General features: G+C 41.4%; 14 protein-coding genes and 1 long non-coding RNA gene across 23 annotated transcripts in view; 7 read left to right on the top strand and 8 right to left on the bottom strand.

Moving 5' to 3' along the window:
• Positions 1-12025, top strand: part of LOC141765274 (uncharacterized) — a 14770-nt gene extending 2745 nt beyond the window's left edge. Inside the window, exons 2-3 of the long non-coding RNA XR_012593436.1 lie at positions 580-818; positions 11492-12025. This is a non-coding gene — a long non-coding RNA (uncharacterized LOC141765274). The remainder of the gene's footprint in view (positions 1-579; positions 819-11491) is intronic.
• An 8725-nt stretch (positions 12026-20750) lies between these two features.
• Positions 20751-27239, bottom strand: LOC141764065 (uncharacterized). The gene is made up of 3 exons (XM_074628988.1): positions 26512-27239; positions 23095-23415; positions 20751-22514 (listed from the first exon to the last, which is right to left on the bottom strand). Exons 1-3 carry the CDS (start codon positions 27077-27079, stop codon positions 21988-21990), a joined length of 1416 nt encoding a protein of 471 aa, XP_074485089.1. The 5' UTR covers positions 27080-27239; the 3' UTR covers positions 20751-21987.
• Positions 27240-30525: 3286 nt separating this feature from the next.
• Positions 30526-35428, top strand: avpi1 (arginine vasopressin induced 1). Its single transcript, XM_074628987.1, has 3 exons — positions 30526-30683; positions 32430-32855; positions 35088-35428. The coding sequence occupies exons 2-3, from the start codon at positions 32494-32496 to the stop codon at positions 35284-35286; spliced, it is 561 nt and encodes a 186-aa protein (XP_074485088.1). The 5' UTR covers positions 30526-30683; positions 32430-32493; the 3' UTR covers positions 35287-35428.
• A 1364-nt stretch (positions 35429-36792) lies between these two features.
• On the bottom strand, positions 36793-43618 carry pi4k2a (phosphatidylinositol 4-kinase type 2 alpha). Its single transcript, XM_074628992.1, has 9 exons — positions 43108-43618; positions 40944-41144; positions 40411-40542; positions 39831-39988; positions 39571-39625; positions 39371-39470; positions 38465-38598; positions 38208-38267; positions 36793-38053 (listed from the first exon to the last, which is right to left on the bottom strand). The coding sequence occupies exons 1-9, from the start codon at positions 43444-43446 to the stop codon at positions 37892-37894; spliced, it is 1341 nt and encodes a 446-aa protein (XP_074485093.1). The 5' UTR covers positions 43447-43618; the 3' UTR covers positions 36793-37891.
• Positions 43619-46668: 3050 nt separating this feature from the next.
• Positions 46669-52382, top strand: LOC141764068 (phosphoglycerate mutase 1-like). Its single transcript, XM_074628993.1, has 4 exons — positions 46669-47076; positions 49936-50210; positions 50320-50500; positions 51740-52382. Exons 1-4 carry the CDS (start codon positions 46938-46940, stop codon positions 51907-51909), a joined length of 765 nt encoding a protein of 254 aa, XP_074485094.1. The 5' UTR covers positions 46669-46937; the 3' UTR covers positions 51910-52382.
• A 2652-nt stretch (positions 52383-55034) lies between these two features.
• Positions 55035-61984, top strand: exosc1 (exosome component 1). Its single transcript, XM_074628986.1, has 8 exons — positions 55035-55163; positions 56839-56954; positions 57201-57275; positions 57403-57491; positions 57581-57614; positions 57714-57764; positions 59194-59278; positions 60804-61984. The coding sequence occupies exons 1-8, from the start codon at positions 55136-55138 to the stop codon at positions 60908-60910; spliced, it is 585 nt and encodes a 194-aa protein (XP_074485087.1). The 5' UTR covers positions 55035-55135; the 3' UTR covers positions 60911-61984.
• A 780-nt stretch (positions 61985-62764) lies between these two features.
• knop1 (lysine-rich nucleolar protein 1) lies at positions 62765-66037 on the bottom strand. Of its 3 annotated transcripts, none has more exons than XM_074628983.1 (6): positions 65793-66037; positions 64457-65686; positions 64301-64372; positions 63852-63920; positions 62962-63310; positions 62765-62910 (listed from the first exon to the last, which is right to left on the bottom strand). In XM_074628983.1, exons 2-5 carry the CDS (start codon positions 65654-65656, stop codon positions 63005-63007), a joined length of 1647 nt encoding a protein of 548 aa, XP_074485084.1. In that variant the 5' UTR covers positions 65657-65686; positions 65793-66037; the 3' UTR covers positions 62765-62910; positions 62962-63004. The 3 variants fall into 3 exon arrangements, with proteins under 3 accessions (XP_074485084.1, XP_074485085.1, XP_074485086.1); XM_074628984.1 differs by having other exon boundaries at positions 62765-62915; positions 62963-63310; XM_074628985.1 differs by having other exon boundaries at positions 64463-65686.
• A 3508-nt stretch (positions 66038-69545) lies between these two features.
• Positions 69546-78913, bottom strand: gprc5bb (G protein-coupled receptor, class C, group 5, member Bb). 2 transcript variants are annotated; one of them, XM_074628978.1, is made up of 4 exons: positions 78196-78913; positions 76361-77557; positions 71685-71797; positions 69546-71573 (listed from the first exon to the last, which is right to left on the bottom strand). In XM_074628978.1, exons 2-4 carry the CDS (start codon positions 77481-77483, stop codon positions 71529-71531), a joined length of 1281 nt encoding a protein of 426 aa, XP_074485079.1. In that variant the 5' UTR covers positions 77484-77557; positions 78196-78913; the 3' UTR covers positions 69546-71528. The 2 variants fall into 2 exon arrangements, with proteins under 2 accessions (XP_074485079.1, XP_074485078.1); XM_074628977.1 differs by having other exon boundaries at positions 76361-77483.
• A 7116-nt stretch (positions 78914-86029) lies between these two features.
• Positions 86030-89497, bottom strand: LOC141764061 (lipopolysaccharide-induced tumor necrosis factor-alpha factor homolog). The gene is made up of 4 exons (XM_074628981.1): positions 89240-89497; positions 88994-89056; positions 88694-88841; positions 86030-86987 (listed from the first exon to the last, which is right to left on the bottom strand). The coding sequence occupies exons 1-4, from the start codon at positions 89367-89369 to the stop codon at positions 86867-86869; spliced, it is 462 nt and encodes a 153-aa protein (XP_074485082.1). The 5' UTR covers positions 89370-89497; the 3' UTR covers positions 86030-86866.
• A 2467-nt stretch (positions 89498-91964) lies between these two features.
• LOC141764060 (lipopolysaccharide-induced tumor necrosis factor-alpha factor homolog) lies at positions 91965-101935 on the bottom strand. Of its 2 annotated transcripts, XM_074628979.1 has the most exons (5): positions 100857-101935; positions 97704-97931; positions 97458-97520; positions 97158-97305; positions 91965-92909 (listed from the first exon to the last, which is right to left on the bottom strand). In XM_074628979.1, the coding sequence occupies exons 1-5, from the start codon at positions 101101-101103 to the stop codon at positions 92804-92806; spliced, it is 792 nt and encodes a 263-aa protein (XP_074485080.1). In that variant the 5' UTR covers positions 101104-101935; the 3' UTR covers positions 91965-92803. The 2 variants fall into 2 exon arrangements, with proteins under 2 accessions (XP_074485080.1, XP_074485081.1); XM_074628980.1 differs by lacking the exon at positions 100857-101935 and having other exon boundaries at positions 97704-98037.
• A 22801-nt stretch (positions 101936-124736) lies between these two features.
• Positions 124737-135773, bottom strand: LOC141764057 (somatostatin-like receptor F_48D10.1). The gene is made up of 5 exons (XM_074628976.1): positions 134025-135773; positions 130454-130594; positions 130009-130281; positions 128392-128538; positions 124737-126400 (listed from the first exon to the last, which is right to left on the bottom strand). The coding sequence occupies exons 1-5, from the start codon at positions 134619-134621 to the stop codon at positions 126197-126199; spliced, it is 1362 nt and encodes a 453-aa protein (XP_074485077.1). The 5' UTR covers positions 134622-135773; the 3' UTR covers positions 124737-126196.
• Positions 135774-153056: 17283 nt separating this feature from the next.
• On the top strand, positions 153057-230831 carry pkd1a (polycystic kidney disease 1a). Its single transcript, XM_074628956.1, has 56 exons — positions 153057-153613; positions 177467-177538; positions 177728-177796; positions 178753-178824; positions 181187-181350; positions 181883-182133; positions 182569-182829; positions 183694-183865; positions 184859-185036; positions 187510-187724; positions 189796-189917; positions 190003-190153; positions 191775-192037; positions 192240-192620; positions 192876-193358; positions 193491-193622; positions 194176-194351; positions 195038-195168; positions 195344-197973; positions 199523-199720; positions 199812-200111; positions 200234-200679; positions 201320-201470; positions 205333-205485; positions 207666-207806; positions 208901-209222; positions 209428-209644; positions 210617-210776; positions 210883-211035; positions 211180-211321; positions 211618-211950; positions 212100-212188; positions 213307-213625; positions 214987-215164; positions 215339-215603; positions 215776-215971; positions 216457-216627; positions 216727-216870; positions 216966-217176; positions 217266-217392; positions 217496-217606; positions 217799-217848; positions 218267-218481; positions 218614-218692; positions 218884-218999; positions 221259-221461; positions 221723-221917; positions 222040-222179; positions 222567-222697; positions 223544-223652; positions 223793-223918; positions 224739-224910; positions 225039-225329; positions 225628-225762; positions 226913-227239; positions 227410-230831. Exons 1-56 carry the CDS (start codon positions 153339-153341, stop codon positions 228466-228468), a joined length of 14073 nt encoding a protein of 4690 aa, XP_074485057.1. The 5' UTR covers positions 153057-153338; the 3' UTR covers positions 228469-230831.
• A 133-nt stretch (positions 230832-230964) lies between these two features.
• tsc2 (TSC complex subunit 2) lies at positions 230965-268231 on the bottom strand. 4 transcript variants are annotated; one of them, XR_012593217.1, is made up of 43 exons: positions 268092-268231; positions 265721-265896; positions 263327-263511; positions 263119-263205; positions 262920-263030; positions 262682-262829; positions 262435-262552; positions 262282-262330; positions 259706-259831; positions 259475-259548; positions 259249-259375; positions 256658-256801; positions 256423-256560; positions 256212-256315; positions 255212-255293; positions 254819-254974; positions 254559-254678; positions 253959-254081; positions 253743-253849; positions 252915-253080; positions 252571-252693; positions 251554-251688; positions 251128-251317; positions 250909-251002; positions 250720-250822; positions 249715-249809; positions 246930-247070; positions 244155-244316; positions 243855-244013; positions 241897-242009; positions 240982-241224; positions 240016-240264; positions 236740-236897; positions 234797-235404; positions 233477-233555; positions 233308-233394; positions 233015-233201; positions 232792-232931; positions 232613-232691; positions 232427-232518; positions 231583-231681; positions 231257-231487; positions 230965-231078 (listed from the first exon to the last, which is right to left on the bottom strand). XR_012593217.1 is itself a non-coding variant. In XM_074628959.1 (43 exons), exons 3-43 carry the CDS (start codon positions 263459-263461, stop codon positions 231323-231325), a joined length of 5706 nt encoding a protein of 1901 aa, XP_074485060.1. In that variant the 5' UTR covers positions 263462-263511; positions 265721-265896; positions 268092-268231; the 3' UTR covers positions 230965-231322. The 4 variants fall into 4 exon arrangements, 3 of the variants coding, with proteins under 3 accessions (XP_074485060.1, XP_074485058.1, XP_074485059.1); XM_074628959.1 differs by adding an exon at positions 239185-239274 and having other exon boundaries at positions 230965-231487; XM_074628957.1 differs by having other exon boundaries at positions 230965-231487.
• nthl1 (nth-like DNA glycosylase 1) lies at positions 267903-272449 on the top strand. 2 transcript variants are annotated; one of them, XM_074628972.1, is made up of 6 exons: positions 267903-268204; positions 269739-269980; positions 270060-270230; positions 270341-270500; positions 270789-270894; positions 271924-272449. In XM_074628972.1, the coding sequence occupies exons 1-6, from the start codon at positions 267937-267939 to the stop codon at positions 272207-272209; spliced, it is 1233 nt and encodes a 410-aa protein (XP_074485073.1). In that variant the 5' UTR covers positions 267903-267936; the 3' UTR covers positions 272210-272449. The 2 variants fall into 2 exon arrangements, with proteins under 2 accessions (XP_074485073.1, XP_074485074.1); XM_074628973.1 differs by lacking the exon at positions 267903-268204 and adding an exon at positions 269285-269577.
• Positions 272450-275900: 3451 nt separating this feature from the next.
• nherf2 (NHERF family PDZ scaffold protein 2) lies at positions 275901-287332 on the top strand. Its single transcript, XM_074628955.1, has 6 exons — positions 275901-276626; positions 277666-277986; positions 284173-284364; positions 285804-285957; positions 286045-286265; positions 286348-287332. The coding sequence occupies exons 1-6, from the start codon at positions 276420-276422 to the stop codon at positions 286513-286515; spliced, it is 1263 nt and encodes a 420-aa protein (XP_074485056.1). The 5' UTR covers positions 275901-276419; the 3' UTR covers positions 286516-287332.
• Positions 287333-288358: the final 1026 nt, after the last annotated feature.

The raw sequence follows: 288358 nt of genomic DNA, 5'->3' as shown, positions 1-288358 counted from the left end.
AAAAGATCGAGGTTCGGCTGTAAATAACTCCGGAAGTAGCATTAACTTAAGTACGAAAGTTACGTGACAAATGAATCAATGTTGACTTATCTGGTATTTTTTTGACCCACCCGTCCACCCCAACCTCCTCCCTACACGGCATTCACGGCCCTTTATGATTTCTGGTCCACGATTATGTTAATTACACGTGACTTGGTTTTCGTGGAATATACACAAATTACAGCGCATTACTTTTTGATATATCTACGAACGGTGTATGAGACCATGTTGGAGCATGCTGGTTTAATTTACATGCATGATAAAACCATGGTCTTCAAAGCACAAGATAGGGCCATGCATTCATATATTCTAATGCATACATGTCTGATTTTATAGTCCAAATGGATAAAGAACAAAAAGAGGACAAATTAAATACAATGTTCTGGTGAAGTTGGGGGGCATGTCCTTCTCACCAGTGAATCTCCGTGTTGTGTCTTTGTCTCTGTGAATGTTAACAATTCTCCTGTATTTTTCGTCTACTCAGATTCTCTTACCCACCTTTCCGTTCCTATTTATCTCTTTCTCTCTCCCTTCCTCCAGCGCAGCCATCCAGTCTTAACACTTAAATAGAGGAAACATTGTGCATTCTTCAGAGCTGCAACCCACCGATCGGTCCTGACATGCACACAAACACAGCCTCACTCTGACGGCGGCGAGGAGTTGCTGGACCCTCCACTCTTACCAGCCAGTAACCCCGCTCAGATGCAAATTCAAATGTCAGCTTCCTTTCTTCTCAAAGGCGATGTCAGCTCGGTGAATGAGTGGGATCTTAAAATCAGGTAATTGTTTTTGGCAGATGGTTGTATTTGCTTACTGTATTGAGTCAGCCTAAGCCACTGGTAGGTGCACGCCAAGGAGGGACGAATACACACGAGCACTTGCAACGTCGGTCACGTGGGAAAATCTAAATGTGATGTGTTTTGCAATCATTTCTCTCTTGGACTGTAAAAGCCTTTGTAGAAAAGAGAAACATCCCTGTGGTGCTGTCTAAGAAATTTTCAAATCCTACACAAAGGGATCATTTTCAAACATGCACTTTATGTTGCACAGTAGGAGATGGGTTTTAGAGGCAATCGTCAAGTGGCACACGCACATCCATAATTTTTTTGTAGGTGCTGGGACACAATTACCTGCACAAAAAGCTTAAAACAAGCAAAATAAACAAAAAAAGAGAGAAACAAGAGCTCACAGGGCCATGTGTCGATCACAAACTGATGTAAAAACCCCAATTGAGACACAATCCGAATGCACTGCATACATGTGTATACATACACAAGAATGCTCCTAAAACTCAAATAATATCAGCATTTCCCACATGTATTAATTGGAAAATGCTTCATTCAGGATAACGCCTAATTCGGAATATCCAAATGGAATATGCTGTTTACACACGTATCAAATTCTGAATATTGTTATATTCAGAATAATAGCGGAATATCAGCGTGCAAGTAAACGTAGTAATTAACATGGGTATTGTGTGATCACAAGTAATTCAATGATTGGCCATACTGTCATCACAGCTCATACACAATATCACATTTACCCAAGGAAGACTATTTATGGTCCAAACATTAGACTATAAAACAGTGAAGAAATAAAAGTTAAATAATCACGTTGCACATTGTTCTCAAGGCTGATCTCACACCTACCCAGATGATGTTGGCATTACTGTACATCTACACTTCTGCACTACATCTGCAATATGAGGTCAAAGTATTTCTTCAAAACAATGTTGAAGATCTGGAATGAGGAAACAAATCAATCAGTCCTGAAAGCCAATTATGCTTGTTGAATTGTTTTTCCTCCCTATTTTGTCACGCTGATTAGTTTCAGATTCAAAACTTCATTAGATTTCCCCCCTTGAGTATAGCTGCTCCTGCTGCTCAATTATAACTGGAATTGACTTTATTTTTCTATGTTTGCTAAGTATCATTTGTTTTTGTTTGTGTTTTTTTTTCCGTCTGAAATACCATGTGAAAGAATTGTAGTATTGATAAAACAGAACAAATCTATCTTGTGAATTATATTATGGAAAATGAATTCGTAAAGTAGGCATGAAGCAAAATACACTGGAATAATTCCTCTTTCTCTCAAACACACACACACACACACACACACAAACACACACACATCTCAAACAGTGTTGATATCCCTGCAGCAGCACCGAAAGGCCAGCACGGTTATGCACAATTTTCTTCCATCTCCCTAATAAACTGGATTAATATTATTTCCTCACACGTAACCGTGCGCCCTGTGTCACATCAAACCATATATCACCTCATCAATTTATCTCCCCTGACACAGCAGCAGACAGGTGATGAAGTTTGGGCTCACTCATAATCCTATTATTGCTGCACTCCCCTGCTCTGGACCAAGGCCAAAACACATATTACACAAATAAAACAAGAGACAGACAGACCCGGGAGAGCAAGGTGCCTGCTCCAACCCCTGGCTCCCTCCTCTCACCGAGCTCTGTCATTGAATGCCACTGACCAGGATGAAAGATAGTCCTTGACATTTACGCCCAAATCCAGCGAGAGCCAAATGAACATCATGGGCTCAAAATATTTGGAATGGCTCTCAGCAGCTTGGGGTTCAGCTTGTGGAGAAATTACATTTAAAGACTCCTTAAAAGAAAGCAAAAAATAAAATATGAATGTTACAGTGGCTGACGGAATACAGATACTATATCTTTTTTTAAATATATATATATATATATTTGCCATTTTGTTGGACTTCATTCATCCAGCCTGGCATTGTGTTCATGTTAAGCAAGTGATATATGGGAGACCAGGGATGATAGCGCAGCCCAGTCACACAGCAGGTCGTGAAATAGTCACGAAATTTAATGAATTGATTTGTGTACATAGACATAGATGGTCAGCATGAAATCAATTTGTATGTAATCCACGTAACTGTGAACCGGGAAGTATAAAGAGCGCTGAACGCTGCGTAGGGAGGAGGTCCAAGCCCCCAGGAAGAGTGCCGGGCTTTGATGCAAATTTTCGTAGTGGCCAAACTACAACTTCCGTATCCGTCACGTGATGCCATTGGGCCCAGAAATAATTTTTCCCATAGACTTACATTGGGTCTGTAACTCAGCAGATAATTATTTTTTTAGGTCAATTAACCTCCCAGTCTGAACACTTGAATAGCCCTTATTTAAATCATTAGGTCCTAAAAGCTGTAAAATCCACTAATAGCCAAATCCAGAGTTATTTCTCTTCCTCCGTTCATTTGAATGAGACCCAGACCGAGGCTGGAGCGAGGGCTGGGAGGCGGAGTTAAAGGAAACGCTACTACGCCTGCTCTATAGGCCTAACGGATGCGGAAGACTGCCGGATGATCCGGGTACTTTATCACTCCGCAGTCGAGCCATTTTAGTTTCATGCGCCACTGAGCAACTCTCATAGGAATGAACGGGAGCCCGCCTCTAACGCTGTATCCAGTTCCAGGCTGAAAACGCCTTCTAAGATGCAGATTTTTAAACTCCGGTTATTTTGTATCGATGTGGACGTTTAAAATGGAGCGTTTGGGAAATGATGACATCCTCCTAACAAAGATGGCGGACTACTAGCTTTTTACGTTTTCTTAGCACTGCCCCTTTCTAATTACTTTACATTTGAAAAATGTTCCAGTCACAGGAGGCCAAAGCAGGAAACACTTTAAACATGTCGAGGCAGAATGGTGATTGAATGTCGTTTTGGGCGATTGAAGGCGAGGTTTGGAGCGCTCGGAAGGGCTACGGACATAAACCTCAATGACCTCCCTTTCGTTATTCATGCATTTAAAGAGACAGTTGATGACAGCAGAGTGATGACAGTCATGCAGTCTGACCAGGAATCCCAGCCCCCCACCAACAATAACTGTTATCTAACTGACTGTAATGAAGCCGAAGGAAAGGGAGTGAGACGGGTGGTAACAAAATTCCTTGACCCTTAACTTGTGATCTCACTTGTGGTGACATGTAATTATTACGGCGAGTGTTTGAAGTCGTTTCTGCGGACGTGTGTGGACGGAAATATTTTGGAAAACAAAAGTTGTGGGGACAATTTTTTCTTTTTTTCAAATAAAATATAATTTTTTTAAATATCTGTATATGTGTAGACAGAGCCAAAGAAGTGTTGGAAGTAACTGTTGAACTAGGACTGGTATATGGGCTGAGGAGCACATTTGGGAACAAGCTGCAGGTGAAGAGATGGCCAGGGAAACTCAGGTGAAAGGAATGAGGTGATTGCAAGCAGGAGGGAGTGGCAGGCTCTGAAATAACATGAGAGTTTAATGATATAAGGCATGAAAACAGAACAGATGAAGAAATAAACTAAGAGTTGGAAGGGGTCATGACAGAAACACTTAAAAGGGAAAGATTGTGGTAAAATATATGTAGGTTACATATAAACACGCAGGTTTTCAACAGCAGACAGACCTCCATACCCTTACTTTCCACCTTGCTACATAAAGAGCACACTACTTCCTGCATTGACATTTTAGCATCGACACTGGATATAAATTTGCAGAATTGTCCAATATGAGCGTAACTCCGAGGGATGCAGGCCTAAGCATAAAACACATAACGTTGGCTTTGGCTTTATTTGTTAAATCCATAAGATGGATAAATGACTAGACTGTTGCACAGCACAAAGCTTACATTATGTTGTATAATACTCTGCTGTGGGCTTATCTAACTTGCACCAGACAGAGAATGAGCGTGAATAGAGGTTGGCAGTTGCTGTGCGAGCTGATAATTATAGCTGTGCTGTATGAGTGACGGGGACGGAGAGGCGGGAACCTGACCTTGGGTGTCATGTACAGTCGGGGGAAGGAAAGTTCACTAACAAGGACCTCGCCATTTGTACGGTATAAAAGTAGTTTCATTTGGATGGAAAGAGGATTTGGGGAAGGTTGGTGTGAGGATTGTGTGAGGTGGGATGGTTGGGGTCGAGGAGAGGGAAATAAAAGGGGGGTGGTTGCCGGAGTCGTGTACGGTGGGATGGAGGGGTCGAGCGGTTGGATGAAGGTGGGTCGGTTGCATGGGATTGGAGGAGGTCGAGCGGTGTCGTGGCGTGGTTGGAGTGTCTGGGAACCCGGGGGTCAAAATTCAGAGTGGGGGCACGTCTCGATGAGCCTCACGCTTCATGGTCCCCCCGGGGGTATGAATCCAAGACTTCCTTGTTGAAGGGCAAAGCCGCCCTGCTAAAAGGGCAAAGAGGAAAAAACAGGGTTTGGGGGGGGGAAGGGTCGAGAGAACTGAGACAAACGAGAGAAAAAAGGGTTAGACGTGCTTATATTAGGCTCGTTTGAGACGAGCCAGGCCTGCGCAGAATCGATCACCGGCGATCGGCGCGCAATGCATGTCGGTTAGATTTGTGTCCGACTTGATCCCGACTTGCTCTGACGTCATGCACACATGGGCAACGATAACCTCACGACATCGAGGCGGCTGCAGTTTTTAGAGCCAGGCGCCGCAGCACCAACTGCAAGACCTAGGGCATGATGGGAAACGCCTGGCTGTCGCCTGATCAAAGAGCTGATTGGCTTCCAGTTTAGTCACGTGTTGTAGAACGTCCAAATTTTCTGCGTAATTATAATATTTAACGCTAGATTGTAGGCTATTAGTCTCATGTTGTGCAATGAAGGTTTCACCTGTTAACAAACACATCTTGTGTGGTGCATGTATTGCGCGACGATTCTGCGCAGGCCTGGCTCATCTCGAACAAGCATAATAAATTCATATAGGGAAAGAGGAAGAAAAGATGGCAATCCTCCGTGTCAGCACCTGAGAGAGGACGAAAGAGAGCGGAGGTAGTGGAGGGCCACTCCCTATAGGCCGGGCTGAGGGTGTGATTTTGACAGTGTGCACTTAAATGGAGACAGACGCACTAATCCAAGGCGAAAACAGCAATAGAGGAGCAGGTGTAGACAGACAGACAAGAGACTAACTAAACACATGACAGGCAGTCACTAAGGAAGACTGAGAGGAATAAAGGTGAGCAGCCGGGCGTCACTTACCACAGGTGGGAATTTACGGTTGTGTTCATCTGCTAAGGTTAGTGTTGCATTGCTGGCGGCAGCAGCAGTCTGCTGGTGTGATCACAGCTCAATCAACCCAGGCTTCAACCCAGTGTCACTGCCAGGGACCGGACCATTCGTTATGGCACTCCTAATGGATATCCGGGGCCGCATGGCGACCATAAATTACCATTTCCTCTCCTCTCCTTCTCTATCTCTTTCCTCTTATTGTGTCTGTTCTGTTCATCCCAGTTTTCTCTCCCTGTCCCTGATTCTCACTGCAGCTCTTTTCTCAGATAATGCAGAGCAACAGATCATCAAAAAAAAAAAACATTCAGATGGAAAGCCATTGTCTCTGTGTGTCTCCCAGGAGGTTTTTTTTTTGCCATGCAGTCAATATGTTATAACCGGCCTGCAAGTATTGGAGTATTTTAGAGGCTGCTTCTGAAAGGCAGGTCTATGTACAGTACAGGTAAATCACATGAGCTCATCACCCCAGGGAGATCTGTATTGTGTGCTCATCAGAAAAGAATAAAGCTATATCCTCGCTTTACCGGTTCACTGTACATGTGTGTGTTTGTCGCTGCAGTACCTTTTACCTTAAAGAACAATGGAAATAATTTCTCATCATATGACATTAACATAGCAAATGTGACACATGCAAATGTTTCAGGAAGCAAACAAACACACACACACACACACACACACACACACAATCTGTGCACTGTGGGCGCCTCCAGCCCCGAGGACAGTTCTGCTCCGCTGCATGTGGGTCCTTAACCCAGCAGAGTGTGAATCATAGTCCAGCAGTCAGGTCAGTTAACCCTCTGTGAGTCTCCCCGGCCGCACATCCATTCACACAGACAGACAGTGTGCTTCAGCTTTGCTCTATATATAGCGTCTTTATGTCCAGGGGGAGTTCAGGGCAGATGAGAGGTGTCATCGCTTTACTTAGCTCAAATGATGTACATTAATGTGTGAATTTACAGCTACAGTAGACTGAAAAACAAATTGTTATTCTTTATATATCATAAAGTTTCTAATTCTTAATTTGCAGTTCAAATATACTTTTTAAACAGGATATGCTAATAAGGACATGGCTGCAGCACACTTTCAGCTACATTTTGAAAATCCAGCCCAGTCATTCTAAATGTGAGCCATTTTACCTTGAAAGGTTGACAACCATCATCCATCTTTTTAACTGAAGGCTTGATCCAATCAGTATTCAGCAGTGGCACCACACTTAGTCACTGAGTGAGTCTATTCATTTGCTTAGAAATGTGCCTGTATAAAAAGCTGTAGTTTTTACGGGAACAAAAGCAAACTTATCAGTTATTCTTGTGCGTGGACTTGACTGCATCATCCCACATGGCGGTCCAGAGGTCTTGCTGAATCAGAATGTCAGTCAGGGTGACAGAGGCAGTCACATTTAAAGTACATGCGGCGAGGCCGGCGTCCGTACGCAGCGCTGAGTCACGATTACATGCCCCTGAAGAGGTGCTGTTCATTCTGTCTAGTTGGAAAACATCTCTCCAGGGATGTGACCTTAGCTGCTGACAAAGACTCTGACCTTTGCATCATATTGTCTGTTAATAGAGCGCATACTGCTCCGCTGTACAACGTAACAGCATCAATGCTATACCTAAAGCAGCTTTTCTGTTAAAGTGATGTTTAGTCCGCTGCAGTGGAAGAAATTGCGGCGTGATGGCTGGATGCTGAAATGCTGACGCTACACTGAATTACTGGCTTAAATGTGTAAGAAGGCTCATGGTAACGAAAGAAAGAGAAGATGCAATAAATCATGTCACATTAGAATTGCAGGTGTTCAGAACTAAAAATGCACTGCTGTTACCATTTTTCTTCGTCTCGGACTCTGTCTCTGTCTCTGTCTCTGTCTCTGTCTCTGTCTCTGTCTCTGTTTCTGTCTCTGAGTCTCTGTACCACACCTGTCCACCAGGTGTCCTCAGTGTGTTTTTCACCCCTGTATATTACTGTGGTGTCATGTGAGCTTTTACCATTGGGCAACTCCGGGGTCTGAAAAGTGAAGCCAATATGGAAGTGCCTTAAACTTGCATTCTTTCTAATAGCCAGCAGGGGGCGACTCCTCTGGTTGCAAAAAGAAGTCTGATTGTATAGAAGTCTATGAGAAAATGACCCTACTTCTCACTTGATTTATTACCTCAGTAAACATTGTAAACATGAGTTTATGGTCTCAATCACTAGTTTCAAGTCTTCTTCAATACAGCGTGATGTTCATTTAGTACATTATGGTCCCATTTGGAGTCAAATAGATCATAAAGCAGGGGATGTTTTAAGGCGTGGCTACCTTGTGATTGACAGGTTGCTACCACGCTGTTGTCCGATCTGGGAGTTGTCCGTTTTCGTTTTACAACTTTAACCCTTTCACAGTGAGTTTTCAGTTCATGAAAGTTAATTATAACCTTTTTTGTCGCCTAAAAATGTCTTATTCAGCATTCAGTTGTACTTCAACTCCTTTGTCACTTCTGGTTGCAAATAACCCAAGATGGTGACAGCCAAAAACCAAGATGGATACGGACAAAATGCTGAACTTGAAGCTTCCAAACGGCAGTCCACAAACCATGCAATAGGTGACATCATGGTGAGTATGTTTACTCCTTATATACAGTCTGTGGCAATTACCTGCCTACACAGCTGTTTCATATCAGCTCGTTAGCACAGTAATACATACAGCCTGGCACACAATGTGAGGATTCAAGCCAAATTTTAGACCCCAATTGCTCGCCCGCAACTCATTTTAGAAATGTCTGCCAGATTGGTTGTCATTTCCAGTAACACCCAAACAATCTGGTTGGATTTCTGCCATGTCAGAAATGTTGCTCTGCTGTCTTGCAGTTTGAGCAGTTCCATGGTCCGATTCCCCACATGGCTGCTGTCAAAAGATCTGTTATAAACTGCAGTGAGCTTGCTCTAACAACACTGGAGCAGTATTTCAGGGACTATGATGATATAAAGCTGAATCACCATATCGTCTACATCTTCCAGCTATCTGAGGCTCCATCCTTTTTTTTCCGTCTTACTTTCCATTCATAGTACAAGTGTACAAAGTAACACTGCCTTTCCCTCTTTTATCAACATCGTTTAATAAACTTTATTGGAAATGTCAATGGCCCCTTAGACAGTCCTCTGGCGTCTGCATTTGAATCCTGTCACGTGTACATTACACACACATTACACATTACAGCCCTAACAATTGCAGCAAACCACTGCACCTGAAAGGAAGCCCATCTGAAAACACTGCACAGCAGCAGCAACATAAAAAGCTATTCTTTTCTATATGAATTCTGTTTGGTAGGAACACCACAAAGGTAAATTAGGGTAAAACACTAAATCACACAATGAATCCTGGAATGCAGTCAACGTCAACAGACTGTTAACAACTGTACACGTGTATTCAAGAGTATAATTTGTTTTAAGACTACAGTAGCTGGCACCCTCCTGCTAATGTTGGCCCATTACCATATATCTGCTTGCTGTCTCCTGATTGCAAATGTAGTGCCCTTCAAGTGACAAGCTAACATGCTGATATAAATCAGGACACTGCGAGAGAAATCGTTACTCAGTGCTGACTGAAGGAGTGACGACGCTCCCCGCTCACTCATTTCTGTGGAATCGTGGTTTATGGGGGTGACGTGGGGGAGTGGGGGTAGGGTGGGCGTCCCATGCGGCCTATGATTGATCGTCAGCTTGGAGTGCTCACCTGTGCAGCCTCCAAAGATCCCAGTGGATAAGCATATTCAGGGGCCTGCCTGTCTTGACCTTTGCACGGTAATTAAGGGACTGAGCTCGCCGAAAAGAGCTGAGTGCTGATGTGCTACACGATGCTGCGCTGGACCTCAGCGAGTTCTCCACCTCACAGCCAGAAATCAGGCTTTTGAATTCAGTGTGTGTTGTCAGTAGGGCTGCATAGTAGCACACGTGTTGGTCTAGCACTTACATTATGCAAACAATAAGAGACAGATAGATCTACTGTTCTATTGTTACAAATTATATCATTACAAAAAGTTTGAGAAAGTTTGTGACCCGGCAGCCATGTTGAGATCAGTTGAGGAAACACCAAGCACCGCCCACCAGCCGGAGCAAGCTTTCTCATTTTACAGCTACACTACAAGATGTTTTTGAAAACATTTGAGGAGAGAAACAGGCATTACAGTAACAGAATATTGATTCACATTTGATGTCTAGTTTGACCTTTTGATCGGAATTCGCGAGTGATTGACAGCTACCCCCGTTGAATGAACAGCCAATAGGAATGCTCTCTCTCTCTCAAATGACCTGTGATTGGCCGAAGTCTCCCGTCACGGGCTAGATTTTTTAAAGCCTGAAAACAGAGCCATGAGGAGGTGCAGAAGTCTAGTTATCTCTCAGAACACTTGAATAAAATTTTGCTGAAAGGTTATTATGGAATTTTTACCCAATGATGCCAAAACTAATCTGCCTACTGCCGCTTTAAATAGCTGTTATCAGTCGCTATAAGCACCATAGATGTGGGTCAATAGAGACCTACTACGCCTACTACATTGTAAAAGTGAAAGCAACACGTTCTAACATGTTGTAAAACTGAATGAAACATTACTTTTTGAACACAAACAAAAAGGCTTCTTTAGGTTTAGGCAACAAAACTACAACTCCTTTAGGTTTAGGGGAAAAAAATACCACTTATTTAAGTTAAGGGAAAAACATTGTGTTTTGGCTCAAAATAACTACGAACACAAAGACAACTTCCGTTGGTTTCACACCGGATGCAAACTCCGGTGTCATGGGTGAAAATCCTGTGTTTCTGCTCTTTTGTCATAATTACTACGGTTGCTAGAAGTCACTGTTGTGTTCTTTTATACCTTCTTTCGTTGATCTACCATGTATATAGGTGATAAAACCTACTAATGGGTGTAGTAGGCCCCTATTGATCCACATCTATGGGGCTTATAGTGACTGCTGACGTCTATTTAATAGCCTGACAACAGTCTAATTGGCTGAGCAAATAAATTGCAACTTTCAAACTGGAATTGACTTTTTCTGAGAGATAATATAAATGGCACTATAGTCAAACTCTGTGAAATTAAGCCACTCCAAAGATTTTCCATTAATTTCGGCATGCTGGCACATGTTCTCGGGGCATGATAAAATGTCAACAAACAGCATTGCAAATGAACAGTTTCTAAGGTATGAGACACCTGTCGGGAGAGCAAACAGGATTTCTAGAGTGTAATTGATGGAAATCTACTTGAATCTCCAGACCTAACAAATTCAGCACCTTCTAAATCCCATTTCAACCTTAACAGTTCTGTTCCCGTACTTTACTTGAACCTGGCCCCAACTAATTACTCGCCTGACCTTAAACTGACCTTCAGTAATGACTTAAATAATAAGTGACTGATGCTCTCTCTCATTATGTCTTCCACAGGTTTCCTGTGAGAGGATGAACAAGTGTGCCGCTGAGTTAACTGTTCCGGCATGTAGAAACAACGGGTTAAGCAAAGCAGGTTATTACAGCAGAGCATGATGTTGTTAAACTGCTTGATTTATTTTGTGATTCAGATCAAATTGCTGCCGATTGTACCAAATTAAAGCCTTCTGTTTCAGCGTCAATAAAACTGCTCCCGGGCTGTTACAGACGGAATAATAAAACAAAATGGTAAATCAAGATTACTGTAATGCCATCTAAGCCAAGGAGAAATCTGGCATGTGATCCTTTGTTCATCTATGGCTGCTACTGTTATCTATACTAGCTATTGAGCCACCAGGTATTGATGACACATGTTATGATCATGGATAATTTATATGTCATGTAAAGTATATTGGCTTACTCTGTTGTGTTGTTCCCTTATGTTTATCGTTGCTGCAATGCCAAAACTGAAACTATAGTTAGATCTCATGTTCCAGTCCTGCATGTTTAAAGCCTCTAAACACCCACACAGGTGTTTTCAGTTAATCTGGCTGATTAGATCTCTTCTCAGGACTCTGTGGGCGTGTGTGTATAGACTGATTGAGTGACATCTTCCAGTCTCCTGTTAGCTTTGTCGTTAGCTTTGTTTCAACAAAATTATCATAATATATTGTGTCGTTAGGGAATACCATTCAACAGGTAACATTTCATTTGACCAGTGAGGTTACTCTCTTGAGTATGAGACTGCACTGCACAGCCAAATCAAACAGGCCTTGTTCACAGCAGACACAGTAGGATAAGCACAGGTGTTGCTAATGACATTAACGATGGCTCTGTTCTATTCAAGTAACCCAGTAAGTCATGACAGTGTGACAGAGAGCCAGCATGCACAATACCAGGACCCTGAAACTGAAGCAGCTACATGAAATTCAGCCGTTATCAGCAATTTTATTATTTACACCTGTACTTTCCATTGTTTACTCTATCGCAAGCAGTAAATCGAGATTTCGGACATTATCGTTATTTCACGTCATCACTGACAGCCAATGAGTAGCACAACTCAACATTAAAGATCATCTCAGTCGCACAGCAGTTCTTGAAATAGTCACAAAATTGAATCTATTGATTTGTGTTCGTAGACATGAATTCATTCAATTTGTATGTAATCCATGTCATTCTGAACTGGGAAGTGTGGAGAGCAACAAACACCGCAGCGTATGGAGGAAGTCAGTGTGGATGGGTGGGTCAAAAAACACAGGACTTTTGCCTAGGAGACCCGTGTTTGTGTCCAGTGTGAAACCACAAGTCAAAAATTATTTATTTGTCACGTAACTTCTGCAATTAAGTTACGGCACTTTCGGAGTTATTTTAACCCAAACCGCGATCTTTTTCTAAACCTAACTAAGTAGTTTTGTTGTCTAAGGCTAATCAAGTCGATCTTTTCCTAAACGTCACTTTGAAAAGACTGCAGCGGAAATTGACACGTGCATCGCGTGTTGCTGGACATTCGTAGGAAAACACACTAAAAATACGTTATTGAAATTCGTGTTGAGTATCAAGAAAAAAAAAGGGAAATTTGTGTCTACAGTATATACACGAATCAAATAGATTCAATTTCGTGACTATTCCACGACCTGCCGTGAGACTGTTTTGTACAGATAATTTACAAATTCAGCTAAATAATCTGTAAACTGCAACACATTGTTTTGTCAGCAAAAAGTATTATATATGCCTGGACACTAGTTTTTTCCTTTTAATTCCGATAATTATTCAGGGCACTATATACTGTAGAGATCAATTATTCAGTGATTTTGGACACTATTAGAATCCAAGGTACCTAATCTTGGACTTATACAGAGATAAAACTACAGCCCTTTGTGGTGATGTCTGCACTCTAGTGGCTAAGGTATTTCCAAATTTACTACTGAAGTTGAACTGAACTGTTGGTTACAGCTGCTTCTGACTTCCACACTGAAAAATAGGACACAAACCAATCATCCCTGCTATAACAGCTATGGTTTCTATTTCATTTGGCCATGTTTTAATCACTTCAATACACATAGAAAGACAGAAAAAAAGGTAATGCACTATATTGAATAAAGACACCCACCAACAAACATGTGATGTGTTAGCTCCTAAACTAACTTGAGTTAATATTTGAAGTGGACTGTTGGGCTGTGATACCACTACACTTACAACAAACAGGAGAGATGCATCCCTCTGGGTTATTTTTATCCAAACATGAGCAGAAAATGGATTCACACTCCTACCACTTCTTTCTAGAAACAAGCTGACTGCTGATCTGAGGTGGAGTGAATATTGTTGTGGGCATTTTTCTTTCCATGTTTGTGTACATTGTGTGTGACTAGGTGGAGAGCGGTGTGATGTGATAGCCAGTCGGCTGGTCGACCGGGGGGCCGTTGACCTTGGAGGACTACCTTCTGGCAACAGATCTGCTTCCTGCATTGATTTTTATTTTCATGGCCGGGTTATTTGGGTTCCTGCCCTCGAGTCGCAGCTTGGCTGCCACCAAGGTCAGCTGGGGAGACAAGGAATCTGTTTTTGTCTCCATCAGTTTCACACTGTAAGTAGATATGGATGTGTTGTCTGAATCTTCTTATCTGTCTACTCCATCTGCTGTTACCTCCACAAGCTTTGCTTTTCTTTCATTTTTACTTCTGGAATAAAATGTGCAAATTATAGTTTTGACTCTTGCATGTCAAAAAATGATTGGATATTAACATGGATGTGATAGGTATTTGATGTTATAGGTAAAATGAGAATATAGTTTAATGGATGTGATAGGTATTCAATGTTACAGGTAAAAGGGGGGGCGGCCCGGTTGACTTTTGGAGTCTGATATAATATGTTTATGAAAAAAAGCCTGAATTGTATCTGTTTTTTTTCTCAAAACTTGGCCGAATTACGTGCGACTATCGTTTAGCTGTTGTTTCGGAACATTGGACAGCACTGTGTGTTGTGTAGGTGCGGCGCTGTCCGTAGCACTGAAACATAGCGGAGGAGAACGATAGACACACAGACAGAACACGTCACACAGTTTGATTTCTTAGCCTGTTTGCTTTTCGTGGTTGTAAAGAGAGAGAGAGAGATTATATTCAGTGCTTGTGTTACATTCTTATATGAGAGCTTTGATTAAAAAACGTATTCTTTGGTTACGGCGGTTAGCAGAAGGCTAAACTATTAGCAACCCTTTCTCTCCATCTCTGAAACGTTTCGCCGATATTGTACGACTCTCTTTTTGATTAACTTTACTGAAGGATAGTTAACTATAGGCATCCAAAAATGTATGCGCCCACAATTTATCTTTACAGCGCTGCCGTTGTCAGACGGCTGGTTACTTAGCTAACTGAGTTTGCTAATTCCGCCATGCTGTCATGCAACACAGAAAATGAGCTGAACAAAGTTGTCACTCATCTGGTGATAGCACTGTGCTTTCCTACGCTGTGACAAGAGTGTGTGGATGAAGCATAAGGTTGTTAAATTTCACTCATTTAGCGACTTGCTGATAATTCCACCATGCTATAGAAAATGAGCCCAACAGCAGACAGGTCACGCTGGGTCACGGTTCCTCTGCCTCACTCCTCGCCGCAAGGAGACTACTTCGCTGGGAGGAAAGCAGGCGTTAGCTAGCTAGCTTGTCAGTCTCTGGACAAGCTTGACAGCTAACTAGCCAGTTCCGTCTACAACCTGGATTTGTATATTCGTATTAACCAGACAGACATGAGAGTGTTCTCGACCCTCTCATCTTAACATCATCAAGAAAGCGAAAAATTGTATTTCCCAAAAATGTCAAATTATACCTTGAATGCCATTCTTAAAGGAAGAACTGGACATTGTGACTTTCTACACAACATGCATATACTTGACCCGATGCCATATATTACTGCTAATTGTTGTCATGATGGTATTAACTGCAGTATCTTGACTAGCATGATAAAACTGGTAAAACAAAGCAATTTACTACATGTCTGGTGCCCAGCTGAATGTGCATTTCTCAGCTCTGGAGATGGATATGCTCTGGAAATAACATCCTGTGATGAATATCAAGAATGTAAACAACTGGATTTGATTTCAGGGCTTGGGGCAACTCATGCTCAACCTGATCAATACAATCGATTTATAATTCAAAGTTCTCTGCTGTTTTCCTGAGTATTGCACAAGTAGGTTTCACAGAGAGAGAGAGCAAGAGGAAGAGAAGATAATGACACAGAGGCCCTTTTTTTGTATTCAAACAGGCACTTTAATACCTAGTATTGTGTTACTCCCCATCTGGCCTTGAAAACACTCACTCATCGCACTAAGTACCACCTAGAAAATGAAACAGTCTGCTTTTATGATTACAGTAATAAGTTCAGTAGTAAACCTTCATTCAGTGCTCCGAAATGAGAGACACATGAATGAGACAGTGCCCCTTAACTCCTTCTGTCATAACGCCCCCTGAACACACACACACACACACACACACACATACAGTCCAAATGTCGTGATAAATTATGTGAAAGCCTTTTGATCTCCAACATACAGGCCTCCGTCAACATGGGATTAGCTTCAGCTGGTGGAGACCCGAAGTCTACATTTAGAAAAGTGATGGATGGAGGAAACTACAGGACAACGTGTGATCTGATCCACCAGCAGGCCCCACGACTCGACAGCCCGTCTGAGGACGAATGTATTCATCTCGTGTATCCAATCAAATCCCAAGGATGATGAGCTGACCTCTTCCCCGCCATATCTCACAAACAGGGATCATAACTCTTTATAATGCCAACTGGATGGACTTGTCTCGCAGCGAGTGGAGAAGCCGACCTACCTTTGACCTACTTCCGTCGAGAATCGCCAACAGGCAAGATGTCCCCATCCCCCCCATCCTGCTCCTCCCCACCGTGCTCTGTCCAGTTAGGTCTAACCTCCATTTTCCACCTGAATAAAAGCAGCCTCGAGTCCGGTGAGCTAAGAAGGAGCTAAGAAAAGATCAAAGAACATGCTGCACCAGCATGCATAGCTTGACCACAGACACTGATGGATGAGCCTCTGGTCGTCAGGTTTTTTTCAAACACCTCAAGACACTGTAGAGGAAATATTTAACCTATGCCAACGTTTGCAATGTCCATGCAATAAATACAAAATATAAACAATTAAAGCAGCAGTAGGCAGATTGGAGCAATTATGATTTTAAAAAGTTATTTTTATAAAATGGTCAGTATATCCTGACAGAAGTGCATGAGACAGATAATCTGAAAAAAATCATGTGCCTCTGTGTCCTCCGGTGCTCCTAATGGCATCTGCAATATTTCAAAGACCGGAGGAAAACAAGCAGTCAGAGCCGAGCTGGAGCCTTGCCGTCTCTGAGCAGCTGTCAATCACTTGTGAACTCCGATCAAACGGTCAAACTAGGCAGCACTGATCAAATATGAATCAATATTCTGTTACATTAATGACTATTTCTCTCCTCAATTTTTTTTTTTTTTTTTAGTTTGACCTTTTGATCGGAGTTTGCGAGTGATTGACAGCTGCCTCCGTTGATTGAACAGCCAATTGGAACGCTCTCTCTGAAATGACCTGTGATTGGCCAAAGTCTTCCATCAAGGGCTAAATATTTGAAAGCCTGAAAACAGAGCCATGAGGAGGTGCAGACGTTTAGTTTTCTCTCAGAACACTTGAATTACAATATGCTGAAAGGTTATTATGGAATTTTTGCCCAGTGATGCCAAAAACATTCTGCCTACTGCAGGTTTAAAGGGCTCTAATTTTAAACATTCAATAACACAAAGTATATAAATTATCACCTTTAGAGATTTGACATTTTAACACTTTAAATTGTGCAAAACAATTAAAGAGCAGACATACTGTGTCATATAAGGTAAGTGCATGCATATTAGGCCACTTGTCATGTCCAATTCCCATTTCACTCTCTCTGTTGAAATCTATCCGCTTGTGCTTATCTTTTTGTTGCAGAATCAGTCAAAACACAGTTGCCAAAGGACATAATCAATAGTTTTTACACGTCTATTGTAAACTGAAGTTTCTCAGTGACTTACAATTGACCGTTTAAACAATAGCATCTCCATTCATCATTAATTTTCTAACCCGTTCATCCCGTTCAGTGTTGTGTGGGGCTGAGCAAGACGCACACTGGACAGAACAATCCAATCTATTTTGACAAATCACCGAACATCTTTATGTGCGCGGGGGTGAGGAGGGTTGTAAAGTGACACATTGCTGACTGAAGCACAACAGCAAATGTTGTTTCAATAATTAACAAGGGCCTAAACCTTCTGTCTGTCCCCCAAGAGCTCCTTTGTAATGTGTCTCTCTTCAAGCTGTCCTTCCCACCACCATCATTATTAAAACAAACCCGTGCAGGCGAAACAGGAAGTGACTGGTTGTAATTGCCTGCTTATAGACCATGATACTCAATTAAAAAAAAAGAAAAGAAAAAAAGGCTAATAGTATATTAGCCATTCAGAATGCCAAAGACAGTTTTTACATAAGTTCAGGCCAATTTGAAAAAATAAAATCATTGTCTGCAATATAAATGAACAAATATGAGATTATTTTCAGGATTGAAAACATGAGTTATTCTCTTGGAGCTATAACAATCAAAATGCGACCAAAGTTGTATTATGCTCATTACTTTGAATAAAAAACAGTATTGGTAGAACAATACAAGGATTATAAGGACAACATAAGCCTCTTTTACCTTCGGCTCCAATTACAGAAAGTTTAAAACTGGACCCAGGTAAGATGGCCGCCATATGGTTCCATCCTGGAATAGCAAGTCATCAGAACGCGTCACATCTACTGTTTTATATCTATGAATACTCATATCCACAATGCCCCCACAATATGTCTCATGTACTATGCACTTCCATATAAGTATGTGTACCACATAAGCGGGCATGTATCTGCACATTCCTGTTGTCTTTCTTTGGCAAGAAAGTTCCTGCTGCTCTATTTGTTAATGTAGCACTTGATAAAAACACTGTCAGAGTCAAACTTGTGGGGACAGAGGTTGTCACACTGTCATTGGCATTTGAAGTTTGTCTCGAAGCAACTTGCACTACAGTTCCTGAGAGACATCAGCTGAGCCGGATCATCTATCTGAGGCTGTTCAGAGAGGGGTCAGTCTTTCCCTACAGGGGTTCACTGACACAGCCGTGTTAAATAAACATGCTGCCATCTAGTGGATAAGGAATGGTAAGCACAGCTGTCATTTCTGAAGCTGCAGAAATCAGACATTTAGAAGATAATGCAAATTAATAATGTAAGAACAATTTGGGGTTGCCAGCTGTGGCCTGTCTGCCCCGTCTTTTAAACCCTCCAATGGAAAGTTATTTTGAAAAAGGGCTATTCATTACAGTTTTTTTGTTTTTTTTCAATTGCCAAGAAACAAAAACTGGTACTTGTGGCACAGTTATTGAAACCACTAACTCATATCTATTGTCCAGGTATACTAAACCATTAGCACGTTGTCTGCTTTACACTAACTCTGAAATCCTAAAACAGGCTTTTTGCAAATAACACACGGTTATCTACATTAGACACACCGTTCATAACTAAAAGCTTTTGTGTGTTGTTTGCTAAACACTATATAAATCTGCCCTCCAAGCCTGAACCCTCCCTTTTCCCAGGGGGAACAAAGAAGAATGATGTGAGTTTAATATGGACTTTGCACCTTTTATAATTTATTTGGTTGAAATGGAATATATTGTTTAAAGGTTAACAGATTGTTTTGTGTTATGTTAGATACCTGAACTTAATCCTATGTCGAGGAGAAAAGCCAAATTCCAGATTGTGGATGCATGAATGATGTATATGTTAAAATGATCTAATGTATTATTTGTAATTTGTATTATATTTGAGATATGTAATATCCTCTGTTAATGTTTCTTTGAATAGAAAAAAACATCCACCAACTGCCATCCAACTGTTGACCATCTTGACTACAATAAATTGTTGAAAGGCTCCCTGGATCCTGTTTAAATGTGCACCACATTAGATGTTTTATGAATCAACGCCACCACAAGCAACATAGCTTTTTCACTGACACTGAAATACCACACTGCAATTATCAATCACCTGCACCCAGAATGCACCTGTGAAAACACCAGTAACCAATTAGATCGCTTAGAAATCAGAGTTTGAACATTATAAATAGGATTCAGGTTTGCTCTTTGGTGTGCACAACAATGAAGGCCAATTTTGGAGAGAAAGTTAAATTGAATATACTGTATTTTGTTTACATTGCAATACTGTAACTATGATCATGTCACCTTCAGTTAAAGTAATTGTGTCTGATACTGTTAGGAGTATTAAAAATAAGCAAATTTGTGTTTCCACATAGTTCATAGTCTACATTTACAGAATGCTACAAGTTTAAATGACAAAGATTCTAGATACAGTACGGTGTTTAACACTAAGCACATCAGTGTGCAGTTGGCATGTGGGAAGAGCTATTTATTTAGTGTTTGTGTGTAAAGTTGTGATGCAAAAATACCATCTTAGAAGTGTTTACATGGTTTTGAATGAAGTGTTTGCTTTTTAAGAGATTTTGTGTTTTTGGTTTTTGTGTTTTGAAAGAGGTTTCAGAAATTGTGTTTTAGCCATTGCAAAAAACAGATTATTAATGTAATGACTTACATTTACTGTAATACTTGATGGCTTATTATGAAGTGAGAAACGCATGACACATTTCATCGCTGACTTAATACCATGTAGAACTGCAAATTTGATGGAATATAACATATTTGGATGATCCCAAAAAAAATTTAATTACAGTAAATCATATTTTGTATGCCATACCATTTCCTAACCCTCAAATTGTGCCATGTTTGACATAACCATCAAAAGGAGCTAAAACGGAGCGTTTCAGACAAACAGAGGGTGAAAAGGCGGTACAAGAAAAGTAAAGTGTTTTTTGAACATTAAAGCATATAAACGTGTTCTTTCATTTATTTTTATAACAATATTGTGATTACACAATATGATATATGATATTTGTCGCCCTCTACTAGCAATCTGAATGTCTCCAAGTCATCTTTCCTCCACTGCTGTCAAACCTGGCTGCTGTCTGAATCTGAACACTCAGTTGACACGGGACGACTGACTACTTGAGTTGGTATCAGTTGCTCGAGTAAATGTACTTTGTTACTTTCCAGCTCTGATTAAATTAAACATTAAAAATAGACTTCATAGACTTCCATACTATGTATTTTGGTACAGTACAACAAAGCTGACATACTTTGTCCACTTTCTGAGCAATTTCCACACTTTTAATAAATGAAATGACAAATAATTACAAAAACCAGATTGTCATGAATAAGAAACACCAAATGATTTTCTTTCACAATCATCATAAAACAAAAACGTACAACAACAAACATATACAGTAGTGGCTGATCACATAGCTACAGTATCTCTATTCTGTCTTGCTACTTTTCTACTGAGAGGACACTGATTTATAGAACATCATCACTGAAATACAACTCATCGTATTTGTGTCAGTAACAGAATAATTTATGATTTGGCCTCAATATGATGCACTTAACAATACCTGTGATCTCAAAGGGAAGACCTGATAGAAAAAGGTGAAACGGTACAGAAAAGAGAGTCCCTGTTATGAAATGGTCACTTATGATCTGACAGTTTATGGAACAGCCAGAGGTTCATTAGACCAATATACTGTATGTGGGCCATTAATATGTCAGAATCTGATATTAGCCAGTAAGTATGATCCTACTTTAACTTTTACATAAAATGATACATTTAAACTAGGGCTGTCAATGTTAACGCGCTAATAAAATGATAGTGTAAATTTGTTTTAACGTCACTAATTTCTTTGACGCAATTAACGCAATCAATCTTTCGGAGGTTGTAGTGCTCTCAGTTTTAAAGCTAGAGGGAAGATACTGGTATCACATGAAACTAGAAAACCTAAGGAATCCATCGGTACAAATTGGATATCGGTACAAGATATGTGAATGAAAATGGGTTCTATGGGTACCCACGAGTCTCCGCATTACAGACATGCCCACTTTATGATAATCACATGCAGTTTGGGGCAAGTCATAGTCAAGTCAGCACACTGACACACTGACAGCTGTTGTTGTCTGTTGGGCTGCAGTTTGCCATGTTATGATTTGAGCATATTTTGTATGCTAAATGCAGTACCTGTGAGGGTTTCTGGACAATAATTGTCATTGTTTTGTGTTGTTAATTGATTTCCAATAATAAATATATACATACATTTGCATAAAGCAAGCATATTTGCCCACTCCCATGTTGATAAGAGTGTTAAATACTTGACAAATCTCCCTTTAAGGTACATTTTGAACAGGTAGATTAATTAATTAATTTGGGATTAATCGCGATTAATGATGACAATAATGCGATTCATTCTAATTAAATATTTTAATTGATTGACAGCCCTAGTTTAAACATATTGGGCATTGCATATCAGCAGTTTCCACCTCATATAAAAAAACAATGTGTAGCTACTGTAGCTGCTTGCAGTGTGAACGCTGGTGGAATTTAAGCCCCCCACAGTTTGTGAAGGACTTCCCACACTGTCCGCAGATGTAAGGCTTCTCTCCCGTGTGGATGCGGAAGTGCCTGGTCAACGCCCCGGAGTGACGGAAACACTTGGAGCAGACGGCGCAGGTGTACGGCCTCTCTCCCGTGTGGATGCGAAAGTGAGTCTTGAGGTTCTCCATGCGGTTGAACTCTCGGTTGCACTCGGTGCAGCGGAAAGGGCTGCAGCCCGGCGGGTAAAGCTGCAGTCTGGTCCTCTTGCTACCATCTACGGGCTGCTGGCCGTACTGCTGGAGCCTCTGCTGGCACTGGCCGTAGTGGCGCCGCAGCAGGCTGGGCAGGTTGAAGGTCTGGTTGCAGGACTTGCAGGTGTAGAGGTTGGCGAAGGTGTGGCCGAGGTTGCGGCTGGTCCGCACGTGGGCTTCCTGAACCTGTGGGGGGGCCTCTGGGATGGGAGCTGGTTCCGCCAGCTGGAAGATGTTTGGGAACTCTGAGAAGAGGGATAGAAGAGCTGGGGACGTTAGTGGTCACGTGGGGGTTAAACTGTAGGAAATTTTGTTTTGTTTTTTCACCTTAATTCCATTTTCATTTAAAAAACATGATTTAGTTGGCAAGGTTGAATATTTTCATCACTTTTTTTCAGTTTCAGAGAATCATCATCAGCATGGCAGAAGAGCCACATTTTTTGCAGCCTTAAGTCAGCCATAATAATACACAGAAAATATGTTTACATGCAGAACTGAATGCTTGAAGATGAAAGTTTGACTGTCAAATATAATGCAAACTGGCTGATTACATTTTGTTTGTAGAACTGATCAATACTAGAAAAGCAATCAATAGAAAGGCCTTGGTCTGACTTCATTTGAATAGACATTTGATCAAATTCAACATTACAAAAATATAGATATAATTTATTTTTAAAGCCCTGAGGTCTAAATGCTGTTTCAGAGAGGGAACACAGAGCACTTAGGATGTAAAGATTAACATAACACACACCAATCTGAATAGTTAACCCCACTTAATATGTTGCTATTAAAAGGGACATTGTGTTTTCATGTCTTCTGTCTTACCCTGAGCCAGCCTGGTGGTGCAGGACAGAGCAGCGTCTGAGTCTTGGATCTGCATATCCAGCGCTTCTGGCTTCCACTCCTCCAGCATTTTGGACTGGACCGATGACATACAGTCCGGGCTGAAATCCTCCACTTTGATAGAGTCCAAATAGCAAGCTGAATCCTCTTCCTCCTGCTTTACTGTAACTGGCTTTAAAGTGGACTCGTCATCCGCGCTGGGAAGTGGTGGCGAGTTGCGGTCTTGAGCTGCCAGTTGTTGACATGGCTGGTTGATGCGTTCTACCCTCACCACACACATACGGGAGATCCCTTCGCTGACTTCTGTAAACAAAACGATCACATGGTACACGCAGTGAGCGAGGGAACAGTAGACATCTTTCTGTATTATTTACTGGAATATAATACAATATGTTTATTCCTTAAACTGTCTAGTAAAAGTATTCATTCTTATGAATTACAGATATTTGAGCACATTTTCAATGCCATCTAAGTGCATTGCTGAGTTTGGCCACTCTCTCTCTCTTGGTAACAGAAGAACTACAATCCCCCTAAAACAATATAAGATTGTGTACAGACGTGGATTAAGCTACTTTAAGGATTAACAACAGAATTTGACCGTACTGTAATAGAGCAATGGTAATCCCAATATGTTGATATGTGTTTTAACTTGAAAAAGAATTCAAGGTGTTTTCAAAATAAACTAAAACTGAAATTAAAATAAACTATTATAATAAGCAGTAAGTGTAGATGATGTAGATTTTGCATTTTTAGGGTTCTCAATCGATGTTTTGTACTATATTGTGTAGTGTATTTTGTTATAATTTTAAATTTTGATGTGTAACCTGCACAAGCATGAGCAAACAGATGTCTTAGCCGTCATATTACCTTCTACATATACAAATAAACTTCAGCAATCCTAGCTGTTAGCAACACATGCAGTCACAACTAAATTCAGCAAGTATTAATTTGGCACTGGAGTCTCTAAAAAATGTGTAAAAACAGTCAGCACCATATACAGTATAAACATGCATGCACACTTAAAAGGCGCTATTGATAACATTGATAACATTCAGCCAAAGGAGATGTTGTATTCTCCCTCCCCCGTTCCATTGCATTCACTTCACAACAAGTCGTTGCCAGGCTTTTACCATCAGTCTCAGCCATTTGTCTGTTTTTTTCCACACCGAGGCCCAATTCCAAAACAGCCCCTACACCCTCTCCCTACCCACGTCCGCCCTGTTTGCGTTTTCGCGTGGAGGGTCCGCCATATTAAGTGCCATCCCAAACCAATTAGCGGGGAGTGGAAGTGGGTTATAAAACCCTCCAACAGCGAGTCTGCATCGATGCCGACTTAACCAGCCGCCCTTACGGACGACGTGCAACGCCGTTTTGTGTTCGTCATGCAACATGCTCCAATGTATATCCTGTGCAACTACCGGTACAAACATTTACTCGTAAACATGCATAACTGCATAAACTAAGAGACATTTACTTTTATTCTACTTTATTGTCATACAGACGTTAATCAACTTAAAGTAAATAGATTGTATTTAGGATCAAATATACCCTTGTCCAGTCTAGAAAACGGTAGACATGTTCATTAGATTGTAAAGTGTTGTATATTTATATACAACGTATATTTATTATTATTTTTTTACCCCTATCAGCAGCTATAACCCCATAATTATTATATCTTCAACTGTGCACTACTGACTTAACAGGACAAAGATTTAGTGCAATAATTCAGCTGTGCAATAATCTGGTTTACTCTGGCATGAACACTGCATTTATTTATACAGTACATTTAAACAAATATTTATATTTATTTATAATATTCTTGCATTTTTAAACACAATTAAAGATAGATCCTATTTTTATATTGAGTTCTAGATTGGGAGCAAAATGTAACTCAATTTCCCCCCGGGGATCAATTAAGTATTTCTGATTCTGATATTTATTTATTTCCTTGCCAGAGGGAGGGAAGTTCGTACCGAAGCAGCCGCTGTATTGATACCCTCCACCTTAAAGAAGGTGCTTCATTGAGCTGCGAGTGTGTCTACAAATGGAGGTCACTCCACCAAGGAGAAGGGACCGGATTGGGTCTAATTGGGCCTAACTGATGACCCAGAGATACCACGTGATACCAACGTCATTTTACTATTTGCTCACAAGCCTTGTTAGAAGTGGGAACCAAACGTCAGATATCTTCCACAAAGATAAATAAAACATTCATTTTGGACCCGCCAACATTTTTTAAATAATTAATTCACAATCCGAATGTTTTTTTTCCAGGAAAAGCCATACTTTTATTCGGCACTTTTGTAAAGGCTCTGTGGATGTACGATTTTAAAAATTATATTCGTCTACATAAAAATTTAATCAATAACACCTTTAAATTCAATCACAACTGCCATTGGACATTAACTATGAGTGAATTTAAAAAAACAGTGCCACTTAATCAGTGTGGATGTATGCAGTTTACTCCTGTGTCGTTAACCCTTCACCTGTGATGTCAGATTTCTCTCGGTGATGTGCAGTCTAACTACCTGTTGACAACATCAGAGAATGAACTGGGGGTGGTGGTGGCACACTGTGAGGCTGGTAACTCTCAATGCTTTTCTTTACAGGGAAAGGGAAAGTCACACTTTGATTCTGCACCTTTCTAAAGGCTCTGTAGATGTATTATTTTTACAAAATATATATTTGTCTACATTCAAATGTTATAAATAAGACCTTTAACATTTGAGGCAAAGGTATCATATTATACTTCTACGGTATGTTGGTGGGAAAGTGATCAAACAGGAAATAAAAATTGCTCGGCCTACATACAGTGGCGGCAGGCCAATAAAGGGCACCGCCCTCCCTGAGTCACATACAATAAAAACATTACTACTACTACTACTAATAATAATAATAATAAAAATTATACAAATTGTCAATATTTGTGTGTTTTAAATATGGAATGCATACAGTTATATGTGTAATTTGGTTGTAATGTGTAATTTAATTGTAATGTGATTAGATTTTGTATTAATAATCTGAATCTGTAAAGTAACTAAAGTTGTCAGATAAATGCAGTGGAGTAAAAAGTCTAATATCTCCCTCTGAGATGTAGTGAAGTAGAAGTAGAAAGTAGCAGAACATGGAAATACTCAAGTAAAGTACAAGTACCTCAAAATTTTATTTAAGTACTTAGTTACATTCCACCACTGAGTACATGTTATACTGTTGTGTTTCTCTAAGCATTCTTTACTCTTCCTGTTGGAATCAAATATGTTTTGATTATTTAACTGCAAAGTAGTAATGTGTTTTTGATACCTTCACTTTTTTTTGCATTAAATCATACCGGAATGTTTGCTGAACTTGATTGGATGTGGCACAGCCCCACCAAGAAAAATTTCGCCACTGCCTACATACCTTCTTTAGTGAAGGCATCACAAGCAACAGCACACCCATCATCTCCATCACTCTCTGAAGCAGCATCACTGCCATGCTGAGTCTTCACATCACACATCTGCTCCACATGTTGACGTTGTTGGTCATCAGGAGGCTGCAGTGCACGGCTGTGACCTGCAGGAGGAGGAGAGTCACCTCTGACCCCCGTGACACTGATGTGCACTTTGCTTATTTGGGGCTTTGGGATTTTGGGATTGTATATACTAGGTTGATCTGCACGGTCGGTTGAATTCAGGAGTTTCTTTGCAGGAGGAGAAGGAGACCCACCGCCACCTCCTCTTTCCTCCAGCAGAGCTTCAGCTCTCTGCAGTCTTTGTTTGAGGGACTGGTTCTCTCGTCGCATCTCCTCACAGACGTCTGCTGTCGCCTGACCCACCAGCTTCGTCACCTCTCGAACTGCGATCTCCACTGCCACCTCAAAGGCTCCGTGTATCGCTGCAGACAGCTCCTCCTGCAGACACGGAGCAGCAGACTCGTCTCCTCCGGCTGATGCTGCTTTAGGACGCTTCTTAGCCAGCTGCGGCTTCATGGTGCGTTCAAAGGCACTTTTAGCTCTCTGTGCTGCGATATGGTATTAAATAAAAACTCTCTACGGATCACAGGATTTCACACAGCTATGGATGCCTTGTGGCAGGCTGTTTATAAGCAAAGAGAGAGAGGTTTCACTTCCGCATTCAGCTCCTGACACCTACTGGTATGGAGGATGAACTGCACCAAAACAATACAAACAAGTTCAATTATGAGAAGCTCAAGTTTATTATGTCAACAAAATGTAAAAAAGGCACTTTTAACAGCAGCTGTTTAACAGGTGTAAAAGATGCGTTCAGGGCCTGGTCCATCATCAGCCACGGGATTTATATTCATCCAGGTGAGAAAGTATCCACCCTGAAGGTCCGAGGATGGTCACAGCCATCACAGTCAGCACGAACATGGACTGCTGCAGGACAGAGAGACATGTGTTACCTCCACACTGATTCACAAATAATAAAAACACTTTAAGGGCTTTAAAGACAACATATTGTCCAGCTCCTGACCTCATGTGTAAACAACCTACCCCCGGACCGATGTTGTCTTTAGGTGGTTTGCTGCTGATGTTATAACGTTGTTGGCTCATCACACCGACTCTGTGAGAGAGAGCCCGGCGAGTCCTCAGTAGTCCAGCAAATAGCCCACTCATGTCTGGCTTCCGTGTGTCTGCTGCTGAGACCAGAGAGATGACAGGTGAAACCTGTAGGGCCAATCCAGGTGAGCTTTAAAATACCTGTCCTGTGACATACCTGTGTTTTAATTAGGTTGCCTTCAAGTACTATAGGAAAAATAAACAATAAAAGCTTTGATGCAGCATTATTCCTATATTTATAATATATACATATATATATATATATATATATATATATATATATATAAATACAGGAATAACGCTGCATCAAAGCTTTTTTTTTCCTATAGTACTTGAAGGCAACCTAATTATACATAATTATATATAATTATATATTATATAATTATTTATATATATATATATATATATAGGAATAACGCTTTGATGCAGCATTATATAGGAATAACGCTGCATCAAAGTCCTATAGTACTTGAAGGCAACCTAATTATACATAATTATATATGATTATTTTTATATAATTTTATATATATATATATATATATATAGGAATAACGCTGCATCAAAGCTTTTATTGTTTTTTCCTGTAGTACTTGAAGGCAACCTAATTATACATAATTATATATATATATATAGAGAGAGAGAGAGAGAGAGAGAGAGAGAATTTTTTTCAGGATAGAGAGTCACTGACCACTTCATTTTTTCATGCCGATTTAAAGTACCTCTATATCTTGTTCTCTGGTTGTTATAATTACACAAAACTGATCAGGTTACACGTGAAGAAAATCAGAGCCCCTCCTCCTTCATTTCTTCTTCTGTGGTTCCTACTAGAAATCCCTTTTGCCCCTTCCCCTCTCCCCTTTTGTTTTTTTGTTTGTTTCGTTTTCAATAGACTTTATTTTAGATTTGTAAACAACACAAAGAACAATTAAATCAATACATAGGTAAACAATACACAAATAAAATAAAGGGATAAATAAAAACATTCAAACATAAAAAAAAATAAAATAACATAAAACACAAAACATGCCAGGGGTTAATATAAATAAATTAGTAACTTAAATAAAAACATTAAAGTGGGAGCACAAACTTGTCATTTTACTAGCCTTTTTGTTTTTTTCAGAATATATAGTCTTAATATATAGTTCCATTTCTTTCTTAAAAACATTCAAATGTGGTTTAACTCTTAATTTGCATTTATGAATGTAAGATTTTGCGACAATGATAATGAGAATTGATAAGAAAATATTTTCTCTCATATAGGCTACTGTGTTGAACCTTAAAACAACAAAAAATACATTTTCCAGAAGATAAGATCCAGATAATATTTTCCAAGACAAAAATATCTTGCCACAGATTACGGGTATCCCTCTCCCCTTTTGTACAATTATCCTGTGTGAGAGGTAGGGGTGTCATTTCTTTTGGCCCATTTATTATCCTAATCCATCCCATTATTTCTTGCGTTGTATTTTTTTTTGTTTCCTACAATGTTAAAATGTCTATCCCAACCTATCAATATATTGATTTCAATGAACTGGCATTTAAAAATAGTTGTTTTAAGAGTAAATGCTGCAAGCTTACAGCAAATTAAGATAACTTCCGTTTTGTATACTGTATTTGTGTGTGTAGGAGCTGGAGCGGGCAGTAGATTTAACATGGAGGTTCTGTTTCCCTATGTGTCTATAAGAATAAACAGAGGCCAACTATAAAGAGATCCCGGGGTCACGGCAGAAGTCCACCGGTTACACTGATTCATTTTCCATTGTTTTTAAATAAAAAAAGTCAATAATAATGTCACAAGCTGGCAGACCTGAATCTTGGAATTGCTTATTTGACCAACAAAACTGTTTTATTAACTGACTATTATAATTGTTGATTGTCTCAGTTGTCTCTTTGTCAGTATTTTGTGTTTTTATGAATGCTAAAGCACTGACTGGCAATGAATGTGAGATGCCCTGGGATGCTGGCCAGCAGTAGCTCTATGGAGGGTTAAAGAGCACTCCACTACATTTCAAAGGGAATTTTGTAATTTCATAATCAACTCAATTTATCTTCGAGTCATTAGTTTCAGTTAGTAGATTCTTTGCAGCAACTGGTTACTTTGCAGATTAACTTCTGTTAAAGGTCCCATATTATAAAAAAGTGAGATTTTCATGTTTTTTTATTATAAAGCAGGCTTAAGTCCTATATAAATACTTTGAAAGTATCGAAACGCTCAATCCACAGGGAAATACACACAGCCCGTATTCAGAAACTCTGCATTTGAAACAAGCTGTCAGGATTTCTGCCCATTCGTGATGTCACGAATATACAATATTTAGACCCTTGACACAATTTTAAACGTAAACATTCTTAATGTGTCCCAGTTTATTCCTGGTTGCAGTGTATATGTGAATATCATCAGCTGACAGGAAGTACACATTGACCCAAGCTGTTGCCTAGCAACGCAATTCTGTTGCAATTCTGTTGCAATTCTGTCAAAATGCACTAAAACGGAGCGTTTCAGACAGAGGGTAAAGACAGGCATATTCAGGCATACATTATGAGGAAAATAAATGGGTATTTTGAACATTACAGCATGTAAACATGTTCTAGTAGAAACACAAAATACAAGTATGAACCTGAAAATGAGCATAATATGGGACCTTTAACTTTGCCTTTCCCCACATGTGTGTGTGTGTGTCTAATGTCCCCCAGTTAGTCTGAAAGCTTGAATTAGTGTTTGAAATAGCAGGATCCCATAATGCCTGATCCTTTCGGTCTTGGACTTGTTGGCTCCAGTTGGTTTGTTTTTCTCTTTCTGACTCTTGTTGTGAGGTGAGCACCTCGGCACTGACGTCATTAATGGATTACTCTTTGATTATTCCTCCACGTTCCCCTGCAGCTCGGCTGGAAATGGGTCGGCTCGGCATTAGTGCTTGTGAAGGTTGGTCGTAGTCTGGATGCTGGCTGAATAATCAGTCTGTCTGTCTGCTGGTGGTGCATGGTTGGTCTCATTCACACTACAGAGGGGAAGGTAAGCACTCTCATCTATATTCTACCAGTGTTTCAAATCATTTTGAGTTTTTTTTCTTTAGTGCAAACTAGGCTAATGTAAACTTATTTTTATAGCAGACAGCTGTAAAACAAATCAGCCAGGATAATATATGGAAGTAAGTTAAAGGCCTTATTGATAACATTTTTATGTAGACAAATTTAAAAGAAATATATGTATTATAATAATAATAATACATCCACAGAGCTTTTAGAAATGTGCCTAATAAAAGTATGGTTTTTCCTTGAAAATAAAAAATATATATATTGTGAATTAATCATTAAAACATTTTTGGCGGGTCCAAAATTAATGTTTTGTTTATCAATGTGGAAGTTATCTGAGATTTGGTTCCCACTTCTAACAAGGCTTGTGAGACAATAGTATAATGTCGTTGGTATCACGTGGTATCTCTGGGTCGTCAGTTAGTGTGGAAAATAGGGATAAATGGCTGAGATTGACCGTAAGTGCCTGGCAACAACTTGTTGTGAAGTAAATGGCTATATATACGTATATATAATAGAGGCTTAATGTTATCAATGTTATCAATAGCACCTTTAATGAGAAAATTACATGAGGAAGAGTGGGTGCTATTGCTATTTCAAAAACTGAAAAATACTAGCAAAACATATGGAGCATAATTGACTTAGCCTAACAATTTCTACTTAGGCTTTTTTATTCTATAGCCTGTCACTTGTATGTAGGGGGATGCTACTATATGCCACAAAGCAACAATCTGGTTTCCTTGCATAGTGTCCAGTTACACTGTAAAACCTAACAGCACATCGTAATAAAAGAAGTAAGTCAACATAACTCTATCCTCCCAAAAATGTGGAGCGACTCGTTCCCATGAATTTAGCTTAGCTCAAAAATGAGTTGTTGAAGTAATAACTCAGTTGTTTTGAGTGCACCTAAGTTTGTGGGGAATTTGAAGTATTGGTGATATGATTCCAGTTTGTTCCATTGACTCATTTTCTTTAAGTTGATTTAAGTCAACTTAAAGAAAATTATTAATTTTTTTAATCTTTACAAAGCCCTGCCATAACGCTAAATGTGGTTTAAGATTATTTTTTTGTTTTTATTCAGTTTATATATCATCATATTGTGCCCAAGTAAACCAAAGAATATGTCTGAATAATTATTAATGATCCCCCAAAGTGTAAAAGTTTGATGTTAGTCACATAACTATTTTAATAATGAATTAATCTGTAACATTTGCAAGTAAAAATAACAATCATTTTCTGTTTCCAGCTTCTCAACTGTGAGAATGTGTTGCTTTTGTGTTCACTTTTATGAAAATGAATCAAAAACAAAATTGGCAGATTTATGGAAAATGAAAAAGTCATTATAGTTGCAAAAAAAACAGTACCTCCAAAAGGCAAAAAATGCCATAAATCTTATAGTTTCAGCTTTTCAAAAGTGAATATTTACTGGTTTTCTTTATCTATTATGATATTTGATTAATTGGGTTTTTGGTTGGATAATACAAGCAATTTATGTCAACTTGGGATTTGGAAAATTCTGATGGCCCAAACTAGTAATCAAGAAATTAGCTGCCAGTTTAATCAAATGAATAAAGACATAAGACCTTATCAGACAGGAATGGTAACTAGGTTGTTTGGCTGCCGGGATGGTCTGCTGGCTGAAGGCTCGAGCTTTGCTTGTGGCTGTGATCTCATTAGTTTAACCAATTTGGTCTCTCTCTTCTCTCCCCGTTCACCTTCCTGTCAGACACCTTCCCCCTTGATACTGTCCTCTCGTCCTTACGCACCTGGAAGCTTTCCATCCTCGCAACATGGCATCCGCCTCCTCTGAGGATGGCCTGGCGCCTGTGCAGTGGAAACTTTCCAATCAACGAAGCAGGAAGTCTGCGTGCTCTGACATCTTTACAGGGGTCAGCCTGCACCAGCTGCACAGGCTATTCAGAACGGCAGGGGACAGAGACGCTGAACACCGGGCGAAGCTGGTGTGGCGAGGGATGGATGCGGACATGGAGGGGTCAGAGGAGGCAAAGGGGGAGGAAGAGGAGGACAGAGGCGAAGAGGCAGGGCTGGCCCAGGCCTTGGTGGGGCTGCGAGTCCGAGCGAGGAATAAAGCGGGCTTCAGAGCGGAGGGACGCAGAGACCTCACGCTGCTCAGAGCATCAGGGTATCTCAGGTGGGTGACGGTGTCAAATGGCAGGAGGTCAGCAAATAGTAAAGAAAGGATGTGAAAAGTGATATGTAGATGAGGAGTTAAAAGGAAAAGGAGTGAAACATTTCTCTCCCTATTCATTAATAATCTGTCATTTTATGTACGTATAAACAATCAGTTGAACTTGCAAGTCTTCAAGATCTTGTCTTACTGGATTCCAGACTCCCTCTATGTTTTGAAATGCAGCGTGTAAATTGTCATGTGCCTAACAAACTCAGCATGACCTCACAAGACTGTGTCCTCCCCTCTCTTTCTGCATTGCATACCATCACACACACACACACACACACACACACACACTGTCATGCTTTGCTTTCGACATTCCTCACTGAGATGAAATTAGATTTGTTGGAGGAGTAATGAAGTGCAACAGAAAGTCAAAATGGTGGTGTGAGTCTAGAGGGAGGTTTGCCTTCAGGGCTTTATGCCAGAGAGGTTATTTTAACCCAAACCATGATCTTTTTCAAACTTATCCTATGTGCATCTACAGGGCAATAACATCGACTGTTTGTAAGAAGTAGACATAGTCATGTCACCCATTGGTTTGTGGACTGTCGTTTTGAAGCAAAAAGTTCAGCCATCTTGGTATTTGGCTGTCGCCATGTTGGTCTTTTGCAAGCACAACCGAACTCTAAATTAGACACTTCTGGGTGGCCAAAAAAGGTTATAATAAAATTTCATGACCTGAAAACAGGGTTAAAGTTGTTAGACAAAAACACTTACAACTCCCAGACTGGACAACGCCGTGGCAATGACCTGTCGATCACAAGGTAGCCACGCCCTAAAGCATCCCCTGCTCTATGGTCTATTTGACTCTAAATGGGACCATCATTTACTAAATGAACATCACGCTGTATTGAAGAAGACTTGAAAATAGGGATTGAGACCATACACTCATGTTTATAATGTTTACTGAGGTAATAAATCAAGAGAGAAGTAGGGGCCTTTTCTCATAGACTTCTATATAATCAGACTTCTTTTTGCTACCAGAGGAGTCGCCTCTGCTGGCTATTAGAAATAATGCAAGTTTAAGACACTTCCACATTGGCTTCACTTCTCAGAGCCCGGAGTTACCCACTGGGCGGTAATAACAAAATTGTGTACTGGAACAATTTGTTAGCCAAGCCATTGGCATGACGGCTGTAGAGATGGCAATGTCGGTCTGTCGGTTGGTGGGCCACCACTTTGGTCCAGTCTGAAATATCTCAACAACTAATGGATGGGTTCCCATGACATTTGATGCACTGTATCTTTGTATCTACTGCATCTTTTCATCTAAATTAGAATTTGTACAGAATAAATTCCTGCAAGACTAACAACATTCCCATCAGCCTCGGTTGTGTTTAGTGCTAATCAGCAAATGTTAGCATGATAACACTCCGGACCATAGACTGTATATAAAAATGGACGATGTATCTCCCTCCCACTGTACAGAAGTGAAGCCAAAGTATCCCGGACACGGGAGCTGCCATCTTTAGATTTTGACATCATTTGGAGCCAGAGTCTGCGCAGTAGTGATCGGGTGGTTGAGTCACGGTATCAAGGTCACCCGCCCGAACCAGTCGCGAGCCGAGTACTGCCGCAGCTTGTCATCGAGAAAGACTCACAGCTGCCAATCACGACATTTCACCCCTTTTTATAGCAACAAATAATTTAAAACCGAACTTGCCAGAAAAATGAACACTTGAACATACATCAGTGTGATAAAAACTACCTCTGCTAACATGGAGGAGGCGGGCTTTATGACCTATACTGCAGCCAGCCACCAGGGGGCAATCGAGATGTTTTGGCTTCACTTTTGGGGAGCTGTTATGTCGTCCATCTTTATGTACAGTCTATGCTCCAGCCTCGCTAGCATGGCTGTAGACTTTTAATCTTATCTGATACTATGGTTTCAAAATCACCTGACTTCACTTCTTCTGCATAATACTGTGGGTTAAAGCTGTGTTTAAATATATAGTAGGGTTTTGTCAATCAGGCTCAAGTGTCTAAAGTGACATTGATAGCTACACAAAACATCTTTATTTCAGTTGCTGAATGGTCCTTTTCCTGAGAATGAAGGACCATTATGACTTTTTCGATTCTGTCATCCATACTGCCAGAGTAGCATTATACATTATGTGCTCAGTATAATGTGTAGACTACCGTAGGCCTGTGATAGTTCAGCCAAACTAGAGTAACATCTGTTTCTTACAGAATTGAGGAGCCGTTATCCGGCCACAGCGTTGATGATGAAGAGGACGACATAGAGCCCAGTTCGGGAGAATTTCTGCCGGTGACTGAGGAAGACATCCCCGAGAACCATAACCCCTTTAAACCCTCCTCATGGAGGTTGGGTGTGGCACGACTGGAGGCCAGACACTCTGAACGCTACCTTCACCGCATCCTCTACTAACAACGGACTGGATTCTTCACACGGTAGTGGAAGCTGGAATATTGATTCTGCATGAAAGGCCATATTGTGTTACTACTGTTAGCACCTTCTGCTAACGTGTACTGTTGAGTAAAGCCTGAAATAAAATTTCCGATATACATGAGTACAATGCATTTTTGAGGGCACTCATTAGCTGGGCAGTTGGTGTCGCACTTGCCAGAGAACTCATGATATATTATTGTCACGGTAAACAGGGCATCAAGGGCACTTTAAGAGCATTTGTATCCTAGGGTGTTTTTTGTTTTCATGACTTAATACTGAAATAAATGTCCAATGAAGAAAATTGCATTAACAGATTTTTTGGCCACTTAGTAGCAGCATAAACAAGCAGTAAACACAAAACTGGCATAACTTTTAAGTCAATATGCCGTCAGGAGTCGTGTTTCTGACTACTTGTTGAATGTAAGTCCAGTACTCATTCATTTTAGCTCAGTTTTTGGTCTCCACCATAGACTGTATATAAAGATGGATGACGCGTCTTCACTTCCTCCCACTGTACAGAAATGAAGCCAAAATATCCCGGTTACGAGAGCTGCCATCTTGAGATTTTGCCGTCATTAGAAGTCAGAATCTGCGTATTAGTGAACAGGCGGTTGTGCTGCGGTATCGAGGTCACCTGCCCAAAACAATCGTGAACGGAGCACGGCAGCAGCTTGTCAGCAAGAAAGACTCACAGCTGCCAATTATGACGTCTCACCCCCTTTTTACAGCATCAAATAACTAATTAAAACCAAACTTATTTGAAAAATGAACACTTGAGCCTACATCAGCATGATAAGAACTACCTAAAATGAGAGAAAGACTTTTTAGTTTGGCCCATGTCCCATCCGCTAACATGAAGGATTTATGACCTATACAGCAGACAGCCACCAGGGCGGGCAATCCAGATGTTTTGGCTTCACTTTAGGGGAGCTGTTATGTCGTCCATCTTTATATACAGTCTATGGTCTCCACCGACTCCGGAGGGAAACATCTGGCTCTTTAGCTGCTATGTTCACCAGCTAGCTGTTGACTGTGTCGGTCTGGTGCTGAGCAGGAGGTGTACAGTGGAGCCTTTAGAGATTTTTTGCTGAAAACGAAACAATGCTGATGAGAACAGTTAAACTGGACCAAAACAGTAACGTTGCAGGCCATAAAAACAAAACAATGAGCCGCAAAGACGCTGAAGGGTACTAGAGTCAGGTGATAATTCTCTGTGGGTCATCACTACAAGTGACTCCTTTCACATTACATCATTTCATCCATTGTTGATACAGTATAAAGCTGTTGATTATAGCAGCATGATGATTTGGTCAACCACTAGCATACCATTGTTGGACTGTAACATTTCTAAAATGACCTGCAGTTGTAATTATACCCAGTGTTCCTCAACAGAACACAGTAAAGGTTCTGGAGGTCTGGCTGAATTTTTCATATTTGTGTTGTGCGACTGTAAACATTGCTCATTCACAAACACACAAATCATCCGTATTAATGGAATATGTTTTAATTATAATCTATCATTAAATATTACATACAAATTATACAGTGCATTGTCACAATACATTTCATGTCAGTTCGGTACAGCAGGAAGTTACTTCGTAGTTTACTTAGGTCCACCCCACGAGCCAGAAAATGAACAGAAATCGACATGGCCGAGACCAACGGGAGCTTGTGGACTGGGAATCACACCAACCCCCCTCTGCCTGCTTGCACATGGGATCATTTTGTATACTTCGCCAACGATTTAACTCATCAGAAGAAAAAGGAAAAATTAGGCGAGTCAGTCATACTCATCTCAGCTTAACAAATAGTTTGTGTCACCAAAAGCGCCTCTCTTTCAAACGTCACCCTCAGATGACTTGCAGATCCTAAACTAAACAGTTAGGAGGTGTAATGAGTAACTGTGAAACCAGTTCACATGGCTTGTGATCACCGTGTTAAGACACACACACCACCGAGAGCCCAGTTCCTAAATCTTCATGACTTAACCGAAATGAACACTTCTCTTATTTGTTAAAAAATAAAAAATCTTCACCAGTGGCACCAGTGCTTTCCCCAGCCCAGGGCTTTTAACTGTGTGGGAGGGAATATGCAGGTGAATATTAAAAAGGCAAAAAGGTATGAAGACAAAAAAACAAACAAACATGGAATGCAACAGCTCCCATCCAAAAACAAAGCACGAGAGGCTTTTGACTGGCGTGCATGTGTGTGGACGAACCTTATGTGCACCCAGGAGTCCAAAAGAAAAGTTGGACAACTCACTGAAAATCTTTCTTTCTCGCAGAATATTCATCATTTAAGCTTCTTCATTGACATCCACGCAAGGCACGGAGGCAAACAGGAAAGATATGTTGTGAAATTCTTCCTCTTTTTGGCCTCATCTCTCCACCCACTCGCTCGCTCTATGCAACCAAAATATCCATAAGTAGAGGAGGGGAGGGTGATGATTATTTCCATTTCTGGGGACAAAAACCTGCGCTCTCAGATTCTGCCCCGTCTTCCATCGGCACATCGACACTCCTCGCTCCTTTCCTCGCTCCGGGCTTCCTGCTGTTCCTCCTCTTCCTCTTTCATTGCGTCGCTCCTACCACCAGGTGAAGAAGGGTCTTCTGCTCTGGAAACTCTGTGTGTAGGACTCACTGTTGGCTCTCTGAGGTGCTCTGGCTGTTTCCACGATTACTGGGGGCATCTGGACCAACTGCAGGGGCGTTTTACCGTCCTTCAGGGCTTGGCACAGGTTCAGGATCTATAGATGAAACAGGAGAAAGAAAGAGTATGTTTATAATAATATTTATATGATAATTATGCTTTAAAGCAAAGAGATTCGTCCAAGGAGGAAAAGTTAAGTTGCATTTCAAACTGCTGAAAAATGTGTTTCGAGAAGAGAGGAGAAAACTCACCTGCCCCCTCATTACGGCTACTTGTTTGTGAAACTGTCCTCTGTCAAAACCAGGGTCTTTCTGTGAGACACAGTAGACAATGCACGCATGTTATACACAGAGTTTCCAGCCAAAGAGCAAAGTCATCCACAATTATTTCAATTTCTTCATCCGTTCGTCGGCCACATTCTCGCAATCCACTAACTTACATTATTACCACATACCACATTCTGCACAAAACAAATGTTAACAAATACTCAATGTGAGTCCCTCCATACCTTGAATAATTCGTACAAATCCTCTTCCAGGTCTTTGATGAAATTTGGGTCAGAGAGTTTGGGCAGGACCAGCTCTCTGATTTCCTGGGAGAAAGGAACTTTGGCCTGGGATAGCCACGCCCAGTAGAATGGGTCTGGTGATTGGAAAACAAAACTGTGTCTTAATGATTAAGTACACTACTTGTAAAACAAGTCAATGATACAGAGAGAATAGCTATAAAAAAGGCGCTACTGATAACATTGATAACATCCATTGCACTCACTTCACAATAAGTCGTTGTCAGACACTTACTGTCAATCTCAGCCATTTATCTGTTTTTATTCCACACTAATGGTACTAATGGTGTCCACAGGGGCGTTTTTTTTATCTAGTGCTTCCCAGCACTAGACACAAGGCACTCGCCACGCTACCAGAATGCATTGCACGGCTGCTTACATAGACAATGAATGGGATGCATGGAAAGGACGGAGGCTGTGGACATGTACCATAACTGACGACCCAGAGATACCACGTGATACCAACGTTGTTTTACTGTTGGCTCACAAGCCTTGTTAGAAGTGGAAACCAAACGTCAGATATCTTCCACAGAGATAAACAAAACATTCATTTTGGACCCGCAAAATGTTTTTAAATGATTAATTCATAATAGTTTTTTTTAGGAAAAGCCATACTTTTATTCGGCACCTTTCTAAAATCTCTGTGGATGTATTATTTTTTCAAAAACATTTTTCTACATAAAATGTTATCAATAAGACCTTTAAAGAAACTTTGAATGGGACAAAGTGAAGAACATTAAAATAGATCGAAATAGATCGATTTTTGCTTGTTTCTTCAAAAGCATGAATTGCGTCCTGCCGAGGGTGAGCAAAGATTGGTTAAAATCAAAGTCAATGTAGGTTGCTTACAGGCTCTCCAGGAGTCGGGGTGTTTGAGTGGGAAGGCGAGGCCGTTGTCTATAGCTGCCAGCTTGATGATGGGATCCTTTACTACCACCCAGTCTGTGTCCTACATAGAGAAAGGTTCAAAATAAACACATATTCAGCCGTTGGGGTCAGCATTTAAGAAAATGGCCGTCAAGACTCTAACTGTGTCTGTGTGCTCTCACCCTATTTCCAGAGTCCATGGGACAGTCATACTTCAGCAACCAGTTGTCATTTCCCCTGTCTAGAATACCAAAAAAAAAGACTCATATTGAAACAAACCAAATAACCAGATAAAAGCTGCTATGGATGAATTCAAGACTCTAACTGACTGTATGACAACATCTTAATAACATTATATATTCTAATAAACAAGTTTACTTTGCTGAAGGTATATTGCCCTTAATGATGACCCAGCCCTGATGGTGCTGAGCAGGGCGACCACATGCCTGTGTTCCTGATGATGTAATCGAGGACTACGAGCCGCTCGAACTGCAGCTGGAGCTGACGGTTGGTGTTTTCAGGAAGAGGCTCCGCTTCGAACCTCCGCAGCCAGAAATCTGCATCCTTGTATCCATCAACGAAGATCTGGAAGGAGCCAACCTAATGGAGTAGCAACAGATCATGTTAGACGCAGCACATGGATTCTCTGGATGTTTGGGGTCTTTTTTTTCTTTTCACATTGTAATGCCATTGTCCTTCAAAGGTATAATGTGTAGGATTTGGCGGCATCTAGTTGTGTGGTTACAGACAGAACCAACTGAGTACCCCTCCGCTCACTCTTTCCTTTCCAAAACACAACGATTCTTAGTTTCATGTGATTATACACGAATGAAAACTGCTAGTAAATCCCCCAAAATGTTACACACTGTTCCTTTAATGTACTGGACTGAGTTAAAGGAGAAAAAAACCTTCACATAGAATTACTTAGTCTATGCCCCAGATCACTGGATGAATTTAATCAATACACACAAGCCAATCACTGAAAGCAATCACCTGTGTAATACAACACTTCATCATATTACCTTGGGCGGCAGTCCAATCCTGTGGAAACGCTGGCCCACTTTAGGCACCTTCTCCAGGGCTAGCCTCTTTCCTCGAGACTTCACCCGGTCTATGGCACTGTAGTTGAATGTTTCGCTAGCCAGGTACACCACCTAGAATGCAAAAGGTTGATTAAGAGAGGCAGTATTTGCCAAGTAAGGGATAATGTACAGCAAGGCGGTCATTGTTGTGAAATAAACCCTGACAAGGTCTTGCATCACCCTGAAGGGATTTATTTCACAACAATGACTGGCTAGCTGTACATTGTCCCGCTTATTACTAGGCTGTTTACTTAAGAAATCAATAATTTGACACAAAAATGGTCCGCCAGAGTCCGACATCAGAACTGCGCCCATAGCAACAGTCTGTTATAAATAGCAACGGTCTGCTATAAAGAAATAACAGACCGTAAAACGCCGTGATTGACCAATCAGAATTGAGTATTCAACAAAGCTGTGTAATAAATTTGTTTGTTTCTCTTGTAACTTGGACGCGGCACTGTGTGTGTCCATACCTTGGTCCTGGGAACGATGTTGAGCTCCAGTTTCTGGTCGACCAGGCTGGCCCCGGCCTCCGAGAGGTACCCCTGGTTCAGGACCAAACAGTCGCGGCCAAAACAGCAGGGACAACACAGTTTCTGGAGCCACTTGGTCCACTTGGGGTTCAGCTGGCCGTAGGGCTCTTCATTCTTAGGTTTGAACACGCCGATGATTTTCTGTGGAAGGGGGCAGAGCGGAGGAAAATCAGGAAAGGTTCAGAATCCAAAGGGAGTTAAGAAAGGAAAGTTTAGGAGTAGAGAAGAAAAGAAGGGTTGGTTTAGCATGAGACAAACATTTAAAGGACAATATTCTCATTTGTAAACTTGAAAATAGGACTCAAACATAGAGAACACACAGAGGTGGATTATCCTGCAGGAGTGGTTTAAAATGACACTTTTTATACAGTGAAATCGTGTCATTACTGAAACCAACTGTCGCTGACATGAATCGAAGTTGTCCACAGCCACTGTGCTCTGTAAAAAGCTACACTACAAACTATCTTTAAAGCCTATAGGGGATGTTTGATAAGCAATAGATAGAGTTGGGGTGTGGTGTAACTTTAAAGTTGTATATAGAAATCACATGTTGCATTACGCTCGTATGACACACACACACACACACACACACACTTACACACATACAGCGATTACAACATGAAACTTGGTCATTGAAGAGAATTATATCCTCACAGAGAGCTAGCACATGACCACTAAGCACACTGGTGACTAACTAAAGAAACTGGAGGGGGAGGGTCATTGAATAAAAAGCTCACACACACAGCCTTCTTTTCTGTTTTGTAAGCTGAGTGATTGGATAAAGTGGCACATAAATGATCATCTTGTCTTGAACAGACTGAAAATACAACAAATGAAATTTCTGAGGCTCCAGCCGCAAAGTCTAAAGACACACTTCTGTTTTTTGTTTAATATGGGCTAAACACAACTCACACTGTAGATAAGGACATGGTGGACTTTTACTGGTTGGCTCCGGTTGCGCTGATCAAAGTTTACCGTCATTAATTTGGCCTGATTGGAGTCAGGAGACGTCGTCGAGGGTGACGAATGGAAAGAAATGCTCTATAACCGTCCATGCGTCGAATCCCTGATTTGTCTTCTTGAACGTGTAGCACTTTGTAAAAACCCTTGCAAAGTGATTATAAGTGCTGCAACAAATCAGACATGTGTGCTCAGCGTCAAACATCTTCTGTTTGATTAGATGCTGAAGACTTTGCTCTTTGCTCAGACTTGCAGTACAGCAGGGCAAAAAACAAGAAAAGACAGGGAGAGCAACCAGAAAATAAATGGGTGACAACAAGCATCTTATCTGTGTGTTACTGATGACATTATATAGTGACAGCTGGACAGAGATGGACCTTCACCAACAGACCACCTGCCTACGCAGAGGGATCTGAACATCAGCCGCGCATTGATGATAAAATCAGTTTAAGGGGAAATAAGCAACTGGATCAGGAAGTTCAAAAATACTTAAATGTGAATGTTGATTATAATCTCAAGAAAAACATACAATGTATCTTAATAGCTAGGGTGTAAGCCAGCAAATTGTACTAATTGTCTGTCGCTCTCATTGAAAGGGTTCTGTCAAACAATAAAGACAGGAACAAGCTGGCAGTGGTCACAAACATGACCAATAAACAAAGCCAGTTGGGGGCTGTATGGGAGCTTTGGGAGGAGGGCTGACCAACATCCCCTAAACTCTGCTGCAAGATGATTTTGGCAACAAATAATGTGTACAAGAAGTCGTTTATCCAACCAATGCTCAATTCTTAGAGACCTCATTTAAAATGTTCTTTGTTTGTATTGATAGTATGTGTACTGTATTCAGTTTCACTTTGAGTATATTTACACTGTCAGAGTTAGATAAACCTGTATTCTGTTCTTCTCTTATCCAAGAGCTGGTTGTTTATTAGTTTAAAGTGCAGGTTGGTGTTGTTGTTGGCTTGCCTTACAGCCAAGTATATGCCAAGTCATCACAGGCTAGTTGGAAGAGGCCTTAAAAGCGAACCACACTTTTTATCTAAACAGTCTCGCAGTCCTTGCATCACACACAACACCTCAGATACCACAGACACATCATGAGACAGCTAAAGGGACCTTAAGCAACACAGCTTCCTCTCCTTACCCCCTGGGAGTCTTTGACAAAGTAGCTTCCACTGGACCCCTGGTAGATCCTCTCCGGGTAGATCCCCTCCTCTATGGCTCGCTCGGCCTTTCGGATGATCTCTCTGAACTCGGGATCCTCCGGGAACTCGTTCCTGTGCGGCTCCCGAGGCGAGCTGCCACGGTCCCGGTCCAGCAGCGGCTGTCTCTCCCGGCTGCGACCAGGACTGCCCGCCGGGATGCGCACCACCGAGCCCGGGGTGCTTCCAAACGAGCCCCGGGGGCTGGTGGGCTCCGTGGGACAGTAGCTGAAATCACCCGAGTCCCGCAGCGGAGAGACCAGAGGACTCGTCTCGTCCATGGTTGACTGGAGGAGGGCGAGGAGTTGTCTTAACTCCTGGAGAAAGAGGAGAAAGAGGGTGAAGTAGAAGGAGAGGAGAGAGTGGGACGGTTGTTTTGTTGGTAGTGGTAGTTCTGGTGGTACTGGTGCTGCTAACCAAGGAAACAACAAGGGAAGAAGAACAGTCAGCTGACTGTCAGCTTCCGGGAAGAGGCGGAGGCTGTTTGAGTGTTTTGATCTTCAACCAATCAGCGTTCAGATGCTCCTGTCAACAACGTCATCTCTGAGCGCTGATTGGACCACAATGTTCCGCCCACGGAAGGCACGTGAGATTACAGTTAACCCAATCAATTAACTACAGTCTGTATATACATTAAAAAAGCCTTTAGTGAGAAATACAGTGCTATTATGGGACTGAGGAATAATCGTTTTACTTTTTTTTTTATTCATGGTTTATTTAAAGGGACTGTTTGTAAGAATCAGAAATGCTTGTTAACAGCGACACCTGTGGCTGTTAAGTCAATGAACGTCAGCGTCGGGCTCGCGCTTGCTCGCTCTACATAGACATGAACGAGCATCGCTCAAAACAGTGAGGCAACACACGTCAGCTAAAACCACAATATAATTCTATATTTCACCTGCTTGGCAGTAATGTTAGCTGACCAGACGAAGGTGCGGAGCCCCGGAGGCTGAAGCAGGAAAAGAAACGTTATCGTCTCCCGACCGCAGCCAGAGTGAACAGGGGAGACACCGGCACCCGGTCGCAGACGATAACATTTCTCGCTGCGGAGCCCCGTCACTTCACAAGACATGGAAAACCTCTGTTGGTCTGGAGGACCTACAGCAGTTATTTCTGCACAAACGTCCACTGTACATTCACTAGATATTCTCAGAGCTACTAACTCTTCTGCAGTGTGTAGTGTGCGCGCATGAACGTGAGGTGGAGCGAGAACACGCGCGTTGTGTGAGTGAAGGCAGGCAGAGGAGCGGTCTGAACAGCGTAGCCACACGCGAGTGCGCATGGGATCCCGACCCGGTAGATTTATACCTGTAAAAAGTTACAAACAGTCCCTTTAATAGGGACCAATACAATGTACATAGACAACTTAAAAACAGGTATCTGATGCCAATATCATAGTGCTTATAGCGGATGCTAATTTGCAACACCTGTCCCTGGAAGGGCTTTTTGTGAAAATAAGAGATTAAAACAGGAATGGGTACAGGAAAAATACATAAATACAATAAAGCACACATTTAAAAACAGTACATGTAAAAACTAGACATGAGTACAGGTTTGTCACTGAATTAAACAGGATTTGGTTGCTTTCTTAAAGGTGGTAAAGTTTGTAGCAGATTTCAAGTGATCAGGTAGCGAGTTCCAAGACTTCGCTCCTTTCACAGAAAAAGCTGTCTGAGCAAAAGATGTTCTGCAGAATTGAACTTTACAATTGCCGTTACTTGCAGTTGTCAGACTCGCAATTCTTTATCTTTGACACTGGTCAATCCTCAATGAATTTTTTTTTTTTTTTCACTTTTATTCCTGTATCCCATGCCACTGAGCATCGTGTTTTGACAAATGCACATTATATTGGCAAACTTTAATTACTCCCCACCCAATTGGAAGGTCAAAGGTCATAATAGTGTTCAAGGTTCTTTATTTGTCATTTGTCAATTCCAGCAAATGAATCACCAATCTTTGGTCTCAGGTTCCTTCAACAAAGCTCATAAAATATCTGTATATAATTTATATATAAAAGGGGAAATCACACAAGTAAATGTGAAGGCAAAATTATCATTTAAGGCATAAAATAGTGCAATTAAAATAATATAAATATAAAATAGTTATGTCAATGTAAATTTCTACATTTGTTATTTAGTTGAGAGTAATTCAGATGGGAAAGCTGTATGTAAACAGGATGTAGTATGTTCTGTATATACACGACAAGAAGTAATATATGTACACAGGTGTAGATAGGAGTGTAGTATGTATAGAGAAGTAATAAATATGTATATATATATATACACACAGAGGTGTAACAGTCTGTAAAACAGTATGTAAAGTATAAAACGGTAAAGTGACAAGTGTTGAGCTCGGGAGTTTAAGAGTTCAGCCGTCTAGTGTCGTACTCAAGTGGCACTTCAGCAGGGCAGTTGAAGGAGGAACTAGTGAAGAATGTTCAAACCAACATGTCTACTTTGAAAATCCAATGATGTAATACAGTCGGTGCCTGTCATAGCTGGTCCATGAGGTCCTCATAAGTCCTCATGAGCAAAAACTGCAACTAAAAAGCTAACAGTCTTTCAGATCTCTGACCATTGGTTTAAAATGACACCACATTTAAACATGCTCTTTTCAAAGCTGTTTTAATCATGTTTATACGTTTAGGACTAACAACAAACATATTGTTATTATTTGTAATAATCCTCTGTCTTCCCCTTTTTTGTATGCCTAAGTCTGATCCAGGTCCAAGGTTAAAGTCGACAGTACTAGTGGCTATGCAGCCACATTTGTGAGAGAGACAGGAGCAAAATTAGGTAATCTCAGATAATAACACAGTGCAATAACACAGACAGTGCAATATGGTTAGACAGTGCAATATGTTAAATTGGGACAGTGCAATATGTTGCATCTGTGTAATATTGGGCTATTGTCTGTGCAATATGGGCAAGACGGTAGACGGTGCACTGCACTACCTGGGTGCAATACCTGCCATGGTGTGTGTGATAGTATATGCCATTATGTACGTGGACTGTGTGTGTGTTGAAACATCTGTTTCTGTGGAACTGTTTCCCTGTCTTGTGTGGAATTTCTTTATTATTGTTGTTGATGCTGTTTTATTTTAGTGTTTGTAACTGCAGTTGGACGGAGTCCAGGAAAAATTTCCCCAAGGGGACAATAAAAGTGTATCTTATCTTAATAAGTAAAAAAGTAAATTAGTACAGATGTGTTGGTTGTGATGTTTGATTGATATCTTGTGTCTGATATTTGAAAAAGTTTAACTATTTCCCACTTACTATGGTAATCATTCATGGTATTTGTTAGTGTAACAACGAGGTAGTTTTGCCCATAGATATAAAACAGTCTTACATCTATGGTTTTCCCATATGATGCACTAACACCAGCCTGCAGAGGATGCACTGCTGTGGTCATGAGGAGCATGGTGAGGACGTGCCACTGCACGCATCCTCCTCCCTCCTGTCTCCCTCCTCCTCCTCCTCCTCCTCCTCCGGCTCTCACAGCTCGCCTCCTGATTGGTGGAAACCAGCAGGAAGAGCGCTCTCGTCGTGACATCTGTCAAGTTGAGACAGAAACTCTCTACACTAAAACAGACCAACTATCCCTCCAGACGTCCAAAAACATACTGCGCCCGCGCCTTTGCAGCCGTCTGTGGGGTTTTGGTGAAACCAGGACAAACCTGCTCACGTCCCTGCCGCATCTGAAGAAGCGTGACTTACCCAGCATTTCCCGGAAACCCAGCGCAGAGGGCATCATCGGTGTCGGTGTGAGGAGGATGGCTGCCTACAAGCTGGTGCTGATCCGCCATGGAGAGAGCTGCTGGAACCAGGAGAACCGCTTCTGCGGCTGGTTCGACGCGGACCTGAGCGACACCGGAGAGCATGAGGCAAAGAGAGGAGGACAGGCCCTGAAAGGTAACAGATAATGTCCCAGCAGGCAGGGCCTAATCGGGCTTTCTCTCTCTCGGTCATTGGATTAGTTCAGTGCTTATGCAACCTTGCTGCACCGGATGGGGACACACAGGTAGCCACTGCGACACAGGACGAGCCAGCAGCAGTACATCTACTGTATCAGTGTGTCTGTTAGGCTGGATGATTTGATGCAAAAAAGTGAAGGTATCAAAAACACATTACTACTTTTCAGTTAAATAATCAACAATTATTTTATTCCAACAGAAGCAGTAAAGAATGCTTAGAGAAACACAACAGTATAACATGTACTCAGTGGTGGAAAGTCACTAAGTACATTTACTCAAGTACTGTACTTAAGTACAATTTTGAGGTACTTGTACTTTACTTGAGTATTTCCATGTTCTGATACTTTCTACTTCTACTCCACTACATCTCAAAGGGACATATTAGACTTTCAACTCCACTACATTGATTTAATAACTTTAGTTACTTTACAGATTCAGATTATTAATTCAAAATATAATCAACGAATAAATTAAGTATCATTATAGACTAAACTACCCAGCAGTATATACAGTCTTTAAAATGAGCTCCACGAGATGATAACGAACTAAAGAGGCCACGCGTTTTATAGGAGAATTTATGCTGCAAATGTCTTGATCAGACATATCTGTCATTCTGGCACAGATCCCAGTCTCTCTTCTGGACCCGTTCACCCCATGATGGTACCACACATCAGTCAAGACTGCTGTTATATGCTCCTTATTTTAGGTTCTCCTTACCTCAACCATTAACAGTAAAGAGACATATAGAGAATAATTCTGATTATTCTTTTTGATAGATTATATAATAGCTATGTATTCTGAAGTGAATTTGTGAAAGCTTTAAAGGGGAACTACACCCATTTTCAAAATTCATACATGTTATTCCGATGGTCTAAAAATATTAGTAAACATCAACAACTCTCTCCCAAATAATAATACATATATAATAATACAAATATCCTTTGGGTCCACAAAATCAGCCTCCCATTAATTGTCTTTGGAGCAGCTCTAAACTTGACATCACAAGTTTGAGACTTCCTTCTCTGGTTTCTGGCTTTGAGAGAGAGTAGCTCATGTTCACAAATATTGATTGCACTTTACTAAACCATGGAAATAACATATTGGAATTCTTAATTTGGGTGGTGTTCCCCTTTAACAGCAGAGATACTTTGGGGAACTCATGAGGCTATATTACTGACAGACAGATATTCATAATGATTTTACTGGAATGTAGGAACATTTTGAAATGTACAGCTCCTATACTTAGACATACTAATTTGGATGTAATATCTTAAACAAAAAATGAAAAAGGCCCACACATTCAGCCACAACCTTTTAGTTTATTTTGATATAACCTTTATTTAACCAGACAAGTCATTAAGGACAAATTCTTACAATGTTGGCCTGATAAAATTGGCAGGTGTAGTCATCTGATGACCTCATGATAAAATTCCTGTCATTCAGATCTAAGGAATAATGGAGCACAAGGTCAGAGTGCCGAACAAAGATGCCTTATCAGTAGAGATTATTGCTGTTTGCTGAGTGAAAAATTGCCATTCACCCTGCTGGATTATGCAGGGAGACGGGACAGGCCAGGACAGGTTTATTTGATGTATACTTCTTTCTGTGTGGCACACTGGCACACACTAAACCCCAAATTCTCTGCAGGCACATCCTGCAGAGCAGTGGTTCCCAACCTGGGGTCCGGGCCCCCTTAGGGGGCTCACAGGGGGTGTGCGTGGATTTGTCTGCTCCGAGGTTGTCAAAATTTGATTTGCTCATGTATAACTATAATCATAATAACACATGTACTGGATAATTTATAAAAAAGTCTGTATATAAAACTATAAAGATATATTTCTTTGCTACTCAGTAGAAAAGTCTAACGAAATATTCTGCTTCAATCTTCAAATGATTTACATTAAAAAAATAAAAAACGGAACAAGTACGGACTGCGGACTGATAACTGGAGAGGTGCCAGTTAACCTCCTTTGCGCTGCCGGGGTGCCCTTGAGCAAGGCACTGTGACCCTAAAACTACTCCCCAGGCGCTATGTAGTAGCTGCCCACTGCTCTTAATACTAGGATGGGTTAAATGCAGAGAGTAAATTTCACTGTGTGCTGTGCTGTGTACAAAAACAATGTGTGACAAAAAAAAGCATATTTACATTTACATTTACAGTCCATATTTGTTGGCGTTAAGCCTTTCAAAAACAACATTTTCACTGCGGTCAAAAAACTATTTGCTCTCCCGCTTGACGCTCACAAATGTATTTAACCACAATAAGAATATAATCTAATTTGGCTCTAACACTAATATAGTAAATTAATTAAGTCATTACAAAAAAAAGAGATCATATTATGTATCTGCATTCACTTGGCAAATTGGTCAAGACGTGACGAAACTCACAAGTTCTATTCATTAAAGAAAGTTGATTTAATTAAAAATAAGAATCATTGAATACACTTAATCACTTTATCCAAATTGAAGATTTTGTTTGAGAATTTGTCATATTTTTGGGGACGATGACATCGAGAGAAAGGAAAATAGGCTGGGAACCAGTGCTGCAGAGCCTGCAGTCTGCAGTCTGCAGTGTCCCATGGTATAGCACTGCCCCTGACTAAGCAAAAGCAAGTATACTAACGTTGGGAGAGAAGCCAGAAACAATGCTGATATTTTTTTTCCCTCTCTGTAACAAAAACCCATTCTATTTTTATGCTGCCCTGCTCTTACATATTAGTGAAACCTCTCTCTTTGTCTCAAATGCCGACGAATAATCACATTTACCATCTCATGTCCTGTCTCTGATTCACCTCAGACGCTGGCTATGAATTTGATATTTGCTACACCTCCGTCCTGAAGAGGGCCATCCGCACCCTGTGGTTTGTTCTGGACAGCATCGACCAGATGTGGCTGCCCGTCCACCGGACCTGGCGCCTCAATGAGCGTCACTACGGTGGCCTGACTGGGCTGAACAAGGCTGAAACAGCAGAAAAGCACGGAGAGGCCCAGGTCAAGATCTGGAGGCGCTCTTTCGACACTCCCCCCCCACCCATGGATGAGGAGCATGACTTCTATCAGACCATCAGCAAGGTGACACCACCGGAAAACATTACTACAAATACAGACATATATATTACATCAGTGTAAGGTCACGCGGCTAAAACACAGTTGACAACATGAACTCCCTCTTTTGTTGTAGGACCGCCGTTACGCTGACCTGACGGAGGAACAGCTTCCCAGCTGTGAGAGTCTCAAGGACACCATCGCCAGGGCTCTGCCCTTCTGGAACGAAGAGATCGTTCCACAGATCAAAGAGGGAAAGAGGGTGCTGATCGCAGCCCACGGCAACAGTCTCCGGGGCATCGTCAAGCATCTTGAGGGTAAGAGACTGAGCGGAGACTTTTGAGGCACTGCCCAGTGCCGAAATCAATTGAAAACAATAACAGATATTGCCCAGAAACCCTCACAGGTACTGCATTTAGCATAAAACATGTGCTCAAATCATAACATGGCAAACTCAAGCCCAACCGGCAACAACAGCTGTCAGTGTGTCAGTGTGCTGACTTGACTTTGACTTGCCCCAAACTGCATGTGATTATTATAAAGTGGGCATGTCTGAAAAGCGGAGACTCGTGGGTACCCATAGAACCCATTTTCATTCACATATCTTGAGGTCAAAGGTCGAGGGACCCCTTTGAAAATGGCCATGACAGTTTTTCCTCGCCAAAATTTAGCACACGTTTGGAGCGTTATTTATCCTCCTCTGCGACAAGCTAGTATGACATTAAGTTTTATAGTTTCATATGATACCAGTATCTTCACTCTAGCTTTAAAACTGAGCCTGCTACAACCTAAAAATCGCAAGTTGCGTTGATGCATTAAATTAATTAGTGGCGTTAAAACAAATTTGCGCTAACGTGTTATTAGCGCTTTAACTTTGACAGCCCTAATTGATGACCTCATACAACACTGAATCAAGGAGTTCCCTGTTTATTAAACAATCAGAGAGGGTTATTTTACAAAATCATTGATTATAGATGCTGAATTTATTGAATTAATTTTTCCAAAACTCAACTGAGCCAGGCTGAAGTGTTTTAATTTCAGGGAATTCATTTTTCTTATCGCTGTCTGTGGGACTCATTGTTGATTTATCTCCAAGTGTAGTTGTTACGTACACAGTATTACATTACACCGTTGACTGTTTTGAATAAAGCAGAATTTCTTTTGTCCAAATTTCTAATTCTACTGATGCTTCAAGTGAGAGTTTCATGCCCGTCAGAGTGTTGAAAACGCTCGGTCACGTAACATGGGAAAAACAAAAGAGTTTTTTTATTTCCTTTTTATCTCAGGAACTGTGTCTTTAGTCATGGTCACACTAACCTTCTGTCCAACGACATTGGGAGTAATGCGCAAGGAATACGTGTAAAAGTGGATTTGATGGTTAGATTACTGAAAATATTATCCACACCATCTTCTCCGTGTCAAGGTATTCAGATAAAATACTTCGCTGTAGCATCAGCTTATGCAGATCTGATTAACCACTTGAAATTAAACCGGTGTCTCAGTCTGATCCATGCAAATGGATTAAAAGCTCTGCATGTCTGTTACTGTTTTCCCAGGAATGTCAGAGGAGGACATCATGGAGCTGAACCTGCCCACAGGTATCCCCATCGTGTACGAGCTGGACAAGAACCTGAAGCCTTTAGGACCCATGCAGTTCCTGGGAGATGAGGAGACAGTCAAGAAGGCCATGGCAGCTGTGGCTGCTCAGGGAAAAGCCAAGAAATAGATCCCCCCCCACCTGCCCCCGGATGAGCTAGAGTACAGATCAATCATGTGCTGTTCAATTATCAAATTATTACAAGGTCATTTACTTTTATCGTCATCACAGACTTGCGTACACACCGACACACAATGTGCACTTTATTTTGATAATACCCAGCTTTCACACAATTGATTTGATTACTTTGTAACATTCTGAAATGTACATGTCATTATCACACAATGGTTATCAGCTGTAATGTGGTTTAAGCACTGACCAAAATGCAAAATTCGGGACCAGCAAATAGGAGCAAACATAGACTAACCCTGCAGAGTCATCCCATGTATTCCTTCCTGTTAATGATACATGTACTGTATAACTTATAAAGAAACACTGGCTGTAGTCAAAAGGGCAAGTTGATTTGCTCTGCACTGCTGATTTTTGTTTGCTGTGGAATTGCGAGAAAAATAATAAATGTTGTGAACCGTTATGTGATGAAATCTTTTATCAGTGTCTGACGTCCTTTTCCAGCATAAATGTCTGCTCTGTCCTTATGGATCATACGGTTATGGAGCAATTGGTTGGGTGTAGTCTCTTATGAAAAATAATATTAAGTATATATTTAGTTTTAAAGGGAGACTACACTACAAACATAATACATGACATGTACAGACGTAGGCAAAGTTGTTGGTAACGTTCCGTTAAAGAGAGAAAAACCCACAATGGTCACTGAAATAACTTGAAACTGACAAAAGTAATAATAAATAAAAATTTACTGAAAATGAACTAATGAAAATCAGATATTGTTTTTGAATTGTGGTTCAACAGAATCATTTTAAAAAACAAACTAATGAAACTGGCCTGGACAAAAATGATGGTACCCCTAGAAAAGATGTAAAATAATGCGACCATAGGGACATATTAAACTAAGGTGTGTCCTGTAATTAGCATCACAGGTATCTTCAAACTTGTAATCAGTCAGTCTGCCTATTTAAAGGGTGAAAAGTAGTCACTGTGCTGTTTGGCATCATGGTGTGTACCACACTGAACATGGACCACAGAAAGCTAAGGAGAGAGTTGTCTCAGGAGATCAGAAAGAACATTATAGACCTTCATGTTAAAGGTAAAGGCTATAAGACCATCTCCAAGCAGCTTGACGTTCCTGTGACTACAGCTGCACATATTATTCAGAAGTTTAAGGTCCATGGGACTGTAGCCAACCTCCCTGGACGTGGCCGCAAGAGGAAAATTGATGACATATTGAAGAGACGGATAATACGAATGGTAACCAAAGAGCCCAGAACAACTTCCAAAGAGATTAGAGGTGAACTCCAAGGTCAAGGTACATCAGTGTCAGATCGCACCATCCGTCGCTGTTTGAGCCAAAGTGGACTTAATGGAAGACGACCCAGGAGGACACCAAATCATAAAAAAGCGAGACTGGAATTTTCCAAAATGCATATTGACAAGCCACAAAGCTTCTGGGAGAATGTCTTTTGGACAGATGAGACAAAACTGGAGCTTTTTGGCAAGTCACATCAGCTCTATGTTCACAGACGCAAAAATGAAGCATCCAAAGAAAAGAACACTGTACCTAATGTGAAACATGGAGGAGGCTCGGTTATCTTATGGGGCTGCTTTGTTGCATCTGGCACAGGGTGTCTTGAATCTGTGCAGGGTGCAATGAAATCTCAAGACTATCAAGGCATTCTGGAGCGAAATGTGCTGCCCAGTGTCAGAAAGCTTGGTCTCAGTTGCAGGTCATGGGTCCTCCAACAGGATAATGACCCAAAACACAGCTAAAAACACCCAAAAATGGCTAAGAACAAAACATTGGACTATTCTGAAGTGGCCTTCTATGAGCCCGGATCTAAATCCTATTGAACATCTGTGGAAGGAGCTGAAACATGCAGTCTGGAGAAGGCACCCTTCAAACCTGAGACAGCTGGAGCAGTTTGCTCACGAGGAGTGGGCCAACATACCTGTCGACAGGTGCAGAAGTCTCATTGAGAGTTACAGAAATCACTTGATTGCAGTGATTGCCTCAAAAGGTTGTGCAACAAAATATTAAGTTAATGTTACCATCATTTTTGTCTAGGCCAGTTTCATTAGTTTGTTTTTTTAAATGATTCTGCTGAACCATAATTCAAAAACAATATCTGATTTTCATTAGTTAATTTTCAGTGAATTTTTATTTATTATTACTTTTGTCAGTTTCAAGTTATTTCAGTGACCATTGTGGGTTTTTCTCTCTTTAACGGAACGTTACCAACAACTTTGCCTACGTCTGTATTATTACATAATTTATTATTAGGTCCTAGAGAACACAAACACCATTTAGATATTGGATATTTAACATAGGTAGAGAAGTATACATCTCATATATCCCCCTAGTGTGATGCTGTCAACATTTGCTGAATACACCTGTTTTAAATAGCCTAATCAAAAATATTAATTCTGTAGCTGCTTCCCCCTAAAATAAATAGTTTAATTCCTACTCACACTTCAGTGCATGTCCACATACACTGACAGCTACATATAAAAGATACAGATATTCAAGTTCTAAATAAAAATCAGTAGCATACTAACAAAAAACAATATCTCACTGGATTATTAAAATGACTGAAAATACATTGAATTTAATAATTAAAAATTAATAACTGGCAAATTCCATATTAATAATAATTATAATAATACATTTTATATATTTATCGCTTTTCTGGATACTCAAAGACACTTTACACAGATAAAATGATCATAAAAACAAGGACATCATAAAAATATAAAACACAATATTAAATACACATTAAAAGCAGTTCTAAAATATGAATTGGCAAAACCAGCCCAACCAACCAACATATTTTTTTTATTGATTTCATAATTGTCAATAATAAGAAAATGATTGATATCATTGATACAAAGTATTATCACTATTATAATAATAATAATAGTAATTATAATAATAACATTATTATTATTATTATAGTAATAATACAATGTATCATTTCTAATGTTATTATAAGTTGTTGTTGTTGTAGAAGTAGGCAATTGTACATATATAACCTATTAAGTTGTAAGTGGATGTGTGTGTGCTATGAGGCAGCAACACATGTGCCTCATGTGTGCCTCAACAAACATGGCGGACCGAGCCGTCCTTCTTTTCCTTCCGCATCAGCGTGACACCGACCAATCAGAATCGACTCTAACCCTACGTCACAGCCAATCAGCTGTCACCCTGCTCTTCTCGAAAAACATGTCGCCCATGAAGCTGTGTGTTCCAGGTGAGTCCCGTAAAGTTGATTATTACTCTCACTCAGGACGTAGTTACACCAAACTGTACCTCGTTTTGTCCTTCCGTGCTAAAGTTGGCTTTCTGTAGACGTCGCCGTGCTGCTAGGAAACATAGTTAGGCTAGTAAAAGCCTGTTAATTACTCCCAGCTGCCATACAGACGTGGTGTGGGCTCTGGCTTCCAGCACAGTTACACTCAGTTACTGTTAAACGTGTGGCTCGTTGTATCAGGTGAATATCAGACGAAGTGGATGAGTTTTGGGCTATACTTTCTAAATGTTTTACTGTAATGTTTTACCATACTTGTGCAGCGCTGTGAACTCCTGACTTTTACTTTCCACAGCAGGTCTCCTCTGCTGCCCTGCCCATCGCCTCGGGCAGGACAGCAGCATTCCTCTCTCACTTGTTTTGACTCACCCATGATGTGAAATGCTCAGCTGCATTGTGGCAGTAGGAAATGTTGTGTGTGAGGTCTGATAGTGATCTTTAGGATGTGTTACAGTTGGATGGAAACACCAGTTATTGAAAGTATGGGGTGTTGTCAGTCAGATGAAGCAGGATTCATGTTTCATGTCTTGTTAATGCCAAGATTAAATAGCTCAAAGGGACCAGATAAGTGATTCTACAGCAATACTTGTCCTCCATAGATGGACACAGTAAATTATATTCACTGTACAGACAGAACTGTTTATTTGTTTTGCACAATTTAAGACTATACAACATAACAAAACAATAAATGAATAATATACAGTGCAGGAAGAGGCAAAAAAACACTGTGTTTATCTGAAGCCTCCACCTAGAGACGAGATTAATATAAAGAAATAATATGACTACATAATAGTGATAACAAACAAGTAAAACAAAATATATATATAATAACAACAATAACAATACAGTAAATATATAATATATATATGTAATATATATGTGTTTGGTTTCACTTTCATTCCTAATGTCCAAGGGTGTCTCAAAAGTAAGCCAATCTATAACTGCATGAAATTTTTTTAAAAGTCTGTGAATGCAGAAAATGGTTATGCCGAAGTAGTAATCCACCATTTTCACAATTCAGTTAGCAGATGACAGCCCTAAATAAATGCCACGCTCATTAAATATTTGGCATTTACTTTGTGAAGGAGTGCCTCTGGTCTTTTACTCCAAAGGTTAATGTTATCTCACAAACGTGTATAATTTGATTCAGGTTTTAGTAGGGCTGGGCAATATATCAATATTATATCAATATCGCGATATGGGACTAGATATCGTCTTAGATTTTGGATGTCGTGATATGGCATAAGTGTTGTCTTTTCTTGGTTTTAAAGGCTGTATTACAGTAAAGTGATGTCATTTTCTGAACTTACCAGACTGTTCTAGCTGTTCTATTATTTCCCCTATAACCACTTAGTCATTATATCCACATTACTGATGATTGTTTATCAAAAATGTCATTGCGTAAATACCATGTGAAAGCACCAATAGTCAACACTACGGTATGGTCGCAAAAGCAATATCTAGGTAATTGGTAAACAAATATTGTGATATTTGATTTTCTCCATATCGCCCAGCCTTAGGTTTTAGCAGAGATGATCCACCTCCACTACAAAAATACTGACACATAGTATGTACAACTTTTCTCCAACACTCTCTTTCCTCTCTTGTTTGCCTCCAGGTGACAAGCTATGCAGTGCAGAAAACTGCATCCCCGGCACGGGAGTATATCTGCGGCACGGATACATATACTCCTCACTAGCTGGCTACGTGCTCAAGAAAAACGAGGGAGAGGAGGTGAGGGGTGCTGGTGGGAAAAGCTGCAGAAGCAAAAAGGCGTGTGGGATTGCCAGAGTAAAGGTGTTGTGCAACATTTGTGAATGTGACTGAACAGAAATGTGTTTGTTCAGTTCGTGTGATGAAAGGTGCACCTGACAGGTTTGCTCTTCAGGCTGTTTTTGAACTGGAATCTTTAAAAACAGAACTGATTTTACATGACCTATGATTGCTTTTAAACATGTGTTTTTTTGTTTTTCTTTCTAGTTGCCAGTGATTTCAGTGGTGAGGGAAACAGAAACGCAACTACTACCCGATGTAGGAGCAATAGTCACTTGTAAGGTATGCAGTGGAATCAGGATAAATTTTTTCTATAATGAGCTGATCTGATGAAGTGATCCTGCACAGTTTAGATCCGTTTATCAAAGAGGTGGTTTGTCTCAGGCCTTACTGTTCTTTGCTCGGGCAGGTGACCAGCATCAACCCCAGGTTCGCCAAGGTCCACATCCTTTATGTAGGCTCCACACCGCTGAAGGACCGCTTCAGAGGAACAATCAGGTAAACCCCAAATCCTCTGTTCATACTGAAACATGTCATATTTGTCTGTGTCACTCCCAAAACTGAGCCCACTCCCTCTCACTCTACAGGAAAGAAGATGTGCGCGCAACAGAGAAAGACAAGGTGTGTTTGAATCCATGCGCTCAATCAGATCATCACATGTTTACTTAGTTAATCTAAGATGACATGCTTAGCGTAAAACTTTTGCTTTTATTGTTACAGGTGGAGACATACAAAAGCTTCAGACCTGGTGACATCGTCTTGGCGAAAGTCGTATCCTTGCCCTGCCTAGACAAATAAACTATTCAGCTCGTGCATCAGCTACCTACGGAGCCCAGGAGTGGCCATAGAGAGAAAAAATCTATATATTGAGGCCACAATTTACTAATTTGTGATCTCAAGATGTAATTTGTTCCCTTATGTTAATTAAATCATTCCCATGTTTTAGTTAATTTGTGCACACTAGGTAAGTGTATATATAGAGAACCAACACAACGCACCCCGCTGCAGTCTCTGAAGTGATGGTGCATGCTGTCAAGCCCCAATTACGCACGGGCGGCACAGCAGAGCTGCTGATTTTGTGCAACCAGCATCAGATTATTTGTAAAATAACCACAGAACCCCCCGTGCTGATCTGCACATCAACAGGCGTGTTGGAGACTGACATATTGAAAGGCGTTTACACAGCTCCACGAACGGCTGCGCGCGTCATCTTCTTTTGGCCAAAATGTTGTCTAGAGCTCCACATTTTTAATTATAATAGCCTACAGGTAGAAGTGTGGCTTTGATAAGCAACACAATGTTGTGTGCCCTGCCAAGTGCATCGGGACCGTGCCAAATGCACTTATGGTAATTTCAGGGCCAGGCTCACTTGGCGCCCCTGTGGCGCACACGGGCACAGGGTGGGATCAGAAAGAACGCATTACAGTATTACAGGGGGGTGCAAGGCTTTGACAATCACGGCTTATCACATTCTCACCCCCTTTAATCACAGAGAGATCCTCGTTCTGACGCAGTTTTGAACCTGCCAATTATGTTGCTCATCTCCTTCACACCCTGTAGACTATTATAATTAAAATGTGGAGCTACAGACAATATTTTGGCCAGCCTCATTTAAAAAAGACGACGCACGGGTGAAAGACTGGCAGGAATGGACGGTCCTGAGGGAATTATTGCGGAGCGTGAAGTTTTAAGTGATTTATCGACTACATGCCGTTTGATGTGCAGAAGAAACTGTGTAGAATAATTAATCAAAATGACACGTTTAATGTGCACATGAGCAGGGGGGGGTTCTGTGGATATTTTACAACAGTCTGACGCTGGTTGCACAAAATATAACCAGCGAATCTGCTGTGCATGTGTGTAATGGTGCGCACAAATTACTAAATTGTGGCCTCAACATAGATTTTTTTCTTCTCTCTTTTGCCACTTTAGGCTCCGTAGCTACATGTTTTTTTTCTCCCCTCAAATTCCTAAACTCAGAATGACTCGGGTCACAAAATCTCCTCCAAAGAAGTAATGTTAGTTATTATGCTCTCTGGGAGCGTGACAGATGCAAATGTTTACTTGTTACTTTTAAATTCAATCACAACTGCCATTAGATGTTCACTATGAGTGAATTAAAAAAAACAAAAAAAACAGTGCCACTTCAACAGTGTGGATGTATTCTCCTGTGTTGTTAACCCTTGACCTGTGATGTCAGATTTCTCTCGGTGATGTGCAGTCTAACTACCTGTTGACTACAGCGGAGAATGAACTGGGGGTGGTGGTGGCACACAGTGAAGCAGGTAACTCTCAATGCATCTCTTTTTTATTTTAAACTGCAAAACACAGGATGGTTTCAGCACAGCGCTGCACGGATTGATAGCATCCTGTTTGAACACAAGGTGGTGCAAGAGTAACTGCCCAGATAACTGGAGACACTTATTGTCACTTGGACATTCATACAGCCATTTGCATAGTCCGACATATTTATCAAGCATTTACTGTATGTTATTGCAGTTAAAGCTAAATTTAGAATAGTGCCAATCTAGTCCTCTCTGATCTAAAAAGCTTTTTTTTGTGTACCAATGTGAGAGAGACATGATGGAGAGTTACAGCGCTTTCAATCCAATTATTTTGCTACTCCTGAGAGCAATGAAAGTGAGGAAACTCAAACATGATTACGATTACATAAAATGCATTGCTCCAGAAATTCTGCACGAGGAGCACCAAATGAATCTCATCTTAACATCATACTTTGGAGAAATCATGTTTCTCTGTACCTGGGCAGATGGCAACCTAAGACTAAGAAGTGTGCTGTCTCACCCACACTGACACTCTGTACAATCTGCTTGTATTTGTACTGCATTAAAGGATAACTTTGGTATTTTTCAACCTGGACCCTATTTTCACATGTTTTGGTGACTAATGGGCACAACACTTTTTTGACATTGGTCCAGTATTGAGGGAGAACGCTGCAGCTGCTAAACGAGCTGTGATGTAATCATTTGGGGCAACCTGGCACTGTCAGTTTACGTCCACTAAAGCTGCTTGTTTTTGCCACTCACAGGCTCAGATTGTTTTTATAAGTGTCTGACAACATTATGGAAAGGAACCTACAGAGAAATGAAACGTTTTTCTTACCTTTTGCTTCCCATTTGTTATTGTGTCATGTGACTTGTTGCCGGATGAGATGACGGTGGAAATGTGAGTGAGAGTAACAAACATAATAACAAACAGACCGGATCAAGCGAAAGGTAAGAAAATGGTTAATTTCTCTGTAGGGTCCTTTCCATAATGTTGTCAGACACTTACAATAACAATCTGATCCTGTCAGTGGCAAAAACAAGCAGCTTTAGTGGAAGTAAACTAGGGATGCACCGATAGCGCTTATTGATTGAACACTTGTATTGGATCTGTACTCGGTATCGGCCGATACCCAAAGCCCAGGTGTCGTTATTGGTATCGGGACTGAAAAAGTGGGATCAGTGCATCCCTAATGTAAACTGATGGTACCAGGTTGCCCCAAATGATTACATTACAGCAGGTTCAGCGGCTGCAGCGTTCTCCCTCAATACTAAACCAATTTCAAAATTGTTTTCCCCATTAGTCACTTGGAAACAAAAACATGGGAAAATAGGGTCCAGCTTGAAAAACACTGAAGTTATCCTTCAAAATTTTTCAGGTGACACTCCAGAACGCGATGAGTGTTGTCTAATTTAGTAGTTTCCGATAACTCTTTAGGTTTTTGAATATGTATTGTGCTGTTAATAGTGTGACAATACAATATGTTGATCTGTTTTTGGCTCTACATCTTCTTTTGTGAATCAGGTGCCCAGATGGTTCCCATCAGCTGGTGCGAGATGCAGTGCCCGCGGACGCACGGCAAAGAGTTCCGCAAAGTGGCGCGAGTGCAGCCGTTGTATCTACAGGCATGAGACAACTCCTTTCTTCCACAAGGAACACACAGCTTCCCCTCCCCTCTTTCACTCACTGTCGTCAAGAAGCCTCCCAACTCTGCTTCAGATGTTTTCTGAGAGACTGGACGATGTGCATATTCTTGGCTACTTCAGGCTTCATGTCTTAAGTGTTTTTTTAAATAGCTTCAATCATTTGATCGTGCCAGCTTGAAAACACTGCGTCACACCAAACTGTCAGGACATATTCTAAACAACAATGTAGTGACTGTTGTAAGGACATTTTTTTTAGCTAAAGTCAGCGCAAGTGCCAGCAACGTCGGTTTTTAAAGTTGCCTTTCAATTGTCTGATTAGAGCTGTCTGACTCAGGATGTTACGTTGCAGCTGCCGAACTTTAAGTGACCGCTATGTTGAGAAGCTAAAAGCATAACCTGGTGAAGAAACGCCTTTTTCACAGATGCAAGATTCACTCAGTTTTGCTGACAAGTGTTACGGCCGATCATCAGGTCACTGGAAGGATGAAGCAGTTGGTGCATAAACGTAAGACTTGGTTTCAAGGCCAGACTGCATGTTGTAACCAGAGTGATGATTTAAAGGACAGTAGTTGTATCTGGTCTGAAATAAGGAGGATTCGACCAAAAATGCTGCACTTTAAAACTTATTTTGCATGTCATGTATGCGTCGGACTTGGCTATTTTTTGTCCATAAAAGTGACAAAAACATTATTCTCCTCAGGCTCATTTGTCCTTACTCCTTTCAAACTTTTCCAGTTTCAAGAAAGTGACGGACAAATGTTGTCCACACAGCAGTAAAGGAAGAGAGAATGTGATTAAGAGAGCCTATTTGTTCAATCAGAATTACAACACAGCTACAAATGTGCGGAATATTGAAGTTCAACGTGATAGTCAGATATTTCTTTTTTGTTTTCTAGCACATTGTCAAAACTAAAGTGATTATGAGCCTACAACAAGCAAGCAGAAATGTTTCCATTTTATCTTTGAAGTAAAGTGTATTTTGACTTTCCTTATTCCTTCTTCACTTTACTGCAGATGTCATTCATGTGCAAGATCGAAATAAAATGACTATCAAAGCCATCAATGTGTGAAACTGAGTTAAAGGTGCAATGAGTAATACCCAGCCACATGCTCCAAACCAATAGGGGGCAGCATTTCTACTACTGCGTCCATACAATCTATCTACAGTATAGTAGTAATAGTTTATTTGATCAAATCCAAAGTGGCAGAAACCAGAAAACGACTCATTCTTTGTTTTGTCCTCCCCGCCACCAGACTACTTCGTTGGGAGGAGAGTGCGCGGCGGCTCCAGGAGACGGACCTTCAGTTAGCGGTTATATGGCTAAATGCGAGTTGCGACAGCTAACCGCTAACTGAAGGTCCGTCTCTCAGAACAGCCGCCCGCCCTCCTCCTGGCAAAGTAGTCTCCTGGTGACGGGGAGGACAAAACAAAAATATGAGTCGTCTCTGCCACTTTGGATTTAATCCAATAAACAAATTATCGAAATGTACACAGACCCCGCACCTGTACCGTGATTGACAAGCCCTCAGGGCAGCTCTACTTCCTCGTCCTCATGTTGGACTGAGGACAGACTGAACGCTACAGTGACTCACTATCACCTCTCGAGGTACAAGCTGCATTTCAAGACAGGACGGGCCGGGGCTAGCTGGTTAGCATGCTCTTTCACTAGATATCTCTGCAATACGTCTTTGACAGAACGTCAACACTGTTATTCATGAAAGTAAGAAAAAAGGATGAAAAATGATTTGTCTGGCACACCTTTAACAGAGACATCACATGAACTCTTATCATAAACTAATGGTCAGTTATAATCTTTTAAAGAAAAACAGCAAAAACAGTTCCTCAAGCAGGAGGATGTTTAATATACAGTATGTACAAATGGCACGTTGTGTTGTGTGTTCGGTCTCTGAGTCATTTATATACAAGCTATAATAGTAGTCTGTTGTGAGACCGATGTAGATTTCAAACGGTCGAGTGTGCGAATCTACAGTTAAAACTGCACATACAAAAAAAAAAACAGCTTTTGTACAACCACACACACATCTCTTAAAGATTACCCTTATACACACACACACGGATCAATCATCAAAGCGAACTGATCGACATGAATTGATGTCGATGGCAAACTTCTTATTGGATGGTGCAGTGAACCCAAGTCCTGACCCCCTGTTACTGAAGTCCATTCTGCGCGATTGAGCACGTTCAAACTCTCCCAGAAGCCCTTGCTGCAACTGCTGCTGTGCGTCCTTCCCGAGTGCCATATTTGCTCCTCCGCTGCTCCCAGCAGCCAGCTGGGAACCCTTCTTGAAGCCGCCCATCAACCGGAGGAACTTCTGCTGCTTTTCGGAGCTGTCGAACTGGGCGGTGTTCCACTGGCCGAGACCCTGAGGAGCAGAGATATTGGGGACAAATATTATAAATAAATCTCATCACTGCACTATGTTAATAAAATAATAATAAAGCTCAGTTTATTCATTGGGAGGAGTACGACTCAGTCTGTGAAAACAGTATGATGTCTTCTGTGGGCCTGGAGGAGTTTTCTAAAGTCTGAGAAAATAACCATGATGATCTTCTCAGACTTGAGAAAACTCTCTCGGGCTTGTAGACTACAAGTGTATAATAGAAAGCCTGCGATACAAACTGGAGAAGTGGAGTTTGAAGGATGAGGGCATTTACCAGGCAGGGTGTGTCTAATGAGGATGCTACTGAGTTGCATTATGGGAAAAATGAGGGTGCAGTAGGGACTAAAATCGGGAAATCTCTGATGCATCATTCTTTTTTTCTCTCCCAAGTCCCACACTCTTGTGAATGTGTAATGCTAAAACACCGGAATGTCCTTTTAGGGAAAATAGCCAAAGGCTAACTTAGTTTTATTTAGTTAGAATATAGTTTTATTTTCTTTACAAAAAAGTTCCTAATACTGACCGTAGGTTTGTGTGGCTTTAGAGGTTGAGAAGCCTTGTCGACATCCATTTGTAAAGCCTGTCTTCTTTCCTGTGACAAACCAAACACACTTCATTAAGCTTAACTGCATAAAACAGACACATCAAGCAATTAGTTAGATAAAAATACAGATAATTGTCTCATTAAAGGACTAGTTCTACATTTTGGGAAATTTGCTTTCTTGTTGAGAGTTACATGAGAAGATTGATACCACTTTCATGTCTGTTCATTAAACATGAAACTACAGGCAGGAGACATTTAGTTTAAGTGGATTAAACAAATAAGAAAAGATGTAAATTAGTGAGCTTTAGAAATAGTGGTAGGCTGATTTTGTTTTACCTTTGGACAGAGAGTATTTCCCGAAATGGCGAACATTTACGCACAGCAATAAATATCCCACTAATAAGAGTAATAATGAGAGCCCTGTTTACCTGGTTGATATTGACCTCATCAGTGTTTCCAGGTTTCTCTGACAGGAAGACCACGTCCACGTTGGGTGACTCCTGAAACACAAACAAGGTTCACTGCCAATGTAAAAACTAAAAAACAACATCTGAGCACAGTGTTGATCGCCTCTGACAACACACACTCACATGTTGGTCTTCCACCTCTTCTTTAATCTTCTTCTTCTTTTTCGCACCAGTTCCTATACTCACAGCCTCCACCTGCGTTTCGTCCTTAGTGGAGCTCCTCTTCCTTTTGCTCTTCTTGCCTGTCGTGTCCCCAGTTACCGTGACGACAGTTTCACTAGTTTGCTCCTCAACTTCTTCACATTTCAGTACTACTGGTTCTTCTTCCTCTCCCTTTGAGTTTCCCTTTTTCCTTTTCTTCTTCTTTGGCTTCTCCGTCTCTTCTACTTTGCCGACCTCGACAGAAGCTTTTCTAGCCTTTTCTTTTTTTCCTTTTTTCCTACGATCCGTCTCCCCTTCGTCTACGATAACAATCTCGCTCTCTGTGGATTTGTCTTTCTTCTTGTTGGGCGTGTCGTCTTTCTCCATATTTTTGCTCTTTTTGTTGTTAACTTTAATCTGAGGCATTCCTAATTCATTTCCATCTTCTTTGGTTGCCTTTTTCTTCTTCTTTTTCACCTTTACCTCTTCAACCTCTACCTCTGCTGTTTCTAACTTCACTCCATTCTCACCCACTTTCATTTTAGCTGTATTTTTCTTTTTTGTTACACTTTTTCCATCCACAGCTTCAGTTGCGTCCTCATCTGTATTTTTCTTTTTCTTCTTTTCCTTAACTTGCTTCTCACTCTCCTCTGTGTTTACAACAGAAATGTTTTTTCTCTTCTTGACTTTCTTTGGCAATTTATCCTTTCCAGCTTGCTGTTCTTCTTCCCCCTCTTTCTTTGCATTTTCTGGTATAATTTGTACAGACTCATCTTTTACTTTCTTCTCCTTCCTCTGTTTCTTTTGCACTTCTTCTTCTTTTACTGAACTGAACTCAGCAGTTTCCAGCTGCTTCTTCTTCTTCTTCTTCTTGCTGCCTTCTTTGTCATTTCCATTCTTGACATCAGGACCATTGTCATCATTCAGAGATTCAGTGAGAATTTTCCTCTTCTTCTTTTTCTTCTTCTCTTCTTTTTCATCACAAGACTCCTCATCTACATCTATAACTATTACATCAGCTTTTTTAGCTTTCTTCTTTTCTTTTTTCACCTCTGCTAGGCTCCCATCATCAAAGGTATTATTTTCAGGCAGAGGCGCTTGTTCTTTTGTGCGTTTCTTCTTCTTCTTTACAAAATTCTCCTCACTCTTCTCTCCCTCCATCTTCATTGTCACCATTTCCACTGGCCTCTCCACAGCAACGGACCCCTGGTGAGAGAAATACAATTACTGCAAGAAAATACCTTTTGATAATAAATGAAATAGCAAAACCAGGCTCATAGGCTCCATGTGTAACAGAGCAAAAAACACTAACCAAGGGTTTGTTTAGCTGCCTGGGCAGGGACTGTTAATCAATGTCTCTTTATGTCCCTAATGCAGGGAACAGAGCAGAATTGTGCTAAAATGTTTATAATTTTAAAAATGCACCTCTTTTATCCATCAGCAAATTTGTTTTCGCAGATTTTCATATCAGTCTACGTGTGTCAGCCAATTCAAACTCTGCACAGGTGAAACTTTGCTGCAGGTTCTACTGATTTAATCATACATTTTGGACTATTTGAGATTCACTCATGCTTAGTTTTGTGTTAAATTTTTTTTAATTTATGCAAGTCTCAGGCTTTGAATGCCTACTTTTTAGAGCATTTGTTTAGCACACTGTCACACAGCACAACCAGTACACATGGTTATGTAAAGTACAGCTAAAGTTTCCATCCTGGATTATTCTACTGCCTTGCATGTGTTCATTTCTCAGCACAAGTTCGTCTCGTATCGTAAATTTGTAAGGCTGGTTTGATAGCTCAGGGCTTATGCCCTTTTCTATCCATAGGAAATCGTTGGAGGGAGGAGAGAGGAGATGGAGGAGGAGCCCAGTTGGTGTTGAGGCAGCATGGCCCATGCCCGGTTAGTTGAGGAGTTGTTTTTTTTAAATATATATATTTTTCCTTTTTTTAATTATTTTTATTCTCTTTCTTCATTTTCCTCATAACAAAATAAAATAAAATGAAATATGGATAAAACAAAAAGGAGAAAAATAAATTAAAGAAAGAAAAAAATGATAAACAAATAAAAAAAATAAATAAAGAAAACTTTAAAAAAGTCAACATAACTGGGCAAGATCAATATCATGTGTGTGTGTGTGTGTGTGTGTGTGTGTGTGTGTGTGCGTGCACTTGAGAGGGATGGGGGTGACTGACTGTCAGTCAGGGTGCAAATCAAATTGAGGCAAGATTAAAAAGAATAAGATAAAATAAAGTTAAATAAATATAAATAGGTAGATAGATAGAAGCAAAACAATGATGGTTAAAAGATGATGTTTTAAAAGAGAATGATGGATAACAAAAGGATGATGTGGTTGTATGTGGTGTGTGGACTGTAACTGGAGCACAAGTTATTCTGAATCAAAGCTGGATATCTGTTGCATATCGGTACCTGGTCAACGGTGATCTCTTTGGATGTATGCACACACTTCTCAGAAACAAAGATCACGTCCTCATCGCATTCAGTCTGAAACATAAAACGAACAGATTGTCCTGCTGCTGCAGATCAACATGCTTTTAGTCCAACTGTTCATGAGTGAGTAAACACAGGTCCATAGCACCTACACTTCAACGAAGACATGTTGAAGTTAAGATGTAACAAAAACCAGAGCAAAGCAACACTGTTCAGGTAGAAGATGAGCATGTTTATGTGTAGCACTCTCTTGGTAAACCATGCTAACAGGAGCTGCAGTGAAATAGCACCAACAAGTTAAACCGATGAAGACAGAAACTAACTGGTCTGCACAATGTATCATGAGATGTAAACTTGGTGAGCGCCGGTTACTTACTTTGTACTCTGTTTGGTAATTCACGTGGATACAGTTTACTCTCTTCACCCGGAAGTACTTTCACCTCTTTCCGGTTTGGGACGAGCCATGCGAACGAGCGCGTGCATGTGAACAGCTGTTGTACAGAATAAACCATCTAGCTGAAGTTCACCAGGTAGGGGTTTAATTATATATATATATATATATATATATATATATATATATATATATAATTATATATATTATTATATATTATATTATTATATATTATATTATTATATATGTTTAATTATATATATATATATAATTATATATTTTATTTTGTTTTTATGTGTTGGTTTTAACTGTTAAATAATGTTACTACTTAATGAATTAAATTAGTAACTTGTGAACGTTTATTTCAACTGAAACACCCAGGCTAAGATGAAGCTAACGTTATATATTTCCCCCCTTTTTTGAACCAACATACATATTTATATATATTACATATTTACAAGAACCATTTGCAGTGAGTCAGCAAAAGGGCTGAGCATGGCACTATTACAAATATGACTAATAAGTATAAAATAAACCAATAGATAACTATAATTAGTTATAACTTAGTGAAAACAACATAAAATGAACAAGAACATTTTTTTAAATGAATGACAATCAAAGCATGGTTAAAGTAAATATAAATCAGTGGTTAAAGGGACTGTTTGTAACTTCTTACACATATAAATCAATCCGGGTCGGTGTCCCATGCGCGCTCGCGTGTGGCTACGCTGTTCAGACTCCAACACAAACTACAGTGAAGCACCAAAACCTCTTGGCTATATCTAGTGAAGCCCGTCTTGCTAAGCAGAGTCGGCCGCGGTCGGAGGACGCGGGGGAGACCGTAGCTTTGGTCTCAAGGGCCGGAGTCTCTGCTGTACTCTGCTCCTCTGCTCCTCTCCCTGCCAGTGACGGGGCTCCGCAGCGAGAAACGTTATCGTCTCCGACCGAGTCCCGGTGTCTCCCCCCGGCCGCGGTCGGGAGGCTGAAGCAGGAAAAGCCAACACTAGGATCAGCAGTGATTCATGGAGAGACCTTCGTCTGGTCAGCTAACATTACTGCCAAGCAGCTGAAATATAGAGTGATATTGTGGTTTTAGCTGACGTGTGTCGCCTCACTGTTTTGAGCGTTCATGTCATAGTTCATGTCTATGTAGAGCGAGCATAAGCGCGAGCCCGACGCTGACTTTCGTTGACTTAACGGCCAAAGGTGTCACTGTTAACAAGCATTTCTGATTCTTACAAACAGTCCCTTTAATATCTCTTTTGTACGGAAGCGGAGTAGGGCAATATGTGAAAAATGTATTTGAGTTTTGAGTTTAAAGGGGAACAACGGCCATTTTTAAAACATTGATATTATTCTGGAGGCTACATAACATGATGGAAAAAATACTGCAACTTGCTCATGTATTGCAAGGGAGTGCCAGGAAACCACAAGGTGGCAGCGTCATCACGGTAAACAGTAACTTCCTGTCAGTGGAGATATGAATGGAGTATAGAATTTCAACAACATTTGCAATATAAATAAACATGCTGTCACTTTCTGAATCTATTTTATGTGAACAATAAACACGTATAAGACAGGGAAACGGCATCATACCTTTCTGACTTCTTTCGTTTTCCAGTAGTTATAGTTTATGTTAGTGCTGTCCACTGGAGCGGAGAGATCCATGACAGGATTTGGGCAGCAGCTAGCTAGTAGCCGCTCGTAGTCTCCACAGTGAGGAACAGAACACCAGTAAGGCATCTCAGAATATTTCCATCTATGCTATACGTGGTCAACATGCGACAACATGCGTTGAAATCCTTTTATGAATCTCTCCTTTCCAGTGGATTGCTACTGGAAAACGAAAAAAGTCAGAAAGGTGTGACACAGTTTCCCTGTCTTATAAGTGTTTATTGTTAACATAAAATAGATTCAGAAAGTGACAGCATTCTCATTTATATTGCAAATGTTGTTGAAATTCTATACTCCATTCAAAATCGCCACTGACAGGCAGTTGCTGTTTACCGTGATGACGCTGCCACTCGCAATATGTGCGTACATGAGCAAGTTGCAGTACTTTTTTCCATCATGTTATGTAGCCGCCAGAATAATATATATTTTTGAAAAATGTCCGTAATTCCCCTTTAAAGTCAGAATTGTGACTATGTGTTCACAGCAGTAGCTGACTGTGTCTATGAAGTGACCGACGCCTACAGTAAAGTGGATCCATTAGTGTACCTTGAGGACAGGAGGTTGAAAATAGATCAGTTCAATGACCGGACAATAATTAACAGAAAATATGCACTGATGTATTAGCCACTTTGTGCGAATCACATTACAGACATTCATGTTACGCTGCCATAAAACAGTGACAGTGCTATCATCATAAGAGCATCTCAAAAGGAAAATACAATTTTCACATTTGGATTATTTACATGATTAAAATTCAGTTATATAGGGTTAATACATAAAAATCCTGTGATGATAATATTTCCATTGTATAATATCTGAGCACACACAAAAGTAAATTATTTAGTCTCGTAGCAAGAAGAAATGGTCACAACATGAACATGGTGACTGTTCTTTGAGTTGTATTTTAACTGGATAAAATGTCATAAATTGAATGAAAACTGCAACCCTCCGGTCCAGAAGGAAGTTGCCTCAGAGTTCAATTGCCAGTACATGTGAACAGCAGCTGCCAACAAGAAATCTGCCTCGACTTGGAGCCAAACTTTGCTGTGCCACTAATAAAAACAGTATATTTTATATTTTATATTGAATCTGTTCCAGTTAAATTCACAGTGATGGATGAGTAAATGTTTTCATTATATACGAATTTGAAATTTAAAGGGATCCTGAATGCCAGAATATAATGAGATGTCGCCATACATCCCACGTATGATCAGTAGTAGCCAACAAAACAGTCCAAACTCAGGGTCCATTTAGTAGCTGTTCCAGAACTTTCAGTTGTACCACATTGTCTTCCCCTGTAGATAGGGTTTTCCCAGTTGTCAAGGAATTGTAGATGAGAACTTCAGATGGATTTGGCCACTGCTGTTTCCAATACCAAAAATGAACTTTGCAACTCAACACTAAAACTGATATTTCTCTTCCATATTTATATCAAAATTCTAGAAAACACTCAAAATACAATTAATTTTGACAAAATACATTACCTTTAAACTGCACTTTTACATGCATTTCAAATGATCATACATCATACAAATATCACAATGCCCAGATATGATAAAGTGCAAAATCACAACCTCCGACAGTAAACCTTATATATATACTGTAGCATTGGTATTGCAGTATTAAATGGCTTTTTATGATATGCTTATTAAAAAACTACTCATCCATGAGCTGTAGACTCATTTTAGCCTTTTAAATCCCCACATGATCCTCCAGAATTCTGCACAAGCGCTGTTAAATGCATGACAGTTATCAATACACATGGCTAAATGTGCCAAATTGTCCAATAGTACTGATAATAAAATGGAGATATGGAGAGAAAAACACTGCGAGTCCTTTGGGTTTTTCCAGCATGTAATACAGAGGCCAAGCAAGCTTTGTGGGCGTATGCGGCTAATTTACATAAACATCCTAAAGGTTTTTTTTTTTTCCGAGTTACGGCTTGCCACCAGATAGAAAGAGAAGGAAAGTGTACTTTTTGTGAAGACAACATCACTGATGAACTGGCATCAGAAAGTAACAGCCTTTGTTTAGAGCTGCTCGCACTGAATGTTTACTTCACTACATTCAAATCATCCTTTAATCTTTACTTTCTCATGGTCAGTACCTCATTGAACACCAGTCTTTGATATTCACCTTATAAATAATTTCATTAGCCCTGCTTATACACTTCTCGTCAGTGTATTTATTTACATATTACATTAAGACTATCTGTGCTGATCAAAATAATACACCATAAATGCTCTCGCTTTATGACAAAATCTCCTGGAAGCACTTTCTCTTCCATCTCTTGTGTCTAGTCTGCAGATAAAGAGGCAACCCAGAAAACTTCAGCAAAAATACTATTAGGATTGGTTCTTAAAATGTAAATTCAAACGTGTGCAGAAACACAAATACATTAAACATTTTTTTAGCTCCCATTAAATCCATCCCGTGTGATTTGTGATGTTTTTAACATCTCCTTCTTCTGGTTCTTAGGCAACAGGAAATTCTACAATCACACACCAGTGTATCCTCTTCAGGTCTGGTCCCATATTACCATAGCCGTCGTCCAGTGTAGTTAACTGGGGCTGTGGGCATCTGCAAGAGAGAGACAAACAAGGAGTGAACAAGGTACAGTACTCCTGTGGTTGGTTATTTAGTAAATGAGACAAAAATACACAGTTTCCAGTGTGTTCCATCCATACTCACTGTTCCACCATTCATGACCAGAGCCATCTCAGTGGGTTGGTAGACGTGACCTCTGAAGGCGATGCCAGGACGGACACTCCCGTGGCTGCCGTGGTAGGTTCCACTTCGGAGAGCTGACAGACCGGGCAAGGTAAAGCACACACACAAGTTACAGGTGTCATGCTAACAAATGTTACATCTTCTAGATCAGTAGTTCCCAACCTGGGGTCTGAGCTCCCCTTAGGGGGCACCAAAGATCACAGGGGGTGCGCCAGGATTTGTCTGGTCTGAGGTTGTCAAAATTAGACTTGCTCATGAATAACTAAATTCATAATAACACAATTACTGGCTAATTTCTACCAAAGTCTGTATATAAAACTATTTAAAAAGATATATTTCTTTGCTACTTAGTAACAAAATCAAACTAAATATTCTGCTTCAATCCATATTTGTGGGCGTTAAGCCTTTCAAAAACAACATTTTCAGTGTTCAAAAACCTATTTGCTCCCCCGCTTGAAGCACACAAAAGGAGGCTGGCACCTGTATTAACGGGGCGGGCTCGCAGCAATATAACGGCACCATAAATTGCATTTATTTAACCACAGTAACAAAAAACTATTTTGGTTCTAACACTATTATAGTTCATTAATTAAGTTGTTAAAAAAAAGGTCATATTATGCATCTGCATTTGCTTGGCGAATCCATGAAGACGTGATCACTTTATTTATGTGGACGAAACTGATGAGTCATATTCATTAAAGAAAGTAGATTTAATTTAAAAAAAACAACATTTTATTTAAATTGGGGATTTTGTTCGAGGATTTGTAATTTTTTTTAGGGTGACAACGTCAGGGGGGGCTCAGTTTTTCTTAGATTCAAGGCTTCAAGGAAAATAGGTTGGGAACCACTGATCTAGATCATAATGATTCCAGCCTCAAGAGTACCTGTTATGATAGATGACTGTGCTACTGACTCATACAAAGCCTACATGCATCAAACTCGAGATTAAAGTATAATTTATGGTTGGTAACTCCCTTCACACCCATAGTAAACCCACACAGGTGATTTTAATTATAATGGTCAATTAGACCTCTTTCCAATACTGTGTGGGTGTCTACAGACTGTGTTTGGTTTACATATCCCTGACTCCCCAGTTAACTTTGTTGGGCTCGATGAATTACACTTTTATTATGCTTATTCGGCACATAGAGTAGTAGAGTTGCGAAGTGGCAGGAGCTATTTGAGGCGCCCCTGGCTCCGGAAGTAAAAGTCCTATTAATTTTTCCCATCCACCAAGTTACTTGACTCCCAGTTGGAGCACTTCCCCGGTGTTGTTGAATCTTTAGTACAAAAGATTAACATCAGAAAATGTCTGGCTCTTTGATAAAAAGCTGAAGCTAAAAACCTCTGGACATAAAAACTTCTAGGTACAAGTTAACTACGACTCCCAAGGTGCATTTAAGCAAGAAACATCCAAACACCTAGCTTAAAATGTTGTGACATGCACTGCTAACGGTGCGTGGACGCTCAAGATTACAGTGTTTAGAAAACTAAAAACACAATCTACAGCTTAAATCAATTCACTTTTCATTTCTGGGTCAATTTTGGATTAAAGGTGCAGTGTGTAAGATCTGGCGACATCTAGCGGTGAGGTTGCAGATTGCAACCAACTGAAATTTCTACCATGTGCCAAGCGTGTAGGAGAACCATGGTAGCTCATGGTTGTTGTAGTATTTTGAGTCGTACACCAAGCCAAACTGATGAACAAAACATGGTTTCTCAGAAAAGTGGTTGAAATAATTACAACTGGTGGCCAGAACATACATTTATATGATCGTTATTCATCCAGGAGAGTCCCGTGTTTCTATGCTTAGTATCATTGATAAGATTGTTGAAAAAATTAAATGAAATGGGAATGCAGAATAGGAAAAACACTTCTGGAACCAGCGGCCCTTCCCAAATTGAGAGTTCGGACGCTTTATTTGACAGTACAGCTGTGTGTCACACGACTAATAAGACTAATTTTCACATTTATAAAATGCAGAGCATTGAATTGTAGGATTGTTAGCGTAAAGTAGCGTACAAGCTATGCATACTACTTGTTTCGTTCCATTGTGGGAATATTTTTAAGGCACTATTTAGTGAATAAATTTCACACACACAATAAAATGACCGACAGTAAATATAGTGCACTGTTTAGTAAATAGGGAGTGATTTTGGACACAGGTTGTGTTACTTTTGCTGAACAGTGGTCACTGTGGCCAAGTGGAATTTACAGTATATACAGTATAAATAATTGAGTAAGTGTGTTATTATGATTTTAGTTATACATGTGAAAATCTTATTTTGACAACCACAAAGCAGACAAATGCATGTGCACCCCCTGCAATCTTTGGCATCCCATAAGGGGGGCCCGGACCCCAGGTTGGGAACCACTGCTGTATATTAAGCTCTACTACAAAGATTACAGAGACAGGGAGTTTACTGTCCATTAAGGAAATCAACAGAAGACTTAACCTCATCCTTTCAACCACAAAGTATATCCTCTATGACTTGCTTGCACCATTTTGATGACATTCCTCTCTGTATGTCTCTGCTATTGTGCAAGTTAGACTGCTGTCCCATTCTTCGCAGCACAGTTTATCCTCCTCAATGAACCATAAATTGTTCAACCAATATCGTCAGTCTCCTGAAGTCTGCTTTCTTGCAACACACTCAATGACTCCGTTCTGCCACTGCCTCCCCTCTTTGTTTATCCTGGTTCATTCCTGGTTTAGCTCTTCATCTGTGCATTTGGCTGCAGATAAATATGGAGAGTGACTCACACATTTCCCTGAAGATAATCAGGCATTTGGTTTAATTACATTTTGGATTGTGTACAGTAGCTAAAAGTGAGCCACACTTTTACTGCTATACACAAACCTACATGGCAGTGCCATGGATGGAAGGTCATTTATATAGCAAATTTATATTCACAAGTAATCTTTGGAGTGAGTCTGAATCTTTTTAGTGCTCACCTGCACAAGAAAAAACTGTTGGGTAAACAAAAATATGTGTATAACATACAGAGTGAACAGAGAGATAGTGTTGAAGTGGATTATGCTACAGGAGTGGTTTGAGTAGTTTTTATGCATATTTGGATTTTCTATAGATTTTATAGATCTATTTTTCCACTGAAAGAACTGACTCCATATTCACAAAGCATCCTTAGGCTAAAAAGAGCTCCTGGGCTACTGGCTGAGTTAGGAGAAACCCCTAAAGATAATTTTGTCTTTTTTTGTTTCGTCTGTCGTCCACCTCCAATGTACCTGAAAACATTCCTGCTGCCGTCGCAGAGTTTGTTTGAACTACCTGTGACAATTGCGTCATGACTGTGTGCCCCCATTTTCAACCAAATAGATATGTCCCGCCCCGATTGTTAGCGACCCTGGTGCGGCACGGTTCACATTGAAAACGACCCTGGTCCGGCACTGGTCTGACCCACCTCTCGACCTGGGTCGCGAAGTGGAGTCGGTCAACGCGTGTTAAGCCTTTCAGACACACAATCAACGCTGGTTCAACCCTGGTTGAGTCCTCGGTGTGAAAGGGGTATAAGAGTCAATTGTATCTCATCAGTGTTTTGGAAAAAATGCAACAATAATGTCGTGTTAAAAGCATATTTTGACAGCAGAGGAGTTACTAAGAATCAAATGAGCCCACCAACATGTCAAAACAATTCAGTAACGGATAACAATTTGCACAACTCTCCACTACGTGGACCGTGTGAAAATGCAGTTTGCAGTGCTGATGAACTTGAAATATCTGTGAAAATTATTCCTCAAACCAAAAATGTATAATAATTTAATAATAATTTTATTTAATTAAAATGTATTACATCTGACTTCAATTTGATTTAAATTGAAATTTGATTCAGTGGAACTTAATTAATTAAAAAGATTTTTCAAATACATTTTTTATTAAATGTATTTCGTATTATAATAAAATGTAATTTCATTTCTAATTTAATTTAATTTAGTTAGTTGAAATTTGATTTGATTTATTTGATTTAAATTTAATTATATCAAAAATATATTTATTTTATTTATTTAGTTTTCAGTGAATGCAATTAATTAAAAGTAATTTTGAATGAAAGTTAAATTTATTCTATTTAGAATTTTCTAATCCAATCTACAGTAGTTCCTTTCCATGCTCCTATGTATTGATGAATATTTCATTGATTCACTGACACAAACCGGTCACCAGTCAACCAACCTGTCAACAGACTGAGTAGATTAATCCATGAGACATGATGTCATCTCTTCTCTTATCTGAGGAGTTCTCTCATTATTTAAAAATGTCAGACTCCATGAAAGTTAGTTACTTTTGTTGTCTAGTGCTTTTTCATTCCTCGGCATGACATTGAATGCAGAAAACACAAAGTCATTCACGATTTTTTGAGAGAGGAATCAAGGCGACATCCATTTTTGTTGTAAGTTGCCAGGCAACAGTGTTCTAATGACCTCATGACTTACCATAAAACAAACATATTTATACTCAACGTAACATGTTGAGAATACAACCTAAAAGGCAATATTCAACCCAGGTTGAATAAAATGTTTTCCCTTTGAAACATATTCTTTATCTCTGTTATACAAACATGCCCAGCAACACACACACACACACACACACACACACACACACGCATTACATAAGCCTACTTGCGCCGTGCTCCTCCATAGAAAAAGCCTGGTTTTCAGGGAAGGGTCGGTGAGAGTGTGCCGGGAGCTCATCTCCAAAATGTGGAGGAGGGGACGTGTGACTGGTGTCGAAGAAGTCTTGCGTGTTGGATTGCTGAGGCTTCCGGAGACACAGGTGCGCCTCTGGAATAGCGTGGAACAGCAGCAGGATCCAGCCCTGAATGACCAGGGCCACCGCCAGCGCAGGCTCATCCAACACCTTTACATCCTTCTTTCCTCCTCCTCCTCCTCCTCCGAACCTCTCCCCTTTCCCCTTTCCCCTCAGTGCCTGGCTGCCATAAAGATAAAACCCCAGCCAAGCCACCCATAGCAATGCTGATGCCAGACTGGACAGGAAGAGCCAGACGGCGTTGCACTTCCATCTCCGTTTTTCAATCTCTCCTTCTCTATCTTCTTCACCCCCACTTGCTCCCTCTGCCCCCATCTCTCCTCCACACAGCACCACCCCCAGAGAAAGCCCCATGGCTATGAGGAGCAGCCCCAGGGTGTAGCTGCATGTCAGGGCAAAGTCCAAAGGTGGATATTCGCAGGCCGGGTGACCCTCCCTAACTACAGTCAGCAAGACCCATTCAGCAGAGATGATCCCCTGAACCAAGGCCAAGGCCAGACCGAGCGCTGCCAGGGAGCTGCCCGACGGGCTCGTCTCGCCAGCCACCAGCCTCCTGAGCCTCACGCCCTGCACCAGCAAGCTGGAGAAGCAGAGGGCAAAAAGGGGCCCCCAGAAGGCCCTGCGGACCACACAGAGCGCCTGGTTCTTCCCCACCAAGAAAGCCAGGGAGATGGAGAAGAGCCCGAGGAGCGTGCCCAGGAGCAGGAGAAGAGGCCCCATGCCGGAGCGCCTGGCGGGGTCAGAAATGGAGCGCAGCTTGACAAGCAGGAGCACGGCGAGGACCAGAGAGGCGAGGCCACCGCAGCAGGCCACGGCCTCCAGGACCACACCCCAGACTGACTCCAGGTCACATAGCACTCTGTACGGAGGGTCCACATCCACACTGCACCCCCGAGGGGGAGGAGGAGAGGGGTGGGATGCGCCATAGCCAGTCATCAGTGACAGGAGGCAGATGATGATAGGGCTGACGGCCATCTTAGAGACACAGAGACAGAAGATATGTAGTGATGGGGGAGAAAGGTGCAGAAGGATAAACAAGAGGAGTGAAGCTGTGGAGAGGAGGGAGGCAGGAAGGTGACGGTCGTGATAAATTACTGCTCAAACAGCATCTTCATGAGTCACAATATACAGTAGAAACAGCAGTCAGTATTTATATATATATATTAAGATCCAATAAGTCTGTTATATATCAGAGATTAATATGTTTTTCTCTCTCACACACGAACACAAACACACACACACTCACGCACTCACAGCACAGAATAGAACTGCTTTTAGCACTGGGCAATAGTTTCCATGGGAACGGGAAACAGCGTGGGTTGGCTCCATCACATACTGGGCTTCTGAGAAGTCGAGTTTCAGTACCCGAAAGCACAGAGAAATGCACGAGTATGCGCGCGCACACACTTGCACAATGTTTGTACTCACTTGTGAGGACCCTCATTGACATAATGCATTCCCCCAGCCCTAACAGGAGCCTTATTTTAAACTTTACTGTCTAATAACCCCATGAATAGTGATGGATAATAATGTTCTCACTTCTAAAAAAATGTCGTCACTGTCAAGGTCTGAAACTCAACTTGGTCCTGACAAGGATAGAAGTATCTGTACATACACAAACACACACACTAATACATACGCGTCCATTCAAAATACCACAGCATTAAGACTCTTCAATCAAACTCACCTCAGATCAATTCTTGACTTCAGATCTTGATTAATGAATCATTTTCCAGTCTGCGTCCCTTCAACTAGTTCAAGTATTTATTTTTTTTTAATATATAATCCCAGTTAATGAAGTCCTTGAAGCAGCAGAAACAAAACGGTTTCCATTTTGTCTCTTATGTCGCCCACTGCGCTCAGAGCTCCCACTGTTTTTTAAAGTACAAAAGAACGCACTTTGTAAGACCAATGATGTCCTGCTGCTGCAGTGACACGTCCGGCTGCTCCGAGAAGAATCCACAATTATGATGCATGCCTCGATACTTCACACACCCACATAGTCAAATATATCTTCTGTCTCTCTTTCACTCTTCTCTCTCGCTCCCTCTGTCCTCGTCTTTCTATTCATTCTTTCTGAATGTCTGTTTCTCTCTCTCTCTCTATCTCTCTCTCTCTCTCTCTCCCTCCCGCTTCACGCCGAATCTGCGGAGGTGTCAACAGAGACGCAATCCCAGCTTTACCTCTGCTCACCCACACATGGGGAGTATGATTTGCTGATGCACCTGTCTAAACAGGAAGAAAATGGGAAATAAAGTACAGTACACAAGCATGGCAATGCACAGCCAGTCCAGCATTAGTCACTCGTTTGCACATATCGGTGTTATATCCTGCCTACAGGCTCCCACGTCTTCCTCATACCAACCACTTATACAACTCCTCTTCCTCACACCCACAGCTGGAGATTCATCTTTGATCGCCAGATTGGACCAAAACAGATGGAGGTCTCTTGAGCAGTCCGTTGACGGTGTGGCAGAGTGAAGATGGGCGTTTGAAGGAGAGGGGCAGATGGTAAATCCAAACACAGGTGAGCCCCGTGGCCACGTGGCCGTCCCAGTAGAGAGTGTTACGTAATAGCCTTGAAGACATGATTCAGACAAGTCTTCCTTTAGAGTGGAGTAATCTCCTGCCCTGTGGATGGCTTCATGCGGGGTCACGACAAGAGGCAAACCACGACAGCAACCATTGTACTCGCTAGCTAATCGAGTCAATTTGGATCAGTGTGAGAGTGATTGATGCTGACAGAGAGTGACAGATAGAGGCCAAACATAGGAGAAGCCCTAGCCGGTCTGTGGTACACAAATAAACTCACAGATGTGAGGAAGGGAGTGCACGCCTGCACCCCGCTGTGTCACTCAAAACAGTCTAATCCAGATAGTGATAGTGTTTTGGTTGATGATAGCAGACAAATTGATGAATGGGTTTTTCAAAACAGTCCATAACACAAGTTAGCCCGACTAGCTGTCTCTCGATGTTCTCAGTCTTTTTGCTAAGCTAAGCTAAGTAACGGCAACCACGGGGGTGGTATCAATCTTCTCATCTAACTCTCAGCAAGAAAGTGAGAAAAACAGGTGCATCTCCTAAAATGTTAAACTTTTCCTGTTACTCTTTTCTGACATTTTATAGACTAAACAATGAATTGTTTAATAGAGAAATCAAGACTCTGCTGGAGTTTTGATTTCTGGTGTGTATCTGTATGCTGCGTGAGACAAAAGAAGACAGAGGTGGGAGACAACAGGGCAGAAAGGTGCTGACTAACTCAGGACATCAATCCTAATCTGTGTAATCCAGAGGTTACTATGGTCACAGGCTAATAGGGCCTTGTTAAGTATGGCCCATCCCATAATCCCATCTTTATCCCACCTCAAATCTCTCCTCGCAACTCTCCACACACGGCCACATACAGATCACACACAGAGAGAAGTTCACAACGGGAGGCTTGTTGGGGTGGACGTGCATGTTGTGACCAAGAGGCAACCTCTAGTGCTGAGCAGTGAAACCAATGCAGGAGTGCCAAAATCTGCAATTCATTGAATGGCCACTTGAGACTGGCTCCAAAAGTGAGTCAATCCCCATAGACCCCCATGTTCAACTTTACAGCAGCAATAAATAAACATGTTTACAGCCTGGAACAAAAAACTGAAAAAAACAAAAAAATATTCCAAACTCCCTTTTCATCACTTAAAAGTTTAAGCTATATAAACCTGCATGACAGTCCACAAAAAAAGGTTTGCATGGAGGCATTGCTGTTTGATGTGAGATATGCAGCAGGTTGTAGAGGTGCTGGCGCTGGGGGGTGACATGGAATGAACCCTTATTCCATTAAGAAGCTACAGATAGCCGACTATAGATAATTTCCCCCATTCATTACAACTGTATTGGGGTAAATTTTTATATAACTCACCGTTTAGATAACATAAAGGCTTAAAGTTATACATAATTAAGGGCGTGGCTGCTTTGAGTAACAGGTGGGTGCCGTCACAGCCGTTGGCTGTCTGCTAGGTGTCACCTCAGCTAATTCAAGTCACTGAATTTAACCTCTCTGCATGTTTGTGATGTTGGTGCTTTTTGGAGATATTTTCACGCACATATCGGACAAACAGTATGGCTTGCTGTGCAGTTAAGTGTACGACGGGCATTCTGCTGGCCTATGTGTGGGCGTTGGATGATGGGCTGCCGCTGGAGGATCTGTAATTGTCACTGCCAAGATGGCAACGGCCGGAGTCGCCGGGAGCCGCCCACATTGAGCTGCATTTTTGCTCTTCAGAAACCTATGGGTGACGTCACGGAGACTACGTCTGTATTTTATACAGTCTATGATTATGACCATGCAACAGCTCACATTACAAGTTAAAGAAAACCACAGCTGGAGATTGTAGTTTCCCCCTGTTGGCCATGAGGCAGCACAGTCAGAGTGCCTTGCCCACGGGCATCTGTTATAGAGTGATGTGTGTGGTGTGTTTGATTTGTCATTAGAGGCAAGTGTCTGTCCAGTTGGTTGAAGTCCTTTTGGGGTGGTGCAAGGCTATTTCTTAAATAGGACCTATTATGCTTTTGTGCTTTTTCCCTTTCCTTTAGTGTTATATAGTTATTTGTGCATGTAAAAGGTCTGCAAAGTTACAAAGCCCAAATTCTAGGCCAAAGGGAGTTACTCTTCTCCACATAAACACACTGCTCCTGAACGGCATGACATTTCTTCCTTAGTCTATTATTTAACATTTATATCTGCAGTACACATTCGTGCCACATGAGGGAGCCTGAATGTTCATATTGTTCTGATAATTGTAGCCTGCTTATAACATTGAATCTAATATGAAAGGCTAGCGTACATTCTGTTTGTTTTACTGATGAGAGGAGCCTGTTAACGCAGCCTTAATGTATTTATTTAGTCTCATTTAGTATTTAACTTGTGTATCTGTTTTCAATAACACATATGCATGAAGTTGTGATTTACCAAACGTATATATCTCTTTGAAATGGCTGGTTTACTTTTTCAAGATAATATAAGGTGATGCGGAAATTGCAGTAAAAATGTCCAGGAACGTTCATTTACGCACAAATTTGCCCTTTCTCACGATTTATAGATAAGACCTGTTGTGAATTAAGTCGCGATGGTTCGTCATTTTAAAAAGTGGTTCCCCAGACAAAAGTTTGGGAAACACTGCATAAGAGTTTGGTTCAGTTGATCACAACAGTGTGGGCCAGCTGTACAAGTACATATAATAGAATAGAATAGAATAGAATAGAATAATACAAGTATGCACCTAATAGGTCCTATTTAACATCTCCTTTTCACTGCCAGTGGAGACCTACCAAACAGGGCACTGCAGGAAGTGGCAAGTGGAGGTGGTGATGTGTGAGATAAATAAAGGGCTGCAGCTCACAGTCTGTTGGCTCTATCTGCTGTCTACTTGGAGAACTGCAGTAAGCTCCAGTCTGAGGTCACATTAGATGGGACATTGTTGTCTTTATCTCAGCCAGTCATAAACCTGAGGAGATTATGGGCCCCTATTCAAACAATCTATAGTGCATGGTCTAAAGTGCATGACGCAAATGCATTTAGGGCGTGTTCAACTCTACTTTTGCTACTTTGCGCATAATCTACGCAAAGTAAGGTGCAAGGGGCAAAGGGGTTGTATTTAGTCTCTTAATTAATCATAGGTGTTTTTGGTGCGTAACATTAATCAAACCAATCAGTGTGTTATCTCCCGTTCCTTTATGCCATTTAAATGGCAGTAGCAGCAAATTGCGAGCGGTTTTCTGCTTGTGCGCGAAGTGAAAGCAAGATGCATGTGGTCCTTGGCCAGTGGGACCCTCTGGCTCTGCCATCTCCAAATGCTCTGTCCCATCAGCAATTCCATTTGACTGCATATGAGCAAATGCACCGATAACCTATTTAACCGGTGCAGCATGAGCTTTTGTGCCCACCAAAATTCATTATATTATATTTAACATTAAATATGCCAAACATGTATTGATAAATAATGAAAGCTGTATTTGCTTTCCGATGCAACCCATGAGAGGCTAAGACCGTAAGGGCTGCATTACGCACGGGCGTGCATAATGCGTGGAGACATCAGCCTCATAACGCCGCCGTTTAGGGGGAGAGGCAAACTTTGAAGTAACCTACGACTACACTCCCACACATCGAGGGATGAGGAGAGGAGACGCTGAACACAGACAGAGGCGTGTGTGCACCATCCATACAAGGTATTAAAACAGCACTCGTGGACTCATCATAACACATGTTGCTAGACAAAACATGTGTGGGGGAAGCATCTCAGTGTGTGACAGAGAAAATGTGCTGCTTAGGACATGAGCCACGGGGTGTCTCTGTTGCTGGTGATGATCTCTTTGGTCACGGTGGTCATGCCAGGAACTGGAGGAGCGCTGAGAGCGTACTGCAGGTTGAGCAATACAGAATGCCTGAGAGCCTTACTTCATTATATTCCATTATATTCCATTATATTCTGAATTGTTACCTGCCGCCTGAATTTTGTGTTTTCCTTCACATAAATAAAAACATTGTTCTAATGCCGATACTGTATTCAACTGAGGAGGAGGAGGAGGAGGAGAGCTGTGTGTGTGACAAGTAGAGTGTAAGGGTGTTGTGAACCTGCCTATGTAGACGTATCTTACTATCTGAATAATGCGCCCTTTAAATAGTAGGAAAATACCGCGCCAGACTTTAGATCAGGTTTTTGTTGGTTAATGGCGCAATTGCTTTCTGCTGCCTCAAGATAGCAATGTGCCAACAATGCGCCTGACCACACCTCATTTTAAGACGAACACGCCCAGAGGCGCACAGAATGACACAAGTACTGACACAATGTGGGCGCTGGGTGTGAAAATGACAACTTCGTCGTTCTCAAACTAGCAATGACAGTTGCGCTATGCTGTGCACCGCTTTGTGCCTGGTGGAAGATGGGGCCCGAATTGTTTGGTTATGTGTGTGTATGTGTGCGTACGTGTGTGTATCTGTCTGTCTGTCCACTCTCGCATACCACTGGACCCATCAGCCTGATATTTTTGGTGCTCATTTATGGCCGTATGCCTCTCGTGGTTGTGGTGATTCCCGCTTTTTGAAAACCACCTTTTATTGACAACACATTTTATTGACTGTTTTAAACTGTCATTGACTGCTGACTCCTGACTACTCTTGACCGGCCGGTAGGGGCCGCAAGTGATCAGCAACCTCAGTTTGGTCTTTTGTTTCCGCTACATATTAGGAATTATTCTCTCTTGATTTGCACGACAAGGTAAGACAATTGTATATATGCATGTATGGGGGCAGAATAGCTCAGTCCTTGGGGAAAGATTGTTTAATGGGGACAACCCCACTACCACTACTCAAAGACATTCTGGTCCTCCAGCAAATTAAAAACATGACACCCACTGAAAACCAACAATCACACCACCACCTACTGTATCAGAGCATGTAAAGTCATTAAATCATGTGAATACTGATCATATAAAAACAACTTACACGTTCTACACTTACCTACTAAATGACACCACTGACAGAGGATTTGAAGGCTTCTTTTCCATTAAATACAGCATTCAATAAAAATAAAGGAAAATATTATTACAGAAAAGAGCTTTTTCACCGCACTGTTGTGACGAAAAGAGAGCTGAGCCTGAAGGCAAAGCTCTCGATCTACCAGTCAATCTTCGCTCCTACTCTCACCTATCATGAGGGCTTAGTCATGACCGAAAGAACTAGATCGCGAGTACAAGCGGACAAAATGGGTTTTCTTAGGTGGATGGCTGGCGTCTCCCTTAGAGATAGGGTGAGAAGCTCAGTCATCCGTGAGGAACTCGGAGAAGAGCCGCTGCTCCTTCGCATTGAAAGGAGCCAGCTGAGGTGGTTCGGGCATCTGGTAAGGATGCCACCTAGGCGCCTCCCTAAGGAGGTGTTCCAGGCACGACCAGCTCGGAGGAGACCGCGGGAAAGACCCAGGACTAGCTGGAGAGATTATATCTCCACACTGGCCTGGGAACGCCTCGGGATCCCCCAGTCAGAGCTGGTTAATGTGGCCCGGGAAAGGGAAGTTTGGGGTGCACTGCTGGAGCTGTTGCCCCTGCGACCCGACCCCGGATAAGCGGTTGAAGATGAGTGAGTGATGAGTGAGCTTTTTCACAGCAGACATTTGAATTGTCATTGCAGGAAAAGCACATATTAATAATAGCTCTGCTCCAATTAAGTATTCCAGTAAGCCCCGCCTGCGAGCCAGCATGCACAATGCTTGGAATGCAGCCATCATTAATGTTATGAATAATACTTCCAACTACGACATGTCAAAATGTGAGCTGTGAAAAAGGCCTACTCTGTAATAACGCCTGCATTCATCGCCTGCATCCCCTTCCTTCCAGGAGTGAATCGCACTGTTCGAACTGATGATTTGGCCTCTCCACCACATGCTGCCGTCATTAATTCATTGCCATTCAATTTTAAATCCTTCTTTGCCAGCATATCTGTTATTAAACACACATATGCAGGGGCCAGCCAAATCATTCTCATTCCAACTTTGTCGCAAGTAGGCGAGATTGGAGCAAATATGATTAAAAAAAGTTATTTTTATAAAACGGTCGCTATATCGTGACAGTAATACATGAAACACGTAACCTGAAAAAAATCATGTGCCTCTGTGTCCTCCGTTGTCCTCCGGTGTCCTCCGGTGTCCTCCGGTGTCCTCCGGTGTCCTCCGGTGCTCCTAACGGCATCTGTAAGATTTCACTTACTGGAGGAAAACAAGCAGTAAGAACTGATCTGACCCTAACCCTTTCTAAAGCCTGAGAACAGAGTCATGAGGAGGTGCAGAAGTCTAGTTATCTCTCAGAACACTTGAATTACAATATGCTGAAAGGTTATCATGGAATTTTCTAATGGGTTTACATTGTAGTTAAAGGTGTGTCTCATACAGAAGCTAAAGGGTGCCTTGTGCATCAGTATCACATACCGAGGGGCGTGACAAAGCGTTGGTATTTGACACCCTGGGAATGAGAACGGACTGGGCCAGCATACTAATGCTTTATCATCTCAAGAGAATTTTGTATAACTCTAAAAGTAACTCACCTTCTAACTAAATTTTTTGCATGGATGATGACGTCCCTGAGGACGACTCAATGTGAACATATTACACGTCAAATTCTTCTTCTCCCTACCCCCTCTAGATGGCACTGCAAGATTTAGTCCAATTTTCACATGATTTTAAAGGACCAAAAGTGTTTTTTAGGAGTTGCATTAAGACATTATTGGCTTGGATGTTATGGTTATGTTTGATAAATACCATCCATATTGACAGGGATCTGTTTTAGCACTGTAAATCATATTCTGATAACATTACAGAGATAATATATATATATATATATATATAAAAAAAATTTCCTTCATGGTTTGCTCATGCTGTCTGCTAAGAGTTACCTCTTGATCTCAACATATATTACATAAAACATGTAATTGCTTAATGGCAACTTTCAGTCATAAAGACAAGAAAAAAAGAAGGAGAGTTACTTTTCAATGGTGATCAATTGGTGATTTATTCATTTGAATCATTTTATGGTACAAATAGTGAGTTGGTTATTGTTGCCATAAAAGGCTTTCAACGGTTAACAGAAGGAGTTTAATCAATAAATCTAACTTAAGATGATGGTAGTCAGCCTATTTAACTATTATTAATAGTTAATCCTATTATTTTTTAATATTAGTGTTCCGTGAAAATATGTTCAAGTCTCATCATGTTGCAATATTGAAAACTTTTAAACAAAGATTTTTCCACAAATTGAGTGAATTTGTTCATGTTGAAATATTTAGTCTTCAATAAAAACAAATCATTTTTTGTCACCATATAAAAGAACTGAAATTAAAATTTAAATTAAAAAATCCAAAATGCAATAAAAATTAAATCAATATAATAAGTTTAGATGCAAATGAAAAGCCAAATAAGTTGAATTTATTTGCAGCCTTTAAAAAAAAACACTTTATAAAAGAATCCACGGACAGATTCAATGTAATATAACGTATATTATACTGAGACAATATCACGCAGGTCAAGCCAAGAAAAAATATGATTATGATAATTTGATTTTTCACATTTAACATTTTTACAACACGATTGCACATTTTAAATCAACAGATAAAGAGAAGAAGAATTCACAGCTCGTATGGAGTCTTCTAGTACAGTGCAGAGTAATGCAGGTACAACCCACATTTTACACAAGTGAGCACAGGGTTCATGATGACGCCTGATGTGTTTGCATAAAGAGGTTTGGGTCCTGTCCTGAATGTTTCTTTAGTCACGGTTGTCTTCACTACCTTTTGTTATGACTTCAGCAGAGTTGATACTGCAGTGCTTGGTTCACCTGCGTTTATAGACGTGCAGGACCCGTTCACAGTTGGGGCAGCAATGCTCCACATCCTTGCAATCATCCACGCAGAAGGGGATGACACAGAAGGGGATGAGACAGAAAAGGAAGCACCTGGTGTGGAGTATCAAAATAAAGTCAAAATAATATAACCATTAATTTTAAGCTGCCTAAAAAGCCCCCCTGCTGCCTTAGTAGTAATATGTGAGTTACCTGAACTTACGGATTTAATTCAATTCAATTTATTTTTATACAGCGTCAAATCATAACAGAAGTTATCTCAAGACGTTTTTCATATAGTACTAGTACTATTATAGTATATACTTTATAATTTAGAGACCCAACAAGAGATCCCCCATGAACATGCACTAGGTGCGACATTAGCAATAAAAAAACTCCCCTTTAACGGGTAGAAACCTCAGGCAGAACCAGGCTCTGGATGCACAGCAACCACAATAATAGCACAACAGCTATAAATAGTACTACAAATAGGACTAATAACAATAATCATCATGGCTATAATAGAATGATAATAGAAATATCAGTAATAACAACAGTAATAATAATAGAAAAATGACTATTACTGATAATAATACAATGATGTATATGAATGATTGGTTCAAAATCGCCTTGTGAGTTTTGAAAATGTAAAACCTACTGAGTTAAATTTATTGAACTTGAGAACACAAATGCAACATACATAAAGGGATAGTAGGGTGTTTTGAAGTGGGGTTGTATGAGGTACTTATCCATAGTCAGTGTATTACCTACAGTAGATGGCGGTCGGCACGCCTCCAGTTTGGAGAAGCAGACAGGATTTACAGCACGGAAAAAAAGCACTGTACTGCTGTGGACGATGCCGGCAGCAAAACATATTTTAGCCTTCTAAAAGAAAGACTCACCTAAAAAAAAGTGTACGCTATATTTAGAATATTTTCGCCGGTTTACCCTGCCGTCAGACAGTCCTTTCCGAGGGGAAACTGAAGCCGTTGTATCCATCTAAGCTTCGGTTAGTTTGTTTGTGCTACTTTGGTGAATTTGGTCTCACCATGGTTGATTTGGCGAGAGCATAGATAACGGCTTCAGTTCCCTATCGGAGACGTAGATTGTATAGCTGTCCGCTATATTCTAAATATAGCGGACACTTAAACTGATATTAATATTTTTAGGTGGGCCTTTCTTTTAAGTGGCTAAACTATGTTTTGCCGCTGTGCCGTCCACAGCTGTACATCGCTTTGCTCCCTTGCGATAACTCCTGTCAGCTTCTCCAAACTGGAGGCGTGCCGACCGCCATCTACTGTAGGTAATACACTGACTATAGATAAGTACCTCATACAACCCCACTTCAAAACACCTAAACTATCCCTTTAAGATGTTAATTTGTGTCTCCTGCTGTTGTGGTCACTGCTGCTTCCAGTGATACCATTACATCATGAGTGCACTGGGGACTGGACTCCATACTAACCTTCTTTGTGGTTCGCTTTGTTTTTATTATCATGATAAGAAACAACTATGACTTATCTTAACATGCATTTAAGACACACAGCAAGTTTCATCATGTATGTTTTTTTAATGAGTTGAGCAAACTCTCAGCAGTACATTAATTCAGCTTTTCATTAAAGTAAAAAAAAAAAAAAAACACTCAAGTGAACTCATTTATAAATTCTGAAGTTGTCTGAAAATATAAATTAATATTATAAGTTAACTCGAAATTAGTAAAACTATTTTATGTTAAAGAGGAAAGATTAATTGATTCCACTAAATCCCTGTATGATGTTAATATGGGCGTGACTGTGTGTGTTGTTGGGTTCTCTACTCACCCAAAGAGTGTTATTATGCCACAGATCATCCAGGTGCACAGACCAGCTTTGTACTTGACTTTAGTGACAATAGTGCTTTGGCATTGAGGACACACCATCTGTCCGGGAAAAGCCTCCGGCAGGTTCTGAACCACTACCACCTGGCTCACTGTGAAGGACACACCCAACACCCTGTATCACCCACTGACAGTCCACACCTCCTCACCAACCCGTCACTGAACTCAAAGCTCTCAGAGGTTTTGCTTTATTCTATTCAAAGTTATTTTAACATGTTAGAAACTGTTGGAAATAGACACTCACCGGGTTGGACGAACTGAGGTTGTTGTAGGCTGTACTGGTAAGTAACACTTTGAGCTTGATAGCCTATGAGAAAGAGACATTAAGTTTGAGTAACGTTTAGCTAAAGAACAGAGTGATAAACAAGCTGCCAAGAGGCTCCGATTACCACATGGACTAAAATGACACAATTAACTCAAGAATATAAGAGCTACATTACAGTAAAATATGCAGGTAAAATGACTCAGATGAGGGTCCCTGATCTCTTACTGGGCTGGTAGCCAGGCTGAGCTTGGAAGCCAGGCTGAGCTTGGATGCCAGGCTGAGCTTGGTAGACTCCCACGTTGTTGTCCATAGGGAGACCGGGGTACGGCGGTGGTGGGTCCTGACCCTTTTCCATGATATCTGCTAAAGGAGCAGGAAAAAGCCTCTAAGCAACAGAAAATACAGCAAAAAAGCAACCGGAGTAATCCTTGTAATCCAAAATTCAGTTCTGATCTCTGAATGAAGCAAAGTGAAGATGTTGAACAGAGCAGGGTTGGGTGGTTAAAATGTGGGAGGGACTTGGGTCTGGATTAAAACCTGAATCGCCACTATCTATTTTTGCATCTCTTCTCTCTTTGTGTGTGAACACTTGCTAATCAAGTTGAAGAGCAATTCATTGTTAAGCAATGAATGGCCAAAACTCTTTCTCCATGACGTATGTATGCAAGCAAACTGGTTTGTTGGTATTTTATTTTGACTTTCTAATTATCAAAAGTAAGGTCACAGCCAAATCTATGTGAGGGACACCAATGCACTCAGGTTGTTCTCATACCCCGCTGGTAGCTATACCTACGAAAAGTAATGCACTATAATTTGTATATATCCCACAAAATCAACTTGTATGTAATTTGCGTAATCGTGAACCAGGAAAGAGCGACAAACGCAGCGTAGGGAGGAGGATGGGGTGGATGAGTGGGTAAAAAAACACCAGACTTTCGCCCAGGAGACCGGTGTTTGTATCCCGAGAGACGTTGGTCATGTAAGTTCCGTACTTGAGTAACTCCACTTCCACAATCTTTTCCTAAACCTAACTAAGTAGTTTTGTTTCCTAAACCTAACCAAGTTGTTTCCTATGAAAACGGAATTTTTTTAAAGATTTTTTTTTTTTGGCATTTCAAGCCTTTATTGACAGGAGAGTGGACAGTCTAGAAATGAGGACAGAGACAGGGGGCGACATGCGGAAATAGCCGCAGGTCAGATTTGAACCCACTTTATATCTCCACTCTGGCCTGGGAACGCCTCGGGATCCCCCAGTCAGAGCTGGTTAATGTGGCCCGGGAAAGGGAAGTTTGGGGTGCCCTGCTGGAGCTGTTGCCCCTGCGACCCGACCCCGGATAAGCGGTTGAAGATGAGTGAGTGATGAGTGAGCTTTTTCACAGCAGACATTTGAATTGTCATTGCAGGAAAAGCACATATTAATAATAGCTCTGCTCCAATTAAGTATTCCAGTAAGCCCCGCCTGCGAGCCAGCATGCACAATGCTTGGAATGCAGCCATCATTAATGTTATGAATAATACTTCCAACTACGACATGTCAAAATGTGAGCTGTGAAAAAGGCCTACTCTGTAATAACGCCTGCATTCATCGCCTGCATCCCCTTCCTTCCAGGAGTGAATCGCACTGTTTGAACTGATGATTTGGCCTCTCCACCACATGCTGCCGTCATTAATTCATTGCCATTCAATTTTAAATCCTTCTTTGCCAGCATATCTGTTATTAAACACACATATGCAGGGGCCAGCCAAATCATTCTCATTCCAACTTTGTCGCAAGTAGGCGAGATTGGAGCAAATATGATTAAAAAAAGTTATTTTTATAAAACGGTCGCTATATCGTGACAGTAATACATGAAACACGTAACCTGAAAAAAATCATGTGCCTCTGTGTCCTCCGTTGTCCTCCGGTGTCCTCCGGTGTCCTCCGTTGTCCTCCGGTGTCCTCCGGTGTCCTCCGGTGTCCTCCGGTGTCCTCCGGTGTCCTCCGGTGCTCCTAACGGCATCTGTAAGATTTCACTTACTGGAGGAAAACAAGCAGTAAGAACTGATCTGACCCTAACCCTTTCTAAAGCCTGAGAACAGAGTCATGAGGAGGTGCAGAAGTCTAGTTATCTCTCAGAACACTTGAATTACAATATGCTGAAAGGTTATCATGGAATTTTCTAATGGGTTTACATTGTAGTTAAAGGTGTGTCTCATACAGAAGCTAAAGGGTGCCTTGTGCATCAGTATCACATACCGAGGGGCGTGACAAAGCGTTGGTATTTGACACCCTGGGAATGAGAACGGCCTGGACCAGCATACTAATGCTTTATCATCTCAAGAGAATTTTGTATAACTCTAAAAGTAACTCACCTTCTAACTAAATTTTTTGCATGGATGATGACGTCCCTGAGGACGACTCAATGTGAACATATTACACGTCAAATTCTGACGTGTAAAAAGGTATTTAGCTTTAATAGGTTAAAATCTTTTCAATTAAAACCCAAGATAAAAAACAACAATAAAACACAATGGTGTACTTAAAAGACTAAAAAAGAGTGAAAGGTGTCCTGTGCCGTCGAGTGGTTCCTGACGTTTCGCAGAGTTACTGCTTCATCAGAGGAATTGTGTGAGTGCCGGCACTGCAAGATTTAGTCCAATTTTCACATGATTTTAAAGGACCAAAAGTGTTTTTTAGGAGTTGCATTAAGACATTATTGGCTTGGATGTTATGGTTATGTTTGATAAATACCATCCATATTGACAGGGATCTGTTTTAGCACTGTAAATCATATTCTGATAACATTACAGAGATAATATATATATAAAAAAAATTTCCTTCATGGTTTGCTCATGCTGTCTGCTAAGAGTTACCTCTTGATCTCAACATATATTACATAAAACATGTAATTGCTTAATGGCAACTTTCAGTCATAAAGACAAGAAAAAAAGAAGGAGAGTTACTTTTCAATGGTGATCAATTGGTGATTTATTCATTTGAATCATTTTATGGTACAAATAGTGAGTTGGTTATTGTTGCCATAAAAGGCTTTCAACGGTTAACAGAAGGAGTTTAATCAATAAATCTAACTTAAGATGATGGTAGTCAGCCTATTTAACTATTATTAATAGTTAATCCTATTATTTTTTAATATTAGTGTTCCGTGAAAATATGTTCAAGTCTCATCATGTTGCAATATTGAAAACTTTTAAACAAAGATTTTTCCACAAATTGAGTGAATTTGTTCATGTTGAAATATTTAGTCTTCAATAAAAACAAATCATTTTTTGTCACCATATAAAAGAACTGAAATTTAAATTTAAATAAAAAAATCCAAAATGCAATAAAAATTAAATCAATATAATAAGTTTAGATGCAAATGAAAAGCCAAATAAGTTGAATTTATTTGCAGCCTTTAAAAAAAAAAACACTTTATAAAAGAATCCACGGACAGATTAAATGTAACATAACGTATATTATACTGAGACAATATCACGCAGGTCAAGCCAAGAAAAAATATGATTATGATAATTTGATTTTTCACATTTAACATTTTTACAACACGATTGCACATTTTAAATCAACAGATAAAGAGAAGAAGAATTCACAGCTCGTATGGAGTCTTCTAGTACAGTGCAGAGTAATGCAGGTACAACCCACGTTTTACACAAGTGAGCACAGGGTTCATGATGACGCCTGATGTGTTTGCATAAAGAGGTTTGGGTCCTGTCCTGAATGTTTCTTTAGTCACGGTTGTCTTCACTACCTTTTGTTATGACTTCAGCTGAGTTGATACTGCAGTGCTTGGTTCACGTGCGTTTATAGACGTGCAGGACCCGTTCACAGTTGGGGCAGCAATGCTCCACATCCTTGCAATCATCCACGCAGAAGGGGATGAGGGCGCAAGGCCAACACCTGGTGTGGAGTATCAAAATAAAGTCAAAATAATATAACCATTAATTTTAAGCTGCCTAAAAAGCCCCCCTGCTGCCTTAGTAGTAATATGTGAGTTACCTGAACTTACGGATTTAATTCAATTCAATTTATTTTTATACAGCGTCAAATCATAACAGAAGTTATCTCAAGACGCTTTTCATATAGTACTAGTACTATTATAGTATATACTCTATAATTTAGAGACCCAAAAAGAGATCCCCCATGAACATGCACCAGGTGCGACATTAGCAATAAAAAAACTCCCCTTTAACGGGTAGAAACCTCAGGCAGAACCAGGCTCTGGATGCACAGCAACCACAATAATAGCACAACAGCAATAAATAGTAATACAAATATGACTAATAACAATAATCATCATGGCTATAATAGAATGATAATAGAAATATCAGTAATAACAACAGTAATAATAATAGAAAAATGACTATTACTGATAATAATACAATGATGTATATGAATGATTGGTTCAAAATCGCCTTGTGAGTTTTGAAAATGTAAAACCTACTGAGTTAAATTTACTGAACTTGAGAACACAAATGCAACATACATAAAGGGATAGTAGGGTGTTTTGAAGTGGGGTTGTATGAGGTACTTATCCATAGTCAGTGTATTACCTACAGTAGATGGCGGTCGGCACGCCTCCAGTTTGGAGAAGCAGACAGGATTTACAGCACGGAAACAAAGCACTGTACTGCTGTGGACGGGGCCGGCAGCAAAACATATTTTAGCCTCCTAAAAGAAAGACTCACCTAAAAAAAATCTTTATCAGTTTAAGTGTACGCTATATTTAGAATATTTTCGCCGGTTTACCCTGCCGTCAGACAGTCCTTTCCGAGGGGAAACTGAAGCCGTTGTATCCATCTAAGCTTCGGTTAGTTTGTTTGTGCTACTTTGGTGAATTTGGTCTCACCATGGTTGATTTGGCGAGAGCATAGATAACGGCTTCAGTTCCCTATCGGAGACGTAGATTGTATAGCTGTCCGCTATATTCTAAATCAGGGGTGCCCAATACGTCGATCGCGATCTACCGGTCGATCGCGAAGGTAGTGTGGGTAGATCGCATGGCATTAAAAAAAAAAATTAAAATTTTTTTTTTTTTTTTTTTTTTTTTAAATAAATGAACGTCAGCCTATCATCCATCCTCACTATGAAATTTGTCACTTGATTGACATACAGGGCAGCCAGTCTGACATCTGATCTTTTCTGACACATGGGTCACCACGCATGCGCAAACAAGCGCGCCAAGTGCGCTAAAACTCTAGCAAGCTACCGAGTTGCCTAGTTAGCCTCCAATTTATTTCTTCTAAACTTAAGAAAGGGTATAAAAATGAGTGGGGGAGCTGGACCAAGTAAGAAGCCAAAAACCTACCACTTCCATACGGACTGGGAGGAGGACTTTTTTTTCACAATGTCATATTCGAAGTGCGTTTGCCTCATCTGCCAGTCTACCATTGCTATTCCGAAGAAGGGAAATGTGGAGCGGCATTTTCGGACTGTTCACAAAAACTACAACACTGACTTCCCTCCGAAAAGCGAGCTGAGAAAGAGAAAGGTGAAGGAACTAAAATCCCAGTTGTCCGGACAGCAGTCATTTTTCTCACAGCTGACCACAAAAGCGAAGGCTGCCACCGAAGCATCATTCCGGGTGAGTCACTTCATCGTTAAGAACAAGAAGTCCTTCCAAGACGGAGAGATGGTAAAAGAGGCATTCGTTGCAGCAGCTGACTCGTTGTTCCGAGATTTTAAAAACAAACCAGAAATATTATCTTCAATCAAAGCTCTCCAGCTATCAAGAAGTACAGTTACACGGCGCAGTGAAGCCGTGGCCGAGGATTTGACCCAGCAACTTTGGAAGGATATCGTGGACTGCGAGTGTTTCTCACTGCAATTGGACGAGTCTACAGACGTGAGTGACACAGCCCAGTTGTGCATTTTTATTCGGATGGTGTTTCCCGATATGACTGCAAAAGAGGAGCTGTTAACAGTACTGCCCATGAAAGAACACACGCGAGGAGAGGATATTTTTCAGTCTTTCAAAAACTTTATCGAGAAAACCCAGCTCCCAGTGTGGAAATTGGTGTCCATCACCACGGACGGAGCGCCCGCGATGGTTGGCCGCTCAAATGGATTTATTGCCAAGTGCAGGGAGGACGATGCTTTCCCAGACTTCCTCAATTACCACTGCATAATATATAAGCGTTATGCGCAAAAATGCTCAACATGAAAGAGATAATGGATGTGGCAATGAAGATCGCCTGTTCTATTCGTGCCAGATCTCTTCAAAGACGGCTATTCCGTGCGCATCTGGAGAAGGCTGACTTCGACCACTCTGAGTTGTTGCTACACACTGACGTGAGATGGCTTAGTAGAGGGAAATTCCTGCAAAGATTTCGAGAGCTCTGTCCGGAGATTAAGGAGTTTTTCCGTGTAGCTAAACATGCAGAATACAACCAACTAAATGACGATCAGTGGCTGCTAGACTTAGCATTTTTAACCGATCTGACCAACATGTTAAATGACCTGAATGTAGAGCTGCAAGGAAAAGACAAAATCGTAATCAATATGATCAGCTCAGTTAATGCTTTCAAACGGAAAATGCAACATCTGTCCTCAAAGATGCAGCGCCATGATTTGGCAAACTTCCAGAACCTCGCATCAGAGCTGGAGACGCAAGGCAAGGCGTGTGTGCAACTTGACAGTGCACGCTACACAGAGCAGATTGAGAACTGTCTGTCAGAGTTTGACAGACGCTTTCAAGACTTTGTTTTACTGGAGCCAGTCGCTACATTCATGTGCTACCCTTTTCGGGAAGATGCTGAGGTTGATTCACTCGCATCAAAAATTGCAACACTGTTTCACCTGAACTCATCTGGAGTGGAGGATGAGATTTTGACACTACAAGCTGACATTCAGCTTAAGTCCAGGGCTCATGGACAGTTCTGGAACTTACTCACAGAGGAAAAGTACCTCAACATGAGGAAATGTGCTACCTCCTTGACTGCATTATTCGGCTCCACTTATTTATGCGAGTCAGCCTTTTCCCACATGAAGATTATTAAGTCCAAATACAGTTCCACCTTGACTGATGATCATTTGGAAGTGTGCTTGAGGCTGGCTATCAGCAGCTACTGTCCGGACTATGCATCCCTGGCTGATTCCATTCAATGCAAGTCATCAGAGTAAGGTAATGACAACAAATGTACAGTTATATTGTACAATATGGGTTCATGCAGTTATGCAAGGTACACCAACATATATTGTACATATAAAGAATACTCAATATATTTATAAATAAATATATGTTTTGCATTTTTATAGTAGGTAGATCATTTTGACTTGGTCATTTTATAAGTAGCTCGCATGCTGAAAAAGTGTGGGCACCCCTGTTCTAAATATAGCGGACACTTAAACTGATATTAATATTTTTAGGTGGGCCTTTCTTTTAAGTGGCTAAATTATGTTTTGCCGCTGTGCCGTCCACAGCTGTACATCGCTTTGCTCCCTTGCGATAACTCCTGTCAGCTTCTCCAAACTGGAGGCGTGCCGACCGCCGTCTACTGTAGGTAATACACTGACTATAGATAAGTACCTCATACAACCCCACTTCAAAACACCTAAACTATCTCTTTAAGATGTTAATTTGAATCAACATGAAGAATTTACATGTGTCTCCTGCTGTTGTGGTCACTGCTGCTTCCAGTGATACCATTACATCATGAGTGCACTGGGGACTGGACTCCATACTAACCTTCTTTGTGGTTCGCTTTGTTTTTATTATCATGATAAGAAACAACTATGACTTATCTTAACATGCATTTAAGACACACAGCAAGTTTCATCATTTATGTTTTTTTCAAACTACAAAAAAGAGGGGTCACTGGAGGGTTTTAACTCTCAAACAATGCATGCAGGGAAGCTTGGTAATATGCTAATATGTTTCTTCACAAACTTAATCTAATGAGTTGAGCAAACTCTCAGCAGTACATTAATTCAGTTTTTCATTAAAGTAAAAAAAAAAAAAAAACACTCAAGTGAACTCATTTATAAATTCTGAAGTTGTCTGAAAATATAAATTAATATTATAAGTTAAATTAACTCGAAATTAGTAAAACTATTTTATGTTAATGAGGAAAGATTAATTGATTCCACTAAATCCCTGTATGATGTTAATATGGGCGTGACTGTGTGTGTGTTGGGTTCTCTACTCACCCAAAGAGTGTTAGAATGCCACAGATCGTCCAGGTGCACAGACCAGCTTTGTACTTGACTTTAGTGACAATAGTGCTTCGGCATTGAGGACACACCATCTGTCCGGGAAAAGCCTCCAGCAGGTTCTGAACCACTACCACCTGGCTCACTGTGAAGGACACACCCAACACCCTGTATCACCCACTGACAGTCCACACCTCCTCACCAACCCGTCACTGAACTCAAAGCTCTCAGAGGTTTTGCTTTATTCTATTCAAAGTTATTTTAACTTGTTAGAAACTGTTGGAAATAGACACTCACCGGGTTGGACGAACTGAGGTTGTTGTAGGCTGTACTGGTAAGTAACACTTTGAGCTTGATAGCCTATGAGAAAGAGACATTAAGTTTGAGTAACGTTTAGCTAAAGAACAGAGTGATAAACAAGCTGCCAAGAGGCTCCGATTACCACATGGACTAAAATGACACAATTAACTCAAGAATATAAGAGCTACATTACAGTAAAATATGCAGGTAAAATGACTCAGATGAGGGTCCCTGATCTCTTACTGGGCTGGTAGCTAGGCAGAGGTTGCATGACAGGCAGAGGTTGCATGACAGGCAGAGGTTGCATGACAGGCAGAGGTTGCATGACAGGCAGAGGTTGGAAGCCAGGCTGAGCTTGGAAGCCAGGCTGAGCTTGGATGCCAGGCTGAGCTTGGTAGACTCCCACGTTGTTGTCCATAGGGAGACCGGGGTACGGCGGTGCTGGGTCCTGACCCTTTTCCATGATATCTGCTAAAGGAGCAGGAAAAAGCTTCTAAGCAACAGAAAATACAGCAAAAAAGCAACCGGAGTAATATTTGTAATCCAAAATTCAGTTCTGATCTCTGAATGAAGCAAAGTGAAGATGTTGAACAGAGCAGGGTTGGGTGGTTAAAATGTGGGAGGGACTTGGGTCCGGATTAAAACCTGAATCGCCAAGCAATGAATGGCCAAAACTCTTTCTCCATGACGTATGTATGCAAGCAAACTGGTTTGTTGGTATTTTATTTTGACTTTATAATATTCAAAAGTGAAACTAGGCAGCAGCTCCCTGCTCTCATGTGACCAAAAGTCCCATTCTTCTGTAGGGCAGCTTTACGTAAATGATTCTTTAATCTCACTGTTTCAACAAACACACAAATAGTCCCCTATATTCAATGGTATCTTTTATGAGCAATTTATTTGCATGTAACTTCTCCAACACGCCTGTAGACAGCTAATGCAAACGGGCCACTGTTGTGAATTTGTATCAAAACTGCACTCCCATCCTCTCCCATCACTGCCTCAGTGTGTGTGTGTGTGTGTGCGTGCGTGTGTGTGTGTGTGTGTGTGTGTGTGTGTGTAGCAAGGTCACAGCCAAATCTATGTGAGGGACACCAATGCACTCAGGTTGTTCTCGTACCCCGCTGGTAGCTATACCTACGAAAAGTAATGCACTATAATTTGTATATATCCCACAAAATCAATTTGTATGTAATTTGCGTAATCGTGAACCAGGAAAGAGCGACAAACGCAGCGTAGGGAGGAGGATGGGGTGGATGACTTTCGCCCAGGAGACCGGTGTTTGTATCCCGAGAGACGTTGGTCATGTAAGTTCCGTACTTGAGTAACTCCACTTCCACAATCTTTTCCTAAACCTAACTAAGTAGTTTCCAAGTTGTTTCCTATGAAAACTGAATTTTTTTTTAGATTATTTTTTTGGCATTTCAAGCCTTTATTGGTAGGAGAGTGGACAGTCTAGAAATGAGGACAGAGACAGATGGCGACATGCGGAAATAGTCGCAGGTCAGATTTGAAACCCGGGCCGCCGCGGTTAGGACTCAGCCTTGTTATATGAGCACCCGCTCTACCAACTGAGCTATCGGGGTGCCCACGGAAATTAATTTTGAAAAGACTGGAGCGGAAATTGTTTGCGTGCGTCATGTGTAGACATTCGCACGAAAAATTAGGAGTAAACTTTTGGTAAGATATCATAGGAACCGTTGTTGGTTTTGAGTGAGTTTTGTTTAAAACAAGTGTTTCTAAGGTCAAGAATGAACTTTCATGCTGAATCAGAATGTTCAAACTAAAATCAATCATCAATAACATAGTCAGCCCTCTGTTGTGTTCAGCTTGTGACATTTATTTGCGTGTGCCTGCGTTGTCAAATTGGTGAATGTGTTTTTGACAGTAATTTGCAATTGCGTTTTATTTATTCACAGCGTTTCTTTTCTAAATGCGGATATTTTCTTCATTTGCATTTGTTTTCTTTTGAGCTGCATGTGTTGAGCTCTCTTGGCCACCGTACACAAATCCGACAATGCAGGCTGGTACAGGTGACTTACTGAGAATAAAAGGAAAGAGAAATGGAAAAATGTTAAACACGTGCGGGTGAGTGAGGTGGCAGATCTTGTTCAACCTGTCCACCTGTTCAATTAATCAAATGCCATTGAGTTCCTATGAACGCTGTTGCTCAATCAAGACCTATAATCAGGACTGATGATTCAACTTATAATCATGTCTAAGGAGTCAAATAAAGTTTCAGATTTTGACCTCAACTTAACATTTGTTCCATATGTGACAAGCCTAAGCCACTTTTTAACTGGCACACATATGAAAACCAAGCCCCCCACACACACACACACACACACATCAACATTAAAGGGACTGTTTGTAACTTTTTACAGGTATAAATCTACCGGGTCAGTGTCCCATGCACGCTCGCGGGGGCTACGCTGTTTAGACTCCCTGTGGACACGTACCATCAGACTCCAACACAAACTACACGGAAGCACCAAAACCTCAAAGTTATATTTAGTGAAGCCCATCTGTTAAACAGTGTTGGCGGCGGTCGTAGTACGCGGGGGAGACCGTAGCTTTGGTCTCCAGGGCACTCTGCTCCGCTGCCTGCCTGCCTTCACTCACACCGCGCGCGTTCTCGCTCCACCTCTAGACGTGCATGCGCGCATACTACACACTGCGGAAGACTTCGTAGCTCTGAGAATATCTAGTAAATGTACAATGGATGTTTGTGCAGAAATAAATGCTGCAGCTCCTCCAGACCAACAGAGGTTTTCCATGTCTTGTGAAGTGACGGGGCTCCGCAGCGAGAAACGTTATTGTCTCCGACCGGATGCTGGTGTCTCCCTCCTAGCGCAGTCGGAGACGATAAAGTTTCTCATCCTGCAACACTAGGATCAGATCTAAATCATGTTCATGGAGAGACCTTCGTCTTACTGCCAAGCTCGTGAAATATAGAGTGATATTGTGGTTTTAGCTGACATGTCGCCTCACTGTTTTGAGCGATGCTCGTCCATGTCTATTTAGAGCGAGCACAAACGCGAACCCGACGCTGACTTTCGTTGAATTAACGGCCACAGGTGTCACTGTTAACAAGCATTTCTGATTCTTACAAACAGTCCCTTTAAGTGAGGTTTGCTGTAGTTGTTTCACCTCAACACCAAGTTTACATACACTTTCATTTACATACACTTTTAGTTTGCATTCAATGCAAATGCCTTCTTTTGACTTTTTTGACAGTCTATATGTAAAGGATAATGTACAGCTAGCGGGTCATTGTTGTGAAAGAATCCCTGACAGGGCGATGCCGAATAATGACCTGCTAGCTGTACATTATCCCGCTTATTACACGGCTACTTACTTAATAAATCAACAATTTGAGGCGCCGCTATAACTCACCTGGTAGAGTGGGCGTCCCATGTACCAAGGCTGAGTCCTTAACGCAGCGGCTCAGAGTTCGGATCCAACCTTTGGCCCTTTGCTGTATATCAACCCCTCCCTCACTCCCTCTCTCATTACTATCTCTCTCTTTATCAATAAAGGCATTGAAAAGCCAAAAAAATAAAATAAAATAAACAATCTTTAATAAATTAATAATTTGACACATAGACGGTCGACCAGAGTCCGACATCAGAATTCCGTCCATAGCAACGGTCTACTACACATAGCAACGGTCTGCTATAGAGAAATAGCAGACCGTTGAACGCCGTGATTAACCAATCAGAATCGAGTATTCAACAATGCCGTGTAATAAATATACAGGGCAAAGGAAGGATAAGATTAACTTAGTACTATGATAGACGTCCCTTTTCTGAACCTAAAGAACAGACTAGCAGCCATTCAGACTGCTTGTCTCTTTTTTTTAAATCGCTGTCAAGTTGCTGCTCTTAGATTTTGAACTACAGAATCAGAAAAGTCAACAAAATCAGACAAACAAAAAATCTTTCAGATTCTGCTAGCGTGTAGTATCTCTTCTTACTCTGAGCTTGTTTCTTTTTGTCTGCAACACTCTTTTTGAGGACAGATACAATGCTGCTTATTATGGAGAGGCAAGGAGGGTGTGTGAGAGCCTGGACCTGCTTCTCCGGATGTTTGAGACAAACTGAGAATGACAACCATACAAATGCTGTGTGTCCGGAATGAAGGTTGAGCAACATTGTGAAAAGGTGAAGTCATCGTGGGTGTGGAACTGTGGTGCATCACACCATATTTGTAGAATTTCAAAATGTTATTCTCTTTTTCCAACATATATTTGCTTCACTATCAAAATAAACCACCATTACTTGCACCAACACTTTCAACAAAACAATTTAAAGAGACAATATTATATTCTTTTACTCATTTTCTGTATTTTGTTTTACAGTATTAGATTACTAGATGCTTGAAAATGTTATGTATTGATTGATTGAAACCTTTATTTACACCGTAAAAACTCACCAAGGGCAGGAGTGCCCTACAGGGACATACAACTAATACGTGTTACAATAAGACAGTAGTTACGTATTAAATAAAACACAACATCTACCAAAAGGTAAAAAATAAAACAAAAACAGCTACAAGACAAAAAAGGACAAGGATATCAATTAAAACATTTCATATTCAATAGTACATTAATGTTTCAATGTGTGAGACAAAGTGTGAGAAACTTATAACTTAGGCTCTACTGAAGAAGGTGCAAAGTAAATAAAAGCTGTTTTCTCCAAAGCTTCTTACTGTAATCCTGGGGATTTATAAAAGAAAACTACACTGAGCTTGTGAGGGATATCTTTAATATGTTGTTCATTCATTTGTAAACAGGGGACATTTATAAACGTGTTCATTTGAATACAGTAAATATCACAGGAACATCTTTTGCTCTGATATTCCAGGTGAAGCCTGAAGTGCAACTTTTGACATTTGGAGATATTTGGGTGATTCAAGGAGGAATAAAAAGTCACTTTGGAAGGCTGAGATGAATACACTTTAAAGGATAAGGCTGCATTGTTCTTTTTTTTTTGTCTTATTGTAAAAAAAAAAAATTCTGTGAAAACATCAAAACCAATAATACACTAGTCCGTTTATTCCCCAGCTTGTCTGTGTCACTCAGCCCCAAGCACAATAGTTCATACTTAAAGGAACAGTGTGTGACAAACATGGGATCTATTGGCAGAAATGGAATATAATATTAATAAGTGTGTTTTCTTTAGTGTATAATCACCTGAAAATAAGAATTGTTGTTTTTGTTCATTTAGAATGAGCCGTTTGTATCTACATAGGGAGCGAGTCCTCTTCATGTTGCTGGCTGCCATGTTTCTACAGTAGCCCAGAACGGACAAACCAAATACTGGCTCTAGAGAGGGCCATTCCTGTTTTCGTATCGGCCACCGTAGTTCTCCTACACGCTTGGCACACGGGAGAAGTTCAACACGAACGTCAATCAAAGTGGGTCACAAATATATTAGTGCTGTCAATCGATTAAAATATTTCATTGTGATTAATCACATATTAATCGCTAATTTTTAATCTGTTCAAAAAGTACCTTAAAGGGAGATTTGGCAAGAATCTAATACTAATATCATCATGGGAGTGGGCAAATATGCTTGCTTTATGCAAATGTATGTATATATTTATTATTGGAAATCAATTAACAACACAAAACAATGACAAATATTGTCCAGAAACCCTCACAGGTACTGCAACAACAGCTGTCAGTGTGTCAGTGTGCTGACTTGACTATGACTTGCCCCAAACTGCATGTGATTATCATAAAATGGGCATGTCTGTAAAGGGGAGACTCGTGGGTACCCATAGAACCCATTTTCATTCACATAGCTTGAGGTCAGAAGTCAAGGGACCCCTTTGAAAATGGCCATGCCAGTTTTTGCTCGTCAAAATTTAGCGTAAGTTTGGAGTGCTTTTTAGCCTCCTTTGCGACAAGCTAGTATGACATGGTTGATACCAATGGATTTGTTAGGTTTTTCTAGTTTCATAGGATACAAGTATCTTAACTCTAGTTTTAAAACTGAAAAACTGCCCTCTACAACCTAAAAATGGCATGTTGCGTTAATGCGATAAAGAAATTAGTGGCGTTAAAACGAATTTGCACTAACGTGTTATTATCGCGTTGACTTTTACAGCCCTAAAACATAGACTTTCATTTGTTTTCCAAAAGGCTAAATATTGTCCTGGGCAATGTAGTTTTAAGCAAACCTTTTTCAAACAGGAGTAAATAATGCCTTTGAAGGGGACTATTTTCAACTGGGAATTAACACACATTTGGAATCGTATTGAGTTTTTGCAGCAGCAGGACAGACAGTGTCTTTGGGATCAACTGAAAATAAACTAAAGCACCCAGGTTCATGGTAATGGAAGAACATGTCACCCAATGCAACAGTGTGGCTGTTCTCAATAAATTGGTATACACAAAATCACATCGAGTATCCAACAATAATCCACAGAGTTTGTGTAAGGTGTGATAGTAAAAGAGCCCCAGCAGAGGGCACAGTGTGACTGTACTTTGTAGGAAGAGAACTGCAGCAGATCAAGTGAGTGACAAACCCTCTTTACTGGAAGCTAAACTGCCGGACCTTCATTCATCACTTGTATTTGCTTTGCTTTGCTTTTGTCTCCCATCATCTTGTGTTTCAGGATTCATTCATTTACCTCGTCTTTTGAAAGCGTGTCACAACACAACGACTGCACTTACTCAGTTTTATATGCAATGCTGCATACTGGCCATTTGGGATAAGCAGTCAACCAGGAATATCTGGAGAAATACATTGTGCAGGAATGTGGCTGACTGTAATCAGATTTGAACATGGTTACAGCTTTACTGGCACTAGTACTACTCCTAGTCTGCTCCTCATGACAACATGTTAACAGCCTGGCCACTGTGAGTTTCCACATCCGTCTTTATGAGTGTTTTTTTCCACAGCATATCCAGCATGTGAAAAAACTTTCTCTTTGCTTTGAGATTGTAAGGTTCAACAAGATCACCAAAGGTGGTGATAGGTGGCTTAGGCATTAGCCATGGCATAAAGGACTGTGTGGGTTTCCTTCCACTGTACAAGTCATACAGGTCAGGTGATAGACGGATGCCTTGTCAAGGGTCAATCCTGCCTTCAGCCCTTGATGACACAAAAGCACTTAACAAAATGGATGGATGGGTAGTTCATGTTGAATGTATATATTTATGTAGGACTATTTTAGATATTTTTTTGTCTAAGAACTGTGACTGACGCAGCTGTTGATGTGTGGAGGATGACTCCTTCAGAAGAAAATCAATTTTTCTCTCACTATATTGACTGTCAGGTCCCCCCTAGCGTAAATATTTATAGATATTGAACATTACAAACATGATCAGTTTTCTGTCATCTCTTATAGTACGGTAAATTATGTTTTTCATTGGAGTTGTTTTAAAGGTAGGGTTGGTAGTGCTGTTCAAATAAATTTTTTGTTATATTTATTATATTACATCCCGACAGCAATCAATAAATCAAATGCTCTGATGAAAAAAAAGAAAGAAATACGGATCTGTGGCTTTCGCAGGACTGTAATAAACTCGTCCAATTTTTTAATTTGGCCCGAATGTAAAGATTAGACGGCTTACCTGCCTGCATGCACTCCAGGGCTGGACTGGCCATCTGGCATACTGGGCATTTTCCCGGTGGGCCTGCGTCCATTTGGGCCGACGCATGTCTTCTTTTTTAAATTTTTTTGGCCCATAAAACAGGTAAATCAGCCCATTTATTTTCCTTAATTGACACCGGGCTGGCCCAATCACTCTGTGCCGGGCGGCCACAGTGAGGAGGAGAGGGAGAGAGATGAGGGAGGGAGTGTAGAGTTAAGCAGTTCTGGGCTAGCTGCCTGGCTCAACATATGTCATGAGAGATGAGCAGTGCTCGAAGCTGGCCGGTACGTAGCAGTACGCAGTATTTTACTCATTTTACTCCTTGGTGTGCCGTGACTTTTTCAAGCGTACGAGCTTCTCACAAGCTTCCGGTACTCTCCTCTGCCCCTCTCCATATCAGGTTCTCTGGGAGATTCATAATGATTATACATAAAGGCACAGAGTCAGCGTATTTGCGCCACTTGGGTTTATTGTTTTGAAGTCACCAGAATTCAGGAAACAAAGTCTCTGAAACTCAAATTTCTCTGGGGGAGTATCTCAACATTGCCAACCCTTTCAGAAATAACTGCATTTCTTTGAAGTAGACACCCTCCCCTCTTTCTCTCTCTCTCTCTCTCTCTCTCTCTCTCTGTACATTATTTAAAGGTGATCGCTGAGAGAAGACAGTACCTGTGTTATGTTTCTTTGATATAAAACAGAACAGAAATAGAATAAAGCCATCGCCTTTGTTGTGCTCCAAGGCATCTTTTTCTTTTTTTCTTTTTTTTTTTTTTTGGGGCCATTTTCCATTTTTATGACAGGACAGTGGATAGAGTCTTGAAAGGGGGGAGAGAGAGAGAGTGGATGCGGAAAGGGCCACAGGCCGGATTCGAACCCGGGCCGCCGCGGTCAGGACCAAGCCTTAATACATGGACGCCCGCTCTACCAACTGAGCTAACCAGGCGCCAGGCATCTTTTTCTATATTGTGCGCTCCTCCAGTGAGAATAAAAGAGGTTAGAAAGTTAGTCAGTTAAAGTCTGGAGAGACATCTTGGTTGGAAAAAAAGGGTAGGTTTATATTTGATGTCACTGAAGAGAAACTTACTACTCAGAAATACTTTTACAATCTCATTAGAGTGTATGAAGTTAATGACATAATTATGTAGTGATTACAAAAAATGTTTTGTTACTTTGGGTCGCTAGAGGTCGCTGTCCCTATTGATCCACATCTATGGTCCTTGTAGCGACCGATAACGCCTATTTAATAGCCTGACAACAGTGTAATCGGCTGTTGTAGGGGACATTGGGTTATCTTGGCCTGGCTCGCCATTTATTTTAAGGTGAAACCTTTACCTCGAATAACAAGAACTCTGTGTATTTTCATCAACGTCTTCAAGGTTGCAGCCTTTTCTCCGGTTATCTCTATAGAACAGGGAGCTGACAACAGTTTTCCAAATTCAGCCAATCATGGCTGTGACATTAATAATCATTCTTATCTGTGAGCGAACACTGGTTAATATGGTTTTAATTCTTCCCAACTACACAATTGAGGCGTTTGGCTCTCAAATGCACAATGTTCATTTTTGTCTTACTCCCCCAATCAAATGTCTCCCCAGACCTGGGGTTCTCATCTGTGCAGTCACGGCAGCTGCAGCTTTAATGGCATGCCACCTCTCAAGAGTGTCAGGAGTGTAGAGAAAGCCTCCTTCTTTAGCTTGACAGTCTCCCTCTCTGTTGGTGTCCCCCCTGTGGATAATGGGAGATAACGGCTACAGGAAGCACTTATTATACGCAGCTATCAGAAGAAAAGGTTTCCATCTTAAGAGATAATCCTGTTTAACCCTGAGCCCAGGTTCTCTTTGGCTCATTTTTATATCAGGAAAATATAACAATAAAGAATACAATAAAGTCTATTTACATGCAACGTGATTTTTCAAACTCATTTATTCACCTTTTCCCTATGAAGTCTATGTCTGCCCCTGTTCTTGTTGGCTATGTTCTTTCTATGTATAATGTGCTTTTGTAAGTCTGGTGATGATTGTATTTCCCCCTCTGCTGTACAGACATGTGCACAGTTGGCAGCATAACAGCAGGTTGACATCCAATCAATGAGCTGAAGTGGGGCTGCTGGTATGAGACCTCTTGTCACTCAACCTTCACCAACATTATGGAGAAAGAGCTAAATTGATATTTGATCCCTCCCCATAGGGTACTGCAGCCCTGTGTGAGGTGTCAGTCGAAGGTCCACATTAGGCGCGTAACAAAACCCTTGTCACAACCAGAGAGCAGGATTTGCACTGACTGATAAAGTTGTCCGGATTGTAAGCATCCTGAAGGCAATTCCTGCAGATACTTCTCAGGGTTGAAAAGGATACTCCAGACTTTCTTTTTCATATAAAAATAGTAATCTTTATTTATATTTGCAGCTGATATTCTCCCTAAAATGACACTAGAATTAAAGGTCATATCGATAAAAATTTTACGTAGACGGATGTTAAAAAAATAATAATAATAATACATCATCAGAGCTTTTAGAAAGGTGCAAAATAAAAGGCTTTTACTAAAAAAAAATATTATGATTGTGAATTAATCTTTTTAAAAATTTTGACGGGTCCAAAATGAATGTTTTGTTTATCTCTGTGGAAGATATTTGACGTTTGGTTCCCATTCTGACTCAACGGGTCTTGAATTCCCAACCATAGACACCAAGGGCAAGTCACTATATTGGTGAGCTAACTGTCCCGGCAAAACTACCACTTCACACTATGACATCACACTATGACTGACACAATTGCCAGGGTTGCATGTAAAGGCAGATTTCAAACTAGTGTCAAAAATTCAGTTTTTGAGACAAAATTCTGAGAATTTGCGTACTTCATTTAGACCACATAGAGATGTCTGGAATTTATTTTAATAAAGATTGATTGCTCCATAAGTGACAAATTGTTTAAAGATGTTGGTTTTTCCATTGATTGCAATGGTTCACATGAGGATAGAATTCAAAATGCTGTCAAAAGTACAGTTTTTGAAATCAAATTCTGAAATTTACCACACTACATCTACCATGACCTCAAAATGTTGTCATTTATTTTCATGAACATTGGAGCTTTATTTAGCGAGACTTTGCAGTAGCTGTGTACAGTACTGTTACACTAAAACGTTTTGATGCACTGTGGGCTCAATTGTTAATAATTCAAAAATCCGTCTGGATGGTTTGTGGAGGACAGTGTGAAGATGCAGCGTAGCAAGTTTGGTGTCAATTGAGCATAACATGGGAGGAGATGGGCTTAATAAATTTTACAGTTTTTGAGGAAAAACTGAGTGATGTACTTCCTAACTCACTTGGGCTAAGTTTTGGTGTAAATTGCAAAGTTGTATCATGTACGGCTGATTTGTTATGAATTTTTAAAGTTTTAAATTTTAGGCGTTTGCTGCTACGCTGCACCACCATCAGGACTATTGGCCCACAAAGCCAGTTGACGAAGTTTAGCATAGGACTGGACGTGTGTGCAAAGTTTGGTTTATTTTCATGCATGGGAAGATTTCCTAGGAATAAGAAGAAGAAGAATATTGACAAAAACAAGAGGGACCTGGCAGTAATGTCTATCAGGAAGTTAGAGCATATAGGTTAACATAGCATATATCTTTTCTTTATTTTTGAAGGAGGAAGACATCCTCTCTGAGAAACATTTTACATGGAACTGAATGGACACCAGGACTAAGATCTACTGGCTTGCCTTCACCAATAAGGGAGGTTAGTCTGTATATAGCCTGAGAGGCAAAACACTCAGGCACCAGTCGCTGCATGCTCTTCAGCTCATTGCTTTGAGTGCACGGTATAATGAGACTCAGACAAGCATACAAGCATATATTTATTAATTTTATACATTTAACACATTGTACATACAACACAGAACCTTCCCCCAAATTGAACAGTGTATAAAATAATATTAAAAATCACTTGAAAGTAAATAGCTAAATGTAAAGTTAAAAAGGACATATAATAATAATGAAAATTTAATGAAGTAAAAAAAAAAATTAGGAATATGGTCACAAACATAAAACAAAGTACAGCACACATTCCTCACAATATATTAGTCATTTTTACTCTAACTTCACACTTCTAGTGTCTCTTCAATGTCACAATTTTTAACAAACATTTGAGGCGAGAAATAGGCATTACAGAAACAGAATATTCATATCTGATCAGCGCTGCCTAGTTTGACCGTTTGATCGGAATTCGTGAGTGATTGATTCGTTACTCTCATAGACGGCAGCTGGCTGGCAGACTCCAGCTCAGCTCTGATTGGTTGTTTTCCTCCGGTCTGTGAAATCTTGCAGATGCCATTAGGAACACTGGAGGACACAGAGGCACATCATTTTTTTCAGATTACCTGTCTCATGCACTACTGTCAGGATACAGTGACATGATATAGTTTTATAAAAATAACTTTTTTAATCACATTTGCTCCATTTCTACCCACTGCACCTTTGATATACGTAGCTTAGGATTTAAAGGTATTGGATAAGAGGTAATTTGAGAGATATAACGTATCCCAGAAGTCCAACATAGTTTAACCTCTTCACATTCCCAAAAGCAATGATATAAAGTACCTTGTTGACTATTACACTTATAGCATCACAGGGGTATTAGGATTGAATATTTGTTTAACATCACAGGGGTGATGTACGTTCTCATTATCCAATTGTATTGTATTAATCCTTACAAAACATTTTTGTCAACTTGTCTCTACCTTTATCAAGACTATGGTGGCTGGACAGTGAGGGAAAAAAATTCAAAACATAAGTTTGAAAGTGAGGGGACATGTTCAGCCATCCTCCCTGCCCCCTTTAGGCAACAGTATGAAATGCTAACCTTAACCGAGTGCTTTCATTGCTGCACTGTGGACAGACTGTAGGCAAAAGACTGAGCTGCTTTTTTAATCCTGTTTTTCACTCTTTATTATCTTAATTAGGGACAGATGAAGGAACATCAGCACTAATTAATTATCAAATTAAAGAGCTCAAAGAAAGTTGTTTTTTTTCTAATTTCTTAATTAAATTGAATGTCATGGTTGTCTCCACAATGGCACTTTCTCAGGGTCCATGCTTTCATCCACTCAAGCTGATGGAAGATTGTTATGGCAACACTTTGTTTTACTGGCTGTGACTGTCATTTGAATTCAAACTAGGCTTGATCCCTCATCTTTGCACCCCTACTGTGGGCCAGAAGGACTCGCATCTTGTACGCAGGTTGCATCATTGGCAACTAAAAAAAGGAAAAGTGACAGCAAGTGAAGACGAGGTGCTTATACATGCAGCCACAGTCCTCAGAAAACCTGCTGGCTGTTAGTCATGTAGTCAGCGAGTGTCACATTTGAGGTGCAGTGTGAACGCTACTACTAGGATAGAAAAACAAGCAGCACTGTGAACCTGGAGTAGCAGGATTGAGGACCTCTGTTACGAGGATCTATTTGTGTCAGAGATGAGAAAGAAGGCTATATTCTAATCCATGTCATTTGCAGCTCATGACACTTGGGGAGAAGGTGTGAATCACTGCTGCAGAAACAGCAGATCAGGAGCTTTTCATCAACACAATGTTTTCTGGGTACGACGAACAAAGAGCAGCTCTAGGAAAAGGTACAAGTAACAAAGAAGAAGGATTTTTTTTTACATCTAAATTCACAGACAATAAAATCAATACATAGAAAAACATTCTTAAGGCCACACAATGACCCTGTACAAAAATGTGCGAGCTAAAGCAACGACTATGACAGCTTATTTTCAAGGTCATTGACGTCAAATTACGTCAAACAGTGTCTGTAGCTCTACAGATACAAAGACCCTCAATTTTAGAGGACAGAAGGTAAAATATGTAAAATATGCTCATATTGCTGATGTCTGTTATTTCGACAAACACTGATGTCCGTACTGCAGCATTGTCCTGTTTGTTTGGGGTCGTTTTGTCTCCAGTCTGGTCTTTAATAAGTGAAACACATGTCTTTATTTGGATTACTGTTTGAACATAAATTTGGACTCATAGGTTGCCTTGTCTGTATGTTTCAGATGAAAAGGCCTGTTCCATCGTCCTAGAATCGGGGGGGTTGTATATAGAAGGCCAGTTCCTGCACTGTAACCATTTTAGACCCTTTTAGACTAGAGTTTATTAAGTACCTTTGGGTGGACAGAAGCAATAGACCTAGCTGGGGGTTTTTTATTGTTCTTTTTTCAAGGGTGGTTCAGTAGGTCTACCATTCATGCAAGTCATAATGTCATAATTACAAAAAAAAATTCTGATAAGTAATCCATAGTATCTTATTTATTTTTATCTCATAATTATGAGGGAAAAAACTAAAACATCAGTGAAAAGAATAGGTAAACCTGCAATAACATGTCCTGGATACATGCCTGCGTGTGACATTTTACATGCACATGTGTATTAATATTTAGAATAAACTGAGAGATGTAGTACATTCTCTATGAAATCTGAAACAGCAGGACAAACTGTATGATAATAATAATAAAGCAGCCGTGGGTAGAAATGGAGCAAATGTGATTAAAAAACGTTATTTTTATAAAACGGTCACTATATCCTGACAGTACTGCATGAGACAGGTAATCTGAAAAAGATCATGTGCCTTTGTGTCCTCCGGTGCTCCTAATGGCATCTGCAAGATTTCTCAGACTGGAGCAAAACAACCAATCACAGTCAAGCTGGAGCCTTGCCGTCTCTGAGCAGCTGTCAATCACTCACAAACTCCGATCAAACGGTCAAACTAGGCAGCGCTGATCAAATATGAATCAATATTTTGTTACTGTAAAGACTATTTCTCGCCTCAAATGTGTTCAGAAACATCTGGTAGTGTACTGTTTAGCTGTAAAATGAGAAAGTTTGAGACCCGGCCCCCATGTTGAGATCAGTTGAGGAAATACCAAGCACCGCCCACCAGCCGGAGCAAACTTTCTGATTAAATTATCGCTCAGTAAAGCTGCATGCTAACTCTGTCATTGACAGGAAACATTATAGTATTGCGATAAAGTGCGGTCAAGCCGGCCGTCACTCTCATCTCCGTGGTCAAATCAGCCGACGCTACAACTGTAGAGCACCCATATACTGACATTTATGTTAAATACATTCAAACAGCCCGCACGATGGAGCTGACCATGGATGTATAAAGAGAACGGAGCTGAGCTACGGAGAGTCCGGTGGACAGTCCGGTGTTCAAAAAAGGATGTTAACAAAAGGAACTGTATACAAAAGACATATATGGAAATAAGATTGATGGATTATATTCACCAGTAGTTTAAAACATGTCCTTCTTTATAAATTAAAAGAAAATACCACTAATTTGTGAGAAAAATGTATTTATACATAATGCTTGACAATGACTGACATACAGTATTTGACTTCAGGATATCTGAGGATATCTCAATTTAGATATTTTCCAAAGTAAAAGTCCCTAGAGGTGTATGAGTCAACTTTTTCTCATGGCCTAATGTTAAAGGAGTACAATAAATTGTAATATCTAATTGCATTACTTGTAGAATCGCAATACATCGGCACCCAAGTATCATGATAGTATCGAATTGGGAGAGGTATCGTCCCAGCCATATTATTCTGAGACAGTACTCCGTGCATTCCCATGAGGCAGTGCTTCACACAGTCCAACAGGCAGAGTCCAGTCTTTATATTATATTCCATCTCTCTAATCAGGGTTTGATTTTGAGTTAACGCAATTAGATACCAGGCAGAGAAAACCTGGCGGCCCTGTAGGAGGAACACTGACAGATGCCTGAGACAGATGAGTAATTCAACACCGTGTTCATTTGTAGCTCATTAGGGTGTGAAACATAGTGACGGATGTGTAAGTCCCTGCTGCAGCTGTGTATGTAGAGGAAAGATAGAGGCAGAAGTGTCTCTTTAATAAGCATATTCTTTTTATATTTGATGTCTTGTGTGATACTATATGTTATATTTATATATATTATGATTGGATCATTTTTACAAGCCTGAAATGAGGGCAGGACACATTAACCTCCCTGGCTTTTTAGGGAAGAAAGAGGAGGAGGAGGAGGAAAGGAGCAACAGCCTGATGCTGAGTGCAGTCCAGAGGGCTTGGAAGAGATGAGAGATTACCAGCAGAGAGTAGAGAGAGAAGCCGGTGCTGTGGAGCTGCGAAAAATGCAGACCGCGTGGCCTTTCATATTTCAACACCCTTGCTCCTCATTTTGTTCCCCGGCAGACCTCGCTGTCTGGCAAAAAGTCTCATAATCTCGCCGGGAGGTCTTCAACATGATTCTGCCTGAACACACACACACACACACACACACACACACACACACAGGATTTATACAGAGGCTTCAGGTTGACTCCTTTATACATCCATGGTCAACTTTGCTCCAGACAGCAAAGACTGCTCAGTGGTCACAACTGTCTCCGTGATCAGAGCAGATCAGAAATCCCTGTGTAATGATATTCAGTGTCACTGTCATACTCCTCTCATTACCTACCTACTTCTTTGCTTCTCACTCTCCTCCAGCTCTGCTTTGGAGATCCTCTCCTTCACTTTAATCTCTCATTCTCTCTCAAGAAGGCTCTAAAGGTTTTCCATTTTCTCTTTAATGTGCTGTTTACTCCCCCTGGCATTTTATTCTCACACTGTTTTACAAAATTTCATTAAAAAAAAAGAGTTGCGGAAGTGGGATAAAGAAAGTTGTCAGAGCTAACAAGCTTGCTGACAGGTAGCTAACAGCATAGTTTACACGCTTTATTCAAAGCCGTATTTATACCATTGATTCTTAAAGGGACTGTTTGTAACTTCTTACACGTATAAATCAATCCGGGTCGGTGTCCCATGCGCAGTCGCGTGTAGCTACGCTGTTCAGACTCAGACTCCAACACAAATTACACAGAAGCACCAAAACCGCAAAATTATATCTCGTGAAGCCCGTCTTGCAAAATAGTGTTGGCCGCGTTCGGAAGCCGTGGACGGAGGACGCGGGGGAGACCGTAGCTTTGGTCTCCAGGGCCAGAGTCTCTGCTGTACACTGCTTCTCTGCCTGCCTGCCTGCTTGCCTTCACTCACACGCCACGCTCGTTCTTGCTATTTCGCTCCACTCTCACGTTAATGCACGCACACTCCACACTGCAGAAGAGTTAGTAGCTCTGAGAATATCTAGTGGACGTTTGTGCAGAAATAACTGCTGCAGCTCCTCCAGACCAACAGAGGTTTCCCATGTCTTGTGATGTAACAGGGCTCCGCAGAGAGAAACGTTATCGTCCCCGACCAAAACTCTGGTGCCTCCCCTGTTCCTTTTGACCGCGGTTGGGAGGCTGAGGCAGGGAAAGCCAACACTAGGATCAGCACTGATTCAGCTAGCTGCTGGCTCAGCTGTCGCCATGTTGAGAGCCGTGTGGAGGCAATAGAAATGCTCCCAATCTCAAATTTAACACCTTTATCAAAAGATTTAATGACAGTGACGACTTTGTCCGTCAATCACATGTGATATATCTGGAGAAATCAATGATGCATCCTTCTTCTTTGTTGTTTCCACATTTTACTGATTGATCCAGGTGCTGCCTTACTGATTGTTTTTTTTTTTTATTTGACCACGAGAACCAATCAATATGTCTGCAATCACTGATCTTGGGGAAATTATACATCTCATCAGTGCAGCTGGGCAGTTTCACTCTGACACTGATTGGCTGAACAGAATCTCTACCATTATAGGTCAGAAAGAAAGTTATTGACCTGTTATTGATTGACTGTGGAGGATGTTTACTGCCATGAAAAGAAGGGAAATGAGGCCACTGGAGATGACTGGAACATATTTTTCAACTTTTGTCTCCTCTCTGACAACTGCACACTCTCTTGGTTCCCTTGTGCCTCTCACTACAAACAGTATCTCTTCACGTTTTCATGATTATTCTTTCAGTGGCAGGAGAACTGCCCCGCATGAATAAGACGGCCAGGCGAAGAGGGGGATAGCACAGGAAATGGATAAAGAAAATGCACATAGGGTATGAAAAGCTGATCAATGCAGGTTGGAAAATTTGAACTGAGAGAAGAAAGGCAGAGATGGAAACTAGGGCTGTCAAAGTTAACGCGATAATAACGCGTTAACGCAAATTTGTTTTAACGCCACTAATTTCTTTAAAGCATTAACGCAATCTTTCAGAAGTTGTAGCGCTCGCAGTTTTAGAGCGAGAGCGATGATACTAGTATCATCTGAAACTTGAAAAACCTAAGGAATCCATTGATCGAATGTCATACTAGCATGTCGTGAAAGAGGCTAAATAACGCTCCAAACTTACGCTAAATTTTAGTGAGGAAAAAGTGGCATGGCCATTTTCAAAGGGGTCCCTTGACCTCTGACCTCAAGAAATGGAAAGGTAAATGGGTTCTATGGGTACCCACGAGTCTCCCCTTTACAGACATGCCCACTTTATGATAATCACATGCAGTTTGGGGCAAGTCATAGTCAAGTCAGCACACTGACACACTGACAGCTGTTGTTGCCTGTTGGGCTGCAGTTTGCCATGTTATGATACAATATGGACAATATTTATCATTGTTCTGTGTTGTTAATTGATTTCTAATAATAAATATATACATACATTTGCATAAAGCAGCATATATGCCCACTCCTATGTTGATAAGAGTATTAAATACTTGACAAATCTCTCTTTACGATTCATTTTGAAAAGATAACATTTTTTTTTATTAATCGTGATTAAATATTTTAATCGATTGACAGCCCTAATAGAAACAGATGCAATTGCAATAGATGACGGAGCAAAACCTCCCAGATAGCATGACACAACTGAAAACCTAAAAGGATTAGTAAATGGACTCAGGGGCTGCAAGGATCGTGAATATTGGATAGATACAGACGCAGGTGCGAGCTTGCACCTGCCTGCTTGTGTTTATCTTTCCTTGTGTGTTTGCATAATGTTTACCTCCTGATAATGTTCCAATCAATGGCTTATCAGACAGCCGAGGACAAAATGGTGCTCAGCTCTTTGTCTCAGTCTGTTGTTTAACCCAGCATGTCTCCTCCAGGCATCTCCTCCACTTTTGTATTTTGAAAGTCAGATGTTCAGCCTTTTTATGTTTTACATTTCTCATACACATTTACACATTTTCCATTCTCTTTCGCTCCATCTGTCACCGCCCGTCATCACGCAGCCTCACGAAACACAATAGCAGTTGTAAAAGCATCCGCGAGTCCTTATGTAGAGAGGAGCTATTCATTGTATTGTGTGGCTTTATTTGCGTGCCCGCATGCATGTGTTGGTGTTTCAATCTTGATAAGCAGAGCTAAAGGTCAAGCAAACAGAGCCTATAAACAACTCATTAACAGCAACAGTCCTTTTGCTCTGATCTTGCCCGTGTTGCAAATATCAGGAACTGAAAAAAACTGTTATTTTCATTTTGATTTGACTTGGAAGAAAATACATTTTCAAGCTATATGCAGCTTCTGAATGTATTGTGAACACAGCCGTGTGTGGACATGCAACCTGCAGCTTTACAAATTGTTAAGATGCTGCTTGACATACAATATAGATGAGATGGGAGATGAAACAGAACTGACATTGGTGAGTGAAGGTGGCAACGGTGGATTGTAGGAGTATGTCATTATGGGAATTCGTAAGTGTCCTTCAGTCGATATGTCTATGAATGTGTGTGTGTGTGTGTGTGTGTATGGGTTAGGGATTAGATTTTTCGAATAGTCCTTATATTATAAAAAATCAACTAGTTTATTTGACTATCGTCCAGTCATAAAAAAAAATATATTTTCCCATGTTTTAACCATCGCAGGCAATACCGGTAAAACGTGTGTTCAGTTTGACGGTTCAGTTATGCAGCGATTTTCGAAAAAATAATCGACTAATTCCCAGTGATTGTCGAATAGTATTTTTGCCTGGAATGCACATCCCTAGAATGGGTGAATGTTGACATGCAGTGCAAAGCGCTTTGAGTAGTCGGAAGACTAGAAACTATAAATGCAAGTCCATTTACATTACATTGAGGCCCAGGTGGATCCTCCCCTACATGAATATTGTTATTTGAGTGATGCTATATGTGCACACGATGCTGTGTGTTAAAACGTCTCTGTGGACGTCATCGTTCCTGTTTTTTTCTCAGGTGCTTTTAAATACTGTAAAACTGGAAGCACTTAATTTCTTCATTTTGAAAGATCATTTAGCTATTTATGGGCAATTGGCAAAATAATCTCGCCAGGAGGTCCATTTAGTAGCTCTTCAATCGGATCACACAATCTTCACCAGCAGATGGAGTTTGCCCAGAATTGTAAGTGTTCAAATTCCCATTTTTTCGGAGCTCTTTATGGACGTTTAGTCCATGTTGGCTTCAGAATTCAGATTGAAGTTTACATTTATTTTATTTAAGAATGGACAATGCACAAAAATCGCAGCAAGATCTATTTAATAGCTGTTCTTGAGTTTTTGTTTTCTTGAGCATTTTGAAGATATTTTTTCCAATTACTTGTTGGATGAGGACTCCTTAAAGTGCTCTGAAAACTGGATATTTGAACAGCTGCAGTTCCACAACAACAGGGCTACTCCACTGCAGAAATAAATAGATACATAAATAGATACATACATTTAAAAATACATTTGAATAAAAAATAAATAAATGCATAAATAAATGCATAAATGCAAACATCTACTAAGACGTGTAAAAATGTATAGTAAATAAATACATAAATAAATAAATAAAAGTGAAAATTAAACAGAAGAGTAAATAAATAAGGGAATTAATACAAAGATAGATAAATAACTAAATAAAGAAGTAAATTAAAACAAAAATATAAATTTGTCACATTTTATCACTTAATAATGGCTACATTTATTTGTAATACTATTTTTGCTACATTTGATGACATTTATCGAGTCATTTATTCATTTATTTTTGGCAGGTTCCGTCCTCTGTAATCCATCTTCTAATGAAGCTGATGTGATATTAGCTACTAAATGGACCTCATAGTGAGATTGTTTGTTGTTGAAAATGGGAAAGTATTTTTGAAGGTCTACTTTTCTAAGACAAGTGTTTTTATAATGAAATGCTGATGGCTGTAGCTTTTACAGTAAAGCCCCCCCCCCCAGTGGTAGTGTCACACTAAGATCCCTATCCTACACATAGGGGCTTTAAGCCAGTCAGCCAGTCAGTCAGCCTTTGAGTCTGTAGACAGATATACTTAGTGACAGTCAAACCCCAGGTGATTAACATGAAGAAAGCATTCTGCGGGGAGCCTACTGTGTATCAAGCTTTGATGGCCACTTGACTGGCATGTCTTTTATGTCAATCATACTCTATAAAGAGCATTGAACTGAAAGCCATGTGCAAAATGGAACAGTGTGTACAGCAATCAACACAATGAGATTCATTTGAGCGGAAAGTTTACAGTCCATGTGATGAGTATGATTCATCGGCGGTACTTGACTGATTGAGATGTGACTTCATGAAGATGTGATTCAAATTGATTTGCTGTGATTTGTTCAGGTGGGGATCCAGCATCTAATTGTTGTGGGTAGCATAATAGTCTCTACAACAACAGAAAATTGAATGAATTCTTCTCTCAAGTGTTAATTGTGTTTATAATCAGCAGCTGGGGGTTATAATTAGACACGTTTTTTCATTGTATTGCAGCCTGGAAGGTACACAAAAGACATCCGCCCACATGGATCAATGCCTAAACTTACTTTCACTCTCCAGACAAAACCTAATACGGTCATTACATGATGATTTTGTTCAGACGACAGATAATTTGACGATTTAGAAGGCAGATCGACATTTCATATTTCTCAAATAGAAATGTTAGGAGCCAGCATTTTATAATGAACCACAGTAATGATTATGGTATTACAAGAGAGTCTTGTACAAGTTGAATTACTGGTATCTCTTACATGTCCTTCTCTCCCTCTGGACCCAGCTCCACCATCTAACTCTGGCCAATTATTCCTTGGCCGGCAGCATGTCTGTCTACCAAAATCCTGTTGATAGACAAACTAATAAACCAAGTTCCAAGCTTTCTCGGGTATTATTGGACAGCCCAGATTAGAGCAGCCATGCAGACCTTTCTATAATACCCCTTGTCAATGGATATGAGAGTCTGGTACAAAATACAAGCAAACTTAAACACAGCTTCAGATATATCCGGCATAACACCAATAAAGGGAAACTGTAGATTTTCTACAGGCCCTGGCTTTAGATTGTAAACAGGGACAGTGATTGGCAAAGTTATGATGGGTACAGTATAATGACAATGATATACTTTATAGTTTTGTTGATTTTCAAATAATTTACAATATCCCTTCAAGACCAATCTTCAAATTCCGACAAATTAAAAGTAACATTTCAACAGTACTTTTACGGGACTCTGTAAGAATCAGGACTTGCTGGTTAACAGTGACACCTGTGGCCGTGAGGTAATTTTGCACAAACTGCAACTTCCACTGCACATTCACTTGATGTCCTCAGAGCTAAACTAACTCTCTTCTGCTCCGCTGCTCGCTCGTTTTCTCACACACTCACCGCCGCTCTCTCTCTCTCTTGCTTCACCACTCACTCCCCACGTGCACACACACTGTTCGCACTGGCTCTGCTATTCACCCACGACATAGAAAACTAGATATAACTGTTTTTTTGTGCTTCCGTGGAGTTTGTGTTGGAGTCTGAGTTGTGGTGAAGGCTCGTCGTTTGTTGGCGTTAGCGGACTCCATTTCTAATCGAACGTTAGCTACGGCTAAGGCACTTGCGAGCTCGTGTGCCGTCACATCCGTTGGATTTTCCCGGAAAAACGGGTTGTTCACATTAAAAGCGGCTGATGGAAGAAACCCAGAAAGTCACGGTAAGGTCTCATCTTTTAGGTTAGGTTACAACCTATTCACATATTGGTAATAAAAAAAACATTTATATCTGTGAATATTTACATACAGTCCCTTTAAATAGTCCCCTTGCAGACCTCCCCTGTCTAACCTAGAAAAAGGGCATACCAGATTATCTTCAAGGCCGTGGCCAGGTTTTGCTTTTTTATAAAATTTGTGTAAATAAATCTAAAGAATCCTCAAACATCAATAGATTGGCTTGGTCTAGCGACGTAGATGCAGAAATCTCTGAAGATGACTGGAAGAGAGTTTGCCAAAGGGGACAAAACCTGATTATCAACACCAGATTCAAACTGATACAATCTGGTGCACTGCAAGGACAGTCCATGTTGAGACAGTAAAAACAAATGCATTTATTATGTTTCATGCATAATGGAAAATGTACTTGATTAGAGAACAATAGACTATAAATTTGGGTATATTTTATTTTTGAGTGAATGTGTTTAATGGGTCTTAGTAGCCTTGCGGAGTTATATTTTTGTAAAGCAAGTGAAGATGTGAAGAAACTGTTACTGTTCTAGCTCAGTGCTGTTAAATGGTCATGTTATACAAAACAGGTACTGAAGCTAGGACCATTACTTTACAACAAACAGGTTTGACACCTGAAGTATGATTTATGACACCAGCTCAACGTGTGTGTCTCTTCTATTCTTTATCACAGCGTGTTTGCTGCCGGCCCAGGTTCCCCTAGGACATGCGTACATACATACTGCACTGTAAATCCATCCCTGTTACATCGCTATGATAATAATAATCCAGATTTATGTATTAAATGTGGCCTAGAAGAAGACACATTATTCCACTGGCTTTGGAGCTGCTAAAATAAATTCTGGGGCAAGGTCATACAAATTATATCTGATATTATCTCTATTAGATTGCCTGTTTAACCCTTTGTCCTTTGCATTTATCCTTGGACTGCTTCTAACTGAATTAAGACTGTCAGGTGCAAATAAAAAGATTTACTTACTACTTTCTAATTCTTTTTTACTTTATGTTCACTTCAGGCTAAACACTGTATCGCAACTGCCTGGAAAAGCACTGAGACACCTACAGTTGGACATTGGTTTAAAAGTCTTTCCAACTGTTTAGCCAAAAAAAACTGGCGGATATGCCATCAAGGGGAAAATACAGCTTTTTAAAAACATGGGAACATTTTTTATATAATTTATCAATGTTCTGCTCTGAAAGTACACAAATGCACACACACATCTGTGATGTCAGTCTCAGAGGACTGAATAATATAAATCAGGTCATGCCATGATGTATAATTTATTACTTAATGCTATTAAGACCGTGTGTTTCTGTGTGCAGAGGCTACATAAGTAATGAAGGGGAGTCAACCTGACATTCAGTATGTGGTCATTACAAAGATTGGCCGTCTCCAAAGACCTTTCTGGGAAAGACGAAACACACACACACACACACACAGTCAGATAATGACACAGTATAAGGATGTGATTTCTGACTTCTCTCCTTCTCTGAAGTTAATTATTGATTAGTTAAGATGATGGTGCAACAAATACCAATCGACACAGCACTAAAACTTGAGCATGGAGATTCATTATTTACCGTGGGAATATATAAATGTGATAAAATATTCTTAGCTTCAAGGTTCAATTACTAACATGTCCTGGAGCTTTAGACCATATCCCAAGGCCAAAGACTCTTCAGATATATAGCATCAAATATATATTATCTCCTTGATCCACAGTTTGTATGATATCTTACAAAAAGTTATTCCTCCGTTTTCGTTTGTTTTTACATAAATACAGCCTTTTCAAAATATACTTCCGTCTTCATAGGAAACACCTTCCTTAGGTTTAGGCAATAAAACGTTATAGTTAGGCTGAGGAAAAGATCGACTTTGTTAGGTTTAGGCAACAACACTACTTTGTTAGTTTCAGGAAAAGGTTGTGGTTTGGCTTAAAATAACACCAGAAGTGACGTTACTTAAGTATTAGGAATGTCCATAATTAACTGTTTAACCGTTAACCGACATTAAGCATTTTAACCGATTAACGCTATCGGTTTAAACGGTTAAAAGAAATGTTAATAATTAACTCAAAAGCTGAGCGGCTCAGAGGAGCGGCTCGTCTCTTTAAGGAGAAAAGCTGGTCCACCTTAACAGCCCACCTTAAGAGGCGGAGCCGGAGTTGCAGGATACAGGAAGTCAGTTCCGGTCTCTGGTTCGCTTGAGCGGAGCGGAGGAGTTGTAGTTTCGTAGCATTTATTCACCGAAAAATAAACTGTACACACACTGCTACACCTACGATCACAGCTATGATAAATACACACACTGTTGGACACTCGCTAAAGTTATGCCGGGCAGACACACAGCTGACAACCTGCTAAACTAAACTAAATGTGCGGTGGAGACTTTTACTGGGAAAGTGGCTGTATTTCCTCGACGCTACACGCAGCATCGTAGCTGCTAAGTTAATGCTCCCGGACTGGTGATCTGGAGACTCCCGTCAACGAATATCTGTTATGCTCTGCAGCTGGTACACTGCTACAATGTAGTGTACGAGACCAGCCTGTGTTCCTTGCCAGTCAATGCTCTGATCAGTCCAAGTCGCTGAAATTCATACTTAAAGATAGGGTCGACGATGTTGGAAAGCTAGCATAATTTGAAAGTAGCACGTCTCAGGAGCTCCGTCTAAACCCACCCCCTCCCGTCGGGGCTCCTTCCAAGGCAACGCCCCCCACACACATGTACGAGCACTGCCGCATCGTAACTACTTCACAGACACAGAGCGGAGAGAGGACCTCAACTCAATAACGCTACCTCATGACAAGTAACCGCGGAAGTGCTACTTTTGGCAGAGTGATGGTGTGATCAGATTTGACTGACAAAATGAAACAACCCACCAACAGTCATCCCATTTTAAATCAAATGTTGCTAAATCCTGACTGGTGCTCGGAAGTACATGACATCACCTCTTTCTGACTGAGTCCCGTCCACTTCAAAACCAGTGAGAAGAGCACAGAGAAAAAAAAGAATATATAGAGAAATACTAAAATCGCTCAGCTAAAATAATCAAAACTGTTGTAACTCCTGCAGAAAATCCAGTGTTCATGTAGGACCCCATTGATCATAGTAAGAAACTGATTGAGAACGAAACATTTTATGACCTTTAAACAAAGCTTTAGATTGAGTCTGGTGTGTTTGTCAGTGTCTATGAGTGTGTAAGTATGCATGTGCGATCCAATTCTCACTGTTCGTGTCAAACACATTAACTCGACTCAATCCGTCACACCTTGCGACTGGTTGCTATGAATAATTTGCATATAAATCACCTCATATAGCGAAATCTTATATATATACAGTATACACACACACACACACACACACACACACACACACACACACACACACACACACACACACACACACACACACCACACAGATGTGTGTGTGTGCAGACCCGGTACAGAAGTTCAGAAATGTCTGGTTTTTGATCACAGCATTTTATTCCAAAGAAACCCAACGAACATACAGCACTGAAGCATTTTAACAACTATATATTATCTGGTAAAATATACAATATGTTCTCTGTATTTGCGTGGGAAAGCCTTTGTTCATCCGTGATTTTAATTTGTTTTCAGTTTCAGGGACAGCTTCCATCAGTTTCTCTGTCATTGCCTCCCCTCATTATATTCCCCTGCTCAGCTTCTTTTCACTGCGTGCCACCGATTCATTTTCTTCATTACACAGAGGAAACTAAGCTGATGAACATCCATCATTTTGATTTTATAAACTCATTCTCACTCCTATATGTCCTTGTGCAATAAACTCATTCCATTGATGTGAACATTATTTTAATCTCATCTTTTTTATTGAATAAAACAATGACTGCTTTTATAAAGGGATTGGTTGTGTGGTGATATGATTTAGAAACTGTTTACAGTCTACACAATAAAGTAATACGTCAGGTGTCTTTACACACAGTAATACCAGAGCGTGTGTTTGTGCTCGTACAATGGCCTCTTGCCACTGGCAAAAAGATAAGCTGTATTCAAACTGTCACCCGTTTCTAAAAGTTTGTTTATAGTCGGATTATCTCATGATAAGGTCTGTTTCACCAGCCAGCGCTAAATAGAAGCGTGGCACAAAGCAGAAACATTGTTGCTATGGTTACCTGTGTTGTCCTGTTGTATAATTTTAAAGGGCACCTACCAGCCAATTAGAAACTAGCACTTTCTGTTGCCATGGTATACGGGCATGGTCACACAACTGCGTGGAATTCACATAGGCGAATATTTGCCTCCCGTTCACTTCCATTCTATGTGAGGGAGGGGGCGAATATAACATTCGCTTCTGGTGGAGTTCAACTTTTGTTGAACTTTGACCGGTAAAGTCGCAGCCTCAATCAATAGCAAAGACGTGTGTGTGGTTGACCCAACTCGGCACTGCCCACATTCATCACCAATATCGCCTCGGCAGGTGATGGTCACTCGCGTATTGACGTATTTTTGTAGGCCAACCAGGAAGTTAGAATCGTCCTGGTTCCCTCGAGAAAAAGCCAATGGGATTTTTCCATTGGGTTTTGGATTATTGCAGAAAATAAGCTCTGTGGCAAACACACGTTTATGATACGTTTTGTTCAGCAGGATAATCTTCACAAATGAACACAACTTTTATGATTTATGAAGCATGAATGCAATCGCTAGAAATAGAAAGCTAACGTTAGGCTGTAAACGAACTACACAACAGTCGCATGAACGTGAGTATACACAACGAGGCTTTAAAGGGGGACGTGTCGGCATGAAGATGTTTAGTAGTCTCATTTAGCCGCTCGTTAGCAACCGCCTTTTTTAAGACACATAAAGGCTTCAAAATTCAGGAGTGGGATATTTACTGATTTATTTTATGTCGTAAACATTAAAATCTCTTAAACTTGTGTTAACCACAGACGTTATTTCAGACATATAACCAAAAACCCATTCAAAAAACCGACTGACTTCCAGACGAGGGAACTGGAAGTGCTAAAATGCTAACTCATTTCCGGGTTTTAGGACTCATTCCTGTAGCACTCTATCCTCTCCCATCTGTCCCAAAAACAACACAGGACCTTTCATGATAAAAGCTTATGGCCGGACATGTTTTGCAATACAAGCATTTCAAAGGCTAATGGAGGCTGAGGTACTGTGCTGCTAGTCTGATCAGAAATAGCCACTGTATATGTATATGTATTCTATCATTGTACAATAAACAAGGTGCTGAGCAAAGCAATAACACTAGCAACAATATATGCTGCTATAAACCCTGGATTTACCAGCCTCACATATTCTACAGAGGGAAAACATGTATATACAGTACATGAACAAATCAGCCACAAATGTACACACGCAAATTAAGAGGCATATATATAAAGAGGTCAGAGCGTTCAATGCTGGCTACATGTTTACAGGAAAACACTGAGCAGGGACAGAGTCACTGAGAAGCTGATAAACAGCAAGCAAGCCTTTTTCTGTAGATACAAACATTATACAAAAAGGATTACAGCAGACTTTTTCCACAAAGCTGTACAGATGTCAACTTCATTCATCACAATTTAAATTAAGTGAAGAGAATAAAAGTGAGTAGGAGCTTGAAATTTGCACTATAATACAGAAAAAACACACACTGAATTAGTGCATTTTGCTGTTTAGCTGTATAATTAAAGCTGCATTAGGCAAGATTTTTTTCTGAAAATACCCTTCATCTTTTCAGCCTAAATCACAGCGTGTGGTTGCAAAGGAGAACCTTGTAATGCCCGGTTTACCCAAATAAACGTCTGATATACTTGCAGGAACAGTAAATACATTCTTACATGTTGTGTAACAGATGAACAGAAAGCGAGAGAGGGAAGGTGTGAATGTTACTGTGTCTGTTGAGGAGACATGGTAATTGCTCAGAGTGGCTGAAAAGGCACTTATGTCAGATAGCTGGATGGAAAGAAAAATGGGGCTTGTTGAACAGCTGGGTGAATCATACAAGTACAGAACACAGAAAATATTCATGATGTTGTTTCAAAGAAATGGATCATAAATGTTGCAATGCATTCAGAGTGAGTGTTCATGTGAAAATAGTCCTAGAAACGGATTTTTTTCATTGCCACTGCATAAAAGCATCAGTTTTTGCTATTTCGATCAGCTAATCCAACCCCCCTGCCTCCGCTTCTGTAGTCTCATATCATGTTTTTCCTCTTCAGCTTCTCTTTTCACTTCCTAAAACACCTGATGCCCAGCGTTCGCTGGCTACTGTTCATGCACAGCTGTGGATGCAGGGGAGGAGGGCGCAGTCAGGGCAGTGGCTATCGGAAGTTCAGCCATCACGGAGGTTACCGTGGTAGTGGTGGATCCGATTCCTGGGCAAGTGGAGAGGGATTGACACGTCGGGGTGGAGTGGTGCAGGTCTGCTGCTGTGTGTGAGATAGGCGAGCCTGGAGGGTGAGGAGAGATCTTTAGAGGGAGGAAGAAGAGGGTCATGGAGGAAGGGAAATAAAGGAAGAAGGCAGCAAAAGCAGCGGGAAGATAAAACAAATGAGGGGTGGTATGTTGGTGAAGGCAAGAGGGAGGTGGAAACAGAAAGAGAAGTTAATTCATCACTGGGTTACCTGGATGAGTCTACATTATGTTTAAAGCAGTTTCCAACTGTATCAGGCCGGAAAATATTTGCTACCAGGCTGCGAGGAAACAATATGATTCTGCAAAAAAAATAAAAAATAATAACAAGCCTATTATACGCTATTTAAACATTTTTCAGCCTTTGCTGCATTTCCCCTCATTACTCCCTGTCACTCTCCCAACAAATATATACTGTTTTTAATTTATATGTGTGCGACATACAGTAACATAAGTGTTACTGAGAGGTTTATCTAGATTTCTTAATTTAAAAAACAACCACAATGAAATACCGGGAAATAAAGTTCAAGTTAGAATCCTTGAGATTTTCCAGCCCGTTTGCACAAAAAGGCGTAAAAATGCCTTGATAATGCGCAAGGCGTTTAGCATGCAATAAGCACGCCTTTCTTGATTTCCGCGTGCCAATGGTACCTCATGTATCCTGTACTGACTACCATGTCAACGCATCCGCATATAAATGCTACGGTAAGAGTTAGTGACGTACTATAAAAAGTGAGAAAGATAATTTTTCGGTGAATGAATGGGGAGGTGAATGGGCTCAAAAAACACCAGAATTTTAACCAGGAGACCCGCTTTCGAGATCATTGTTGACCGCCGTATTGTTTTGTAAGTTACGTTAGAGACGTTTCTCACATGACGTTTGTCATGTGTTCTTTTTATTGACATTTGTAACGTGTTTTCTGTAGTTGTGTTATGTTGTTTCAGTACGTGTTTTACTTAGTTTAAGCACTTATTTTAAGCCAAACTATGACGTTTTCCCTCTCCCTGACAAAGTGCTTTTCTTACCTAAACCTAACTGCGGACGTTTGTGTGGCGTACAAATGACACGCAAAAAAGGCTAAAATGCATACTCATGACACGCGGAATGTCCATGTAACGTCTTGGTACTTATACGCCTTCCCATGAGATCGGGTTAGATTTTCATAGAATAAAACCCCATTCATGATAATTTAAGTATAATTTAAGTGTTCATCCCCGCAGTGGATTTAAATTGCCTTCACAGGAAACGATGCAGCATGTAATCAAGCATGATTTTATCTCAGTGATAACAATCTCACCGTTTACTGTTCACTCGCTTTACAGCGTATCAGAGCTGAATTAAGGTACTGCTAATGCGAAGCAGAATTCTCCGACCTGTGATATTACTGTAAAATGTACTTGCTGTTACCACGGTAATATAGGTTTGACCAAATCAGCCGTATGTATGCAAAGTCACAGCACCCAAATGTAATTTTGAGACTGGACTAAAATGTTATGGATTACAACTTTAACTTTACGTTCCTGTTTTTCCTTTTAATCCTCTCTTTTCTTTCTCACTCTCTTTATTTGTTGGCTGGAAGGATAAACAGAGACAAAACATACATGATTTGTGAACGTGAACTAGCCCTCCTCATTTCTGACACACACATAAACCTAATCTCATAATCTTTCACTCCCACCTACAGATTTTTTTCATTGCCTCCGCAGCAGCGTTCATTTACCATCCTTCTTCAATTAGCTGCCCACACACACACACACACACACACACACACACACACACACACACACACACACCTGCCTGTGGATTAATTTAGTTGTTGGACTCTTTAGTAGAACTGCCAAACCTGATGCATCACGCTCATTGGTGATGCAGAGAGCTGCAGTGTTTAGCAGCTTGGTTTAGTCATGCATCTCTACGAAAGTAGTCAGAATAGAGTCAGAGCTGCTCTAAACATACATTCCTTGTCACTTGAATTCCTATTTTTTGCCCCAAAACCCCAGCGCCTACATAACATACACACACAAACACACACACACACATACAGTACCTGGCTACTCTGGGGATCGTGGTAGGCCTCGTTACGAGGGGAGAGAAGGACGCAGTCGTGTGCCGTGGTTTTCTCAGTACGCGGAGCACTGGGGTCGCCATCATCCACACCATTGGCCTTGCACCTCACACTCCTCACACAGAGCACCTGCGGGGCCACAACAACAATTGAACTGTAGAGACTACATCGGAAATATCCAGAAACGACAACAGCCATTGTGCTGAAGGTCCATTGACCAGACGTACATGATAAGATAAGACAATAGCATTTGACAACCATTAGATGATAGTTAAAGTCACTATATGCAGATCATTTAGCAGCTTTCATATTGTTCTGATGACATAAGTTTTGGTTTTTAGTGAAAATCTGAGCAGTCTATGATTTGCTTTCAGCCCATTCATCTCAGTCAGGTCAGATCTGTGGGGGTAAAGTGTCGTGCATTGCTGTCAATCTTGACACTACCAACGGACAGCACCGAAGTACTGTAGAGATTCCATAAATAGCCAACTACATAAAGACTGTAAGGTAACACAAAAAAAAAAGTTTGTGGCTAGCTGTGTTGTCAGCAAATAAACAACACAGCCAGATGATTAAAGGAACAGTGTGTAACATTTTGGGGGATCTATTAGCAGAAATGGAATATAATATTCATAACTATGTTTTCATTAGTGTATTATCACCTGAGAATAAGAACTGTTGTGTTTTCGTTAGCTTAGAGGGAGCCCTTCATATCTACATAGGAAGCGGGTCCTCTTCCCCGAGTCCGCCATGTTGCTCCGCCATGTTTCTACAGTAGCCCAGAACGGACAAACCAAACACTGGCTCTAGAGAGAGACTTTCCCGTTTTTACGTTACCTGAAAGCCACCGTAGTTCTCCGATGGGCTTGTGAAACTGCGGTAATGTGAGCCGCAGAGTGCAAAACCATGGTACAGCGGTATCACGGTTTTGCACTCTGCGGCTCACGTTACAGTCTTGGAAAGGGAGGATTGAGCGGAGGTATTTAGTCGGTTGCAATCTGCAACCACACATCTAGTTGCCTCCAAATCCTACACACTGTATCTTTAAGCAAGTAAGCTAAGCTACACAGATGGTTTGAGTTTTTTATACCCACCCTTTACACCATTTTTCCAACCATGAGTGAGTGCTGAACAAAATATCATCCTAGTTAAAGTTAAATTAAGTACTTGTCACCTTTGTAATCTTGATTCATTTGGTTAATACTCCATGGATTTGTTGCTCCCTGGGTGAATACTGTTAAAAAAGAAAAGTAAACTAATCTATCCCAATACCAAACTTCCTTTTAACTTAAATATGTTTTGTATAATTTTTTTGCTGGGCAGTTAGTTAATATTTACGCACTACCAATCATTGTCAGATGTATTGTTGATCAAATTATTTAAAGGTAGTTGGATTTTTTTGTCGGGAACCAGGCTAAGCTAAGCTAAATGGCTGCCGGCTGTAACTTCATGTTGAACGAAGAGACATGACAGTCGTATTGATTCTCTCATCCAGCTCTCGGCAAGAAAGCAAATAAGTGTATTTCCCTTAATGTCAAACTACTTCTTTAACCACAGTTTTATATTATATATATGTTATTTATAGGATATTCAACCTACTTTTCTGAAGCTCTGTCTGAAGTTGTCCGACAGAAAGCCGTAGAGCACCGGGTTGGCACAGGAGTTGGCGTAGGACAGGATGACAGCAAAGAAGTAGATGCCAGCAGTGGCGCTGGACTCTGGGATGATGACCACCAGATTGACCATGTTGATGATGAAGAACGGCAGCCAGCAGAGCACAAACACCACCACTATCACCACCACCATCCGCGTCACCTTGCGCTCCGAACGCCGACGCTTGGTGAAGCCCGCTCGCGCCCCTGACGACTTCATCTGCGCCATTATGATGATGGTGAAGAGGATGAATGTGAGAAGGATAATGATGGAAATGAGGAGGAGGATGTTGAGGAATGATGGAAGTAATCATTATGTGGATGCAGATTACAGTATGAATTTATACATGAGCAATTAGCCTTACACACACACACACATAATATATACATACCTTGATAACGATAAGTAGGTAGCAGAGACAAATGATGAGCAGCGGTCCAAAGAAGCCCACCGTGGCAGTGTAGAGAATGAAGGCTGTTGACCACACATTCTTTGGCTCTGGCCAGTTCATGTTGCAGGAGTTAAATGTGTCCTAAAGGGAAGTGAAATGAGTAAAATAAATTTAAAATTCAGCCATTATCTGCTCAGACAGACAGTGAATAAATCATAGACTGTATAGAATAAGTGGAATGTAGTCACTGTCACGTCACCCATTGGTTTGTGGACTGCTGTTTTGAAGCCTTGAGTTTGGCATTTTGGCTGTCACCATCTTGTTTTTTTGCAACCAGAAGTGACACGAGAGGGTGGAGCTAAGTAGAACTGAAAACTGAATAAGACATTTTTAGGCGACCAAAATGTTACAATTAACTTTCATGAACTGAAAACACGCTGTGAAAGGGTTAAAGTTCCAAGATGAAAAAGTGAACAACTCCCAGACCGGACAACGCTGGATAGCAACCTGTCAATCACAAGGTAGCCACGCCCTAAAGCATCCCCTGCTTTATGGCCTGTTTGACTCTAAATGGGACCATAATTTGCTAAATGAACATCATGCTGTATTGAAGAAGACTTGAAACTAGAGATTGAGACCATAAACTCATGTTTACAATGTTTACTGAGGTAATAAATCAAGTGAGAAGTAGGCTCATTTTCTCATAGACTTCTATACGACCAGACTTCTTTTTGCAACCAGAGGAGTCGCCCCCTGCTGGCTATTAGAAAGAATGCAAGTTTAAGACACTTCCTCATTGACTTCACTTCTCAGACCCAGAGGTTACTCCCAATTGAGTAAATAAACTTTGGACTTTGAGGCCCACAGGATAAATGTAAAACTACCAAGCTCTTAAATTATGCAGGAAGGGATGTTTGGAGAAATGCTTATTACATTATCTGCTTTCGTTGAGTTTGAAGAAGCACATTTTGCATTGTGGAATACATTTCCAGACATGACAGGGTTTGCTTTGTGTGGTAACAGGAAACTGTCAACGTATAAATGAACTTTTCTGTTGTTATCAACCCAGTGGCCTTCAGCACAGTATATATCAAAGCAATTTGCATTCTCCACATACCTTTCTTTCATAATAAGCTTTTGTGTTAGAGATCTTGCTGCAATGCTTCTTTCTGAGCAAGTAGCCGATATATAGACTAATAGCTTCTGCCGAACTTCTAAGACTTCAAAAGAGTTCAGTGTGTTTTACTTTAGGTTGCGTGTTCAGAATTTCAACAACCTTCATATTCTTTCCATCACAGCCCTTCATGTCTAACCACAAATACTAAAAGGTACAAGAAGACAAAGGCATTCTTTCTAAGTAGTTAAATACCTCTTATTACACGGCTGTGTTGAATACTCGATTCTGATTGGTCAATCACGGAATTCTGCGGTCTGTAATTTCTTTATAACAGACCGTTGCTATATATAACAGACTGTTGCTATGTATAGCAGACCGTTGCTATATGCGCAGTTCTGATGTCGGACTCTGGCGGACCGTTTTTGTGTTAAAATATTGATTTCTTAAGTAAGTAGCCGTGTAATAAGCGGGATAATGTACAGCTAGCGGGTCATTGTTGTGAAAGAAAGGGTTTAAGTCTAATATTTGCTCTCCTTTTAGTTCTAGTTTTGGTCTCCACCAACTCCTGAGGCAAATATCTGTCTCTCTAACCGCTAAATGCTCGACTATATGTTCATCAACTAGTGGCTAACTGTGGAAGACACTTAACTGACTAGCTAGCTAACTGTTAGTCACTAACTGCCGTTTGGTGCTGGACAGGTAGCGTACAGTGGGTTTTGTGGGTTCTTTAGGGCTTTTTCACTGTAACATTTGGCAGCAGGTTGTAGAGCAGCGAAAATGAACCAAAAACAGTAAAGTTCTGAGCTATAAAACCAAAACAATGAGCTGAAAGACGCTAAAACACTCCGTAGAGCTGAGGAGAAAAATATTGTTAATGGCAACTTTAACTTAAAATGAAGTGTTATAAAGAGTTCTGACATGTTTTGGTCATGTGCCTTCATCAGTAATTTGCTATTGGCAGGCAGGTTACTCTATAAATCACAAATGTCAGTTTCTTTGAATGAAGCAGTTTCATCTTACAACCACAAACGCAGCTTTGACAAAACATAAATAAATATGAACATGTGTGTCTCAGTCAGCCTAGTTGATTTATTTACTGTAATTACATGAACACAAATGTTTCCAGTTTTTATGCTAAGCCAAGCAAACTGTGCTGGCTTTAGCTCCTTATTTACCAGAGTGGTAGGCTATCAATCTTCTCATCTCTCTCGGCAAGAAAGTGAATTTAGTCTATTTTGCAAAATGTCAAACTATTCCTTTAATTCTGATCTTGTGACATATATTTTGTTATCACTTTTATTGTTAGTTGTTATTATGAAAGAGATTTTTAATCTCATTACAGCCTAGCATGTAAAACAAACAAACAAACAAAAAAACATTCTAAACTTTAGAAATGATCAATTTAAAACTTGTAATAATTGTCCGGAGGGAAAGCAATAGGCCTACATTTGTACTTAAAGGAACATTGTGTAACAATTAGAGGGATCTATTTGCAGAAATGTAATATAATATTAATAAGTATGTTTTCTTTAGTGTATAATCACCTCATATTAAGAATTGTTGTGTTTTCTCTGCCTTTGAATGAGCCATTTATATCTACATAGAGAGTTGATCCTCTTCGCAGAGCGGTCATGTCTAGAAGGTAACACGCAATTTGCGAAAACTCTTGCGAGATAGTTAAGGTTATGCATTGACTTTGAATGGTTATGGTTATAATGTCGTCAGGTAACGAGTCTTGCAAGAGTTTTTGCAAGTCTTCACAATTTGCGGGTTATCTTCTAGACATGTTACATTGTTGGGTTACATTCTAGACACCATGTTTCTACAGTGGCCCAGAACTGACAAACCAAGCCACCGTGTTAACTTTTCCTGCTTGGGCCGGAGTCGATAACGTTGCTCACTCCAGAGTTAACCCCTCGCTGTCGCTTCACTCAGCCGCCAGGAAACACGACACAGTGTTGGTCTTGAGGAGCTGCAGCAGTTATTTCTGCACAAACTGCAACTTCCACTCTGCATTCACTTGATATTCTCAGAGCTAAACCAACTCTGTCTTCTGCTTCATTCGCTCACTCGTTCGCTCACAACATCACACATATTCGCCACCACTCTCTCACTCTCTTGCTTCATCACTCACTTATACACACTCTCTACTCTCTGGCTCTGCTATTCTCCAAAGGACCGATCTGCAACCTCACCACTAGATGTCACTAAGTCCCACAAATTGCTCCTTTGATGAACTAAAATATACCTTAGAACTACAAAGCTATGGCTATTAAAATAATGGCCTTATTAATGTCAATTTGAGAAGGAACTACAGGGATGAACTCACTGTTTGGTAATCCTATATGAGCTTTTGACTGGACTGAGTAGAACATTTTGTTCAGGGGCAGCTATTAATTAAAGCTAATTTGTACTTTAAAATAAAGGGTGGTGACCAGGACTGCGGTTTTATACCTGAACGTCAGAGAAGATGACCACAGGCAGGACCACCACAAAGGACACGGCCCACACGGCTGCGCTCACCACCTTGGCCACGCGGGGGTGTCTCCACCTGGTGCTGCGGATCGGATGAACCACAGCCAGGTAACGGTCGATGGACATGACCGTCAGGCAGAAAATAGACGTGAACTGGTTCATGGAGTCCGCCGTCATGACCACGCGGCACAAGAAGGAGCCAAACGGCCAATAGGAGAGCACGTTCTGCGTGGTGAGGAAGGGGAGGCCGATGATGTAGAGCTCGTCGGCCACAGCCAGGTTCAGGATGTAGATGTTGGTGACTGTCTTCATTTTGGCGTAGCGAAGCACCACATAGATGGCCAGACTGTTGCCGGTCAGACCCACCATGAAGACCGTGAGGGAGATGACCGCCGTCATCAGAGTGCTGCTGCCATGAAAGGGGACACTTTGAGTGGACATGTTGGAGGAGATGTTGAAGAGGCGGGGGTAGGAAAAGTGGAAGGGCGTGGCTGCAGAGGAGGAGGAGGAGGAGGAGGAGGAGGAGTTGAGGTCTGATGCAAGGGGGAACCAGTAGGTCTGGTCTAGGGGTTCCATTGTGAGTTCCAGAGAGGAAGATGGTGCCACAGAGTCCAGATGTTTTCCCTGATTTAGAAGAAAGCCTGTACTTCTGACATGTTAGTTTCCATGCTAACTTTGGAACAGAAACAGGAGGAGACAGAGTGCTTCAACCTATCTGATCTATATCTATAAGGGTGTCTCTAATCTAAGTGTGAGCCCAAGAGAGAGCGAGAGATAGTGACTCAAAGCATGTAAGCGTGCGCTCTGATCACAGCTGAGAACCGGTACTCGTGAGTCATGAGCCAACTCCAAAGAGACAAATGTGTTGCCATGTATCCAACGTTCAAACCAGGTTTCTAACGAGGAGTCGTATCCGTTATTACGCACCGGAAGGTGTATAATCGTAGTCACCTTTCCGGTGCGTTTTTAATAGCACTGATTATTAAAGTCCCATCCTAATTGACACAGCAAACACAATATTCATCCGCTGTGTCGCGCGTCAAGCGTGGAGGAACAGCGCGGAGGCTTTTACGCACTGGCTGCTCGAATACCAGCTCTATAATAATAAAGCCTGCGTTATGAATATAGGCGACACTGTATAGGTCACACCTAAGCTTTTTGGTATCTCAACTCTTTGCTCAATGACTTGTTGTACTCCCAATGCAAAGCTATACGTTTTAAGATTTAAACAATAAATCTGTGCAATATTAATACACTGAATGTGAATACATTTGTCTGTGCAATATATCCTTGATGAAATATACACCTCAAGTGCAATTACCTCTGTTTACATTACATCTATTTTTATATTGTATACCTCTGGTGTAACACTTCTGTTTATATTTATTTATTAAATCTACTTTACCTGTTTTATTTGCTTTATAATTGTGTGTGTTTTACCTCTTATATGTTTTATCTGCCTCGTTTAGTCTTGTCAAGTATTTGTTTTAGAGCACTGACCAGAAGTGGCAACTGTGAATCTCGTTGTATTTAATACGATGACAATAAAGCTTTCTATTCTATTCTATTAAATCACGCATCCACTCAGAGATCAAGACGAGAACATGCAGGCTTACTTTGGCGAGCAGCGAAAAAAGTCCAAATCTTTGATCACATTAAAATTAGCAGCCCCCTCCTCCTAACCAAACTCCTCATTATCAGTCCAGTCTTCAATCAGATCCTCCAATAATCCTCCAATATATCGATGGACAGCTTGTGTCCGAGCTCCAGATCGGTCGCTGTCCGTGGTGCTGAGCACAACGTGTCTCCGCTTTTCCTTCGTCCTTCAACTTTCTTTCCACGCAGCTCTGCTGTTTCGTTAACGATTTGTTAAGAGAGTGAGAGAGAAAGAGAGAGAGAGAGAGTGGGTCTCTCCAGTCTGATCATGAAGAAGAGGTGTGCTTCGAGCTGTCAGCCGTCAAAATGTCATCAGGAGAAGAGGAGCAGCTCTGCTCAGTGGACATAGAGGTGGTTTGGTTTTCTGCTTGAGCACCACTGGTGGAATGTAACTAAGTAGGCTACATACAGCTTTATACAATTATAGATACTTGCAATTTACTCCAGTATTTCCATTTTCTGCTGTTTTATACTACTCCGCTACATTTTAGAGGGGAATATTGTACTTTTTATTCCACTACGATTATCTGACAGCAGTTATTTTCATCCTCGTATAAATTGTGATGCGTTGCTTTAGATTAAGCCACTAAACAGTCTGTAAAGCTCAGCCAAAATTGAGTTAAAGGGACTGTTTGTAAGAATCAGAAATGCTTGTTAACAGCGACACCTGTGGCCATTAAGTCAACGAAAGTCAGCGTCCGGCTCGCGCTTGCTCGCTCTAAATAGACATGAACGAGCATCGCTCAAAACAGTGAGGCGACACATGTCAGCTAAAACCGCAATATCAAGTAATAAGTACCTCATACATATTTTCTTACACCCCCACTGAGTACCGATCCGATACCGGTCTTTAATTAATAAGCTGTATAGCTCACTGTGTGGAAGTGACTGGGATAATTTTTTTATTGAGTAAGGCAACATCAGGCTAGACTTAAACTTTGCTTTCCTAACTTAAGCCGTTCTTAACGTAAAACAAAATATAACAAATAAATAAATGGATATAAATTTACTGAATTATTTATTATTAAAATAATGAATCGTACACTAGCAACTTGACAAAAAAATCTTCAAATTGAACAGGAATTACAATTCACGTGTACACATTTTTAGTACAGCGACATTGTCAAAATACCCCATCCAGCTATTTGAGTCAGTATCGGCCCACTATAATTTAGAAAATTATATTGTCTTTAATGATTTAACTGTTGTTATATTAAAAGCATGTATCAGTAGTGAAACTCAGAGTGTCTCAGTGTGTTTAGATATGTGTGTTAGATAGGATATATTTTGGGGATTTTACCTTTATGAGACAGCACAACAGAAATTCAGGAAATGAAATGCAACAAAGGTTATTGGCTGGAGTCAAACCGGGGACATTGCAGTCGCCCAGTATGCGTTTAATGTGTTCTGACCCTCGAGAGCAAAAGCAATCCAGCAGCAGGCTTACTGTAAGTGCTTGGACCTTACTTAGAGCATGCTTTCTCTCCTTGACACAATCATTATGGTGTGTTGAAATGCCCCACTCACTGCGAGGTAGGGCACAGAGCCTTGCAGTGGCAAAGCTCAGCGCAGGTATGATATGCCATCAAAATGTGTGTAAGGAACGCCATTTGCTGTTTTGAGGCAACAACAGTTGCAGCTGTTCAGGTCAGGTCAGCGGTGGCAATTTTGGTGGCAAAATTGAGCGGTGCACCACGCAAAGGGTAGCGCTCACGCCTAGTTGGGCGCCATCGCTTTCCCCATATGGAAACAATGACACAGCCTGCGCAGAGAGATTTTATGGCGGATCATGTGTGGGCGGCATAAGACTTCCACTGACATATTCTAAAAATATAAACCTGCCCAGAAGGATAGAGAAGAGCACAGCAGGTTGTTAACAGTCACCTTTGTATTTTCCCTTTCTAATGTGGGCATGTGAAGCCCTTTCAGAATGCTGTTGCATTTAAGAGTTAAGTTAGAGTTAAGTGTCCTGCTGGTGTGACTTTGAATTGCTTTGAATGATGACTCACGAACACTACATAAAACTTACAATGCTGTCAGCCTTGGAAACATATAGCTTGCCAAGCACAGAAACAGGTGGATGTGTTCAATCCTCAATATATATCAATATAAACTGGGAAAGAAAAGTTCGGAAACTTGTGTTTGGTGGATTATTTCTCTGTTGTTACAATGCTAATTGGCATTGTATTTTACATTGTTGGAAAGCCTGTTTATTTACCTTCACAATGATGTCCAACTTGTAAGGATCATGCATTTGTGGGATGAGCAGCACAGCTGATTGTGTGGGTAGCGCCCAAGAAAGATTTGCCAAAATGCTCTGCCAATGGTAAACAGTGTATTCTCATAAGGCTACCAGGAAGCCTGCAATGACTGCCCTTCACCGTCAGACTCGTTTGCGCTGATGTCGACAACACAGACAATGGAACCTGAACATGTGGGGGAATGTCATGTTCAGGTTCTGTCTGCGAAAGTTGGATGGCAGGGTCAAAGTATGGAGACGTAGTTTCCGGACTTTTTTTCCCCAGTTTATATAATATCATTTGTACTTTCTGCAAGGTAAAGAACTCAAATATCCTCTGTCTCACCAAAACTTGGCAAAAATCCAATCAATCCACACCTGCTGGATATTCATACATGGACAAACCCCAACCGGATGGTTGTGGTGAATTGAAAATCCAAATCAGTCTGCTATCCATTGCTATCCGTCTTCCCCCTCATTCGAATCCCTTGCATTTAGACTGTCCAGTCACAAGTTGACAAGGTCTAGTTGACACTCCGGTCCGAGTTCAAGTTACGTGAGCCCCTCTTGATCGCCGCCGAAAGATACTTTTTCCTTAGCGATTCCTCAACAGGTATAACGTTAATATAAAACTGGAGACTTGGATTTTGGTCTTGTTATTAGTACAACCAGTCACACAGCAGCTCTTTGTATGTCGGGCAGGGGAACACATTTTCAATCCATATTTTCTGCAGTTGGTGAAGTTTACTACACAACAACTCCTTGTCGTCTCTGCTATGGAGCTTGGCTCTGCTACATTGCATGCTTTCTGCCCCCTGGTTGCGCGCGGATCTCTGTGATGACGTTGTAAAGAAACCCGTCTATTACTCCTGCCTGGGCAACTTTACTGTAACATCCACGCTGACTCCACAGATTGCAAAAAAGCAACTGAACTTCTGAAAATTCTGTCCTTTTCCAACATCACTCAACACATAGATTACCCCACCCACAGTAGAGGCCACTCCCTAGACTTTGTCTGTTCCACCAGCACCAGCATCAACCAACTGTCTAGCATTGACCTCACCATGTCCGAGCACCTTGCCATCATCTTCCACACAGACATCCCCAACCCCCCTTGAAAAGCAGAAACGCACCAAAATTTTCTGAAGTCCATCAATTCATCTTCTCTCTCCACTTATCTATCTGAAAACATCTCAGACTTCACCCGCAGGCCGAACGTCTCTCTCACCAACCTTTTCAACTTTTATAACACCATGCTCTCCTTCTGTCTGGACCAGTTTGCACCCATTCAAACATACGTACTGCGCCACTTGAAATACAAAGGACGTCAGCTTGAGCGGCTCGACAGAAGAACAGGTCTCACTGTTCACGCAGACGCATATAAAGAACACCTTTACAAAAACACCCTCAACACTACCCGCTCTGCATGCTGTGATAATCCAAGGACACTATTCTCCACTGTCAACAAACTCCTCAAACCCATGAACAACTTCTCTCACTCCTTCATTGACAAATGCAATGTATTCTTACATTTCTTCCGCCATCCCACCTTGACTCCAATAACCTCTCTGAGCCTTTTCAGTCTGGTTTCTGCACAAAACATACATGTAGCACTGAGAGTGCTCTGATCATGGTCACAAATTACCTACTGTTATCCTCGGAGTCTGGTTTCATCAGCATCCTCATCCTAGACTTTCTGAAACTCAAGTGCAATACGTTTGAAATCCTAATCATTGGCCCAGACTCCCTTACCTGCCCCAATCAGGATTCAACTCAATATTGATCATCACCCCCTCCACCCAAATCCGTGACCTTGGAGTCATCCTTGACCCCATCCTGCCCCATGTCAACCACATCACCGACCAACAGGCTGGTCCCATACACTGTTCGTAGCTATACTTACTAAAAGTAATGCACTGTTCGTGTATATCACACAAATTAATTTATGTGTAATTAACATAATCGAAATATAAATAGCGGCAAACGCTGCGTAAAAATACCGGACTGTTGCCCAGGAGACCGGCGTTCGTGCCCCATGTGAAACCAGAAGTCCAAGTTGATTTATTTGTCACTAAGTTAAGTACTTCAGTAACGCCTCTTCTGGAGTTATTTTAACCCAAACCACAATATTTTCCTAACCCCTAAATAAGTAGTTTTGTTGTCTAATCCTAAACAAGTATATTGACACGTTTTGCTGGACATTCGTAGGAAAACGAATGAAAAAGGAGGGAATAAATTTTTTCACAAGATATCACACAAACCGTTGTATAAGGATACGTTGCACCAAAACAGCCTTCTTCCACCTCCGTAACATTGCCCGCCTCCGACCCTCACTGTCACTTACTGTTGCAGAAACACTCATTCACGCATTTGCAACATCCAGGCTTTACTACTGCAACAGTATCCTCTATGGTACCACAGACAAAGTCCTTAATAAACTCCAGTACATAGCCTACTGACCCAACATGTTCTCATCCCAACTCATTACATACCGCCCCCTGGCGTCACGCCCCTTGGTGTCACTTGCCGTCACTTTATTTTTGGCATCAAAACCACTATAGTTCCCCTTAGCGTCCCTTTAGAATAGGCAACAAAACCACTATAGTTAGGTTTAGGAAAGAAATACATGGTTGGGCTTCAAACTACTACGTTTGTGCAGTGAAAATGACACTGAACGTTGTGAACATGGTATAAGAACGAACAGCTGATTGTAACGTGACACATGGGACATGAACAGCAGTCTCCTGGATGAAAGCCTTGTGTTTGTTGAACCCATCCACCCCGCCCTTCCGCTCGCTCCCGGTGTGTCTCTTTTCGCTCTTTAAACTACATCACCACACCCCCAGCACACTTTCTATGAGCGTTTACTGTTGCCGCGGATGGGTTTACATTACAGTTTATGGAACGTCCGGTGCATTTCATACCGGCACAAAAGGGTGTCTTGTGCCCCCACATTGTTGTCTTTGAAAAGGGCCCTCAAAACCCACTTCTTCAGATTGCCTTCCCCAGCTTATTTAATGTTTCCAGTTAATATAATGTCATGTATATAATTTAATGTCATGTCACAAAGGCGTTGCACTCAGTAAATTATTTTAAAAGGTTCATTATGGAAGCGTTGTGTCTCATTATGTGCATCTCTAAATGTCAGTCATCTGAAAATGTGTTACTTACAGCAGACTATTTCTACCTGCGACTCTTTCTTTCTGCACACACACACACACACACACACACACAATAGAACAGCAGAGCAGCAGACAGTGCATCATACGCTTCTATGATCATTGCATTTATCCTTGACTTCCACTGCCTTGTAGCCTACCATGTTCCCTCTTTTTTTCTTCCTTCTCTGCAGGGAACATGGTTGCATGGTCTTACCCCCCACTACCCCACACAAACACACACACACACACACACACACGGACATAAACACACTTAGATACGCACGCAATCTTTAGTTAATATCTGAGTGTCAGGTGGGTCTCTCCACAACAATCCCCTGGAGTGAAGCTATCACACAGCCCGAGGGTTGACCTTACCAGTCTGTCAAATGACATTATTGTCCTGTGGGCAGTGTGTATGCGAGAGGGATAAAATACATGATTGCCCAGGGTCAAAAAGAGAATGAAAATATTGTCAGGTAAAACACAGAAGGCGAGCAACTTTACATTCTCCTGCTCCAAATGTAAACCTGTAAGAGAAAAGTTAATTAAAAATAGGCAGTCACAGCGTAGTTTTGAGAGAGCTTAAGGCTTGGCCAAAGGCAGTTAAGGAAAGCAATGATTGAATTGGCCACGGCCAGATTTAAAACATTCTTGGTGGGAATTGTATTAAGTAATTATAACCAGTAATATGTGTATAAGAGGAAAGAGCATTGTGTGATTCCCATTTTCTTCTGTGCTGTGCATGCCGAGGGATGTGTCAATCCTTCCGGAAATGTCTTAAACTTGACATTTTGGAGTTGCCTGGCAACCTCACAATGACGACGAGGCTCGACGAAGTCACTGCGCACGAAGGCCCAAACACACCAAATTGACATCAAAGAACTAACGGCGATGAAGGCAGCCTGTTGCGTCGCATCACGTTGCCTTTGTCTTGGCCAAAAAGCTGCACTCGAACACATCGTAAAGACTACAACCGACGGCCAGTTAGCACGTACGTTCTGCGCCTGCGTGAGAGGAAATAACTCTCCACACCAGCAGGTGGCGGTAGTCTGTATTTGTCATTCAAAAAGGGGAAACCGGAAGACCGAGGACGGTGGATATACAAGCCGTTGTTATGATATGTACATGAAACAAAGCGGCGTTTGCCAACCATTTTCACACCACTCTCACTCACCACTAAGCCTCATTCCAGATGGCCATGTCGTTGTGAAAATATCCGTGTATTGGAATGATCAGATGAGATGAAGATGAAAAATGAGAAGAGCCTTTCACGTGCACTGATTCGCTTAAGATGAACATCCAATCAGAGTGATTTCTGTCACTGACAGGCTCCGCCGCTGATTCAACATGCTGAATTGGCGGCAAAACCAAGTTGAGAGAACTGTAGATGCAGATTCCTTGACAGACAAACAATTGTGTCCTAATTAAAGGTACATTGATAACATTCAGCCACTAGATGCTGATCTCCCTCCCCGGTTCCATTGCATTTACTTCACAACAAGTGGTTGCCAGGCACTTAGTGTCAATCTCAGCCATTTATTTTTTTTCCCCACACTAACTGATGACAGAGATACCACGTGATACCAACATTGTTACACTATTGGCTCACAAGCCTTGTTAGAAGTGGGAGCCAGACGTCGGATATCTTCCACAGAGATGAACAAAACATTCAATTTGGACCCGCCAAATTTTTTAAAATTATTAATTCACAAATTCATACTTTTATTCTGCACCTTTATGTGGATGTATTTTTATTTTTTTTAATATATTTGTCTCCATAAAAATGTTCAATGTTCAATCAATAAGACATTTAAAGGACACCACAATGTATAGAGTAGTGCAGAAGTCCCTTGGTGTTAATTACTGTGGCAGAGAGGCCACATAAAACTTAAAGGGGACACACTTTTTCAGTGCTTGTTCACATACATTTGGGTATCTGGAGTGCCTACCAACCTACAAAGTGTGAAATAAGACAACCCAGTGAGTTTTTTGTGGGCTGTTTCGATCAGAAAACATGTGATTCAACAAGCCAATCAGATTTGGCTCCCCTTCCTATGTCACATGCAGGCTCATTAGAATACACCGCCCCCCATCTGAGTATCTACACCCACGGCTTGAGAACTACCTTTGCAAAGGAGCGCCATATTTTTCTCACTAGCCAATCAGAGCAGACTGGGCTTTTTCGAGAGGGTGGCTTAAAAAGACGGGCACTAAAACGGAGCGTTTCAGACAGAGGGTGAATAGAGGTACATTCAGACAGACAGTATGAGAAAACGAATGTGTTTTTTTTACATTAAAACATGTAAACATGTTATAGTAGAAACCCCAAATAGTATGAACCTGGAAATAAGCCTAATATGTCCCCTTTAAAAAAAAAAACACTCTCTCTTGCTTGCTCTCTCTTTCCCTCTTTCATAAAAAATCAAAACCAAAAAGAAAAAAAAGCTTGTGATATAATTGACCTCTCTTACACCTCACCAAACCCAGCCTTGATCAGAAAAGAGAAAAAATGTTCCCCTTTGTATATTCAAGTTTTACCTCGGTCATCAACCACTCATCATGGTCGTGTTCTATCATCAAATTAACACATTTAGGTGACTGTGCAGCCTTGGCCCTCTATGAGTGCTCTCTTTTTTTTATTTGAGTTCAAATATTTTGCATGGCTGGACTTGAGTGGCTTGTGCTCTTTATTGGGTCCAAAGTGGGTTTGTAGCCTCAGATGGCAGATAACGCACTAACCTGTGGTCATGACCTCTGGTGGAGAACACTGCAAATGAATAGCCCTTCTCGGGATGAATAGAGTTGTTTGAATCTGAATCTGAAGTACTGCTGTTTGGCCTTGGTGCATTCGCTGGATATTAATAACTGCAAGTGTTTGCAAAGGTGAAGTTAGAACTGCTTTCTGTTCTTTTCTGTATGTTCACTATTGTGTAGCAGTGACTGGCAATACTCTCGCTGCCAACTTATAAGAAAACATCCTTTAGAGTTTCACATTTGCTGTCAAACAACACATACAGTAGTTTTCTTGCCAGGTGTGATTGTTTTGTCATTACTGAGTTTTACATGTTGTTTACACTCCATACCAAGAAATGTGAATATATGTCATTAAAATCGGAATCTGGATTATATTTAAGATATTTTGTAATATTTGAAACACATTTTAATATAATGCAGTTCAGCACAACAACACCACAAAGTCATCAAATATGCTAATTGAATCAACAGACAAATGACTTAGATATTAGTATTAGCTGTTGTGTTCCTTTGCATTGCATCATATGGGTTTTTCTACATGTGTGGACACTCGGTGTCTGATGTCTCAGTGGGATTTACACGCCCACAGAAGCGACAGAAAAAGCAGAAAAGGAAAAACTCCAAAAAACCCACACAGTACATAATGTATACATATATTCATGGATAATGAATTTATATTTTTCACCCAGGGGGAAGCTATAATAACATATTCTTACAGGTGGATGCTGAGGTGGCGTTCATTAAATACAATTGGAGCTATTAACTCCACTTGTTGCTATTAATAGATAAACATATGTCTATTGTTGGTTTATAATAAAGGCATAGAATACAATACATTCAGCGCCAGTGCTGGAAAGTGGTACATTTACTCAAGCACTGCACTTAAGGTACTTGTATTTCACTTGATTATTTCTATTTTCTGCTACTCTATAGGGTGCTGCAGGGATGACGGATTTTTTCAGGCCAATTCGGAAGTTCACATCACACTGGTTCAAAAAAGCCAATGGGATTTTTCCATTGGCTTTTGGGTTATTGCAAAAAAAATAAGCTTTGTGGCAAACACATTTTTATGATACTTACACATTTTGTTCAGCAAGCTAATCTTCACAAATGAACACCACTGTTATGATTTCTTAAGCGTGAGTGCAATCGCTGGAAGTAAAAAGAGAACGTTAGGCTATGAATGAACTACACCACGGTCGCATGACTTCACGTCACCACCACTAAACTAAAGGCGGACTAGTGTTCGGACGTATTTTATGTTGTAGAACAAAACGTTAAATCTCTTCAGCTTGTGTTAACCACAGACCTTATTTCAGACATCTAACTAAAAACCCATTCTAAAAACCCATTGACTTCCAGACGAGGAAACCGGAAGTGCTAAAATACTAACTCATTTCTGGGTTTTAGGACTCATTCCTGTACTTCTATACTTCTACACCTCTACATTTCAGGATATATTGTACTTTTTACTCCACTACATTTATTTGATAACTTTATTTACAAAATATAATAAACAAATAAATCATGATGTATTATTATGGATAAAGATAAGACTTCATTGATCCCTTGGTGAAATTCACCTACCCATCCACGTATACCAGCTGCAACATTATAGTGATATATACATCAATGCATCAGTGATTACAATTCAATAATATAATATACATTATTCTTAAATGGCCATTATGCATAATGAATACTTTTTGTTACTTTAAGTATATCTTACTTTAATAATACTTTTGTACTTTTACTGGAAATTCAAATTTTGAATACAAGACTTGTACTTGTAACAGAGTATTTCTACACTGTAGCATTTCTACTTTTACTTAAGTAAAAGATCTGAGTACTTCTTCCACCTCTGTTCAGGATGTCTTGTGCTTGGTGTAATCACTGCTGAGGAGGAAAAGATGGTGAAAGCAAACTTCTTTTCACTGTAGAGCATGTCATCTCTGTTTTCAGTGTACTCTGAAGAATGGAGTGGTTCTATTGGTACTATCCACAACTTTTGCTAATGGAAACGCAAAAAAAAAAAAGTTCTAATGTGTAACGAACTGAACTGAACCGGACTGCTTGCTGGAAAAGTGCCATTACATTCTCAATCACCTCCATTTGACATGTCTTCTTCTTCCTACCCTCTCCTGGTTTCTATCACTATCATCATCTCTTTATTGCGACATCCTCAATTCCTTTCTACGACGGGCCTCCATCTCCCTCACCCTCTCCAGACCCTCCCCACTCCTGCATTCTCTCCTCATCCAGTCCCTCCCCTCCCCTCTCCCCCTCTCTTCCTGTAGCCCTACAATAACACAGACAGAGGCCTCAGTAAGTGCTGTTTTCCTGGCCGGGCTGGAGGACCCTCCCCATAACCAAACAGGAGCCAAGCTCATTTTACCTTCACCCGGCCCAGAGTGGACCAGTCCGGGCCAGACAAATACAAAATACTACTTTTCATTTATTTGGATGAAGTGGTTCAGCAGGGCAGCTCCACTAGTCCACTTAGTCATCATTTACCAGTTCTTCATCAGAGTCTGATCAAGACGCAGATGACGTCAAAATGTTAGTCTTCTAATAAAGTTGATTACCTTAAACCTGCAGTAGGCAGAATGTTTTTGGCATCATTTGGCAAAAATTCCATAATAACCTTTCAGCATATTGTAATTCAAGTGTTCTGAGAGAAAACTAGACTTCTTCACCTCCTCATGGCTCTGTTTTCAGGCTTTAAAAAATCTAGCCAGTGATGGGAGACTTTGGCCAATCACAGGTCATTTCAGAGAGAGAGCGCTCCTATTGGCTGTTCATTCAACGGAGGCAGCTGTCAATCACTCGCAAACTCTGATCAAACGGTCAAACTAGGCAGCGCTCATCAAATATGAATCAATATTCTGTAACTGTAATGTCTATTTCTTGCATGAAATGTTATCAGAAACATCTTGTAGTGTACTGTTTAGCTGTAAAATGAGAACGTTTGCTCTGGCCGGTGGGCGGTGCTTGGTATTTCCTCAACTGATCTCAACATGGCAACACAAACTTTCTCATTTTACAGCTAAACAGTACACTACAAGATGTTTCTGAAAACTTTGGAGGAGAGAAATAGGCATTACAGTAACAGAATATTGATTCATATTTGATCAGCGCTGCCTAGTTTCACCGTTTGATCGGAGTTTGTGAGTGATTGACAGCTGCTCAGAGACGACAGGCTCCAGCTCGGCTCTGATTGGTTGTCTTCCTCCGGTCTGTAAAATCTTTTTTCAGATTACCTGTCTCATGCACTAGTCAGGATATAGTGACCGTTTTATAAAAATAACTTTTTTTAAACATATTTGCTCGATTTCTACCCACTGCTGCTTTAAATCTGTGTGCTCCAGTGTGCTTTAGAACTGGTCTCTGAAGTATTTAGTATTTCAATTCAGCATGTTTCCTTAATCTCTAATGACATATCACAGTAATTTTATGATTTATTACAGTAAATATATTACATATTGGTCCAAACATGCACTATTAATATCATAGGCCTACTTGCATCCTCGTCATTTACCCAACATCAGCATGTTAGCCTACAGCCTCAGAGAGCCGCCAACATGGCTGCATAGTCTTATTGTTTGTTGTAATTTGTTCAGACTTCATCATTTGAACAGCAGCATTTTGTAAAACGATAGATAATTTGCAGAACATCAGATTATCTGATTAAATTAAAAAAAAAAGAACCATCCTTAGCCTAATATAAATCAATGTCTCTTCTTCAGGGAGCGCTCAGGAGACTCAGTGGTCTACGGTTTAACACCTTCAGATTTTCTCTGTGCGTCACTGTCATTTTGTGTCTTTATATAATGTGGGCTTGTGAAGCCCTTTGAGACACCAACTGTAATTATGGGTCATGCAATTAAACTTGACATGGATTGTCTCGTCCTTTGTGTCATTTGAATCCCTCCCTGTCCTTTCCTTGTAAAAGCACAACAAAGCTCCCTGTTTAAACTGGCTCTGTATCTTTCTGTGAGGCTGCACTTCAACTACAGCAGCTTATTACGGATCGAGATAAGATCCTCTGATGAGAAAGTGTCTAAAGCTTCATTCTCAAACAAGTGTCATCCCAAAATGAAATGTCCACCTTAGATAAAGACATGACTGGCATCAAAACTCATTGGCAATGTTGAACTTTTTACTTTCCATAAAGGAACAGTGTGTAACATTTCAGGGAATCTATTTGCACAAATGGAATATAATATTAATAACTATGTTTCCATTAGTGTATAATCACCAGAAACTAGGAATCGTTGTGTTTTCGTTAGCTTAGAATGAGCCCTTCATATCTACATAGGGATCGGGTCATCTTCACGGAGTCCGCCATGTTGCTTCGCCATGTTTCTACAGTAGCCCAGAACGGACAAACCAATTTGACATCTCTCCAGGTCAAATTGATAACTATAAACGGATGATTATTATAACCGAATCTTTGTTGTTGTGCATCATTTCTAATGCACATTACCATCTAATTGACGTGTGTATTTATTACATGAATACAAAGTTATGAAACAGAACGCTTCGCTATTTACTGGTCCACTGCCAATTCTTCTGCCTTTTCCCATTGCTGTTTTTGGCCGGCATGCAGTGCAAGCGTGCATGCAGATGAACAGCGCCCCTTTGCCGGGGTTCCCCGTTCTCTCACCCGGGAGCATGGAGGAAACAGGCGCCGGTCTGCATGTGCTGCGGCGCTGTTGTGCCGAGTAGCTTCTCGGGAAAGTTTCACTTTGGTGTTAAATTTAACCATTTTTTACCACTCAAAAATTAATAAAAATGATCAATAAGCCCTCCAAAATACCACAGTAAAACACCAAGGCCTTGAGGAACACCATAGAAAAAGCCATGCTGTGATTTGGTATCAAACATTTTTGACATTTGGAGATTTCCGCAAGAATTGCATTTTTCGGCGATTGGATGGCAAGCACTTCTGTTGTGTAAACTGCACAGAAACCCCCTTATTGTCAATCTACCTCGGAAAGCCATCCATCCTCGGAATGCTCTAGGTCTCTAGTTTGTGGCTGTAAAGTTTCATGAGGCTGTGATTATCCTAGAAGTCACCACAGGTCATTTTATACAGTGAGGTCACATTTCAAAAAATGGTCTCACTACAATGAAATGTCTACTATGGGGACAAACATCATCACACATGAATATAGATGGGCTCATTGGATCCACAAGTGTCTCAGCTTTACAGTGATATCCAATTTATGTAATTCAAGACTGTGTAGGGACCCCAGTATGTAGAAATAATCAAATTAACCATTTTAGAATAAGCAAAAATAACACATTTATACTGCATTCAAAAAACTGCATGTGATTATCATAAAGTGAGCATGTCTGTAAAGGGGAGACTCGTTGTTACCCATAGAACCCATTTTCATTCACATATCTTGAGGTCAGAGGTCAAGGGGGCCCTTTGAAAATGGTCGTCAGTTTTTCCTCACCAAAATTTTGCCTAACTTTGGAGCATTATTTAGCCTCCTTCCTGACAAGCTAGCATGACATGGTTGGTACCAATGGATTCCTTGGATTACCTTCACTTCTAGCTCTAAGACTGAGCCTGCAACAGCCTCTGAAAGACAGTAAAGTCGGTCGGGATCGTGGGTCTCAGAGGGTTAAGCTGGGAGAAATGTGTATAAATGACGACATCAGGAATATTTCCGTTTCATTGAATGGTGCAGCCATAAATAATATGGAGTTTTTGGCTGGAAAGTTTCACTCAGTCTAAACATCATACATCTACAATTAAGAGTTGGAACATACTAATACAGAATATATGACGATGATGATGTCTGAAATAAGATGGTTTTAACAATCAAAACATCTTAATTACTGTTGGATTATACTGTGAGTATTGAAATAGTACAAATTCATTATACACTGTCAGTCACTCACTGTGAAAAGTAATCATTTGAGTTATTTGGCCTGAAACATTTGGACCACCCGCTCTTCCATTCACTCATGTTTTGCTTCTCAAGTATGAACTCTGCAATGAACTGCTGCCAATGAGGATAAGAGAGCGCACGAGTTATGGCGGGACTCCTCTTTTCTTTGCACAGAGCACCAGATGCCTGCAGGGAGGATGGCTGGGCCCCGGCCAAGTCAAATACCCAGGAGACACCTCTAACACGTGCCCTGCCCTGCTTCAGGAAATACTGCAGAGAGAGAGAGGAGGGAGGGTGGAAGTGAGACGTGTTTCTGAAATGTGAAATAAGTTTTACAACTGTCATTTCACAATCAAATCACAGCAGAGCGGTGACATTTCCACATTTCTGCGAGATGAAAAATGTCACATCTCAGCGGGTGAAGGAGGCCGTAATCAGCCTATCACTGCCTCAAGATGAAGGAATGCAGAGTGGCTGCTTCATAGTGCTCTCTTACTGTTCACCTGGAAAATTCATCCATTTTTGTACTTTAAAAAAAATAAATCTTTTAAATAATGTCAGAACCCATCTAGTGGAGGTTGTGGTTAGGGGGTAGAGCTTTCATCAACCGACATGTAGCTCCTCTTCTGCAGAGATAATGAAACACAGACACACGTGCACATAGCTCATGCTGCTCTCGCAAAAATTGTGAATTGGGTGTTATCGTGCCACTATAACACATCTATAAATTCAACTGAAATTGAATTGATTTGGCCAAAACTGAAATTAGAAAGATTCCATCGTTGCTTGGCTCAGCGTCATGCTAAGTACCGATACATGCCCAGAGACAGACTTTCTGAGAAACATCATGAGAGACCTGCCAGCTGAAAAACCTCCATCACCTCCTCCAAAACAGAAAATTGTTCAAATGTATGACACAAAGTGCTATTGTTAATTGAATAGTGAATATTGTCAGGTATGATATCTGGTTATTGTAAAGGAAAAAACTTACATTGACAGTGTACAGCCTCCAGGCCGCCTTTATAAGGAGTTGAAGCCCAGAGTAGAGGGACTGTATTTCAAGCAGGAGAGCTGTTACCTTGAATGTTACAAGGTTCAATTGTTCAATTGTCACCTGGCACCTGAATTTTGTGTTTTCCTTTACTTAAATAAAAACATTTCCACCACAATGTGATGCAGAAAAGGCCGAAATGTGTGCATAGAATTTCACCAGAATACAGGAATACATATCCTCCTCAAGGTCTGGTCCTAGAATCCCCCCTGGTCTGCACCAACTTGAAAATATTAGCAGCAGGTTTAAGAGGACAAAAATCCTGGTAAACAACATATTATTTCACGGGTGTTTATTTCCCATGCTCTGTCATCAGCGTTGGTTGGTTAGGATAGGAGCATTGTTATTGAAACGATTTTATAAATGAACATATTGAACTTTACATCTTGAGCAAGGCTGGATTATCAACTGGGCAAAGCAGGCAAGTACCCCGGGGCCCCAGACCCTCAGGGTTCACAAAGGACACATGAATTATATTAATGTTATTCATTGGATGTCAATTGGTTTTGCCAACTAAATTGGTTTGGAATTAAGTGCAAATTTGGTCGGGGACATGTGGCTACCACTACTGCGGAGAATTTTTGGTTGAAATGTCAAAGGACCTTTGAATTATTACCTGTCTCCCCAGGCTTGTGTCAAATATACATGCTACGTATTCCTCAATAAATCCCTGTATGTGATTAATCAGGGGGTTAATAGGGGCCCATAAGGCTTGAGGCCCACTGGCAGGTTAATCCAGTAATGACCATGATAATAGAAGGAACAAATATTATTAAAGCAGCAGTGGATAGGTAGAAATGGAGCGTATATGAGTAAAAATAGTTATTTTTATAAAACGGTCACTATATCATGTTCATCCGGTGTCGTCCGGTGCTCCTAATGGCATTTGCAAGATTTCACAGACCAGAGGAAGACAACCAATCAGAGTCGAGCTGGAGTCTTGCCGTCTCTGAGCCGGCTGTCAATCACTTGTGAACTCCGATCAAACAGTCAAACTAAGCAGCGCTGATCAAATATGAATCAATATTCTGTTACTGTAATGTCCTCAAGTGTTTTCAGAAACATCTTGTAGTGCACTGTTTAGCTTTAAAATGAGAAAGTTTGTGACCCGGCAGCCATGTTGAGATCAGTTGAGGAAATACCAAGCACCGCCCACCAGCCGGAGCAAACTTCTAATTTTACAGCTAAACAGTACACTACAAGATGTTTCTGAAAACATCTGAAGCGAAAAATAGGCATTACAGTAACAGAATATTGATTCATATATGATCAGTGCTGCCTAGTTTCACCGTTTGATCAGAGTTTGCCAGTGATTGAGAGCTGCCTCCGTTGAATGGTCAAAGTCTCCCATCATGGGCTAGATATTTTTAAGCCTGTAAACAGAGCCATGAGGAGGTGCAGAAGTCTAGTTTTCTCTGAGAACACTTGAATTACAATATGCTGAAAGGTTATTATGGAATTTTTGCCCAATGATGCCAAAAACATTCTGCCTACTGCAGGTATAAGTAGTACTTGATGAATAAATATGAACACTACGGCTTTATACACGGCCTAATATCCTACTCTCTGTCTGGTATTGAACACAACTTACAAAAAAAAAAAAAAGATTACAAAAAATAATAAAAAAATAAATATATTATTAGTCATTCATCTAATGACTAATAATATATTTACTTTATTATTATTATTATTTTTATTATGATAATAAATATATTATTAGTCATTCATTTAATGTCTAATAATATATTTATTTTATTTCATTTTATTATTATTATTATTATTATTATTATTATAATAAATATACTATTAGTCATTCATCTAATGACTAATAATATATGTATTTTATTTTATTATTATTATTTTATTATCATTATAATAAATATATTATTAGTCATTCATCTATTGACTAATAATATATATATATATATTTTTATTATTATTTTGTATTATTATTATAATAAATAGATATTATTAGTAATTCATCTAATGACTAATAATATATTCATTTTATTATTATTATTATTACTATTATTATTATTATTATTATAAATATATTATTAGTCATTCATCTAATGACTAATAATATATTTATTTGATTTTATTATTTATTTATTTATATTTATTTATATATATTTTTTTGTTTTTGTTTGTAAGTTGTGTTCAATAGCAGACAGAGAGTATGATATTATTACTCTGAGGACTGTGTGCGGTGTGTGTGAGCGCTCAGCGGCGGCTCAGTGAAGTGCATCAAGTGGAAAGAGGAGGAGAGAGGAAGTTTTCCAAAACTTTTTTTTCCCCTGAAAGGATTGTGGAAGAAGTTCCGTTAGATTTTCAGAAGAAGTGGATCCGACCAGAAGAAAAAGCAGAAAACAGCAGAGGAGATAACGGTGTCCAAGAGTTCATCTTTTCCTCTCCTCACATGAGAGCCTGGACTAAAGGACGCGTGTTGTGTGTTTGAGTTATTCTGCTCCTTCCCAGAGACTGAGAGGACTTACACCATCAGAGGCGATGAGATGTGACTGAGCTATGCCTTGTGGAAATGGACAGACTTTATCCAAGCGAAAACATGGCGTCTGCGTCCCGAGGTTCAGCTTCTTCTCCAGTCTGCTTGTGGCGCTGTGCTGCCTGGAGGCGTGGTGCTCCGGGCCGCAGGAGGACGGCGGCAGGAGCTGCAGCCCGTGTCCGGTCAACTGCAGCTGCGCGCCGGCGGAGACACCACCGGCCTGCGTCGTCAACTGCTCCAACCTCGGGCTGGAGAGGGCCCCGGCAGCGGCAGACCTACCGCAGGCCACCGGCGTGCTGTGAGTACAGGAGGAGGGCAGGGATCAGGGATGGCACAGTGGATGATGGAGCACATTAACACATCAATTTAACCAGGTTTTAATAGTTTAAACTATAGGGCTGTCCTCGACCAAAGTCGACTAACTCTCGTAGGATTTTGTCGACTAATCGATTAGCTGATTTAATCGATTTAATCTGTGAAACTGAGTTTCTCCACAAATAATCACACAAAAAGCACTATACTTTAGATCTTGTTTACCAGAGATGTGCTCATAATTATCTTGGAAATAAGTCATTCAGAATGAAAAAAAAGCATAAAAAACGACTAATCGACTTAAGAAATCTAAGTCAAAGACCAAAGCCCTAATTTAACAGTACAGTGGATGATATAGTACATTAACTCAATTTAACCAGGTTTGAATAGTTTAAACTAGGGCTGTCCTCGACCAAAGTCAACTAACGCTCATAGGATTTTGTCGACTAATCGGTTTAATCTGTGAAACTGAGTTTCTCCACAAATAATCACACTATACTTTAGATCTTGTTTACCAGCGATGTGCTCATAATTATCTTGGAAATAAGTCATCCAGAATGAAAAAAGCACAAAAAACGACTAAAAAAATCTAAGTCCTCGACCAAAGAAATTCTTAGTTGACTAACTCTCATAGGATTTTGTCGACTAATCGATTAGCTGATTTAATCGATTTAATCTGTGAAACTGAGTTTCTCCACAAATAACCACACAAAAGCACTATACTTTAGATCTTGTTTACCAGCGATGTGCTCATAATTATCTTGGAACTAAGTAATTGAGAATGAAAAAAAGCATAAAAAACGACTTATCGACTAAAGAAATCTAAGTCAAAGACCAAAACTACAAGCCCTAATTTAAACCTACTCTTATGGAAAATAAAAAAAAACATTCATACATACATTCAATTAAGTCTGATAACATGGCAAGCAAGCAATAAGATACCATTTATTATTTTCCACTATATTTTTTGGGGTTATTTTCTGACATATTAATTGATTTTTTGTGTATACTGATGGTTGTTTGCCATTTGGTGCCCAATAACTGGGAGTCACAGGCTGGTTTACCATGTTTTTATTATTCACACCACATCCCTCTTTTTTTTTGCATCATCCAAAATTGATAGAATAATAGTTATCCAAGTTTGTTTTATTTGTGCTTTTGTTGTTGTCATGTGGAGCCAAAATAATTGGTGGATCAATGGATCAGATAAAAATTAATCAGCAGCCATTTTGATAACGATTCACTGGAAATGAAGCAAAAAGGCCAAACATGTTTTTGGTTCCAGCTTCTTAAATTTGTGTATTTACTGCTTTTATGAATTTTTCTATCATTGGAAATTGGTCATCTTTGTGTTTTGGACTGCATTTTCCCTCAAAGAAAATAATTAGCAGATTAGACAATGATGAAAAGAATCATTTGTTGCTGCCGGAGCCAGGCGTATGCACTCTGACGGATGTGGCGATTGGACTAATGTGGCCTTGACAAACTTGCATTGAACCTGCACTGTGCACCAGTGTACAGTAGGCTGTTAAAAACAAAAGACAGAAAAAAATATATAAGTTATATTTCAAGAAAAACATGTAACATTTGAATACACAGAAGGATAATAACTTTAAAAAAAGAGTTTAAAGATACTTTTTTTGTGTGGCGCAGACTTCTATTCAAGGCCAGACTGCTAGTGGCACTGTGTGTGTGTGTGTGTGCGTGTGTGCGTTTCAGTTTGGTTAAATGTAGTCTGTCACCAGAGGAGTGAGCCTGGTGTTGGTGGTGCAGTCTTCAGCCTCTGGTGCTGCTGCAGCGAGAACATTCTGTTCTGCGCCGACGGACGACATATGTTATCAATTTCCCCTCACACTACCTTCTTTTATTTATGTTAGAGATTTACCCAATATATCAGGGCTAATAATGCACATTATTTTGGAACAGAGACCTGAATAATAAGCCTATGAATATTGTTTAAATTTTTGGAAGCAAGTAAAACTGTGTGTTTCAACTGTAATTCTTCACAGCTAAAGGCAGCGTGCATATTTGTTATTATTTTTGAATGGATTTAAACCTTTCCCCTCATCTCAACGGGCTTCCAAAAATAGCTCTTGAGATTTAGTGATAGTATTTGCATAAGAGAGGAAGAACGCTCTGTTAGGTGCCACGTTAATTAGAGGCAGACCCTGCTGCAGGATCTGTCTCTAATCATGTCAGACTCTACTGGTGCGCTAATTGCATCAGTCTAGATAAACTTCCTTGCGTCCGACTGTACCAGCAGAAGCCATATGTGGGGGTGACTAACTGTGAACATTATACTGTCCTTGCTAATTTGGCCTCTTGTCTGCTGCTCCAACCCTATAGGCATCAATTCAAATCAGATATTTTAATTAACTCGACCGTGGCAGGAAAGAAACATCCAGCCAAGATCCAATGGAGAACTGTGAAGGATATTCGTTTTATAATGCTGCAGGCAGTGCTTGGTCTGTGCTACCTCTCCATTCATTATTTAAAGCAGGGGTGGGCAATTATTTTTCCTGGGGGACCACATGAGAATACCAGATTGTTGCCGGGGGCCAAACATTCTTTCAGACGTAACCTCTATTTTATCACTACATTAAATTATAGAAAACAGACTGTGCACTTATTTTTCATCATTTATTATACTGAAAATCACTCCAAAAAGCATATTATTAAGAAAATTATATGCACAAGTCTTAACCGTACAGAACTGACTGTTTTGGGTAGTAATGTTTCCATTAACAAAACTTAACATTTACATTTCCTTCTTTCGTTGCATGCAGCTTTGTAAAAAAAACGTTTGTAGCTTAGATAGCAATCCATCAGCTGTTCTCACCTTCTCATCTCCAGATAGCTTTCTGTATTTTTATGCATGTTTTGTCTCGGAAGTGGCGGCTCAAGTCGTAGTCTTTGAATATAGCCACATGTTCGTTGCAAACTAAGAACACAGCTTTACCGCCAACCTCCGTGAAAAAATACTTAACGTTAGCAGTCCATGACTTATTATAGACGTGTAGTAGGTGACGCTACTTCAAACATCTCTCACGTCAATTTCATTTTGTCTGAGACCTCCCGGGCCAGGCAAAACCATCACGAGGGCTGGTTCTTGCATGCGGGCCATACAATGCCCAGGTCTGATTTAAAGAATACAAAAAAAGGTTATTTACTCACAGGTAGTTGTCAGGGTAATGGCCAGACTGTCTGAGGCAGAGAGATGTAATGTATTAGATAGTAAGCTTTCTCACCGTCTCATTAAGGCTACCATGAATCTTTAAACAGTGCATTCACAGCGTGCCTTCCAGTAAATAGTGTCAAACTGATGCTTTAGGTATGAGAATAGGATAAAAAACAAGGCCTAGAACTTGAAAAGAAAGGTCATTTAGAGCTGCATTCGGTAACATTGAGCAAATATGATAAAAAAGTTATTTTTTATAAAACTGTCACTACTGTATATCCTGACAGTAGTGCATGAGACAGATAATCTGCCTCCTCCCAGTGTTCCTGATGGCATTTGCAAGATTTCGCCTGAACCTAAACAACCAATCAGAGTCGAGGAGTCTGCAGCAAACTTTCTCATTTTACAGCTAAACAGTAGAGACTGCTCGGCTCTGATTGGTTGTTATCCTTCAGCGCTGTGAAATCTTCCAAATGCCACTACTGTCAGGATATAGTGAGAGTTTTCTAACTTTTTATCATATTTGCTCAACGTTACCGACTGCAGCTTTAAGCCCTTATTTTTTAGGTTTCATTTTCACAAATATGAATATGACAGATTGGTCTGTTTTCTCTCTCGGTGGTGTCAGTCCAGTTTGTTATTGTCACTGATGTGTGTGAATTTGAGACCTTGGAGAAGTAAACAAACCGTGGATCTGCACTTGGTTCGTTGTCAAGTCTGTCCTTCACTCATCGGGCGGCTGTGGCTCAGAGGGTAGAGCAGGTTGTCCACCAATCGGAAGGTCGGTAGTTCGATCCCCGGCTGCTCCGGGTCACATGTCGATGTGTCCTTGAGCAAGACACTTAACCCCAAATTGCTCCCGGAGGCATAGCCATCGGTGTGTGAATGAGTATTTAGATTAAATCCTGATGGGCAAAGTTGGCACCTTAGTAGCCTCTGCCATCAGTGTATGAATGTGTGTGTGAATGGGTGAATACTGACATGTAGTGTAAAGCGCTTTGAGTGGTCGGAAGACTAGAAAAGCGCTATATAAGTCCAAGTCCATTTACCATCAACTGGGAGGGACGCTGTAAATGAATAATAGGCTAACAGCGGTGCTGGTGGTAGTAGTGTGTGTGTGTGTGTGTGTGTGTGTGTGTGTTTGTGTGTGTGTTTATGAAGGGGGTGAGAGAAAGATAGTGTGTGCCTATGCACAAGAGTGTATGACACCATATTGGTGTGAATGCTATTAGCACACATTTGCCGTTTGGTTTACTCACTCACTGACTCACTCCCTCACTCACTCAATGCTGCGTCAGCCTGAAGTTTACACTGTGTGCCACTGCGACTCTGAAGCTCCACACAGACTCAGCTACTCCTGCTTTCATTCACAATATCAGTACGTACATGATACCATTGAAGGGCTGGGAGATGAAGCACATACTTGCACTGTATATTATTGATATTTCAGCAACAATTAATCTGTTCATTATTCTCCCCGTTAATCGTTTATGAAAATTTCCAAAAGTAGCGGAAAATGCCCATCACTGTGCCCAAAGAGACATATTTAAATAGCTTGTTTTGTCTGAACCCAAAGATATTCCATTTACTATCAAGTAGGGGAATAGGGGAGTAGAAAATATCACTACACATGAGTATCACAATAATTATTTTTGATAACTTTCGATACTGTAACGATTCTCCAAAGCGCTGTATCGATTTTTGATTAACCTCTTAAATATCTGACGGGCCACCTGGCAAGAGGCTAAATAACGCTCCAAAGTTGCGTATGACTGGAAAGCTGAGACTCTTGTGGTTCCAATGAGTCCAATTGTATTCATGTGTAATGATGTTAGTTCCCATAGTAGCCATTTCACAGTGACTTTTTTATTCAGATTTTATACATGTGGTGTTGTGTCTTATACTATGACAGTTTTCTTAAAATTAGAACGCAATATATCTCCTTGCTTACATTATTGCAATACATTGAATCGTTACCCCTGTATCATGATACGCATCGTATCGCCAGATTCTTGCCAATACACAGCCCTACTATCAAGTGAGACAAATAAAGTAATCACATCATTTGATAAGCGATTACCAGAAAAAGGTTTGTCATTTTTGCTTGAAAAATGACCTCAAATGATTCATTGATTAAATAGTTGCTGATGGACTTTCCGTTGATTGACTAATTGATAAATTGACTAATTGTTTCATCTCTATTGTAGTTACACAATTAAGGCATTCAGATCCTGACACATCTCACCTCATTATCAACATAGATAATAGATGACGCCTCACTAACTGAACGCTTGCTTCGTATCATTCGCTCATTTTTCCTGAAGCTTAATAAACCATCATAACTGTGGTGTGGCGCTTCTTATTTCAAATGAGGCAGCAAGGTGCCTTTGCTATAAAACACTGCAGGAAACCCTGGAATTGTTGTCAATATTGCAGTGATTTCAATGTTTTTTATGCACAATTATTTAGTCTTTTACTTTTTACGATAAATAGATGAAAAGAAGCCAGTATGATACACTGCTTTTCAATTCAATTTATTTTTATATAGCGTCAAATCATAACAGAATTATCTTGAGACACTTTTTATATAGAGTTTAGGTTTTGTATATATGGTATATATGGTGATATGTTGATCACATGACAGGTCGATTTCTTCTATATTAGGAAGCCGGAAACAGTTTCAGCAGAGGCAGGCGCATGTTGAGTGTTTGATTTCATCACAGGAAATTTCAGAGGAATTTTCTGTGGTAAAATCATGTTAGCCAAATTTGGAAATTTGTGCTTGTGTAATGTGTTCTATTCATTTTGAATCATGTTCAAAGACAACGTTTTCACTGGTCTGTGTAATGTTATGTTGTCATAGGCTAAAAACTCAAAAAAAAAATCCAATAAGAAAAATCCAGATTTTAAAAGGCTATTTCATAAAAGCTTAGAAGTATTGAGATGTTACTATTTTACTCTAAATGATGCTGTATGTAGTCTTAAATATGCACACACGCTCTGTGAGTCTGGACTGAATTTCAAGCATGTTTTCTGTTTAATGTCACAAAGCTGTTGGCTACCACAAAACTGTACTGTTACACAGTTTTCCTTTCAGTGAAAAGCAACAAATTTCCATCTGATTAATTTAAAGGTTAGACGCTGATAAGAAGTGGAGGCAGTGCTGTATCGTCTCCTCTCCTCTGTGCCCCTGCCTGGCCTCAAATTAAAATGTTTTAGATACAAACGGCAGAGTGCAGTTGGAGAAAAGCAATCCCGATACACACCAGTCCATCTGTTCCAACCCACACACATAATAAAAATCTCTTAGCACTTCATGGAGCCGGTTTATGCAACTCTGGAGTCACTTCAGGGACATTCTTGTGGATTGCACTCAGGTTTTTAAAGTCCCTATAGCCTTCGTTTAGTATGCAGATTGCTGTGACACAATTTATCATGGAGCTGTGTCTGTCTTGGGACAGTTAGACAAAGAATGTGAATGAGAAATTCAGTCAACATTTGTCTGAAAGTACAGAGTTTAGAACATCTATTTAGTCCAGAGTGGAAGCCAAGGGATTGGTGTAATATATCAATTTATTTGGCAACACATAATTTAAAGGTGCTATTGATAACATTCAGCCACTAGATGTTGCATTCTCCCTCCCCCGTTCCATTGCATTCACTTCAAAACAAGTTGTTGCCAGACACTTACCGTCAATCTCAGCCATTTATCCGTTTTTTCCACACTAACTGACGACCCAGAGATACCACGTGATACCACGTTATACTATTGGCTCACAAGCCTTGTTAGAAGTGGGAAACAAACGTCAGATATTTTCCACAGAGATAAACAAAACATTCATTTTGAACCCGCCAACATTTTTAAAAAGATTAATTCACAATCATAATAATTTTTTTTCTGGAAAAGCCATACTTTATTCGGTGCCTTTCTAAAAGCTCTGATGATGTGTTATTTGAAAAAAAATAAATAAAAATCATCACCTACATAAAAATCAACAAGACCTTTTTAATGTATTGCATTTAAAAAAGGAACAATAAAAAAGACCCACAGTTCACTTCTCACTACCTGCACAGCATGCTGACATACTAGCATTTCAGCATGTTAATAATGTTACCACGGTAACACTAACAGGTTAGCACACTGTGTTCAGTATATTCTTTTTGCTAAGTTACTGTTCAATGTTAATATCGACTCACAGCTATGCTAAAATATTGTTTAATGAGGGCCAGAGCACAAACAAAAAACTGAGAAACATAAAACTATCGATATAAAAAAAAAAAACATCAAGTGCATAATAATAATAATAATAACGCATGTACAGAGGAAACAGTTACGGTCAGTGCTTGAAGTGGAATAAAATAACTGCCGGTACTCCCCTTATTCACATGTTGTTGTGTGTATCGGTCGGTATCAGCAATCTCTTGCGACTTATTCCTATTTATTCATTATTTCTTTAAGCATGTTAAACTGTGTCTGTCATAATCAGCTGTGATTTTTGGGCTATGCATCTTCTATAGTAGACCTCTATCATACTCGTCGTCCTCCCCCAAGAAAATTTGAAGGTTTTTGACTTAAAACTCGACATTTTACATTATTTTGGACCATTATTATTATTAGTTAAATTATTATTTGTATTATTTATCACAGACTTCGTCTGAACATTTAATTCTTCTGGAAATGTTTGTCCTGTAAAATCATATTCTATAAATCAGAAGAGCAGATTCAGAAAAACTTTTAAATAATGTTTCATTCATTATATTTGTTCACAAATAAAAAAAAGTTATGACGAACAGTTCAATAATTATTTTACAAAAAGGACGTGAACATTGTTTTGATAAATTACAGCACCCTCGTTGTCATACATACTACTAAACAGTCGTAGGTATCTTTTCGAACGCACTTAGCAGTAATTTACGTTTTGTCACTTCCTGAGAGCCTCCTTGCCGGTTGGAGACGTGTAACCATGGTAACCTGTGCCAACATCATGTGACCAAAACGACGGTTTGTGAGAATCAAAGTCTGAATTAATTTTAAATATATATTACACCTAGCAGAGTGAAATCTTATACTTTAGTACAGTTAAATTGAAGCGTTAATGATGACACAGCTGTCCGCTGAAGTCTGTTATGAACGTTGTCGTCGAACCGCATTGCATTGTGGGATATTTATGCCGCCGTAGTGTCCAGTGTTGCATACTGTAATTTTTCACCAGAAATAGTATGAACTATGGGTTTAATACTAAGGTTAAAAAAATCTCACATACTGTTTGAGCGTACTAAAAGGCATGTTAGTGTGGAACTTTGGACGCAACGATGCTCCTATCTGCCCTGCTCAGGAGAATTGTGTGGTGTTACCACGACAGCGAGATGCATACTGTTCACACACACAGACACACTGCAGGGATGGCGATGAGCTTTTGAGACAAGTCTATTTACAGGGAGCCTATCTGGATTTGCACTCGGTCCTGAATGAGGCTTCACAGCTGTCAGATGGACGAGACTCAATATCAAATTCTATTTTCTATCTCTGCTCCTCTCCTCCTCCAGAGGTGGTTATCATCCAGAACCACCGATACATACATACACACACACACACACACACACACACTGGCTTTAATGGACTGGGAAAGGAAAGATTGAATCTACCGGCCATATGCGAGGGAGAATTTGTTGTGTTACCATGGCAATAGTAACTAATGACATCACTCTCAGAAGCACAGACATTCCAGAGGGAAGAAACAGGGAGAGAAGAAGAAGACGAGACAGCTCCTATGCTCTCCTCCTCTCTCTCTCTGTGTGTGTGTGTGTGTGTGTGTGTGTGTGTGTGTGTGTGTGTGTGTGTGTGTGTGTGTGTGTGTGTGTGTGTGTGTGTGTGTGTGTGTGTGTGTGTGTGTGTGTGTGCGCGTGTGTGTGTGTCCATGTGCTTAGTAATTTTTAACTGCTGGTAACAGAAATGTCTTGGTTCATTATTAACTAATTTAAGTGGTGGGGGTGGTGGTTACACGGCAGACTGAAGAAGGAACTCATTTTCGCAAGAAGGCCTCTGTGTGTGTGTGTATATGTGTGTGTGTGTGTGTGTGTGTGTGTGTGTTTTGGTCCTTTGCCTTTGAATGTTTCTAAAACTTTTGTAAGTTTGTAGCACTGCAACCCTTCTCTCTTCTCACTAACCAACACCAATACAACCGACGGCTGACTCAAAATACACTGTGCTCTGTCACAGACGTTCTTGTGCACATGAGGGCATCATTCGCATAGTTGGCAGCAATTCTTCCTGCCGAAGCTCTGCCAGATATGTTGTGTGTTCACAGACAGAAAAGCCTGAAAAAGAAACAGATATACAGACCGGGAGCCAACAGGGTAACGCAGAGGATAAAATGCGGTTGTTTTGTGCCAGAAAATTGCCTGAGCTAGATATTTGATCACACTGACCCATAAAGCATTGCTTTTAGTGGACCTATTATGCTCTTGTGTTTTTTCCCTTTCCTTTAGTGTGTTATATAAAGTTATAAAGTCCAGGCCAAAGAGAGTTACTCTCCCCACAGAAACACTGTTCCTGAACTGCCTGAAACGCTCTGCTTGAAGTCCCGCCTTTTCTTCTGTAACGTTGTGATGTCACCAAGTAACACACTTTGCCTAGCGGCTAATTTGGCACGCCCTCAAACAAAGCTGGTTCAAGCAGAGCTGAGGCGGAGTCTGAAGAATTTGGTTCAATTGACCAATGACAACAGTGGGCCAGCTGACCAATCAGAGCAGACTGGATTTTTTAGGAGGGGGGGCGGGGCAGGAGCTCAAACAGAGTGTTTCAAACAGAGGGTGGAAAGAGGTGCTTCAGCACAGCCGGTATGAGAAAAATAAAGTGTTTTTTGAACATTAAAGCAAGTAAACATGTTCTAGTAGAAACCCAAAATACAAGTATGCACTTGAAAATAAGCACAATAGGTCCTCTTTAAAAGCGTCTTGTCTTTATTGAGTTTACTGTTTTCACATAAATCCTCTAACTACTTTAATTACACCATCAAGCGCCATGTGTATTAATTAGTTTTAAGCAATGGTTGACAGTGAAAAATGGATGCTATTAAATTGCCCTAAAAGAAGTACGTGAAATGATCAGCCACATCAATCACCTTGTTCATCCACTGCATTATGCAGAGAAGGTTTGACAGAAAAACCTGAGCTAAAAATATAAAAACTGACTGACACTAATGTTTTTTAAAGTGATAATGCAAAAACATTGCATTGTAAAACATGCAATGTAGACTTGATCATCGCCAGAGAACAGCAGCTGTGCCTAGAAGCTAGAATTCATCCTGTTTCAGTGGATTCAAATAGTGACAGTAAGAATATCCATAAAATCACTTTTGTAGCATAATCCACCACTCTGCTCTGCAGTTCATCCTAATGCTCAGTATGTTCCAAACAGCCACGCATTATAGCAACTTGCATTTTTACCTTGCAGCGGGCTCAGTTTTAAGGCTAGAGTGAAGATACTGGTCCATTGGTAACAACCATGTCATTCTAGCTTGGCATGGCCATTTTCAAAGGGGTCCCTTGACCTTTGACCTCAAGATATGTGAGGTCAAATGGGTTCTATGGGTAACCACGAGTCTCCCCTTTACAGACATGCCCACTTTATGATAATCACATGCAGTTTGGGGGAAGTCATAATCAAGTCAGCACCCTGACACACTGACAGCTGTTGTTGCCTGTTGGGCTGCAGTTTGCCATGTTATGATTTTAGCATATTTTGTATTCTAAATGCAGTACCTGTGAGGGTTTCTGGATGATATTTGTCATTGTTTTATATATACATACATTTGCATAAAGCCTAGTTGTGCCTTTTGGGGGTTAGAAGTCCAGGGTGCCCAAAATCTTTGTAATTTTTCCAAAAGGGCAAAACCGTTGGCCCTACTTTAGCAGGGGTGAAGCAGTGAGCGAGTGTATGTGAGCCATGCTCACTTTTGCCTTGAGTTTAAAGAAGCTTACCTTTATTCCCCTGTGCAATGTCTAATCTCTGCACTGCATTTTAATGTGAATAGAAGATGAAAGAAGAATAGAAACGAACGATCAAGCAAGAGAGGATTAACCTGTAGTGTAGATATTGCTTATATAAACTCAAGCATTTTTTTTTTACATCTCTTCATAATGAATGCCCTATAGATCATGATATGTTTTTCATGCAGCCAATTTAAAATGTTACCCTTTGGACTGGGTTGTGCTCGGCAGTGAGAGGGTGTTCACCGCACAGGGAACATTAGACTTTTGCTCCAGCTCGAGAAAACAACTTAACCTGTTGTCTCCCTGTTGTTACTTTACCCGCAGAAAGGAGTGGAGTGATAACTGGATTTAGATATAAACAGCCATGACAAGAGTGTGTTAGTGTGTGTGTGTGTGTGTGTGTGTAGTGTGTGCATGGCAGAAAAACACCCATAGGCGCAGTTTGAACTTAAAGGTTGGGGGTTCACAAACAAAAATCTAGAGGGAATGTGATCTGTACAACGCAGAGAGGTCTCGTGTATTGGGATGCGTGTAGCCTAAATATTACACCCTCCAAACGGAATGTGACGCAAGCAAGCGTCAGTGACAAAATCAGTTTGATTGCATTGTTTTCTATTGGGACGTCCTAACTGGCCACGAGCAACAAAGCGCCGTGCAGCGTGCGTGTTTGAGCTGGACTTTTGTGTGACGCCTTGTTTCTATTTATTCCTGTCGCTCGCGGTGAAAGCGCCGCAATGGACGAGGAACGACTGATTAGTTTATCAATTTGATACCTCCTCATTTCACTACAAACACCTAAATAAGATGACAGCTGGCTGGAGTGAGATCACCAAGAGATCGCCTGAAAGATTACATATGGCTACTGTTGACTGTATTGTTTGTCATTTTCAGTAAATATCGCAGTATAAAACCTGTGTTTTCTGTTTAAAAAACACAAACGTCGGAAGAGAGATGGTACTACTCACCCATTTTTAAAGCGGTTACGTCTCCAGTCTGATCTCGAGCCACAGTTGATGGATACGTGGTTTGTTTACATGACGTTACAGAAAGTGCATATTTAACTGATTCAGTGTGGACGGAGAGTGTCTGATGTTTTTATTCATAAAAAGACCACAAATCTATCTTCTGACCTTGTTGGTTTCTTATTCTGTCAATAAGAAGACGCAACAAGGTCAATATTATTCATCATTACAATAAATTATTAGTTCTGCGTTATTATAAAAAATATAAGATGCATTTCTAGGGGGTTCAGTGAGCCCCCTGAACTGACGCAAACTGTGCCTGTGAACACACCCTGTTTATAGTCTTCAATGTCATGACATAATTCATAACAAAAAGCTTGTTTTGCATTTTCATCTTCAGGTGAAGGAACGTTACTAAACGGGAAATGTCCCATGCCGTTTTCTGATGTAACCTTGTCACACTTCTACCTGCAGTAGGCAGAATATTTTTGGCATCATTTGGCAAAAATTCCATAATAACCTTTCAGCATATTGTAATTCAAGTGTTCTGAGAGAAAACTAGACTTCTGCACCTCCTCATGGCTCTGTTTACAGGCTTCAAAAAAATCTAGCCCGTGACGGGAGACTTTGACCAATCACAGGTCATTTCAGAGAGAGAGCGTTCCTATTGGCTGTTCATTCAACGGAGACAGCTGTCAATCACTCGCGAACTCAAATCAAACAGTCAAACTAGGCAGCGCTGATCAAATATGAATTAACATTCCGTTACTGTAATGCCTATTTCGCTCCTCAAATGTTTTCAGAAACATCTTGTAGTGTACTATTTAGCTGTAAAATGAGAAAGTGTGCTCCAGCTGGTGGGCGGTGCTTGGTATTTCCTCATCTGATCTCAACATGGCTGCCGGGTCACAAACTTTCTCATTTTACAGCTAAACAGTACACTACAAGATGTTTATGAATACATTTGAGGAGAGAAATAGGCATTACAGTAACAGAATATTGATTCATATTTGATCAATGCTGCCTAGTTTGACCGTTTGATCGGAATTCACGAGTGATTGACAGCTGCTCAGAGATGGCAGGCTCCAGCTCGGCTCTGCATCCTCTGATTTGTTAAGTCCACAGAGGATCCATATGTGTGTATCTGTGTGGGCAGGAAGTGAAAAAAGGGGCATTTTAGTCTTATTTATTTCATGCCAGTGAACCTGAAAGTGACACATGAAACTGATGCAACTAGAAAAGCAAGCCCGAAGACCAGTGAGCAGAATAGGGAGCAGAAGATGAAGTGGCGCAGACCGTCACCTAGCTCATGGTGTGGAGGACCGAGCTCAATTAGTCATTTTAGCCTGCATTTTTTTGTGCCAGCAAGCAGCCGACCTCTGTGCTGTCAGGGCAGCTGCAGCTTTGCTTGTCTCGCTGGTGTTGGAGGCTCATTGAAATGCTGACATACTTCATTGTCATGCTCTCTACTCTTTCTGTTTCACTCGTTGCATCAGTTTATGCGGAGCTTCCCGCTTTTACAAATAAAAAAATCAGGCTGTGTATGCAGCACTGTAGTATACAGTGCTGCATACACAGCCTGATTGCCTGGGGCCAATTGCACACCAAACCTTGTGTAGATTCGAGGCTCGAAATATGCATATACTCTCAGAGACACAGAGCAGTGTTTACATGATTATGTTTTATGTATCTGAAACATTGTTTATCTGCGCCTGCCCGTGTGCAAAAGCCTGATTTCCACCCAGTATGTACACAAAATGCAGACAAGTCCTTAATCAGCTGTTTGCATGTAATCCCCCCCGGCTCCCCCAGTCTTTAGACCTGTCAATGAAAAGAAAGAGTGCCATCATCACCATGTCTGTGTGGCATTGTCAAGGTCATCCAAAGACGCCAGATCAGCCATTCAGTTTCTCCAAGGCTTAAGTTTATCACTGAGTACACTCTCAGCTGTACTTCTGTTTAGTGCTAATAAGAAAAACATAGCGTGCTACCACACTCAACTAAGATGGTGAAGATCGGCTATGTTACTACATTTACCCTTTGTTATTTTACATCCAAAGTGACTGAATTCTGAGTACATTTGTGCATTAGATACGATAGTGCCCTAAAAAATTCACAACGGAACAAAAAACCTTCTGCTAACAATCCCACAATGCAATGTTGACGCAAAGTTGTGATGATTCATAAGGGGAATGCTTATTTTCAAGTGCATACTTCACTACATACATACATACATACATATATACTTTTGTATTTTGGGTTTCTACTAGAACATGTTTGCATACTTTAATGTTCAAAAAATGCTTTATTTTTCGCATACTTGCTGTGCTGCAGCACCCCCTCTCCCAAAAGGCCCAGTCTGCTCTGATTGGTCAGCTGGCCACTCTGTTGTGATTGGTCAACTGAACCAAACTCTATGGACTCCACTCCAGCTCCGCTCTAACTAGCTTTGTTTGAGGGAGTGGAAAACTAGTAACTAGGCAGATATTATGCAAATGTTTTGTGACATCACCCCGTTACGGAAGAAAAGGCAGGACTTCAAGCAAGAGGTTTCAGGCAGTTCAGGAGCAGTGTTTCTGTGGGGGAGAGTAACTCCCTTTGGCGTGGACTTTGGGTTTTGTAACTTTGCAGCACAAAAACATATATACTGTCTGTAACACACTAAAGGAAAGGAAAAAAGCATAATAACTGCTCACTTTAGGGTAAATTGAGTGTCTATTTTATAAAGAGTAGTGAATGAGGGAACAAGGAGGTCATTTCAGACACAGACATGGTAAAACATTATTCCTGCTTAGCATCAGAATGTTAGCATTGTCATTGTGAGCCTGTTAGCATGCTGACGTTAGCTCAAAGCAAGGCTGTCACCCACACAGAGCTAGCATGGCTGTAGACTGGACATTTTGCTTTTGTTCGCATACTGCATACTACATAGTACATTTTGGCCAAATCAGTACATACTGCTAGTATAGTATGCGGTTTCGGATACCGCGCTAGTCTTGTTTTATGGTATGTACTTCCTGTTCCTGTTGAGTTTGAATGCGCTGTATCCCTCCACTTCACCAGAGAGCTCAATAAACATAGAATGAAAAGCCTGTGTGGACAAATGCATTATTCCAAATACCATAAATGTTGTCTTAATTATGTAATCTTGTCACTACTTCTTGAAAATATTAACACAGTAATAGTTGATGGAAACACTGAAACACATTCATATTTTAATTTGCTCCCTTTATGGAAATGTTCTCATGAATGTGCGCAACATTTGGGTGGAATCTATTTTCTGCCAATACTACAAAGCAAAGGCAAAGTCTGCTTAACGTTTAATGTTCTTACATTGACAGCATCCTGTCATAAGTTAAGGACATACTGTAAAAAAACACCTTTTTCATTATTAATTAGCTGTAGTGAGCATTTTTTAAATGTATTTCCACAATATTTGACATAAAAGAAATGATAATTGAGTTCAGAAATTAACATTTAATTAGCAGGTTTCAACTGGTTGTCTCACATCTATAATCCTGCAGTTCAAATGCAAATGTAGCCCTCCTTTACATTTAAATATTTAGAATTCAAAAGACAAGGAGCCAGATGCATAAACAATGCAAACACACAAAACGGTATTTATGAAAACAGTACGTAGGGTGAGAATGAGTGCGGCACATACAACACACAGACCATGTGTACCCATGAATATTTAGAGTGAAGCAGAGGATGGCAAAAAGAAGCACAGCTGAAGTCGACAGCTGTTTACAAAATGCAAAAGCAAAGGCACATTTATATGGATTACTTTTGTGTGCTCAATTTGACTATTTATTTTAGTCAGCTTTTGGTGTTTTGCGTTGGACATCATTTGTTTATTTGTTGCTTTATTGTGACTACTGTCTCAATAAGTTGGTTGATATTTTTGATATTAATGATAGAGAAATCGCTGCTGATGACAGGTGCTTGCATTTATTTTGGTACACACTTTTGACTGAACGGTAGATTGCAGCAGTGTGCGAAAGATTGGTCTACACTGTCGGAAATAAAACAAGTCGAGTTTTCTAATGCTTGACATTGCCATTCAGTTTCTTTTGGTGCAAATTCATAAAAACAAGTAGGGAAGAAAATTCATCTGCACCTTTGTATAAATTAGATTTTGAGTTATGTTATGACTTTTTGCAGTTTAATGTCAATAGTAGGGCTGACAATCGATTAAAATAGTTAATCGCAAATTAATCACATATTTTTTATCTGTTCAAAATATACTGTTTAGCAGAGAGGGAAGACTCTGGGAATATAACTTGTGTTCAGGTCTTCACTGTGCTCTAGTTTCATATGATACCAGTATCTTCAATCTAGCTTTAAAAATGAGCCCACTACAACCACCGAAAGATCAATTGCGTTAATGCGATAAAGACATTAGTGGCGTTAAAGCGGATTTGGGTTAACGTGTTATTATCGTGTTATCTTTGACAGCCCTTCTCAATATAGTCTACAATTTACATTTTTTTTAAATTGAAATGATGCTGAAATAACTAGTTTTTTTTTTTCCCTTTTTGTAGTCACACCCCAGAAACACTGCAGGCCCGTGACCCATTTTTGGTTTAAGCCCACAGTATACGACTTCAAGATATGTAGGACTCACGCAGTTTCGTTTACCAGAAAAAGAGTGAGCAATGAGCGCGAGCCAGTGTTACAGGAGTTTTGTTTTTCCTGCATTCATTGACAGCATGTAAGGGTGTGTGTGTGCGTGTATGTCTGTGCGTTGGTCTGTGAGTGAGTGTGTTAAACCGCTGCACACAGCTGCCCTTCACTTGCCAGCTGGACACCAGACGACCCAGGCAGCAGCAGCTGGAAAAATGGACAGAATGTTCTGGAGAAGAGAGGAGAGGAGAGTGTTTGCGACCCAGCCAGACAGACCGAGAAGCAAAATGTTCGGCTTCTTAGACTAAACCTTTTCAATCAACACCCCCGTCTCACCAACTCCTCGCCCCATTCCCCTAATTTCATGCTCCCTCTCTTCCATCAGTAGGGAAAGTACCCAACTACTCCAGAGACCCCCTCCCCCCAACTTATGGCCCAGGCATGAGGTGCCGACTGGCAGCGCTCACATGAAGCAGTGTGGAGGAGACTGGCTGAGCTACGACAGACGCCCATGGGACATTCAGCCCACAGTAGGGCGATTGTTTCTCCAGACCCGGCCTGTGTCGCTCACTGCTGGTTCCCCCAGTTTATCCTCTGCTTTCTAGGGGTGGGAAAAAAAATGATTCAGCAATGTATCGCAATTTTTTAAGACGATTTTGACATAGATTTTTTTTTATGCCAGAATCGATATTTTTGCTTCATTTGAGTCTATGCGGAGGTAGAAGGAAGTTACCGCTTTTATTGTTGTAGTCTGATTAACGTGACATCATATCCGTTCCGTATCCGTCAACCAAAACAAACCGTAGCTGGCCGCAACGAGGACATACAAAACAGCGAAGGGTCGGCGTGGATACGACCTTCAACCTCACATTTTAAATCCAACGTGGTAAACACTACACATACAGTTAAGTATGGAAACATTTTGGGTTTCACACATTGCCAGGAAAAGCAGAGCTAGACATCACGGCTAAAGCTGCATGGTAACTCTGTCATGGACAGGAAACGTTACCATATTGCGGTAACGTTTCCTGTCCGATCAAGCCGGCCGTCACGCTCATCTCCGTGGTCAAATGGGCTGACGCTACAACTGTAGAACACCCATATACTGACATTTATGTTAAATGCTTTCAAAAGGAGCTGACCATGGATGTATAAAGGGAACGGAGCTGACGGGGAGAGCTAGGGACGGACTTGGAGAAGTTAGAGGAAGTATACACGTGTGACTACATCCAGTTTTCAAAATAAGGTGTTAACAAAGGGAACTGTATATACAAAATACATATATGGAAATAAGATCGATTGGATTATATTCACCAGAAGTATAAAGCATTACATGTCCCTTATAAATTAAAAAGAAAATACCACTAATTTGTGAAGAAAATGTCTTTATTCTTTGATTTTTGGTTTGCTGGAAAAGTTTAATAAATAATTCCTGACAATGACTGATATATTTGACTATAGGACATCTCTGACTACATACCTGCTGAAAATCAAACATTTTAATGCATTAATTTAGATATTTTCCAAAGTAAAAGTCCCTAGAAGTGTATGATTCAACTTTCTCCCATGGTCCAGTGTTAAAAAAGTTAACAAAAATCACTATAAATCATAATATCGAATCGCAATACTTAAAAATCGCAATACATATCGAATCGGCACCCAAGTATCATCATAGTATCGAATCAGGAGATAGGTGTATCGTCCAGCTCTACTGCTTTCCCTTCACACCTGCCTTCTCCTCTGCTAACTCCGTCATCTCTAACCCCTCTTTTTCTTTTCGTCCCGCCTGCTTCCCCTCCCGTCATATAGGTCGGCCCAGCCTTTCGAACATAAACAAAGCAGCAGAGAGGAAAAACGGGGAAAGAAATTGGGAGAAGTGACTGGGGGAGGGAGAGAGCGGCGGAGGAATCGGGCAGGGAGGCTGAGGGGGGATGAAAGCGACCACAGAGCAGTCTGTGTTTAGTGGGTTAGTGGAGCGCTGGCCTTCACTTAACGGGGACTTGGACCACTCCGCCACCACGACGCAGCAGATACCAAATCTGTCCTACGATCAGACCTACATCACAGTTTTCATCACCAAACTTTTTTTCTTTCTTCTCATTTTTGTGCCGAGGGAAGGCGGAAGAAGTCCAACAGATATAAATCTACTTTAGTGGCTTTCTTTGTCTTTTTCATTTCCTCCATCCCTCTGTCCCTTCAGGATTTATTTTTTCCTCTCCAGAGCCCATACCCACTCCTCCTCTGTCATTCCCTCTGCCCGAGCACGGAGTAGTCAATGAGGACTGTGTGTGTGTGTGTGTGTGTGTGTGTGTGTGTGTGTGTGTGTGTGTGTTCTCATCCTCCAGCTCAGAATAAGTGGCACCAGACAGGCCTTATAAGGAGTGGTTAGATCATTGGCCACACCGTTAGTAAAACAGAACCATATGTGTGCTGTGTGTGTGTGTGTTTGTGCGCAGGCCTGTACCTCAAGTGGGCTTTACTGAGTGTGTGTGTGTGTGTGCGTGTCAGTGGGTGTGTGTTGTGTGTTGTGTGTTGTGTGTGTTGTGTGTGTGTGTGTGTGTGTGTGTGTGTGTGTGTAAGTAAAACCATGTGTGTCCAGAGGTAGCTGAGAGAACGGGAGCCTGTTGCTAATAGACATGGTGAAGGTCACATTATATGGTCATGTTAAACACACACACACACACACACACACACACACACACACACACACACACACACACACACACACACTTTCTCTCTACTTAATCTCTTCTTGTCTATGCAGCGTCGCCCGTGAGGTCAGAAAGAATCTTTCCATATACAGCGGAGATGTACACACACACCTGGCATCGATGTTGAAAGCATTACATCAGGAGAGGTGTCAGCCTAATGTGTGAATGATCAGCTCGTGGGTGGAGCATCTAAATGTTGTCCTGTTTCATCTGCTGATGGGTTTAGCAGAGATCTCTCTCTCTCTCTCTCTCTCTCTCTCTCTCTCTCTCGGCCTCCATCTTTCTTACACAGCTTGTCTGGAATGTACAGATGTTTCCTTTTGGGAGTGGGCGTCCTGCTCTGTTCACACACACACACACACACATAGGAAGAAATAGAGAGAGAGAAGAAAGGGGTCTACATTCCCATACACTCAAACACACATTTTCCTGTCTTAGACTTTGATTTTTAATTGTTGCCGTGAAATTAGTGTCTACTGAACACACTCAAGGCCAGCAGTATCTTGTCGTTTCTCACACACGGTGCGTTTTGTCCTCTTACAACCTCTGGCTTCTTGTCTCCTGGCTCCTTGTTGTTGTTGTTTTTTCTCTCCGCTTTTTTCCCGTTCTCACATGCAGCGGAGGCTTTGCTGTGTGAACACACAAGAGGCCGAAGCCACTTAACTTTGACTCTGTCTTGCTGCTTCCTCCTCGTCTCTGCTCTCCTTGTCTTGGCGACTCACCTCCACAGTTCAACCAATTCAGTTTTCTCATTTCCTGACTCGTTTCTCTGCTGGTGTCTCTCTGACTCCAGGTATGATAGTGTTTAGCTTCTGTGTACTGTACATACCGTTAATACAGTGTATGCAGTGTACAGTTCAATATTGATATCAGTACTGGCCTCAAACTCTAGTAGGCCTATTGGTCAGGTTTGTGCATTTGTAATATTTTTAGGGCTGTCAGTCGATTAAAATATTTATTTGCATCTAATTGCATGATTGTCCATAGTTAATCGTTTTATTAATTGCAAATTTATTTCAAATTTTTTTTATCTGTTCAAAATGTACCTTAAAGAAAGATTTGTCAAGTATTTGATACTCTTATCAACATGATTGTAGGCAAATATGCTGCTTTATGCACATTTGTGTATATATTTATTATTGTAAATCATTTAACAACACAAAACAATGACAAATATTGTCCAGAAACCCTCACAGGTACTGCATTTAGCATAAAAAAGATATGCTCAAATCATAACATGGCAAACTGCAGCCCAACAGGCAACAACAGCTGTCAGTGTGTCAGTGTGCTGACTTGACTATGACTTGCCCCAAACTGCATGTGATTATCATAAAGTGGGCATGTCTGTAAAGGGGAGACTCGTGGGTACCCATAGAACCCATTTTCATTCACATATCTTGAGGTCAGAGGTCAAGGGACCCCTTTGAAAATGCCCATGACAGTTTTTCCTCACCAAAATTTAGCGTAAGTTTGGAGCGTTATTTAGTCTACTTGGTGATACGCTAGTATGACATGGTTGGTATCAATGGATTCCTTAGGTTTTCTAGTTTCATATGATGCCAGTATCTTCACTCTAGTTTTGATAAAAAAAACATACAACCTCTGAACCGATTACGTTAATGCATTAAAGAAATTAGTGACGTTAAAACTAATCTGCGTTGACACGTTATTATTGCATTAACTTTGACAACCCTAATTATTTTCCAATAATTACGTATTTTTAAATGAAAGGAAGAAAATCAAATGTGCTCTAACATAGCTGAAGAATGTGTGTCTGCTTGCAGGTTTATAACACATTTAAGCAACAAGGCAATTCAAAGTGCTTTACATAAAACATCAAAAGCATCCAGACAAAGTGCAAAAAAAAACAGTGTTTTTAGGCAATTCTCCTTCACATTTCCTTGCAAATTATATATATTGTATATATATTTTTTCATTTTAAATAAAGAAACAATCAAACAAAAAGGAAATCTATGATTTAATGAAGTGCCATACATGAATGTATGAATGTGGGCGAGTGACATTTACAGTAGATTCCTCATCAGTCGTCTTCTTCCGCAGGGGTTTATTTCCTACTGTTTAATTGGAAATCATTCCCATTAACTCACAAACGCAATTAGCCAAATTAAACCACTTATGACATTATTGGGCTACTCACAGCTTCATTGTCACTGGAGGTTTAAAGCTGAAAGACATCATTTTGGCCTCAGTACTCAACGTGTCACTTGAACATTTTATTACTTTATTACTTATTTATTACTTTTATTACTTTTACACCTAAAGGTCAGGTTACTCATTTTGTTTTTTTTACAAACAAAGCCATTGTTACAAACTACATGTTTGAAAGTTGGCATTTACTCGGCAGGAAGAGTCATGCAAATGTTTGATATTGGTTGCATTATGGGAAATGTAGGATCTTGTGTTTTTGCTGCATCTTTGATTTAGACCATTCTGTTAAAAATCTGTCTCACGTGAGTCCCCCAACTTCATGAAAGAGTGCCCTTTTAATTTGGATGATTTTCATTATTTAATTTTGATAAAAGAATTACATGTTACTTGGGGTGTTTGGTAGCTCTAGGGCAGTGGGCTTTAACTCCCTGTGTCTATTGGAATGGCTAAATGTTCAAAGATTATGTACAGAAGTTTGATAACACAAGTTCACTTTGTAAACCTGTTTAAATTCCTATCCAATCAAATTGGCAGACATCCCGCCCCCTTCTGACACAAAATGATTATTTGCCAATCAGCTGTCAATTAAACTGTATAGTCTAGAAGGGAACCCGCAAGCTGGGGAAACTCTCGCGAGATGGTTAAAGGTTCCATATTGTAAAAAGTGAGATTTTCATGTCTTTTATATTATAAAGCAGGTTTAAGTGCTATATAAATACTGTTAAACTATCAAAACGCTCAATATACAGAGAAATACACACAGCCCGTATTCAGAAATTATGCGTTTGAAACAAGCCGTTAGGATTTCTGTCCATTTGTGATGTCACAAATATACAATATTTAGACCATTACACGGTTTTAAAGAGTTTTTGCAAGTTTTTGCAGATCAAATTTCGCAATTTGCAGGTTACCTTGGAGAAACGACCCAATTAAATGAGTTCCACTGCTTTCACTTGTGGTTACTAGAGTGACGTCTTAACATTAGGCGATGTTAGCGGACGAGCAAGCGCGCACCAGATTTGACAATGGCCGCCGCAGAAAGCCAGGCGAATAAAAGGCAAAATATACTGTTTTCATGAGGAATGGGTAACAGGTTTTTTTTTCACATATGTGAATGCGATGTGTGTGTCTCATTTACGGTGTCAGTCGATAAAAGATGTGACGTTAACGCCGAGCGCCACTTCACCAAAGTCCACGGTAACTTTCATGGGACTTTCCGGCTGGCAGCTAACCGTTAGCCGTCTACTAACAGAGGAAGTACCGTTAAAGGAGCTGAAAGCAACGCTTAAAAGATGACAGTCTCTGTTTACCAAGCTTACGAAGACGGCAAACGCAGCAACAGAGGCTTCGTTTAGTGGCACACATCCTAACGAAGCACAGAAACGTTATTAAAGGACCTTAAAAGTAAGACAGAAATGATGTAGGCTATTGGCGATCTTTAACTCGTTGCTATGAGTAACTCTCAGCCACTATCATTTTGTCAAATTAGCTCTCAGAGGCAAAAAGTTTGGAGACATTTTCTGTCACTCTCTACTGGCTGCCAGGGTTTGAAATTAGCACCAGCCACCAGCCAAATACTGGTAAAATATGCAAGTGGCTGTTTGATTTGCTTCACTCACCAGCCAAAAAAACATTAGTAATCTATTGAGTGGCTGCTGGATTTTGGAATCCATCAGTCACAGTGGCAGCTGGACCAAAAAGTTAATTTCCAATCCTGGCTGCCATATAATCAAAGGAATTACTGTAACTTACATACCAAGTTCACTGAACCCACAGACTGGTAAACACATTGACTGAATGAACTGAAAAATATTCAAAGGTAACCAATTTCAACTACTTTTGTAGTTGCTAAAAAAGTTGATAGTTATATGTGACCTCAACTGTATTAAAATGTGCCATCTCAAAGAAAATGTTATCCAGAAAATCCTGTACTTTTTTGTAGTATTGTTCTTTGTCACATCTACGTCATATTGAATGTGTCTGATTTTACTCATCTTTACCTCTTTTCCTTCGAGCTAAACGTGTCTCTCCTTTCTCTCTCCTTTGTCATCGTTACATTTAATTTCCCAGCACTTACGCAGCCACATTAAATGGTAAATGACTTGTAACGTCTGACGATACTGTGTGAGAGTGTGCGCCTGCAATCATCTTTCCCCGTCATGCATTTTAAATGTGGACATGTTGGTTTGTTCCCGCAGAGATCTTTCCAAGAACCACATCTCCTCCCTTGATACCAGCCTGCTAGATCGTCTCACTGGCCTCCGAGAGCTGTGAGTACGCTCAGCATTATGTGTTTCACATAGTTTCACCTACACCCAATCTATCTTCATTCCTGTCGATCTATCTAACTCTCTATATATATATATATATATATATATATGGTATCTTCAACCCAGTCTATCTCCATCCAAGTCATGTCAATCTATCTAACTTTATATGTATTGATCTTTATCTTTAAGGTATCTTCAAGGGAACAGGATCAATGTTCTCCCCAGAGGGGTATTCTGCTGTGGGCCGCTGTCAATCCTGTGAGTACAAAGAGAAGATGAGGACCTGGCAAACCCAAGGTCGAGAGGAGAGGAGGTTGAGGAGGATGAGGAAGATGAAAAAGAAAAAGAAAGCAGTAGGGAGAAAGGCTTGGTTTAGTCTGGATTTAAGTAGGCAGAAATCCCTGGTGTAAGCTAGCTGGACCAGCGAGCATTCACACAAAAAAACACACAAACTATATACTGCACACACACATATACACACACGCATGCACACACACCAATCACAGCGTGATTAAGTTCAATTACAGCTTACTGCTCCAGGCTCCCGCTACCTCCACCCCTCGTTCCATCTCTCCCTTCCTCCATCCATTACCTTATTTCTTCCACCCATTGAATGGGCGTTTAAGCACATGTGTGTGTGTGTGCGTGTGTTGAGAGAGGACTCTGGTGGTTTCCATCAGCTCCTTCCAAAACCACCACACAACGGCCCCATTATGTAGCCTACTGGATGGAGAAGAGAGGGAGGGAGAAGGAGATCATGAGTGGAGAAGGAGTAAAGAAAACGAGAGCGAAGCATGGAAACAAAGCAGAAAGAAACATCAAGTCTGAATGCTATCCCTTACTCAGCACTTCACTTGTTTGGCGCTTAGTTTGTTTTTCAATCACTCGGTTTTGTGTTGTGTTATATATCTGAGTTATAAGAGTCATTATTTTTTATAAAGAGGACGTGAGAATGTCTTCTTTGATCAACACAAATCTAAATGTCACTGCGTGACTGCATCAGTTTACAGTCGGATAATGTAGAAGAAGCAGTTTCACATCTTCCTTCATCCAATGACTCAATTATTGGCTTCATGTTTTTTTTAGTCGATGGCAAAGCCACACCACATTCATTTTGCCACAATGACGGTATCACAGTTATTGCCACAAATTAGTGCAATCAAAAAATACTTGTTTTGATGTCAACAGCAATTTGTGTCTTCTGTTTCCATCAGCGATTTGAGTAACAATCAAATCACCACCATAGAAGAGAGAATATGCGACAACCTCTGCAATTTAACACAAATGTAAGTAATCACACTTCATTGTTTTCTTTTCTCTCTGTATCTCTTTGTCTCCCCCAATAAATATAGACATATGACATGATAAATCACATATAAATAGACCCTATTTATACACTCACATATAGAAGCATATGTCCAAACAAACGCGTACATCTGATCACACATGCTTAAATAAGCAGCGCGTTTCCAGTTAGCTCGCCTACACAAGATGAATGAAGCTTTATTTCAGACTGGAGTGGGAGGCAGTGAGTAGTAATTATTCCTCACCAGGACTTTATATGAGTTCTTCTTGTGCAGAGTGTAGTAGAGCGAAGCTAAATGGGCTGGTCGGTAATAGACACATGTCATATAATGTTATTGGTCTTTCTTTCCTCCTTCCATCTCTTGCTCCATGTATTCATCCTTGACTCCCGAATATTTTTTTTTCTCCTTTTCATCTGTCTTTCCCATCACCATTTCTTCTTCGTGTCCCATAATTTCCCTTCATACTCTATGCCTTTTAACTTCATTGGCATTATTTCTCTAGTCTGCCATAGAAAAGGAGTGCAGCTTTTCTATGGCAGACATTCTGATATGTCCAAGGTCACATTGGCTTTCGAGCCTCATGTGTGAACTGCTCAAAGACGCGTGCCGAGAGGCTCTCCGACACTCGCTGATGCCTAACAGACACATTCCAGATATCTAGCATGCTAAATATCTGGACCTGTCGGGGACTCCGGCCATGAGCTACAGCCAATGAGAGCGCAAGACACGGGTTGAGGGGAAACCTGGCGGAGGAGGGTTTGCCTCTAACAAGAGGAACTTTCTGTATGTGTTGCATTTGCAACACGGAGCAAAGTTGTTGTTGAATAAATAGAAAAATAGACGTGTGGAAACCGATGGAAACAGGCTATTTTGTGATCACATATGCCAACAACATCAGTTGTGTGTCTCACGTATGGTTCATTTATCATGTATTTCTCAAGTGTTTTTGTGCCAAAATGTAGTTTGGAAACCTCCTCGGGGATTCCTCCCCTGGTGAAAGATCTTGTAGTGTGTGACCCCCTGTCTCCAGTCAGTCATGTAGTGTCAAAACCACAACGACTTCAAGACTCCCGATTACAAGACAGCAAGTTGTATAGTGTGAACTGTACAGAGATCTGACGACTGTGAAAGTTGTATAGTATGAACTTTGCCATGTAAAAAGTCTGTAAGCAAGGGGTTGCAAACGGTTATTACAGATACAGATAGCTTTATTTATCCCCGAAGGGCGATTCAGTTTCTGCAGTCCACCTTCATACTGCACAATCATCAATGACAGAGGGAACACAGTAGGTGGCATATGGGGAGGTGCAGATCAATAAAAGTACAAGAATAAAAACATTCTCAATAAAAACAATAAATACAAAAATAAAAACAAGACGAAATGGAAGAAGAAAGGAATAAATAGAATAAAGTGCCAAGAGTATTGCACATTGCCAATTACATTCCAGGAATGTACCTAATTGCAAACACGGACAACCATTATATGGTTAGTGCAAAATAACTTTACATTCAAGTTAATAAAACATTTTTGTTATCGTTCATTCAAGATAGCTACTCTGCGTTCGGCAGTTTAACGGTGGAAGGAATGAACGACTTGGAGTAGCGGTTTGTCTTTCCGGGAGGCGGCAGATAGCGCCGCCCTGAAGGCAGTAGTGTAAATTCACTGGACAGGATGTGGTCGTGATTAATAATGTTTTTGGCCTTCTGGAGAACACGTTTCACCCAGAGAGAATTTACTTCCGACTCCTCCAAAGATGTCATATTGAACTACACTTTGTATCTTGTGATATTGACATTATGGTGTAATCAATCATTAGCTCATAACGCTACTGACCAAAGACAGCTGGGCGCAGACGCAGCCTCCAGAAGTCCTTGTCTTATGGTGAAGCTTTGGCTTTTCATACTTTTCTAACTCTGAACAACGTGACCAATGTGCAGAGTTGGAAATTAACTTTTTTGTCCACCTGCCGCTGTGGCTGGTGGATTCCAAAATCTAGCAGCCACTTGCATTTTGACCAACATGTGGCTGGTGCTAATTTCCAACCCTGCTAATGTGCCAGCAACCAAGATACAGTACAACATCTGAAAGGATCATTTTGTTTTTGTTGGATGGTGTATTTTACAACTTTTGGCAGGAGATAGATGTTATGCTAACCATTAGCCAACTGATATTATTTCTGTCATCAAACATCCATTAAGTCAGCAAACAAGTGTATTTTACAAAAATGTTGGCATATTATTTTTGATGCAAAAGCTGTGTAAAACCTTTTTTTGAGTGTTGTTATATCATTTGCTGTGGTTGTGCTAACATTATCTGTTAACATGTCCTCCTCTCCTCTAGTGACCTGAGCAGTAACCCATTTGATTGTGACTGTAAGTTGTTCCGGCTGGTCAGCTGGCTGCAGGAGAAAGGGGTGCGAGTTCGACGGCCGGACGCCATGATCTGTAACCACCCTCCTGAGCTGCGCCACCAACCCCTGCTCAACATCAGCCTGCTCACCTGTGGTACGATGCACATGGATGCTAATGCAGGCACTTGCACATGTTACATTTACATGTCACAAAACTTCCAAATCTTTTACAAAAAACTTTTTTCGTTAATCTCCTTTCCCTGTTTGGCAGAGAACCCATCCTGCCTTTCATGTATACCATGATAGAAGTAGTTGAGGGACGTCCTGGAACTAAAATTAAGTCTTTCTAGCAAGCTGAACTCAGGGAAAGAAAGACATCAAGCACGTGCACTTGATGATTAGCCACAAAAGGCCATGAAAATGCTCAACAAATGTGAACCACTTTTGGGGTTTTTAAACTCAAATCCAAAATTGACTCAAGGCCAAAAGTAATGTTATGCAATCCTTGTGGTGACGAATTCAGACGTCAGAGGAATAAACTACTCACAAGCTGACCTTTTTTGATCTCTTTTGCTGGTTTGAACAGAGAAGGTCTGATGCTGATTAAAGTTATAAATGAGATATGAGATTAAATATATTTGCGCTGCGTTGACTGATAACCGTTTCTTCTTATCCTTCTTCTCCAGGTCTCAACTATGCAGCTTGTCTTGAGGACAGCAGCAGTGGAGGAGGGGGACGGAGCGAGCTTGTTATCTTCTCTTCCTCCACACCCGGAAACTTCACACGTGAACAGTGCAACAGTGTGTGTTTTGCTGCATCACACCGCTACGGGGGCTTGGGGGAGAGCCACGAGTGCCTCTGCAGCACAAACTCCGAGCCGAACTTCATCAGCGAATCTCAGTGTTCCGCTGCCTGTACAAACCCCCATGTTATGAAGGTATGCAGCACACAGTGGTCTCAGAGATCTTCAGATGTCAAAGAGCTCCTTTAGTGGAGTTTCCTCCTCTTGCTTTGTTTCCTCTTTTTGTAAACACAACATTCAGGATTTCCTCTAAAGCTTCCTGTAATCTACCAACAACTTCCGTCTGTGGCTTGAATGACTTCCCCGACATCCTCAGACTCAGTTTCCCACAGGGCTGCTATACAGAGCAATTCAAGAGAAGCAATCCAAGACTACAGCTGAAAATCTAATTTGTTTATTTTAAATCAAAGCAGTTCATAAGTTTTATTTATTTAAAACCATAAAGATAATACTAAAAACCACAAACATCTTAACAATTAACAGTGAGGAAGGTTTTATTTGACTTTTAAATACTTGTGCTTGTGACCCACAAAAGCCTCCTCTTCCTCACATGGTTCCTTCTATGCACAGGGATGTGGGTGGACTCTGGCTCAGGACGTGTTTGCGGTGGACTTCGCGGTCTCAATGAAACCTCTCCCACTGCAAAGTGTCCACGACCGCATCAGTTTCTCCGCTGGGTCCTCTGTCACTCCGGTGACAATGTCCTGGGACTTTGGTGACCTTTCGTCTCGGGTCAACACTACAGGAACAGATGTCACCACAGCAACTCACAAATACGGACTTCCGGGACGTTATGCGGTCAGTTTGATGGCCTGGGCTGGACTCAAGGAGGTGAGTGAGAAAAAATAGGAAATCATTTTTTCATTTTTTTATACAATATTATAAAAAAAACTTTTTTTTTCTCAAGTTTTTCAACATAATGACGTGATTTTAATATTTTGTTTAGGGCTGTCAATTGATTCAAATATTGAATCATGATTAATTGCATAATTGTCCATAGTTAATCGCAATTAATTGCAAATTAATCACACAATTTATATCTGTTCAAAATGTACCTTAAAGGGATTTGTCAAGTATTTAATACTCTTACCAACATGGGAGTGGGCAAATGCTTGCTTTATGCAAATGTTTGTATATATTTATTATCTGAAATTTATTAACAAAACAAAATAATAACAAATATTGTCCAGAAACCCTCACAGGTACTGCATTTAGCATAACAAAATATGCTCAAATCATAACATGGCAAACTCAAGCCCAACAGGTAATAATTTGCCCCAAACTGCATGTGATTATCATAAAGTGGGCATGTCTGTAAAGGGGAGACTCGTGGGTACTCATAGAACCCATTTTCATTCACATATTTTGAGGTCAGAGGTCAAGGGACCCCTTTGAAAATGGCCATGTCAGTTTTTCCTTGCCAAAATTTAGTGTAAGTGTGGAGCGTTATTTAACCTCCTTTGCGACAAGCTAGTATGACATGGTTGGTACCGATGGATTCCTTACGTTTTTAGTTTAATATATTACTAGTATCTTCACTGTAGCTTTAAAACTGAGCCCTCTACAACCTAAAAACCATAATTTGTGTTAATGCGTTAAAGAACTGAGTGGCATTAAAACGAATTTGCGTTAACACTATTATTATCGCATTAACTTTGACAGCCCTAATCTTGTTTCATATTTGCATTTGTTCAGGTACGTTCAGCACGCGGAGAAGTGACCGTGACACTTCCTCCCAAGCTGGAGCTGCGCTGTCCGACTCTTGCTGTGGCCAATCAGAGCCTAGAGTTCACACTTGTGAGCTGGGGTGCTGTTGGAGTGGAGGTAGACTGGAAGATCTCAAAGGATGGTGTCCAAGTTGCCAAAGGTGAGATACACAAACACACGAGCTTTAAGCAGCTAATGACACTGATCGACAGTCCATAAACTTATCAGCACCATGCTTCCCTAATTGTCACTTAGTTTGCAGGGATAAATCATCAACATTACATTATGAAAGGATATTCATAGGCGTTTTTAAACCTGTTTGTTGCTTGGCAACGATAGCATTCATTTGGAGTCGTGCCTCTGTCCACCCGATGAATGCAAGTCCAATATTCACTCTCTTTTAGCTTTGTTTTTGGTCTCTACCAACTCCTGAGGTAAATATCTGGCTTTTTAGTTCACCACTTAGTTGCTAACTGTCTGTCTGCCGTTTAGTCCTGGGCAGGAAGAGTACATTTGGTTTCTTTTTTAATAAAAACAGCGAGCGGTGAGTTAATGTTATCTTTGAAGTTTACATAACGCCAACAAGTAGGTCAGTCTGTTTTTTTTATTAAAGCAGGTCATGAATCTCTCACAGGGTGCACAGTCCCGCTCTGAGCTGGTGTCTCTATCAGCAGAACTCCCTTCAAAAAAACAAGGAAACTAACAGTAACTAATTACCGACCTGTCTTCTTGACTTTAGCAACTCTTCCCTCATCAACTTCTAGTATTGGCTTTGTGAACACCTTGAATTGTAATGATGGACTGTACAGTATACATGTATATAATGTAGGAGGTACCTTGAGGCTTTTGTACCTATCAACATGTAAAACAGGAGTGTACAGTATTCTGACTTTTGAAAGCTTCAAAAAGGCATTTTTGATCAGCTAGAAGTCAAGTCTTTTGACGATCATTTTTTTTACCAATTAAATAATCATTACATCTTTCCATGAAGGTCGTACTATAAAGGACAGAGGGTGTCGTATCCTGTACAAATTGTAAAGCCCCCTGAGGCAAATTTGTGATTTGGGATTTGGGGCTAATAACATTTACTTGACTTGATGTTGCAAGTGTGACTTCAAAACATCTCACGTGAATGTTTTCTGTCCTCTGCCAGCCTCCCCTTACTGCCCAAAGGAAGGGGAGTACCACGGTGAGTCCTCACGCTGTTTCCAGATCGTTCCAGGGGAGTTGAGTTGGACAGACGCTCGACAGCAGTGTTCAGACCGCGGTGGGGATCTGGCAATAGTCAGGAGTGAGGCGCTGCGTAACCTGCTGGCGCCCAAAGTCACACAGTGAGTGTTTTCTGTCTGTATGGGGTGCAGAAAGGGAGTCTCAGTAATTGCTTTTTTTTTTCAATAGTATGTTGTCAGGTACTGAACAGATAATCTGTCAGCTCTGCAGTACAATATGTCATCCCTGTTTGCCTGTCAAACTTAATGGTTCTCATCATGTTGCTGTTTATAGCAGCGACAGTCAAAGAAACATTGTGATGAACTTCAAATCCTCAAAACAGATGTTAAACTTTCAATCAGTGACAATTGCAAAATACATGGTGGTGGGGGTATGAATAGTGTGTTTTACTTTCTTCTCCCCTCCTGTCTGTGTGAAGGCTTCTTTGTGTTTGTATGTGTTGCATGTGCATGCTGTTTTCAAGGGCACTACTTTTCATTTGTCATTATTTACTGTTTATGAACTTCATGCCTTGAAGCTTATTGCTTTGATTTATTTCTCTGGTTTATTTTTCCTTTGTTTTTTTGTCATCTGTTCTTTCATTTATATTGTTCCCAGGCTGCATAAAATACTGACATTTTCCCACATAGTATAGCATGTATTCACATTAGATTATCTGTTCAAAATGTACCTTAAAGGGAGATTTGTCATGTATTTAATACTCTTATCAACATGGAAGTGGGCAAATATGCTGCTTTATGCAAACGTATGTATATATTTATTATTGGAAATTAATTAACAACACAAAACAATGACAAATATTGTCCAGAAACCCTCACAGGTACTGCATTCAGCATAAAAATATGCTCAAATCATAACATGGTAAACTGCAGCCCAACAGCTGTCAGTGTGTCAGTGTGCTGACTTGACTATGACTTGCCCCAAACTGCATGTGATTATCATAAAGTGGGCATGTCTGTAAAGAGGAGACTCGTGGGTACCCATAGAACCCATTTTCATTCACATATCTTGAGGTCAGAGGTCAAGGGACCCCTTTGAAATTGGCCATGCCAATTGGTACCAATGGATTCCTCAGGTTTTTCTAGTTTCGCGTGATACCAGTATCTTCACTCTAGCTTTAAGACTGAGCCCGCTACAACCTACAAATCGCAAGTTGCGTTCAAGAAATTAGTGGCGTTAAAACAAATTTGTGTTATCGCATTATTATTGCGTTAACTTTGACAGCCCTAATTCAGATGTGAACAGATTGTGACCCCAGTCTCATTCAAGGTAACAGCATACAGTCTCTTTCCACAAAATTAGTAATGCTTCTTTAATCTTTACTGCATGTGCTGTACGCCTGTGTGATAAGCACTGGATTTGGCTTTTTGCTTCGTTGAGACAATTTCTGGGCTTGTGTCTGAAGGCCCCCAAGTTTTGGTGTTTAGGTCGAAGAGGGTCGCAAAAAACACATCTGTAAAAGCACAGCTGCATTGTAACTTTAACACCCTGGGAGGAGGAGTCCACAGTTCATGGTGTGTGTGTGTGTGTGTGTGTGTGTCTGTGTGTGTGTGTGTGTGTGTGTGTGTGTGTGTGTGTTAATGTGAGGGTAGAGGCCCTGCCCTCGTAGGCCGAAGTGGATGAGAGAAGAAAAAACCTGCTGCAGATGGAGTTTATCCCCTCTCTCCTCCTCCGCTCATGTGTTCCTCCACCCCCTCGCTTATATAAGGAGCCCTTTTTTTTTTTATCAGGTCTTGTTTTTTGCCACAAAGACCCTTTTTTCTTGTTCCCTCTCTGCTTGTATGTTTTAACCCCTTTCCACTCCTTCAGATGTCATTTTCACAGATGTGAGTCGTCAACCAGTATTGAAAAATCTGAGCCCAAAAAAAAGAAAGAAAAAAAGACAGGGAAAGAAACTGCTTTTATCCGGGTGAATTTTTAGTAGAAAAAAAAAAAACCCGAAGACCAGCATCAAACAAAACGTCTAAAATGTTTGACGCCTGCTTCCATTTTCTCGTGTCTGTCTTTAGAACATAGTGAGTAAGTCATACACCAATGATGGAAAAGAGACCATTTTGCTCTCAGTGAAAGGCGTATGATAGATAGAAAAAAGGAAGCGGCGGAAAATGTGCAGTCCATTAGTGGACTCATGGAGTTCCTGTTATAATCAGACAGACGCACTAAATATCTGACATCCCCTTTCAACATCCCACCGGGGTTCAATCAAAGCCTATTTTCATGCTTTCTCTGCCCTGCAATCATTGATTGTCAAAGGCAAGCCGGTACATAATTCCCAGTCTTCACTGTCACTGATTGAGACCCACATTGATTCTGGAGGTTTGTTTTGTGTATTGTACCATCCGACAGCACTATCACATTCACAAGGACACGAGTGAAAAATTAATTTTACGTCTTTTCCTCATTCAATCTTGAACTGCACGAATGAATCATTTCATTTCAGGTGGAATTTCTTGTTTGTGTGTGCGTCTTTCTGTGTACGTTCCAAGTGATTCCAAGTGAGCCAATTTTCCAGCTGTCAACAGCTAAATGTCAAGCAGTCTGCTTCTGTGTGTAACCTGTCTGTTCCTGCCCCAGGGAGCGAGGTGTGTGGCTGGGCTTGAGTGACGTTGACTCTCCAGGCAAGCTGCGCTGGGCGAACGGCTCAGAGGCACAGGAGGGAGAGGAGGGCCCGCCGCCTCGTTCCCCAATCTCCCGTGGAAACGTGTGCGTGTCCCTCGATCAGCGCGCTCAGACCAGTTCACACCCATGCAACGCCAAGCGGGCCTATGTCTGCCAGTACAGCCCACAAGGTAGGCTCCATACATTCACACAGACACACACAAAATATGGGGCAGAAACAGATTAAATGCAAATTTCCCCAAATCCCTCTGTGCCTTAGTGGTTTGGGGCGGAGAGCAAAGGCTTTCAACCTTCTACACTATCATTTTTATGAAAATTAACTTGTGGCACAGACAAGCGTAGAAAGGAAAAGCAAACAGCCTCCTTCATAACTAATCACAAGCACAAGACTGGCTCCCTGAAGCACCATTCATAATTGGAGGACACTTGGCATTGATACAAATTGCTCCTTGTGTAAGAAGCATCGAGAGACTGTTCTCCATAATTTCCAGCATTATGGTTACATCAAAGTATTATGGCAAAAAGCATTTCCACACTTAATGTAGTATTGCTTATATTAAGCCTGTTAATCGCTTAAAATACTTAATCGCGATTAATCGCATGATTGTCCATAGTTAATTGCGATTAATCGCAAATTATTCGAACATTTTTTATGTGTTCAAAATGTACCTTAAAGGGAGATTTGTCAAGTATTTAATATTCCTACCAACGTGGGAGTGGGCAAATATGCTTGTTTTAGCCCAACAGGCAACAACAGCTGTCAGTGTGTCAGTGTGCTGACTTGACTATGACTTGCCCCAAACTGCATGTGATTATCATAAAGTGGGCATGTCTGTAAAGGGGAGACTCGTGGGTACCCATAGAACCCATTTACATTCACATATCTTGAGGTCAGAGGTCAAGGGACCCCTTTGAAAAAGGGATCATTCTTCACGACAAGCTAGTATGACATGGTTTGTACCAATGGATTCCTTAGGTTTCCTAGTTTCATATGGTGCTTTAAAACTGTGCCCGCTACGACCTAAAAATCGCAAGTTGCGTTAATGCGTTAAAGTAATTAGTGGCGTTAAAACAAATTTGTGTTACCACGTTATTATTGTGTTAACTCTGACAGCCCTACTTATAAGAATTTGTTAAGGAATAGCGTTTTCAGACTAGGCTGACAGGGCAGGATAGAAACAATACTACATGATAAACGTAATAGTTTTGTTGCGGACATATATACAGTAATTGTAATGCAAGTATTCCTATTTCTCATAATTTCTATCTTTTATATACAGCATTTGTAAAGGAACAAAACATTCCATTTATTAAAATATCCACGGGCCTTAAAGCTCTGAAAGCTACAGAAAATGAGCAAACTTCATAAAGTGTTTCATATGTGGCCACTGGATATCTTTACTTGACATTTGATTGCTGTTGCTAAATTGCTGCTTTTTTGCAGCGTTTACTACTTCGAGACGTTAAGTGAGCAACATAATGCGGGGGAGTCGCTTCCAAATAAGTGTTGCTGAATATAAACTAAATTACATTTCGCAAATAACATACACATCCAGGAAATGAAAAAAGCTTTTCAGCCAGCAGTGTGACATTTATATTCCACCCATTGCTGAGTTGGTGAATAGAAAGCCTTCTGATTTAGTTATTATTGTGAAATAGAGCATGTCCTACGGTAAAGTTCAGAGGTCAGTCTCCTATCACTTGGTGCATAAGTTAAACTGGATTTTAGTTTGCTCCACAGGAAGACTCTTAATGAGGCTGAAAGAAATGTACAACAGTCAAATGTTTTCAGGAAAACCAGCACAGTCTAAAACTGCCTTCAAAAGTGAACAGAAAGTCAGTGCCACATGTGTGAAATTAAGTGTATCTGTGAAGCAGGCTGTAGTTTGTGTGTGTGTTTATCCGTCTGCCTGACTGTCTAGTTGTGTTCTTTTGATCCAGTCTGTCTTTGATTCTGTTGCGGTGTTTGTGTCAGTCTGCAGTGAGCAGATACGTCCTGTACTGAAGTGTTCTTCCTTTAATACCTTCAACAGTAGTTTTGTTTGGTCTGTGTCTTCAGAGGTTTTTTCTCTCACCTCTCCCTCTCTCTTTTTTTCAAAGCAATTTGTCACAGTGTGGACTGCAGCTGCGGCCATCATTTCTCATAAATTGCCTCCGCTACCTCTCTCCTCTTTTTAAATCCCTCATCCTCCCTCCTCTTTCGTCACCTTGGCTCCATTTTGTTTTTTTTTGCCTCTACAGTGCGTGTTCCAGATGCAGGGATTTACACTGTAGGCCTGGCTGTGTTTCCCTCCCATAATCCTCTGCACCGCGCCTCGTCCGCTCCGCTCTCTACTCCACCACCTCCCAGCGGTGGCATAGAGGTGAGGAGGAATCTCAAGTTGTTTATTCAATCATCGTTCTCCTCAAACCCTCTTTTCATCAAACTCTGTTTTTTTCTTTACACAGGTGCTGTTGTTCCCAGCTCTGAGCTTTGTTCAGGCAGGTCGTCTGTCTTCCCTAGAGTTTGTCACGCAGGAGCTCAGTTCACAAATCCACGTTCGATTCCAGACCTACAGACCTCACTGTCATTATCCCGGCCTGCACCTGCTGCTACCCAGTGAGTCAAACACAGAAACTCACTCTCGCACAAACTTGACACGTTAAACCATCCGCACATTGCTGGTGAGTATCAGCAGGTGTTGAAAAACCCATAAGCCACCTGCGCCAACACCTCCAGTTAGACAGAGACATCCACACAGATAAACACACGCACACATACACATTGACCGGCCTCGTCTGAAGTTGTTAGGTCGATCGACATGAAAGTAAAGTTTGAATGGAGACAGAAAGAAGGGCAAAACTGGAGAGGAAAGAAACAAGACCAACCTCCCTTCTGAGCACAAACAAAACTGAGATGCTTTCTGTGTTATTTTTTTATTTGACTTCTCCACTGAGACGTAGCAGCGGAGACATGCAATAGACAGAGGAGCAGAGAGCGGATGCACACAAAAGATGTGAGAAACAGAAGTCCAAAGAGAGCCGAGCGGCTTGTTAACAAAATAAGAGAACGTTTTCTGTGAAACCTTCATGTGGAATTTGTGAATCCAGCCGCAGAGGAGGAGACGGTGGATATAATGAGATAACTGGATTATTAATGACAGAGAGAAAGTCTACTCTACCCTACACAGAGATGGATCACGGCCCAGCACATGTTCCCACTACAAATAACACACATTCAGACTCCTCAAGTGCAGACTTTTTGGCTTGTTTTGGAGAGATATTGATTTCATCTTTTTCAATTCATTGCTTTTATTATGCTTGTTTGATGTAAAGTGACAAATCAGCTTTAGATTCTGATTTGTTTGTGTTATCTTGTTTTACTTTCTCCTCAATTATAGCCTTTGTTATTAAACAAAGAAAATAATTAATAATTATATATGAATAGACTTGAAGTGAATCTTTAGGCCCTTTTACTTGAGTATTTCTATTTTCTAAAACTGTATACTTCTGCTCTACACTACATTTAAAAGGAACGTATTGTACTTTTTTATTCCACTACATTTATTTGACAGCTGTAATACCTTTCAGTTTCAGATTGTACACAGGCCTATAAAACATATGATCGGCTTGTAATGATTGGCTCAACAATGCGTTATGTGGTATTATTGCAACTTTTTTTTGCAAATGACTTTATTTATCCTGATTTTGGTGTTCTATAAATAAGCCTTATTGTTAGGCTATTATTAGGTATATTGTTGCTTTTTAAATGACAAAGATGAAAGTTTTAAAACGAGTCAAATACTTATTTACTGTTAAATGCAGAACAAAGAATGAGGCACAGCGTTTTTTTAAAATGCGGCACTCCAATCTATCCATCCATCCATTATCTGTAATCTATACAGGATCGCGGGGAGCTGGAGCCGATCCCAGCCGGCATTGGGCCTGTCCAGGCTGTGCCCCGCAAAGGCGGGGTACAGCCTGGACAGGTCGCCAGACTGTTGAGGCACTCCCATTGCAAAGAATCTAAAAAAGAAAAGAAAAAAAGTGAACATAGTGGTTGTGGCTGTTGCTTGCCTTCCACTGTGGTTGGATTGTCAATATTGCGGTATTGCGACAACCCTATCGGCTTGCATAATATAATGCAGTTAAAGGGAATGAGAAAGAAAGCATTTTTTTTTAAGGTGTCTAAATTTAAATTAAATGTAAATGATTAAGACAAAATACATTTTGTGTCTCAGGTTGTGGAGGTCCAGCGTGTGCCCCGGTGGCTATTTGTGTCCCCAATGACACCAGGAGCGTCGATCCGCCCTCTTGCCCCCGACTAGAGCAGTGGTGTCCCTTCCAGCGCCGGTGCCTGCCCCTCTCTAGTCCCTGCCAGCCATCTTCCTGTCCGAACTGCACCCAGGCTCACCGCCTGCCCTCTGGGGCGCTGAGGCCCAGATACAGCCTACAGAATGAGGTGGTCTTCACTCTGCCTGCAGGACCGGCAGCACACGTACAGGTGAGAGGATTTACTTTAGCGTCCTAATGGAGTATTTAGTGTTTTTGCTTTTGAAATGCAGTAATACCAGAACAAATATTTGATGACTGCAAGCTTTAATTTGAGATGTATTTACAGCCAGATTGTTTTAACAGTTAAGGTATTGCAGCTGTTCTACACGGCCTAACTTACAATACACCATCCTGATCCCTGTTTCTCCCAGGTACAAGAACAACTGGAGGACCTCCTGGTTTCCCGTGGTGATGTCATCGCCCTGCAGCACGATGCCGGCCCCGCCTCCCTTCTCCGCTGCCAATCTTCCCCACACTCACTGTGGCGACAACCTGTCTTAGCCCTCAACCAATCAGAGTGGTTCTGGATCAACAACACAGGACGGCCAACGGACGACTCGGCTGACCACGATGCCGACCCTCTGCCTGACCCGGAGCTTGACGTGAAGGCGCTGGTGGAGGATGGTGAGGGTGGGTGGCTGGAGGAAATAGTTTGCCCCGTCAGAGTGCTCTATGCGGGACCCAGTGAGACTCCTCTGGAGGGAGAACAGCTGTCTGCTGGTCTACCCCAGCCCGGACTCTACAGCCTGCTGGTAAGACATCAAAGCTGTTTGTCAAATCCCAGCATGCATCTAACAGATTTCGAGATATTTAAAATTCTTTTTTTTTAAGATTTACCCATAGTTTTGCACGCTTTTTCAGTGTTAACACAGGCTAATAAATCAACATCCATTAAGTTTTTGCTTTATAAATTATTTATTTCTGTTATATCCCCTTTGTGTCCTATGTTGGTAATTCTGTTGTATTAACAAAATAATTGAGACAAACTTTAATTTGATAAATTCCAGGTGACTTCAGCTGAGCCATCATACCCAGCCTCAGCATCATGCCCGTTGCGCGTGGTGCCTCCTCTTGGCTTGACGATCCTCCACCCCTCTCCCCAGAATGGCACTCTCTACCTGCAGCCCAACGACACCCAGCTGCTGCTCCGCGTCCGGTCTCGCTACCTAACAAAGGCCTCTCGACGTGGCAGTAACCACAGCGTGATCTTCCAGCCCGACTGTCCCGAAGAGTTTTCTACCAGCCCATGGCTGTGTCAGCCCGGGGTGAGCTCAGGGTCTGGGGTCGAGGCCGCAGAGCCCAGCCTGTACGCAGTGCTGGATCTGAGCCTGGGGACGGAGGAGCAGAGGAGTCCGGTGCAGGTGGAGCTGGAGGCCCATAATAACGTGACGGAGGCCAGCCTGTCTGTGGTCGTCCGCCTGGAGGAGCCGCTCAGAGGACTGATGGTGCAGCCGCACCCTGCACACAGGGTGCTGATGGAGTCAGTCGTGGTGAGTGTGTGTTTGTGCTTATGTGGTTACTTCACTGGTAGTTGTATTAAGAGTCACACATTTGATATTGATATAACTGTATGTACTGTCTTTTTATCATGTCTTCATGTGTATGTATTGTGTGCGTTTTAGAGCTACACAGCATCAGTGCTTGAAGGCTCCAATCCCACATTTAAATGGACAGTGGATGACAAGCCGTACTTCACCTATTACAACACCGTCCTCAATGTCATCTACCAGCACGCTGCCGTCTACAAGCTCACAGTGAGTTTCTGTTCACACCCAGTACATACACACTGCCACACTGTCGTTTCTGTTACAATTCATAATTGTTTTAATTTAAATTATGAGGTTTAGTTTTTGATATCCAGCTTTTTAATGGGACATCCATAAACACTGACAAAATGTATGCACGTGTGCAAATTAAGCAACTTCAGTGGTGATTAGACTGAGGCAACTTTTTAATTTGTGCCCAAAAATAAATGTCCGTAAAATGTACTGTGACCCAGAGCCCAAAGTAACAGCTTGTTCTGTCTAAAGTCCAATACGCCAAAGAGGTTCAACTTATTATCATAGAGACAAAACCAGCATATATTCACATTTAAGAAAGTTGGAACCCGTACATTTTTTGCATTTTAGCCTAAAAATTTGACTGAATCGAATCAATAGACTTATCGATTAATAGACTAATGGTTTCAGCTCTACTAGATAGGTTACATGATATGTTGTGTCACAATCAAAGCTAACGTACTGTAGATGACACAAGACTTCAACCTCTTACCACCTGTCTTACTGGGTCATATGGCATCTCTTCCAGGTGACGGCCATGAACCACGTCAGCACCCTCACAGAGCATTTCAACGTGACCGTGGACCGGCTGCAGCCAATGGCCAACCTCACAGTAAAGGGTGTGCCAGATGTGGTCCCTCAGGGCTCCACTCAGACTCTCACCACCTCTGTGCTCGTCGACATGTCTGTCGCTGCCACCTTCCGGTACGAACATAGGGGGGGAGATGGACAGAATCATAGACTGATAGACGGATGGATATCTTCTGTGGTGTTTTAAAACAAAAATAATACAAACAAAAACTATTTTTATCTCTCTCTTCTTCTCTTTATGTTGAAGGCTGAGTGAAAACACAGTGCATCTGTTTGTGTTTGACTGCTCCTTTCTCCTCCTCTCTCTGTCTTTCTCTTTGCTCCTTTCTCTGTTTTTGTCTTCCTGTGCGCCATAATAGCACTGCAGCAGTCATACCATGCACAGCCTTGGATTTATAACTGTGTGGTTAGAGCAGATTGCTGACAAGAATTTTCCCTTCTGCTCAGCTGTTTCCCCTGTACTTTTTTTCCCCCCTTTTTCTTCCACTCTTTCTCTTTTTACTCAGTTCTCTCCCTCCCTCTTTCACATTCCCACCCTCCCAACTATGGCGCACTCTTTCACTTAAGTTTCCCTCCAAACTCACCATTCTCAGTCCAGAGAGACTTCCTGAGTTTTGAGTTTCCACTTCTCCTTGTCCAAAAACCCTCTATTGCCTCGTCAGAGAAGACTCCCACTTTCCAGCTAGTGACTGTGTGTGTGTGTATGGAAATGGTTATCAGTGCATTTATTCATCTAAGTTCCATGTATTTCTGTGAAGGTCCTCATTTCATGGTTTAACATTGTCTCTGTTATGCTGCAGATGGTCTTTCGGTGATGGCGGATATAAGGAATTTGAATCCAAGCCTCCCCATGCCGCCTCCCTCCTCTGCCCAGACTCCCCCAATCAGGTCCTTTTAAGCAACAATGTCACCTATATTTACTCTCAGCCAGGTAAGCCCTCTGCCACCTCCCTATCAGCAGTACTATCTTTTCTAATGGAACAGCAGCAGACAATTTAATTTGACTTTGTTTCAATTTATGATCAGAATATTTTAAGCTGGTAGATAATGACATGAGGCTAATTTCACCCCCTTTACCTTCTTCTCTTTCTTCTTCTTCTGTACAGGAATATACACAGCGCTGGTGTCAGTGTCCAATCGCTATGAGAACATCAGTCAGAGCATCAACATGAGCGTCTACAGCATCCTCACTCGCGTCGATATACAAACAGAGCCGAGACTACTCCTCACTGGCAAATCAGCCGATTTTGAGGCTCACCCTCTTCCCTCACCCTACGGCATTCACTACGACTGGCACTTCGGAGATGGTTCCGCTACGCTGCAAGGTCGTCGCGTGGCGCACACCTATGCACAGAGTGGCGTCTTTAATGTCTGTGTGTCGGTGAACAACACCATCAGTTCTATGGAGGCTTGTGCCGGGATGTTTGTGTACGAGGAGATTGAAGATTTAACAGCGGAAAGCTCCTCTCCCACAGAGCTTCACAGTCCTACTACAGTATCGGCACGCCTTGCATCAGGTAATAACATCACATGGACATTCTCCATGGGAGACGGGAACATCTACACACCCTCCGAACCTCACGTGTCACACAGCTATGTGAAAGATGGCAACTACACAGTGAACGTGACGGCCGCCAACGCCGTGAGCTCCGGCTGGACAATCCTGCCAGTGCAGGTGTTTGTCTTCCAAGTTGTGAGGATGGAGCCGTCCGGGTGTGTCCAAGAGCGGACCTCCGTCAACTTTCAGGCCTGGGTGTCCGGAAACGCGTCGGCTCATCTTTATGAATGGAGCTTCGGGGATGGAAGCCCGAACGAGACACACCACGGTAACCCCAGAGTCTCGCACACCTACTGGACAAGTGGGAACTACCACCTCTCTCTGCTTCTTTCCAGCGGGGTAAACAAGGCCACTAAGGCCAACTTCTTCAACTGGGTGTGTGTGCAGCCAGCTTTAACCAACATCAGCCTCACCCTTGAGAAATCACACTACGCCGTCGGGGAGGAGATCCTGTTCGAGGCCAGAGCTGAGCCAGAATTTAACTACAGCTATCAGTGGGACTTTGGTAGAGGGGAAGACCTTGTGCTCATCAGTGATTCTGGGAATTTCCCGACTACGTATATAAACCCAGGTCATTACAATGTGACAGTCACCGTCTTCAATAACATCTCCACCAGTAACACCAGTGTTGGGATTGATGTTTTGATGCCCATAGGTCCAATTGTTATTCAGCATAACAGCACTAATAAGTACAATAACCTGACCCTTAGAGCACCGTACGCTTTCACAACTTCCTCCATGGCTACCAATGTCACTTACGTGTGGAACTTTGGAGATGGAAATGTGCTTATAGGCCAGAATATCCTCCACACCTACAACATCTCTGGATACTACAATATTACACTGACAGCAGGCAACACAGTGAGCAGGAATCACACTACTTTACCAGTTGCTGTGCTTGCACCAATCCGCGGGTTGACCCTCAACTCCAGCTTGGTAAATGTCCCTCTCAATGCCTCAGTCCACTTTGAGGCTCAAATGTTGGAGGGAGATGGAGTCCGGTTCTCTTGGATCTTGTGTGACCGCTGCTCCCCAATCGCAGGGACCCACACCATGTTCTACACCTTCCGCTCCATTGCTACTTACAACATCATTGTGACAGCGGAGAACGACGTAGGAACAGCACAGGCGAGTATCTTCCTGTATGTCCAACGTGAGCTGGAGGGGCTGCAGATTTTAGCAGAGGAGATTGGAGGAGGCAGAGGCGGAGGCACGGCATTGGACAGCTGCTGCTTTGCTACAAACCGTGGTGTCCACCTTCAAGCAGGATTAAAGGAAGGAACCAACATGACGTTCACTTGGAACGTTATCAGAGAGCTAGACCCCCTCAGCTCAAGCTTCAACATAAGCGGGAAGGCAGTGGAGGTGAATTTCTCCACACCAGGCCCATGTGACATCCTCCTCCGGGCAGCCAACCTCCTGGGCCAGCTGTCCGTCAATAGAACCATCCACTTCCTGGAACCAGCCGGAGGGTTGGACCTGCAGATCAGCAATAACCCAGTTGCACTCAATGCTCCAACTAACCTGACAGTACTGAGTGCTGAAGGCTCAGACCTGCAGTACCGTTGGTCTGTGAACGGGAACCCTCTGCAGTGGAACAAGCACTGGAAGACCCACACCTTCATCAGTCCTGGCCTTAAGCTTGTTACTGTTGAGGTCTTCAATGAAGTCAGCTCAGAGGTTCAGTCAAAGATTGTCAGTGTCCAGGAAGTCATTTCTGGACTAAGATTCACAGCTACCAATGTGACAGAGAAGGGTTACGTAGCAACAGGCGTCAGCGTCTCGCTCCAGGGGGAGGTACTGACAGGAACCAACGTGACGTGGACATGGCCGTTGAAAGGAAGAACAGAAACGGGAAATAAAACTTCTGTGATTTTCCAGGAGGCGAAAACAGCCATCGTTACTCTGAATGCGACCAATGACGTCAGCGGGCAAGTAGTTTCCAGAAAGTTCTTTGTTCAGGACAAGATTCAGGGTTTGGAGCTGAGGGCAAGTAAAACCATTGTAGCAGTCGATGAGAAGGTGGAGTTCACCATATCTATGGCAGCGGGCTCGGACGTTCGCCTCACCCTCAGCATCAGCGCAGATGCCACTGTTATCCATGAACCCAACCAGACCTACGTCCACAAATTCAGCAGGGCGGATACGTACATGGTGAATCTCACTGCTGTCAACCAGGTAAAGTCAAAGGAGATGGATATCGCACACAATACGATCACATAAAAAGAACTCAAACAAAATGTACAAATAGTCTTGTCATATCTCAGATGTATAACAGACAGCTTTTGGTAGCATTTACCAATGAATAGATAAGGATAAATAATACATTTTCTACTTGCCAGTCTGCCCAGAAGTCAACATATATGCTGACAATCCAATGACACTATTCTTGGAGCACGCCGTAACAAGTGTTTTAAGTGTCTTTAGTTTTCTGCAAACTGCTCTTTACAGAAAGACTTTGACATGACTAGAGCACATATCAATATATGTGTTGCAAAAACATATACTTGAGCATGTTGTTGACATGTCTCTTGTCATCTATTGAGTTATCTGTAAATTGGTGGCCAAGATATTTGACCTAACTGCTTACTTTAACCAAAATATCACTTAAAGTCGGTATGTAGAGTGTTTTTAAGCAGAAATCAGGAAATATTTATAACTTTTTAATTATCACTACATTTCTCGTTATGGCATTCAAGCTGGGGGAGGAAGTATGTTTTTGGCATCATTGGGGGGAAAAAATCCATAATAACGGTTCAGCATATTGTAATTCAAGTGTTCTGAGAGGAAACTAGACTTCTGCACCTCCTCATGGCTCTGTTCTCAGGCTTTAAAAAATCTTCCTTTGGCCAATCACAGGTCATTTCAGAGAGAGAGCGTTCCTATTGGCTGTTCTACAAATGCAGATGCACGTGCACGTCCCTTCAGATGGTGAAAGCCTGCAGGATAAGTTGCTATTCCAGCATTGGCTACAGCCGCCTTCACTGCAAAGCAACCCAAAGTAATAAGACAGACTTATCAAAAAGAGAGTCTGACAATATCAGCGAAGCATTTCAGAGATGGAGAGAAAGTGTTGCTCATAGTTTTGCCTTCTGTTTGCGGCTGCGATTAGCGCCGTGAGCTAGCCTCACGGCTATGGTAGCTACGGCAGTAGCACAGTGCAAGCATAACCCTTTTCTCTAATAGTTCAGCCTTCTGCGTGAGCTCAGTTAGCAGAAGGCTGAACTATTAGCAACATTTTCTCTCCATCTCGAAGAGCCTCGAATCACAGTATGTCATCTCAAAGGGCTTTACAGGCCCACACGTTTGCAAAGAAAACCGGACGGTAGAGATGCCGCTATATAAGGATCAGCATCAAGCATCAGCATCACAATGATGATAGGGATGGTGTTTGAAATTAATGACGAGTACTCGTACTACTGTTTGAAGCGTGTGCACATGCACCCCCTCGCCTGGTGGGAGGGGCTTAGGACAGAGAGGGGAGAGAGGAGAGCTGCAGGATGAGGGCTGGATTTCCAAATTCTGGTGTGGTTTTGCTTTTTTTCCAGAAAACTGCCTACCCTGGGCTACCACTTGAATTACAATATGCTGAAAGGTTATTATGGAATTTTAGCCTAATAACAGTAAAATAAACTGCGTCCCCCAGCTTTAACTCTGACCCTCAAAACCAACATGATTTAATCAAACTAACACAGTGCATATATTTTGTTACAATGTGACTATCCAGGTTAGTTCCAAGTGGCGAACCCACCAGGTGGAGGTGATGGAGCCGGTGCGTAATCTTTCCATCCTGGGAAGCTGTGCAGCAATCCCTGTAGGTGTAAAGAGAACGTTTGTAGCCAACATCCTGACGGGCAAGCCTGTTCATTTCCTCTGGACTTTTGATCTGCACCACCTCCACAAGAATGGGCATATGGGCAAAGAGGTGAGATCACTTATCTATGAATATTAATAATAATGAATAACTATCACAATATAGCAATGCTGACTTATCTCAATGAATCACACAACCCCAGGTGTCCTACACGCCAGAAGAACCAGGTTTATTGATCATCTACCTGAAGGCCTTAAACGCACTGCACGCTCAGAACGTCACCGAGCGCATTATAGTGCAGAACCGGCTGACCGCGGCCGTCCTGTATGCAGCGCCTCTGGACACTTTCATCAATAAGACGGTGACCCTGATGGCCAATATCACACCCAGATCTAATTCTGTGGAGTGCTTGTGGGACTTTGGCGACGGCTCTACTCCAGTTCACACAAACAGCACAACTGTGGCTTATGAGTACAGATACCCAGGACACTACCGGGTCCAAGTATGTTTCTTTGAACTACATTATTCCATCCATTATTTATTTGTGGATCTGTAAAATATGATGCTGTATGTGAAAGCTTGGCATCGTCCCAGATTTCACCAGCTTGTTTTTCTCTCTGCCAGGTGAACTGCAGTAACCTGGTGAGCTGGGTGTTGGCCCATGTGGAGGTAAACATCAGTGTATTAGAGTGTGAAGAGCCAGAAGTGCAGGTGGTTCAAGCCCCCCGTCTGGCCATCTGGCGCTACCAGCCCACTTTGGTGGAAGCCAGTGTGGACCTGAAAGGCTGCCTACGCTACGGAGCTCAGTATCTCTGGCAGATACTCTCGACATCCTCCTGTGATAACGACAGAGACCACCGTATTCCTTCTGGGTTGGTGACTCAGCCCTCTCAGTCTGTGCTTGTCCCAGTAATTCGCCTGCCGGTGGAGGTGGATGTGCGGCGGCTACAGCTGTCGTTGCCTAAGATGACTCTGGCAGCAGGGAACTACACCTTGGTGTTTTCTATGTCCTATGAAGGCGTGCCGCTAAGGAAGGCCGCCTGTCTGCAGCTCAGTGTCATGGCTACCAGGTCAGTGGGGAAACTAAATGATGAGACTCTCTCTGTGGAGTACATCCTTTCCCTCCTTTATTTATTGTTTCTAATTTCTTAATTAATTCTGCAAATGATATACAGCTTGATGCAGTATGACATTAACACAATAATCCACCCAAAATCTTAATTAATTTTAATTAAATTTGGCAGTTGTAGTCACCAATTAATACCAGTTGCAATGGATTCTAATGGTGACCTAGATACATGGTGAAAAGAAGTCCATAGAAACGTCTCAAACGGCTCCTGCATCCACGTGGAAGCAGTGTCCCATTTAGCAAACAATAATGTAAGAAAACATAGAAGAAATCAGCAAACTGAAATTAATTTCACCCCCAGATGACGTAAACAAATCCCTGCATACACAAAACAAGCGTTCAAGAATTTGGATTTATAATTTGTAAATGGACGGGATAATGAAAGGAAGGACAGGAAAGAGGTGTGTACCCTTCTCTGCGTAGGTTTCACAAAGACGTTTAAGCGAATCTCCACAAAAGCGTAATTCCAGCTCAACTGCTATAACTTGATAACTAGCTGGGGTTTACAAGTTGAATTTGAAATTTAAAAACTACTTTGTTTACTTTTTTAATGTTAATTTTAACCCTTTTTTTCTTGTCAGGCTGATGCCCATCATAGAAGGGGGCACCTACAGGGTGTGGTCAAGGACGCAGGACCTGAAGCTCAGCGCGGTGCAGTCCTACGATCCCAACATGGACCCAGACTTCCAGTCACTACTCAACTACCACTGGGAGTGTCTAAGCACTTCAAAGGTAAGAGCAGGCATGAAACAAAACTGAAGAAGAGTTGGATGAGCTTTTTCTGGTTTGAATTGTCAGTTTCTGTTGCTCACACAAGCAACGACTTTCAGACTTTGCAGCATGTTTCCATTCACATGACATTGTATATTAATATGCATTCAAGCCCCCACCAGGAATATGGATTGTTTTGTTCTTTTTAGAGGTTTACAGTCAGTGTGTATATTGTGGGAGAGCAGGTTATTGTTGGTTCTCTAAAAAACACAAAAAATGTGCCAATAGTCGTTGCTATAGTCATTACTTTTTCTTTTTATTATCAATCAGCAGTGTTTTCCCTTGACTATTTTTGCACATATAGGAACATTTTATAGATTTACTTCTTCCAGCGACAGTGAAATACTGATTGAAGTCATGACAGGGCGATGAAAAGCTACTTATAAAAACTATGTTTCAGATATTTGAGCCACACGTTGATATCGAAATAAGCTATCTAAATGCAGTAACACGTAGTAAAAAGAGGGGAGCTGTTCAATGCAGAGAAGGGGGGAGGGAGGGGACGGGGTATATGTTCAATTTGTGAACAAATGAAGGCACTAAAAGGCAAAAATAACGAGAGATAGATATTTTTTTATCCTGTTTGAATTGCACCATGAATCACACATATGATGTTCGTCAATTTAAAAGATAATTTTCTAAGTTAAGAAAGTTGCAGTTTGTCGTAGTATCATTTAGTTTTGTGTGAAACCGCTCAGTGAACTACATCTCTCGTCTCGCATGATATACATCACCAACACTAGCTAGCTTTCTAACTTAGCTATGTTCCACGCATAAATGAACCGTTATCTTACCTGATGCAGCGACTCCTGGTCTTTATATCAGCCGGGAAGCGAAAGAACATGTGTGAGTACATCCCAGTACGAAACACACAGGCAGCGTAGCTTCAGCGAGACAGAAAGTTATGACGTCACTATGCGACTTTTGGGTGTTTAGTCTTTTTAATTACGTATTTTCACAGTCTTATACTTCAACAGTTTTACAACAAACTACGACTTCATTGACTTGCAAAATTATCTTTTAAATTGACAAACATCATATGTGTGATTCATGGTGCAATACAAACGGGATTAAAAAAAAACTTCTCTCACCGTTGACTACCGTTCATATTTTTTACGAAATAAGGTCCCATGGTGGTCCACCGGTTGGGGCGTGACTTTGCCTCTCTATTAGTCACTTGAAATAACGAATGTAGAAGGGCTGTCCTTGACCAAATAAAGTCTTGGTCGACTTAAACTGAGTTTCTCAACAAAGAATCGCACTAAAGCACCACTTTAAACCTTGTTTACCAGAGATGTGCTCATACGTTTCTTAGAAATATGTCATTCAGCATGAAAAAAAACAGTTAATAGATTAAAGAAATCTAGGACCAAAACGACGATTAGTCTGCTAATTGACTAAGTAAATTTTAAAGTTTATTAGTAAATTATGTATCTGTTAAATTAGTAAATGATGAGTGAACAAGTGGTGTTTTTAAATGTCTTGAAGTACAGGAGGACTCAGTAGCGTTCTGCTTTTGCTCAAGTGGTTAGACAGAATACTCTCTCTCTCTTTCTTTTGCTATATTCTCAGTATTTGGCTTGAGTCTGATAGAAATAAAAGAGTGTTGAATTGTTAAAACCCAACTCTGCTCACAAACCTTTTATTGGTCCTTTTTTGGAGGACAGATTTGATTCTGCAAAGGAGACTGGAAATATTACGTAATGTTCATCTGGTCATGGGTACTGTAGCTGCCTTCAGAGAGGCTTGGCAGCATCGATGTGAGGAGCTCAGTTCAGGACAGTTTGTGAGTGTGTCTCTTGAATGCCGAGTGTGTGTGCGCGTGTACGGCGCACGCGTGTGTGTGTGTGTGTGTGTGTGTGTGTGTGTGTAAATTCATTTAGTGTTTTTCACACTCACTGCTTCCTTGGCTGGGTGGGAACACATTCTGCCTGTGCAGCAAAAGACCACAATATAAGACTTGATGGGATGGGTGTGTTCTGCAGGAGTGTGTGTGTGTCTCTGTTTGTGTGTGTGTGTGCGTGTGTGTATGTGTGTACATCTAAGCAGACAGGCATTTAAAGGGTTATGCAACGATTTAGAGATAAATTCAGCATTCCACAGCTGGTGCTTTGCTCCCCACCCTGACAATTACTGTACACACATAAACAACGTGCACACATAACACACACACACTCACTCACAGCTGTGTGGCGCTGCTGATAAAGAAAAAGAAGGACACTCAGTTTGACCACAAAGAGTGAAACGGTTTTGTACTCTGGGTAGAAACGGAGAAAAGGAGTCGACAGAAACACAGTCGATCAAACGTTCTGCACTCTCCTGACCTTGGACGCGGCTAATTGTAGGAGAAGATAGAGTCGATTTGAATTGGGGGGAAAATCTTTCACTCTTAGACAATGTTGACTTCTTTGACAAAGTCTAATGGCACACTTGTCACAGTTGTTAGTTGATAACCACCCATTTTCTTTACAAAGATTTTAAAATCAGTGTGATTATGGTGAACAAACAGAGGGATTGTTTAATGACTATTTTATTACTATACTAAAAACTCCAAATCTGAGGAAGTAGGATTATCCCAAATTAAAAGTCTTATTAAAAACATACATCTTTACATAATTTGCTGATCTGATATCATAAAAACACAAAGCGGCCTCACCAAATGTCTTGTGGGGAAGCTGTTCTTGTTGTAGAATGAAATGAAAGAAATCAGACATATGAAGGTGCTGTTATGTAGGGCTTTATAAACAAGAGGACTTAAACATTCTAGGAGTCAATTCATGAGCAGTGGGGTGATGTGATCTCTTCTGTACGGTTAGATCTTGGCTGCAGCTCTCTGAAATAACTGCTTTTCTTATAGATTTTTTAGATAGTAAAGAGAGAAGTAGAAAAAGAGGTTTTTATGACTTTGTTTGAAATTTAATTTAAAAAGAGCTTAAAGCTGAAGTAGGCGAGATTGGAGCAAATATGATTAAAAAAAGTTATTTTATAAAATGGAAACCTTATGAAACAGGTAACCTGAAAAAAAATCATGTGCCTCTGTGTCCTCCGGTGGTCCTAACGGCATCTGCAAGATTTCACATACCGGAGGAAAACAAGCAGTAAGGTCTGATCTGAGATCCGCTGTCCAGCTGCCGTCTATGAGAGCCAGCTGTCAATTACTCACGAACTCTGATCAAACGGTCAAACTAGGCAGCGCTGATCAAATATGAATCAATATTCTGTTACTGTAATGCCTATTTCTCTCCTCGAATGTTTTCAGAATCATCTTGTAGTGCACTGTTTAGCTGTAAAATGAGAAAGTTTGTGATGCCCCCGTGTGAAATCTGGTGAAGGAACGCCAAGTTCCTGTCACATGACCGGATCACAGCCAATAGGAACGCTCTCTCAATGAAATTACATGAGATTGGTCAAAGTCTCCTTTGACGGGCAACATTTTTTAAAGCCTGAAAACAGAGCCATGAGGAGGTGCAGTAGTCAAATTATCTCTCAGAACACTTGAATTACAATATGCTGAAAGGTTATTATGGAATTTTTTACCAATTAAGCCAAAACTATACTGCCTACTGCCACTTTAAGTTACTATAGTGTAATTGAGCCTCTTGAGTTCCTTCTTCTAGTTTCAATGGTTCTATGTATTCATGTGAAACTACATCTCAATTGAACCCACCTCTATCAATATATTGCCTCCCTTCCCTCTGAATATCAGTGCTGCTGTTACATACCAAACCCTGTTCTCATGTTTTGCAAAATAAACATAAACATGCACAAACAAAACACTTCTAAAATGATGGCCCGATTTCTCCCTCCCACTTCCTGCTTACAGAGCGCAGAGCACTGCTCCAGTCTGAACTTCGGCCTGGGCACCAGCGATCCAGTGCTGGGAATCTCCGGCTCTGAGCTGGAGGCGGCCGTCGAATACACTTTCAGACTGACCATCAGCAAAGACGGCATGCCTCCAGAGTCCACCACACAGACTGTAAGTGCACACATTCTCCTACACACATGAATACATGCAGGGTGCATAAGTCGGTGGTTCCCAACCTTGGGGTCAGGACCACTACAATGGGTTACAAGACTAATCTGAGGGGTCACAAGGTGATAAATGGGATTGAAAAGAAGAAAAAAAACATTGTTCTGCTCCACAAATTAGATTTTTTCTTTACTTTTTAAAAATGTTATATACGTTTCTTGTTACATATACTGTAGACTGTAGACAGATTCGACGAATCTGCAATAAGCTTATATCGGACGATATATCGACCTGGCTGATTTATCTGTCTTAAGGCCCAGACACACCGTCATTCAAAAAGGGAAACCGGAAGACCAAGGACTGCAATATACAAGCTATTGTTATGATACGTACATGAAAAAAAGCAGCGTTTGCCGACCATTTTCACACCACTCTCACTCACCACTTAGCTTCATTCCAGACGGCCATGTCGCTGTGAAAATATCCGTGTATTGGAATGATCAGATGAGAGGAAGATGAAAAATGTGAAGAGCCCTCTTAACTAAGTCGCTGGCTTGCTTTCCTCACTTCCATTTCTCTTCTCGTCCCCTGATTCGCTTAAGATGAACAGCCAATCAGAGTGATTTCTCTAAACGACGGGCTCTGCTGATTCAACATGCTGAATCAGCCGAAAAACCTCCAACCTTTCCAGACTAGAGCCGACGGTGCGGGACACACCGCAAAAACTAGGGCAACAGACCCTCACAGACAGCCCCAAACAGTCCGACGGCCGACTATCGGCTTGGTGTGTCAGGGCCTTAACTCTAATATACACGCCTTATCATAATTACTATAAACAAGTGAGATCTTTGTCAATGCAATGGGGAGGCCATATCTCTTGCTTGCAGCTATATTTTCTCAAAATAACCCTGTTACATCCTGTTAAACAAAATAGTGCTACATTATGTGCCTCATTCGTCTTTTCTTACTGTAACATTAACATGTTGGACATGTTAAAAGTGAATCTTCATCGACCTTTCACTAACTCTGACTCAGCCCTCGATTACCAGAAGGGACTCTGCTTTCAGAACAGTGGCTCTTTGTAAGAATAATAGTAATCTCTCTGTAATTTTTCACACATGGCAATCAGGATGTGTGTTCCTGGTGGAACACAGTGAAAGATGTACTTTAAGCAGTGGTTGTGTTTGCTTTGGCTTTTGCTGTTTGAGTATCAATGTAGCGATGAGTCACGTTGAGGATGTTCAATATTTTCAGCTTCTATTTGGTCACGCTTAATAACATGTGGATACACGCACACTGATATAGTTAATTAATGAATAAATAATAGGGCCGTCAAAGTTAACGCAATAATAACATTAACGCAAATTCATTTTAACACCATTAATTTCTTGTTTAGAGGTTGTAACAGGCTCATTTTTAAAGCTAGAGTGAAGATACTGGCATCATATGAAACTAGGAAGACCTAAGGAATCCATTGGTACCAACCATGTCATATTAGCTTGTTGCGAAGGAGGCTAAATAACGCTACAAACTTGCGCTAAGTTTTGGCGAGGAAAAACATGGCATAGCCATTTTCAAAGGGCTCCTTTAACCTCTGACCTCAAGATATGTGAATGGAAATGGGTTCTATGGGTACCCACGAGTCTCCCCTTTACAGACATGCCCACTTTATGATAATCACATGCAGAGTATTAAATACTTGACAAATCTCTGTTTACGGTACATTTTTAACTCATAGAAAATTTGCGATTAACTCGTGATTAATCACGATTAATCATGGACAATCATACGGTTAATCGTGATTAAATATTTTAATCGATTGACAGCCCTAATAAAGAAATAAAGTGAAAACAGTCAAATGTGAAGCAAAACCCATCTACCCTTTACTCTTATTGATGGAATAAAATAAGATAAAAGAATAAAAGATATTGAAAATGTTTTAAATTGGAAGAAAGTAAATGTGTTCTATCTAGATATAATATGGCATGACACATCCTATATGGTACTCGATATATGAGTGTCAGAATGAGAAACTACACGTAGATCAATAAATGTTTGTATTTTGTGTTTTTAGGTGGTTGGGATGGTTTGGGTCGGCTTTCTGATAGAAGTGACTGCATCCTATTCACTGATGGAATTGCTAACGTTTGGCTGCATTTATATATGTGTGTGTGTTTGTGTGACAGGTGCTCGTCCAGAGTGGGGATATTCCCATGGTGTCTCTGGAGTGCGTTTCCTGTAAGGCCCAGTCCATCTACGAGGTCAACAAGAACTCCTATGTCTACCTCAGAGGAACCTGCACAAACTGCCAAGGCTTTCATCGTGGGGTAAACACACACACACACACACACACACAGGCACACACTCCAAATCTAACTCTCTGTGTCACAGCAAAATGATGTCACTGTACCACAGAAGCGACTGTGAAATCAGCATTTCCAGATCCTTTTCCCTCCTCTTCCTCTTCCTCATTCTCCTGCTCCTGACTGTCGCTGGGATTTGTGATGCAGGCAGTTTTGTGTGGGCGTGGGAATGAGGTCATTGTGCAGCTGGAGCGAGGACCAATATGTTTGGTCCTTGCAAACACAGGGAAACATTTTGAAAGACAAAACATTTGTTCAGTCATTGGGCCTCAAATTGCACATACCAGCTGATTGCGCTCAGCCGTACTCCAACCTAGGTCATTTTTGTTTTTATAATTACACTGTACTTCAGTTTCCATACTGTGCAGGGGTAATTTTGAATTTGTACAATTGTCACTACGTGTGGTTCTCACATGTACATGTGCCATCAGACGAGTAAAGCTTCATCTTTAATGCTTGTATGAAACCATCAAAGTAAGGCCCCGTCTACACGTATACAGATATTGTTAAAAACGGAATACTTTACTCGCCGTTTAAAAAAAAAATAAAAAATCTGTCCACATGACTTTCGTTTGACAAAATATCTCTCTCACACTCGAACGCAAAAATGAAACCAAACTCTGATATTTACATGTCACCACAAGCGAGATCACAAGTTAAGGGTCAAGGAATTTTGTTACCACCCTTCTCACTCTTTCCTTCGGCTTCATTACAGTCAGTTTAATAACAGTTATTGTTCGTTGGGGGGCTGAGATTCCTGGTCAAACTGCATGTTCAGCCTCGACATGTTAATGCACTCTTAAAAACAAAAGTGTCAAGCTATTCTTTTAAAGCTGTCTTGTGCCTCATTATTTTCACTGCTGTCTCCAAATGTTTGTATTGAACCAAACGCAGTAAAGCAAACATGAAAACAAATTCCAAAAAGAAACACGAGGTTGTCCCTTCCTTTCAACGAAAGCTTTTAGCTGCTGATTTAATGCATTAAGTGCCGTTAGATTTCCATATAATCACCACATGTAGTTTGCTTTTAGTAAAATCTTTCTCTCTCTGCCTCTCAGCGCTGGAGTGCCATGACGCTGGACAATGAGACTCTGGTCCTAGACTCCTCCTCCACCACCACAGGAAGTGACGGCATGAATCTGGTGTTGCGGCAGGGCGTCTTGCGCCAGGGATACTCCTATAACTTCACCCTGCATGTGACCGACGGCAGTCTGGATGGCGACGGCGCCGCCTCCATCACTCTGCACCACAACATGCCCCCGGCTGGCGGGGAGTGTCACCTGAGAGTGGGAGGGGAAGCGGGAGTAGAGTACGGGGACGGAGACGGCGAAGGCTGGAGGATACGCACACTGTTGGACCGGGTGCACTTCAACTGCTCAGGTAGGAAGACGGAAGGCGTGGGCTCGCTCTCACACACACTGAATCACAACATGCTTGCTTTCTTTCCCTTTGTTTCCAATTTTTGATTTTGTTAAATCTGTCCTGTCCAATTAGCAGATTTCTCTCTCCATCACGTATTTACCAAGGCCGTCGTCTTTTCCTCTCTTGTTTGTTCTCTTTGTCTTTCTCACTTTCTTGCCTCCAGGTTACAGCGACTTAGGGGTCTCAGAGACTCCTTTGCTCTACAGTTTACTGGTGACCCGCTGCAGAGAAGACTACTGCGAGGACTTCTGTGTGTACAAAGGCAGCAGCCCTGAGCACTCGGCCTTCCTGCCCCCAGGCTTCAGCTCAGCCCGTCACCGTGTAGACGTATCCATCATGGTGGAGGACCACCAGGGAGCTGCCATCAAGGCACTCAACAAGTAACTACATTTTACTCAGATGTTTAGTTCAGTTAAGCAGCAGTGAGACCAATTAAATAAGATCGTTCAACATTTTCTTTTTCTTTTTCATTTTTAATATCCCAAGCTACCGTAGCACGCTAAGCCTGTGTGTTACTGAAGGTTTTTTGATCAGTACAATACAAATTGGAAATCATTAACAACACAAAACAATGACAAATATTGTCCAGAAACCCTCACAGGTACTGCATTTAGCATAAAAAATATGCTCAAATCATAACATGGCAAACTGCAGCCCAACAGGCAACAACAGCTGTCAGTGTGTCAGTGTGCTGACTTGACTATGACTTGCCCCAAACTGCATGTGATTATCATAAATTGGGCATGTCTGTAAAGGGGAGACTCGTGGGTACCCATAGAACCCATTTACATTCACATATGTTGAGGTCAGAGGTCAAGGAACCCCTTTGAAAATGGCCATGCCAGTTTTTCTTTGCCACAATTTAGCATAAATTGGAACGTTATTTAACCTCCTTCGCAAGCTAGTATGACATGGTTAGTACCAATGGATTCCTTAGGTTTTATAGTTTCCTATGATGCCAGTATCTTCACTCTAGCTATAAAAGAGTCCGCTACAACCTAAAAATCACAAGTTGCATTAACGCGTGAAAGAAATTTGTGGCGTTAAAATGAATTTGCGTTAACTTGTTATTATTGCATCAACTTTGGCAGCCCTAAACTAAACACAACACAAAACAACTAAACACAACGCATAGTATGTTGAACAGTGAATTTAGCCTGTCTTAGCTAAATTGCTAAAAGTATATTAAATCTATACTGTTATTTTAAGTACATTTGTTAGCCCTACGTTGACTAGCACACTTTATGAAACCATCAGTACTGGAGAAACACATCCACAGTCACACAAATATATAGCAAAGTTAGAAACACTATATTCATTAACTGTGCTTTTTGTTTTTTGTTTGTGTCCAGGTCCATCGAGGTTGTGCTGCCAGATCCGCCGCCTGAGTACACCAGTCTTCCCCGTTGGCTGTCTGAGCTGACAGACAGCCAACTCAAAAAGCTGTTGGAGCAGGGAGACTCCCAGAGGGTCCGAGAGTTATCGTTGGCTCTTATTACAGTGCTGAATGAGGTGGGAGAGGCCTAGCCACCTAACATCGATTATTGTATTTATCTGTACAATTATTTATCAGTTGATAATACATGAAGCACACTTACCTGTATTTACCTTCTTCCAGTATGAGCAGACCAGGGCGTCGGTGCGGTTGTCCCGAAATGAGCGTGGTTACCGAGTCAGAATCCGCAGCAACATCACCAGAGCGCTGACCGCTCTAGACCTGACCACTGTTAACGACATCCAGCAGACCTCCGCTGCTTTGGCTCAGTGCACGGTGAGCAGGATGGGAGGGAGGCGAGATGGGAAGGAAAGGAAAGGAAAGGGGGCAGGAAAAGAAAAAGAAATCAAAAGAGATGTGTAATTGAAAAAGGCAAAGAATAAAGCCAAACAAACAAATCATGAGTTTCGTGTTTTCCAGGCGGGTCGAGAGTTCATTTGTGAGGAGTGTCAGAACAGCACTCTGAACAAGCTGGAGTCCATGCTTGAGATACTGCAAACCGACACCAAGCAGGGCACCGTCACTCCTACTGAGATAGCTGACAACATCCTGAACATCATGGGTAAGAGAGAAAGTTTTCTGTGTCTCTGTAAGGGCTATTTTCAGAACAGTGTTGTTATGTCTGAATGAAAGTAAACGGAAAAAACACAGGGCCAACAGACACTCACTGCCCCCAAACTGTCCGGCGGCTGACCGTCGGCTTGGTGTGTCAGGGCCTTTAGATTTATACTCGTATTTTGAGAGAAAACAAACTACCATGAAACTGTACAGCTGTAACTTTTTCTCCACCTTTCTTTTTGATCTCACCATATCTTCCTTACCTGTTAACCCAATCTCGTATCCTCCCCCTCCCTCCAGGTGACCTGATCCATCAGGTCGGCCAGTCAACATCCCAGTCTTACCTCCAGCCTGCCTACCCGGATTCCCCTTCATCCCCCTCCATCTCCACTATTCACTCCGGTGAGGAGCCAGGAGGCACCCCGCTAGACCCCTCTCCCTCCTCACTGGAGCCGCACCCTCTGCGAGTGGCGGCCAAGGCTTACAGCCTGTCGTCGGTGCTCATGCGGATCCTCATGCACGCCCGTGTGCTCAACGAGGAGCCGCTTGTGCTGAGGGGAGCTGAGATCGCCGCCACAGGGAAACTGGCGGACCCCCAAAGCCTGCTCTGCTACCATGGAAACAACAGTCCAGGTGGGCTTGTGTGTTTAGTGTCTCATGAGCTGTTTCTGTAGGTGGTAACTTTCATCCCCTCATAATCTTTAAGGCACTGTGCATTATAAACAGGACAGTGAAGAATCAGCATATCAATCTTCTCTTCCTCTCCTCTTTTATATTTCCAGAGTGCGAGCGGTTCTCCATCCCCCGAGCATTCAACTACAGTCTTGGCAGAGCTGCTGCAGGAAACAGCATTATGCAGCTACTGTTTCAGGTAACACGATGGAAACCACTCAGTCGAGTACAAATTTCGGTGTTGCACTTTCTCTTTGGATCAGGTTGAAGAATTTGGCGGCATGAAAGCTGCTGGTGCCAAAGTCCCTCATTAGTACACACTCACAGAAATAAGTTGTCTGAAGAGGTCTTGTTTTGTTTTCCATGTCTTTTAGCCTTGTTACAACACAATATGTAATAACTAGGGCTGTCAATCGATTCAAATATTTAATCGCGATTAATCACATGATTGTCCGTAGTTAATCTTGATTATTCGCACATTTTTTTCTGTTCAAAATGTATATTAAAAGGAGATTTGTCAAGTATTTAATACTCTTATTAACATGGGAGTGGGCAAATATGCTTGATTTATGCAAATAAAATCATTTAACAACACAAAATGACAAATATTGTCCAGAAACCCTCACAAGTACTGCATTTAGCATAATGAAATATGCTTGAATCATAACTTGGGAAACAGGCAACAACAGCTGTCAGTGTGTCAGTGTGCTGACTTGACTATGACTTGCCCCAAAACTGCATGTGATTATCATAAAGTGGGCATGTTCAAATTTAGCGCAATTTTGTATTTGCATTTTGATTAAAAAAGCTTAAACGCAATACATAATATGTTTCCCCGCATTTTGTAATAAATGATTAAATGTTGCAGTGGTTATAACAAAATGCGGGAGTATCCCTTTTTTTATGGTGTTATAGCTGACTCTAATCTTAGTCTCAATAGCCACATAAAAGCAGCAACAAGATCAGCTTTTTATCACCTTACAAATATAGCCACACTTCATGTCAAAAACTCATTCACACTTTTATTTTTAGCAGGGTTGACTACTGCAATGGTTTTTGGACAGGGCTCCCCAAAAAGACCATTAAAGAGCTTCAACTTATTCAAAATGCAGTTCTTACAGAGACCAAAACGTCAGACCACATCACCCCGAAGTCATTACTCTGCCTTTCTGTCAGCCACAGATTTGTATTACTGTTTATTACATAATGTGTTTGTTAAAAGCCTTTCTTCTGTTTTACCCTCACTTCAGCAGATCTAACTTTCTCCACTATGCTCCTCCTCCTAAAATTCCTCTCCCTCCTCCTTTTCCTCACCAGGTGGAGTCCAACCCCTTCCCCTTCAACTACGTGGCGAACTACACCGTCTCTACCGAGGTGGCTTCCATGGAGTTCCGCACCCAAAATGGCACCCAGATTCCCATCTCCGGACTGGACGACAGTCTAGCCATCACTGTTGCTGTTAACAATGGAAGTAGTGGAGCAGAAGATGGTCCTGAGGGTTCTGGTGCCAGAGGGGTCCCCACAGCTGGAGCTGTTAACATCAGCCACTGTGATTCTGTCATCGTCAGGGTCAGCACGGGAAATACCAACCGACAGGCGGGGCTGTTTGTCCAGCTCAACTTCACCTCTCTGGAGGGTGAGCTCTCATGTTCACATCATACATTATATAATGTATTCAATACAAAATAGACCTCCATTGGTTAAACTCAGGGGTGAAAGTAGATTGAAGTTCTTGCCGGTACTACTAGGCTACCCCAACCTTCATCGCTTGATATTGTTCACCCCCAGCTTCATGCATCCCTGAACACACGATTCAATGCCTGTATGGCTGTAGAAAGAAATTAGATACACTTGACATCTTGTATAGCAAATCATTTATTTAAATGGTGAAAGTGCTGCAGAGTAATTTGAAAATGTTGACAAAACTTTTCAAGTTTTGAGTTGTTGCCCCGACTTAAGGGGGCATTCAGATGAATTTTACCAGTTGAGAGCTTCCAATTATTCCGACACCACATGAATGCAGCACAAACGTCCTATCTCGCAATGTTAATGAAAGTGAAACAGCATTGCCACGTGTCAACAAATGGAGCTGTGATTTGGGATATTTGATACACTACACAGTTGTACCGGCCTACAGTAGTGCACACATGCCGTTTCCATGGTTGCCATGCATAGCACTTGCCGTTTACTCGTGGAGCGCTTATCTGCATGAGGAGCGCAGTCACACACTGCGGATCCACTCGAGTACGCAGGCGGGGTGTTGCTCCCCGTCTGAAAAGACCTCAATGCGTGTTCAAACAAACAAACAGACAAACCAAATCGAAAACAGAACCTCCTTGGCGAAGGGACTAACTGTATGTTGACTTAATGTTAGCAGATGTGTTTTCTTGTGTGAAAGGCGATCGTGAGTGATTGGGATGTGTATGGGTTTTGGCAGGCAGCTGCTGTCCCGTCTTCCCGGTACGGCGTACCGGCACTGAATCTTTTAGCGATACCGAGTACCGGACTCTGCCGGCCTACTTTCACCCCTGGTTAAACTTAAAATGATCAATTTGTGTTGAAACTGTGTGTAAGGTATTCAGTAGCTGTAACAGCAGTATTGTTGTCTAGGGCTGCATCATAAAAGAGATTTTTCATTTTTATTACACTCACTTTCATTGTAACGTGTCCAAGAAGTTGTGATGTTGCAATTTTTTCTCGGGGATTAATAAAGATCCATTCTGTGTTTGTTTGGCAGCCCTTACAGCGTGAGGGAGGCGGTGTGAGTTTGGAATGGGCTTTGCAAACATATAGTTATTATATATCTATCCATCTATCTAGAGGTTAAACCGAACTCACTGAACTTACTTTGTGAATTATATAACTGCCTGGTTTTGTCCTAAAAGCGGTTTTATAACTAGAGGCCTCATTAGTTTTTACACAGTTTTATACTTTCATTTGTGATTGCACCGAGCCAGTACCGAACTCGTATCATTATTTTTTCCCTTCCATCTCCAGATGCCAGACAGAAGTATAAAAGAGAAGAGGATGTGGAGGAGCCATACATCACAGCCTATTTACATTCACACGAAAGACCCAACGAGTTCAACTGCACAGAAAAGAAACGCATCACGCTCAGTATGACCAGGGGGAAAGACCTCGATCACAGGAAATACACCTTCTTCCTGTCCCCAGAGTAAGAGCTCCTGTTCATCCACTGCCGTGTAATATGATGTGTAATAATTATGTGCCGTTGTCTGTGGCAACTGAGGGGCTAATGTCAAGCTATCAGGTTACCAAGCGATTCATTTGGGATTTTGTTTCTGTACAATTCAATTACAACTAAATTCCTATGTCCTGTGTCGCACAGGTCGTACGACACCACACTGGACTACTTTATCAACGTGAGCACAGCCTGCAGCTCCAGATCTCAGCCCGTGGGTGTTCATCTGGAGGTTGGGGTGTTTGCCTCTCTGTGCCAGTACTTCAGTGAGAGTGAGAAGCAGTGGCGGACAGATGGCATGGTGCCCCTGGCAGAAACCAACGGCAGCAGAGCTTTTTGTCGCACCAGACACCTCACAGCCTTCGCCGCAGGCCTGTTTGTACCGGCCAACGCCATCAGCTTTAAAATTCCAGTCAGTATCACGAAAACAGCAATTTTTTTGTGTACATGCACCAGATAAAATAAAATAAATATAAAATGAAAAAATAGAATAATAATATACATAAATAATAGATATTTTAAAAAATCATTTAAATTTATAATAATATATAAACACACTTTAAACACATTTTCTTGTTCCACAGGAGCGTTCTGGTGCACCGAGCCTGGTTGTGCTGTTGGTGTGTGTGTTGGGCTTACTAAGCTATGTTGTGGCAGCAGCAATCTTGCACAAATTGGACCAGCTGGATCTACGTCGGGCTGGTGTGGTCCCGCTCTGCGGCCAAGACGGACTTTTCAAGTACGAGGTCCAGGTCAAGACTGGCTGGAGCCGAGGGGCAGGTGAGTTAGGGAGGGGACACACATTTAGAAACCTGTCAGGATGATAGAATAGTGGACATACTGTAGGTGTTATTTAATAGCTCAATGATTATTTACAGTACAATATAAATATTAAAGTCACTTACTACTGTAGTATTAGATTAAAAGGACGAGCATGTATATATATATATATGTGTATATCTATATATATATAGATATATATATGTATATGTATATATATACATATACATATATATATCTATATATACACACATTTTAAAATCAAGTTAATCAAATATAGTATAAAATGAGTTTAAGAGACATATGTGTTCTGACACTTTTATGTAGTCTGTGAATGAACAACCGTCTCTTATCAAATGTAGTTTCTGTCAGAACTGCAAAAACTACATTACTACAAATTAAACATGTTGGTTAAAAGTAAGAGTCTCTGCAGAGTTCATTTGTGGAAATAGTCGATTTAATGAGCCTCTCTCCGTCCCCTTCAGGCACCACGGCTCATGTGGGAATCAGTTTGTATGGGCGTGAGAGCCGCAGCGGACACCGCCATCTCGACAGCAGAGGAGCTTTTACACGCAACGCTCTCGACATCTTTCATATTGCCATGGATACCAGCCTGGGAAGTGTCTGGAAAATACGAATTTGGCATGACAACAAAGGTATTGATCGACACACAACAGAGAACTGTAATCACATTCTTCAACCAGCTAACATTTGAACAAATTTCTTTTAACCATCATATCTTGACCCTCCCTCAGGTCTGTCCCCAGCATGGATGCTGCAGTATGTCTTGATCAAAGACTTGCAGACAGGAAGCAGCTCTTACTTCCTGGTTGAGGAGTGGCTGTCGGTCGACAACGAGAGAACTGACGGACGGGTAGAGATTGAGGTGGAGGCCTCAGGTAAGAAACTACAACCAAATCATCCGTGAAAAACCCTCCGTTGATGGTCGATGCCACTTCGTTCACTCCATCGTGTTTCCTCCCGTTTCCTGCAGGGGAGGCTGTGCTTTGTCAGCTGCCCCGCCGTCTGCGGTGTGAGCTGCAGAGGGCGCTGTGTGAGAGTCACCTGTGGCTCTCGCTGTGGGAGAGACCCCCCCGCAGCCCGTTCACCCGCCTGCAGAGAGCCACATGCTGCACTGTGTTACTGCAGCTCTTTGTATTGGCCAACACACTGTGGTACAGCATTGTGGTGGACAAGAGATACAGGTATAGGGAGGAATGTCTACTTGTCTTTGTGTCCACATTACAACTACTGGTGTCTTGTTTCTACATATTAATGCCATCCTGTGTTGCAGCCCGCGGGCCGTGTCCAGGTTTTCTTCATTAAATGGAGAGACAGTGGCAGCAGGCGTTGTGAGCTGTCTGATCGTCTACCCTCTCTACCTGCTCGTCTTCACGCTCTTTAGAATGAGCCGCAGCAAGGTAACACGAACCTGCCCCAAACTATAACACAGGCAAAGTGTTTTAGTACCTCCCACAGGCCAAACATGAAGCTGAATATGTTCTCTCTGTGTGTGAACATTAGTGCGTGTCGGTGGAGCAGGTGCCCCCACAAGTGGATCAGGAGTCGTTGGAGATTGATGACTTCCTGGACGACTCCATGGCTGGAAGTTCTTTCCTCTTTTTTAACGGCGAGGTAGAGTCTCTTGGGGAAAAGACTGAGATGTAAAATTGAATCATGCCTGAGATGCCTTGTTTAAGAAAAAAAAAAGAATCAATGCAGTCAAGCTAAGGACAATGTTATGCTTTCCCCTTGTGAGATGATCAGTGTTCATCTCTCTCTTTGTCCCTCTATCTACCTATCTCTCTATCTCTCTATCCCTCCCAGACCAACTCAGAAGAAACCAATTTGGATTTGCCTACTCCATCAACCAGAAGGTGAGATACTCCGTTGCCATGACAGTAGATTTAGATAATGCTTGACTTTACTTATTGGAAGACAAATGCCAAGTGCAGTTGCCCAGCTGTGAGGATGAGAGAATAGAAGAACATAAAGAGGATAAAGAATAAAAAGACAAGTGGAAAATTGTTTTGTAATTTTGAGTATTGTGCTCTAAGAGACGTAAAAAAATCAAAAGTATTTTTATATTGGCCTTTCTTGGATGTCAAATGGAAAAAGTAATTTCTCTCTTGTCACAAAAAAAAACTATAAACTCAAAAGCCATAATTGTCTCAGCACTTACTTTAGTGTGATTCATTATTGTTCTCTGAGACTTGATTGTGTTGACAATTAGAGTAATGGAATGATTTGCTGAAGCAGCACTACTTCACAAACATCTCTCGCTGTGTGTTCCAGTGGGGAGAGTTGGGACATGGCAGAGGAGGAGTTGGAAGACAGGGATTGGCCAGAGCTGTTGAGTGATACGTCTGTGGTGGGAGGGGCGGGGCATGGGGCCGGGCTGCCCAGGCTGAAGAGGGGTCAGGGGAGCAGGCACCTAGGTGTCGACATGACCTTTAACCCTGACGACAAGGAGGGTATGGACCAACGCAACAAACATTTCACTTCCTCAGGTAAACAAAGCAGTTGCACAAATCACCTTTTTACTCACTTTATCATGTACATGAAGCATTTGGTTGTATTATTACACTGTCTGAGTCAAATGAGAGAACTGAAGTCCAAGCTGTTGCTTTTTTCACTCACAGACGAGGATCTGATCAAACACATCCTGGCAGACGGACAGAACTTCTTTCCTCAGGCAGACGAAAGTGAGATGGCTGACCTGTAAGTCTGATCTTTGATCATTTTTAGCATACCTTTATGAAATGCAATGGATTCACTAGCTTTACCTTGGAACATTTGGGGATTTGCTTGAGTTTAATTAATTATTGTATTAATTATTTACATCACTTGTGTGTGTGTGTGTGTGTGTGTGTGTGTGTGTGTGTGTGTGTGTGTGTGTGTGTATTTGTCAGATCGAGCATATTCGGAGATAAGACTGAAGTGATTCTCCTCCAGAAACTGAATGATCCTCTTCCTCTCGAATGTGTGAGAAGAGACCCACCAAAAACTGCTTTCACCTCAAATACAGGTAGGTGTGTGCGTGTGTGCGTGCGTGCCTGCGTGCGTGCGTGCGTGCGTGCGTGCGTGCGTGCGTGGGTGAGGCATCCTGTAAATGTAGTTTGAATTGTTAATCAAAATTCTTCCCAGCACTCAGGGCCTGTATTTATCAAACCTCAAAAATTATATTAAAGAACGCTCTAAATTTAGGAGTAAAAAGTTCTTTGCTGAGTCTGAAGAATAAGACGCATTTATCAAGAAAATGGAGCAGGGGAAAAACTCTGTTGCTGGTAGACGAGCTAGTTCAGTGAAATCATATGATAAGGGTCATTTGAAACCACATTGTACATGATGCGTCTAAGTAATAAAGAATGTCAAGAAGGTCAGTGCCAGCTTTATTCTTGTTGTTTGCACCCCCAATAAATGATTAAAAAAAACAATCTACCAAATGTTCAAATCAAATGCAAATAATTATGCATATTGCTTCAGATCGCATTACTCATCATGACCAATGATATTTTGTACAATTGCACAGAGACCTCTGGTTCTCTCTTTACATTTAAGAGCATTTTTAAGTTGTAAAAAAATGAGGGCTCAATCGATTAAAATATTTAATTGCAGGATTGTCCATAATTAATTGCAAATTAATCACACATCTGTTCAAAATGTACTTTAAAGGGAGATTTGTCAAATATTTAATAATCTTATCAACATGGGAGTGGGCAAATATGTTTACTTTATGCAAATGTATGCATATATTTATTATTGGAAATCAACTATCAACACAAAACAATGACAAATATTGTCCAGAAACCCTCACAGGTACTGCATTTAGCATAAAGTGGGCATGTCTGTAAAGGGGAGACTCGTGGGTACCCATAGAACCCATTTTGATTCACATATTCTGAGGTCAGAGGTCAAGGGACCCCTTTGAAAATAGCCATGCCAGTTTTTCCTCAGCAAAATTTAGCGTAAGTTTGGATTGTTATTTAGCCTGCTTTGTGACACGCTAGTATGACATGGTTAGTACCAATGGGTTCCTTAGGTTTTCTGGTTCCATATAGTGCCATCATCTTCACTCTAGCTTTAAAACCCGTTACAACCTAAAAATTGCAAGTTATGTTAACGCGTTAAAGAAATTAGTGGCGTTAAAACAAATTTGCGTTAACTTTGACAGCCCTAAGGAAAATGACGATTTTTACTTTTATCGTTAACTTAAGTCCAAGATTTTCCCTTTTAGCTGATTGTATTGTCTGTGTTGTTTTTATCAGAGCTGGTTGACAAGATAGCTCTGCAGAAAATGGTAAACAAGTCTATTTTCTCCTTGAGATAGCAGTAGGACCACTGTCAAAGGAAAATAGACTTATTTGCCATTTTCTGCAGAGCTATGTTGTCAATTTTGTCCTTGTGATGGTTGTCCTGCTATTTTGGTTCAGAATTATATATCAAACAAAATGACAGCAAGGTCCTTGTTGTTGATTGTAAATTCAATTCAGGCGCAAAAACAAGTTTTCTTCTGCCGATTACATGACATCTTAAATACCATCACAACAACAAGGTCATTGTTATAGATTTACAAATTAAAAGGCATCTGAAAGTAATTTTCCTCATCGACCAATTATGTGCAAACTGTTGTGCTGTTGCTCTGCGTGCTTTGCTCTTCACACAGGACACTTAAATCACCCCGGTTTCTTTAAAGAATACGACTTGTAACTCTCATTAGGTAAAGAGCAAAGTTTGATGATTACTTTTAAAAAGGAAAGATGAGTAAGACTCTTTTACCATTATTCAGTAATGGTCCCAGTGCTGGCGGCTCAGTGTCTCGGTCATTACAGTAGTGTTTTGATGTGAAACCAGAGAATATACATTGTGCTTTCATTGTGCTGCCTGAATGTTTAATAAGCAAAACAAGTCCTTTGTTGTCAGAGAATAAATAAGTTGAAGAGGCACTGTGTCTAAAGTTCTTACGACATCATTTATTATTCTTTGGGGGAACTTGATTGATTTGTAAGTAACTTTTTTGTGGAATAGACGTTGGAGCCCTTGTGGGTGCAGACAGTTTGGAAGAACTTATTTCGTTTTGTGAAGTGTGAAACAACCTTCAAATACGTATGTATGAGCCAAGATTATTAAAAGGCAAATTCCTTGCATTTAAATTGTTAATACTTTGAATTAAAAATTGATATACTACTCTCAGGGGTCTCTTTCTTTATATCTCATTGCCTGATCATTCTGCTTCGTCATATCCCTGAGACCTTCATATCCTCACTGGGCCTTTCCCTCTCTCCAGGTGTGACAGATGTGTGTCGTCCCAGGCGGTTTCCTCCCTGGTGTGGACGTGCCGCCATGTGGGGCAGCTGGTCAGCGATCGCTCTGGCCAATTGCGTTTCGATTTGGGCGGGTCACGGGTTCAGTCAAAGCGTGGCCATGATGTGGCTTATCTCCTGTTTTGCCAGTTTCCTGTGTTCCTGCCTGCTGTTGGAACCAATTAAGGTAGAACACACACAAACACACACTATCACTATATCCTGACATGATATGACCTGTGCATGAGACAGGTAATCTAAAAATGATCTGGTCTGATCTGGAGTCTGCCGTCCAGCTGACAACTAAGAGTGAACAACTAACACTTTGTACCTCAATTGAAGTTTTCCTGGTTTAACTTTTGTGATGAGTAAATTCAACAACCTCTTGACTTTTGAAAGACTTTCCAAACCTAACCGCTCTGTTGCTTCCCCGCCCTCTGTCCCACAGGTGTTATGTGAGGCAGTCTACTATGCAGTGTTCGTGCTTCGTCTGCGTCCAGAGGAGCAGGATGTGCTGGTGGAGTTCCCCCGGGTGGAGAGAGTGGTCCAACGGGTCCCCAGGGTGAGACCTCCACAGGGCTTCGCTCTGTCTCAGGCTCGACACCAGGCCCGCAAGGTCCATATGCTGCACACCATGCTGAAGGTGAGTCAGAAAGATGCGTAGAAGTTTAAAGAGATGATGCTGGAGATTGTTCCTTATATCTTTACTGTGTTGTAGAGCTCTATATCTTGTTTGTTAACAAAAATTGTTGGCTCTCATTTCAGAATTTCCTGGTTTATATGTTTTTCCTGTTGGTGGTTTTGCTTCTCAACTACTCTGACTCGGCCAAAGACACACACAGCCTGAGACTGCGCACTGAGCTGCAACGAGCACTACACACTCCTGAGTATCACAACATCAGCAGGTACACGCGCGCACGCACGCACGCACGCACACGCACACACACACACACACACACATACACACACACGCACACACTAACTACAAAAATGTGAATAATCTTTGAAAAATGTTAAACTTTTATTCATTCGTTCAATTGAGAACTTCAAGGGTGACCTTCTGTGTGAAGTCATAAAACAATCATTTCTCTGCTCTTGCGACTGCATGTGTTATTGTATACCAAAAGTGAACAGAAGGGTAATATTTGCTCAAGAAAATTCTGTCCATCATGTTGCTTTATTTAACATAAAGCAGATCCAAATGTCAGCAAATGTTGATCCAGCATTGTGACAACTCTGTAATGTAGCATATGACGCACAATATATTAAAATCCTCTCTTTTTTTCTTCTAGCCGAGCTGATGCTTTAATGTGGCTGAATGAGTCGCTGTTGCCACAGCTACTGGATGAGTCTGCACTCTTGAGAGACACAGGAAGTGTGTTGCTCGGCACGCTGAGGCTCCGCCAAATTCGTGACACACAGGGTGAGATTTGAAAATGGCCATTGTATAGTATGTAAAAAAAAAAAAGTCATAGTATAGTATGTTGAAAAAAAGTGATACTATGTCGAAAAACTTAAAAAAAGTGATAATATAGTATGTCGAAAAGAAAAAAAAAAGTCATGATGTAGCATGTCGAAAAAAAAATCAGTTTAGTTTGTCAAAAAAAAAAAACTCATAGTATAGTATGTTGAAAAAATAAAAAGTCAATATAGTATGTCAAAAAAATAAAAAAAACCTCATAGTATAGAATGTCGAAACAATGCCATAATAAAGTATGTTGATAGAAAGTAATTGTAAAGTATGTCGATAAAGTCATAGTATAGTATACCGAAAAAAATTGTCATAGTATAGTATGTCGAAAATATAAAAAAAGTCATAGTGAATTATGTCGAAATCTTTTTTAAAAGTCATAGAATAGTATGTTGAAAAAAAAGTCATAGTATATTATTTCGAAAAAATAAAAAAGTCATACTATAGTATGTAAAAAAAAAAAGTCATAGTATAGTACTGTATTTCGAATAAAAGTCACAGTATAGTATATGTTGAAAACTTTTTTTAAAAGTCATAGTATAGTATTTTAAATAAAAGTCATAGTATGTCGAAAAAAGTTTTTAAAAAGAAGTCATAAAATTTCAATAGTTTAATATGTCAATATATAGCTTACATTTTTCACGTTTAGCATCATAGGTACTACAGCAGACATCCCTGCTATCATTTCTGAACATCTATTTACTGAACTTATTCTTCCATGTTTGAAAGAAAGGGAATTGATTAAATGAATGCAATTTAATCTCAATTTGTATCCTGTTGAAACTTTACTTCTTCCAGTTGCCGGTGGTTCCCGAGCAGGAGACAGTATCTGGGGAAAGGGCTGGGTTCCATCTCTGGCTAAAGACGCTGAGAATTTCACTGCTTTCGGAGCTATCAATACAGACAGGTAACGGAAGGATCAAAAGCCTGGCTTTAGCAAGGCAGGCGTTAAGTTAACTTGTGTGTCAGATTCAGTATCTACTAACCATCTGGTATTCTTTAATATTATCTTTTTTTTCTCCTCTCTCCTCCCACTCGCCTTTCTAGGACGTGGCGTGTTGGTCAGATGAGGGTGTATAACAGCGGAGATGTGGTCCACCAGCTGAACAGAAGCCTGGAGGAGGCCTCTTCCTCATTACGGCAGCTGCAGCAGCTGCACTGGCTCGACTACAGGTAGTGAATGCAGAAAGACAAGACTGCAAATAATAGAAAAACTGACATTTTAAGTCAAAGTTACACTAACAGAAAGAAATGAGAATAATAACATCCCAGTGCGTTGCCAGATATTTAATACATAGGCATAGACAATAAAATCAATAAAACCTGCTTTATGCAAGTTTAGCTTTTATTTTGCGAACTGATCTCACTAGCCGGGTTGTTCCAAAATCCAGGGGCCAGATGTAAGGGAGTAGAAATCGGTTTCGTGAGCACAATTTCACAATGATTGGAATGAAAACAGAACCATGCGTACTCGTGGCTTTATAAATCTGGAGTGGCGTTTAATTCTCCCTGCAGTGCAATTTGTCTTTACAGCCTGCAGTCATTAAAAAGTTGCACATGAAAACATCAAACATTAAAATAAAGCGTAGAAAACAATCCAGTAAAGAATGTGCTGGGAATGTGGGCTGGCTTCCAACTATTGTTCTGAGAAAAAATAACTGATGGCATAAACAAAACTTCAATTCTGTTAAAACCACATTTGGTATTAGGTTGCAAATATTCAGAGGGGAGCAACTGAAAGTCAATAAAAAGTAGGTGGTGGAGGTCTTTTACTGCAAACTCAACTGTGTCTTTTCAACAAAATTGAGTTTTTTTTTATCTCTCATGTGAAATAAAAACTCCCCGTGATGGAAACACCCTGTTTACATAAAATATTAAAGTTGGTTCCAAAACAGAGAGGTAAGCAAAACAGGAAGTGACTCTGTGAACTCATCTCTTCATCTTATCATAGTCCATTAATCGTGTACTTGTTTGTTTATGTGTGTGTTCATAGGACCCGTGCTTTGTTTGTGGAGTTCTCGCTCTACAACATCAACACAAACCTCCTGGCGGTCTTCTCCTTCCTGTTTGAGTTTCCAGTTTCTGAGCGTGCCCAGTCCAGCCCTGACCTCCTTGTCATCACTCTGTGGCCAATCACAGGCCTGGACCTGCAGCTCCTTCTCATGGTAACCCCTGGCAACCCCTCTGACACCGTCAATAATAACAAAAAAACTACCTACCGTTTCTTTCCCCTGTCTTTGACTGTGATACTTTGGGCGACACGTCTCCAGTTTAACATTTCCACGTCTTCCAGATGGTCCTCCTCGCCCTGGTGTTGTATTTCCTGGTGCGCGGGATCTTGGGTTTCCTCAGAGAAGGCTACGTGTACTTGCTGTCAACCTGGAGACTCCTGGGCATCTGCAAACTGGCTCTGGCGGCGTCTGTGTGCGGGCTGCACCTGCGCCGCTGCACTATGGCCACGCAGCAGTGGGCGGCGTACATTAAACACCCGCGGGACGCCTTCACAGACTTCTACCCCCTGGCCAGACAGAGTCAGATGTACACAGCCATGTCTGCCTTGCTGCTGTTCATACTGGTGCTCAAGGTAAGAGACAAAAGGCCAAGGAAAGCAGGGCTAACTACAAACATATTAAACAATATTACAACTTTGGTCTTATTTTTTTATTTTATTATTTTCTTAACTTTGGTTTTTATTTTATTATCTGCCAAATAAATGTGATGTAAAGACTCCAGTGTTATTATAACAGCTAGAAGTGATGGCCGAATCATGAAAATAAGGCCCAAGTTGTAATATATTGGAAGTTTCCATTTATTACCATGAGAAAATAATTTTTCTGACATTATGTTTTTGACTCCCTCCGTCTCTCTGTGTGATCGTCCAGGCGTCCCACCAGTTGCGGTTCCTCAGAGAGTGGGCCGTGTTTGGCAGAGCTCTGCGGCGCTCAGTCTGGGAGCTGCTGGGAGTCGCCCTGGCATTACTGCTGTTGGTGCTGGCTTACTCACACACAGGACACCTGGTCAGACTTCTTCTCTACTCACCATTCCTTCTGTTTCTCTCTCACTGATCATCCCCCACACACAGACTAAACACAATACAAAATGTACAAGTGCATAACCTTGTCCAGAATCTGTCCACCCACGTGTTTGTTTACCTTTCATGCATCCAACCTACACCTTCTTTACAATGCCAGTGGACCGAATCTCCAATAAACCTTAGCTTTAGCACAGACTGCACAACACAGCTTCATCTCTATTGTTAAAATGACTATAATAGCAGCCTCACTGTCTAGAAGGTCATAAACAACTTTACTGAAAGAGGACAATAGTACATTTGTTTCTTTATTTAACCAGCATGTTATTTGTTTGAGACAGCCTTGCCAATGTGGAAGTATAATCATTTAACATGAACTAACATTAACAGAAGATCAATCAGTCAATCCACATCTGTAACAGACCTAATTCCAAACTTAACTTTCCAAAATTCAGCTAAAAGCGTTAACCCGAAGCTTTTAAAAAAACAAAATACTGAAGCTTTACAATGTAGCGCCATCGTTAGGTCAAAACTTCACTGTGTCCAATACTCGTACGACTTTGTATGACTCTTTGGACGAAATGTGATGTCAAATACCTGCGAAACTAAAGGACATTCTCATCAGCCTCAGCTGTACTTTGTGTTTGGTGCTAAACGCTAAACTAAGATAGTAAACATGGTAAGCATTAGGGGGTGGGGGAAATGTATATAAATTGATATATTTGCTACATTTGAGTCTATGCAGGATCTCGTTTGTTAGGGTTAGTGAAGCCAAATAACGAGAAGATACCCTGGGTATGTTGAACTCGCTCCGTAGTTCAGGCCTCTGGTCACAGAGTTAAGTGTGTTCACACATTTATGTCATGTTGCCTGAACTACCACACGGTTTTGTTTATTTGCTTGAACCAAGGTTCTGCGGCTCAACTCCAGTTGGTCTGAAATGCCTCTCTCTACTCTGGTGTTTGTCTCTTTCCACTAGCTACCAGTGAAATTTACAATCTGTTTTAATTTGTTTTTATTACAGACATGTTTAAGCACCTAACTGTATTTTTTAGTTTTTGATCATGGCAGCATTTGTTTCCACCCTGTGAAGTACTGCCAGTAATCAGCTGTTTTAAATGTCTCCTCCACTCCAGCTCTTCCACTCAGTATTTGACGGCTACGGCAGTGTGAGCTCTGCCTGTCTGTCTTTGTTGGGCGCCGGCGGACGCGGTCTGCTATCATGGCGTCCCAGCTGGACGTTTAGCGGCCCCTCTAGCACCGTCTCCGCGCTGGTGTTCCACGCCAGCTTCGCCGTATTTCGGCTGGTGTTGCTGTGGTTGGTCACCTCTGTGTTGCTGAGGAACTACCGGCGTGCACGAGCAGAGCTGTACCGTCCAGCTGTGGATCTCCAAGACTACGAGATGGTTGAGCTGTTCCTCAGGAGGCTCAAAATGTGGATGGGACTCAGCAGGGCCAAGGAGGTACACTTCCTGTTTCTTGTTACTTAGTTTGACCTGTTTTTTTAGATTTTTTCAGGACAAAAATGAAAAGATTGATGGTAACAGACACTCCATGAGTTGCTATGTACTATTTAGAAATATATACATTAATCTTCCATCTTCTCTTTTTTCCTCTTCCATCCTCTCCTTAGTTTCGTCATAAGGTGCGTTTTGAGGGCATGGAGCTTCCACCGTCCCGTTCGTCCTCCACCAGCGACTGTAAGTCCCTGTGCCTGCCACCGCTGGACGGTCCCGACTCCCCTCCCAGCCCAGACAGCGTCGACGCGGGCTCCGAGGCCTCGTGGCGCCCGGCCTCCTCCAGTCCCTGCAGCCTGACAGAAGCCCCGGGGATCGGCCTGGGACTCGGGTTGGGTCTGGGTTTGGGGCTCAGCCCGGGAGTGGTGACGGGAAGCACCAGCTGGAGGGAGAGAGCAGAGACCGAAGCCTCTCTGAGGAGGCTCCTCCCCACCCTGGACGCCCTGCTGCAACAGCTTGACCGCGTCACCATGGCGACCGAGGACCTGTACCACATCGAGTGTAGACTGGAGCGAACCCAGAGGAAAAGGAGGCGCAGAGGGAGAGAGAGAGGAAGTGGTGGTGGTGGCGGTGGACAGGGAGGGAGGAGCGAAGCGGGACAGAGAGGAAAGGGCGAGGACAAAGACTCTGCTGGATGGAGAGAACGAAAGAGTGGCAAAGAAAAACACAAAGGGAGCAAAAAGGGGAAAAAGACGGATAAAAGTGACTGTGGAAACACTGCTGCCAACCCTAAAAAGACTCCAGTAGCCACACCTGTTCCCTTTTCAAAGCCCAGACCAGCCTCTGCCACTGCACATACACCCGCTCCTCAAACATCAGCCAAACCTTCAGTCAGTGCACCGCCACCTCCACCAGTCTCAGATAAACCGGCCTCTGACACCTCCTCTCTCCCCGTCTCATCAGCAAACACTCGCCCTTCCCATGTCCCGCCGCCCAAAACACCCACTGCACCTCCGTGTACCCCTGCAACTACCCCTTCCTTGCCGCCTACGCCCAGCGGCCGGGACTGGGACCCCCCGACAGAGAGAGAGACTCTCCCCTCCTCCAGCCTGTTCAACCACCCAGCTCACACTACCACCATTCCTACACGCAAGCGAAAACGCAAACCACCACCCCTCAAAAACAAGGTGCACCCCAACCTAGACAGGCATGGCCCTGGACCTTCCAAATCCTGAGGACTTTGGGTAGAGGGACAACCGGAAGCGAAAGGTAAATGTTGGGTTAAAGACGAGTGGAGAACGGGGGCAGCAGGTTTTGCCCCCCCCCCCCCTCTCGGTGCCCCTCTCGAAACCCCCGGGAATGGAGTGAAAATGGCGGATGGGAACGTAATAGGAAAAAAGCGCAGGAAGGAAACAAGAAGAATCACAGAGACAAGCAGTTTGGGGGTAATGAAAGATGAACAGAAAGCAATACATTTGCAGGTTATAAGCAGCGATCCGTCCAAATCCCAGTTCAGTTCTCTCAGAAAACGAGGTGCAGGTCACCGGATGCTAACTGAGCAGGTTTAGTCAGCAGAGTAAAAGTCAACAAATGAAACCAAGAAATACTCCCTATTCTTTATTTCCCCCGGACTAAAACTGATCCCACGTGACCCTGGAGGTCACGTGGGATCACTGACAGGAGCACATGAACGTGCTCACCTGAGGATTTAACCAACTGAAAGCAGACAATGCAATCAGTGTTTTTGTGTATCTCAGAAATTGGTGTTTATGTCGTCCGTCTACATATTTTTATATTGTATATTTCGGTCACCATGGGTACTTGTGGCCTGTTTTGAAAATAGTCATGTTTTATGAACCCAAATTTGCATGCAGGCACACACAGATATACGCACATGCAGGTATACACATGCATGGAAATAACACTGTAGGCACAGACGCGCTAAGTGTAATGTGCACGAGACAACAAAATGAAGCATATACACACACACACACACACACACTAGGTTGTTGGGATCCCAGCAGCCAGTTCTTCAGGGTGCAGATAAAACAGAGAAATGAAGAAGGTACAAAGATAAAGGGAAGCCACGAGTAGTGACAAGGAGGAGGTGTAGCAAGTGGTAGTACAGTAGCACAGCAGAGCTAACAAGAAGCGGGAAAGAAGGATAAGATGCTCAGTGGAGAAGTTTGGTTGGAGATCAAAGTTGAGGAAGCAGGAAGGAGTTGCCTTCATTTATACAGTACTGAACATTTAAACAAGTTCTCCCATCATAAAGCTATATTGATGCCCAGTCTGATTATCTTTTTCAAAATGTTGTGTTGTGATTTAAAAGCACTTTTGTTCAGATGTAGATTGTTTTTTCGTTTTTTTTGATGAGTTGTGGTGCAAAGTAATAAGCTTGGTGTCCAAACCAATAGAGAAAGCTTCACTCATACTGTATCTTAACTATAAACGTTGCCAAAGCTTATGCGTCATGTATGCATTCCCAGTTTTTTTTTTACCATGCCAAGTAATTCATTTGTTCGTTTTGTACTTAGCACTTTATTTCCTAATGGAGCTGATATCCAATGCCATATTTAACTCTCGTGTTGTTTTTTGTTTCGTATCTTAACACATTATAGAAACATCCTAGTGAGTATTATCAAGGTGTTAAAGCCACAGCTAGCAGTTTGCGTGTGTACTTTTGTCTGCTCTTGGTAGTTTTGTTGTTAACGTTTCTGTTTGTTTTATTTTGATTAACATACGTACTTCCTGTGTCCAGTGGGCAGATCTCAGGGAACCCCCCCTTAACCTGGAAAAACAACCAGGAAAACCAAAACTGGGGGAAAAATAGGTGTTTTCAATAATCTAAGAAAATTATATATTTTGTGGTTAAATCATCTCTCAGCCTAAAGCTGTGGAGTTATGTGTCGGAACCTGTTTCATGGGTTTTTAAAGGGATGTGAAAAAGGGTACCGACAGCCAGAGTGTCTTTTCCAATCAAACTCCACCGTTATACAACATAACGCAAAATGCTGACACCCTAAATTATTTTATTTTGAAACCTTTTTCCTGCCCAATACGTTGCATAACACGTTTCAGGCTCTCATGAAAAAAAAGACCTTGCTTCGTCTGTGTGTGTACATTTCTGTATATATTGGTGCTTTTGTGATGTATATATTTTTGCTTTTCATGATCAGTATTGTTTATGTGCTGCAGTGGCATATGCATTAGGTCAAGCACTGGTGTTGCAAACCCCCAAAGTTTTACATTTCTTCAATCTTAACCGAAGCACTACAGCCAAAGCTATCAATGTATTTAATATAAATCGTTGTTCACAATATGCCAACTACAAACCACAGGAAGCTCAACAGTCGACGCCTCCACTGGCTTTCTTATTCCTGCTCTGTGTACAGTGTGTGTAACAAGATAGTGCCAAAGCTTGTCTTCTGTCTCTGTGTTGTAACGATGTATTTTTTTTTTTTTTTAAATGGTGTCACAAATTTGTATTTGAAAACATTTGTCTATGCTCTTCTTTGTATCTCTTATCTGTATTTTGCAGTTGTAGCACTTCTGCTTTTGCACTTGACAAAGTCGAATAAAGAGTTTGACAGCTGAACTGCGCATAATAAAATGGTTTTGGTGTCGAAAACTGTCGAACACTAAAATCAAATATGTAACGGTTATTCTCTCGTCCTTTTGCTACAGGTTTATGATCTACAGCCGAGAAGTCACAAATCAAACATTTCAAACTTTTTTTTCACTTTTATTATTCCACATATTTACTCACAAAAACACCCTGCTTTCAAATGTAGTGTTCCGTTTTACTCATCTCATGTTGCGCATCAGAAACATCATGATTAGACCTAAAAAGTGCAAAGCATTAGCATTTCGAAAAAATATGCAGAAATTACTGTCTTCATCAATACTTCATCACAAAATAAGCCTTTCTTAAACTGTGAAGCTCGTAGGTTTTTCCGATACAAAGTCCCAATTGGTTAAAGTCCTAAATTCTTCCTCACAGAGAAGTGACGGTAAACTCACCTCCGCTCTAAGGCAGGTGGATGCGTGTCTGCGGTCATGTGAGTCTGCCAGGACAAGAAATGTAAATCAAACAAAATCAGTGAAATCATCCACTGTTGATACAAGTCTTTTCCTCTGCCCGGCTTCTGGGTTTGGCGCTGGATTGCTCTGCTGAAACGACTTGTTCTGCTGAGTGTGTCCTTGGGTCAGCGAGATGCCGGGAGTCGAGCGAGACTGAATGTCTTCCTGGGCCTGAGCCAGAGCAGAGAGACAGCAAGATGGATGACATTAAATAAAAGCAGTGACAGTGATGAAGGAGAACCTCTTCTTTGCATGTGTTTTCTTACCCTTGTCCTGATCCTCTTAATGTGCCGTAATCTCGCTAACCACTTAGAGGCATAAGCATCGGAGGGGTTGGCTCGGAACTGATGCACCAAAGAGGCCATCTGTGGGGGACAAAGAAGATGAATATGACCCTGTTCAGATCTGGCATTAAAACAGGCATCCTGAATAATCGGATCACAAGTGTGCAGCTTTAAATACGTCCGTGTCAGTAGTAGAAGCCAATGTTAGCAGTAATAGTAAGTAAAAGGTTATTGTACCGGCGGTCCCCGGGGACCTCCATTCTGCCGACACTGCTGCCTTTGCCAGGCAACAGCGGGGTACAGAGCTTCAGAGAGCCAGGGATGAGAGCGAGCGAGCGGGCGGGTGTCAGCTCCGTGCAAAGCACCGGAACAAAAACACCGACACATCTCCGACAGTGTGATAATAATGAACTTCCCGTGCCTACTCTGATAGTCTGCAGATTATGTAGCCTATAGATAAGATATATTTGAATAAAACACAGTTGTACCGACAGGATACAGTAGAGCACAGAGGCCGTTTCCATGCTGCTCTATTCACCTGAGGAGCGCAGAGACCCAGCGGGACGGCAGGTAAGTAAGCGATCCTTCAATGTGGCCCAGGACACATTCGTGTACACACTGCTAAAAGAATGTGGCCATGTGTGGCCCAGACCACCTCTGAATGTGGTCTGAGCGATCGGATTTGAATGCTTCCTCAATGCGTCTTGAGTGCGTTCACACCTGAACTGAGAGCTGTCCACTTGTGATCCGATCACTCTTAGCCGCATGTTAATACCAGGTCTGAACAGGGCCGATGTGTGTGTGTAGGTGTGAGAGGTAGACTTACATTAGCATGCAGAGCCATCTGTCTGACTAAGAGTGGAAGGTTGCGGTCTGAAACAATTTTTGCCACTGTTGTATCAACTAATCCCTCCAGGTCTGAAAGACAAAGAGCAAGAGAAGGAATAAAAGAAAAACACAAAACACAGAGTGGCAAAGAACAATCCCAGAGAACACGCAGTGATTGGCTCACCTTTGCGGCACTGGAGGGTGACCAGGTTACATTCATAATCCAGTGGTTTTATAATGACTTCTACAAAGTTAAACTGACCCTGACGGGGGGGGGAAGAGAAAGATGAGAGATTGGAGTTAAAGTTCAAAAATATATACTGCGGATTTCAGACACGTATGCATGTGTGTGTGCCCATGTACCTTAATGGTGCCCAGTTTATACTCCTCTCCGGAGTCATTGTACACCACCATGACAAAATCGTTGCCAATGTGACGCTTTTTGTTGCAGCAGCCCTTGTCGCTCTCCTTGTTTGGCATCAGTGTGGCTATGTGGAATATAGCTGCACACAAGAGGGATTCATTAATAACAAGCAGACTGGCTGTGGAAATTACATGATAAATCACCATCATGTGACACACTCACCCTGCATGATGTCGTCGTGCCAGCAGTAGGTGAACTCCCCGTCGTCTCCGTACTGGTCGAGTCCTCCGAGGAAGATCTGGTCGGGGTCACAGTCCTTCAGATGGATTAATTTGCCCAGGCCCGTTAGGAAGGCAGCGTAGCGGTTCGAACCGTACTCGTTCGACAGGATGGCGACCTCATTGTTAACCTGAGGAGAGAGTGGAGAGGATGAAGGTGTGAAGTCGGAGAGTGTGGGAATTATCTCACAGTGATATTAAATTAAAGACAATCAATCCATGTTCTTGTGTTCTCACCTGACCAGCTCCTACAAACACCACTCCGATCTTATGGGTGTCGTAAGGAGGCATCTGGTCCAGGACCTTCACAGCGCGGTCAATCACCTGCCAGAGAATAAACGCTGTAAGTGACACGGTGTGAAACACACCGGAGCAGACTCCGGGTCAGCCGGAGAGGTCAACTAACCTGAGTTTTGGGCAGCAGCAGCGGCTTGTTGGCTTCGTTTCCAAAGAAAGGAGAGTGGTACAGCTGGAGGAAGACAAAGCTAGAGGAGACAAGAAGATGTAGACCAAGAGAAAAATAAGTGTTGAGCACAAGCACAAGAATTTAAAAAAGGCTTATAACCCACGTGTTGGCATTATACGTGGCATTTAGAACAAATATAGAAATGTCATAAAATGTGAACGAATACACAGCTATGTATGAACTATATTCCATTTAGTAAGTAGGTTATAATCTCTTTTCATTTTCCAGTTCTGTAACACTGAGTCAAAGCTGTTAAACTGGGTTGTAGAACATGATTACAATTTTCTTCACTGGCAGGCGATCTCAGAAACACCAGGAGGGAATTTCTTCAAATTTGTCAAAAACATCCACTTGGGAGTCAAGGATGACTGATTAGCATTTGGTGGTCAAAGGTAAAGGTCACTGTGACCTCACAAATCACGTTTTGGGCCATAACTCAAGAATTCATAGGCTAATTATGATAATTTTAATCGCATCAGGCTAAAGAACGCTTGTGTCTATCAGTCCATCTGGTTGCTAAATAATAATTAATGTGCTGCTAAAGGGATGTAAATTCAGGGGACAGATGGTCATGTTGTAATGGGTTATGTATGAATAATTGTGATGTGTTTTTGTCTGATGGGTCTTACTGGTCTGTCTGTTTATGGTAACAGTAATGTCTATTGTATGTGTACTTTTTCTCAAACTGAGCTGCCTAAGGATGCAAAATGAATTTCAGTGCAAACTGACAATAAAGTTGTATGGTATCGTAATTTCACGCAAATGTCTAATAGGAATAAATGATAAAGTGATGACATATTGGACAGACATGGATGGAAGCTGCAACTTGACTGGTTGGCGGACGTATACATAATATACTATAATATGACTTTATTATGACTTTTTTCAACGTACTATACTATGACTTTTTCCGTGAAATTTTCCGACATTATACTATGACTTCTTTATGACATGACATATACTATGACGTTTTTATGACATTTTCCATGACATACTATACTATGATTTTTTTCATGACACTTTTCGACATACTATACTATTACTTTTTTTCGACATACTATATATTTTTATAACATACTATACTAACCTTTTTTAAAACTTTTTTTCATGACATTTTGACGTACTATACTAGTACTTTTTTGACATTCTATGACATACTATATTACGACTTTTTTATGACATACTATACTGTGACTTTTTTGACTAGTTAGCAGAGGTATACACAAGGCGAGAATTCTAGTTTGTGCAATACTTGAGTACCTGGGGCTCAATCCAGAGATCTTCTCAGTGTTACTGGGTCCGGGTCGACTGTGGTACGAGTCCCTCTCCATCCTCCTCTCCCTCCTGGAAGAGGGGGCTGATACTGAGATGGTGTGACCCCGGGGTCGGTGGCCTCCGCTGGGGGAGATGGGTCCGGGTTGTGCCGCTGCTGCTGGAAACTCCAACCTCAACCTTGCTCCTCCACTTTGAGATGACACTACACTTGGGCCTTCACTCCCTTGACTTTGACCTTCCAGTCCATTCACCTCCCCTCCTGTGCTTCCCTCCACCTTCTCTTTCTCAAAATGAGGCTGCTGGGGCTGAGGCTTGCTGTCTGAAGGTGCTCTGGGCCAAGATGTGTCTCCTGGCGGAGTCTCAGACTCCATAGCGGCCTTGGAGAAGGCTTCTGGTAAGGTTTGGAGTTCCGGAGAGGAGCTGGACTTGTTAAGTCCATGACCCTGGGACTGAGTGTGGGTCTGGAAGGGAAGGTCAGGGCCCTGGCTGCCTGGGGTGGAGGGTCCCTGTGTGGGCTGATCGATGGGAATCGCTCCCTCACTCACTTCCTCCAACGTTGACTTTTCATCATCTTGACTGGAGGTTGAGGAGGACTGGAGGAGAACGATTAGAGGAGTTGATTTTAAAACAGCAGAGGGAAGACTGTGGGTTTAGCGTGTTTTAGCAGATTAGCTTATTGCTAAAACAGCAAAACAAAGGAATGGTTCTTTAAAAGGGCCAGTGTGTAGCAGTTTGGGGATCTATTATCAGAAATGGAATATAATATTTATAATTATGTTTTCTTTAGTGTATAATCCTCTGAAACTATGAATCGTTGTGTTTTCGTTAGCTTAGAATGAGCCCTTCATATCTACATAGGGAGGGGGGCCTCTTCTCGGAGTCCACCATGCTGCTCCGCCATGTTTCTACAGTAGCCCAGAACGGACAAACCAAACACTGGCTCTAGCGAGAGCCTTTCACGTTTTATGTTACCTGAAGGCCACCGTAGTTCTCCGACACACTTGTGAAACTGCGGTAACGTGAGTAGAGTGGAGAACCGTGGTACCGCCAGCCACCGTCTGACTTCCGTTGCTCCTAAAGTAGTGTTATTATGGTATGGATGGCCTCTGAGTGAGGGCTGCATAAGCACTGTCACCTCACAGCAAGAGGGTCGCAGGTTCGTATCCGGCTTGGGGCTCTTCTGTGTGGAGTTTGCATGTTCTCCCCGTGGTAGTGTGGGTTCTCTCCAGGTACTCTGGATTCCTCCCACAGTCCAAAGACATGCAGGTTAGGTTAATTGTTGACTCTAAATTGCCCGTAGGTGTGAATGTGCGTGTGAATGATTGTCTGTCTCTATATGTCTCTCTACCCTGCCTTCACCCAATGTCAGCTGGGATCCAGCCCCCCATGACTCCTAACGGGATAAGTGGTTGCAGATGATGGATGGCCTCTAAGTGAAGCGAACGGCGTTACCACGGTCTAGCACTCGGCAGCTCACGTTGGAAAGGGAGGACTGAGCGGAGGGGTACTCAGTTGGTTGCAATCTCCAACCACACCGCTAGATGCCACTAAATCCTACAGACTGTCCCTTTAAGTGCAAAATAAAAATGCTGGCTGTGCTTCATTTGGCTGTACTGGCATGCCGTTTATTACGCAGGAGCAAGGGTGGGGAAACCCACTTAAAAGGAGCATGGGCAACGTTGAATCTATTATCAGCTGATAATGAAACAACAGGGGGTGTAGATGCTGTGGTAAACCAGTTTCATCTTTTCACAGCTTGTAGAGACAGTACAGCCACAAAAAGCCATGTTAATGTTTATTAGTCTGCATTGTTTACCACGCTGTAGCAAACATGGTACTTTGATTATTCGCCGTAGGTTCAAGTCGGCATAAGATGCATTTGCCGTTTTGTGTGCAGAATTAAAAAATAGAGAGCACCAACTACCTACCCTGCTGAGTGTTCCAGGCGGCGGGGTCTTTGTGAACTTATCCGCAGACATGAAGATGGGATCAGAGGTCGATGGCTCAAACTCTTCACTCTCTGGCCAATCAGTTGGGGTATGTGCTGTGGTGACCGCTGACCCCTCCTCCAGCACCACCACAGAGTCTGAGCAGGACACAGCAACAACCACGTGGGTTATAGGTGGATACACATATTCACAAAAACTTTCGTATCCCCCAACACACACACACCACAAATCAACAATTAGTTATTCCCCCACAACAAACATCAATGATTTCATCACAGCTGTCAGTAGTAATTTTGACACCTCACACACACATTCTCTCTAAAATCTAAATTCTAGTCAAGTACACAAGAAGTGAAATTAACTAAATCGTAACATGAAATACAATCAGATGTATCCACACTGGTCAAACAAACTCAAAGGCAGTCAGGCAAACACACACGTGTGCACATGAACAGACATTAAGATCATGACCTACGTAAGTAAGTCCATTCTACAAACACTGCGATCAGAGACAGACAGATTAATGTAGCAGGCAGCATCTATCCATCGCTGGTTCATCTATTTGATTTTTTTCATCAAGACACATGCATCTGTTTGGTTGGTTTGCTGGTTAACTTGGCCCAAACACACTGCAGCTACTGCAACAGCAGCCCAGACCAGGCCCTCCAGTCCTGTAACTCTTAACTAACACTCTCCCTACAATCAAAGAAGAAGAAGAAGAAGAAGAAGCCAACGCAATCAGGTCTCTTTGACACTTTAAGTGTTGGCCCTTAAAACTGCAGCGCTGAAAATATCTTCATCGCCCTACTGGTCTACAAGTAAAGCAAGAAAAGAGCGTAATAGTTGGATGAGGTCTGGGCTTTCCTGTTGACAACATGGGAGGGTCAAAGGTTAAAAGGTCAACCTGGGAGTATATTTCAATGAGAGTTATAGAAAATGATTAGGAAGGAAAAACAAATCACAGAAGGAGTTAAGAAATAAATCACGATCCATCTTAAGGTGTCATTGGACTGATTGATCCGAGTGCAGGCATGTTTTCAGTATCTCTTGTCGAGGACCCTCCCTCCCCGTGTTAATAGAAGACTGATGGGTAAAGCAGAAATACTGAATTCCTTCACTTGCACAATTTTCAGGTATAAAGCAGCAGGTCTTTTGCACAACTGCGTTATCTGTGACAGGTTTGCAGGAGAGAGCTGCAAAATGGACAAAAGAAACTCCTACACATCATATCTCTGTTCCAAGTAGAGGAATAGATTGACACTGTGGGAGATGGGCTTATTCGCTTTCTTGCTGAGATAGATAGATAACCCCCTGTGAAACCTCAACATGCTGTTTTTACACTTCAGTTTTTGTATGGATTAAACCATAGACTGTATGTACTTTATATATAGTGATGGATTTTATGGATTAAACAAACTTCTGACCATAAAGCAAGGAATCTCTTTTTGTCCGTATGTGTGTGTGTGTGTCCTTCACATATCTCGAGAACCGTTCATCCGATCTACTCACACTTGGCGGGTGAATTACTGGGGACCCAAGGAGGTGTGAAAGTGTGAAAGATGCAATTCAGACATGTGACACGTTCAATATTAATAACCTTTGAATAAACAAGCAATAGCGCTCTGTGCCGCAGCGGGGGTGGGGCTTCAGGGCTCTACGGGTTGAGTCGAGCATGTCGTCCGCAGTGGGCCACGACAGGCCGTGGCTCATTGACTGCAGTTCAGTTTAGCTGCTGGATGCTGGACATACTAACGTTACAAGAAAACTATTCTTCACTTCCCTGGAGTCAACGAGCGATGAGCGGTTCTCGACAACATTGCAAGCAGCACTTCCGATGGCCAAGCAATCGGCACACTCCGAACAGGCACGCATTCCGAACGGCCATGCACTCTGATCGGGCTTTCCCCGACAACGCTGCAAGCAGCAATACCGGGAGCCAAGTAATCGGCCCATTCCGAACGGACACGCACTCCGAGCGTACATGCCCCGAACGGGCACCGCACTAGTACATATAATGTGTTAAAAGAGTTTTTGAGGTGCTGTTTTGTTTTTTTACCTTTGGACAAAGCCAGACTGGCCGTTTCCCCGTTTCACTCCAACTTCATATTGAACAACGGACAGATATGAGAGGGGTATCTATCTTCTCATGTAACTGTTGTCAGTTAAAAGCGAACAAGCATATTTTATTAGGAAAACAACATTGCTGTCTTCGGATCTTACACGTTAATAGCAAGTAAGAGATAATTTATGACTTCCCCTGCCAACATTTTTAACGTCCAGCAAAGGGGATATAATGAAAATGATCAAATGTCACTTCCAGTTTGTGCTGGCAGACCACTGTATTGTGCAAGTAAGAAGAAATACACTACAGCAGGAGTTTTCTGGAGGGGGGAGGCGTGGGGTCACACATGTGGTGGACGGTACCTGCCCAGGAAATGCTCCTGTGCAACCTGCCGGGGGCCGGAGGGCCTGGGGGGGCAGAGCCCAAACCCAGAGACCAGAGAGAGCCACCCACTGCAGGCGGGACACCAGAGGACAGGTCGGTGGCGCATGATGCCACATAACGTACCGCAGCCAATCACAAACCAGCATGGTGGTGAGGATGAAAAAACATGAAAACAAACCAATCAGAACAAGGGGAAAAAAAAGAACTGAAGAAATGTTGAAAGAAAAGAGTGAAGGAAAAGAGTGAAGGAAAAGATGGGTTGATGAGGTAAATAAAGAGAAAACGTGAGGATGAATATCTGGAGGCAGGCGAGCCCCAGAGGAGAGAGAAAATGAACAAAAGCACAGGACACTGAGCATCACTGAACAAGAGGCTTCTGCAAAAAAAAAGACATTTGACTGATAAACAAAAATCCTGTCAAAGCCTTGAACCTTGATGATCAATGACCTGAGCAAATCCAAGCTGGCCTATTGATCATCTTCAGGTTCAAATGAAGTATTTACAGCCAATTTGGTACTTAGCTCAGTCCATTAAATGGGACCAAACACAGGCAGTCAGGCGGACAAGAGGGATGCGTTCATGCATCATTACATTTATTAGTCCATTATGAATTTCTGTTCTGTAGCTAAATATTCTAGCTGCTCTGTTGAGTTTATGTGGCTGATAACACAATGACATTGTTGTGATCATAAAGTTTTGGACAAATAACCTGCACTGATCAATTACAACCACCAACACAAGCCAGCAAGATGAAACATAATTCAAAGTTTCTGATCTTTCTAGCTTTCTCTCCTCAGACTGTTACCCACCAGTGTTCGAGCGCTGGATCAGGTTAGTCTTCTCTACGACGCTGCTGTGTGTTTGGGTTAGCGGCTCGGGGACGGGGGCTGGTGCTGGAGCAGCGGTGCTGGCGGGAGCGCTTGCTGACTGGGTAGGACGCTCCTTCACTCCCTCCATGGCCATGAGGACAGTGGAGAGCTCCTGCAGCGGCATGTTGCCGAGCTCAGAGGAGAAGGGACTGGGTGGGTTCTCCAGACACATCAGCCAGCTTGTGTTACCTGTGACGACAGACAGAAAGATGGTTTGAAAGTTTACCAAAGCATGTCAGAGATTTTTAGATAATTTTTCTTCTGCCACCCACTCGCATTACCATCAGCACATGAAAATATATATGAAAATCAACTTGCAAAGACATGAAATGTGCTCGAATCGATAAAGCATTAAGTAGCCTTTGTAATTTTGTCATATTTTTTGTTTTTTGTCATTATCTTCATGTGGTACTACAGCTGCAAGCAGGGACTCTTCCTTTGCGGAAGTCCTCCACCAAATGTGACTCCTCTGCTGAAAAACACTGCATTCATGTTGAAATGTATTGTTTTACAGAATTTAAAAAGCAGCAAGTACAAAAAAAGATAGTTTGCACACACAAATCTATCGGGATGCTCTTGAAAAAAACAGACTACATGTTCTCTGTTATGGATTAATAACCTTGTGCAGGTTTCAAGTTAGTGCAAGTTCATTTTACATTGTCCAGCAACAAAATCAAGGACGGCCTAAAAGATAGAAAAATCAATATAAAAGCATATGGTATGCTTCAGAAAATGGTCTGTCGTACTGTACTTATAGTCAATATATACTTAAGTGGTATGGTCTTGTGTTAATACTAATTAAAATAATAATAATATAAACACAAAGCTAAACCTTCTTTGAATAACTGAACAACGAGACTTTGTTCATTCATTTGTTGTTGTTGGTGTTTAGTGCGGTTTGCATACCAGACGGTCTCCGTATGAAGATCTCTGCCCAGCCCTGTGTGAGCATGGGGACAAACTCAGCCAGGCTGGGGTTGTCCTTGAGAGGCGCGGGAGCAGACGGGGTGGCAGAGGTAGAGGAGGGAGGACCCAGACCATCCAGGGTGGAAGTAGAGGAGGGAGAGAGCGGAGCAGCTAACTCCCCCTCAGAGGGGGACACCAGAGGACTGAGACTCTGAGCAGGACCGGCACGTAGAGCGTGACCCCCTGGAATGAATCATCATCATCATCAGAATTGAACAGCTCCTCTCTTCACATTATAGTATGCTGTTTGAGACACCAAGCTGATCTTATAAGTTGTTTTGTCATGAAGGTTGGCTTAAATTAAACATCAGACACGGCATAAGGACACACAATATACTGTTCAGGCGGAGGTAGACTTACAAAGCCAAAAAAAGCATCAAGATCTAGATATGATTCCTAATGTCTCCCAAAAAAACAGACACGACATCCAAAGCACACAAGTACAGACAGACATTAATGTGTTGAAGATCACAGCCAAGAAGTGTAATTTTGCATCCCATTTCCTTTGACTGTACTCTCTGACTCGATATGGAATAATGATAAATAATGCCACTAATATCAGACAGGAGTAGAGTGGGCTGCAGTGAGAAGAGGCTGAGATAACACAGGCAGGCACAAATAAAAGCATGGCTGCGAATGTGTGGAGGATAAAAGCTACCGGATTATTTCTCATTTCAAGACAGCGGGGCCGCGTCTCATTTTGCCTGCCCTTCAAAAGATGTTCCAAAATTGGATTTCAGAAAATAGCACTAACTGTAGATTGGTAGATTTTGGCTGCAATTATTAGTCAATACAGTTTGTAAAGTCTCAGGTATTTCCGAAGTGCTACCTGTCAAGCAGCTGAATATTTATTACCTGACATGGAGCGGACCCGTATGCGTGTGGCTCTGTTGTGCTGCTGGCTCGACTGTGACTCCAGTTTGGCTGGAGCCTCTTTGGTGATTCGGGTGTGTAGTGACGGATCTGACCTGCAGGACCAGGTAAGAGAAATGATTACAAAGCAGCTAACAAGAGTAAGACTCGACAGGGCTCGACAGCAAGGGTTGCCAGGTTGCCATTGGCAACCAATTTGAGAAATTGCCAACCAATTCTTTGATTGCCATCAGTGGCAACCACGGCAAAATCTGCACCCGAGTCTCTTCAGCTGTATGTGAGAGGGGGTTCAGCTGTCTAAGCAGGATCAAGATTAAGACAGATTGGAGGTCATCTCTGAGATGCAGCAGAGATGATGGACAAGCTGATGTTGGTGTCACTTGAGGGACCCACAATCCAAGACTTCAATGCTGAAGGGCCAATGGCTCTGTGATCGGAATCAGCTCAAAGGTTAAGAAAAACAAAATTTTAAAGGGAGAGAACAGATGAACAAGCAGCCAGTAACTTGCTGGATTCATTTTTGAGGGATCTGTGAATTACATGAAAACAGCTGCACTACTGATATTTTCTATACCATTAAGTTAACTGATAGCACTTAAAATTCAAATTCTGTAAAGGATCAGATAAAACGCAAACTCCCAAGACTTTCGTTCAGTTACTGTAACCATTTTTAAAAGTTAGTGTAGAGCCCCGACGCTACAGCCATGCTAGCAGCTCTGTGAGGTTGTACTTAGGCACAGCGGTGCTTCAAGCTAGATGCTAACATTCTCACAATTACAATGCTAACATGTTAATTAGGGCTGTCAAAATTAACACCATAACGCAAATAAGTTTTAACGCCACTCATTTCTTTAACGCAGCAACTCAACTTGAGATTTTTAGGTTGTAGCGGGCTCAGTTTTAAAACTAGAGAAAATAAAGTGGCAACGTATGAAACAAAAAAAAAGCAAAGCTAAGGAATCCTTTGATACCAACCATGTCATACTAGCTTGTTGTGAAGTAGGCTAAATAACGCTCCAAACTTACGCAAAATTTTGGCAAGAAAAACTGGCATGGCCATTTTCAAAGGGGTCCCTTGACCTCTGACCTCTAGATATGTGAATGAAAATGGGTTCTATGTGTACCCACAAGTCTCCCCTTTACAGACATGCCCACTTTATGATAATCACATGCAGTTTGGGGCAAGTCATAGTCAAGTCAGCACACTGACAGCTGTTGTTGCCTGTTGGGCTGCAGTTTGCCATGTTATGATTTGAGCATATTTTGTTATGCTAAATTTAGTACCCGTGAGGGAATCACCAGTCATAAGAATTTATCCTCAGGAGAACATGAATATCTGAACCAAAATTCATGGCAATCCATCTGTAGTGACTAACATCCTACACTTTTAGCCACTACTGGCTGCTGATTGGCGAGTGTTATATAGACATGTGCTCCAAACAAACAATGTACAAAGCTCCAAAGCTTTGTAAGATGGTATTTATTTACCAATCATGTCCATCACTTCTAATAAGTTTTAATCTTCTTGGTTGAGACATAAACCGCCCACAATGTCCTTTGATAAACACACAACTCACGATGTCCTTCGAGCATAATAGTGCACAAAAGAGCACAAAACACAGGCAACTCAGAGCACACTGAAAAAAGGTTTGCTTCTCCTAACCAGCTGCACCTGTGGTAACTGGCATGTGGCTTATATGAGCTACCTGAGGCCAGCCTCTGCTTACACCATACACCCACCTAGTGCTTGGAGGCACATTACACCTAACACAAATAAAATGCATGGCTCCTACACAATCCAATAGTTGTTGAGGCATTTCAGTCAGGGCCAAGGTGGCCGACAGACAGACTGACCTTGGCATCCCTAGAGCCACAACTAGCGTGGCTTAAAATCAAAGATTTCTATGGTCATATTCTGCGTGCGTATGAGCATGCTTCACCTCGTCATTTCCCCTCCTCCTCCCAGCCGTTCAGACATGTCCATGCCCAGCAGCGCTTGCGTTCTGACCCCTCCGCTAGTTGTTATGGTCACCAGCTTATTGCCCACCAGCCAGGTCATGCTGCGACCCCCCGCCAAAAGGAACTCTGCGATGGGAGACCTAAGAGGACAAAAGAGGTAACTTTCATGACTGCTACAGTTTCTTACAATTCTTTTTTTTTTACAAAACATCACCATTGTAAAGTGCCAACCACACACCATACAAACATGCTGATTAAAAAAAATATAAGTCCTTGCCCACCTCTTTGGCAGGGCGGAGAAGTTGGAAAAGACATATCGTGCCATCATGTCCAAACAGGTCTCTGTGAGCTCCAGGTGGACGGTCTTCAGCCCCTCGTCTGCCTGAGTCACCGCATTTTCATCAGCGGAGCCCAGACTGCAGGTGGTGGTTGAGGTGTGCATCCTACAGGAGGAAACGGAGAGACAGTTAAACAACGGAGAGAAGGGAAGAGGAGGAAGAAGGAGGCACGCAGGCTCCAGATATATTCTAACATGTAATCGGTGCACACAGAGACATGCAAGCTCAGATATACAGACACAGAGAGAAGTGCAAGATATCACAAAAATCCCACAAACACACCACATCTGCCAATATCACATGCAAAGCAAGCATTTATATTCACACATGCATCCACCCGTGTGTATATAAGCGAATGCACCAACAGGTAATTAAGCATACAAACACAGACATACACTGGGACATGGTATAAGAGGCCTCATAAGCGGTGGCTCGACACTGGTTATTTCCCTAGATGCAGATAAGCTCTGTATAGGAGGCAGAAGGGAACTATGGTATAATATGTTTTGATGCCAAGTACGCCACAGGACTGCAGAGAAACCAGCAGGTAGAAGCTGTGTGAGTGAATGTGTTTAACTCGGCGCTAATGTCTCTGCTGCAGCCAAATCTCTTTATTAGTGTTCACTGTGTGGAGTGAGCAGCACCTCTTTGTATCCACAACAACCATTACTGCTGTGCTCTACAGGCAAATCAAGTTAAAAGCACATTTAGGATATTAACATCAGTCTCAATCAGGGCTCAAGAGATACTTCAGTCAAAATGAAGGCCTCGCTGCTCAGAAGTAAACACACAAAAAGTGAGCAATTTACAGCAACACACTGGGATGACTGAGCCCAACTGTGATTATCTCTGTTCAGCACTGTGGGGAGTATACAAGGCAGGCAGACTATTTTCATGCCTCACTGACTCAAAGAAAAGTTTAACAAAGGAACAAATATTAAACCAAATATGGCAGAAAACAGCTGTGTAGGAATAGAGAATAATGCAAGATGAACATCTGTCCATGGTGGATCTATCAAGGGTTAACAGTTTTAGCTTTGTTTTTGTCAGCCTTGTAACTATCTCCAGTTATATATCCAGTTACATAAGGCACTATAATATAATCCTTTTTTTTTTTTTTTTTTTTTTTTTAACAGCTGTTCAGATTCATTCAGAATCAGAAGGAACAAAAATAAATCTCCCACTCAGACCAAGTCCCAGCGTATGAATAAACAACTATTCCACACAATTTTTGTACTTACCATTCTGCTACAATGATTAATTTTTCACTTCAATGTCAATTGGACACATACTCCAAACAGCATGACCATGAAACGCTCACGACTTTAACCTGAGTGTGCTGTGTTCACTGCTTTCTAACATCATATTCATTTCATTGCATTTACACAATGCAAATCTAAACAGAATATCATGGCATTTTGTAAGAGGTATATTAGTATTGTAGGTATAGTACAAGCATGGATATATGAGCGTCACAACACAAGCTCGGCTAAACAAGAAGAATAAAACAAAATGTGTTTGTTTGTTTGTTTGTTTTTCCTCGATATCACAGAGTTCAATTTTATGAAAAGTCTAAAAACTTAAAACATGGTCATGTTGTCTGAAGTGAAGTCCACCAGAAAACAATCTAACTTGTCACTCAGGTTTTACCATTCAAGAGACACAAACTGTTTGATAAAACAGCAGCTGTTGCAGCGGTTGAAGCAGGTTAAACAGATCCACACTGCAGTTGTTTAGTAGGATAAAGTTCCATGTGTCACTGAAATTAAATACAAAGTACTTCCAAACATTAAAGTACTGGGCTTTTGCTGCCATCTGTTGGGCAGGAGGGGTAGGACATATTCAATATAGTGGCACTGCAGCCACGTCTGACAACTGCAGTGTTAGATCAAACATCTGTCAGTCACGTGAGCAAGTCAGCCAAGCCGAGATAAGCATTAAGATATGAAGATAAATCAGGCGGAGAGTGGTTGTGTGTATATGTGTGTGGTGATATGAATCTGTAATCAAACATTTAAAAGATCACATCTGCCCAGCTAGTCTTAAAATCCCACACCAGGAGATTGCCATGGTCTTAGCAGCACAGTGTATGTTTGTCAGTGGAGCAAAACAAAATTATGTCAAGCAAGCAAACAAAGCTGTTGTGTTGCTGTCGTCCCCATCACTGGCCGAGGAAGCAGAAGTTCCCTCCCACCAGGAAAAGGGAGGCAGAGTTGTAGGTTGTGGTTGATGTGAATCGGGATAAGATCCCATCACTTTGAATACGCATGCTTTTCATCAGTCCCTCCTGCCATTCATTTGTTGTTAGGCCAATCAAAACCAGTCAGCAATACACCCAGCAAAACAAAAGAAAGACAAACTAAAATTCAAAGAAAATAAAAGCTAAATCTATGTTAGAGCAAAATCAAACAGAAAAACATCAAATGTTGTCCGATGTCTTCTTTAAACACCGCATGCAAGAGCAAATCATAAAAACAAAAGTAAAACAGCACGTGTATGACCGCAGCCCAAAACAAACCAAAAAGACGACACACAAACCTTCCTCCAGCATGCACCACCCGCCCCAGGTAAGCCTGGCAACAAACCACCCGAACGCCCGCCCAACGGACCCGCATGACAATGACCCTACATCCCCATCAACCATCCCATGGAGGAAGCAACAAGTGTTTGGGTTGTTGTTTGTTTTTTGTTTGGTTACCCAGAAGGCTCTTCTCTAACCTGCGGACCGCGTGTTCGGAGACACTGATGCTGCGGGAGCGGAAAGCATCCATTGCTGACAGGTCCCTCAGCTCTTTAACTGGAGAGCTGCTGCTATTGGCTACCGCCGCTGCCGCCTTCGCCACTTTCGCTGCCCGCAGACTGGGCAGAGGGGAACGGGCCCGGGTTGGCGATTTGGTGGCGATGGGCAGTAAGGGGGTGGATCATCGTGAGGGTGGTGGTGGTTTGGGAGTGTGGGGGGGAGAATGTGGTGCATGGAGGTATATCAGGAGACAGCAGGAATCGTCACCCGAGCACCAGAGCAAAGGGCACACGCCACGCAGAGGGGAGGGGAGGGGCAGGGTATAGAGGGTAGGGCCACAAAGGACAAAGGGCAGAGGTCACAGGAGGGGATGGGCCAGGAGCAATGCAGGAAGGATCGAGGATGACACGACCACCCCCCAAAACCACAACCACAACGCAGCGCCCAATCGCAGGAGGCAGGGGAGGGGGTCAAATGAAGAATTGAAAGAAAAACAAAACAAGGTGAAAATTAACAGCAGTGAACACTATGAATCAGATTACAGGAGAGCGGAGTAAGGGATTCAAAAAAAGGGTAAACATCAACTGAAAGGAAAAACAGACAAGCTACAGCAGAGGGTCAAACTGCTTCTGCTACTCAGAAATGAAAATACACACAGAAAGTATTCAGGAGAGCAACAAAATAAACATTATCTCACACAGCAGGTACATAGTGAAGCCAAGGACTAGTACAGGAGAAGTAAAGTAGTAGGGATGGACTCAGCACAGGCCTGACATGATGGAAGTTATAACAGAAGAAAAGACATCCAACTGAAAATGAAATGCTGGGTTAAACCTGAGGGTTGGATCACAGCAAGTCTGGAGTAAAAACTCTGAGGGAGCCAATGAAGGACAAGACTAATTACTGTACTTCAATAGATTTAAAAAGGTAATCAAGGCTTTTGGAAACCCCAAATTAAACTTCAAATGTTCCCATAACTTGGTTTTATTCATATGAAATCTGACATGCAGCCCTCCAACCCAACGGAGCGCAATGAGCAGTACAAGGTTAGATCACTGGATGAATGATGACACAATATGGAACACTGAAATTGGGTTCATATGGAAGATCAGTACAAACTGATGTTAGCAGAGGCACTATGTATCACTATGAAAAGCTGTAACTGGGAGTGTGCTTGATTGCAATGACAGCAAGGGTGTTAGGAGTTTTTAAAAATAAACAATTAGGTGTGGGCAACCCAAGCAAGATTGAGGGGACTTGGGGAAGAAGATGTTATTGCACAACAGAGGAAAAATGATTTAATAAAAGGCTACAATGGGCAAAAAAAGCAAAAAATGTGAAGATATATAGGACAGAAGTGTAATAGATTCTTTGGGGAACGGCCCATCCAGACGGTGTGATCTCAAACTATATCGGTTACTTTTTTATAGTTATTTTGGGTCTAGGAAATGTGCACCGTGATGCACTATTGGTTTAACGAGGAGACTTATTTTAGAATTTTTAAAGAGGACTTATCATGCTTTTGTGCTTTTTCCCTTTCCTTTAGTGTGTTATGTAGTTTTTTGTGCATGTAAAAGATCTGCAAAATTACAAAGTCCACACCAAAGGGAGTAACTCTCCCCCACAGAAACACCTTGCTTTTTGAACATTAAAGCATGTAAACATGTTTGAGTGGAAACCCAGAATACCTTCTGAAAATAAGCATAATAGGTCCTCTTTAAAACACTGCTTCCATGTGAAAAAGACATGCGTCCACACTAGTGTAGTGAGATCTCTGTCCACACTGAAACACCCAAACACTAGGAAAATGGCTGAATCTCTCTTCATCCTCTTTTTTAGTTGGCGTCAAAACCGTGCATCACATCTGCAAAACATCTGTTACAGAGTGGTACAGACACAGCCCAGCTAGTCTGCCGAGTCTCAGCTGGTTAAACTTCTACTCAGTCCCTTCCTTCTCTCTGCGATCACCTCTACTGTGCTGTGATGAGTTACTAGGATGTTTTTAATTTCAGATTATTGGGGCGATAAAGACACGGACAACCGACAAACATTCACACCGTGTACAGATGAGAATGACGCCTTGCTGAGAAAAGCTTCCTTACACCTCTGTGTGAAAGAGAAATTGTGTATTTCTCTTTGTGTACATGTAAAGTCTGTGTTTACTGTGGTCATAAACAACAACAGATGGTGAGATGTGACAGCAGGAGAAAGAAAACCAGATAGTTCTTTCCCCAAGCTATCGCTCTGTATATACTTTTATATTATATGCTACAGGTGGTGGACACATTAACACAAACATCTGGACAATCTAATGCCATCCACTATAACAACATTAGCTTTAATTACTACCACATGGAGGAACCAAAACCTCTCTGAGTGCCAACAAAAATGTTCTGTCGACTGTAGGACTATTGTCTTAGATTACATTATATTATACAGGTGTTTGTGTAATTTTGTCCACCCCCTATATGTCATTAATATGAGAAAAGATGAATTTTGAATAAAAAACAAATTGTGTCAGAAAAAACAACAAATTTCAAAATGTATAAAGCATAAACAATAAATAAAATGAACTAATGATCACCATGGCGACCTGAGAGTAGTCACTGCAACCATCACGCCACAGTACCAGTCATGCTGAGTCCCCCGTTACCTCGGCAACCCCAACCCCCTTACACCACAGTGGCCACATGGGCTGTGTGTGGTGCTGTTGGGTTTGCATGTCAGCACTTGCAGCTGTGTGTGTGTGTGTGTATGCTTTACCTCTTGGGCCTTTCATTGAGGCTGGTGCTTCGGGCACGAAATGAACTCTGCTCATGACCGTCATCGAATGGCAGCAGGGCGTTGGAACGCAAACCCTGAGGACATAGACAGAGGTGTGAATGGAAAGATGTAGAGATGTAAAAACTTAAATGTATTCAAAGTCAATACAGGGGTCTGCTACGACTCCAAAATAGTGTCAAAAGATTAAAAATAAGGCTCATTCAATTTAAAAATTTACATCATTATATAGTCCAGAGTCACTGTTATGGTGTAACGTCACAGGTCTGCAGGTTTGTATTCTGTCCACCACTTTTTGCTTTGGGAGACTTAGAGTTAGATGTCTGTCAGTTAAATATGAAGCTACAGCCAGGAGATGGTTAGCTTAGCATTAAAGGTGCAGTGTGTAGGATTTGGCGCCATCTAGCGGTGAGGTTGCAGATTGCAACCAACTGAAGCTTCTCCCATGTGCCAAGCGTGTAGAAGAACTACGGTGACTGACGCAAATCGCGAATGGCCTTATCTAGAGTCAGTGTTAGGTGTGTCCGTTCTGGGCTACTGTACTGTACTCCGTGAAAAGGACCCGCTCCGTATGTAGATATATACTGCTCATTCAAAGGTAACGAAAACACAATGATTCTTATTTTCAGGTGATTGTACATTAAAAAAAACATATTTATTAACATTATATTCCATTTCTGCCAATATATCCCCCTAATCGTTACACACTTGTCCTTTAAGAAAGGTTTCTGGATATAAAAAAAAATCTTTCCTCAAGTGTGAAACTGTCTTTTATAAATGCGTATGCACAAGAACGAGGTGAGAGCACATTGAGGACACTGATTTCCATGTGGGAGTTATGCCCTTGTACTTTCTCCCAGTACTGTATAGTCTCTCTTTCTCAGTATTTGCGTGTGTGTTTGTATGTGTTTATATGTGTCTGATGTCATATTTCAAAATAAAAATTGCAAGTCATAAAATAAGGTAGAAAGACGAACATGCACACACCTTTGTGATGTACTGAACAAAGTCCTTGCGGAAGGGGAGTCTGCAGCGTATGAACCACATGGCAATCACATGGTGGGCCAGGGACACGATGTACTGGTTGAACCTGACGGGAATGGAAGAAACAAACAACTCAAAGGGTGTCTGTGCGTTGGAGAATACATGTGTGTTAGTGTGTATGCGAGCACTTACTTGGATGGGTTAGTGTAAGGTAGAGAGATGGCAAACACACTGACATACTGCTCAGCTACAAAGTTGGCATACAGGTGGGGCAGGCGCACCAGAGCTATGAAAGAGAACAAAAGAAAGAACACGTCAACCAAACACCTTGACCTTGAACATTCAACAATGGTAAAGAAACGTTAAAGAAAAACGCTGAAGAATTTTTCAGAAAAAGCTTTTGGTGCTCACTGGAGAGGAACTCGAGCATAGGAGACGCCATGGCAACGGTGGCAGAGATGTGGGTTAGCTTGACGATAAGAGCGGGGAGGAGCTTGATCATGATGTCAGGCATCTCCACCGTGCACATTGTAAGAGCCACCACACACTGTTTGGCACAGCGGTAAATGAGGCCGGTCTCGAGGCACTGAACCAGTTCTCTCTGTAGAGGGGAAAGGAAATTAACTAACATCATTCCAGCATGGAAATAACTGCCTCCATGTATGTGTGGGGAGGGGCTGGCAAATCTGTGTGATATACAGACACCAGCCATAATGGGCTACTGTTGCCCAAATGTGGATATTCTGGCAGTCAGTAAACACAACATGCAAGCTTCAGAGCATCCTAGAAACCAGTTGGTGATGTCGACTATTACTTTCTACAGACCATCGTTTGTACCTGTCTTGACTGCTCCAGATAGTTATGGTATGAGGTGATCGCTGTGAGAACAGGAACCACCGCCAGCTGAACTTCAGTGCGAGAAAACCCCTCTGGGGTCTTCTTCAAGCGCTCTGAGATCAGCCGATCTGTCACCTTCAAGTACACAAACAAAAAAATGAGCAAAGTATAGCTGTTGCCCAGTTTCTAGGGCAACAGCTTTGGTCCAAGTTTACTTCCTGACAGCTACTGCATTAACAACCATAGAGAGGCGAGGTCCCACCCGTTCTGGTGGACCACCATCGGACCTTATTTTGGAAAAAATGTGAACGGTAGTTTTTTGATCCCGTTTGAATTGCGCCATGAATCACACATATGATGTTTGTCAATTTAAAAGATAATTTTGCAAATCAAGAAAGCCGCAGTTTGTTGTAAAACTGTTGAAGACTGTGAAAATACATAACTAGAAAGACTACACACCCAAAAGTTACGTAAGTGACGTCTCTCTCACTGAAGCTACGATGCCTGTGTGTTTTGTACTGGGATGTACTCACACGACCAACGGGTCTCGCTCGTTCTTTTGCTTTCCGGCTGATAAAAAGACCAGGAGTCGCTGGATAAAACACATCAGGTAAGATAACATTTAATTTGTGTGCGGATCATAGCTAAGTTAGATAGCTAGCTAGTGTTGTTGACGTATATTGTGCGAGACGAGAGATGTAGTTCACTGAGCGGTTTCACACAAAACTAAATGATACTATGACAAACTGCAACTTTCTTGACCTGCAAAATTATCTCTTCAATTGACGAACATCGTATGTGTGATTCATGCTACAATTCGAACGGGATAAAAAGATTATTCGTCTTTCGCCGTTACCGTACATATTTTTTCCAAAATAAGGTCCCATGGGGTCCACCGGAAGGGGAGGCACTTCGCCTCTCTATTGGAACAGGAAATACAAAGGGGCCCTTTTGGAATGTTTATGTTATCAAGTTTGAAAAGGTCTATAGATTTGCATGTGTCTTTATTTGCACTACCATGCAGCAGAGTGTAGAACAGAGCTGGTCCAAGCTGCATGGCGACGTGAGCAGCAGCACTTTGTACTGCAGCGTCCACGGCAGCTTGTCGAGAACCAGCCTAAACACCTTCCAATCGGTCTCCTACAAGACAAAAATAAACCAGGTCTGATATCTTGAAAGATAGCAGGGAAATTACTGTAACCATCTGTTGCATGTGGATCTGTCCAAAGTAATTTGCTTCAAAGGGGGACAAAATCCCTGGAGCAATAGCCACAAGAAATAGCAGTCGGTACTTTGACGCAGACATTGCACTCCATGCATGCCACTTATCTGTGAGTTGGATATAACAATTTTGTGTGTACCATTTTGAGGCACTGCAGGAGGACACTGAAGGCCGGTGCGTAGGGCAGGTAGGCTGAGCGTATTGAGGCTGTTGAAGCGGAAGGAGCAGTGGGAGGAGCAGGGCTGCCAGCAGGAGGAGATGTTGAACCTGCAGGCTTCTTTTCACTGACACGCTTCTCTGGCTCCCTGAAACAACAAAAGGACAGTTAACACGACAACTCCTTACGCAAATCTGTTTTAACGCCACTTATTTCTTTAATGCATTAACGCAACTTGCAATTTTTAGGTTGTAGCTGGCTCAGTTTTAGAGCTCGAGTGACGACTATTAAACTAGAAAACCTAAGGATTCCATTGGTACCAACTATGTCATACTAGCTTAGCGAGAAGGAGGCTAAATAACGCTCCAAACTTGCGCTGAATTTTGGAGAGGAAAATCTGTCGTGGCCATTTTCAAAGGGGTCCTTTGACTTCTGACCTCAAGATATGTTGATGAAAATGGGTTCTATGGGTACCCACGAGTCTCCCCTTTACAGACATGCCCACTTTATGATAATCACATGCAGTTTGGGGCAAGTCATAGTCAAGTCAGCACACTGACACACTGACAGCTGTTGTTGCCTGTTGGGCTGCAGTTTGCCATTTAATGATTTGAACATATATTTTATGCTAAATGCAGTACCTGTGAGGGTTTCTGGACAATATTTGTCATTGTTTTGTGTTAATTGATTTCCAATAATAAATATAAACATACATTTGCATAAAGCAGCATATTTGTCCACTCCCATGTTAATAAGAGTATTCAATACTTGAAACAAACAAACAAATCTGTGGTGTGCGTGCGTCTTCACCCTGTGTCACAGTAGCAGTAAGGGCTGAACCTCATGGCCCCGTCTTTGTTGGGGACCCCGAGACGGTGAAGAGAGTCCGCTCGCATCATCAGGAAGAAGTCAAACACCTGAAGGAGAGAATGAAAGCGAAAAGAATAAAAAGTCAACATGCATGTATGTTACAAATGGATTAAGAGATGAACAAATATGCACAGAAAAAAAATTAATCCCCCCTACCTGTAGTCTAATACTGGAAGCGATAGTTGAACTGTACTTGTTCTTGTAGTGAAGCTGCAGGTGGCTGATAAGCAACTCATACACGCGACTAGCGTGACTAGCTGGTAGGCTGTAAAGCTTGCTCTGCCAGGAGAGAAAAGGATGGAGGTTAATCACCAGATTCACAAAAACCTCATAGGGAATTATTTTCTTCAACTGTGACATAGGAAAAAATGTTTGTAGTGCAATTTTTTATCACTTGATTGTCTTAAGTTAAAAAGATAAAAGTTGATATGAATCAAAAGTTAAACTATTTATTCTCTGGTATGTTTACAAACATTACTGATGTGAAGAAACCTTAAACAGCATCAGATACCTATCAGGCAGACTGCATCATTATCTGTAAACATGCTCATCTAGAATCATATCAATTCACTTTTTCGTTCTTTCTTCAGGTGGCCAATTAAGTTTGTAAATATTAAAACAAATGAAGTTTGCAAGAGATAAGAACAATATTGAGTGTTCACATTTCAGATCCTTTTAAGCTGTATCTTTTTCTGAAATAACTTCTTAACATCAATCTTAATGTCACTTTTGTGAATCCAGCCCTCATGTGTCTACCTGCAGGATTTCCAGCAGGCCCAGTATAGCAGTCCTGACGTCCTCCATAGGGGACTCTGCTGTCGGGTCTCTCTCTGAAACCTCCAGGGGCCCTGGACACACCAGAGAGCGACTGGACACCTACACAGAGAAAGAAACACTAAAATGACTTCAGCGTAGCTGGAATGGACAGAACTACATTACCTCATGAGGGTTAAAGTGAGACAACATAAACATCTGTCTGTCTGTCTGTCTGTCTGTCTGTCTGTCTGTCTGTCTACCCGCTCAATGATGTCCAGTAGGCTGGTGAAGTGGTGTGTGTTGCAACCCTCAGCGAGGTCCACCAGTAGCTGGGTGGCCTGTTTTCGGACGGCCAGGTCCCGGTCGTCAGCTATCCCACTGAGCTGGGGGATCACCACCATTTCAATCAACTCATCCTGGAACAAGTCAAAGAAGAAAATAAGACAAAGAGTTTTATCTTATTAAATTGTAATGACCTATACATCGGTGAAAACAGAAAACAAAGTTTACCACACATCAGTGTACAACAGCAAAACAGTTAAACAGAAATGTTACAGACACAGACAGGACAGACATATAATAACAAACACAGCGACAGTGGATTTGACAGTTAACAAAGATGCAAATGTGTGTGTGTGTGTGAGCGTACAGACCTCGTAAAGCTGTCGGTTGGTACTGAGAACGAAGGACAGGATATGAAGCACCTTGATTCTTATCACGCTGCGAGGCTCGTTCCTTTCAGAGAGAAAGCAAGATAACAGCAAAGATTACGGTACAGCCGAGATGGGATGAGACAGAGGTCGAGGTGATGATTATCATAATGACCAACTTTACATAGTAGCCATTTTCATATAGTGAGACCATTTTTTGAAACTTGACCTCACTGTATAAAATGACCTGTGGTGACCTCTAGGATAATCACAGCCTCATGAAACTTTACAGCCACAAACTAGAGACCTAGAGCATTCAGAGGATGGATGGCTTTCCTAGGTAGATTGAGATGGATTGAGAATAAGGGGGTTTCTGAGCAGTTTCCAGAACAGAAGTGCTCGCCATCCAATCACCGAAAAATGAAATTATTGCAGAAATCTCAAAATGTCAAAAGTTTTTGATCCCAAATCACAGCATGGCTTTTTCTGTGGTGTTCCTCAAGGTCTTGGTGACTTAATGTGGTATTTTGGAGGGATTATTGATAATTTTTATCAATTCAAGAGGTAAATTTTTTTTTTTAAATTTAGCACCAAATGTGTGTTACAAATGGTATCAACAACAAAAATAATGCAACAACTTAAGGGATATAATAGAGCATGGGGATGACATCATATACTTCCAACATAATGTTCTAAGCCCGTATACACTTTCACACTTTATTTTAATTAATTGATTATTTTTTTATTTCTTATTCATGACAATAACAATTTGACACACAGTGCTGAGCTGCATCTCAAATTAATCTTCAGGTTCCCAGCTTTCAGATGATATACACCACTTCTATGTTAGATATACTGTTGACCTGCTATCTCCCCCTAAAGACCCCCCGTACCCCCCTAAAAAAGTCAAAAACCTGTCTATTGTGGGTCTCAGAGGGTTGACAAAGAGGGACACAAATGCCAAAATCTCGTCACAGAGGCGATAGATATCTGTGCATCCTACCTGAAGAATTTCTCCATGAGGCGGTGAAGGCTCTGAATCCAGCTGTCCTTGGCTGGCTGGATGGACTGCGCCCTGTACGAGATGAGGGTCAGCACTGATGCATCCTGTCACACACGCACAAGATTAAGATTAAAAAAGTAGCTGCAGTATGTTAGCAGACCAAATGAGGACACAAGATGACACCAAGGGATGGAAACTCAAAAGCACTAACGGGTCTCTTGTCAGCACATTTCTCCACCAGACTGAAGAACTTCTCGGTGGAACCGTGGTAACCGTTCTGCTCGTAAAGCTCCTCTACTGTGGTCAACAGCTCATACACAATGGCCTTCAACTCCGCACTGCCTATTGTCTGTGAAGACAGATGAGGCGGGCCACTTGGTCAAAAAACAACAGGTATTTTAATCTGTTTGTGTGTGTGTGCACATGTGCAGTATGTACGTGTGTACCTGGATCTGCTGCAGCAGTCGCTCTATGATCCCCAGCAGGATGTCCCAGGTGACCACCTGCAGCTCTTTGCCGTACTTCTTGATCAGTCTAGTGATGGACAGGACGATTTCATAGGACACCACCTCATTGGGACACGACATGGCCTGAGTGGCAGAGGTCAGACAGCAACAGTCGTCACAACTTATTTATTACTTTATTATTATTCATAGTATTGTTTTTCAAACAACCTTCTCTTTGGTCGTTTGTCATGTCTGGTTATTCATTATTGTTCAATCTCAGCTCTCCTATAAATCCTTAGAACGAGGGACAGCGCAACAACTGATAACGTCACACTGGATACTGCTTGATAGAATCTATTGTATGATAACACTAATAACGCAAAAGGGAGATCCAGTCTATGCCACACACGTTTGTACTTGGCACAGCCACATGCATGTGAATATATGTGTTTCATCGCACAAAGTGACAGATCAATGCTTGGAGAGAAAAAGAGACAACTCTGTTCTGAAAATTGACATTGTGCATTGACAATATTAGACTTGAAACAATTAAGCAATTAATTGATAAGTTTGTCCACAGAAAATGTATCTGCAACAATTTTGATCACTGATTAATTGCTTAAAGGACCAGTGTGTAGGATTTAGGGGTATCTAGCAGTAGGGCTGCATGATTATATCCAAAATGATAATCCCGATTATTTTGATCAATATTGAGATCAAGATTATTTATCAGGATTATTCATAGATTTTAGGGGCAAAATATTTGTATTGCACTTTCACATTTGAATAAACAGAGTGCTGCTTTCACCTCCGTGTTGTGCAACACTCCTGCTAATGTACAAATCTTTGAATCAAAATAAGACTTCAAATAAGGTTTTTCTTCACCTGAATTTAGTGCATTTTCGTTTTGTCCGTCTGCTCTCTGTTATTACTCTTCTACTCTGGACCGCAGCAATCAGAAATGTTTTTCACAGGCTGCTACTGTAGGTTGCACATCTTGACATCTAGTATGACATCTTGACATCTTGATCGCCTCCTGGTGGCTGGCTGTTAGTTTAGGAAGAGTTTGATTTGATGCGCAGCTGAGTTTTCTACAGTGGGGAACCTCTGGGTCTGAAAAGTGAAGCCAATGCGGAAGTGCCTTACACTTGCATTCTTTCTAATAGCCAGCAGGGGGCGACTCCTCTGGTTGCAAATAGAAGTCTGATTGTAAAGAAGTCTATTAGAAAATGACCCTACTTCTAACTATGAAAGTTAATTATAACCCTTTTGGTCGCCTAAAAATGTCTTATTCAGTGTTCGGTTGTACTTAGCTCCACCCTCTCGTGTCACTTCTGGTTGCAAAAGACCAACATCGCGACGGCCAAATACCAAGATGCCGACAGCCACAATCACAAACTCAAGGCTTCAAAACGGCAGTCCAAAAACCAATGGGCGACGTCACGGTGACTACATCCACTTCTTATACAGTCTATGGTTTTCTTTGAGCGGAGCACGCATTTTAAACGTCAATATCGCAGTCGATCATCTTCATTTAATTGTGGGAAGCCAAAATCGTGACAGCAATTCATATTCAATTAATTGTGCAGCCTTATCGAGCGGTGAGGTTGCAGATTGCAACCAACTGAATTCCTCTGCTTTGTGACATTTTGTAGAGCAAATGATAAATCAAGAAAAAAATGTTAGATTATTCAATTGTGAAAATAATCATTAGTCGCAGCCCTTAACAATATGTTGTAAAACGAAAACAAAAATGTTTTCCCTGACTTCTTTGCCAAGTATGAATTAGTTAAAGGGACTATTTGTAACTTTCAGAAATGCTTCTTAACAGCGACACCTGTGGCCGTGAAATCAACGAAAGTCAGCGTCGGGCTCGCGCTTGCTCGCTCTCAATATACCTGAACGAGCATCGCTCAAAACAGTGAGGCGACACACGTCAGCTAAAAGCACAATATCACTCTATATTTCAGCTGCTTGGCAGTAATGTTAGCTGACCAGACGAAGGTCTCTCCATGAACATGATTTAGATCTGATCCTAGTCTTGGCTTTTCCTGCCTAAGTGCAGGCTGATGCAGCGGGGCTCTGCAGCGTGTCTCCCTGCTCTCTCCGCCCGCAGCCGGAGAGAGCAGAGGAGACACCGGCACCCGGTCGGTAACGAGAGGGTAACGTAACTCTCTGAAGAGCTCCATCACTTCACAAGACACGGGAAACCTCTGTTGGTCTGGAGGAACTGCAGCATTTATTTCTGCACAAACGTCCCCTGTGCATTCACTAGATATTCTCAGAGCTACTAACTCTTCTGCAGTGTGGAGTGAGCGCACGTTCACGTCTAGAGGTGGAGCGAGACAGCGAGGACGCGCGCGCATTCTGAGTGAAGGAGAGCAGGCAGCGGAGACGAGGCTCCAGCCACACGCGAGCGCGCATATGCGAACGCGCATGTGTGGCGACCCGCTACATTTATACGCTTAAAAAGTTACAAATAGTCCCTTTAATAAGCAATAAGATCATTTTGGCCAAGATAACATTAATTTTTACTATTTACAAAGTGCATGTAGAAAGAGTGCATGTACTGTACTGTGTGTGTGTGTTACCTTGTAGAAAGATGGTAGAACGAGTGTAGGTGTGTTTTTGAGGGCGGGGAGTCTGTGTGCGCCCCACAGGGCCATCCCAACAAAGAATACAGCTCCTCTCAACAATGGTGCATCCTCCATGTACACTCTGGTGGATGTTGCAGGTAGTTAGAGAGACACACTTACACATCACAATAATATATGATGCACCATAAGATCAAAAATAAGCTTAAATCTGGAATAATACCTCTCCTCCATTATGCGGCACATGGTGTAAATAGCACTGTGGCCGAGGTGAGTCCCCAACACCTTCCTCATCAACTTCAGAAGCACAGAGCAGCACAGCACGGGGGAACAACAAAGGAGACAGAGGAGAGAAGATCAGAGGAGACGGTTATGAATAATGCTCCTTTGCATTAAAGCCTTCAGATAAAAGAAAAAAAGTGCGTGTGTGTATACTATGTGTGTGTTCTCTCACCTTCCAGCAAGATTCACAAAACTCCTTGACGTTGACAGTACGACAGAGTGTGATGATGAAGACAGTGAGAGAGTCTGAGGGCAGACAGTTGTAACACACCACTGCATCCAGTACTTGTAGTGCCACCTGGACGCATCATACACAACCACACACACACACACACAAAGACAGACAAAAGTAGTACATATGGCAGTGGATCATCATTGAACGTTAATCATTTTTACACAGTGCTTTGGAGAAGAAACAATACAAAGTTAAAACAACTCCGAGGTTCATAAATTCAACAGTAGAGTAGGTTTCACTATATTGGCAGTGTTACTTATGCAGTTAATAACTATTGATGAAATTTAGATAATCGTTGTTTGTTTACGAGAGCTGTCAATCGATTAAAATATTGAATCGCGATTAATCACGTGATTGTCCATAGTTAATTGCGATTAATTGCACATTTTTTTATCTGATCAAAAAAAGTTCAAGCCTTAAAAGGAGATTTGTCAAATAATTAATACTCTTATCAACATGGGAGTGGGCAAATATGTAAATGTTTGTATATATTTATTATTGGAAATCAATTAGCAGCACAAAACAATGACACATATTGTCCAGAAACCCTCACAGGTACTGCATTCAGCAATAAAAATATGCTCAAATCATAACATGGCAAGCTCAAGTCGGTGAGTCTCATTACAAAACCGTAACTTTTGAGCAAGGACTGTCAGCATGTACTGTTAACGAGATGTTTGAACAAAGAATGAGTTGATTGTTCTTCGGTTGACAATTGAAAACCAGTTAAACTCGATCCAATAACAATATTTACTTTGGAAACCTGGTTCACTCTTACCAGACAACTTAAATTGAAAAATCGACAAAAAGTGTTAAAATGGATAGCTTTGGATGGGGAGTTCAGACCAGGGATGTATGACTCAACATTTAAAGAATGGATGAAAAAAGGAATGACTGCGTTTTGTACTGTTACTAAAAATGGAGACCTGAGAAGTTTTCAAGATTTGAAGGACAGATTTGCACTTCGCAACCAAGACTTGTTTAGATATTTCCAACTGAGAGAATATTACAACAAAAAAGTAAAAAGGGAGGCACCAGAAGAGAAGAATCCAGTGGTAGAAGTTATAGTCAATGCATATCATCAAAAAGCATCAAGGATTATCTCTAAACTTTATCATGGCTTAATGGAATGTCAAGCAAAGACTACATCCTATGTGAAATTAAAGTGGGAAAAGGAATTGAACATCAAAATCTCAGAAGAAGAATGGCATGATATGTGTGTAACACTACAGACATCCACTAATTCACAATTCTGGAGAGAATTTAATTGGAAAAATCTGGTTCGTTTCTTCATTACGCCTAACATAAAAAGCAAGCAAATTCTAAGGCAACAAACATGCTGGAGACAATGTGGCCATACAGATGCAAATCATGCACATATCTTCTGGAGTTGCCCAAAAATAGAACCATTTTGGGACAGAGTGAACTCAGTATTAAAGGAGGTATTGGGATATATAATCATTAAGAAATGTTCCATTTTGTACCTGGGTAATATAACTTCAGTGGTGCCGAAGGAAGATCAGTACTTGGTTAAAATCCTACTCACAGCTGGCAGAAAGGCCATTACAAGAAAATGGCTTGTAGCGGACACCCCCAGACTTAGTCAATGGTTAGACATAGTACAGGGAATATTTGTGATGGAGAAAATGACTTATTCTCTAAGAGTGAAAGAAGATGAGTTTAACAGAAAATGGGAAAAATGGATTAGGTATAGACATAAAGACATAAGCAATGTATAATTGTATTGTAAAAACTGTAAGTTATTGGAAAATGTTTTAATAAGAAAATAACCCTGAATACTGCATCACCAATTGTAAACTGAACCCCTCACTGCACTGTTGCAAGTTTCGTTTTTATATGTGTGTTTTATTTGTGTATGCAAAAAAAGCAATAAAGACTAAAGTGACAAAAAAAAAAAGAAAACCAGTTAAACTGCAGTTATAGCTGCTTCAGTTTAAAGGGGACCTATTATGCTTTTTAGTGTATTATATAGTTTTTTGTGCATATAAAAACTTTGCAAGGTTGCAAAGCCCAAAGTCTACGCCAAAGGGAGTTACTCTCTCCCATAGAAACACTGCTTCTGAACTGCCTGAAACACCTTGATTTAAGTCCCGCCTTTTCTTCCGTAACGTGGTGATGTCACCAAGTAACACATTTTGCCCAGCGGATAGTTTGGCACGCCCTCAAACAAAGCTAGTTTGAGCGGAGTTGGAGTGGAGTCCGGAGAATTTGGTTTGGTTGACCAATCACAACAGTGGGCCAGCTGACCAATAAGAACAGACTGGGCTTTTTGGGAGGGCGGGGCAGGAGCTCAAACTGAGCGTTTCAGACAGAGGGTGAAAGGAGGTGCTGCAGCACAGCCGGTATGAGAAAAGTAAAGTGTTTTTTGAACATTAAAGCAAGTAAACATGTTCTAGCAGAAACCCAAAATACAAGTATGAACCTGAAAATGAGCATAATAGGTCCTCTTTAACAGAAATCTAAAGTAACTTGAAGAAAAGAAAAGTACCCACCTCAATATCTGTTGAAGATGTTGTTCTATTGCACAGGAGACAGATTTTCCTAGAGGGAGCACAACAGAACAAGCAAAAAAATGCATGTTAATAATATTTTCTGGATTTAAAAAAATTCAGAAGTGTGTACATCTGTCTGTATCTCTGACTTACTGGACCATGATGGAGACATTCTGGTCCAGGTAGCAGCTGTTGAACTTCACCAGATTTACGAGAACATGGAGAAAGTCGGAGGTGAGACCTATGTCCATCCACAGGAGGACAAAGCGTGCTGGGGGAGAGGACAAAAACAGCGAGAATAGAATATTACCGGTTCATATTTGGTTGAACAAACACAACTAACTACGCAACCTAATACTACACATCTTTTTCACAGCGTCTGCCGGTCAGTTTTTTGTACCTATGTCCTCTTCCAGGTAAGTGATGTCTTTCCCGTTCTCGGTTAAGGCCTTGAAGACCTCCAGCCTATCAGAGAGGTCCTCGTTGCACGGTTGGTAGTCTCTGATCACCTTGAAAAAGTAGGCTCTCAGTGGACCGAGCCGCTCACCCTTTGAATAAACAGCGTGCATTACTTTATGAAATGCCAGGAATTATATTTACATTTCATATTTGCTTGTGTGTGCATTGTGTCTATATACCTGTCCCTGTATAATGGCCCGCAGCAGCTGCAGGACAGCATGTCTGGCCTCAAGAGGCTGCTCTGGTGTCCGCATGTCCTCCACAGCTTTCCATACAGCCTCCACTGCATGCTAAAAAAAAAAAAAACACAGATTTTGCCAAACACAGAAGATAACATGTACCGCTGTATCAAAAATGTCACACCCGTAGCAGACTCACATCCTCAAATTTTTTCGTTTTGGCAAGATCACAGACGTGGTTCATCATGCGAACGCGGTTGCTCAGACCGCAGTCCGGGTGGAGCTCCTGAAAGACATCAAGGGGAAAAGAAAAAGCCATGACATAAAGTAAAACAAGATGGAGGAAAAAAGCATGGTGAGTTTCAGTGTGTATGAACATGCATAGATGCTCGGTCTCTTCTGCAAACCTTGATGATGTCAGTCGTGATGATAAACTCTGACGGTCTGGTTTCACTCTGTTTGCTCGGTGGCCGAGGGGGTCCCAGCCCAAAGATCCCCTTCACCTTGTCCTTGAGACTCTCCTTGCTTGGTTGTTTATTCATGGCCCAACCTGGAGATGTGACAGGCTACACAGGCTGGGACTGATGGCTGCCTGGAGAAAGAGCAAACACACATTTAGGAAATTTTGCATCACAGTTAGCTTGGATTATAACAAAACAAAACCCAATACCTAAAAGGTCAGATAAAGCACCTGACATTCTCTAAATGTGACTTGATGTAGCTTGCCTGCTAGCAATTAGATGGATGGTCACAGTAACGACCGAGTCCCATTGCAATTGTTAAATCAATTTGCACTGAGTTACTAACCCCCTGAGACCCGCAGGATCGAAAAACTGGCAAGGACATTTTCAAAGGGTTCCCTTGATCTCTGACCTCAAGATATGTGAATGAAATTAGGTTCTATGTGTACCCACGAGTCTCCCCTTTACAGACATGCCCACTTTATGATAATCACATGCAGTTTGGGGCAAAAACCATGCATTTTTTTGTATGCAGTATAAATGAGCTATTCTAAAATGGTGTATTTAATTATGTCTGCATACTGGGGTCCCTAAACAGTTTTGGAATTACATTAATTAGATATCACTGTAAAGCTGAGACTCTTGTGGATCCAATGAGCCCAACTGTATTCATGTGTGATGATGTTGACCCGTGGTGACCTCTGGGATAATCACAGCCTCATGAAACTTTACAGCCACAAACTAGAGACCTAGAGCATTCAGAGGATGGATGGCTGCCCTAGGTAGATTGACAATAAGGGGGTTTCTGAGCAGTTTACACAACAGAAGTGCTCGCCATCCAATCACGAAAAATGCAATTCTTGCAGAAATCTCCAGATGTCAAAAGTTTTTGATACCAAATCGCAGCATGTCTTTTTCTATGGCGTTCCTCAAGGTCTTGGTGTTTTAATGTGGTATTTCAGAGGGATTATTGATCATTTTTTATCAATTCTCGTGTGGTAAAAAAGGTTAAATTGCTGCAAGAACTTATGAGACATAATAGAGCATGGGAATGACCATCATATACTTCTATCATACTGATCTAAGCCCTTATACACTTTCACAGTTCATTTTAATTTATTATTTCATGTTTATTTCTGATTTATGACTAGAACAACTTGAAACACAGTGCTGAGCTGCATCTCAAAGTAAACTTCAAGTTCCCAGCTTTCAGATGATTCAATTCAATTCAATTCATTCTCCCCCTAAAGACCCCCTGTACCTCCCTAAAAAAGACAAAAAAGCAGGTATAGTGTGTAGGTCTCTGAGGGTTTAAGGGCTGCATTATTGTACTGTAACTCTAAGTCTGTGTGGTGGATATTGTCTTGCCTCTGACACAGGACCATATAGCGGTGGTGGCAGCATTACACTTTTTAAATCACACTATGCATGGCTGCATCTAGACACCACTGGAGGCAAAAGGACTAAATATGTTTTTTAATGTAACTAATGTGTGAGCGGACTCTTCAGACTCTAGGATAATCACAGCCTCATGAAACTTTACAGCCACAAACTACAGACCTAGAGCATTCAGAGGATGGATGGCTTTCCTAGGTATGTTGAAAATAAGGGGGTTTCTGAGCAGTTTCCAGAACAGAAGTGCTCGCCATCCAATCACGAAAAATGCAATTCTTGCAGAAATCTCCAAACGTCTAAAGTTTTTGAAACCAAATCGCAGCATGTCTTTTTTCTATGGTGTTCCTCACGGTCTTGGTGTTTTAATGTGGTATTTTGGAGGGATTTTTGAAAAAGGTTAAATTGTTGCAACAACTTATGAGACATAATAGAGCATGGGAATGACCATCATGTACTTCTACTTATGGCAAAAGGACTAAATGTGTTTTTTTATGTAACTTAGGTGTGAGCAGACCCTTTAGACTCCCAGCCACAGCTATGCAGAGGTGAAGTTTGGAGCCTGTAAATGTGTAAACCAGGGTGGGGGAGGGGGGGGTGCAGGTTTGGAGAAGCTGCTGTCATGTGGACTGGACAGAGCCAGAGGGGAGGGGAGGAGAGGGGGGGGAGGGGAGGAGAGGGGAGGGAGGGGGAGCAGACAGACAACGACTTTTCTGTTTCACTTCAACAACAACAACAACCACATCAGTGCAAGGTAGCATCCGACCAGAGCAGACTATATGTCTGTGGACACTTGACAACATATAAACATGGTATGTAATGAGGATAAATCATGCACAATGGTGCTACTGAACCGTTAGCTAGGCTTTACATTCCCATGAGCTAGCATTCCTCTGTGGCAGTCAAGGTCTGGCAGCTTTAAACAACAACCTCTCCACCTCCTCTCACCTTGATGGAGACGAGTCTCTGTCGGCTTCATTCGTCCTCATGCAGCCCACAGAGCCGTCTGCAGTCTGTGCATTCATATAACTCTGTCTCTGCTGCTGGAAGCTTGTTCTCTCGTTCTGACTCAGTCCTCCACTCCTCAACCGGATGACACACTAACGCTGTGACAGGGGCACTTCCTACAAAAACACGTTTGTTACTCTGGGCTGCTGGGAAATGTAGTTCCTGAGCCAGCTAGCTAAACCCATAAACTCTGCTTAAAGCCCTTTTGTTAGTCTTAAAAACATATAATCATGACAAATTATGAACCAAACATCCACACAATATTAAGCTACTGTTCCGTTTCCCGAGAGCCTCGTAAAGCTGGTTAATAGTCGACTAGTATCTTGTGATAAGTTGTTAGCTACTAAACACTGCAACGTTACCCAACAGTTAACTAGCAGTTAGCTGACCATGCTAACGGTGCTGAAGTTGGTTCCTCATTGCAGTCTGCAGCTGCACTGTCTGCAGGCTGCCAGTGAGAGGAGCTGCTGGATCATAAGTAACACAAGTCTTGTGATTTTATTACTTTGAAGAACTCAGCTTTGTTGTGTATTGGGTTACATGGTCAAGATCAACCTAAACAAAATGCATTAAAGTCTTGCTGTGACAAAAATGGAGAGAAACAAACATTTTTAATGATAAGAAACAGAAAAGCAACAAAAATAGCAACAATTTTTTTGTACCTTTCATCCACTTCAATGGTGTAACATATATATACTATAATATAATATATATTATAATGTAATCATATTTATTATAATATTAAATTACATTATTTTGGGCTTTAGATAGTCATTAAATTAGTATGATATTTTGCAGAGAAGTCCAGAAGATCAGCGTTATTTACTTCTATTACAATATTTTTGTAAAAGCTTAGATTTAAAATAACAATTCCCACTGCAGGCCTGTTGCCTGTGCTGGTTTATTAAAGCAGCAGTAGGCAAGATTGGAGCAAATATGATTTACAAAAGTTACACACCATGTGTCACTATATTCTGACAGTAGTGCATGAGAAAGGTAATCAGAAAAAAAAATCATGTGCCTCTGTGTCCTCCGGTGTCCTAATGGCATCTGCAAGATTTCACAGACCGGAGGAAAACAACCAATCAGAGCCGAGCTGGAGCCTTGCCGTTTCTGAGCAGCTGTCAATCACTCGCAAACTCCAATCAAACGGTCAAACTAGGCAGCACTGATCAAATATAAATCAATATTCTCTTACTGTAATGTTTATTTCTCGCCTCAAAAGTTTTCAGAAACATCTTGTAGTGTACTGGTTTGCTTTAAAATGAGAAAGTTTGTGACCCAGCAGCCATGTTGAGATCAGTTGAGGAAATACCAAGCACCAGCCAGAGCAAACTTTCTCATTGCACAGCTAAACAGTACAGTACAAGATGTTTCTGCAAAACATTTGAGGCAAGAAATAGACATTACAGTAACATAGTATTGATTCGTATTTGATCAACGCTGCCTAGTTTGACTATCAGAACCTTTTGATATACAATATGCTGAAAGTTTATTATGGAATATTTGCCAAATGATGCCAAAAACATTCTGCTTACTGCTGCATTAATATCCCACAGCTACATCTTTTCTTCATGCAGAACATAGTAGCATGCAACACGATGAGCTCTACTACCTTAATAGTTTATCACATTTCTATATTAAAATATGTCAGTTTCTTGTTATGAATATAAATACATAAGACTACATTGATTGTTGTATTCATATTTTCATATTGCCAACCCCTAAACTCATAATTGTGAGTAGTTCTCAAAATACATAGTATCTCATAGATGTAGTTCTGTTTTGTATATTTATGAAATCTATTAATAGTAATTATTAACCACTAGTGGCCTAAAATCTGTTTTTGCATTATTTGTTGATATGCTTAAGTTTAAATAATTTTAGTAAAAGTATATTATTATTATTATTGTTATTGTTATTTTTTTAATGCTTTTGAATAAATGCATGAAGGAAATAATAATAACAATAATAATATTATTATTTCCTTTTGAATAAATGCATGAAGGAAATAATAATAATACAAATATTATTATTATTATTATTATTATTATTATTTCCTTCATGCTTCATCCTTCATGATTAATCCTTCATTTATTCAAAAGGGATTCAACTTTTCAAACTACGAATGAGAAACCAACTTCAGTTTCATCACAATGCTTCCCGTCCGCTGCAGCACGAGGGTCTGTTATGTAGTCCAGTGTTTTACAATGACCTCTCCTTACTTCATGCACAGCAGGTCTGTTATCACTCGGAGTGGTGGTCTAAAGGCTGACTGCGCACCTGCGGCCTCTCTCAGGTCCAAACTCACCAGCAGACGGAGAGATGTGGGTCCAGTCTCCTCTGTGGAGGTGAAGGTGGAGGAGGATGAGGAGGAGGCGAGGATCTGTGAGCAGAGACCCTCCTCGGCCTCCTTATCAGCGGGTAATGTTTACCTTAGCCTACTAGTTCAACACAGACGACCATCAAATTATTTAGAACCATGCAATAAACCACAATTAATTTACAGCTCCTGACAGAGTATTGTTTCTGTGCAAAGGCTGGGGAATTTGCCATGGTTGTTTTGAGTGTTAACCCAAACTTGTGGACTCTTGCAGCTGAAAAGTGATTATTGACACATCACACCCACAGATACACAATTATATCTGGGCAAGGCAGGCTGCCTCTAGGGCTGCTGCTGCAGGCTGCCTCTAGGGCTGCTGCTGCTGCAGGCTGCCTCCAAGGCTGCTGCTGCTGCAGGCTGCCTCTAGGGCTGCTGCTGCTGCAGGCTGCCTCCAGGGCTGCTGCTGCTGCAGGCTGCCTCCAGGGCTGCTGCTGCTGCAGCACACTGCCTCCAGGGCTGCTGCTGCTGCAGGCTGCCTCCAGGGCTGCTGCTGCTGCAGCACACTGCCTCCAGGGCTGCTGCAAGCTGCCACCAGGGCTGGGGCTGCTGCAAGCTGCCTCCAGAGCTGCTGCAGGCTGCCACCAGGGCTGGGGCTGCTGCAAGCTGCCTCCAGAGCTGCTGCAGGCTGCCACCAGGGCTGGGGCTGCTGCAGGCTGCCTCCAGGGCTGCTGCTGCTGCAAGCTGCCTCTAGGGCTGCGGCTGCGGCTGCTGCAAGCTGCCTCCAGGGCTAATGCAGGCTGCTGCCTACAGGGCTGCTGCTGCAGGCTGCCTCCAGGGCTGCTGCAAGCTGCTTCCACGGCTGCTGCAGGCTGCTGCCTCCAGGGCTGCTGCTGCAGGCTGCCTCCAGGGCTGCTGCTGCAGGCTGCCTCCAGGGCTGCTGCTGCAGGCTGGACTTTATCTCATCTAACAAAGTCGTGAAATCGGTCTGTGAAATCTTGCAGATCTCATTGGGAGCACCGGAGGACACAGGCACATGAGGCACCTGTTTCAGATCACCTCTCTCATGTACTACTGTCAGGATATAGTGACCGATTTATAAAAATAACTTTTTTTAATCATATTTGCTCCATTTCTACCCACTGCTGCTTTAATGTAAAGGGTCATGAGATGAGTAACAGTATAGGAAAGCAGACTTTCTTATTGTTTTTGCTGTTGCAAATTACTGTATAACTTAAACTCTAACTTTAAAAACACTGTTCGGCCGCTAGATATATATATGCAACCGGTGTGGAGGGGTCAGTAACAGATATTGCTTTGATTTAACGAGACTCAAGCTAAAACGTTTACAAACCGCTGTTGTAGACAATAGTGTGCCTCCAGGTTTGTTGCAACAGTTTAGGGACGACCCTGTCCTGTTTCAAAATGACAATGCCACGTCTAACAGCACTGGGATGAACTGGAACGCAGATACCTGGTGGGTCGTCTTCCCAGAATAGTGAAGGCTGTTGTAGCATCAAATTAATGCCCATACTTTGTTCGGATGTCTACATACTTTTTGCCTTGTAGTGTATTTTCTTTCTGTTTTGCCGTGCTGTGTCAAATATTTCTTGTTCTCTCTCCCCTGTGTTCATTCAGGTGGCTGCCATCCAAAAACGGAAACAGACACTTTACCATTGTCTTCACACAGCCGCAGGAGGAGACAGCTAAAAGTGGAATATGACAAGGACGAAGGTGTTACACCGGTGAAGACTGAACACTGGGAACCTCCCGACTGGAAGAAACAACTGGGATACATTCGTGAGATGAGGAGCGGCCGTGATGCACCTGTAGATAGCATGGGAGCAGAGAAATGCTACGACAGAGAGGCTCCTGCACATGTAGGTGTGGTTTCTTTTTTTTAAGTCTACATTATTCACTGATTCAAATTCATTCACATACTTCTATTGTCCAGCACAGGTGAGACGTTTCCAGGTGTTGGTTTCACTCATGCTGTCCAGTCAGACCAGGGACCAGGTGACGGCAGCAGCCATGCAGAAGCTCCGAGCTCACGGCTGCACTGTAGAAAACATACTCACTACTGACGATGAAGCACTGGGAAAACTCATCTATCCTGTCGGCTTCTGGAGGGTAATGCACAAGTCTTTTCATGTGCTACAGCAGCCATGCTTCCACCTTCTCAACCTCCTCCTTTGTTCGTTTTTTGCACCTTATTGAATGGCTTTCCGCCCTTCCTCTAGACTAAGGTGAAGTATCTGAAGCTGACATCGGCCATGCTGCAGAAAGAGTTCGGAGGCGACATCCCAGACAGCGTGGAAGGGCTGGTGCGCCTGCCAGGGGTTGGACCTAAGATGGCTCACTTGGCTATGGACATCGCCTGGGACCAGGTGTCCGGCATTGGTGGGGACACACTCCTGAAAGATGCATGATATCACCTACAAATCAAAATGGAATAAAATAGATAAGCTATGTCTAACAGAGCAGCGTGAATTCACATAGTTGGAAACTGAACTGCAAGCTTCAGTCTGGAATCTGAGGTTGGTTAAGTAGCAGCATTAAGAATAACAGACACTGTATATTTGCAATAACTAGACTGAGTGTACGCGACACAGTGAGTCAACATCACCATTTCTAGAAATGCAAATCTATATGTGCGCTCATTTATAGTGTTGATTTTTTTTTGTTCAGGTGTGGACACACATGTGCATCGTATCGCTAATCGGCTGGGCTGGGTCAGGAAACCAACCAAGAACCCGGAGGAAACACGCAAGGCCCTGGAAGAGTGGTTACCCAGGTAACAGCATGACTAAATCACTGCTGACACGTACAACCTGATTAACACGGACCGACAAATCTATAAAGACCAGAGTCACAGAGACAGACCTTGGTGCATCCAGCACATCATTGATTCTGGTGATTGATAGGAACTATTCCCCATATGGTGTGTTGACTGATAGATGCAGCGCCGCCACTAGGCGCACGCGCATCATGCGCTGTGTGAAGGGCACCAAGTGCCACAAACAGCCTGGCCATAATACTGCCGTTTGCCACTGAGGTGGTTCAACAGTTTCATCACAATCTCAAGATTCATATGTATGTCCACTGTCTTTAAAAGTGAGCACTGCAACGGCCGTCAAAAGACAGTCATGTAAATGCCAGTCAGATGATCCACCATCATTTTCAGAGGGTTAAAAGTAGGCCAAATAAATCAAGAACTGAGGAGGAGAATAATTCCAATTTTAAGATCATCATCGTGATCAATGAGACAGGTCTAATTATAATATATATAATTATATCATTATAATTATAATAATTATATAAATAATAAAAAAGTCGAATTATATAACCTATCTATTTTTTTTACTTTTAGATGGTTAAATTATGTTAGAAATAGGCCTACCAGTAGACTGCAGTCACATTTTTGGCATATTTAAACAAGATTATTTCATTTAAAAGATATATATCAGCTTACCTTTTCTTTAATGTGTTACTGTTATTGGTGCATTCTGGTCAGATTTAATTATTTTCTTTTTTATATAAAAACAAGATTTGATCTTGTTCTCAAAATCTCTCAAAAAAGGAGTCTTGATTAAAAGGGGGTGTCTCACAATCAAGGTCAATATGGTAGCTATATTATAAGCAGGTTAAGAGGCTTTGTCAATCCTGCATGCACAAAATGAACACTGCTTAACCAAAAGAGGTAGGGGTCACCAACTAACATCTTACCTTGGGCACCAAATTGGTCAGGATAGACGGCAACTCTTGAAATTAAAAATCATCAATGAATGCAGGTTTAAAGTAAGCGTGTTCCTCTCTGTCGTAGGGAGCTGTGGAGCGAGATCAACTGGCTGCTCGTGGGTTTTGGACAGCAGGTTTGTCTCCCTGTCAGCCCTCTCTGCTCTATGTGTCTGAACCAGCACAGCTGTCCATCCGCCCACAAGATCTCTCCTACAAAGAGGCCTAAAGCCGGATCCCCACGGTCTCCAAATCCAACTGAACCCGAACAACAATCTGCCATTAAACACGAGAGGACAAAGGAGGAGCCGCTGCCCACACCTGTTTCCCCCACTGCACCGAGAAGGAAGCTAAAAAGCAAGAATAATCGTTGATTTAGCTGTCACAGACGTTTTTGTCTGAGCCGTGACCGAATGTTGGACGAGAAAAGTTCAATGTATACGCGCACACTGGAAACATGCATCTAAGCTAAACATCGATGATTCGGGATGTTTTCATCACAGTTTTATTTGACACTATAATTGCACTGTTTACACTTTATATGAAATCAAATATTTTTGTACTGTTAGTGCTTCTTTTTTTTTATTACCAAATAAAAGCATATATGTACTGAGGTCATGTTTAAAGTTTCTCCTTTATTCCAGCAGAGGGAGTTTGCCTGTCGCAGCAACAGTACACTCATTTATAACATTTTAATATTGAAGTCTGCCATAAATACTGTACCTGGATAATGCAATGTACTTAATGATGAAACAACCTGAACTAAATACACAACATACAGATATGCTAAAAGACAGTAAGTAGTCATAATTCCATATTCATAAAAGCTAGTTGTAATTATCAACCAATAACAACCAGACCCTGTCATAGCAAAAACAAACACTTTTAGTGGACGTAAATGACGGTGCCAGCATGCCCCAATAGCACCATATTGCAGCCCGTGAGCAGCTGCCGTCTATAGCGCTCTCCCTCAATTGTCAGTCAGTTAGACACAAAAACATGGGAAAATAGGGTCCAAATTGAAAAATTACCAAAGTTACCCTTTAAATTCCCTCAACACTTCTTGTCATTTGGGCCATTGTTAACATTTTAAGGCAGGATGAGTAGGATATTTAACTTGGGAAAGAACCCAAGAGATAAAGTAAAGAACTAAAGTGACAAACAAGCCTTTATTCATGAAAATATGATTGAATTTGTGCAGCCAGCCTTGTTGGTTACTGCTTAATACAGAGGTTTTCAACCTTTTGTAACTTGTGGCCCTCTTCTGATTGTTAAAATTTTTTCGAGGACCACCTTCCCAAATAATTTAAAAACTGGGCTATAGATATGTGCTTTGCCACTGTCAGGTCTAATGACCTACATAAATACTCAGCTTACCCTCACCCATCACTGCCTGCCATTATGAATCCAAAGTATTCATATTTCCTCCCCACACGCTTTGGAGCTTTTACTGGTGCAGGAGTTGTCTCCAATATCACTTTTTCGTTTCAAAAACCACTCCAAGGCCCCCAGTGGGCCCAGCCCAGAGTCTGAGAGTAGTTGGTTTAATATACAGTATATCACAACATGAGCATACGGAATAAATGACATGCAAAGTGCTGATTCACATTGTTTTCTGTGAATGTGATGTTACTCAGCAGCACTGCTTAAATTAAAAGTAAATATTCTGTTACATAATATTTATACACACCTTGTAGAGCAAGCACATTATTTACTGCACAGAGCTAGGACTTGTTTGGTTTGATTCTTCCCTACAGAGTAATAGGTGTGTTATGATTAATAACTATAATGACTGCCACTCATTAGGTGTATCATTGCGTGTTGGCTGACTGCCATGGCTTACTGGGTCACTTAAACTGAACAAAGCCATTGTTAATGTTGTTAGTTACACCCGTGTTTATCTTGCTACAAGTCAAACTGTCTTCTGTGGGGAAAAGGCCTATTACAGATATTAAAACACTCATTGTACAATGATAGACACATGTTTGTGGCAGTGTGCTTTAATTTGTAATTGTGTTATTGTAGTTATTTGGTGTTAGTAATTCTTAATGATGTTGTTAACTATGGGAGAGCTGACTGAGCACTCACATTTATAGCTATCCACGTTTCCACTGAGCTTGCAAGTACTGTTGGCCAGCTGAATGAGTGCCTTGCTTAAGGGCAATTAGAGAGGAGGGATCCAGAGGCCATCAGTTATTCACCAGATCTGATGTGTTGCTCAAGGGCACAACAGCAGCTTTGAGGATTTTTTTTTTCTGACAGGTGACTTGAAGTGTAACTATCCAGCTCTAGGCAGTGAAGTAACCAAGTACATTTACTCAAGTATACTTCAATACAATTGTACTTGATTATTTCCATTCCATACTTTTACTTCACTAGAAAACTATTCAACTTTTCACTTCACTACATTTATTTAAGAGCTAGAGTTACTAATTACTTTTAAAATTAAGATTTTACAAACATATTAATTAGGGCCGTAAAAGTTAAAGCTAGAGTTTAAAAAGCTAGAGTGAAGATACTGGCATCATATGAAACTAGAAAACTTAAGGAATCCCTTGGTACAAACCATGTCACACAAGCTTGTCGTTAAGGAGGATAAATAACGCTCCAAACTTACACTAAATGTTGGTGAGGAAAAACTGTCATGGCCATTTTCAAAAGGGTCCCTTGACCTCTGACCTCATGATATGTGAATGAAAATGGGTTCTATGGGTACCCACGAGTCTCCCCTTTACAGACATGCCCACTTTATGATAATCACATGCAGTTTGGGGCAAGTCATAGTCAAGTCAGCACACTGACACACTGACAGCTGTTGTTGCCTGTTGGGCTGCAGTTTGCCATGTTATGATTTGAGCATACTTGTTTGGCTAAATGCAGTACCTGTGAGGGTTTCTGGACAATATGTGTCATTGTTTTGTGTTGTTAATTGATCTCCAATATTAAATATATACATACATTTGCATAAAGCAGCATATTTGCCCACTCCCATGTTGATAAGAGTATTAAATACTTGACAAATCTCCCTTTACGGTATGTTTTGATTGACTAATTTGCGATTAATCACGATTAACTATGGACAATCATGCCAATAATCGCGATATTTCAATCGATTGACAGCCCTTATATTAATACATCTATGTTAATAATAATATAATAGTATAACACTGACAGTAGCCACTTTATACTATTTTCTAGCTAATACTTGTCTATACTTTTGCTTTAGTGACATTTTGAATGCAGGACTTTTTTTTAATTGAGTATTTTTAAACTGTGGTATTGCTACTTTTATTTGAGTAAAATATTTGAATACTTTTTCCACCATTGGCCTTGTGGATGTTGTGTCTTCCTGATCTGAATATCAACAACACACCATCAAACTTGGCTGTCCTGAATTACTTGAAAGACTCCTATTTACAAATCATAAAAGGTTTAATGTTGGATAAATACAAAGTCCCATTAATATTTATGGTAAAACAAGTTGTTGCTTGTTCTGTTTTTGTATGTTTTTGTATTTTGACATAATATGCTATGGTCCGACGACTAATGAATCATATTTACCTCTATACTCTGTGAATAGTATTCACTTGAACCTATAGGTCCTGTGTTGTGTGTTGGGTTGTGTCTTGAATATTGTTGTGTTTTGTTGCTGTTGCTTTTGATGTTGTGGTCATTGTTGGTAAAGATTGTAATGTGATTGTGTACTGAGATGTAGCCTAACAGTTCAAAGTGATTTTAAGTGGACTCCAGGAAGAATAGCTGGGCTTCAGCCACAGCCAATGGAGATCCGAATAAAAGATAAAAAGATTTAAATGGATAAATGCAAAAGTAGGTTATGAGCTTATATGAACCATTAAATCCCCTTTTACGCAACAGTCCCTTTATTGATCTCCAGTGAAACAGGAATAGAGGGAGGATTTCCGTTCTCAGGTCACAGTCTGGTTTCTTACACCACCACCACCACTGGGCAAGCCTCTCCATGGAGGAACTGGAACAAGAGCAAAATGTCCTTGGCCGGAACTAAAAACGCATGCTGGCTGCCAACTAATTCCATCCCCAAACAGATATTTTGTTTATAGCAACTCCTAACAGCCTCATTACTGATCGCAGGCTATCTTTTTCTGCCAGCACATCTCGGCTGCGCTGCGTCGTCAGGTGCGTCAGGTACGTATGTTATCTGTTGTTGACGCCTCTTCTCTTCACTCTCTCGGGTCGGACAGGAGGACACCCGCCCAGTTGACGAGGAGTATTAAGTGTTACGTGCGAGGAAAAGCTTTCTAATCTCTGATCTCTTGGATTATTCCTTCGATGGACGGGATTTAGGGTGTCCGCAATTTTTGGCCACTATTTTACGCACCATTTCTGCGCGCTCAAATTTACGCTCCCATAATGGATTAAACACTCATTAGTTTTAGCCTACTTTTTGGATTATTAATGGACTCGCATCATGCTAAATGATGATGATCTTTTGGTCACTGGAGTGTACATTGGATTAAGAGCCGGAGATTTCCCACCGCTCTTGGGACAAACACCTGTTTATTCTCCTGAGACACTTTGACCTGGTCCACCTTTTGACGCGCTGCGATGGAGAGCCAGCTGAGACCCAGGCTCTGTTTCGTGACCAAAGGAGAGCTTGGCTATGGGTTTCACCTGCACGGAGAGAGGAATAAAGGCGGACAGATCATCCGCAAAGTGGACCCGGGCTCCTGTGCTGACCTGGCCGGGCTGAGACCAGGAGACCGGCTGGTGGAGGTGAACGGGGAGAATGTGGAGAAGCAGAACCACTATCAAGTGAGTGATTGCTCAAGGGTAATTAGAGAGGAGGGATCCAGAGGCCATCAGTTAATAGTTCAACGGATCTGATGTGTTGCTCAAAGGCACAACACCAGCGTTGAGGATTTCTTTTCCCCACAGGTGACTTGAAGTGTAAATATTCAGCTCTAGGCAGTGAAGTAACCAAATACATTTACCCAAGTATACTTCAACACAATTGTACTTGATTATTTCCATTCCATACTTTTACTTCACTAGAAAACTATTCAACTTTCCACTTCACTACATTTATTTAAGAGCTAGAGTTACTAATTACTTTTAAAATTAAGATTTTACAAACATATTAATTAGGGCTGTAAAAGTGAAAGCTAGAGTGAAGATACTGTCATCATATGAAACTAGAAAACTTAAGGAATCCATTGGTACCGACCATGTCACACAAGCTTGTCCTTAAGGAGGATAAATAACGCTCCAAACTTTCACTACATTTTGGTGAGGAAAAACTGTCATGACCATTTTCAAAGGGGTCCCTTGACCTTTGACCTCAAGATATGTGAAGGTAAATAGGTTATATGGGTACTCACGAGTCTCCCTTTACAGACATGCCCACTTTATGATAATCACATGCAGTTTGGGGCAAGTCATAGTCAAGTCAGCACACTGACACACTGACAGCTGTTGTTGCCTGTTGGGCTGCAGTTTGCCATTTAATGATTTGAGCATATTTGTTATGCTAAATGCAGTACCTGTGAGGGTTTCTGGACAATATTTGTATACAATAAATGCTTAATCGCAGACAAGTTCTTGCGTGATAAAGAGAAGCCAGGAGAGGCGCATAAACAATGAGTTCTATACCTGTTAGACCACTTTTTCCTTTGCCTGAGGAGGAGGGGGAGGAGGGGGGGCTACTAAATTGGGTCAATGTGAGCCTTGTGTCATGAGAATCACTGGGCGTCTTTGTCATGGTAAAACTATGTTATGTGCAGACCAGTTCAGGGGGGGAACAACATGCACTGAATGACACCACACTGATCATTTTCCACTCTCCTCCCTGCAGGTGGTGGAGCGTATCCGTGAGGTGGCCCACCGCACCAGGCTGCTGGTGGTGGACAGAGACACGGATGACTACCTCCGCAGCCGTGGCCTGGCCTGCACCGAGGACCTGGCCCTCGAGATGGGAAACCTCTCCCCAAGGCCTTCGCCCGGGCCCACCCCTTCTGCCTCTCCTATACCCATAGGGAACTCGCCCCTGTCACCCAAATCCAACCACATGCACTCATTTTTCCCTCCTGCTGCAGACTTGTCCACACATGCGATCACACAAGCCAAGGTCAAGAGGTCCTCTGTGACATCATCAAGTACGGCGACAGACACAGAGGTAAGGGTGGACATGAATACACCAGACCCTTGTTTGTGGGTCTCTCACACGCAGAACAACATTGTCAAAAATTCAGAGGGATTTTATAGATTATCTGCATAAATTAGAGGAAAAAGGGAGAGAAGAGTCCAAATTCAGAGTCTAAGTGGTTAGTTGGCAGCAGAGAGCCAGCGTGTTACTGTGTTAAGAGTGCATGTGACACTGAGCCTCCACTCGTCTACCAATATCTGTCTAGCACTAATCTGGATTTGAACACTTGGGTGTCTTGCCGGCTGGATTCAGTCCCAAAGCAGTCCCTTTAGAAAGAGTCTGGTGACTTCTCTGAGCAGGTGGAACTAAGGAGGAGAGACAAACTGAGGAAATAAATTGAACCCATAAGAAGGGGTAGAAAACATCCAAGTGGAGGTATTCATTGATATTAAAGAGGACCTATTATGCTCATTTTCAGGTGCATATACTTTCATTTTGGGTTTCTACTTAAACATGTTTGCATACGTTAACGTTCAAAAATCGCTTTATTTTTCTCATACCGGCTGTGCTGCAGCACCTCTTTTCACCCTCTGTCTGAAACGCTCTGTTTGAGCTCCTGCCCCGTCCTCTCGAATAGTCCAATCTGCTCTGATTGGTCAGTTGGCCCACTGTTGTGATTGGTCAACCGAACCAAACTCTTTGGACTCCGCTCCAGCTCCGCTCTAACTAGCTTTGTTTAAGGGCGTGCCAAACTAGGCAGGTATTATGCAAATGTGTTACTTAGTGACATCACTATGTTACTGAAGAAATGGCAGGACTTCAACCAAGGCGTTTCAGACAGTTTAGGAGCAGTGTTTCTGTGATTGAGAGTAACTCTGGCGTGGACTTTGAGCTTTGTAACATTGCAGACCTTTTACATGCACAAAAAAACTATATAACGCACTAAAGGAAAGGGGAAAAGCACAAAAGCATAATAAGTCCTCTTTAAGATTGGCCGGCTCAAAAGGATATTAATCACTATTTTGTTGCTTGAATTTATTATTTTTGGATTTATTCAGGTCTTGGACAGAGATAAGATCTACACAACACATGTACAAAAAACACTGCACGATCCCTCTTCTTCCAGACAAAATTAGGAAGTAAAGTCCATTGTAGCTCATGCAAGTTGAAAAAAAGAGTCTGCATGTTAAACAGTGAATGACTGCATAAAGATAAATACAGCACATTTAAAAGGTTTTCTCACCTCATGTCCGCCACAGTGCAACAGTGGGTTTTATTGTCCTGTTTTTAAATCATTCATTCATTCAAACATCTGCTTTACAAGCCACTGTTGTCTCTCTAAGCTCTGTGAACATTCACAATGCACATTGTATTTAAAGAGCGCCGTCTCTTTGTGCATACTGAGCGTCAACACCTCACACATGCAGCTGATTCTTCCCACCTGACCGCAAACACCAAAGACAAAACCCACGCTCACCTGACCGCAAACACATACAGAAATGTAGGTTTGTTTAGTCAAATTGAATGAAAAATAGTGTGATAAAGTGTGCACTAGGTAGAGGTGTGAACCATGTACTCACTTCACTGAGAGTTGCCTGAAAACATTTGTCCCTCCACGTTATTCTATTTTGTATACAGGGCTTTAAAGAGTCAAATTAAGCAGGAATTTCATAAAATAATTTCTCAGAGAAGTTAGAATCTGAGACGTGCCTCTGCCAAAACTTTTCCCTTTAACAATCCGCTCTGTTGGGATACTGTACTTAAGGCTTTGTACCGGACAGGGACTGCAGATTTGATCACTCATCCAGTCTGCTCGACTTTAATTTGGGTTTTGACAAAGCAGGCTTTGAGTGTCTGATGGGAGGAAAGAAAGCATCAAGCAGACATGGGAGGGATCAGATTTTAAGATAGCAATGTTGCACAAACAAACTCTTTGCATAGGTATCTATTTGTGTTGTCTATTTTGGGCTTGAGGCACACTAATTCACACTCTACTGTGTGACCTTGCACAGCATAGTTAGAAACATGAATGAATGAATGAAACATTCTTCAGTATGCAATCAAAGCTTTGTGAATGTGCACGACACAAATTCCTAAATTTCCGTGCCAGCAAGTGCGACATGGCAACAAAACAAAACACAACAAAATATCCACTAGTGCCAACCAGACATCATCGTGACGTCTTAATGTCAGCCAGGTTGCGGGAATAATCGGGAACATGTCTGTGAGAGATTGAGCTCAGTGTTTGGGCTCCAAACAAAGTGGCCCAGGATCCTCGGGACCAGCAGCTCATGTCAAGCTGCCATCTGTTTAGCCGAAGGCTGGGTAAATACAGGCTGCCCCTTGGCTGGCCATCACGGCTCGCTTTATCAGTTCTGCTTACAGGTTCAGATCAAACAACATCATACGCAATAACAACAGCACCTGTGCGATCTATTACTGTACATCACCACCAACACTGACTGCGAATATGAGCGGACCAACGCTTCAACCAAAACCAAAAGCTTCCGAAATCATTTTTTTTTATTACAGGTGGAATGAATGAATGATTTGCATAAATGTGCAGGTGTTATAGTGTCCACCTCCTCTACATGGGGTAACATCAAACTATGAGATATAACGGTGGTTCCCAACCTATTTTCCTTGAAGCCCCCTACTTGTATCTAAGAAAAAATTAGCTGTTGATCGCAGTGAAAATAATGTTTTTGAAAGGCTAAACGCCAGCAAATATGGATTGAAGCAGAATATTTAGTTAGATTTTGCTGCTAAGTAGCAAAAAAAATCTATTTTTAAACAGATTTATATACAGACTTTTGTATAACTTATCCAGTATGTGTGTTATTATGATTTTAGTCAACCATGAGCAAATCTAATTTTGACAACCTCAGAGTAAATAAATCTTGGCGCACACCATGTGATCTTTGGCGCTCCCCTAGGGGGGGGCCCGGACCCAAGGTTGGGAACCACTGGGATGTAATACATCATTAGGAAGGGTAGACGTTTTTTTTAAATAATGTCAACTGTTATGAAGTCCCGTTGAGGGCCATATGGTCTGTGCTTTTAACCATTAATATACAGTACCTGACTAAAACCTTTCTCCGTGCTCAACCAGATATTTGCCTGGAGATCGGGCCTTTTACTGCACGTGAAATTGTTTAGTAGACATTCATTTGGGACGTTTTTCATCTACAGGTACAAGTACATTGATGGGGCGCCCTGGTAGCTCACCTGGTAGAGCAGGTGCCCCATGTACCAAGGATGAGTCCTTACCGCAGTGGCCCAGAGTTCGAATTCGATCTTTGGCCTTTTGCCGCATGTCATTTCCTCCCTCTCCCCCTTTCATCACTATCACTGTCTCTTTCTCCATTAAAGGCATAAAAGCCACAAAAATAATTATAGAAAAAAAATATATTGATCATTAACAAAATCCACTTCTAGACATTTTCAATGCTACGTATGCGAGTGATTATTTTTGTCCACTAATTCAGCAGCTTTGATCAGGAAACCATTGTGCCATATTAATCCCAGGCCAACACAAGACCTGTGCTTGTTCAGCACACAAAATACACTCACTCACACTATTTATACACAAACGTAATCTTTCTCTCTCTCTGTCTCATATCTCTCCGCTTCTGTGTCTTCGTCTTGTGACATTCCCATTGTCGTCTACATGTAAATACAGACGCAGATTCATTGTTGCATGATGTTTATGATGGCAGCAGACGCCCATATACAGTAGTCGTACATAACGACGGTGTCGGCTGCTATCACAGCCGTGGAAAGTCTGGATCAGTCTCACACACAGACACACACACACACACACACACACACACACACAAATAAAACACTTTCACTAACCTCCCTGAATAAGGTTGAATTTCTCAAAAACTTTTTTTATTTCTCCTGTTAAATTGATGGCATTTGACTCATCTATAAAATGCTCTAAGAGGAGAGGAATAATCTCTGCAATTCCAACCATACAGTAAGATATTTAATTGGAGATATTTATTTGATTGTAGGACTTAATGATTCATAAATTGTATTTTATATTACTATATTATTATATTACTTTCTCGATTAATCATTTGCTCTATAAAAATTTCAGAAAATAGTGGAATATGGCTGCCTTCCCAGAGCTCAAGGAGATGGTTTGAAATTGCAGTCCAATCCAAAGAGATTTGATTTATTCACAATGATATAAACCAAAGACAATCAGCAAATTGTCACATTTAAGAAACTGGAACCACTGAATGTTTGGCATTTTTGTTTGAAAATCACTTAAAAGAGGTTTTTGCTTCGTCTAAAATCGTATACTATGTACTACATATCTAATATGTGTACTATCGTTCAACATACTTTTGCGTAAATAAACCGTAATATGTATCTTTTTGGACGCACTGAGCAGTTGTCACATGGTGACCTGTCACCACAGCGACCTGACCGGTCACCATGGCGATCTGTGGGCCAAGGTGTTCTGCTCCATCACTATGGCGCGCAGTCTGGCTGACAGACAGGGATTTACTCTGCTACACTGATTATCATTCAGACACACTCCCAACCCTGTTAACACACTCTGTCTGTGTGTGTGTCTGTGTGTGTGTGTGTGTGTGGGCGCAATAAGTCTGGTGTTGATGGAGCACAAAGGACAGAGAGATCAGCCATGAACAAGCCAAGACGGTCGCTATCCTGGGCTACCCTCAGGGCAGGGTGGTGCTTGCACAGAGCACACACACACACACACGCACACACACACACACACACACACACACACACACACACAGCCAGCATGTAGCATATAGTAGTCGAGGCACAGGTCGGATCAGCAGGTGAGTCATGCAATGTGTCAACTCTTGTCGATGGTCATTAGGCTCAGGATCAGTCTTAATGTCTCTCAACCAGATCCACTTAGCCCGCTGTGCTCGGCTCTGAGGCCACTGGCTCATCCCGGCTTCCACTTTCTCTCGCTTAGCTCATCGCACAACCAAACTGATATATACTGAGTTACACAGGGCCGGCTCTGGCCCTTTTGGTAACCCATATATCCTATATTTAAATGACCAGACCGCCGTTTTTTACTAGTTTTAACTGCTTACACAAGTTTACATATTTGCCAAACATTTTCAAATGCATGCTATACACTTTATATTTTTGGGTGCATTTTTCATACTATTACAAGCAGCCATTAATTTCTGTCTGATATGAAAATCTGCAGGCTCTTGAGACTTGCTCGAGTTGTGTAATCAATCAAGTCTGCATAGATTTTTTTGTCAAGATCATATTGTCTTTGCAGGATAAAACAGTGCAGACTATTCAGATCAATCCACAATTAAAATGCATTACCGCACACAGATAATGTCTGATGTTTGATTAAAAACATGAATGAATTTGTTGTCCACTGTGATGCATTACACCACTGGTTCCCAACCTGGGGGTCCCGACCCCCACTAGGGGTCGCCAAAGCTTCACGGGGGGTTGCGAGATCTTCTTGATTTTAAGGGGTGTAAGACAACTTTTTAAAAACATGGCCTACATCTCAGCATTATATTAATTTCTGTGAAGGCAATTAAATGAAATTGATATTTTTAAAGTTTGGATTATTATTTAAGATATCAACAGGATAAGGGCAAAGTGAAGACCTGAACACCACATATTCACAGAGCCATCCCTCTCTGCTAAACAGCCTCGTCCTGCATTAGCAAAGTAGGAGAATAAAACACTGAATTTGTAAAAAAAGAAACCTATTAAGTATGTTAAATGATTGTTATAAATGATTGTTTAAAAAATACATATAAACAAAGTATTGTATTAAAAGTTCCTAAACTTAGCAGGAAAACTCATCGTTAATGCAATATTCACAGGAAATAATCTGCTAAAAAATTCATCCAAATTGCTCATTTTATACAAACTTCCTGCAGTTATTGTGTTCACTATTTGGGTAATTGTACAGTTCATCAGTTGTTCTGTACTGTTATTGTTATGCATTGAATATATATTAAATATTCATAAAATATGTCCCTTAGTCAGGGGTTGTCAGTTCACTCAATGATAGAAAAGGGGTGTGTTAGTTTTATGTCATGAAATAAATAAAAACCTGCAGCTGCTAGATTATACAGGTGTACCTAATAAACGGGTAACTCTAAATGTATTTCTGTACGTTTAACTTTGAATGCCTTCTATCATGATCTGTGTAAAGTTCTCATTTATGTCCCGTTATAGCTGCAGGTGCAGCCCTCGCCAGAGCCGACGGATGAGCTCCTACCCCGTCTGTGTCTCCTGGCGAAGGGGGAGAACGGCTACGGCTTCAACCTGTACAACGATAAGACCAAGGGTGGACAGTTTATGCGTTCGGTTGACCCCGGCTCAACTGCTGAGATTGCAGACATCAGGCCAGGAGACAGACTAGTGGAGGTACAACCAAAGCACACACACGCACATTGAAATAAATGTTGCAGAAGGATGACCAACATCCCCTTTTTTCAGAGTATATACAGACTCGCCCTTGTCAGAGGTAAATTTAAGGCAAAAACAATGCTGCCGCTCCACATATTAATCAGGTCTGTGCACTGATTTGAGGTGTGATTGGATCAGAGGAGATTAGCAGGACTCAGGCTTAGAGTGGGTGGGAGAGAGAGAGGTGTTGGGGGCTTGTGTTTCTGTGTGTTTTCATGTGGACATGTACAGTGCTTGAAGTTGAAAAAAGTGCCAGTACTCTCTTATTCACATGTTGGCGTGTGTATCAGCCGGTATCAGCAATCTCTATTCCTATTTATTCATTATTTCTTTAAGCATGTTATACTGTGTCAGTCATAATCAGCTGTGGTTTTATTGCTATTATTATACTTGGGCTATGCATCTTCTATAGTAGAGCTATAATACTCCTATAATATTCTAACAGGAACATTATAGCGTTAAGGTGGTGTGTTTAGTGTTCATAGTTAAAGTGCTTTCCTGTTATTTGTAGCCTATAGTCAGGTATCATTCAGGTTTTAGGAGCAGTGTCCCAGTCAGGATGCTCCTACATATTATACAGAGACACATTCTGAATTTATACAGTGAACAAAAGACACAAGGAGATATTGGGTTTGAGGGAACTCCCTCAAGGAAATTTTTACGTTTTTGACTTAAAACTATGCAATTTTACATAATTTTGGATCATTATTATTGCTAATTAAATTATTATTTTATTATTTATACATATCACAGCCTTCGTCTGAACATTTAATTCTTCTGGAAATGTTTGCCCCAAAAGAACAGATTCAGAAAACTTTTAAATAATGTCACATTATAACTTCATCACTTATATTTGTTCACAAATAAAAAAAGTTATGACGAACAGTTCACTCATTATTTCACAAAAAGGACGTGAACATTGTTATGAATCTCCCAGAGAACCTGATATGGAGAGGGCAGAAAAGAGTACCGGCAGCCTGTGAGAAGTGCCGGTACGCAAGTAAAAGTCACGGTTCGCCAAGGAGTAAAAAGAAGTAGTGCCAGTACTACGTACCAGTGAGTACCGGCCCACTTCGAGCACTGGACATGTATGCTCGCCTGGATGTGCATCACTGGCTTTCAGCTACGTGTGCTTTATGAGTGAGACTTTGTTTCCATTTCCATCTGTATGAGGTGTACAGTTAATGCCGTCTAGAGAGAGAGAGTGTGGAGGCAGGAAGGGAATTCATGCAAATAAACTCGCTTCTACTCAAATCACAGATTCTATCTGTTTTTGGTCTGCGAGGCAGAACGTACTGTACCTTCTGCTTGTGTTATGGCTACTTCCTAAACTCTGTCCTGCCTCCTCTCAATTATTGTTTCTGTGTCCTCTGACGTCTTCTTTTTGTCTGTGTCAGGTGAATGGGGTGAACATACAGGGTCTGAAGCACTCAGAGGTGGTGGCACTCATTAGAGCAGCAGGGGAGGAAGTGCGCCTCCTAGTGGTTGACCAGGAGACAGACGAGCTCTTCCACAGACTGGGGATCACACCCGCAAGCAACAATGTCAAAGGTCAAATTGCACGCACGCACACACATACACAACTCTCTTTACTCTCCAGACAAAATGTCTAACGTGTTTCTGTTTACTCGTTCACAGAGGTCTATCTGGATGAATCAGCCACAGAGAGCGCCCCGCACACCCCCTTACCGACCACTGAACTCCCCGCCACAGATCCACCGATCATAAACGTCATGCTGACAGACCCCCCGATCGCAAACGAGTCTCCAAAATCCCGAACCAATGGGAGCTCAGCATCTCAGTCCTCGAGAAGTTCCACCACCCAGTCAGAGATCAGCAGCTCGGACATGAGCTTCCAGGTGAGAGAGGAGGAGCGAGAGACTAAACAGTCAGAAAATGAGACGTCGGTGCGTAAAACATGTACGTTTGTGTGTATTGCAGGTCCACGAAGAGGACGATAGGCGCGTTTCAGACCCTTTCATGGACAATGGCCTGCGTCTGAGTCCCACAGCTGCTGAGGCTAAACAAAAGGTCCTCGCCAGCCGCAACAAGAAGAGAGCACCTGCTATGGACTGGAGTAAGAAATATGAGATCTTCAGCAGCTTCTGATCCCAGAACGCACGGAGAAAAAGGAGAAGAAGCACGAGAATGTCATACAATACAACAGGGAATAATATCGTAATCCTTCACTGTTCATATTGTAAACTTAAGTAATGTACCTCGATCTTGCAGGGGCACGGTAAGAGAAAGAGTAATGTGAAGAGGAAAAAGACTAACTTTGGTAGTAATATTCCTAAATTCTGCTCTGTGTAAAACTATATTGTAAGATATCGAATAGTATTCTCTAGATGCTTATTTTACAGTATCTATAAGGACAAAGACATGTTCTGTGGATGTGTCAGAGATCTGAAACACTGGTGTTAATGACTGGCAGAGCAGACTCATCCTTGCAAATGGTGCTTAGTCAGTACACAGTGTTTCTCTTTATTAAATCAGTCATTCAAGAGCCATAGTGACTATGAGTCTATAATAGCCTATATGCGTCTGATTTGGGGCCGTATTTTCTGTAGATACACTTTTCTGTTGTAACTTTATTTTTTTTGAATAGTTTCATGTCTTATTTACAATGAGGCTCATCACAGCCGAGTCCTGGAGTAGTTACATCAACTTTGTGATTGTCAATTTAATGTCGCATATTGCTTTTAAATGTGAATATAGAGGAAATGGTAGAAGCTAAGTTATGGAATGTATGATGATGGATCACCTCAGTGCTTATCTTTAATGTTAGCGTTATTTCTGTAAAGGAAAATATTGAAAAGACATGGTTGACTAGACTAGACCCTCTTTTGTTGTAGATTTTTGAGTATTTTTCTCCAAAATGTGCTTGGTTGAAACAATGTGAAATAAACTTTCAGAATATGTGTAAATGCCACATTAGTGTGTCAGTTATCAATGATAATGACCGCAATAAAACAACACCAAATGTTTTTTCCTGGTAGAAAAGAGCTGCTCGTGACCTCCCGACACACGTGAGCTGCACTCGATGCTGAGTTCAGTGCACATCACAGCGTACAGCACCAAAAGCCGTCGTGTCGCAGCGCAAGTATTTAGAAATAATGCGTTTCAGAGCTCAGTGGTGATGTTGTCGCGTTGTGTCTGAAAGGACCTACAGTGAGTGAGAGACGGAGAAAGAAATGCTTGAGAGATTCTCAAGCAGAATGAAGGAATGAATGAAAACTGATGATTAGTCTATGACAGAGATTCAAACAAACTCACGCCAGACAGGCAAATTATTTTGTAGCTATTCTTTCCTAAGAATTAAAAATAAGATTAAAATTATTTAAGATAATACTGTTGTTGCAGTGTACTTAGTATAAGTCTCTGAAATTAATTTTTTCGTTGTACCGCGGGAGGGTTGTAACAGTGGAGTGACTGTACTAAAATCAATTTTGCAACCTGAACAGATTTTGTAAAACCACGTAAAATACATTGTTTCAGGAGTTGACACATTGAAGTTTATAATATATCAAATTGGTTATTCCAGTGTAAATGGTTTTTGATGTATTAGGAAAATTGCAAAAAGTGTTACAACTGTCCCTGGTCTCCCCTACATCCATTGGGATGTGAACAAAAGGCAACATAAGGACACCTACGGAACATATCAGTTTATACAGCAGCTATAAAACAGGGACGTGCACAAGTCATATATGTTACCTTCAACTCTGCCCCAGCCTCAGGATACTAATATCATGGTCGGGATGAAAAGATGATCTGCACTGTAACAGAAGCCTGTAATTACGGTGCTGGAGGTGAATCAGATTTGTGGTTAGTGGAGATTTCTGACAGACCTACAGCTTATTCACATTGTGTATGTGGTCTCAGAGTAAACATGACTGAAAAGGAATCCCTGTGCCTGGAAAGACGGTCTGAATGCGCGCACACACACACACAC

The sequence above is a fragment of the Sebastes fasciatus genome, chromosome 3 (genome assembly GCF_043250625.1).
Source record: "Sebastes fasciatus isolate fSebFas1 chromosome 3, fSebFas1.pri, whole genome shotgun sequence".
Taxonomy (NCBI): Eukaryota; Metazoa; Chordata; class Actinopteri; order Perciformes; family Sebastidae; genus Sebastes; species Sebastes fasciatus.
This window is presented reverse-complemented; position numbering and strand designations above follow the sequence as displayed.

What these genes read in the sequence shown, in the direction of transcription:
- LOC141764065 (XM_074628988.1), bottom strand. Translation starts at nt 27,079, where the DNA reads ATGAAGCCGCAGCTGGCTAAGAAGCGTCCTAAAGCAGCATCAGCCGGA. An exon ending in TGATGCCTTCACTAAAGAAG is followed by an intron (nt 23,416 to 26,511) that starts GTATGTAGGCAG and finishes TTTTGTTTACAG; the next exon opens with AAGTCAGCGAAGGGATCTCC. An exon ending in CACCACCAGGCTGGCTCAGG is followed by an intron (nt 22,515 to 23,094) that starts GTAAGACAGAAG and finishes CCCTCTTCTCAG; the next exon opens with AGTTCCCAAACATCTTCCAG.
- avpi1 (XM_074628987.1), top strand. Translation starts at nt 32,494, where the DNA reads ATGGCATCCGCCTCCTCTGAGGATGGCCTGGCGCCTGTGCAGTGGAAA. An exon ending in AGAGCATCAGGGTATCTCAG is followed by an intron (nt 32,856 to 35,087) that starts GTGGGTGACGGT and finishes TGTTTCTTACAG; the next exon opens with AATTGAGGAGCCGTTATCCG.
- pi4k2a (XM_074628992.1), bottom strand. Translation starts at nt 43,446, where the DNA reads ATGGACGAGACGAGTCCTCTGGTCTCTCCGCTGCGGGACTCGGGTGAT. An exon ending in TTGTCAAAGACTCCCAGGGG is followed by an intron (nt 41,145 to 43,107) that starts GTAAGGAGAGGA and finishes CCCCTTCCACAG; the next exon opens with AAAATCATCGGCGTGTTCAA. An exon ending in CCATGGACTCTGGAAATAGG is followed by an intron (nt 39,471 to 39,570) that starts GTGAGAGCACAC and finishes TTCTCTATGTAG; the next exon opens with GACACAGACTGGGTGGTAGT.
- LOC141764068 (XM_074628993.1), top strand. Translation starts at nt 46,938, where the DNA reads ATGGCTGCCTACAAGCTGGTGCTGATCCGCCATGGAGAGAGCTGCTGG. An exon ending in TCTATCAGACCATCAGCAAG is followed by an intron (nt 50,211 to 50,319) that starts GTGACACCACCG and finishes CTTTTGTTGTAG; the next exon opens with GACCGCCGTTACGCTGACCT. An exon ending in CATCGTCAAGCATCTTGAGG is followed by an intron (nt 50,501 to 51,739) that starts GTAAGAGACTGA and finishes CTGTTTTCCCAG; the next exon opens with GAATGTCAGAGGAGGACATC.
- exosc1 (XM_074628986.1), top strand. Translation starts at nt 55,136, where the DNA reads ATGTCGCCCATGAAGCTGTGTGTTCCAG. An exon ending in CGCTTCAGAGGAACAATCAG is followed by an intron (nt 57,492 to 57,580) that starts GTAAACCCCAAA and finishes CTCACTCTACAG; the next exon opens with GAAAGAAGATGTGCGCGCAA. An exon ending in GGTGGCACACAGTGAAGCAG is followed by an intron (nt 59,279 to 60,803) that starts GTAACTCTCAAT and finishes TTTGTGAATCAG; the next exon opens with GTGCCCAGATGGTTCCCATC.
- knop1 (XM_074628983.1), bottom strand. Translation starts at nt 65,656, where the DNA reads ATGGTGACAATGAAGATGGAGGGAGAGAAGAGTGAGGAGAATTTTGTA. An exon ending in TGGAAGACCAACATGTGAGT is followed by an intron (nt 64,373 to 64,456) that starts GTGTGTTGTCAG and finishes TTTGTGTTTCAG; the next exon opens with GAGTCACCCAACGTGGACGT. An exon ending in TAAAGCCACACAAACCTACG is followed by an intron (nt 63,311 to 63,851) that starts GTCAGTATTAGG and finishes TCTGCTCCTCAG; the next exon opens with GGTCTCGGCCAGTGGAACAC.
- gprc5bb (XM_074628978.1), bottom strand. Translation starts at nt 77,483, where the DNA reads ATGGCCGTCAGCCCTATCATCATCTGCCTCCTGTCACTGATGACTGGC. An exon ending in TATGGAGGAGCACGGCGCAA is followed by an intron (nt 71,798 to 76,360) that starts GTAGGCTTATGT and finishes CCGGTCTGTCAG; the next exon opens with CTCTCCGAAGTGGAACCTAC. An exon ending in TGGTCATGAATGGTGGAACA is followed by an intron (nt 71,574 to 71,684) that starts GTGAGTATGGAT and finishes TCTCTCTTGCAG; the next exon opens with ATGCCCACAGCCCCAGTTAA.
- LOC141764061 (XM_074628981.1), bottom strand. Translation starts at nt 89,369, where the DNA reads ATGGAAAAGGGTCAGGACCCACCACCGCCGTACCCCGGTCTCCCTATG. An exon ending in TCAGCCTGGCTACCAGCCCA is followed by an intron (nt 89,057 to 89,239) that starts GTAAGAGATCAG and finishes TCTTTCTCATAG; the next exon opens with GCTATCAAGCTCAAAGTGTT. An exon ending in GGCATAATAACACTCTTTGG is followed by an intron (nt 86,988 to 88,693) that starts GTGAGTAGAGAA and finishes ACTCCACACCAG; the next exon opens with GTGCTTCCTTTTCTGTCTCA.
- LOC141764060 (XM_074628979.1), bottom strand. Translation starts at nt 101,103, where the DNA reads ATGGACGGAATTCTGATGTCGGACTCTGGTCGACCGTCTATGTGTCAA. An exon ending in TCTGCCTAGCTACCAGCCCA is followed by an intron (nt 97,521 to 97,703) that starts GTAAGAGATCAG and finishes TCTTTCTCATAG; the next exon opens with GCTATCAAGCTCAAAGTGTT. An exon ending in ACCTCAGTTCGTCCAACCCG is followed by an intron (nt 97,306 to 97,457) that starts GTGAGTGTCTAT and finishes TGTCCTTCACAG; the next exon opens with TGAGCCAGGTGGTAGTGGTT.
- LOC141764057 (XM_074628976.1), bottom strand. Translation starts at nt 134,621, where the DNA reads ATGGAACCCCTAGACCAGACCTACTGGTTCCCCCTTGCATCAGACCTC. An exon ending in TCATCTTCTCTGACGTTCAG is followed by an intron (nt 130,595 to 134,024) that starts GTATAAAACCGC and finishes ACTTCCCTTTAG; the next exon opens with GACACATTTAACTCCTGCAA. An exon ending in ACGATCCCCAGAGTAGCCAG is followed by an intron (nt 126,401 to 128,391) that starts GTACTGTATGTG and finishes CTCCCTCTAAAG; the next exon opens with ATCTCTCCTCACCCTCCAGG.
- pkd1a (XM_074628956.1), top strand. Translation starts at nt 153,339, where the DNA reads ATGCCTTGTGGAAATGGACAGACTTTATCCAAGCGAAAACATGGCGTC. An exon ending in CCATGGAAACAACAGTCCAG is followed by an intron (nt 211,951 to 212,099) that starts GTGGGCTTGTGT and finishes TTATATTTCCAG; the next exon opens with AGTGCGAGCGGTTCTCCATC. An exon ending in GACTCAGCAGGGCCAAGGAG is followed by an intron (nt 227,240 to 227,409) that starts GTACACTTCCTG and finishes TCCTCTCCTTAG; the next exon opens with TTTCGTCATAAGGTGCGTTT.
- tsc2 (XM_074628959.1), bottom strand. Translation starts at nt 263,461, where the DNA reads ATGAATAAACAACCAAGCAAGGAGAGTCTCAAGGACAAGGTGAAGGGG. An exon ending in TACTGCTACTGTGACACAGG is followed by an intron (nt 253,081 to 253,742) that starts GTGAAGACGCAC and finishes TTGTTGTTTCAG; the next exon opens with GGAGCCAGAGAAGCGTGTCA. An exon ending in ATCTGGAGCAGTCAAGACAG is followed by an intron (nt 251,318 to 251,553) that starts GTACAAACGATG and finishes TCCCCTCTACAG; the next exon opens with AGAGAACTGGTTCAGTGCCT.
- nthl1 (XM_074628972.1), top strand. Translation starts at nt 267,937, where the DNA reads ATGCTTCCCGTCCGCTGCAGCACGAGGGTCTGTTATGTAGTCCAGTGT. An exon ending in CTCGGCCTCCTTATCAGCGG is followed by an intron (nt 268,205 to 269,738) that starts GTAATGTTTACC and finishes GTGTTCATTCAG; the next exon opens with GTGGCTGCCATCCAAAAACG. An exon ending in ATCCTGTCGGCTTCTGGAGG is followed by an intron (nt 270,231 to 270,340) that starts GTAATGCACAAG and finishes CCCTTCCTCTAG; the next exon opens with ACTAAGGTGAAGTATCTGAA.
- nherf2 (XM_074628955.1), top strand. Translation starts at nt 276,420, where the DNA reads ATGGAGAGCCAGCTGAGACCCAGGCTCTGTTTCGTGACCAAAGGAGAG. An exon ending in AGAAGCAGAACCACTATCAA is followed by an intron (nt 276,627 to 277,665) that starts GTGAGTGATTGC and finishes TCCTCCCTGCAG; the next exon opens with GTGGTGGAGCGTATCCGTGA. An exon ending in CGCAAGCAACAATGTCAAAG is followed by an intron (nt 285,958 to 286,044) that starts GTCAAATTGCAC and finishes ACTCGTTCACAG; the next exon opens with AGGTCTATCTGGATGAATCA.